At 34.8% G+C, this 288,358-nt stretch overlaps 2 pseudogenes; one reads left to right on the forward strand and one right to left on the reverse strand.

The window, feature by feature from the left end:
- The first annotated feature begins 61,453 nt into the window (after nt 1–61,453).
- On the forward strand, nt 61,454–221,927 carry LOC143389226 (ephrin type-A receptor 6-like; annotated as a pseudogene).
- Nucleotides 221,928–256,946: 35,019 nt separating this feature from the next.
- On the reverse strand, nt 256,947–267,866 carry LOC143640791 (phosphatidylinositol 4,5-bisphosphate 3-kinase catalytic subunit delta isoform-like; annotated as a pseudogene).
- Between the last annotated feature and the right edge of the window lie 20,492 nt (nt 267,867–288,358).

Genomic DNA, 288,358 nt, shown 5'->3' on the forward strand with positions numbered 1-288,358 from the left:
ATGCTATTAAATACAAGACACAGAAGAATGGAAACAAAGAGATGTTGCAAATTTTTCTCTAAGTTGATGAAATAATCTTAACTCACAACTTAGATATGGCCTCCAATAGCCCTTGCATGAAATTTGAAAAGTTTCTGAAATATGGAAATACATAATAATTTCTCAGTCATTACTAGTGGTCTTACACATTTCCCACTATGAGGCTTTGGTGTATTCTCTACTACAAATCCTGAGAAATTAAATTATTATCCAACTTGTTTCTTTTGAGAATGAAGTGGGCACTGTTATTAATTACTCTGGGACAATTCATGTAAACAGAATGTTCAGTTCTGCTATCTATTTATTATCTACTAACTTTTATTGGAATAATATTTTTCTGTTACATGCTTTAACAGAGAAAAGTAATGACTAGATAAACTTTTTTAAATCATGGTCAATGAATCATAGTTTGTGAACGAACAAGAAAAAAAGGTTCTAATCAGTGGTATGATTGTGTAAATTGATGTTATCTGTTTGTAAAATCCCACAGAAGGTAGAAATTGCCTATGTTACTTGGAGGAAAATGTAAAAGTTCCTGTGTGCTTAATTAAATTCTACATATAATGAATTAAATATTTTTCTTACATGCAAGTCTTTTTGATCTCAGTTATATTACTGCAGATAAAATTAACTGGTACTGAAAATCATTAATATCACTGAAAGTACTTTGAAGGATAACTTAATTTTTTAAAAAATTAAAGAAAAATTTCCCCCCTTTAGCCAAGGTAACAACTCTTTTGGGGAGAAAGGAAAATTATTTTTTAAATTCTCTGTTTCACATGACTTTAAGTTCAGTTATATGAGGTTATCTTATTGAATATGAGTCTCCTTTAAAATAAAGGGTATTTTAAGAGATAAATATTTCATTAATATATTTTTGAGTTCTCAAGTATAAGGTAAGATAGTTAATAGAGGGAAAAGGAAGAAGTTAGTGAATACAATGAATGCGAAAGTATAGGAAATGGGAAAGAAATAGGGGTTATGAGGAACGGAGAATTTGATGGTACTGGCAGGCATGGAAAAATATGTTTGCTTTTGGAAATTCCTCATTATCTTAAGAATGTTACTGAATAAGAAGCTTTACATGGAATGTCCTGGTCACAGGAACAAGCTGTGACATGTGCCAGTGAGATTAAGCATCCAATTCATCTCTGTCAATCGCATCTGCTCAAAGACTGATTTACAATAATAACTTGTTATGAGGAGGAGGACATGAGGAAACATTTGAAAACACAAAGGTTTAGTGACATCATCAGTCAGTCCTGTAGCTATTTTTATAGTGTGAGGAAAAGAATGGAAATAACTAGAATATCCATGAATTCCCTCTTTCTGAATCATATATGAACATAACAGGACATAGTTTGAATATAAATTTGGTTTCATGACGTGATAAGAAGTTGGTCCTATCTCTTTTATTCTAAAGGCAACTCACATGTTGGCTGTGGCTCCACATTTGGTTCAGAGTGGAAGAGAGCTTGTATCACTTCTGTGCATAAGTAGTGACATTGCGTGATTGGAGGCAGCCTGCATAGAGAGGCTAATGCTCAAAGAGATTGAATCCTTCTGTAAGTGTCAGTTTGGGCCAATTTGATGAGATTCATCATCCAGAAGATTCTGAAAATCTCTGCCCTGGGCCCTAAGTTAATCCTAGTATAATAATGTGACCAGCAGTAGGTCCAAGCATTTAAGGATGCTCACTGTCATAAAAAGGGGAGATTGATAGATTTATATGTACAGATTTGTGAGGGATAGTCATGATATACGTTTGGCTAAATAAAAAGTTATTTCAAAATGTATATATGTGTATCTCATAACCTTTGTAAAAACAATGCCTATAAAAATTTTGGAATTATTATGTTTGCAAAATATGCACACAAACATAAACAAATTATTTGGTGTCCTCTAAATTGTTTTATTATGAGAAGCCAATTATATCCTCGATTCAGGGTTGGATTTAAAGCACTCTGGGAGAAGATGACTTTTATGTTTTTGTTATTTCTTAAAGTAAATAACATTACAGATGATAGTACATACATTTATATACTTTTATAATAAGTAAAATTTTTGGACCTGCAAATTTATTAGAATTATAGCAGATACTAAAAACAAAACCCTATGATTTATAACTTAAACTCCCAATGAAGGGATAGTATCCCTCCCGTGTTGCCAACTGGATAGTAGTGTTTTGGTTCTTATGTATAAAAGAGAGATGGTGTTAACAAATGTCCTATTGAATGGAAAAGAGAAGATCTTGGCTTCATTTATTGCATAAAATTTTGCAAGTTATAGTAATGATTTTTAAGAATTCTCAAGTCACTGTTAATCACCTTACAATCAATCTTAGAAATAGTGGTATAATGAACTATTTGGTTCTTTGAAACAGTTAACTTATTGGCTATCAGAACAAAATATTTTATCATAGTTTACCTGTACATTGCAAAATCTCATAATTTATGTTTATTAACTTTGTAAGTATATAAAGTATGTTACCAATGTAGAAATATTTGTGTGTATGCACACATGTATTCATCATATATGTGTGTATATATTATATAAAATATATATATATGTTTTATATGGATATATATGGAGCCATATATATGTGTGGGTATATATGTGTGTGTGTGCTTGTGTATACAGCATCCTGAATTCTTTTAATTAAATGCAAAAATACATATTTAAAAATCATATGAAATATTATGTCTTACTGCAAATGAAATCAATTCTAAATTTAGCTACAAGTGTTTAAAATAAACTCTTTCATATAATTTAAACTCAAAATCATAAAGACAACAATTTCTCCAGAAATTGTCTTGCTACATTGTATTAAATTTTAATTAATAGGTCTACTGAGTACAGATCATATTGATAAATCAGTGTGAAGACCAATTAATTATTCAAAAGATGTTTTATTCTTTTATTTAAAAATCTAATTATCCAGATTTAATTATCAAAATTTAAAAATTGCTCAGCATACTTTTTAAGAGAGAAGTGAGAGGTAAATTCTATATACCCTGCTTTCTTCTCCCCCTGCCCCCGCCTCTCTCTCTTCATATTTTAAGGTTCAGGCACCCTGTGTGCCACGTATTTGGTGCCTTATCAGATCTTGTTTAAAATATGTCTGTGTCTTTGTACCTCTGTCCAAAGTTTCCAACCACAAAATTTCTTCTTCGTCTTTACATTTTATGTTGCCTTCTGGGATTTATGAGACTACATAGTAGCAGTGGAGTTTCACAGTAGGTGTCTTAGGGTAACTGTTGAGTTAAAAGGTAAAGAATTTTAAGATCAGATTTTTCTCTGAAAATTTATGACTAGTACAGAATATGACTCACTGGAAGTAAATAGGCGTAACCAGAACATTGGAAAGTTTGATATGAGAAAGGACACAAGAATCTCTAAGGATAAGATTATTGGAAATAGTTTTGCAATTAATAAATGATCTCCAGAATCTGGGAGAAGTAATTTGGTATTAAGGAAACATTTATAATCAAAAGTAGGCCTCAACATTAGCATTTATAAATGATGATTTCCTATCACTTGTCTCACATTCCTGGTGAAATATTATGGAAGTTCATCATGAAAGAATCTGCAGAAATCAAAGGAATGGAGAATTATAAATAATGGGCATGTCTTTGATTTTCATTTTTTATACATTAAGATGTGTTTAGCACTATCTTGAAAATTTTATTTGCATGCAGGTCAATAATTTCTTTGTAAGTTTTTTAAGGTTGTCAATTAAGTATCTTATATTTTATTACAATGAATTGATTATTATTAAAAGTGTTAAAAATTTACTTTTATTTCTTTGGATTTTTCTGATTCATCATAATTTTTTCTGGTTCATCATAATTGTGGAAAACTTATAAACTAGGATTTATTCACTTCTGGTGACTAGCTGCTATTTCTATACCTTTACCTGTTGCTGATAACCAGGAGAAAGCCTGATTTGATATTTGTCTTCTGTTGTTTTATAATTGCTGCATGTTTTTATTTTTTGTTTGCATTGACATTGCATCTTTTTCATGAATCTTACGTTGGCAGTGATAATTTTAATGTCTTTATCTTTCATACTTTGTGAAAGATATTAAGTTTTAGAAAAGATTTGGAGATAGTTCGTATTTTAACTTGACTTCCGGTAACTAATGGTTATTTTGTTATTTTTAAGCTATCCAGTAGTTCTCCCCAAACTTATGTATTTTGTGTGAATGGAGCAAAATGGCTCACAGTGTGTCTGGAAATACACAACTTTGAAAAATTATCATAGTTCATAGTACCATTCAAATGAATAGGGTGAGGTCAGCTTTCCTGTACTTGTCTTCCAAGAGTCCATAATACTTTTTAAAAATATAGTTCCTTCCCAACGATCACTTTAGCTTCATTTATTTAATTAGTTCCCACTTTTCTATCTGTATTATAGAAATAAAACTCAATGGTCAAAGTTTTGCAAAGTTTTTCAGACACTTCTTGAAATATTTGTCATACTGTTTCACCAGTGATAGAGAATAACAAACAAAACTTGTACAGCTTTTCCATAAGCTTGGATTTTATATTGTCTACTTCTTACATTTTATGTACTTGGATAGATTATATTAGTTGTATCTGAGATTAGAAGGGTAAGATTGCAAATAGAAAACAAATGAAAAAATACACTTATCAGTTTTCATTTCATATTTCATATTGTATTTCTTGTGCTGAATTGTGTCTAGCTGTGGCTAACTGAGTGAGCGAAGTGCAGTGGAATCTAGGGGTAGCACAGCACAGGAGTTGGTTGGGTAAAATGATTGTTGTACATAGAAGGAACTAAGTATTTGAGTTTCTTTTGAAATTTTTTGAACAAAGAAAACCATTTTCTGTGTGTTCTTGTTATTTTAAACTGTAGATGGCTTTGAAAGGAAAAGCAATTTGGGTTGATTAGGAGGCTCTTTGACATGAAAAGATTGTCTTAATCTGATTTTAAGGGAATGACTTTGTTGGGATTAATCTCTGAGCCCAGAAATAGTTTTCAGAGCTTCATAATGTAATTGAAGCAGTTGGGAAAAGTGGAGAATAGGAGCTAAATTTTTCTTTTCCTTATATTGATTTGATTAGTGAGAAACAGTCTTTGTGGCTTCAGCAGTAAATACAGAGATGGAGACACTTAGATCTTTGATGGCAGATACAGTGTTTTTCATGTAATTTAACTGGCTATTTTTGCTCAACTCTTCTCTTAAAAAGTAGTTCAAAAAGATTTTTCAAGACAGCTAAATTTCATATAAACTTGGAATTCATTTTTAAACCATTATTATTAGTATAGATGACAGTTATTTGGGTCCATGTCCCATATATTTAAGAAAACTGCAATAATATTTCATTTTATAATCTAGTCTAGTAGAATCTTAATCTTTGAAATAGTTTTTAAAGTAAAGATAACCAGTAAAAAAAATTCTGGAAAAAGTAAAAAAAATACACATGAGTTTTATTTCTCAAGCATCTTTCAAATCTGGTTTATTTTTATTGTTACTATCTCCTTCTCATTGGCTTTTGGGAATGCCAATATCCATATGTAAGATGTTAAAGTAACTGTAAAATGCATAAGTGTTGGTGATAAAGGAGTGTAAATCTGTGATTTTACCTACTGAATTTTTTAATATGTTGTCTCTTTTCGAAAAGAATATGTGGCAACTGATCATAATACTGTGATTTCTCTATAAATTACTTCATACATTATGAAATTAAAGATGAAATAATTTGAAAATACCATAAGTATTTCATCTTAGGCGTTCATTTTATGTTGAAGGTACTGAATATATATGCTGTATAAATGAGTGAATGAAACCAGAAGACATAATGAATCTCAAGAACTGAATAACTTTACAGTTACATTATGTGAGCAACTGCAGCATTTTGACCTAAAGCAACAACTTTCTTAACACACAACTGTAGATGGGAGTTGCTGTTGTCTCTGCTACTGAATTTGTGCCTGACCTTGAACAAGTCTTGTGTGTATCAAGGGCACATATTTCCTCAGTCACACAGTGTGATCATTGGCCTAGATATAATATAAGCCTCTGCCTTTCATTTGGTAGTGTTAGTAGTTTGTGTTTGCATAGCCCCCTAGCCAGTCCATCTTATATTGATCTAAAGAACTATCTTCTTATGTTTCACATTGTTCAAAAATATAGTGGGTGTGTCCTTGGTATATTAGTAGAAATTGTTGATAGATATCTTATATAGGGCTAGAGAGGGCACTCTGTTCTGGTTATATATATCTATCTATATATCTATCTATAACTATATCTATATCTATCTATATCTATCTATATCTATATCTATATCTATTTATATCTATCTATATCTATCTATATCTATCTATATCTATCTATATCTATCTATATATATATATATATATATATATATATATATATATATATATATATATATATATATATATACAAGAATAACAACAAAAATAATCTACCTAATGGCTCTGTCAGAGAATCTGTGATTCAGCCTTGGTTCCTTTTATACGATCAAAATACAGCTTCAATCTCACATCTTAAGACTATCATCTTCATCCTTGTGTAGCACTAGTCTAATAATTGATCACTCTCCTGTTTCTTGACCTCCTCGCCCCAGCCCCCAGTAGGCACAATATTCCTTTATATGTTGATCATATGGCTATTTGACATAACACCTCCAATAGCTTCTTTTGACCCTTGGGACAGAATTCAAAGGACTTACTCTTTCATTCAAGGTTCTAAATGACTGTGCCCTGCCTAACTCTCCAACCCTTCATTTGTGACTCCCTCCATTCTTCACTCTGCACAAACCACATTGCCTTTTTCTTTCTTTGAACTTGACTTTAAACTTATTCTTCTGTTTTGATGCCCCTTGCCAAAGTTTTCCCACTTCATTCAATAGTTTGTTTGCTCAAACCTTTGTCATCTCCTTGGAAAAGGCTATACACAATCTGTCTACAATAACCTTCCCAATTTATTCTTCTCTAACCCCTATCCTTATGCTTTTCTTGCTGACACTAGATAATTGTCTATGTCTCCATAGTAATGTAAGCTCCATGAGGTTTATCCTGTTTACCAATGTATGCAGAATTCTGGCCACAGTTAGTAGCACAGTAATTATTGGTAACTGAAAGAACATTATTTTTCTCTAAAATAATATTTTATTTTCCTTGCATTTATATTTTGTGCTTTCTTTCTTTTTTTATTGGTTGTTCAAAACATTAAAAAGCTCATGACATATCATCTTTCATACATTTGATTCAAGTGGGTTATGAACTCCCATTTTTACCCCAATTACAAGTTACAGAATCACATTGGTTACACATCCACATTTTTACATAATACCATGTGCTTTCAAATGCTTTATGAACTGTTCTATTTTGAAATATTTTCTTAAAATATAATAGTAACATTTCGACTTTTATCTGAAAGATCAAGCTGTATTTTGGGGGAAAACACTGGTAGCTCTTATATTAAAATGTTAGCTTTATAAATATTCAACACATATGGTTGGCTGTATTATTTAGCTACCGTTTTATAAATTTTCCATTAAATCAAATGAGTACATATTGGTATTCATAAAAATTAAAATCAGGAATAAGTTGAATATATTATTAAACTCAAACCTTTCTTACCTATAAGGTCAGAAAATTAATGCTTTTTTGTGTTTGTTCAAAAATTTTTTAATTCAGAGACACTAAAATGTCCCAACTAATCACTCTCAGGTAATCTCACTTTAATGTAAGAATATGGTATTTTTTTAATATGGAAGGCTTTAAGTTTCAAGAATATATTTTAAGAGAAAAATTATAAATATATGTAATAAAATATGAAAAATGAACACTGAGTTTAAGATAGCAGTTACTTTTGCATATGCCCATGGAATAAAGCAGGAAATGTGACCTTTAGTGGTATTTGTAAAAGTTTATTTTTTAAAGCAAAAATATAGAATTAATAAAATCAAAGTTTAACATTTGTTCAAACATGGTACTAGGAAAATTCTTTCCTGTTTTATATTACTTATAACTTTTGATATGTTTAATATGCTTTAATAAAAAGTGAACATTTAAAAATAAAATTAATACAATGCCATTTAATCCATTAAGTCCCAAGTTTACAGTTCTGTGAATATTTTTTTAAATATTTATTTTTTAGTTGTATTTTAACATAGTTATCTCTATTTTATTTATTAATGTGGTGCTGAGGATTGAACCCAGGGCCTCTCACATGCGAGGCGAGCGCTCTACGGCTGAGCCCCTTCTGTGAATATTTATACAAAATCGATGTAGTTGTATTAAAATAGTTTGAAAATGAGCTAATGTATATTATTATATTAATATTGTAATTCTGTTCTTAGTATATAATTATATTGTATATCATGAGCAATAAAATGCTTAAATTTTTATGTGTGTCCCACATCTGGAACAATGAAACAAAATGAGTTGTCAGTCTATGGCCTAGTAATGATTGGCTCTGTGTTTAGCTAGAATTTTGCTGTTAAAATTAGAACATGTATTACTGTAGTATAATTTAAGGTCTGGTATTGTGATGCCTTCTGCTTCATTTTTCTTGCTAAGGATCATTTTGGTGATTCTGGGTCTTTTTTTTCCAAATGAATTTCATGATTCCTTTTTCGAGTTCTATGAAGAATGTCATTGGGATGTTAATAGGAATTGCATTAAATCTGTATAGCACCTTTGATAATGCAGCCATTTTAATGAGGTTAATTCTGCCTTATCCAAGAACATGGGAGATTTTTCCGTCTTCTAAGGTCTTCTTCAATTTCTTTATTTAATATTCTCTAGTTTTCATTGTAGAGGTCTTTTACCTCTTTTGTTAGAATGATTCTCCATTTTTAAGCTATTATGAGCTTGTGAGCTATTTCTAATTTTTCATGGCACCAAAACAGACATTTAGACAAGTGGTACAGAATAGAAGACTCAGAGACAAACCCATATAAATACAATTATGTCACACTAGACAAAGGTGCCAAAAACATACATTGGAGAAAAGATAGCTTCTTCAACAAATGGTGCTAGAAAAACTGGAAATTCATGTGCAGTAAATAAAATTAAACCCCTATCTTTGCCCTCAACTCAAAGTGGGTTAAAGATTTAGGCATTAGATCAGAGATCCTGTGCTTAATAAAAGAAAAAGTAGACCCAAATCTACATCATGTCAGCTTAGGAATGGACTTCCTTAACAAGACACCTAAAGTGTAAGAAGTAAAATTAATCAGAAGATGGGATGGAATCAAACTAAAATGCTTCTTCACAGCAAAGGGAACAATGAAGAATGTGAAAATGGAGTGTACAGAATGGGAGAAAATCTTTGCCCACCAGCACCTCAGATACAGCATTAATATCCAGGATATATAAAGAACTCAAAAAACCTAACACCAAATAAATAGATAAATAAATAACCCAGTCAACAAATGGGCAAAGGAACTGAACAGGCTTCACAGAAGAAGAAATATGAGTGGTCAACAAATATATGAAAAATGTTCAACATCTCTAACAGAGAAATGCAAATTAAAACTATGCTGAGATTTCATCTCATTCTAGTGAGAATGGCAATTATCAAGAACATAAGCAACAATAAATGTTGGTGAGGATGTGGGGAAAAAAGGACTCTCATACACTGTTGGTGGGACTTCAAATTGATGCAACCACTTTTGAAGTATGGAGATTCCTTAGAAAACTTGGAATAAAACCACCATTTTATGAAGTTATCCCACTCCTTGGTTTATAACCAAAGGACTTTAAATTAGCATGCTGCACTGATGCAGTTGTTAGGAGCCATCCATGGGCTGTGTGTATGAGCTATTGTGCATATGAGGGAATAGGCTGTGTGTGTGAGCTATTGTGCATATGAGGGAATAGGCCTGGCATTATCGCATGGTGCAGGTGCGCCTCCCTCTGAAGCTCTGCGTAAGACCCCACACAGCACCCAAGATGGTGTGATTTACCAAGATGTCTTGTGGTCAACAGATTGATTGACATCAGGAAGCAAGACTCCACTCTTGAAACCTTGTCCCCTGCCTTTTTTGGTAAAGAACATCCTACCAAACTCCTTTGTTAGTTCCCTATAAAAGTAGACCACCAGGTGCAGCTCTTTTCCAGTGCTCCTTTTTAAGCACAGAAGCTGGCCCTTAAGGTCAAAGTGCTGTCGTACCCTTAATATGAAAATTACTCTGTGTCCTGTGCTTTTTACCCATTTTCTTAAGCTTAATGTTGCAGCCATCTCTTTTTGAACCCAGTTCATATCATCTGCTTGGGTGGCTAGTGGGATGCAGACACATCAGTGTTTGTAGTAGCTCAATTCACAGTAGCTAAAATATGGAACCAGCCTAGGTGCCCTTCAACAGATGAAAGGATAAAGAAAACATGGTATGTATACACAATGGAGCATTATTCATCCACAAAGAGAAGTGAAATTATAGCATTTAGGTAAATGGGTGGAGTTGGAGAATATCATGCTATGTGAAATAAGCTAATCCCCCCAAAACAAGGGCCAAATGTTCTCTCTGATAAGTGGATGCTAACACAAAATTGGAAGGGGAACAGCAAGAACAGAAATACCTGGAATTAGACAAAGGGGAATGAATGGAAGGGAGGGGCAATGGGAATAGGAAAGATAATAGAGTGCATCGGACATTACTTTCCCTTGTGCATCTATGATTACACGACCATTGTAATCCTACATCATATACAACCAGAAGAATGAGATGCTATTCTTCATATACTTGAAAGAAGAATGTAGTTTGAAATATAATTAAGAACAAATAAAAAGTAAAATAAAAGCATTTAAACTATTTTTTAAAAAGTTAATATACCTGTTTCAACATATATTTAATGCTTTTTCATATTTTGACATTATTTTCTTAAAATTATTCATTTTCTACCTTATATTACTTTTATTATAGGATATATTACTTTATGTATAGGATGTCTCAATTTGGTGCCTTATAAATGGAGAATTCAAGAAGTATGAACCAGACTGTACCCATCTTAAATAAATTTAGATTATTTAGGAATAGAATATAAGTAAATGAAATACACTTAAAATATTAAGATTCACTTTTCATAAGTTTTATTTCTTTTTAACTTTATCATCACTGTGATAATCTTTTTCCAGGTCTTTATTTCTGACTTCATTTAGTTTCTCATAAATATATGTGTGTGTGTGTATATATATAGATAGATATATATATCTATATCTATATAGATATAGATATAGATATAGATAGATATAGATAGATATTTTATATATTTTACATATATATCTATATGTATTTAAATATATGGATACATTTAACTTCATTATCATGCTATAATTATGGTATAATATTTGTTTGCCCCAGAAGAGTCCTGTCATGTTGAAATGAATGAAATTACTAAACACTTTGAATAAATCATAAAGTAAAGGGAATGTCACATTATTCAAATACTTGTTTAATTTTGTTTTAGGTTTTGAATTACTTTATTGATGTATATTAATTATTTATATCTGATGGTTAGTAACAGGCTGCATGTTACAGGCTTACATTTTATGTTAGTGATGCATGAAATACTGTAGGTTATTCATCTATCCCAGAAGAAAACCACAGTTCTCCAATGAAAGATGTGAAATTATTGGCAGAATCGGGGAGAATAACATGTTGCTTGGATGGAAGGCAATGTGCAGAATAAATGTAAGGAACACTTATTATGTATCTGCTATTCTAACTATATATTCAAATTTAATTCTTACCAAAATGATCAATTTTTTATTCTTAGTCTCATTTTTTAAATAAGGAAACCAGCTTAATGAAGTATTAAAAAATTCTATAATACCAGCATCTCTTTTAGGAAGTCAGGATTTAAATAGAAATATGTCTTATTCTAATACATATTTTCTTTATGCTGCCTTAGCTCTTACATGAGGTTGGCAACAGTATCATTTGCAGAAGTAGCAGTATGTATTATAGATACGTATATACTTGTGGTACTTACTATGTTCCAGATACGGTTCCTATGCATTTTCTATATTTAATTTGAAAAAGAACTCTATGAAATACCTACTGTTTTGTCCCAGTTTTTTAACAGATGAGGGGAAAAAATCTGGGAAAGAATAGTAGGCACCATTACTATGTGTTTGTGTATAGTTTGTAGGGTTTTAGAGATGTAAAGTGGTGAAATGCTGGCCTTTAATTAAAAATTTACATGTGCTTTCTATTTCTACGTTAAAATATGTCCATCTTTTAATAATTTGCTATTTAAAATGCTATAAATCAATTCACTAAAATGCTTACAAAATAGTCAATTCTTTAAAAAAATGGAGAGTAAACATCTTTATATTCCTGAATGGGTGAAGAAAGGTATGGACATATTTGAGCTTCTTGGGTCTAGGGGCACCTAAAAGGAGTAATTGATTTATCCGATGATTTAGAATCTTGAGACAAACTTTTGAAGGTGATCAGCATTGTGAACAGGTATCCAACTGGAGATAGAGGGAAATGATAATCTAGATTTCATCTGTGGATGGAAAGAGTGAGTGATGGCATCATTGGTAATCTTTATAATTATAAATTCGGGGAGTTGTGAACTGCTCTTTTAGACTTCACAATTAAAATTATCTTTACTACTTTTGTTAATATTAACAGAATGGTATTGTTGTCTTAGTTGTTGGTTTATAAAGGTCTTGCTGAACAAACTGAAGGAAAAAAAAGTTACATATAGAAGTTTTGAAGCGACCCATAGAAAAGGCAGTGACAGAAGGGATGGGGGTTCCTGGGTGGAGTAAGAGGAGTTTGAAGGAACTATCCCCAAAAGGCAGGAAATGACATCTAATACAGCAGATCACACAGAACACCATCTGATGAAAGGACTTGTTATTGCCTGAGAAGAACATATGATAACCTTCAAAAGAGAAGGCCAGCAGGTTCAAGATACCTGGCAATCAAGATGTACCAGAGACCTCACGCCATCAATGACAAATGAAATTTGCAAAATTAGAAATCAGTCTGTTTTATTAATTGATCCATGTAGTCTAGTACCAAGTAATTTCCTGAACAGTGAGAGATCTGATGTGTTTGAATCATGATAGTTGCCTTCAGAGGCTCTAATTCTATAATCACAGCTAAAGAACTTCTTTTTCCTTCAGAACTCTTTTATTCTTCCTCAAAGTATCCTTAAAATTTTATTTTTTCCATAGGCAGATATTATTTCCTTTGTAAACCAGTGCACATGCATATGTGCACACACACAGAGACCTATTATTTTGAAATAAAAAAAACAATACTTATCCTTGTTCTATCATAGCTTGCTTTTTCTAGTTATTTTACTTCTTTTCCTCTCACCTTGGCACTCATGACCCACCAAATTGTTTTAATGACCCAATCATTGTTGAAATTTGTCATATATAGATGTTGGAGCACACAAGTTTATAATTTATAAAAAATTATTAGTAAATTTACATATATGCTAGAGGTTAAAATAGTTCTTGAAGAAAAATCTACTAGTGACCTACCTTTTCAACTGAATAAAAATTCAAATGTGAAATATTTGTAGTTTAATATTATTAAAACATGAAAAGGTATTATTTAAATTCTTAGCTTTAAGACTTAAGAGCTGGGGTGTAATTAATTAGGAGAATTTGTACTATCAGTTATAGCTAGTATATGAAGGCATTACTGTATAATATATGACGGCAACCACTTTTTTCAAATAGTGGAATTCTCTGAACTTTCAGTGATGGAAGGCATTGTTTAATTCAGCAAAGAGATAAAAATAGGAAGGACATTAAAAATCATGTACAATCAATTTTATAATTTGGTTTCTTTACAAAGCTTTTTGAAATTGTGTTTGAATCATATTTTACTTAAGGTAATTTGTAGTTGGCTTTAATGATGTTTTAGTGAAAATAAATATGCATTTCACACTTTGAACATGGACTTGCAATGTGCATAAAACACAGAGAAATATCAGATGCTCCAGATATATCTGTGGACAAATTAGACAAAATATGTCCTAGAAACCCTTTTCAAAGGGACTTTGAAACAAAGCATTTGTGTAGATTCTCTTCATGAAGGTTAATGTTTGAATTTGATAAAGCAAATGACCAGAAGAAACTCCTGTCAGGCACTTTCACTTCTACCCTAATGGAAAAAAAAATGCTGTAGCTATGTGATATTTAATCATTTTTTATTGCATCAATGGGACTACAATATTTTGTGTAATTGATAGTAAAGAAAGCATAAAGTTTATCATTCTTAAATCTTAAACATCATTTAGTAGTTTAAAGTTAAACACAGTTGTCTTATTTTTACAAATTGTGCCTTAAGAATTACTTACCATTTTTCATCATATTTTACCTTAATCTATTTTTATTAACATTTAATTATATACTAAGTTACTTAGAAATATTATTCATTAATATGCATGCATTTCAACTTGTATGTTAAGGACTACCAAAAACAACTGTAGTGATGTGAAAGCATAATATATTACATTTGATTTAGTATTTTATTTCACATTCTTAGATGCTGAGGTATCTGAAATAGACACAATGGTTTTTTGAGGGATTATGTTAAAACACATTATGAATTTAATGTGTTCCAGAATAAATTTTTTAAAGTGAACCCAAATACATAAATGAAGTATTTCTTTGATAGTATATTCATGTCACAGTTTCTTACCAGAAGGCAAATTTCATAGTTAACATAGAGTGAAATCTAAGATACCTCTCATTTACTTTGCTATGTTATTTATAGAAAATATGGGCAATTATAGAACATAGTCATTGTTTAATAAGTTTGTAATTGAAAAAGTCCTACTCATGGCTAGATTATAATATCTTGTAATTTTACACTAATATCAACAATAAATAATACCCCATATTAGAATACCATTCTACAAATGAGGGAAAATATGAGTTGTTATGAACTTCTCAATTTGAAAACCTTTTGGGGAACAATATATGCTCATAGATTGAGGTATGAGAGCAAGGATTGAATTTACATGTCTGTACATGAAGTATATAATAAAAGAAGTTTTAAGAATTCAATAAAAGTTTGTGATAGGATAATAAATTCCATAAATTCATAACAGCACATTAATATTGTCTATAAAGGAATGTTGTCTCCTGCTTAAAAATGACTCTTTTAGTTTCTTCAATTAATTTAGCTTTAGGGAATTTTAAAAATATATTTATGTCTATTTCAATAAGCGAAACCATCGTTTTTCAGTCAATTGAGGCAGGGATTATAATTGACTATACTAATTTCTTGGTTTTGAATACTATTTAAAGTTTCATAAATATTAAAAAAAGCTATGCCTTTGGCCAGATAAGAAATGTATGTCCATCTCTAATAATACTTTTCTTACTATTTCTTCACTTGACAAATCACTTTGCTTCAAGCTTTGTGTGCTCATAAATACAGTTTGGATTATTTTACTTGATCTTCTCTTCAGTTTGGTTCAAAAGTATTATTTTAATTTATAGAAGAAGAAAAGGAGTGTGTCAAAACATGTATATTTCTGAGGGTACACCTGGAATTTGTAACATTTACCTGTTGGTTACCCTAGTATTTTAATAAAATAATCATTAAAATTAAGTTTTAGACAGAAGTATATATAGTTTCAGGTTTTATTCTACTAAGACACACACACAAAAGATATGACTTTGAGGTTGGCAAAGATTTCTTAAAGTTTGCTCATAATACTTGTTATAAATCCAGTGAAGAAAAAAGGCAAGTGAAGTTATTTTTGTTTTTTCATTTCTGGTCATCATAAATGGTGGGTGGAGGGAAAAATTTTAAAAACATTTAGTAAGACAGTTTTGTATTTATGTGAATGTTCTGTCAGTGACATCTCATTCTGCAACAAAAGATGTTCAGTTTTAAATTTAAAAATAAATTTAAATAAATACATCAAAAAGTGATTAACAGGGGATGGAAGTGAAGCCCAGTGGTAGAGTGCTTGATTAGCATGCTCCAGGCCCTGGGTTCAATCCCCAGCACCACCACCCCCATAAAAAAATGTGATTCAGAACAGAATATATAAAATTCTCTTTAAAGTAGTGAAGAGAAGTACCAAAAATATTGAACAAAAGGAAAACATGCCTTCATGTATTTATTGACTGCATTCACAATAGATTTATTGATTGCCCACTTAGAGCCAAAAATCTGCTCTTCATAAGATTCTTTAAAATTGTTGTTGATCGTCTTATGGCCAGTTAAGTTCTGTATACAAAAACAAACAAACCAGCAAATTTATTTGCATATAAAATAATTATCATCTTTGATATATAAATATTTCCTTAGTATTTTAGTTATTATTTTAGTTATTATAATTTTAAGGAAAATTTATCTTAATTGCATGTGTATGTCTATAACACACAATATTTTAGTATGTTTGCAAGTTTTAGGAAGTGTATATATGCATGTGTGTATGTTTGTGTTTTGAGAGGGAAGGAACTACTCCATTGATTTAAATGAATGCCTCTATAAAATAGCTGGAACTTAAGTAAATTTGTTTTATTTCTCTAATAAATATTTAAATAATTATAATTTACAGACATGCGAGGAAAGAAATAATTTGTTCTATGTATACTTTAAGAAGAACAAAATTATATTTATTTCAGAATTTGATGGATTACCAAAGGATACTAAATTCAGCTCTTTTTTTTTTTTTTTTTTTTGGTGGTGGAAGGGTGCTGGATAAAATTCATCGAAAGATCTCATGCAGGTTAAGCAACTGCTGTATCACTAAGCCACATATCTAGCTCAACCCATAATTCTTTTTTTTGTTTTTATTTTCAATGGGTGGGAGTACGGGGGATTGAACTCAGGGGCATTTGACCAATGAGCCACATTCCTATACCTACTTTATATTTTATTAGAGATGGAGTCTCACTGACTTGCTTAATGCCTCCCTAAATTGCTGAGGCTGGCTTTGAACTCGAGATCCTCCTACCTCAGCCCCCCGAGCTGCTGGGATTACAGGCATGCACCACTGTGCCTGACTACAACCCATAAATCTTTTTCTTTTATCTATACATGACAGCGAAATGCATTACAATTCTTACTACACATACAGAGCATAATTTTTCATATCTCTGGCTGTATACAAAGTATATTCATACCAATTTATGTCTTCACACATGTACTTTGGATAATAATGTCCATCATATTCCACCATTATTTCTAACCCCATGCCCCCTCTGTTTCCCTCCCAACACTTTGCCCTATCTTAGAGTTTTTCTAATCCTCCCATGCTCCCCCTCCCTACCACACAATGAATCAGCCTCCTTTTATCAGAGAAAACATTTGGCATTTGGTGTTTTGGCATTGGCAAACTTCACTTAGCATTATCTTCTCTAACTCCATTCATTTACCTGCAAATGCCATGATTTTATTCTCTTTTATGGCCGAGTAATATTCCATTGTGTATATATGCCACATTTTTAAAATTCATTTTTCTATGAAAGGGCATCTAGTTTGGTTCCACACTTTAACTATTGTGAATTGTGCCGCTATAAACATTGATGTGGCTGTGTCCCAGTAGTATGCTGTATTTAAGTACTTTACATATAGACCTAGGAGAGAGATAGCTGGGTCAAATTGTGGTTCCATTCCCAATTTTCCAAGAAATCTCCATACTGCTTTCCATATTGACTACACCAATTTGTAGCCCACCAGCAGTGTATGATTGTACCTTTTCCCCCACATCCTCGCCAACACTTATTGTTGTTTGTGTTCTTAACAGCTGCCATTCTGACTGGATTGAGATGAAATCTTAGAGTAGTTTTGATTTGAATTTCTCTAATTGCTAGTGATGATGAGCAATTTTTTCATGTATTTGTTGATTGATTGCATATCCTCGTCTGAGAAGTGTCTGTTCAGGTCCTTGGCCCATTTATTGATTGGGTTATTTATTTATTTTTTTGGTGCTTAGCTTCTTAAGTTATACATCCTGGAGATTAGTGCTCTGTATGATATGTGAAGGGTAGAGATTTGCTCCAAAGATGTAGGCTCTCTCCTTATCTCACTGTTTTTTTTTTCCCAAGAAGAAACTTTTCAGTTTGAATTCATCCTATTTATTGATTATTGATTTAATTTCTTGGGCTTTAGGAGTCTTGTTAAGGAAGTGATGGCCTAATCCAACATGATGAAGTGTTGGGCTTACTTTTTCTCCTATTAGGCACAGGATCTCTGGTTTAATTCCTAGGTCCTTGATCCAATTTGAGTTAAGTTTTGTGCATGGTGAGAGATGGGGGCTTAATTTCATTTTGTTGCATATGGATTTCCAGTTTTCCCAGCACCATTTGTTGAAGAGGCTATCTTTTCTTCAATGCATGTTTTAGGTACCTTTGTCTAATATAAGATAATTTTAATTTGGTGGGTTAGTCTCTGTGTCCTCTGTTCTGTATCATTGGTATATCAGTCTTTTTTGGTGCCAAAACTATGCTGTTTTTGTTACAGTGGCTCTGTAGTATAGTTTAAAGTCTGGTATAGTGATGCCACCTGCTTCACTCTTCCTGCTAAGGATTGCTTTAGCTATTCTGGGTTTCTTATTGTTCCAGATAAATTTCATGACTGTTTTTTTTTTATTTCTATGAGGAATGTCATTGGGAATTTGATTGAGATTGCATTAAATAGGTACAGTTCTTTTGGTGGTCTGGTCATTTTGATAATATTAATTCTGCCTATCTAAGAGGAAGGTAAATCTTTCTTATAAGGTCTTCTTTGATTTCTTTCTTTAGGATTCTGTAATTTTCATTATATACATCTTTCACCTCTTTTGTTAAGTTGATTCCCAAGTATTTTATTTATTTATTTATTTTTGAGGTTATTGTAAATGGGGTAGTTTTCCTCATTTCCCTTTCTGAGGATTTGTCACTGATATACAGAAATGCCTTTGATTTATGGATGTTAATTTTGTATCCTGCTACTTTGATAAATTCATTTACTATTTCTGGAAGTTTTCTGGTGGAACTTTTAGAGTCTTCTCGATATAGAATCATATCAGCAGCAAATAATGCCAATTTGAGTTTTTTCCTGTGTGTATTCCTTTAATTTCTTTTGTCTAATTGCTTTGACCAGTGTTTCAAGAACTATGTTAAATAAAAGTGGTGAAAGAGGGCATGCTCATCTTGTTCCAGTTTTTAGAGGGGATGCCTTAAAATTTTCTTCATTTAGAATGATTTTGGCCTGGGGCTTATCATAGATAGCCTTTACGATGTTGAGATATGTTCCTGTTTTCCCTAGTTTTTCTAGTGTTTTGAACATAAAGTGGTGCTGTATTTTGTCAAATACTCTTTCTGCATCTATTAAGATGATCATATGATTCTTATCTTTAAGTCTATTGATGTGATGAATTACATTTATTGATTTTCTTATGTTAACCAACCTTGCATCCCTGGGATGAATCACACTTGATCGTGGTGCATAATATTTTTGATATGTTTTGTATTCAATTTGCCAGAATTTCACTGAGAATTTTTGCATCCATGTTCATTAGAGACGTTGGTCTGAAGTTTACTTTCTTTGATGTGTCTTTGCCTGGTTTGGGGATCAGGGTGATATTGGCCTCATAGAATGAGTTTGGAAGTGCTGCCTCTTTTTCTATTTCCTGAAATAAATTGAAGAATATTGGTATTAGTTCTTCTTACAAGGTCTTGTAGAACTCGGCTGTGTTTCCATTTGGTCCTGGGCTTTTCTTGGTTGGTAGGGCTTCTGATGGCATCTTTTATTTCATCACATGAAATTGATCTCTTTAAATTGTGTATATCATCTTGGTTCAATTTGGAAAAATTATATGACTAGAAATTTGTCGATGCCTTTGATATTTTCTATCTTATTAGAGTACAAGTTTCCAAAATAATTTATAATTCTTATGTATTTCTGTAGTTGCTGTTGTGATATTTTCTTTTTCATCATGTATGTTTGTAGTTTGAGTTTTCTCTCTCCTTCTCTTTGTTTGCATGGCTAAGGATCCATAAATTTTATTTTTTCAAAGAACCACAATTTTTTAATTGTTTCTTTTGTTTCAATTTCATTGATTTCAGCTCTGATTTTAATTATTTTCTGTCTTCTGCTTTTGGTGTTGATTTGTTCTTCTTTTTCTCTAGGGCTTTGAGATGTAATATTTATAGTCATTTATTTGTTGACTTTTTCTTCTTTTAAGAAATGAACTCCATTAATTGAACTTTCCTCTTAGAACTGCCCTCATAGTGTCCCAGAGATTTTGATGTTTTATCTGTGTTCTCATTAACCTTTAAAAAAAATCTCCTCCTTGATATCTTCTGCAAGCCAGTGTTCATTCAGTAACATATTATTTAGTCTCCCAGTGTTGGAGTAGCTTTTTTTATTTTATCATTGATTTTTAATTTCATTTCATTATGATCTGATAGAATACACGATAGTATCTCTACTTTTTTATTTGCTAAGAATTGCTTTGGCATAGTATATGCTCTCTTAGAGAAGGATCCATGTGCTGCTGAGAAGAAAGTGTATTTTCTCATTGAAGGATAAAATATTCTACATCTATCAATTAAGTCTAAGTTATTGATTGTATTATTGAATTCTATAATTTCTTTTTTGTTTGGAAGGTCTATCTAGTGATGAAAGAGGTGTGTTAAAGTCACCCAAAATTATTGTGTTCTGATCTATTTGACTCTTGAACTTGAAAAGTTTGATGAACATAGATGCTCAATTGTTTGGGGCATATATATTTTATAATTGTTAAGTCTTGTTGGTATATGGTTCACTTAAGCAGTATTAGTGTCCTTCTTTAACCCTTTTGATTGACTTTAGCTCAAACTCTACTTTATTTGATATGAGGATGGAAACCCTTGCTTACTTCCACAGCCCATGCGAGTCGTATGATTTTTCCCAACCCTTCACCCCTTCACCTTCAGTCTGTGGATGTCTTTTCCTATGAGATGAATCTCTTGAAGACAGCATATTGTTGGGTTCTTTTTTTTTTTTTTGGATCCAATCTGCTAGTCTACATCTTTTGATTGGTAAGTTTAGGCCATTAACATTCAGCATTATTATTGAGACATGCTTTGTATTCCCAGCCCTTTTTGTTTATTTTTAGTGTTTAACGTGAGTTGGTTTTTACTCTGATTAGATTTTCCTTTAGTTTAATCTCTCCCTCTGCTGATTTTGATCATTGTTTTTCATTTTCTCTTCTTGGAATATTTGCTGAGGATGTTCTATATTGCAGGCTTTCCAGTTGTAAATTCTTTTGACTTTTGCTTATTGTGGAAGGTATTTATTTCATCACCAAATCTAAAGCTAAGTTTTACAGGATATAAGATTCTTGGTTGGCATCTATTTTCTTTCAGAGCTTAGCATATGTTGTTCCATGATATCCTGGCTTTGAGTGTCTGGATTGAAAAATCTGCTGAGATACGAATTGTTCACCCCCTACATGTGATCTGATTCTTCTCTCTTGCAGCCTTTAAGAGTCTATCCTTCTTCTGTATGCTACGCATTTTCATTATAATGTGCCTTGGTGTAGATCAGTTGTAATTTTGTACATTTGGTTCCTGTAAGCCTCTTGTATTTGGTTTTTCAATTCATTCTTCATGCTTGGGAAGTTTTCTAATATTATCTCATTGAAGAGATTGTGCGTTCTTTTGGTTTGAAACTCTGTGCCTTCCTCTACTCCAATAACTCTTAGATTTGGTCTCTTGATGCTGTCCGATAATTCCTGGATATTCTGTTCATGGTTTCTTACTCTCTTCATTATGTGATCAATTTTATTTTCCAGATTGTATACTTTGTCTTCATTATGTGACCGTCTTTCTTCCAAGTGATCTAGTCATTTGGTTATGCTTTCTGTTGAGATTTTTGTTTGGTTTCTATTTTTTTTTTTTTTTTGGTTTGTTTTCAGAGTCTCTATCTCTTTCTAAGTAATCTTTTGCTACCTGTGTTTGCTCTCTTATTGCTTTGTTGGGGGATCTATTTTTGCCTGTATTTGCTCATTTAGGTCATTCTTTAATTCACAGATCATTTTAATTATGAACCTTCTGAACTCCTTCTCTGACATTTCTTCAACTTCACTTTCCATGGGTTCTGTTATTATAGTATCCTGATTTGGTTGGGGAACTTTCCTCTCTTGTATTTTCATGTTGTCTGTGTCTTCCTTTCTTGCAGTATGGATATGAGATATTACAGTTTCTACCCTATATTCTTGTAGTACCCATGCAGTTTGTCTGTTCCTCACCTTGATGTTGGGCTGCCAGATCCTGCTGGTGTCCCTCAAGGTATACTACTTCAACTAAACGTGATGGCAGCAATAGCTGAGATAACTGGAGATAACTGTTGAGGTGCCCCAAGATGGAAGCAATGTCTTACAGAGATGGGGCCGGAAGGGTGGGCCTAACACTCTCTTTGGGATGCCTGCTCTGAGATGCAGCTGCTTCTAGGCCCTGTCTGATATCAAAAAGGAGCTACTGCATGGGGAAGGCTATGGTGGTAACTGCAGTGTCCCAAGATGAAAGTGGGTTAGGCTTAGGTTCCCAGATGGGGGGAGGGAGGTGAACTCAGACCTTCCCTGGGCCTGGGTTCTGCGCCAGTTGTAGTGGGAAGATCTAGGCTGGGCCTGGGCTCCCTTGGTAGTCTGCTGGTCCCAAGATATGGTCCTGTGCAGGAAGTTGGGCCCCTACTGATCAAGGAAAAGACTTCGGCCTACTGTGAGCCTGTGTTCCACACAGGCCAGTGTGGGTGGATCTGGGCCAGGCCTGACCACTCTTGGTAGTCTACTGGTTGGAAGGGGTGGTCCTGTGCTGGAGGCTGGGTCTGGTGGTGTCTGCTGGTGGAGGGTTGGAAACTAGCCTACTGTGAACCTGGGTCCTGTGCAGGCTTGTGTGGGTGGATCTGGTCCATTACTCTTTAAGGCAATTAATTATAAGAAATAAGTAAAGGAAGTCAATTACAATCTCTAATGGATTCATCCCATAATAGTGCCTTTTGTTTTGTTAGGCCTGTAATGTTATACTTTAGGACTAAGGATGTTGCATATAACTTTATAAAGATAAATATATAGGAGAATATATATAACAAAAACTCAGTTGTGGTTATATCTTTTTATTAATTTTTATTTTTCTTATATAATACCTTTATTTTATTTGTATGTGGTCTTAGAATAGAGCCCAGGGCCTCAGAACTGCTAGGCAAGTGCTTTACTACTGAGCAAAAACCCCAACCCTTGTTATTTCTTTTTATTTTTTGCCTTCCTGATCAGTACAACATTAGTTTCTAAATGTGAATAAAAACATGATAATTGAAAATCGGCAATATTATTCTTTTTCAGATTGTAAAAAAATAATTACTGAGGAGCAGAATAGTTAACTACAAAACATGTTTTTGTTTGTATTTATTATGACATTTTAAGTACATATGTTTGATTAAATATTTTTCAAATTCTAAAATTTTCAGAAAATTATAGGTAGTACATTGTAATAATCATTACTTTTCTTCTGCATATGTTAAGATATTTGATTGTTATGAATTGGCAAAGACTAATATCTCAGCACCTTCATGAAGCCCTTCAACTAAAATAATTGAAAAATGATAAGTTAATTTTAATTGATGATCTTGAAATCAACTAAGTGTCAAAGTTTTACTGCACTGAATGTGTATTTGTAATAAGGCAGAAGTAGCTTGATGGGGCTTCTATTGGCCAAGATTTATAGATTTAAACATCATAAAGAATATTGACTAAAGTTGATTGTAACTTGTTAAGTGTTTTAAAATGCATGAATCTGGTTTGATGTTACACATGGGGTGGGGTGGGATGTAGGGTGGAGAGGCAGGAGAAGGCCTAAGTTTTGAAGTTGTCTATTGTATAAATCTTTACTCTGAAAATTTGCAGTTAAAGATAAGAATAATTTATCCTCATTTTTCTGTAGGAACTCTTATTTCTGAGGAGCCAGATTGTTCTAGTTCATGATGAACAGATTTTCATCATAGAGAAAAACAAACAAACTTCTAATTAAAAACAGAGGGAATGATAAAATTAGATGTTGCCATTTTTCAATACCTAGTGAAATAATTAATTTACAAAGATTGGTAAAATCACTAGGCGAAATATCCACAGAAAGGAATGATTTAAATTTGGTAGAGACAATTAAATGTAAAATGTCCACCTTGAATAGATATGTAAGTGAATTTGAAAATAGAGTGTATATTTAGATAAAATTAAAGAATCAGTGTCAGTTTTATTACTTATGAAAACAGTATTGTGGTTACATGGTTATGTGGTTATGTAGGAGGGTTCTTTTCAAAAAATCTGACTACAATATTTACAATTAAATGTTAAGATATCTAAAATTTACTTTGAAATGCTTCAAATGGTAAAAAAAATATGGCATTTGTAATTACTGAATCTAAGCAATTAAATTTCTTTAACTTTATATCTTTCTATATACTATTTTGGTGAAAAATTTTCAAAATAAAATGTTAAAAAATCATTATATCATAGAGTTCCCCTTAATTATTCAGCCTACTATTTGCATTTTATTAATTTAACAAAAGCCAAGTAAGAGAGAACATCTTCTCAGTATTTACTGTGTTTACATTGCTTAAATACACAAAATGGAGATAATAAAAAAAAATAATATTCAATAAAAATAATCTGCAGATTTTAAAAGGAATTAAATTGCCTTAATACATCTTTATACTAATAATATATTTAATTATTTTATTTCTAAGTTTCAAAAGTTATAGACCTTAATTATTCGATATCTATTAAATATTTAGGCTAAATATATTTATTAAAATTTAAACATTTTATTTTTATAATATTTTGCCATGGAAAAATATCTAGATAGCAAATAGTTTAGCTTTTAAAATTTTTATAAATCACCTCTGATTTCCTAAATTTTACAAATGAAATGAGTTATGTTATGATAAAACTCTTGTACTATTTCATTAACATCTTCTCCCAGAAGTGGAAAAGTAGGAAAGATTCAGAACCAAGTTGTGAATCATCATTAAAGCATGAGGTAGTTTAGGACATATAAAAGTTTCTTGAAACAGAAACTATCAATTATGAAATTACATTGATTCAGAGTAATTTTGTGACTGTGAATTTGAAATTGAAATTGGAGGAAAGCTAAATATGTGAAACATAACTACTTTTAGATTCAGGAGTCAGACAAAACATGTGGGTATTTAATATGTTTGGCATATAATAAATGACAGTGTGATCATATTTTAAATAACATGAAATGACCAGACAACAGTTTTCATTTATTAGAAATTCCTTTGTTACTATAGTGTATCAGTGACAAAATTTTATTACAATTAGTGAAAAGATTGCAGTAATTTAGGTGGTATAGTAATTTAATGTACAAAAAAAAAACACATAAATTGAAGATTTATTCCATCAAAAATTGTATTATTTACTGACATTTTGGCAAATCAACAAAACTATGGCATTCTCTTTTCCCATGCATCCAGCTTTGAAACACACACACACACACACACACACACACACACACACACACATACACACACACGTGCATACATGCATACACAATCTTTTCTTGACAGTTTGGTTTTCTGGAAACAGCTGAATTCATGCACATAACTTTAAAAGAAAGAACTTTTGCAAAATATATGCAGCAATCCACAAGAACTCTATAAACACCAATAATAATTTAAAATAATTTCCTCAATAAGCCCTACAAGTGTATTGTATTTAAATCCAAATAATCTTCAAATTGTAATACTTTTGATTAATATCATTGCTCAAAGTAAATGCTAAAAAAACTCACAAGTCTTAGTTTTTCTGAGAGATTAATAACTATACTTCCATGTAAGAATTTTCACTAGTATTTTTTCTTTAATAATGTAAAATTTGACAGTAAAATTGTTTTAAATTGTAAGAATATGTGTATTAGACTTTTAGAGAATGATTTTCATTTTATGCAATGAACTGTCCTTGGTCAGTTAATAAATTTGCTGATGATGTACCCACGTAATTAAAATACTTAGTTCTTTGCAACCAATCATATAAGATTTATATTTTTTATCATTGAATTTAAGAAACAAAATGTGGATTGATCTACTTTGTCTAATACTTTGCTTGATAATTGATCATTGATATTTCCTTTTGATAAATTGATCATACCTTTTAGTAGTTCTCAGAATTTCTGAATGACACTTTCTTTTTAGTTATTTCTCGTGTTTGTCTCTGAACTTCTGTGCTACAGTATAATTTTAATCATCATTAGCGAAACATTTCATCCTGTGAGACAGGTTCCGTATCTTCATTTCACTTTTCCACAGAAAGAAAAAAACAAAAGCAAAAACAGAGTAGTATCTACCAGCAGTCCTGAAAGAGGAATGTCATATGCAAACAATGATGTTTCAAAATTGTATTTATAAGTTTACAGGGAAAAAAAGAGAAATGAAGACATGTCGTGAAATTCATTTGGCCCATTATAATATCAATACTTCCTGAAGTAGTCTAAGATGATGATGATGATGATTTTAGTTCTTTAGACTCGATTTCAATTCTGAAATATTTTCCAGTGTTCAATTCTCTTAATTATTTAGCAACTATTTTCTCTTTCAATAACTTTAATACATTTTTTAACCATTCAAAAATTACTAATACTAGTTTTCAATTTGGTTTTAGAACAAGCAAGTGATGTCTGTAATTAAAATCTCCAATCTGTACTTTTAAATAGAAGCAATGGTATTTTTTTAAATCCTGCTTTAAATTTGCTGAGCTTCCTAAATCTGTGGATTTCTCTCTGATGAAACTTAGAAAAACTTTGGTAATTATTTTTTTAAATAATATATACATCATAATTTCTCTTTCCTCTCTTACTGAAATTTCATATATCTGTATGCAAGTCATCTTCATTCTGGCCTCAGGTCACTGAGGTTCTTTTTATTTTTTCCAATTTTTTCTTTTTTCTTTTCCTACTTCTATATAGATGGTTTCTGTTAGCCTGTATTTGAGGTTAATTAATTCTTTTTGCCAGTATATTTTTCATCTCAACTAATAGATTTTATTTTTCAGTTAATGCATTATTCTGTTCCAGAATTTATTTTTAGTTCTTGGTTTTGCTTTATTTTGCTCTTTTCATATTTTTACTGAATTCTCCTTATCTTCATTCATTGTGGCCATCTTTTCTAATGGATTCCTTAACAGATTTATCCTGATTACTTTAAGTCCTTTTCACTAACTTCAACATTTAGTTTGTCTCTTTGTTTTAGTTGACAGATTTTTTTTTTATTTAGTCGGAGTCACATTTTCCTGTTTGTTACTCTTTATTTCATACTGGAAATAGGAATATTTTAGACAGACTGAATGTTACTTTCCTCCAAAATTTTTGTGTTTTCTTTCAGCGGGGCATTTATTTGCTCACATAGTACTTTGAAGGCCTGGCTTTAGACTGTGTTAGGGCATTTTCATTCTATTTTGGTTTGTTCTTGGTTGTAGAGACAATCCTTTAATCTAAAGAGAAAGTTTTTATTCCTAAAATATGGCTCTTCTGCCATTTCAGTGGAAAGATGGAGAGTTTACAAAGCCTTGTGAATTCATTGGGCTTAAACTACAAATTCTTATTTCCCTTAGAGTGAGGTGCTGAAATCTGTTGAGCTCTTTCAGGCTGTCAGCTGCTTTCCCTGTGCTGCTTTCAGTCTCTTCAGCACAACAGCTTGAGTCAGGTGAGGATTGTGGATCTGATATGCAGCTTTTGGATTCATCTATTTCACAGTCCTACCCTCCAACCTATTTTCCAAGTGCTCTAACAGCCAGAATATTCAACCTCTGATTCCTCAATATAGGATTATTGAAGCTGCACCTTTCAGCTTGAGTCTATGTTTCATTGTAGACCTGCTTACACTCATTGTTTATTGGGCAGAGTAGGAAATCCAAACTATCAAATATTCATAAATCTCATCCATCAAGGGTATTACCTCCTTTAATTTCTGCTTCCTTAAAGTCTCTCTCAAATACTCTCATTCTACCCCAGCCCCAGAGTTAATTTTCACCATTAGCCTAATATAAGTGAATCTACCATAATCAGAAGCTGAAAACATCTGTATATTTTATTTTTAAGCAATCCTTTAAGAAAACCTAGTATCTAATAATAGCATTTAAAACTACAGAGCCACAAAATTTATGTATTCTTTAAAATTTACTCTTGAGTCTGTATTTGAGATGCTCTGCCCACCAGAGCATCTGCCATCTTATCGTGGTTTTACATTACATTCACCTTCTGCCAATATTAAATGGAGATATTTTTATTGTTGCATTATTCTAACTTTGTCCTTCCTACCTAGTTCCAAATATCTTTACTATCATTCCACACTGTCAAAAGAACTTTAATTTTATTATTATTTTTTTGTTTGTTTGTTTTTTTGGGTTTTTTTTTTTTTGGTTTTGACTCTAGGATATAGTACCTAGAGTGGGAAATTCCCATGGTTCAGGGGAATCCTGCAGTCTCATCAGATGACTCCCAGTGGTCAGTAGAGTAGTTGTTGGGTGGATTAGTGTCCTTTCCTTCCCAGGTTCAAGAACTGAGCTTTGTTTATATCTTCTGAAAGCATCTCAATACCAGTTGGCTTTAGCTGTGCCTATTAAGCCAAAAATAGGTACACTGATTTGGATTTCTAGGTTACCTGAGAGATACAGGTAATTTGTAGTGGCAACTGCTATAGACTGAAGGATTGTGCCCCTCCCCCCAAATTCACAGATTGAGGCCTAATTCACAATAAGATGATATTTGGAAGTAGGGCCTTTTTGGGGTCCTGAGTTGTCATGAATGAGTCTAGTGTTCTTATATGAAGACACATGAGAGAATGTCCTTCCCCCGTTTTTCCTGTTTGCCATGTGAGAATACAAGGAGAAGCTGGCCATCTAAAAACAAGAAGAATACCTTCACTTGACAGTATATCTTCCTTGATCCTGGACATTAAGCCTTCAGAATTATGAGAAATATGTTTGTTTTTTAAGCCACCTGGTCTCCAATATTCCATTATAACTGCATGAAAGAAGACAAATTGGTACTGAGAAATGGGATGATCCTGTGACAAATACCTAAGAATTTGGAAACGACTTTGAAACTAGGTAATGGGGTGGAGGCTAGAAAAGTTTTATGACAACATACTAGAAAAATCCAATATTTGTACAAAAGGATTTTTAAAACTGATTTTGGTGAAGTTTCAAAAAGAAAAAAAAAATTGCTACAGAGAAAGCTCCTATTTCCTTGTTGCATACATAAATAATCATGTACAGAATGCTGGTAGAAATATAGACTATAAAGCTATTCTGCTGAGGTCTCAGACAAATGAGAACTATGTTATTGGTCAGTGGCAAAAAGAAAATCCTTATTATTAAGTGGCAAGTAACTTACATGAATTGTTTCTATTTTATTTAATTGCGGAAGGTAGATTGTGCAAGTTATTATTATTTCTTTTCCTGAGTGGATTTCAAAGTAAATTATTGAAGGTTCCTTCTGACTGTTTACAGGAACATGTGAATAGAAAGAAATAAAATGAAGTTGGAATTGTTAGGCAAATGCAACTGGAACTTAAAAGATTTGGAAAATCATCAGCCTGCCCATAATGTAAACAATAAGACAGCATGATCGGAAGAGGATGCCAAAGATGTGGCAGAGAGACCATTGGGTAAGGAAATTGGTATGGGTATGAACAACAGATTTAATCAGCTTCTCACCAGAAGCCAGGAATAGAGATGGAATTGTACCAGTGGAAAGATTGTCATTAGGGCCTAATGTGGGATAGAATAGAGGAAGGCTGAGAATATGTTCTGTTGTTCAAGAAAAAGGAAAGGAAAAACCCAAAAGGCAATTCAGAGATCATCAGGGCCATAATTTAGGTCACAGTAGGACAAATGGCCTTAAAAGAAGCTACATGGAGATATGAGGGCATGACCCTTGCCCAGCAGAGACCTAAGACATGGATAGGGCTATTACAGAGAGCTACCACGTAGGCAGAATTTTCTGAGCCCTAATGGTGGCATGGCCATCCTATTGAGTCCCCAGAAGTTTTAACATGAAGCCAAAGAGGATTATTCTCAAGACTTTGGACCTCACAGAGCTTACTAGGTTTTTTACTTGATTGGGATGTAACCTCCTGCTCCCTTCCTATTTCTCCCTTTGTGAATGGGAACGTCTATTATATATTTTGGAGACATATAACTTTTGTTTCACAAGTTGACAGCTAGGAATTTGCCTCAGGAAAAATACCCAATTTTATCTGCATCTGATTTAGATAATATCTAGATGAGATGCTGGACTTTAGAGTTGATACTGGAACAAGATAAAATTTGGAGGGCTATTAGAATGGAACAAATGTACTTCACATGCAAAAAGGACATCAATTTTCAGGACCCATGGGTGGAATGTTATTCCCCCCAATTCATGTGCTGAAGCCTAATCTTCAGTGTGATGGTATCAGAAGATGAGGCCTTGGGGGATAATTAAGTCATCAGGATGGGGTCCCCATGACTGGGTTTTATAACAATAAGAAGAGAGTTTACTTTATCACTCTGTTCTTGGTTGTTATGAGAAAACGGTCATCTGTAAGCAAACAAGAGTGCCCTCACCAGAGACTGGGTTTACCAGTAGCTTGTTCTTGGAATTCTCATCTTTCATAACATTGAAATAAAAACTTTTTTTTACTTAAACTACCTGTTTATGGTACTTGGTATTGCAGACCAAACCAACTAAGAAAATAAGCTACTTGACAGAAAATTTTGCTATTTTTCTACCACAAGCATTGTCCATTGTCACATATACTATTTTTAGCTCCAGATCAATATTATCCAAAATATTCACTGTAGAGAGATGTTTCATGATGTATTTTGCCAAAAATGGGGGCATTAGGGCATTGTAGCACATCACCCCAGTCTTAGATTCTAATAAAAAGCACACAGTCCTGATGGTTGTTAAATGATGGTTATTTATATTTTTGAAGGCTGAAACCTGATATCAGGGTGAATTATCAGATTCTGGTGAGCTTGGTCTGTTTTGGTGAGGGCCGTCTTCTGAGTTTTCTAACAGAGTTTTCTGAGGTCCAATAATAAGGGCACCAATCCCATTTGTGAAGGCTCTACCCTCATGATCTAATTTACCAGAAAAGGGCTTTACTTCCTAATAACACCATATATGTGGTTAGAATTTCCGATATGAGCTTGGATAGTAGTAGAAGAGACACATTGCCTTCCAGCATCATTGGTAAATTTAAAATACTTTAATGCCAGATAATTGTGTTAGTCTTTGTTTTATACCATAGGAACACTTAATAATGTTCAAGAGCTTGCTGTCATTCTCTTGCTTCATTTGTCTATTCATCTTTGTATTTGAAGAAACAGTATGATTAGAAAACTCCACCTTCCTTTGAACTGCAGTTTCTACTTTTTTAAAAAATGCTGCTTTAAATTGCCTGCAACAATTTTATGTATAGTCTTTAAATATTTGCTGATATCAGTACGCATGTGTTCTGTCTATTAATTTGAGATAATTATACTAAAACCATCTATGTGCTAATATGTCATTTTCCTCCTGTTATAGCACCTTACTTACTCTGTACAGACTGCTATAGCAAATTATCATAGGTTGGGTGGCTCATAAAAACAGAAGTTTATTTTTAATTATTCTAAAGACCTGGAAACTTCAAATTTAAGGCAGAGGAAGATTCGGTGACTGGAGAGGGTGTGTTCCTCATGCATAGATTGCTCTTTATTTTACTGTGCCCTCACATTGTGGAAAGGCCAAGAGTGTTTGAGGAGTGTTTTTTTAAGGGGACTGATTCCATTCATGGTGGTGTGTATGGTGGCAGAGGGGTGGGGGAGTCAATCCTTATGACCTAATTACCTCCTAAAGGTTCCATCTCCAAAAATCACCACATTGGTCATTGCATTTCAACATATTATTTGGGGGGACTGAAGTACCTGATGTTTGTTGAACATATATTCAGTATTTAAGTCAAGTAAAATGAAGTGATCATTAGTATCAGCTCTAAAATGTGCTTAGTTTATATATCTTATAACTGAAAAGTTTTCTCAGGGACTATTCTTTTTTCAGTGACAAAAATTTCCCTGGTTCTTTTTGTTGGTTTTCTTTCATAGCATGCTCCTTTTAATCTTTTGAATTTTGCTTTCCTGAAGAAAAATGACAACATGATTGGCAGAAATTGATGAAAGCCCTTTTTCAAATCAAACTAATCTTTCTGTTTTTCTTTGTTTGAACTGTGACTGCTTCAGATTTAAAAGATGTCTTTAACAGAGAATTCATTTAATAAACGAATTGGAAAGCTTTCATTTGCTTATGTTACAACTACTCTCTATGACATCTGACCTTAGTTTGAAGGGTTTTTGTCACAGCTGCCTATCTTTGACCACATTTTCAGTTCAGCAGGTTTTTTTCTGATTGTTTAGTGTTAAATTATTTTTTCTAAATATCTGCAGTATCATCTTTGTGGACATCCTCACTGTAGAATGCCGCAGTCTCTGGCTGGGCACAAATCACGAGCCTCCACACAGCTTGTAGATTCAAACAGCAATTCTTTATTCCTGAACTCACACCGGCCGTCTACAAACACGTTCTGGGGGAATCCACGTTCTCTGCCCAAATCCACTCCACATGGGCTTCTGTCTCCCAAAATATACTGTCTGACCCTAAGAAACTCAAGAGGAACTCAGCAGCAGGATACGCCCTATTCTAAAGGGGGAACACCCTAATCTCCTATTATGCTAAACTGCCCTATTCTAAAGGGGGAACACCCTAATCTCCTATTATGCTAAACCGCCCTGGTCCTTGAGCAAGGTCACCTTTCAGAAGTCCTTCCACTAGACAGCATGGGAGTAAGCTGGCAAGGAGATTGTCATACCTACTTGGCTGATGGCTCCCAGCATCTCCCCCCTTCTGATTAATTAAACACCAAGTAATGTGGCTTAAGGACCCTGCCTGGTAGGTTGTCCAGTTCAACAGTAGAATTTTTCTGTTATTAAATCACCGTTATTCTCAATAATATTGTATTATTCATGCTAAAATACGCCATCGATAATGTTTCTCTTTCAAAATGTGCAATACATTTTCCTGTTTCAGTGGGTTTTATTTACAAGGAGAAATAAATTTGCACATATTTCAGCAAGAAAGAAAGCTGTTTGTAAGTAGAAACTTCACTTTGTTTAGTTTTTAACTTCATTAGTCAGAAGGATAGTATGAATTTCTGTCAGATTTTCCTTGGTTGCAATTATAATTCTCATTTCTGCTTTTGGATTTCATTTGTAATGACTATCTTGATTTAATTTTATTCTGACAAACTATTAAAGAAATTATATTAACACATTTGTAATTCCTAATTTTAGTTGTAAATTACCACTTATACAAGTGATAATTTGTTTTTAAAAATTAATTTTTTAACATACCTTATTATTTTATTAACCATGACTTTGAAATAGTCAAATACAGACTTTTAGAATAATCAGAAAAAATGTATCAGGAAAAATAATAAGCTCTGATAGATTTGTATTTTATTAAATAAAAGACATTGAGTAGCTATATTTTTTTCTATATATGACTATGCTGTAGTCAGTCATGTGTAAGTAGATTTAGAAATATTTGTAAAAATTCATGTTCTTCATGTGATTTTTAACAGTAACACAAAATAATCACATACTTCAGATGTTCCTTTTGTAAAGGACTGTAAATCTTAAATATAAAAATATAGGTCAGTAAAAAGTCCTTCAACTATGATAGCTTTAAATTATTATCTTTCCTTGTAGCTTTGTAAAATTTAAACTGTTATTACTTGTTTTTATTATTCTAGCCCCCCAAAGAAATGAGGGAGTGATATCATTTCCAATTTCTGTGCACTGCATTCATAATATAAGGATTGAAATAGTGTTATTTCTTCAATGTTTACTCAAGCCTTGTGCAAGTAGTAATGATCCAACAACACTGAGAGCATTTAGATTAATGGTTACTATTTTGGCAAACTCTCTTCCTTAAATATGTATTATCATGTTATTTTTAATTAAAGCTAAAGATGGTACTCATATGAATAGCATTTTTGTATATTTTAGTAAAAATATTGTGAATATATTGAATCATCAATTGTTTACCTACTTGTCACATCAATATTGGAGAAAAATAAAAACATTTTTATGTTATAAATAATTTTAATATTTACTTGAAGAAATTATTGATCATATATGATTCTATGATACCTTTTATTAATGAAGGTGAAAATATAATTAGATATATTTTAATTTGGGATTAGCACACACACACACACACATATATGAGCTTTATATGTGTATATATATTAAAATATTCTATGTAGTACACATGGGAATACTTCTTATTAGACAATTCATCTCATATTTTTGTTTAAGAGCATATAATATTTAATAAGTCCAGATTATAAAGAGAGCCTAAAAAACTCCCAGATTGTCCTTAATCATCATATTTCATTTTGTATTAAAATACCATCCTAAATAGTTCAGCTTTCCCTAGAAACTGTATATATGTATGTGTAGTTATAAGGAAGCCTTTATTTAATTCACACATGCATATTTTCAAATATATCCTAATTTGAATTAATATAATGTAATTTTCTTTATTTTGAGGATATTGTTAATTTGACATGGGAGGACTCATTAGTGAAAATGAATATTTAATGTCATACCATATAGCACCTTCACCATGCAAAATTGATAAAACAGTATGGAAAAAACCTCCTAAGGAAAATTTGATATTGCTTTCCTATGCTTTTCCAGACCTATTTTCAACACTGCTTAAAGGGGGGAAATTCAAGAAGGCACTGAAAAGACCACCTCACCAGACCCCAATGTTACTTCTCCTCTGGATGTACATGCTGCAGCTCCATAGGAGCCAGGTTGGAAAAGTTTCAAGGAAAACAGAATATACATGTATAGCATATATTTTTAAGTAGAAAGATTCAATTTCTATGGCAGTTTGTCATTTTTAGGCCCCAGATTTGAGTACATTAAAAAGTCCACATTTTAACTTGAACTTAACCTTTAAGGTTTTTGGTTTTTTTTTAAATATCAGTGAAAACTTTTGGCTTCTCAAAAATATGTATTAAATGTAATGATTTTAAAGCATGCAAAATTAGCTAATCAAAAACATAAGGTGTTTGTTTTATGCAAACTTTTAGAAAAAATTGTTAAGCTGTTAAGAATACATTATGAGAGCATGATGTTCAATTATAAATTATAAAATCTTTCTCAAAAATTTCAAGTTCTTGTATATTATTTAAACGACAGTAGGTAATTTCCATAGTTCTCTTTTTTGTATACTTCAGGTTCAAGGAAATTTATAGTAATGTTTTTGATTTTTAAGTGAAATTTTAGAAGTAATAAATATTCACATGTTGATCATTTGATAAGCTTGGATAGACTCTGGAGATAAAGTCAGGGATTTAGCAAAATGAGTTTGAAAGTATTTTATTTTCTCTTAAGACTAATCTCAAGACCTGAATTCAGATTTTTTTATACTTTTGAAAATAGAGTGAATCACCAAAACATTGAAGTCTGTTAAATAAAAAGGAATGATAGCCATTCTATGAATAGTGGTTGCATACAATAATTACAAGTATAAATAATGTATTTATGATGCACAGTTAGGATATTTTAAAGATGTAATTGCCTAGAAATAAATTTATAAACATGAAAAAGGCAAAAAATTTTGACAACAGGGACATGAATTCACAACTAATGAATGCAGTTAATTTTTAAATAAAGGTCTAAGGAAGACAATAGGAAATACCCTGATATTTTTATTCTGAAATGACAAGTACACAAAAAAATGGGAGTTATCTTTGCATGTGTGTAAAAACTATGTTAAAATGCCATTATCTATAGATCTACTTAATGAAAATGTGGTACTTCTAAAGTTTAGGACACTTTTAATAGGAAAATTATACAATGATCAATATACTTGATTAATAGCTTTATCACATTTATATTGTATTATAAATATTGTTTTAAGGGGATTCATGTTGTTATTCTTTTCTCCCTAGCATTAAATTATAAATCCTTTGAGAGTCATAATCATATCTCAAAATACGATTATATTTTTATCTCCCATAAGCCCTAATAAGCTGATTTTAAGTGTTAATAATTTATAAAGTTTGTTGAAGAACTAAAGATTCAAAGTCAAGCCTTAAAAATAAATACTTGCTTTATTGACTTGTTTGAAAATAGGCCACCAGTTCAAACCTGTTTGTGTTTATTAATTCAAGGACTTTTGAAAGTCCATCTTCCTTAAATCTAAAGCAATGTTGGTAAATGTGGCTTCTCTAGTAGTTTAAGCACTGCTGGTGTAGACAGACCTAGAATGGTGATCCAAATCATATTTTAAAATTCTGATAACAATATCTTGTATTTAGTACACACTCAGTGAGACTGACTTGTCCATTTATCAGATGTATTTAAACATAAAATAAATAATATTAATAAATAATAATGTAAAATTCTTTTCATCATAAAGTAACAAACGTAACTACTCTAAATTCTGTAAGTGTGGTATGGATTACTGAAATTTAATAGAAATAAAACAGTAATTGTTAGAGGGAAAATGGAACAATGAGCACAATTTTGTAATAGGTTTATAGCTTCACCTGTTTACTCCATAAATAATTTGAATTGGTACATTAAACATATTTTTTCAACTAAGAATAATGGGTCATAAATAGGTCAGCTTCAAGGATAGTGACTTGAAAATAAGCAATAATGACCCAAACACATGCTTCCAATGAATATAGCAAATCTGCAGGCAGGCTTTAAGAAAGATTTTATTGTCTCAGAGACAGTTTGGTGGCTAAAAGATAATTTGGTTCACCTGTTCATTTGGTCTTATAATAGTGACTATATCTACTTATATGTGTGTGTTTGTGTGTATGTGTACATATATCTTGTGCTTCTATGTTTATACACATGAGGGTCTGTGTGTATATATATATATATATATATATATATATATATATATATATATATATACATATAGATGTATATGCACATATATACATGATGTATATGTACACAGAATGGTATTAAAATATAAATGAAAGACAGATTAGGAGCCTACATTTTGCTGGAGAAGGAAATGTAAAATTTCTAATGAAATGAAGTTGAAGGTGATAACAATAAAATCAAACTTAAGATTTTGGACTCATTATTGAAATATAAGGGACATGAATTATGTAGTTCCTGGTATGTATTCTTGATATCAATAGTGCTCTGTATCATCAATTGTGTTACAACCACCAGCCTGTATGTATTATGTTACTATACATATCCCCCTCCAACCACTATACATTTCTTTACAAAATTTCTTAAGAAATCATCTATATATTGTATCCATGAGTGAACCATCTATATTTACCATCTTCTTTCACAAAACCTTATTAGTTGACTTTTTCCTGCACCAAAATAATGCAGGATCATCTATAACACTCACATGGTCAAATTCAAAAGTCTAATTTATTCTTCCTCTTATTTGATTCATGGGTAGCCTTTTTCATACATATTGACTACTTTTACTTTAAAATAGCCCTGTCCCATGGCTTCCCTGACATTATTTTGTTTTTCCTTCTACCTTTTCCATTTCCTTGACTGGTTTCTCCTCCAGGAATAAAAACTTCAACCCTTATATTGTCATATATCCTCCACATTACTTTATTCATTCTCAAGGATTTAAACATATTACTTGAAAGCTGGATGTATATTTCCAGGCTTGGCTTCTCTGAATTTCTTAACTGAATGTCTTTATCCAGTATATACAAAACTGACCCATCTCAACAGCTTTTTCCTCAGTCTTCATGGTTTCACAAAAGAGAAATTCTAGAATCCCATTCCTCAATAAAAAAATATTGGAGGTATATTGAGATCATTTTACAAAGACTGTACAATCAATAAGAAAACACATTTCTGTGACATTGCTTTAAAATAAACCCAGAATTAGATTACCTTTAACCCCATTATTGCAATCCATAGTCAAAGTACCATCATCTTTACCCTGTGTTGGTGAAATTATTCTCATAAGTGTTTTTTTCTTATTTCATATCTACTTTCCCATCCAGTAGTCCTGTATATGACAGTGCTGCCCAATATGGATGTCAGAGCCAACAGGTTCCCTAAAATGAAGTACTTTTCATTCATTCTTGTACTGTCTGAATTGTGCAGCCAGGGAAATATTACTATCAGCTAATTTATATTTGACTCAGGTTAATGAAGATTTTCTTAAGTTATGTCTTGGAGATTTAATAGGTTTCAAGCTTACTCAAATAAATAGCATATATTACTAGTTCTATAAAATAAAAATAGATGAGTTTGACTTTGCTCATGTTCATTTAACTATGTCAACTTATTTTATACTTATTTTCCTAGTCCGTAAACTAACTAAAATATTGCTTACCTTTATGGGTTTTTTTTAGGAGTTAAGTGAAATGATAAATTTAAAATATTTGGCATAGCACATAAATGTCATTCTAGATTTATAGCTATCATTAAATGATGAAATATGTATGCAATTGTCAATAAAATTAGAAGATTAAACACCACAGAAAAGTGAAAGAGAACAGATATATGACAAATAAAATCATTTTAATTCTGGTATTTAGAAAATATTATCAGTCTTCAAAGTGTATGTAGAAAAGAGAAAATGTGGCAAATCTATACTAAATTAGCATGTTCTCAGTAAAAAAAATCTTCAGGTTTTCTCCCTTTTTAAAAGAAGAGACTGTATTTTTAGAGCAGTTATATATTCACAGAAGTCTGGAGCAGAAGGTGCAGAGATTATCCATAAACCCTTAACCTCACACTTGCATAGCTTTCCCCAGGGCTTCAAAATTTCCCACCAGTGTGGCACATTTGTAATGATCAATGTATCTGTATTGACATATCATTATCACTCACAATCCATAGTTTATGTAGAGTTCACTACATTAAATGGATTTGGATCATTATGTCTTCTAAATAATGAAATTCTGTTTAGGGGAATAGTCTTAAAACCTTCAATGACTAGTCAGTATCCCAAGTTATGGTGACTAGCAGATATTAAAGGTTCATGGAAACCTGGTATTTGCTTATATTTTTATGTCCCTTCTTTCCCCATTGGCTTTATGTTTCAACCACAACAACTATTGTTACATCCTGTGTGATAATTTCTAATGTGCTTATTTATACCTAGTACTGTTTCTCTTAGTTTCTAGTTCTTACTTTGCTCAAAACTATTCCTGCCTTAGTTCGAATACTGATTCTATGCCCTAATCTATAAAGCCTATGACTGCTTAGGCAGAGATAATCACTGATGTTCCCATGGTACCCTTTGTGCAACGCTAGGGTAACCTTTGTTGCCCTTGCTGTTCTGAGGCGCACTGAGTTGTGGCTGACTCCTTCATGAGGTTTTAGCTCTGTGAAATCAAAGACTGTGTCGTTTTCTCAGTTGTGATATATTAGTTCATGGAAAAATGACTGTGGTAATTGGATTTTCAAAATTAAAACAACTGAACAATGGAAGTTGAAGAGAAACAAATCATCATTATTCATGAATAGTAATCTAAGATTTCCTTACTCTTTAATCACTAATTATTTCTCAACTCTTTAACCTTATGATCTGTGAAGTCATTTTTTATTATTACTGTTTTAGTTTATATGTCCAAGTTCAACTTTATCTACTTTTTATTACTTTACAAGTAGTCTGCATTGCTGCCTAGACATTGTAATTGCCATTCTCCATGTTGACAATTGTCTACTGATGTCTAATATGTCTAATTACTACTTCATTATTAAACACTGAAATAATTTCTGTTAGAATTAGTGATTTAAGAGAGGTGGTACTGGCTAGATATAATTTTCTTATAATTTAGCCCAGCTTTATTTTTCATTCTTTTACTGTTCTTGTTTATGAAGTCTATTTTAGTGAGAATGTTTTGGTTTTCTTTTTACTTAATGAAGAACTGATATTCAATGTTGGCAGTATTGTTATGATTGTGGAAAAAAAAGTTCATTACTTATTCCTTAATTAATTCACTGTTTCAAATTTCTCTCTTTTTTTAAAGATCAAATTCTTTTACCTTTATTTTGTTTATTATGTTTATGTGGTGCTGAGGATCCAACCTAGTGCCTCACACATCCAAGGCAAGTGCTCTAACACTGAGCTACAACCCCAGTCCCTCAAATCTCTTTTATCAGAATAAATAATTAAGAAATTCTCTGGCAGAAGGCTAGTCCCCCTCTCCCTGCCCCAGCATGGTCAATATTGCTCTTATATGCTCTTATAACTAAATGACACAAGTCCAGTAACTTCTATTTGTCTACCCAGCACTTTTTTTTTTGGTGTGCTGCGGGGTTGATCACAGAGGCACTTAACTGCTGAGCACCATCCCTAGTCCTGTTTGTTTATTTTTTTGATACAGAGTTTCTCTTAGCTGCTAAGTTGCTAGGGTTGGCTTTTAACTTGTGATCTTCCTGCTCAGCTTCCTGAGCCAGAGGGATTACAGACATGCACCACTGTGCCTGACTACCCAGAATTACTTTTTAATCTCTCATTTGATTCAGTTCTCTTTTCTTGCATACCTTATCTCATATTTGGGACACAAAGAAATTAAAATACACCTTTGAAGTTTTATTATCTTTTATTCTAATGAGGATGAATTTTTGGTAAATGTATAGTATTTACAAAAATGCTTCTAATTAACTACTCTGTTACTAATGCCTGTTGGTAAAAATGCACATACTTTTTTGCTGAAGAGGATTTAGGTATTTGAGAGACAATCCCTGATGTTAAGATGTTTATGATAAAATATTACTTGGGGCGGTGATGAAAGTAGTGTCTTTAGGGAGGAAGGTAGAAAGGAGACAAAGAGGACTGATAAAGTCAAAGGGGGTTGAGATGGTTTTTCAGCAGTCTAGAAAACTGCAATGTACTTGGAACAGAGAGAGAAAGAAACTATATGGCCAGAGTTCTTGAAAAATGTAATCCTTTATTATCATCAAGACTGGCAATTTTTCCTTTTGTTTTATTGTGTACCAGGAAGAGACTGTCATCATTAAGTATATCCCACTGCACTCTCCAACCAAGAGGGTGATACTTCTGAATGGTCTGATAAGCACCACTCAGTGCAGTGCTTGACAAAGACCATGTAGATTTTCTAAATTTATTTATTATCCAATGTCATAGGAAATATTTGAATACAGGACATTTTATTCCATAGCCTGTTTTTCCACTGTACTATATGCTGATAGGTTTCCCATGCTGCTTGGTATACTAATCAAATGTCCTTTTTCTTTTTTAATTTAAAGTGAGATTACATTTGGAAATACAGCTTAGCTTCTATGTCATAGAAAAATGAAGATGGTAAGATTTATATATCCAATGATTAAATTACTGTCAATTGAAAAGTTGTATTTGGAGATTCATTTAGTATTTATGGTATTGAAAATTCCAAGTCATTTATCTGAATTACATTAACTTCTAATTTAAAAACTCATCATCCATGTTTTAATCTCTTTTTTCTTCCAGTGAGTTAGGCTTTTACAATTGCTTTAAAAGTTATGTAGAGGGCCAGGGATATAAAACTCTGGTAGAACAGTGCCTTGGGTGTGCAAGACCCTGGATTCAACCCCCAGTACCACCAAAAAATAAAAACATAATCAAATAATAATGAGATGGATAATACATGCTAGCATACTCAATAATATCAAAATCAGTGGAGTCAAATGTTCAGATTTCCACCTTCTGCCTCCATTTTTTGAAGGAAAAAGTTGCCATTTATTTTTCTTGGCCATTTTAGAAATAAAAAATAGAGTGATTATACATATTTTTCTGCCATTAAATCTTAATATCTACCTTTCCAGATCTCTTTTTCTTAATAAAATGTACCCAATATACACATTTTTTTCTGCAGATGTCTTTTATCTCACCTGACAATATATCACAGACTACCTTCTATATCAGAATGTGCTAATTTATCTCACACTTGACAGTTCCTCTTTTTCTCTTGTACACCATATCCAAACCATTAACAAATCATGTCGGGATGACCTTAAAATCTATCTGGAATCATTACTCTTGCTGCAGCTCTCCTAATTCAGACTCTGTCTCCCTCCACCTGCACCACTTCAATAGCATCTTAACTGGTGTCCCTTCCTCACTTCCTTCCTTCAGCCAATTATCTAGACAGCAACCAGAGTGACCCACTTAAAATGTAAGCCAGATCTTGTCATTCTTCATGACAAAACCCTATAGTGGTTTGAAATCTTACTGTAAGTGAAAGCCACAATCCTCCTGACAGCACGCCAGAGTCTTTGTGATCTTACTCCCCAAAGCTCTCTGAACTCATTTCTTACCACGCCCAGCCTTGCAAGCTGATCTCTAGTGCACTGGCCCCTTGCTGTTTCTCAAATAAACTGTGTTTGCTCTTCACTTGTGCCCTTTGATCTTACCTTTTCCTCTTCCTTTTGAGTTCTTTGAGATCGCTTGTTACCTTGCACTGGAGTCAGGTTTCAAATATCACCACATCAGAGAAGTGCTCCCCATTACATCATATAAAAGAACACCTCCATCATTCACTCACCCCTATCTTACCTCACTTTATTTTTCTCTCTAGCACTTTACTACTGGTATTTTTTTTTTAATTTCTTTCTAAACAGACTATCTACACTGGCTGAGGCTGTGGCTCAGTGGTAATGCACTTACCTGGCATGTGTGAGGCACTGGGTTTGATTCTTAGCACCACATATAAATAAAAAAAGGTCTATCAACAAATATATATTTGTGTGTGTGTGTGTATATATATATATATATATATATATATATATATATATATATATATTTATTTATTTATTTAAACTATCTACAAATAAATTTTCATGGAAGCAGAGAATTTGTCTTAGATTTTAACTGATATGTACCCAACATAAAAATCAATAAAAGCAGGTTTTTATTAAATACTTTTTGAATGTGTTATTAAATGTTTTGAAAAATTAGTGAGCTATATTAACATTGATAGTATAGTCATAAATGTAGGAAAACTGTAATTTATCTATTTACCTATTCTATATATTCCATTTGTACTAATTTTTCACAAGAAGAAATACTGAGTGTACATTATTGTGGTTTATTTCATAGAATATATTTTTAATAATGTAAGTACTATATCAAAGAATATCAAAATTATAAATCTGGTGAGTGCTGACAGGGTTCCCTCCAAAAAAAGTGGACCATGTGTGTCTTTACTGTTAGAGTTTTTATATCCTTGGGCTTTTTATATTGCTTACATTTATTCATAATTCTATGTATTTTAATATCAATATTATATATGAATATTATTGATATTTATTCATAATGTTTATGGTTTTTTATTGCCTATGCAGGGAATGTTTATTTTATTTGGTAAAGTGTATTTTCAAAGAAAGCAGAAGGAAAACAATTTTTGATACATAAAGAGTTTTCACAAAAATTGTGCAAGTTATGTTTGTTTATATTCAGTTGTACCAATACTCCTAGTGTTTTCTTAATTCATTTTTGGAAAATTTCAAATTTAATTGTGAAAAGGAAAATGTGATTTTTAAAACAATCATTGTGCTTTTACATGCAGAGAAGCAGGCAGAACTTTGAAAGTAGGGGTCTGTACAATTTTTATTGAAAAAATATTTTCACTTCACAGATGGAATTCAATGATTTAAAAATATATAATGAACAAAAACTCAGTGTTTTATCCATGTCAGTAAGTCCAATATTTCCCACCTTTTTATACATTATGCTAATTACTTTTCAGATGAATGCATTTTAATTAAAAAACAGTTGTCAGGGCTGGAGCTATAGTTCAGTGGCAGAGCACTTGCCTAGCATGTGTGAGGCACTGGGTTTGACCCTTATCACTACATAAAAATAATAAATAAAAATGAAGGCATTCAGTCCATCAACAACTACAAAAATTTTTAAAAAAAGTAGTCAGTTGAAAAGCAATCCTCACAAGTAGGAGCAGTACAAACTGTGGTTTGTGGGATATGAAAAATGCTTTGAAGAAATCAGTAGAGGAATCATTTGCTGGTAGCTCTAGGGAATAAAAATGTTAAAAACATATCCTTTTTCATAGTTATGTAAATCATATTTCAGTGGGAATGGAGTAAACATGCCCTCTTCATTCCTGAGCAAATATATCAGCAGGTCAGTGTCAGAGGTTGTTAAACTGAAAAGTGTTCTACAGCATAAAAAGAACATGAAAAGAAAATTTAAAACATTATTCAGTAAGTATGAATCTCTACACAAGTATCTTCTAAACTTTCTTAAGTAACAATCCATGTACATAGAGAAGCAGCTAAGAGATTGGTAATTAGCAGAAAATCCTCCTTTTCACATTCTCCCCTCTTTTAGAAGCTTATTAAGAAATTGTTCTAGTAAAGGGCACACGTGATAATAAATACTCCTAATGAATGAATTAGAAAGTGTAACTGTGCCCAGACAGCTACGGCCCATTGATCTACTAAACAATGGTGAACAGATTGATTCGAAATAGAAACAAATAATGCACTTACCTCAGAGCTCACTACCATCAGATTTTCCAGGTTCTGTAATGAAAACCAATAGACTCACATGGAATTTTCCTTGTTTCTAATTGAGTTTAGTAACATTTGAATGAAACTAAAATATATATGTAAACAGCAAGTTACAGAGTTTAGAATTAAATTAGAAGACACATTTTATATGCATTGATATGGTAGAAGAATTGTACTTTTTATCAGAAAGGCATTAAAATAAAATTTAATTGAAAGTGAAAAAATATTGTCCAGATATACAAACCACAACACAGGAGTGGGAAATTAAAGGTACAGAAAATCTGAACCACAGTGATAAGAAAAATATAATTTTGATGAAATAAATAACTTTTGGAGTTAGCAAAATTATGCTGAACAGAGCAGGAATAATATGCCAAGTATTTGGAAACAAAAATAAGTGAATGTTAATAAGGAGTCATTGAAGGGAATTTGAATAACAGAAATGCAGTGACAATGGTGGATCAGAACACAAGATCCAAAAGGGAGGGAATCTAAGTGGTTGGGGAATATTTGAGTAATAAATAAAGGAAAAAATATCATTGAATATGCTAGATAGCTAAAGACATTAACATATTGGACACAGACGCTTTCAATTTTGAATATTAAAAACAAATGAAGATACAAAATTGAGTCTTTGATATTTGGAAATACTTTCATATATGCAGAAGTGTGCTTACTATCAATGAAACTCTCCTGTTTCACTATATTGTCTATAATTGGAATATATCAGAAACTAGGAGAATCTTATGAGTGAACAGTATAATTTGCGTTATTAAATCTCAGTCATCTGGTAATGCCTGTCATTATAATGCTGACTGGTGACTTGAAAATAATGGAATCCCTGGGAGTCAATAACCAAGTCACATTATAGTTCTTTTAAGTTAAAAAAAAAGGCACCTGGAAAAAGTTTATTTTTGTGAATTTTTATTTAACCTAAGTAGAGAGAATTTTTCTAATAATGACACGCATACAGGATATCTTCCCCCCAAACTGAACTATTGGACCTCAAGACAGAGAGAAAATGTAGTAAAGTCATGCCTCACAGCAACTATTTCAAGAGAGAACCTGAAGTCTTGGGAGTGAGAGTTAGGAGGTTTGCACTCTTTCAAGATAATGTGATTCAATTGTTCCTACAATTTGGGATTCTCCATGCACTACTGTCATGGTTCCTTTTAGATTTTAATTTTCAGTTTATTTGCAAGTTTTCAGCATTTGGAATATAAGACTCAATGTCCTTAAGACTCAGTCTTCTTAAATGTAAATTGTGGATAACACTAGTACCTTCTTTATTAGATTTTTGTGAGGATTATGGGTAACATTTCTTACAAAGTCTTTGTATTTATTCAATAAATACTATTAATAACATTGATCAATAATATTACTAATATTGATGGTGACATATTTATTGAATGATTTCAGTTGTCTTGTACTGGCTATTTATATGGCATTATTACTGTTTGTAGGAGAGAGGTATGGGTATTAGTGAACCATGACTATGAAGTGCTTGTTATTTCTATTGATAAAATTTAGAGTCTTCATTATTGATGAGATCCCAATAATTGTATTATTGAAAGTCATTCTTGTTTTATTATGATTATTAAGTTGATTATGAGAAGAAATTTAGGGAGACTGATTGGATGGAGATTGCAATGGTGCCAGCAAGAGATGGTGATGGTTTCATTTAAATTATTAGCAAAACAGATGGAGAAAATTGAATGTATGATGTCTGTGTTTAGCTCTTGAATAAATGCCACATTTGAAGAGGGGACAATAAATGAAGTATTATTCTTAGACTTTGGCCTTGGCTTTATGGCAGATTGTGGTTGTGTTTACTAAAATGGATAAGACTGGCCGGGTGGGGGGATGTGAGTAGATAGAATCAAGAGATCTGTTACACCCATTATTCATGCTACATATTGGGCAGATATCTAAGTATGTCAAAAAGGCTGCTGTATACATAAATTTGGAATTAAGTGAAGAGTGAGGTGTCTAGGTATAAATCAGATAGTGAGAAATCATATACCAAGAGAATGTAGAAGTAAAACAAGAAGTGGGAAGAATTTATAGTTTTAGTTATTCCCACTCATCTGTTTCTTCATCAGCTAAATTTCCACATTATTCACATTGTCTTTATAATTATGCTATATAATAAACTTTCAGATTTACTTTCAAATAGTTACTACCAATCCCATTTGTATCTCACCTCCCATCTCCTGTTTCTCAATTCATATTTTAAAAGGGAATATCTGATTGGCTTATATATTAACCTAATGGTTCCTGACTATTACCTTACCAGCATACTTTCCTTCATTAACATGGATGAATCTCCTTTATTTTAGGAACCAATATTTTCAATATATAATGCATATTAGCTATTATGCTATGTTGCATGTTATTAAATTATTAGAATAAACTCTTGATTATAAGTATTATATATAATATATTTTGATTTTATTAATAGTTGAGAACCAAAATGAATCTCCCAGATCACATAGTTTTTATTCATATACTAGGTCCATAATTAACAATCGTATGTGACTCTAAAGTGCAAATTTAAGAAAAAAAATATAGGGATTTAAGCTCTGAGTTGCATAGCTGTATTTATATCCATGTGTATTAACTCCATGTACTGTAAGGGAGACAAAAGTCAAGAAATAAACACTGGAAACCAGGACTGTGTCATAACAGTTGACTTCTGGAATATACTTTTCCGTGAGACAGTCTCCTTCTTTTCCAGAAATATTACAGAAATAAGACAATTATTTTTTTCTCCCTAAGATTGTTCAGCTTTCAACTACACCATCTTAAATAATACAGACATAAGGTCCAAGAGGGAAAAGAGTGAACATTATGCAACATTGAATTCAAAAAGATAACTAATAAAGATAAAATTAATGTCATATGAGAGTCACAGTATAAAGTATACAATTAATAGGTTTTTGTATATTCACAGAGCTGGGCATTCATCAACAAAGAGTTTAAAAGTGTTTTCAGCATCCTAGAGAGAAATTCTGTGCTCATGAGGAGTGCTTGCTCAACCCCCACTTCCACCCTCAGGCAAAAAATTAACTGTTTTTGTTTTCTGTTTCTATGGATTTATCTCTTCTTGACATTTTATATAAATGGAAACATATAATAAATGCAGTCTTTTGTGTCTGGCTTCTTCCAATTAGCATAAGATTTTCAAGATATATCCATGTTGCTATATTTCTTTTTATTAGGAATAATTTGGCAGTCCTTCCAATTGACAAATACTCTTCAATTGTGTAAATATACCACATTTTATTTATCTATTCATCAGTTGATGAATATTTGGGTCTGAACATTTGGCTAGTATGAAGAATGCTGCTATAAATATTCATGTATAAGTTCTTATATGGAAATATTTTAAATTCTCTTGTATAGATACCTAGCAGTGGAGTTAAGGGGTCACATGGTAACATTATATTTAACATTTTTAAAGAACTGACAGATCATTTTCTATAGTGATTGTGCCTCTTTACATTCACAATAGTAATGTTTGAGGGTTCCCATTACTCCATGTTTTCATGAATACATATTATTGTCTGTTATTTTGTTTCTAGCCATCCCAGTTTGTTTGGAGTAGTTTTATACTTTAGTTTTGGTTTGGGCTTCTCTAATGGAAAATGATTCTGATAGCTTTTTATATGCTTATTAGCCATTTGTCTATTTTCTTTGGAGAAATGTCTATTCAAATACTTGGCCCATTTTTAATTTATTTAATTTTTGTTTTTTAGTTGACAGGACACTTTTTTATAACTAAGAAACCATTGAATAATCTAAAGTAAGATTCACTTCTGTGTTTTCAGATATTTATAGTTTTGGCTTTTACACATAGGTCTGTAAACCACTTTGCATTATTTTTTGTGTATGACATAAGAAAGAGGTCTTGACTTCATATTTTGCATGTAGATGTGCAGTTGTCCCATGTAGTATGTTTTTCAGTAATAAATATGTTGCTCAGGAAATAGAAAGGGAAACCAAATATCCACACAAACAAAACTCATATTTGATTGGAAATATTGGGAAGTTTTTATTTTATATATAGTTTCCTTAACTGTGAATAACTTTGAACATGTAGAGAGAAATATTAGGGTAAGAGAATTATAGGAATAGGTAAAAAGAGAAAGTAACAAAAATGTTATAGTGATGATTTCATTTTTCCCTGTTACATGCTTTGCAGAGAACCTGGAACCTGATACTGAGAAAACGGCATAAAGACAATCATATCTTTGGGGTGTCTTAGTTATGCCATTCAGGGCATGTGAGCTGGTATAATTGTTACCCAATCCCCTAGGGTCCTTTGGTGAAGGACTACTTTGAGGTGTGTGTTATGCTAATGGGCTTGGGGTATGAGAACTGGTGCACTGCAGAAAGTAGTCTAGAATAGTGATTTTTTTTCATTGTCAGAGCTGACAGCCTGTGATGGCATGTAGTCTTGAAATTCTTTGGTTTTGTAGGTCCTTCAGTACCCTCTCTGGCTTCCCATCTGATTAATTCCTGAGAATAATCTATTAGCTAATGCCACATATCCCTAAGTTTGCCACTGAAACTTGGCCACCTATTTTGGCACTTAGAATAATTTCACTCATCTTTTCTCTTCTGGTTAAGTCTTGCCTTCTGGCCTCAGATATTCCAAAATCCTAGCATTACTATTGACACTGGGGAACTACTTTTATAAGCAAACTCTCCCTACAACCTTCAAATCTGGTCTGTAAAGAACAACCAAGACTGTTTTTCAAGATGAAGGTGTTCTCCTTTGTACTTTTCTCCCACAATATCATATTTCCTTCTTTTCCTTCCTTCCCTTCCTCCCTTTCTTCCTTCTCTGGCTTACCTGTTTTATGAAAGGGTTAGGCACAGGAACATAGTCAGCTGGCACTTCCCTAGTGTTATGTAATAAACCCACTCTTGTGCACTCCATTGTTGGACTCTTTTGAACCCATTATCTAAACTTTGAACAAATATTATCCTTTTGATTCTAGGTCATCATTCCTCCTCCCACATGCTTTGAAGAAGTATCCTAATAAAATAGTATATTATACCAACTCCAGCTCCAGCTTCCATTAACCCAGAGTCCTCAGTGAATAGTCACATATCATTCAACTCACTGTGATCTGTCTTTCTTTCCTCTATTGCCCAACAGTCTCAAGATCCATTAAAAACCATGGTTTTGCAGTTCTTGCCTGAATACATTGTCTTGGTCCTTTGGTCCTTCAGATGGATAATCCCTTCCATTTCAATGAAGGCAGTGTATATCTATATTTGGTTTATACCCAAAATTGATTTTCATTATTGGTTTTGAACTCTTAAGTTGGGAGGGAAGGGACAGCTCTAATGGGGCAGATTTCATTTTGCCAGACACCTGACTGAGATGTTGCTTTTGAATGTCTCCCAGACAAAGAAAGGCTGCTGATTGTCTAGCAATAATGAGGGAGTCACATTTGTACACACACAGACTTCAGGAAAATCTCAGTGTTTAAATACAAATGTATCCATCTATAATCAATCTAGAACTTAAATCATTCCCTGTCCATCCTGACTTTACTGCAGGGGATACATCATGGCTAAACAGTCATCTTTCTCTACAGTTTGATTTATTGATTTCAACTCCTGATCTTGTTCTGCATATCCACCTGATATTATTAACACCTTCTGTGTCAGAATATTCCATGAGTTGGAAGTTGGATCAGTTGAGTATGTTGTTGTTCTTTCTTCAGTGCATTGATAGCACTTAACAATGACCATTGTCCTTATAAATTACCTTTGCTATTGGAGTGTAACTCACTCAAATCCTAAATATATTACTTACTCGAATGTTAGCCTCTGCCTATATGAAATCCCACTTTACCACAGAAATAATGTTGGCAGTTGAGATGCTTCAGAAAGCAGCATTCATTATTATCTCAATAGCAGTGGAGTCCTTGGCCATTTGGACAGTGAGTAATACAGTTACTGGGGTACCTGCTTCTGGGAATCATTTTCATGCCCACTGTCTTGTTCTAGGTCCTTCATAAACTAGTGCTGAAACAAAAATTTGGTAGTTTGGAAAATTCAGGGGCATGAATTGGGGAGGAAAGTAATGCAGAAAGAAGATGATGTCAACATTAAAGGGCACTTTATAAAACTGCTTGATATCATAGATAATTGGTGCTTAATTCCACCAGGACATTCAGGGAAATGGTATAAAACATGTCTCATTCACTAAATTCTACTAATCATGTTTTGATGATTTTTTTCCTAGGGGTATTAATTTCTTAGCACTGCTGACCTGTCACGTATACGGAAAAAACTTCTATAGTTTTTTTTTTCTTTTTTTTTCAGGGGTTCAGCCTTCATACATAGAGTTGATGTTAACACATCCTGAAAAGTTATAGGAAATGGGCCGAACTCTGACAGCATCTGCTTCATGGAAGAAGTGAAATTAAACTTAACTGAAGTCAGCTCATGCAGCATCAAATGCCATTTGAAGAAGTATATGTAAACCTGATTTTCTTTAGAGAAAGAATTTGATTAGCTAAGAATCATGCCTTAGGAATATTAAACTGAAGTAGTTTATAGGATTGTTTGGAGAACAGGATTGAGTAGTGTTATGGTTTGTGTACAAAAAGTTCCCTGAAAAACTCATGTGGCAATGGAGGACAGGTCAGAGGTGAAATGGTAAGATTAGGAAAACTATAACCTCATCAAAGGATTTATCCTTCTGGTGGAATAATACATTACTGGTGGGAACTGCAGGCAGGTAGGACATGGCTGCAAGAAATAGGTCCTTGGCTCCTTGTGTTTGTTCACACACACTCTCTGTTTTCCAGCTGCAAAGAGTTTTGCAGCTTTCTTTTGGCATGCCCTTCCACCACATTGTTCTGCCTCATCTCAATCCCAGAGCAACAAAATCAGCCAGCCATGGACTAAACCTCCAAAACCATCAGTCAAAATAAACTTCTATGAGTTTTTATTGTCAGTTATTTTAGTCACAGCAAAGAAAAGCCGACTACCAGATAGTATAATGGAGAGGGCGTAACATGATGATCTTATTTCTATTTCTAGTTCTGACTGGGACCTGCTCACAGTCCTAATGCTAAAGCAGCTTCCAGAAGACTAGCATTCTGAGCACATGCCAACAATAGTATTTCAAATGAAAGAGATTTCATTCTCAGAAGAGCTGAGAACTTAGAATGGAAGCAAACATTCCCAGATTACTTTTTTTTTTCTGTTCTGTTTATTAAGATTCATGGGAAATCTTCACCCTGTCATTCAGACTTCAATATGCTGTTTGAGCTAAAGCACATTAACCTAAACAGAAACAGCCTTGTACAGAGAGAGTTAAGGTTGTCCTTGCCTGTGCTTTCTGGTAGACAGTACTGTCCAGCCAACTCTTTGTGACCTTTAGCACCATTTAGCAATACTTCATTCCCAGTAGTGGTTTACCAAGACAAAGGGACAGAAAAAAAAGATAAGTCAGAGAACAAAGACAATGAAAAAGGATTAAGTACTAAGAAGCATTTTTTTTGACTAATCTGAAAGCTGCTTAGAAATAGAAGAGCAAAAACTAATAACATACTTCATATGTTAAGCACTTATCTAGTAATACTTGTATTAATTTATCATCCTCATATAAAACACCAACAGGCATATGTCAAGTTAGTTTAACTCAGATACTCCCTTTCTTGCACAAGCTTTAATTTCCTACAAATCTTTACCAACTTCACCTAATTCTGGGGCTTGTAAAGACCTACTCTTTTCCATTGTTGAGAACCCATTCCTGGAATAGGTTTTCTTCTCTTCTTTTTTTCTTTTCTTTTTTTTTTTTTTGGAGGAATTGTCTACCAGTATTTACAATTAATTGTAACAAAATCTATTGGAAAGAATTCTCCAGTGTATGGCTGTTTGCCAGATCTGCTTGGGTATTCCTGTATATACAGTGCAACTTGAGTTCATTTCCAGAAAAATTATATGTCATACAATGGGTTTCTTTCTGTTTTCTCCCACCCATTATGTAAAAGTGAACTGATAAGCCAAAATGAAAAGTTGTGGGAAAATACATGATTTACTCTGATCTTTCCTACTGTGTTTCCATGAAATAAACAGTAACATCTTTGGTTATTAGTATATATACAACTCTAGCTTTGGGTAAAACAATATCATCATATCCCAGTATATCATAATCCCATTTCCCAGTTTGCAGAGAATAAAAAAAGCATAGTCATTTCAAGTGGTATGCTTTCAAATCTTCAAATATCTAAGTGGATGTATTCATGCCCAATAGGTAACATCTAGTTAGTCTTATCACTTTGGGGAGACAGGTGTCCCCTGAGGTCTGGAGACCTAATCACATACCCCTCTGAATGACAGTTCAGTGCCTCCTTATCATCACTGCTCTATGCAAATCCTCATTTGCTTTATTTTATTTATTATTGCTGCTCTTTTACCATTTGACCGTTCTGTTGTGTTTGAGGTGATCACAAACAGAGTTCATATGTAGAATTCTAATGTTAAACAAGGTTGTCCTATGAGAAGTCATTCCAGTGGGACTGAAGTCTTAAAGTTTTAATTTTAATATAATTGTGAAGATCTAAGGTATTTAAAATAACAAGAAAAGTATAACAGTGAAGTGTTAAGGAAACATTAGTGAGCCAAAATTTGACCAAATAAGGTTTATAGAGAATCATGATCTTACCCTGAAAGAGTCTCTACTAATTATTTTACTCATTATGTGTCTGCAATATGAAATAGCTCTTCTCAAGATTTCTGCATGAAGATGAATGCCATAGCAACATTTCATCAAATGTTTTCTTGTCTTGGCCACCAGTAACTTCTCTGTTAATAATTGCAGTATACATTGAGCTCTTTATTTTACTACACCTTTCAGCAGCATTTAATATATTTAAATATGTTCTCTTTTAGTAATCATTTTCTTCTATAACATGCATAGAACATCACACTTGTATCTCACAATTTGCATTAATATGTACCGTTTGAGTATTTTATACTTGATATTTGCAAGAATTAACAATTCATAAATTAATGTATTTAAATACTGTACCTTTTACTTAAAATATAAAATTAATTACAGTTACAGCTGTGGACGATGGACTTAATTAAAAGTTAGAGCAAAGATGGATGATTTGACAGAATCTATAAGTAGTCCTTTTTTATTAAAATCCTGCTCAATTAAAGGGTACTTGCCAAGCAGCCTTGATTGCATATGGCCTGCTCGGGTCACTATCTCTCCCAATGCAAACATATGTTCCTAAAATAATTTTTCTGTCCTCCTTCTTTGCTTACCTCCATTTTGAGAACACACACACACACACACACACACACACACACACACACACACATATGATATATAAAGAGGGAGAGTTCTAAACTTGAATTTTCTTCTACTAAATATCTTGTGCATTAGCATAATGCCCCAAAAGCCATTTGTTGTTTCTAGGCTTCAGCTAAGGCATGGCATCTGAATTATCTATAATCAGCTACATTATTCTGATATCTTTAAAATAACATTTCTGGTTTGGGAGAGTGCTAAAAGCTTACATATTTCTTTACATGTATGATATTTAGAATCTTGACCTAAGAAACAATAAGTCTCCACATTAGTAGATGCATTGAGAATTAATTTAGAATTCAAGCCTCGTGCTATTCACCTGAATATTCAACAAATACTAAGAACCTACTGTGAGCTTTGTAAATATTCCCTTGGTAAGGGGGATGCATTGATGAACAACACAAAGTCTCTACTTTTGTTGAACTAGCATTCTACATACACTTATTTTAATTTAAAGCTTTCATATGGGTCAGCATACATTTTCAGATACATTTGATGTTTAGTCTTGTGTTTTCTTTAAAATCTCAAGTGAGTTAATTTGTTCTTCAGGTCAGTTCCTTCATCTCTAAAACCAGGATTAAATGCTTCATACAAATGCTAATGTATATAAGATCAAAAATTAAATTAAATGTGGCTTGTGAGATAATTATTCTGTGCTTTCTATATTTCTGAAGTCCCATGAAACCTAGCATGGTCCTCAGGTATTGTTGAATATTAAGGCAGAATAATTTAGATGAATATTTGATATCTCTTTACTGTAGTATTGCTATAAATATTCAAAGATGATATTTGCAGAATTTTTATTCATTTGTTCAGTAAATTCTTGACTTCTGATAATGCCAGTTAGGATCTTTGGATATATAGAAGGTGGACTCTATTATCAGACATTTAATCTTCATGAATATTTGATGTTTTTAATGGGATGATCTTTTCTTCTTAGTGGAAATTATCCTCATTGCTATAATATTTTGGTTTTATTAATAGGAATAATCCACAAAAAGTAATAAATTTATTTGTAAAACTTACTCAGTCTCAGCAGTTGTCTTCTAGATACCAGCAAATTCATTTCTTTTTAAATTAAATATTTTTGTAGTACTAATAAAAAAGTTTTATGTTTGCCCAAAGTGAAATAGAAATGTATCTGCACATGATATATTTTGCTTCTCATTTTGTTCTCTGAAACTAGTTATCATTTAAATGCAGAGCCTTAGCTTTTCTGCTGCAAAAACAGATTTATGTTATTAACTACATGCCTAGCAGCAGTATTCAGGGCACTAATTTTCTAAGTTTATGTCAGTATATTGACTCAAAGTGAATTTTTAAGTGGTTGTGAGGAAAATATCATATTAGAATAAGAAGGCCCTTTAAGAAGCTTTTCATTGATAGAAAATATTAGATGTATATGCTTTAAAAAATTAAGCCACCACAGAGTTACATAATGAGCTGCCTGTGTGTTCAATAACTATAGTTTATTTTTCTTATGCAAGGGGCAGGAAGAATGTTCTGAACAAATCAGATAGACGTCATTTTACCAAATAAAAGCTTCTCTTCATTCTGAACCATTCTTTTTCTTAGGATGAATTTGATGGTTTACTTCTCTCTTGCTCCTTTTTCTAATAAACTTGGTTATCTGTGGGACTAATTAGTTAAGTCATAGACTCAAAACACTGTGGAACAAATTACATAGGGAACCTGACGAGGAATTAAGGATTCATCAGGAGTTTGGTTTTGTTTTATTTTAACATATCTTTAGATAAGTGCTAATTGGGGAAAATGAATAATTTGCTTTTATTGCATTATTAATTAATCATCTGCCGGTAAGACTAGACAACTGGAAAGGTCATTTACTTTTTTGGAGTCATATCTTTGAAATGGTGCTTTGTTGTAGTCTTTTCTCTGCATGGCTTCCCTTTTATATGTTTATCACAACCACATGTTGAGGAATAAAAAGATAAGAAAAAAAACATTTCTCCACAAACTTTTTTTTTTCATTTTGGCATGAGTTGGGATCTGTTACAGTTTGCAGCAGAAATAAATTCAGGAATCAATAATTTTATTAAAGCACAGAGTGGAGAGGGAGGAAAAAGTTTTGATCTACATTTGAATACTTATTCTTTAGGAGGCAGAGGTAAAGACCAAAGTACTTCTGTACAGCAATGTCTTTCTCCAATGTTTTTGGAGTGTTTTCTGTCTCATTCCTTCCTATCAGTACATATAACATTACTTTTTACAGATTTTTATTTTTATTCCCCTTGAATCAGCAAACCCTGCCACTGTGTATAGTCCTCAGATAGTCAGGGCATGACTTTCCTCCCTACCATGTATTTCTAGGGATACAGAGGTAAACCTATTAGTCTGAGAGTGATTGATCTTTTCCTTTGCTAGTTCTTTAAGTGAGTTTTCAGGACTTTCACTTTCTTTGAAAATTTAATTAGCTTTGCAGTAGTTCATTTCATTTTGAGAAATTATCTGCTTTTATCTTAAAATTTCAAAGTTTACTATGGAATAAAATTTATATTCCTGTTGCATTCTAAATATTTTTCAAAAGGAGGAAGATATACATTTGAGACACTTATATGAGGACTTGGATATATGGTCAGTTTAATCAATTTATTATCTGAACATTCCTTCCCTACAAAGGCTATGTGTTTGACTTATTTTAATATCTGTGAGAAAAGAAAGCAGTCTGATTCTTCAATGATATTTCTGCTTTAAATATTAATTTTCTTGTTCTAACTTTCTATTCTCAAAAGTAATTCAGTTTTTTGCCTAGTTTATTTGACTTGTTATGGAAACAAAAACTTCATATGTGGGTAGAGATGTTTTTTTAAAGAGAGCGCTCAGATATAAATGCACTACAGACTATTTAGAACTCTGTACTCCTGTCAGTTCTAAGAAATATTCAATTGAAATGGGAATGGCAGAGCTCAGCACTAAGATAAATGCCCTGTCATATGTATCCAGTGGGTAAATGCTGTTACCCCTAGTAAAACAAATATACTTATTTTCCAGCTGTGAAATGTTTAAATATATATGAACTGCCTAAATGTTGAAAATATAGGATGAAAATAATCAAACATCTCATTAGTTCTGCTATTGTATTGGACAATTCCATCAGCTGTTTGCTTTTATATAGCAGGCACTGAAGCAAAACATACTGATTCCTCCTTCATGAATTCATTTTGCTCTTAATTTTTTTCATATTTTTCATGTAAGACTAACAGTATCATAATATAAAAGCAATAAGCCAATGTATAGTGCACAAAAAAGCTCAGAAAACCAAAAAAATCAAGTCACTGAAGCTTCTTCATAGTAGAGTATCTTATAAACTATGTTCGTTCTTACAGCCTGTGTAAGTAGAACAAAGAAATTTTTTTTCCAGTTCTTTATGAGTTGCTTTCTTTGGGTACAGGAGTGGATATATGAATTATAGATGATGAGTGCAAGTTTTGTCATGTGAACTATCTTGCTTAATGAAAACTGTTGCTTTAGCAAGAATGAGTTTTCCTTCAGAGATTTTCTGGGAAAGAATGTCTTAAGAGTCATATGACTATTTATTTTAAGAATGTGCATGTTGAATATGTTATGATATAGTTACGGTTGGATATGTTATGATATAGTTGTGGTGTCTATAGCAGGAAAAGTAATATGGCTTTGGAAGATTTATATACTCATGAGTCCCACAGAGGGAGTCTGTACATTTCTTTACTCATGAGTCCCACAGAGGGAGTCTGTACATGCCATGAAAGACAATAGAGGTTTTGGTGAGATGGTAGATGGCAAAACTCCAGGCCAGAAGTCTTTAATGAGATTTCCAAGGTAAGGTACTGCATAGTAGGCACTTCAGCATGGTTAGTTTAAATAATTCCTGTGGGATTTGTACTTTAAGAGTGGTCTCTAAATGCCTCATACCCAGCCTAGGATGATTTAGAACAAGAGGAATATTGGAATATTGGCTGCCTGTGTGAGAGTTAGATAAGTGGGTGTTTGGGGATTTAGACTTGGGGTTGGTTGTTTGGCATATAAAAGATTCACTTCAGGTCAGTCCTTTGCAATCTCTAAGAATTATCTAGCCCTGGGAGGGAAATTTTTTCATCTGCTCAACTCTCTCCAGCAAGCTTTATAAGATGCCAAAACATCATAGACTATGGAAAATCAAGCCAGAAGCCTTGGTTCTAGTTCATGGTCAGTACAAGTACAGCAATGAGCAATTACTTTAACTTGGGAGCCTTGGATTCCTTACTGATATCATGAAAATGAATACCATTAAGGTATGAAAATTTGTGCTACTACTACTACTACTACTTTTTTTTGGTCTTTTTTGGAACTGGGGGTGGAACCCAGGGCTTTGTGAATACAAGACAAATGCTTTTCCAGTGAGCTACATCCCAGCCCTTTCTATGCTACTTTAATGAGTATAAAGCTTTAATGAGTATAAACTCAGTGTATAGTTTCCTCAGAGGTCATTACATCCAAGATGAACATGTAGCCCAAAGAAATAGTCCTTTGGACTATACCTAATTCTTGCTTAAGCAAAACTTCTTACTGATCATGAAACTTGAAGTTTTTAACCTTTTCTATCGCTTCGTAATTCATCTATCCACAACTTGATCTAAAGAAAGGGCTTAAAAAATCAAGACAAAAGAATCTCTGTCCTACCTATGTTGGCCATAAAAACAGAAATGATTTGCAAATGTATGGTTTGCTTTACTAAGTTTTTTTCTACATTGTATCTTAGCAAATTTTTATATAATGGTGTGTTAGATTTTTTTTTCACTGTGACAAATACCTGAGATAATCCAATTATAAGAAGGAAAGTTTTACTTTGGCTCACTATTTCAGAGGTTTCAGTTCATGATCACTTGACATCACTGCCCTTGGGTCTGTGGCAGCACAGTACATAATGGAATGAGCATGTGGCAGAGGAGCTTCTCACCTCATGGCAGTCATGAAGGGAAAAGAGAGGATGTGTGTGTGTGTGTGTGTGTGTGTGTGTGTGTGTGTGTGTGTATAACCAATATCTCCTTTCAGAACACTCTCCCAGTGATCTAATTTCCTTCTATTCGGCCAGTCTCCCCAAAGTGCTACAGATTAGCAATCAAGTCTTTAACATGGTGGAGATATTTCAGATCCAAATTATAGCCAATGAGTATACTATTTTATTCCAACATAAAACATATTTGAAAAAAAAATTAGTATCAGGAGATTAAGGAATTAGAATATTTTGGGTTCAGTGACTGCAATGCAGATGAAGCAAATTGTCAAATTAATGACAGAATTAATGGTGGTTTGATTTGTATGTTTCTCTAATTTCTACCTTTATCTATACACATAGAAAATGAATTATGTATTTGTTTTGAATGAAATTTTGAAATTTAATTCATTAGATATCTGTGGTACAATCTTAAAGTTTTCTCAAAGTGTAGGCATGTAGATTAGTTTTATACATTAGCTTCAACATCTTCCCCTCTGCCTTACTGAATTGTTTTAGTCTTTAAGGTGCATGTCAAGTGCCTTCTTCATTGCCAATCCTTCCAAACCACTCCAATTCATGAATAAGTTCTCATTTGAGCACATACTATGTTTATTATATATCCCATTCCATTGTTACTTATAAACAAACATATGCTATCAGTTACATTTTCTTATTTTTTTATTTTAAAGATATAATAATATTTCCACTGAGAACAAGCCTTGTATCCTCATTTTCACACTTTTATGGAACTTGACACATACAATAAATTCATTAATTATTAACAAGTGACCTGTAAGATTTACAGTATATTTTATGAAGTTAAAAGTGTTTTGAAGTAAATGTTTACATTAACCGACTAATAGTGAGGTAGAACCTACTGTGTTCTTTAAATATTATATTTAACTCTGCATGTTAAAAAAGAATAATTATAATATTTTCAAATTCCAAATTGGGGTACTCTTTATCTTCCTGTCATCTTTAGACCCAGAAAAGGAAGGCCATGCTCTGTGTCTAGAGCTTTTCTTGATCTTGCCCTTTCTCTCCTCTGGCCTCACTCCTCTTCATGAAGCTCTAACCTTGAGGGATGAGGAGATTTGCCACATAAATCCTCTTTCATAAGACCACAGATAGTCAAGACCCCATAATTTCTTTTTCAAGCTCAGGTTTCCTTCAGGAACTCCATGTCCTTTTGAGGTCCATCCTCCAATGGAAATACTGTGCATTGTTCTGCTCATCTCAAGCTAAATGGAATACCAAAGTTGGCAGCTTTGGGTAGCAGGAAAGGGGCACAGCTTGTACCTTAAGGCTTATAGCCCACCATATGTACATGGTGAAGCCCTCATGGATTGATATGGAGCTAGAGTCAAGGAATGGAACAGCAGTAGGACTGACTGAAGTTAGAGGCTAGCCCTCTGTGGACCACCACATACTTCCCTTGCTATTCTAAAAAATACAAGTATTTTTGCATTGACCTGGCATCTGAGGTTGTTAGGAAGTTGTCTTTACAAAGTAAGAATATAAAAATTTAAATTTTCATCTTATTTAAAGTATGATTTACTATTTAAAAATATTTATACACTTTGTATGTAAGGCCTTAAACTTATATTCTTGTCTCAGGTCCCAGTTTCCAGATATGTAAGTAAATTTCATATTCTTTTACAGTTGTACCAATCTTGAATTTATTTTCTTATTTTAGGAAATCAAATTCAAATTTAGAAATTTAATGTAAAGTATTTTCTCTCTTCTTGGTTAAGATGAAATTTATCAATTGCTTTGGTATTGAGTCCAATTCTAATTTCTTTATTTCTCTTTCTTCCTTTCTTCCTCCTCTTCCTCCTCATCTTTTTTCTGTCAATGATCGAAGAAACAATTTATTTCACAAATTTGACATCAAGGATAATGCACAACTTTAAGTATCATTATATACTGTCTTTGAGTAGTTTCATATTTCTTGTGTGATTTTTCTGGCCCTTTTCTCCATGTAAACATCCCCCCAAAGAACCATGTAAATATTTTACTGAATACTGTAAAAAACATCATGATGTGATGTGGGGCAAATTGGATATGAGGACAGATGGGGAAAACAGAGAGCATATATCGTGGGTCTCATTGTTTTCTTTTCTTTTTTTTTTAATCAGATAATGAATGCTTCTTTATGTTCTTTTAGTGTTACAGGAAATAATTAAACTGCTCTTTATGTATTTATGTAGTATATACTTTATAACAGTCCTATAAAATGGGTAATATTAAGTTTAATTTTACACTTAAGGAAATTAGAGACATTAAATAAAGTTGCTGTAGGTCATACAGTTAATATGTAAGAAGGCAAGATTCATACAGGGATGGTCAATTGCAGAAACCATCCTTTCAACCAGAGGCTCATGATTAAAATGCTGTTGCATTATTGCTTTGAACAGCTTCATTTGTATCCTTTCAATTCACTTTTTGTTAAAACTTTTGGAAGTTTCCGTTTCACCATTATCATTTTATAATTACTTAATTTTTTTTCTTTTCACAGTGGGATGCCATCACTGAAATGGATGAACACAATAGGCCTATTCATACTTACCAGGTATGCAATGTAATGGAGTCAAACCAAAACAACTGGCTTCGAACAAACTGGATCTTACGTGATGCAGCTCAGAAAATTTATGTGGAAATGAAGTTCACACTAAGGGATTGTAACAGCATCCCTTAGGTCTTGGGGACTTGCAAAGAAACCTTTAATCTGTATTATATGGAATCAGATGAGTCCCATGCAATTAAATTCAAGCCAAGCCAGTATATAAAGATTGGCACAATTGCTGCTGATGAGAGTTTTACCCAGATGGATTTAGGTGATCGCATCCTCAAACTCAACACCGAAATTCGTGAAGTGGGGCCTATAGAAAGAAAGGGATTTTATCTGTCATTTCAAGACATTGGGGCATGCATTGCCCTGGTCTCTGTTCGTGTTTTCTACAAAAAGTGTCCCTTCACTGTTCGAAACTTGGCCATATTTCCTGATACCATCCCAAGAGTCGACTCTTCCTCTTTGGTCGAAGTACGGGGCTCTTGTGTGAAGAGTGCTGAAGAGCGTGATACTCCTAAACTATATTGTGGAGCAGATGGAGATTGACTGGTTCCTCTTGGAAGGTGTATCTGCAGTACAGGATATGAAGAAATTGAGGGTTCTTGCCATGGGAAGGAACATTTAAATAATTTATTTTGCATTTAATTATTTTTTAAAAGTAAACATGTTCTACAATAATTTGAAAATAGTAAACATTTTGATACTGCTCCTAATAGCTAATTACAGAAAAAAACCGACTCCTATTATCTATTTGAAAAATGTATAATCTGTTTTTTCTTCCTGGGAAAACATATTATTTTTATTTTGATAAAGGAGTTAAACACTATGTATTGTGGTTTTCACCTACTTTTATAAAGAATACTAAAATAAACCACAGTAATAAAAACCAATGGGGATTCAAAATAGGATTTGCCTGATGTCCCGGTGTTGGTGGTTTAGAGACACTGTCATGTTGAAACACCATTAAAAAATGATTGCATTTTTCATGTTGAATTATAATAAAAGAATAGTATTTAAGTGTACTTAAACGGGTAATTCATGTGTTTTATTTAAAAAAAATAAGCTAGTTTATACAGGTGTTATGTGTTTGAAGGTTGAAGGTTGAGTATTGACCTTTTCAGAAATTAATTTATCCCTTGTTATTATTAAGTACACTTTCCAGCCACATGACACATTAATTATTTATTAAAATAGCAGTATTTGTATAAGTTCCAAGTATTAGGATATATTAATACTGCATAATGCTAGTTAAGTATAGCATTACACAGGGTTAGATAATGAAAGACCTGTAATTTTAAAAGAGAGACATTTTTCCTTTTTTATATGAAATATCTTATGAGGGTTTATTAATTTAATGAATCTATATAAAGATTTTATATACCCTTGATAAAGATCATCTATTCAATTATGTTTGTATTTAGTACTCAAAAACAAAACACATATATAGAAAAAAAGTTATTTTCTTGGTAAACTGTAGCATACTAGAGTTATTTCCTTCTCAGAGATAAATTATATACAGATGTTTGCCGGCAGTGCCATATTAAATTTTTTGACATCTTGGTTGATGCTATATTCACAGTCATTAAAAAATTCAGAGAAAATAAATAAGGAAAAAAATACTTGTTTTTATATAAGGGTCATGGGTAATATATATGAACTTTCAAAGGATTTATCTACTCATAAAATGTTTGGGTTCTTGATTCTTGAAAAGTTTGCTAGAGGCTCCAGTGATCCTCATGTTTTATAGTTGGAGAACATTAATATTGGCATGAAAAGTCAGTAGTGTGTATTTTATAAAGCATGAACTAGTCTTCTTCCACTATTTAATCACTCAAATATATTTCATTCAGATTTATCGATATAGATTGAACCTAAAATTTTTACTCACCTAAAACAAAGATTTATAATGGAGAAAAAATAAATCATAAATGATCCTGGATAGATTTATAAAATACTTTACACTTTTTACTATATTTTTAATACAATAAATATTTTATACATATGAAAAATTATTCAGTGAATGGGAGGGCAATTAGAACTTGGAATAAAATATACCTAAGGAACCATACTGTTTTGCCACATTTTAAAGTACATAGAAGTTACAGGCTTTGATTGATTAAAAATAATCAAATTTTAAAAATATTTTAAAAATTGTTCAATAATCCAAGGATTTATGTGATTAGCTTTTACTATATTTGTATTTTTATGGCATAGACCACATGATTAAAGTAACCAACCATGATGACTAGATATCTTTTTACTTGACATGCTTGTTGTGTAAAATTTTATTCTTTGTATATGCCCTAATATTTCTTTATTGTCTGGCAAAGGTGATTTTGGACAAATGATAAACATACTCAGATTGTCCAGTGCTTCTGCATGTCTATTTTTATGTCTTGTTATCTTTATTCTTATTTACCTGGTTACAGAAATATGAGGAAGTTGGGATAGTATAAATGTTCATCATCTTCTTGTACTATATGCCAGAAACTATAAGGATTGAACTTGAATTTTACGTCCATGGCTTACAAAGTTTGAAATAAGTTTTTGTATCTATTTGTTATTTTGTAAGACTGAAAATAACCACATATGGTTTTAATTAAATATAAGGACATGCTGTTAGCAAAGAAAAGGGAATTTGAGTGGATGCAGAGACTAATTTTTTTATTTGTTCTAATTACTTACTCATGACATTAGAATGCATAAATGGAGTGTAATTTCTCATTCTTCTGGTTGTACATGTTGTAGAATCATGTCGGTCATGTAATAATATATGTACATATAGTAATGATGTCTTATTCATTCTACTATACTTACTACATCTATACCCTGCCTCCTCCCTTCACTCCCTCTCTACATAATCCAAAGTACCTCTATTTTGCCCTAACCACACCATTCCCCTTATTGTGAATTAGCATCTACATATCAGAGAAAACATTTGGCCTTTGGTATTTTGGGATTGGCTTACTTCACTTAGCATGATATTCTCCAGCTCCATCCATTTACCAACAAATGCCATAATTTCATTCTTAAGGCTTTGTAATATTCTATTGTGTATATATACCATATTTTCTTTATCCATTCATCTGTTGAACGTCATATAGGTTGGTTCCATAGTTTAGCTATTGTGAATTGAGCTGCTAAAAACATGGATGTGGCTGCATCAGTATAGTATGCTGATTTTAAGTCTTTTGGGTATAAACCAAGGAGTGGGATAATTGAGTCAAATGGAGGTTCCATTTCAAGTTTTCTGAGGAATCTCTTTCTGCTTTCTATATGGTTGCAACTATTTGCAGTCCCATGAGCAATGTATGAGTTTACCTTTTCCCCCACATCCTAGCCAACATTTATTGTTGCTCATGTTCTTGATAATTGCCATTCTGACTTGAGTGAGATGAAATCTTAGTTTTGATATGCATTTCTCTAATTCCTGGAGATGTTAAACTTTTTTTCAAATAGTTGTTGATCTATTGTATTTCTTCTGTGAAATATCTGTTCAGTTCCTTAGCACATTTATTGATTAGGTTATTTATTTTCTGGTGTTGAATTTTTTTATATATCCTGGAGATTAACATAGAGACCCATTTTTAAACTTTTTTTGTGACACCATCCTATGTTCTGTACAAATTATTTGCTTACAATTCTGTAGTCAGGATATCTGGACTAGGTTCACGGGGTGGTTCTTATTTGGTCTTAAATACAACTAAAGTTATTTGAAGATTTATCAGAGCTGGATGTCTAAGAATGGCTTCATACACTTATATTTCTATATCTAGGATCTTTGAAGTTCTAAGGTTGCTTACTGTCTACATCCTAATTATACTCTTTTAGAGTGTTTTATTTCAGATAATTATTCTAGTATTTTTCTTTATTGGTATGTATATTAAAAGTGATTATTCCCAATAGTATTCAAGTGACTTCACAATTGGGCCCTGTTCTGTTCTTTTCCTAGCCTTGGATAATTCTGTGTGCTATTCTATTTTTATTATTTTTGAAACTTTTCTGTGCTTTTCCTGTCCCTTTTTTTCAAATTTTATTTAGCTGCTCATTGCCCTTTTCTTCCTTTTTCTGCAATGGCATTTTATTGATCCTCCGAAGTGTAGCAGAAATGTCCTATGTCTGGCTTTTCAATGAGTTAACAGCTCTCTTCTCTATGTTAACAGTTTTTACTAATTGTTTATTTGCATGTTAAACCTGGCTATCAGATAAAAGAGGTGTATTTCAACCTTGCCTGTGTAATAAAGGGTAGGAAACTGGTTGATGGGAATGTTTCTGTGGCACTGAGCGTGGACTCTCCTGAGTAAAGGTTTAGCTTCTGGTGGAGCTGCTCCCTGCACTGTTTATCCTCATCTATGAAACAAGAAAGCTCCTTTCAAGGAGGGTTTCAGTATTATAGATCTGGAAGGCCTTAGAAAGTAATGTCATCTGTCATTTTATGACTGGGCACTAAATTACTAAAAGCGGAGCTTCCTTTTCTGGGGCCTACAGTAGTGACCAACCCTAGACTGAGAATTGAAGCTCAGATGTTTCTCCTATGGGCTGTTGTGAGTTTTTCCTTTCTTTTTTCCTCTATTCTCCCTTTCCTTCCTCCCTCCCTTTCTTCCTCTCTCTTCCAATCAGTGGTGCTCTTACTTTGTATTAATATTTCCTGTCTGCCAAGCCCAAAATAATGGAGGTCTGTTACACATTATTTAAGACCCCTTTCAAGCTGTTGTTTATTTTCTGTAGTCCAATATACTTATTGTTAGGACAGAATTGACACATCCATTCTGAAATTTAGGCTACCAAGAATAATGGAAAAAATACAGATTTATGTGGAACTTTGCAGATAAAGATCACAAATAAAAAAATTTACAGTGAAGCTTTGTATACTTTCATAATTTGCTTGAATTAATTTGAGAGCTCTATGCAGTAGACACAATAAGGTGGTTTAAAGTTGAATAAATTCATATATATCTATATTATCTGTATCTACTGAATGATATATAAGTACCATGTTTATGTAATTAATTATTGTATTGTATCCTAAAGAATTATATCACTGAATGTTTGAATTAGTGATGCCTTTCTCCAATATTAAGGCACATCTAGATCCAAATTCTAGAAGCACAAAATGAGAAGTATTCTTATCCTTGTAGTATCAATCAAGTTTAAATAGAAACTTTATTATGGCAAATATGATAAATTTTAAAAAAAATGCAGGGATATAGGTTACTGTATTGTACCTAACAAGCATTATTATAATTTTGGCTTACAAATCAATTTATTTTTGATAACTATTTTAATTCTCTTTCATAAGTTCCTAAGTGAAACTGTCATACTGGGCATATTGATATTAGACATATAATTTGTAATTTATTTATTTTACTTAATGTCAATTCTTGTTAAGGATTTGAATTAAAAATGAAGTTGATTGGACTAGCATTGGAAATGCTAATTTACATCAAATAGTCTTTCACTTTACATATCTAAGATTATTTTAAGACTATATAAGAAATGACTGGATATGACATGCAAAGTTGAATGCAATTTTTGTTCACTTGTCAGAGTCCTAAAGTGACATGAATCCCTAATAATCTCCTCTGGAACATTAATTTAAGATAATCTCATTAAGGTTGTAGCATTTCTACTTTGAGTTAAATAAAAATTGACAATTATCTGCATCACCTAAAAAAAATTTTTTTAAATAAGAAATGTCAGTTTAAGTTTAGAGTTTTATATCTGTTGGGCATACATACATACTACAAGGATACTTTCTTTAAGTATAACATGATATGATTAAATAATATTTAGCTATGGAAATTATAGTTCTAAGACATTGAGAATTTTTCAAAACCTTTGCTTTTTTCAAGAACATGGTTTTATTTGTTTATTTTCTTTCTAGTGCTGCTTTACAATTCAGGAGGAAAGGATGGTGGCATTTCTCAGACCATTGCATTATTGTGCATAGAGGTGAATGGGATATACAAGGCCTTTAGTGACTTAGCTATTGATTTGATCTTCTGAAGAGTGTTGTTATAAAGGCTTCATGGCACAGTCCTCTGCTGCAGTTCAGAAACATTTATACTCTGAGTTTATGATCTTCTGTCTAATCATGGTATCAAAGATGACTGTGGAAGCAGAAAGCATAAAGACATTTGAGAGGCCAGGATTTGCTAGCATTAAATAAGGGGGTTTGAGGATATGATGAAAAGCTGGAAGGTGAGATTGGGATCAGAAAAAAAAGGGCAGACTTCCTGGCCCAAATAGTATTTTCGTTTTTGAAAGGCTTTCACATAGTAAATATAAACTCTTGCAATATGACCTTCGATTCCAAACAAAGATGATTTGTCATGAAGCAATTCCAGGCTTTCGTCTGACTTGAGAAGAATATGAAATCAAGAAGTTTAAAGGAATCTAAAAATAGAAGGAATTATTGCTAAGTGAGACACAGTAAAGGGGAATAATTACATTATTCTTTGTTCTTTATCACAATTTTAAAAATAGGTCAAAATATAAACTGTCTTGAAATGAAAATATTTATGAACTTATTTAAATAATATTTAACATTAATTTTACTCCCTATATTGTTTTTCTGGCTTGAAAACTATAAATTATGTTTTATAGGGGTTATGCTTAAATTTTAAAATATTTTGAGCACATATATTTCTGGAAAGGGATAAATTGATCTAATATCTGTTCTTTTTCCAAGCATGAACTACCTTGCAACACACTGGAATTGTGACTTTCCTTGTGAATATTGCCTAGAATTTTATTTTATCTTTAAAACACACAAACACACACACACACACACACACACACACATTATTAGCTGTGTGGAGTCAATACTTAGTTACACAAAGACATACTAACAATTTTTAAAGTCATCACCTTTCTGAATGTCTCCTTTTCTTTTCACTGAAGTATATTCTTTGGTAGTTCTTTTGGCAGGATTCTATGAGTGGATATGTTCTTTAATGGATATCTAAAAATATCTTTAGGGCTGTGTGTGTTGCTCAGAGGTGGAGCACCTGTTAGGCCCTGGATCCAATCTGCACCTCCTAAAACACACGCACAAAAAGCCCTTTGTTTTCCTTCCCTGCTCAGTGATTGCTTATTTGGTCATAGAATACTAGGTTAGAATTGTTTTTTCTTGAGTACTCTGAAAAAAGTACTCCTTTTCTATGACAATGTGCTGCTTAATGATGTGCTGCTGTCCTGACAGTTATTACTCCTGAGATCTTCTGTAGGATCTGTATTTGCTGTTCTTCATTTTCAGGATGATGTATCAAGATGTATGTTTACTTTTCCTCCTGCTTATTGTGGGTTTTTTTTTTGTGTGTGTGTGTGAGGGGTATTGCTTTCTTCTGTTTTTTCTAGAATTCTTATTAAGATTTTTTGAACACTTTCACTCTATCCTCTTTGAAATTCTATTTTGAATATTTCAATCCCAGTACCAATTTTCATGAATTTTCACTTTTGACAGCACCTAGAAAAGAGTTTATTGTATCTATTGAGGCATTTTTACCTTCATTGGTTTTAATTTTTTTGATTCTCTTATTGTTTCTGCTCTGCATACTCTGTTTTGTAATTCATTTCTCTCTTTTATGGATTTATATTATTTCTGATAGATTTTCAAATCATATTGAAATAGATTTTGAGTCAAAATTAATCTCCTCATTTTTATTGAGGATATTGACCATATTTCTAAGCATTTTTGTCTATAATGTCCTTTGGATTTCTAACATAGGCTAATTTGTCTGGGAATTTCACATTCTGTTTTCTTTACTTTTTTTTTTTCCTTTTCCTTTGTTGATTTATTAGTTGCATCAGCCCAGTCCTTAAATACAGAAAAAACTTAAGAGGCATAAGAAATTTACCAAAGAATTTATATTAGTATCCTGGTTGACAGGTGGGTAGTTCCCCTTCATGCAGTGACTTGGGGACCAGACTTCTTGCATTTCTTAAAGCAGCTATCCCTGAGAGCTTGGAAGTGGTCTGTGTCCATCTCAGAGACTGTAGGAAACACACGTTCCTTTTAATCAATTCGTATTTGAAGAGACACAGATTTCTTTCTATAACAAACCAACAGTAAGAATTAATACATGACCAAACCTGGCTGTAAATAGGGAGTAGGATATTCTTAAATGATGTCCCTGCTCAGTAATCACTTTTCAACAATAGTTTCCAAACATGGATGAGAAAGTCTAAATTTTTCTATAAAATTGTTCATCTTTGAAACAGTCTGCCTCCTCTCTTACAAAATGGACACACTCATCTTCATATGTCTGATAATGCAGTGTTTTATCTATCCGGTTTAAATATGTCTTCTTGTCATCTGGGGATGCACAAATAAATGACAAGCCATCTATTACTAACATAAAATATACGATAGTGTAAAAAATATAGAATATTCCCAGGAAGAAAGGGGAATAATGCTGGAGGTTATGTTAAGTGACTAAATGAGACACAGGAAGGTAAACACACAATGTTCTCTCACCTATATGGATATTTAAAAACAAAATCACTTGGAATATATAATAGTGATTACTAGAAGTAGGGAAAAATGGGGGGAAGAAGAATAAAGCAAACTTTGGTAACAGGCACCTAAACACAATTAGAAAGAAGTTCTAGTGTTCTACAGCACAGTGGGGTGTCTGCAATTCATAGTAAACTTACATATTTTATGTGTAACTACTAGAGTGGATCTCAATATCTTCAAACACAAAGTAATGATAAGGAGATGGAAATCTTGATTACATTGATTTGATCAGTACATATTAAATGTATTGAAATAATCACATTTTGCTACACAAGTATGTCCAAATTATGTTAAATTTTTTAAAAAAATGTTAATAGAGATGGAAATATTAATTTTCCTAATTTTATTATTTTATAATATATACATGTATTAAACAATTAAACTGTACCTCATAAATGTGTAGAATTAAAAATAAGTCAAATGAGGAAAAGGGGAACACACAGATGTGACTGCACCTTAGCAATGATGGACCCTATGGGGCAGGCACTATGAGGTTCTGAATGCTGATTCAGTGGTACACTATTATGCATTGTCCTCAGTGTCTCCTGGCTCCACTTTGTGAGCTTTTTTTTTTTTTTTTAATCATCATGACCATTTCTGATATATTGAAGGGCGAGCAGCTTTTATCGTAATGCTCATCCATTTCTGGAGTGCACGAATTGTTTTACTCTGTAGCCTCTTTTAGTCTAGACTCATGATTTGTTGGCAGTAAGATTTCTTAAAATTCATGGCATCCTTTTGATATATTTGTCAATTCTATTTGCCAGAATCCACATACCAAGTCCATAGCTGTTAGATGTGCTCCATTTATTAACTTACCCATTTGCTGCTTTACTCAAACTCCTTCTTTAACTTAATGCAGCTAATTTCGGGTCATCTTAAACACTATTTTTCTTATTTTTTTCTGTTTGATATTGAAAAAAAAATCATCCTTTATCATCCTGAATCAACTCATGTTCAATTCTTTCCAGTTTTCCTTTTCTGTTTTTGTTTTTGCTCTTCTTTCCACTAGCAGCATAGCTAATTATTGCCTGGGACCCTCTCTTCCTGAAAGTATCTTCTTAAACATATATCAAGTAACATTCTACACACCCACACACACACACACACACACACAAACACACACACACACACACACACACCCCATACTCTTAGCCTGCTTTCCAGCTCAAGATTTTTCCAAAAATATTATTATTACATAATAGAGGTTTGCATTTATTTAGCCTCCTCTTAAGTTTACTATATCGCTAGCCCCCTGGTTACTGAGCTTAATGTCATAGTTCAAGTTTTTTTTACATGTCAGTTGAAGGGCATAGCCATATGTATTTTTAATACTTGAGTTAGGGTACTACTTAAGAGCTCAGGTAACAAAATCAAATTCTAAATCCTAGAATCTTAATATACAGAAGTTTGTTTTTCATTCACATAAGAATTCCAGGTGTGCCTGGTTTCCAAAGCATACATTTTTCATCTCCATTATCATCTATGGCCTTCCAATGAATGTAAAACTAACCTCATAGAAGACACAACTGTTTCTTAAAAGTCTTGGCATACATGTGTTATATAAGCTTGACAAAGTCATGATAGCACACTTGTAAAAGTTATATAATTAACAAGGTAAAGGTTCTGAGTGCAAGTAGCAATATTAAGCTCCATCCAGTGCAGGTAATAGAGAATTATCTTTTTTGATCATCCAACAAGCAGTTAACACATGTATAAATGTTCCATGAAAACACAAACTGAACTGAATATACATTCCTAATTAAACATTAAAAGTCATTTTTATAAATTTAACCTCTTTTTCATAGCAATAAGTAGGATTCAAGTCTTTTGAAGAAAGTGTGATTATTTCCATGTACAACCCACAAATAGCACCAGGGAACAGTTGGAGTAATTTGCTCACTAATATATTTTGTTGTGCATTGAAGGTTTAATGTCAAACCTTTATCAAAGAAAACTGTCCTAATTTTATAAAAATGCAGTATAATATAATTGTAAAATATTGTACTTAATAAATATGTGCATATTAAAGAGTAAATGATAATCATCATACTAATAAAATTAATAATGTATTCCTGTATAACTAATAAAATTATGATAATTATAAAACTTAGGGGATGATTTGAAGTTATACGTTCTTTTTTCTCTTAATATTTTATTTAATATAAAAAGTTTTTTAAATTTTTTTATTTATATATGACAGTGGGATACATTACCATTCTTATTACACATATCTCTGGTTGTAAACAAAGTATATTTACACCAATTCATGTATTCATACATGTACTTTGGATAATAATGTCCATCACATCCACCATCATTTCTAACCCCATACCTCCTCCCATACCCTCTCACCCTCTTTCCTATCTAGAGTTTGTCTATTCCTCCTATGCTCCCTCTCCCTACCCCACTATGAATCAGCCTCTTTTTATCAGAGAAACCATTCAGCATTTGTTTTTGGGGGGATTGGCTAATTCACTTAGATTTATTTTCTCTAACTCCATCCATTTACCTGCAAATGCCATAATTTTATTCTCTTTTATTGCTGAGTTATATTCCATTGTGTATATATGCCACGTTTTTTTTTATCCATTCATCCACTGAAGGGCATCTAGGTTGGTTCCACAGTTTAGCTATTGTGAATTGTGCTGCTATAAACATTAATGTGGTTGTGTCCCTGTAGTATGCTGTTTTTAAGTCCTTTGGGTACAGATCAAGGAGAGGGATAGCTCGGTCAAATGTTGGCTCCATTCTCAATTTTCCAAGAAGTCTCCATACTGCTTTCCATGTTGACTGCACCAATTTGCTCCCACCTGCAGTGTATGAGTGTACCTTTCCCCCACCCCAAATTCTCGCCAACACTTATTGTTGTTTGTCATCATAATAGCTGCCATTCTGACTGGAGTGAAATGAAATCTTAAGAGTGGTTTTGATTTGATTTGCATTTCTCTAGTGATGATGAACATTTTTTTCATATATTTGTTGACTGATTGTATATCATCTTCTTGTAAGTGTCTGTTCAGGTTCTTGACCCATTCATTCAGTTATTATAATAATAATAATAATAATAATTATTATTATTATTATTATGTTTAGTTTTTTGAGTTCTTGATATACCCTAGAGATTAGTGCTCTGTCTTATGTGAGAGGGGTAAATATTTGCTCCCAATATGTAGGTTCTCTATTCACCCCACAGATTTTTTTTTTTTTTTTGTTGAGAAGAAACTTTTTCTCGTGAGTCCATCTCATTTATTGATTCTTGTTTTTAATTTTTGAGCCAAAGAAGTCTTATTAAGGAAATTGGGGCCTAATCCCACATACTTAACTAAAAAAATATGATACTTATAAAATATAGGAGCTGATTTGAAGTTATATGTTTTTTCTCTATATTCAGAGCTAGCATTGAAACTACAGTGGTATGATTGATTGCATATATTCTATATGAACATTGAATAAGTTATTTTAGGATATTCTCACATCTAAGCTGTATAGAAGTATACTTAGAAGGACTACAGAGTTTAAGTTTCCAGTAATAGAGTATATAAAAACCAATGTAAAAATTGATAGAGAAAAAGAGATAGGTGGTTCAGGGTTTAAGAATAGGGTATATGATGTAAATACACTTTAAATGTTTATTTAAGATAAATTGTATCTTTTATGCAAAAAGAGCATTTTAATTTTGGTTATAGCTACAATTACTACTATTTTCTGGAACAGTATTCTGAAGGTAAATATATGTGTGTGTGTGTGTGTATATATATATATATATATATATATATATATATATGTCATATAAAATATATAAATATGTATTGTATATAAAATAAGAGTATATATTATGGTGATGGGGAGAGATTCTTATTTTAGAGTTCTTTGAGACAGTGACATAATACAATTTTAAGAAATTTCTTGTGTTCTCAGTTATGCCTGTGGCCTTTTAAAGAAGAAATTTTTGTACTCGATTTTTCTTCTATTTTGGTTGTAGTACTTTACAAGGAAAGTTTTTACTATTATTTATAGTTTTCCATCATGATTTTGTGTGAAAAATAAATTTTGATAACTGATTACTATTTTCAATCTGAATTTAGTAGAAACCATCTGTTTTGAGAATGAGTCTCAATAAATATGGAATTACTACAAATGTTAGTCTATAACTAGAAAAGGTAATCTCAGTTTTAAAAGCATGAAAAATCATGGTGCAGTGATAAGTTTAGAGGAATGGAGATTTCCAGTTTCTTGTTGTTCTACAAAGACTATCACCACATAAAGAAGGATGGAATAGCAACAACAGATGGCAACTTTGGGAGCATAAAATCTGTTTCATCTTCAGCAGTTGACAAGGAAAAAGCATGATTAATTCCCATTATTTGATAATATTAAAAATAACTACAGTAAAAATCATGAAGATCTCTTGAAAGATGTAAATCTTTTGTGTTGGACAGAGATAATTACCCATTGTCTTGGACAGAATTCTATAATAGAATCATAGTACTTTTGGTCATTTTCTTAAAATGATTAATATCCCTTCATTTCTTTGTCTTACTTCTAATATTCCTCTGAAGTAAGCTGCTATACAGGATTGGCTATTTTGTATCCAAATGAACCAAAGAAGCCTATGTTCTTTGTATCAATGTTGACTAATAATTTTAATTCAATTAAGTATAAAAAGATTAGTTAATTTGTTAAACTTTGAAATTGCAATAAATGGATTATGTAAGAGCTTATTCTCAATTAATTTAATAATTGCATTATGACCAAGAGCCTACTCTTTTTAAAGTCTAATTGAATGTGGGTGTATTCCATGTAATTATAGATTGTTAATGTGAACCAATTTGCCATGCATATGAAATTCTATATTTAATTATGCAATTTTCAAAATTATCCTTTAAAATAAATAGCAAATAACACACACTACTGAGGCAAATTATTGAGAGTTTTCATATTTGATCATAAGTTCCTTTTTTTTTTATTTAGATGACCATTAAATTTCCCTACTTACCTATTCATGAATATGTCATATATTAATGTATTCTCTTAATTGACCCATATTTGATTCATAGAATAACTTGGTCTTGATGAAATATTGCTTTAATGTTAAATTATATATATTCTTTATAGAAAATCTGGATGAACATATTCAAACTAATGCAGTGAATCACAAAATTTTTATTAGTGATGTAAAAAAGAGTAAAATAATTAGGTTATTGAGTTCTTGGATGAGAAATTTAGATATTTGGAAGATACAAATGTTAATTGAGAGTTATGAACAAATCACATTCAATTGTTACTGTTTTGCCGCTTCTAAATCAGCAGAAATGACTCCAAATTTTATTCAAAATAAAAATGGAATGAAATGTAGAAGAATGTTGAAAAATAAAAAGGGAAAAATATCTGAACAATAATTCAGTAATTGAATTAAAATGTATTCAAGGGAAACTTGAAATGTATAATATCAACACCTCAAGAGAAATCTATATTCATAGTTCCAAGTAGAAAGGGAAAATAGGTTAAATTATATGAAGTAATTAAACTATGGTAAAATAGAGATCATTGATTAATGGAGAGAGACTAGATGTGCTAATTAATTCAGTGAATCCTACTTACAGAGATTAAGATTGGGTTGGGGGAGCAATAGTGATTTGGATGTGGGGATAGTACTGCCACCTCTTAGTAGGGCCCCAGAGGTGATGCCTTCATAGTTTAAAGCAGCTTTCTTTAGAATGTAGGATATTAGTATCCAGTGCAGTTCAGGGATCTATTAAGAGGCAGAGAAATACCACAGAGGATTTAGCATTGCAGTAAAACAGCTCTGAGGCAACATAGTGATTTGTAGGATACAAATTGAGGCTTTCATAGACATTTACAACTCTGACAAAACATTAACTTAAAAGAATCAAAAAGAAACATTACTAATATAATAAAACAATGTTGGCATAAATTTAATCCTTTATTTGTTTGTATTATTAGGAAGCAATCACCTAGGTATTTACTATGGATTATGATCAATCAGAGGAAACTTTTGAGAGCCTGCTTGCCAATCACAGCCTATTTTTGTAAGTGAAGGTTTTTTGGAAACACCCACGTCCATTTGTTTGCATGTTATCTTTCCAGGCTTTGAAAATAAATAGCAGAATTCAGTAGTTGTGTGGGAAACTCTATGGCCTACATAGTATAAAATATTTGCTATCTGCTTCTTTACAGATACGCTTACAGATTCTTGCTATGTATCTGGAAATACAAATGAGGTGGTCAAATGTGTTAGTTTTAGGAAGGTATTAATGTGTAACTTTTTTATTTTTTTAACAATTAAACATAGCATAAAACCTCTAGTGGAAATATTGTCCTCGGTGTTAGCTGTCTTTTTATTCATTAATTTTATTAAAGCATCTGTGCTTAAGGAATAAAATTTCAAAAGTAATTAATAAAGGATTAGATATTGATCTTTTAAGATAAATTCTATTAAGAGAATCTGAGAGAAAAGAACATATTCATAAAATAAATCTAAAATGTGTGTGTGTGTGTGTGTGTGCACACGCACAAATTTTTTCTTTCGGGGTTGTTGGTACAGTGTTACTGACTTAAGAGAGTACTTCAGAAAATTCTCCTTAGTACTAGCTGTTGTTTCATTCAGCAAAATATTAACTATTGTCCAAGCTAAACACTAAAAATGCATTTCTTAAAAATTGGTAAGTAACTTATATTCCTTGTAATAAAGGATGTAGAGAAGCAAATGATAACTAAAATTTAGGTTGTCTTTTACTTAAAAATTACTAGAAAATGGATTTATGTGAACCAAAGACTCGATTTTCAGTAGGTTTTCAGGTTTTATTTCTACCTTCAGATAATATTGAACTTTCAGCAATGTAAAAAAGCGTGTTTATTAAGGTATGACGTAGAAGTAGCAAAAATGTATTGCATATTTATCATACTCTGGAAACTACTAATTAACATAGTCCCTGTAAAATAATACACACATGCCATTCTATTCAATACTACTTGAATAATTTGCAGTTACTTTTATTATAGGAATATATTTATACATATAATATATAATATGTATGTATATTATATGTATATATTATAAAATATATGATTAAATTATATACATACAGATATTCAAATAATTCATCATAAATAAGGATTTGAAAACTAATTTGACAGTTAATCTTAAAATAATTTTCAGTATTTCACTGTGGACATTATTATCTCCTTCCTAAGTGTAAGTGTACCTTATGGTATTTGAAGAACAAAGATTCAAATGGCAAATACCATAAGTGTAAGTGTACCTTATGGTATTTGCCATTTGAATCTTTGTTCTTCAAACAGAACTCCTTCCTTTCTTTCTTCTTTTCTTCCAATATTCCACATATCCTAGGATACATATGCAAAATCTTAATAGATATGGAGTAGATTATTTGATTTATCCCTCCTTCCATTGAGGGTTTTATTCTTTCTTTTTTTTTTTTTTGGTGTGTGTGTGTGTGTGTGTGTGTGTGTGTGTGTGTGTGTGTGTATGTTAATGATGGATATCTGGCTTCCATTGGAAGGCAGTATGATTTTTGAAACAGATGCTAAACACAACTAAATGATCTGCTTATAATTTAATTATTATCATACCAACAATGAAATGCTAAAGAGAGTTCAACATTTTGAATGTCTTTTTAAATGAATATTACTTCAAAGGGCTAATGACCAAAATATGTAAGAATTCTGAAAGGAGAATGTGGTACTACTTTGAGAGAATTCTCCTTAATGTAATAGCAATGAATGTGTTTTTGTACTTACTGTCTAGTGGCGATGGAATTGTAGTATTTCATGAAAAATATCTTAATTTTTTTGTGGCAGCTTGACTGTTTTCCCAGATGGTCAACATTTCAGAATTTGCCTTTTATATATATTCATAAACAAGATGAAAGATTTAATTCTAATTAATACAATATCATTAGTAGATCTCATGAACTCTCCAAGGATAAATAATTAAACTGAAGTTTATTGAGAAAAATTTTGTTATTAGATAAAAAAAAATTACCAAATTATTGACTTATGTTTGTCAACATTTTCACTCCCTTTTCATAAGAAGTTATTAATTAAAATTAGGAGCAAATGCTCATGTAAAAAAGAAATTAGCATTATACATCAAAGGTATCAGAAGAAAGTCTTATTAGTTGACAACTTCACTAAAAGAAAACAAAGGAAATGTATACTGCATTGAAAAAATCAGTACTAAGGCAGCAACCTGAAATGATTTTCCTGACTCTTTCTCTGAGTACGGCCACAAAACAACAGTGGTACTTTTCTTTAGAAACATTATATACATTTGTATCTTTTCCAACAAATATATAAGGATCCAGGAGTGCTTGCATTACTGGGAATTCCACTTCTAAATTAAGAAAGTCATTGGGACCTATCTAGTTCATTTTTCAAATGCCAAAATAAAGATACTTTTAAAATTACAAAACTATTATAAAGGCAAAAAAGAAAAAATGCCACCACTTCCAATTTAATATTAAAAATATTCATATATGACTAATTAGTATGAACTGTGTGAAATCCTGTGAGCTTATATGTGATAACTGAAAGAAATATGTTACTAGGTGTAGAATAGAAAGGGCTCCAGACGGGAGAGAACACTACTGGTGAGGTTGGTGCTTGAGGGAATGGCCCTGTGTCCAGGAAGCCCAGCTTCTCGGGAGTTACATGTGACCCCCAATCCCTAAGACCTTTACCATGTTCACCCATCTCACAGAAAGCAGTAGTTTTAAATTTTTATTAGCAACAGGAAAACATCACTGATAGAAAATCTGTGGGAAGTGAAACTTTTCAAATAAGGGAAGACATTTAAGGAAATTCAACACTGTTAGGTTTTATTTCAGAATGGCTTGAGTTATTACCTTTCCTTGGCATACTTAAAGCTTTTCACAGATATGCAGGTTGTTCTTTCTTCCATTGTTCATTCTCTCTGAAGAAAAACTAACAACTTTGTTCAAGTACAATGATAATTCCCCAAATGGTGAATGAAGTAAACATTGAGAATGTGTATTGTACTAACCAGCTTATTGCAGGTGTTGGTGCTCTAGGATGTTTTTGCCTGTGATAGTTCATTTAATAAACACAGTGATTGGACAGGAAATCCTGTGAGGTCATTAATGAAGTGATAGTATAATAGTAATGAATTAGAAATAATTAAACATATGTTGTAAAATCTTATAGCTGTATTTTCTAATTTTTAATAGAATATCTTAGAAGTGATGGGTCTTAATTTTTGCACCTGGCTCATTAATAATTTCTGCCCACTTTTGTCGTTATATATGGCTTTTTACATTTGATACTTCGGATAGTCAAATAGTCATCTATATAGAAATCAAATTGTGCAAAATTCAGTATGACTTCAAATAAGTACTATATCTTTCAATATTAAATCAGCACTTATGGTTTTAATTTTTAAAAATCTGAATTTTCACATTGAATTCCAAGCCTTTTCTCTAAATATAAATATTTTCTACAGAATCTATACTTTAAAATATTCCTCTTAGATTGTTATTAGCTTCCCAGTCTATTTCATTTCTATCAATTGAAGTGAATTTTCCTTTTGAGCTTTCTTTTGGCACTCCACTTTTTAAATGAATAAAAACTAATTTACCTCCAGGTAATTTTGTTTGTTTTGGTACTGGGAAATGAACAAAGGAGAGCTAAGTCCTTGAGTGCTGAGCTATATACCCAGTTCAAGAATTTCTTGAGTTTTCTTAGAGAAACTCTTCATCTCAAGGAGATAATTGTCTAATTAATATGAACTTCCCAATTTTAGAAAAGAACTAAACTGATTACAAAAATTCTACTAGAATTATTTACATTATAAGACATTTGTTTTCTTTAAAGTACTGAACATTTAGTTAAAATTGAGACACATTTAAGGCTTTTTAATGACAGCCCTGCAAATTATAATGACATAAATTAAACTATACTTTTAAAGTAGTAATTTCATAAGCACTAACATTTGTTTATAGTTCTGAACACATTTTCACAATCGAGATGATGAACATATTTGTTGTTCCCAAATAATTTCTTTCTCCTGCTATTCCCTGTGGTCAGTCTCTGTGGCTTTATATATTAGTGTCTATACATTGGTTCACATTTTCTAGAATCTTATATCACAAGGTTATATACTATTTTTCCCGACTGCTTTGATTCAGCATAGTTATTTTTAAATTTTTCATGTGTTTGTTTATTTCAGTAATCAATTTCCATTTATTTGAGTGTAGAACATTGATTCGATACCAGTTTATTTGTTGATGGAAATTTTGGTAGTTTTCCATTTGGGATTGTTACAAATAAGGTTGTTAAGGATATTTGTATGTAGTTCTTCAATTGGACATATATTTTGATTTCTCTCAGGTAAAGAATTGAACATATAGGTTATAATGTATAATTACATTTTAAATACTTTTTTAAAGTTGTTGATAGACCTTTATTTTATTTATTTATATGTGGTGCTAAGAATTGAACCCAGGGCCTCACACATGCTGGGCAAGTGTGCTACCACTGAGCTACAGCCCTAGCCTTGTATAATTACATTTTAAAGGAAATACCAAACTGTTTTAGTGATTGTTCATTATACATTTTCATCAGTAGAATAGGAGAGTTTCATTGGATCCATATCCTCAGTGGTTTGTCTTTTTCATTTTAAATATTCTGAAAGGTTATAGTGGCTTCTCATTATGTTATCAATTTTAATTACCCCAATGATTAAAGGTGTCTAATATATTTTCATGAGTTTATTTGTCATTTTTGGTAAAGGGTCATTTTAAATTTTTTTAGTTCTATTTATTGGGTTGTTCCTTTAAATATTTTTGATTACTTTTTTTCAGTTTATTTATACAAACCTATGAATGATTATTATTTCAGAGTTCTTGACATACTCCTTCATCAAAATTAGGAGTTAAATTTATTTTTCCTCATTCTATTTCCTGTCTTAAGAAATTTCCAAGTCTTAATTTTAATGAATCCCTTTAATTGATCTTTTTTTCTTTTATGAATCACTTTTTTGGTAGTAGCTGATTGATTTTGTTCTGTTTTTTGTTTGTTTTGGGTAGTCTATTCTCTTTGCTGGAATTTCTGTTTTTGCTTCATGTAATCGTTCAACCCAAAGGCTACAAATGCTTCAAGGATGCTGTTTTCAAATTCCAAACAAAGAACTTGGTTGGAATCAACAAAAAGGTCTTGGACATTTCATTACTTACTCACTCCTGGGTGATGGTGGGCTGGAATTTAATGGAGGTCCATGCTTGCCTTCAACCTGGGGGAGTATTCATTTGATAGGTTGCATACACACTGTGCAGGTGGCTTTCTTCAGATGTTGTATGAGCATATTCCTTTACTTTACAACTAAGGTCACTCTCTCTTCAGTGCCTCTCCCAGGGACTGGAGATAAGCCAAGTGGCCAGCTATCTCCCCTTCTACATCTCCCTCATCACCACAGTCTTTCAGAGACCTTCTTGTCACTCTGCAAGCTTTCCTAGGCACTGATTGGTGTTTAGCCCAATAGTATTATGAAAAGTCTGTTGTTAGGTTCATAAATGTTTAGGATTGTCACATTCTCTTGATGAACTGATCACTTTCTCTTAGTGAAATGACCTTCTTTGTTCCCGTGTGATTGTCTAAGGGTTGTGTGAATACTGGTGTGATGTCTGAATATAGAGGTGATGTTTGAATACAGGATTCTTCATTTGAATTTTTGGTCCCTGTTATTAACCTCTTTGTGTTGTTTATATTGTTTCCCTTTGAACTTGGCAGTCCTTTCCATGAAGTGGCAGGAGTTTTTTTTTCCCTGAGTCCTTGATTTTGGCCTCCCCTATGTATTTCAGAAAATGAAATGGAATATAAGTTATAAATGTGTGCCAGTTCAGAATCTGTGTCTCAAGAAATTTAGCTTGTCTTGACTTGTTCTTCTCTCCATCTGTCACTACCAGAAGAGCTTTCCATGCATTTATTGGAACAGATTGATCCACCTACCCCATAACATTTCATTATTTACTTTATTTACAACACAGCTCTTTGTACAGTTCTTCCTCAACTATGGTCTGTTCCCAGAATTACGTAGCTCTTCAGGACCATGGACCTGTCTGACTATGTTTGCCTATTATTAAGATTATTATCTCAGAATTGGGCTTGACACATATGAAGCAATGAGAAAAACATGTTTTGAATGAATGTGTTGTCCAATATGCTACTTTATGGATATGACCATTTCTGGGTATGCCACAGACTTTAATAGAAAACAGAGCTTTCTGTTCCATGGTATTATCCAGAAAGACAGAACACAGTAATGTTAACCTGAATATAGAAAGTACAGTAACTGATGTATTAAGGAATTATGACATGTTGTTATTTTAATAGGATAGCATTTTAAATTTTTCCAATAATTGCCCCAGCTATGTTCTTATGAGATTTCCCTTTTTCCTCAATAGCATCTTTCTTGTCTTCTTCTTGGACCAATGCCACAACTTTTCAGCTATGGCATTATTAGTTTATTCTATTACTTATTCATTTGAAAATGTCAATTTCAAATTTTACTCAAAGCTTTTTTGACATTTCCCATCTGTGATAACAGCTCTTGTAATTTCATGAGTACTTGGATATGGGTGGTCTTGAAGATATCTCTTTTCTCTGCCTCCTCTATGCCAGCTCCCTCTCTAATGTGACAGGAATGGTCAAATGTCTTGACCTGACTCGGAGAGACTGCAGTTGTCTTTTTGCTGGTTATTTCTGCTTCTCAAGTTGATGATCACTTCAGATGTCCTCAATTTGCCTGACCTTCCAGTGCCTAATTCTCTTGTGTATGTGCTTTCTGCTGAGAATTATGTAAGATGTGCCCATTTCATGGATCACTGGAGAAGCAGGTCAAGATTCAGCTCCATATATTTCATCTTTCTGTTCTTCATTAAAATCCAACAAATACTGCTGCTGGGGTACCTTTTCCCAATGGCTTCTGATTGAACGAATGTTAGCAGGTCAGCTTAAGCCCCTCAGCCTTATTCCTATCTTTCTGGCCCAAGGGTAGTTCATAGCCTTGCTTCAGCATACAGTGGGAAGGCAGGGTGCTCACAGAGCTCATTTTCTTTATAGATATAAAGGGAACTTCCAACTCTCTATTTTAAACAGTGTCATGACTAAGCAGCAATAAGTTGGTCCATTTACCCATCAATGTTTCAGAAGAGAAATCTAATTTAACAAGTCAAAAGAAACATTGTGTTAATTTACCTGAGATAATGGATTTGTTATGAGGAAAGATTTATTTTCACTCATAGTTTATAGGTTTGATCCATGGTCCTTTGGCCATTTCTTTGCACTTGTAGTGCCACAGTACATGGGCAGTAGTATATGTTAGAGGAGGCAATTCACCTAATAGCAGCCAGAAAGCAAAAAGAGCTAGGGACAAGGCCCAGTGAGCCCTTCAAGGACACACACCAGATGACCCAACTTCTTTCCACTAGTCCCTGCCTTTTGAAGGTTCTACCACCTCCCAGTAGTGCCACAGCTAGCAACTCAGCCTTTAACACACAGGCCTTTGGACCATCAATATCCAAACTATAGCAGACATTTTAGACAACTTCAAAGATCTTTCACCAGATTGTACTCACATTATTCCAAAGTCCATTCATTGTTCCTTATTGCTCTGTTGACTGAGGATACTGAATCTGGCAAAACTTGATGAACAATTTAAGTTATCTCTTCCCAGGTATTGGACTTTGTGAATTGGTAGATTACTAGAAATGATCAACTTCAATTTGGTGTTTGTTAAAATTGCTGTTATGTTAGAGCACAATATATTGTTGTGCATATTTCAACTAAAATGGGTGTTTTTTATGAAAACATTTTCTACTTTTTACCCTTTTTATTTTAATTTTGCTAGTAAAATGATTCATACTTTTAAATATTGTGAGATTAAATTATTGTTACTATTTCATACCTTTCACAACTTTATTTTTTTTTAATTTCTATGTTGATTTTTTTAAGTGTTCTAATTCCACATTTTATTTTTTTGTAGTGGGGATTGAACCCAGGAGAGATTTGTCACTGAGTTACATTCCTACCCCTTTTTTACTTTTTATTTTGAAACAGGGTCTTGCAAAATTTGATGAGGCTGGCCTCAAACTTGTGACCTTCCTGCCTCACTCCCAAAATGCTGGGATCACAGGAAGGAGCCAACATGGGTGACAACACTATAATTTGTTATGCTTGTATATCTACTTTTTCAATTAACAATTTATTTCCCAGAACCTGATTTAGATTTTGGGCATTACATTCTTATATTACTTTCATTTTGTAATTTGTCTTTTATAATTTGTTTTTCATATTCTGATATCACTACTGTATCTACTTACGTGGTGAAATGTTAGATATAATATAAGCTAATAAGAGTAAAAAACAATTGTCAGGGAAAATATATTTTTCAATTTCATATTATGTAAATTTTAGAAGTAAAATTTTAGACTTAAAAATAATTTACAGTGTTTCTTAAAAACTTATTGTATATGTGTATTCACTTACATACAAATCCTCAAATAGGGAAATCTTGTTTTCTCTTTTGAACAGTTTTATAAAATTCTGTTATGCATACTATCAGATATCACCCTGAGTAGACTATCAACTGTAAGGTTCGCAGAATTTTTGTAACATTTATACTTTAAACCCTGAAGTTGATTTTTAAAATGTATTTTAATGGAGGATATGTTTTACATTCTAGTACATTGTATTAGAGAGTAAAATGGCAAAGCTTATCCCTCTCAGAGTTCAGTCTCTGTCCTTTCTTTCCATCTTTTAGAGAAGTCTTTTAGGAGAAGATATGGTGGTCAGTTCATTGCACATTCTTTTAGAACAATTATTTGCATATCAAAGTCCAGATGGGAATAAACATAATCTGTGGTCCCATCTGCTGATCTCACTGTTCTGAGACCTAGTATGGAAATAGCATTAGATTAGAGAAGACAGTTTAATTTTTCAAATAATACTGGTTTCTTTCAAGTGATAAAATACACAAGTATTTGCTATATGTTTAAATTATTAGTTATTTGAGATCACTGATACCAAAATAAATTATTGTTCTCAGTTATGATAAGAGGTGGTAACATGTCATCAGAAAGTCTTTTTACAGCTTGCTTGATTTAATATATAAAAAATTGTCATTAAATGATTATCAGCTGTAAGCATTTGAATAAATCACTTTTTATTTTCACAGTAGACACAAAAATCCTGGCATATTTTATATCTAACTGACCTGGAAAAAACCCTTAAAGATGAACACTTTACAATCTCAAACATGGAGAGTTTGAACAATGCATGAAATGAACACATGGATATTTGTTTTTTTTTTTTCTTTGAGGAGCTAAATTTAGAATCTAAATATAGAAGATATAGTTTAAAATTTCAAACTCAGGAAATCAAGAAGAATTTTTACAGGATTCATTTTACTGACATCTTCTATGAGCCAAGATAACCCATTGGCACAGTCTCAGCCCACCAAGAGTTAACATTCACAAAGCTGCTGTCTTATTGCTCCTAGGGTATTTTTTCTTCCTATTTTAGTGTTAGATATTTTCAGTGACTCTTGATTCCAATTTTTCTTATTTGAAATATTGCCTAAAAATAAAACAAACACAAAGCCACTATTTGGTGATGAGATTTCTGGTTTATTAAATCCCTGCAGAATGAAAGCATTTTGTGAAACAGTAAACCCATTTAAAGAGTTATTTATGATATAATGTGAAATGCTGCCTCTATGAGCAGTTTTAAAAAGATGTTGTGTAGTTTGGTGGGGAAGTTTGCAGGCTGTGAAGACAAGTTGACTGAATCCAAAGCTGAATTCCGCCACTCATAGAGCAGTGTTCAGCCCCTATGATGAAGAGGAGATAGCATTACATAAATCTTGAGGTTGTTATTAGGAAGAAATGAGGTAATGTACACAGAGGATTTAGCATAATACCTTTGATTTTATAAGCAGTCCCTATTGTTATGCCAAATGTTATACTCTTTTCAAATTTTATAATCTAGTAGCTTAAAATTTTTACTAGAGAGAGAGAGAGAAGACAGAGGAAGGGTGCAACAAAGGAGGGAAAGAGGAATGGAGTTTGTTTTGGGATTAATGGAAGAATTAATTAAAATATAGTTTTTATATGAGGTTTGGAACTGGATAGAAAAACTTTATATCTCCTTTTTTCACATGTCCATGTTCATGTTTCCTGAAGAATATTGTTCTCAATAGAATTTTAGCTATTTTTACTCTGTTAAGAATTGGCATGAATAAACATTAACATGTTAATGAAACCTCTGTCTGAAAACAAAGGAAGCCAGTTACTTGTTTAATGTACCAAAACCCAACCTTCTAATGCTTTATAATGGTCTCAGTTCCTGTCTTAGAACTGTGAGGATATAGATTCTGTCCGAGAGGTATACCGCCTTTAAAGAAAGTCTATTTTTATTAACATCCCTTTGTGACTATAACTCCTAGTATGTGGTTGGAGTAAAATTTATCTTGCTGATGACCCGTTTCTAATAGTTCTTAATCAAGAATGATTTGCAACATGGACACAAATGTCTTATTTTTTTTTCCACACTTATTCCAGTTTCCCACATCCTGGTCCCCAAAGTAAAATTGGGTGTCTAGAATTTTTGCCATTAAAATTGTCATTGGCTAAATCTTCTCTGCTGCCTAACATTTTAAATGTGTTTAATATCATTTTGGAACTTTGATTAGTTTTATTTTGCTATTCTAAAAGTGAGGGGAAAAAGAAGATAGATAGGATTTGAGGGTAGGAATAACAATGCTTGATTTACCCATCAAAAATTATTTGAAGGAACTGGTTCATTTGCATGGAAGAGGAAAACTGAAGACTGGTTTAGTCATTAAGTAATAGCTAAGAGGGCAGAACTAAACTGCAGCATTTTATTCCATGGGTAAATTTGTAAAACGTAACCAGTTTACACAACAGTTTACTCATTTGCCAGACGCAGATAATACTTGCCAAAGGACTATTGGATTAAACAAAACAATATAAATTAAATACTGTATATAGTGTCTGGTAATAATAGGACCTCAATAAATATACTCTCCTTCCATCAGCCTTCTTTAGTAGGTGGTGTGATAACCATGAATATCAAAATAGAAAAGTACAGTTGTGCTTACCTTAATCATTCAGAAAGATTATCTGTATTATACTACAATAGAAGGTTGTCAAGTATCCTTTCTTTTTCACTCTAAGCAAAAATAAACAAACAGAAAACACACCTGATTATATTTCTGTAACATTCATGCAAGCATATAACATAATTTGTTTATATTTATATGCTCTTTACTTACCCTTCCCCTCTCCTCCCCATTCCCCAGGTTCACTTACTCTTGTCTAATACTCTCCCCTCTATTTTCACGTTGCCTTTATTTTATTTTTTTCCTTTCTAGATTCCACTTGTAAGAGAAACCATGTGATAATTATCTTTCTGGTCTGAATTATTTTGCTTAACATGATACTTTAAAGTTCCATCCATTTTCCTACAAATTAGATGATTTTGTTCTTCTCTATGACTGAATAATATTCCTTTTTGTATATATGCCACTTTTTCTTTGTCCATTTATCCAGTGATGGGCACTGTTGTAGTCCGCTTTTTTTTGCCAGTGTGACCAACAGATCTGAATGAAAATTTTAGAGGAGGAAAATTTTATTGTGGGGCTCACAGTTTAAGAGGTCTCAGTGGAGATGGTGGGGACTGAGACTTATGTCAGCAAGGACGAAATAACTATCCCAAAGATATGTCCCAATGGCCCACCTCTTCTAGTGGCACCCTACTTTCCTATAAGTTAAGCCAATCAGGATTAATGCACTGATTAGGTTAAAATTCTCATAACCCAATAACTTCACCTTTAAATCTTCTTGCATTCTCTCACCCCTGAGCTTTTGGGGGACACCTCATATCTAAACCATAATAGACACACTGATTTCAGAACTTGTTTATTATGAATTGTGAAGCAATAAACATGTGTATGTATGTAGGTGTCTCTATGGTGTTCTGATTTAATTACTTTGATAGGTATGAAGGAGAGATATAAGTAGATCATATGGTAGTTCTATTTTTAGCTTTTGAGGACTCTCCATACTTATTTCCATAGTGACTGTACTAATTCGAATTCGTATCAACAATGTCAAAAGGGTTCCTTTGTTGGCCATCCTCTCCAGCATTTATTCTTTTTTTTGTATTCCTGATGATCACCATTCTGACTTAGATGAGATGGAAGATAATGTAGTTTTGAGTTGCATCTCTGTGATGGCTAAAGATATTGAACATTTGTGCTTCCTCTTTTGAGAAGTGTCTGTTCAGTTCCTTTGCCCTTTCATCAATTGGGTTATTCGTATTTTTTTTGTTGTTTTTATTTTTTTCTTTTTGGTGCTCATATTTTTAGTCCTTTTTACATTCTTGAAACTAATTCTTTTGTCATAAAAGTAACTAGCAGAGATTTCTCTCCCTTTTTGTAGGCTGTCTCTTCACTCTGTTGTTTACTGTGTAATTTTTTAAATTTGTCAATTCTTGCTATTATTTCCTGAGCTATTGGAGTCCTATTCAGGAGATCATTGTGTCAATATACGGAAGTATCTTCCATGTTCTAGCAGTTTCACATTTTCAATCTTAAAGTTAGGCCTTTGATCCATTTTGAGTTGATTTTAATTTATGGTGAGAGAGAAGGATGTAGTATTTTATTTATTTTTATGTGGTGCGGAGGATTGAATCCAGTACCCCGCACCTGTGCACCTGCTAGGTGGGTGCTCTACAGCTGAGCCACAACCCCAGGCCCTTAGTTTCAGTCTTCTACATATGCATATCCAGTTTTCTCAGCACCATTTGTAGGCTATCTTTTGTCCAACATGTTTCCGGCTAGTTTGTCAAGAATCAGATGGCTATAACTGTGTGGATTCTTCTTTCTAGTCTATTCAATTGGTTTTCATGTCTGTTTTTATGCCAGTTCCATGCCATTTTTATTACTTTGGCTCTGTAATGTATTTTGAAACTGAGTATTGTCATACCTCCAACATTGCTGTTTTTGCTCAATATTGTTTGGCTATTCTGGGTCCTTTGTGCTTCCATATGAATTTTAGAATTATTTTTTTCTAGTTCTATGAATAATGTCATTGGTATCTTGCTAATAATTGCATTGAATTTGTTGATTGCTTTTGGTAATATACCACTTTAATGCTATTAGTTTTGAAGCCCTTTAGATTTTGGATTCCATTTTCTTGTATCTTTTTCAGTTTCTTCCTTCAATTTTTTTTTTCTGGGGAGGGGGTCCTGGAGATTGAACCTCTGCGTACTTAACCAATGACCCATATCTCTAGCCCTTTTTATTTTATTTTTTATTTTGAGACAGGGTCTTGCTAAGTTGCTCAGGCCTTGGTAAATCACTGGGGCTGTTCTCAAATTTGTGATCTCTACTGCCTCATTCTCCCAGGTTGCTGGGATTACTGGAGTGTGCCACTGTGCCTGGCTCTTTAGTTCTTTAGCTTTCTTAGTTAAGTTTATCCCTAGCTACTTAATTTTTTTCTAAGCTATTGTCAATGAAATTGTTTTCCTAGTTTCTTTCTCAACAGGTTTGTTATTGGTTAAAAAAAAAGCCATTAATATTTGTGAAAGTCATTTCTAAAGTGCAGTATGGCACATACCTATAGTCTCAGCTATTTATGAGGCTGAGGTAGAAGGACAACTTGAGCTCATGAATTTGAGAACAGCAGGGGAAAAAAACATGAACACTAAAACCCTAAATAAATGTTATTTATGAATGAGCTAAAAATATGAAATGATGATTTTTCAGTTTATTAAAGCCAAAAAACAATTCTTAATGTGCTATTTGTAGATGCCATTTTATTTTAGTTCCTGATATATATTTTTTTCTTTTTGTGGGGTACCAGGAATTGAACTCAGGGGCACTCAAACATTGAGACACATCCCCAGCCCTGTTTTGTACTTTATCTAGAAACAGGGTCTCACCAAGTTGCTTAGTGCCTTGCTGTTGCTGAGGATGACTTTGAACTCAAGATCCTTCTAATAATTTTTTATTAAAAATAATACTAATTAAATAATATTTCTTACAGATATTCACACAAGCAATTAATTACTTATATTATTAGAGAACATAATTAAATACGAACTTCACATTTTTTTATAATTTTAATTCTTGAACTGATAGAAACCTTGTCCTTAAGTGTGAGTGCTTGCTTGTCTGAGCCAATATTTTTTTTCTTTAAACTATTGGATAAAATTGATGCAAATATTTACAGGTGAGAAACAAATGATATAACTCAATTTCATAAAATAACTTTAGTTGCGATATAACAGAACTAAATCAATTTTATAATTTTTTTATTTTACAAATTTTAACATTTTTATTTGTTTTTTAGTTGTGAATATTTGCATCAGTTTTGCCCAGTAATTGTAAAATAATAAAACCTTAATATGTATGAAGCATCCTACTTCAACTTTGACTGAATGTAGAAAGAAAATACAACAGATATTTATCTACTTTGTTAAATATTGAAATAATATAAACGTGATGGATAATTCAATAAAATGTGTTTTCTTTATTGTTTTTATAAGCTCTCATTGTTTAGTTATTAATATAGTAAAAAATCTTAATTTGTATAGAAATTTAAATCCCATGTGATATATTTAATAATTTATATTATTAAAGACAATTTTTAAATTGATTTCAAGATAATTGAGAAAATAAAATGGGCTAAAATAATTTATATGAGAGATAATGATACTAAATTCTGAAAAATCAAGGTGCTGAATGAGAGAAACTAGAAAAGGATATATAATGAAGCAGAAAAGAACACATACCAATTGATGTATAATTTTTAGAAAACAAACTATTGTGTTCTAATAGAAATGAGACCAGTGTTTCCCTAGAGTGGAGCCTGCTGGGAGGCATGTATTGCAAAGAAGCAAAGAAATGCCTGAGGATAATGGTAATATGTTATAACTCTATTGTGATGATATTTTCATCAAAATTCATCAAATTGTACACTGATTAACTTGGCTGCAGTTTATTTTACATGAATCATATCTCATTAAATTTGACTTAAAAGTACATGAAGAATAATTTTACTGCATGAGTTTTGAAGCAAGTAAATATAAGAAATACAAGGAATGATTGTGTTTTTAAACAAATGGATTTTTTTAAAATAATAAACCATAACCTAAGAATAGCAGTAATGGTATCATATAAGTTTACTGATGGTAATGGTATTAGTTGGTTAGAGTTTTGTATAAGCAATTTTCAGTGCATTTCTAAGGTCATCAAAAATTTCTAAACTTTTGAACACACACATTCTACTGGAATATCCCCAAATGATATAAACCAATATGTAGGAAGACTTTCATTTCAAAGTGGATTCTTTGGTGGTATCAAACTTTAGTTCAAATATTAAAGTATGCAATAACATCTCTTTGTTTTTCTCCTTTCAATCTAAATTTACTCTTAGACTACATTTATGCTAAGGAGCAGAAATTTAACTTGAATCATTATTGTTATCAGCTTTACCTGTAGGACACATTACTGTAACCTAACTCAATACCTGTGAATCGGAGCACCTCAAATGACCTCCCATTGGTTCACTCTGAGTCTCATCTACCCTCTACCATTCCGGGATTTGCTACTTTCCTGCCATTCTGAACAAGGCCATCTTTGGAAAGTATAAGGCATCTTATACCTAGAATCTATGTGAGCTCATCTCAAATCTTTCTATAAAAAGATCTCTGTCTTGATAATGGTTTTAAAAATCAAATAATTCTTTCTAAGCTTTATTCTGAACAAAAGAAAAACAAGAACTCAGACTTTGGATTTCAAGGGGTTTATTTGTCTGTTTAATTCATTTTTAAACTTACTGATGACCACAATCCTTTTTATATCCCTTAATCTCGTTATAGTATAAATCTATAGTCTGATTCTTAGACATTGGCATTTTAGGAGCAAAATACTTTTCAACAAATTTTAATTTAAGCATTCTCTTCTCAACTGCCAAAATTATAATCCATCTTTTTATTTTAAATTTGTGTTTCTGTTAAAAAATTCATGAGATTATAGCAATGAATTTTTCATTTTCTTACCTTCAATGAGGTGTTTTATTGTGGACAGATCTGAGCAAAATAACTCTGCTTTTGTTTTTTGGGAGAAGCCTCACAATCTTTGTAATCATCAGTGCCATTGCTGTACTTTATCACAACCTAAATATTTTCCTGATTTAGAGAATGAATATATAAAATCATTTACTGTCCAAGACCACATCAATTAATATGGAATGACCAATTGATTCATCCTTTCTCTAAAATGACATTTCAATTTCTATTAAATCTTTTTCAAATTCTGAATCATCAGATGTGTTGTTTTAAAGGCATTATCCTTACTTGAAGTCACTTCTAGCAATAATTGTTGTTCAAAACATTTAGAATATAGTTCTTTCTGAGAAGATGGCTCTTTTGTCTTTTTCTTTAGCTGATTGCTTAAAATTGTCTGGTTTAGCTATTATTTTTAGTAGACTGCCTATACCAGTTGTTTTGAAGGCAGTCTACTAAAACTAATATGCACACACACATACTGAGTACTGATTTTAGATTTCTAACTGAATTGTTCCTGTAACTAGAATATGTAAATCCATTAGATGGAAAGATCTTTTGTATTTTCTTTTGAACTTTTCTGAAATTTCAAAGCAACTAAGGTTCCTCCAACCACAGTTTAAAAACTTCCTTTACCATTGTACTGTTTGAGGGTTATTTTGAAAGAAATAAAATTATACCCATATTTTCACATGCAATCATATTTTCAGAATATAATGCCAGATTTCTAAGAGCAATTTAAAAGTAAATGTAAATCCTACTCACTTAACACCCCATTCCTTATTTTCCTTTCAATTAAGTTTGAGATTTTTTTAGAAACATATATTAGAAAAAAGCAGAATCCTATTAGAAATAAGGTAAATAGGGTAAGGGATGTGGCTCAGTGGTGGAGTGCTCACCTGGCATGCATGGGGTACTGGGTTTGTTCCTCAGCACCACATAAAAATAAAATAAAGATATTGTGTCCATCTAATTAAAAATAAATATTTAAAAAAAGAAATAAGGTAAATAATTCTTTATATAAAGTAACTTCTATTTGTCAGAAGCTTCCCTGTTTTCTCCTAAAGAAGGGCACAAATATTCAATAATTTTTAGTTATTTTTGGCTCCTCTCAGGTTTCCACTACCTTCCTCTTCTTTTTTCTTGTGCCAAGGCATGCACCCTTTTAGCAATTCAATCCCAGGGGGCTTTGAAGATAAAATTTCTCTTTTGTAAAAAATGCACAGATGAAACGCAATCTCTGTTGATTCATAACTTATAGACATTTGGACTTTGTACATGGCGCCCCTTTCTCATCGTTTCTATTCTTTGTACCTCCCTAAGTATACTTCGAAATAGGGCATGTTCCTGTTCTTCTATAGTAAAGGTATTACTTTTTTTAAAAATTCTTTGGTATTCAATATTCGACTCATGTATCTAGATACCTTGCAACTATAGCCCTCAAGACCTCATTTTGTAAACAGAGTGAATTGATTTAAAGAAATGAATTGTGACTTAGAGCTATAAATAGGATATTTTTATCATTATTTGGAAAGTTGAGAGTTTAGCCATAAAAATTGCAAGAATGGATGTGGCAATGCATGCCTATAATCTCAGCAACTTGGGAGCCTGAGGGAGGAGGATCACTAGTTCAAAAGTAACTACAACTTAGTGAGGTCCTCAGCAACTTAGTAAAAACCTGTCTCAAAATAAAAATGGGCTAGTGATGTGGCTCCCATTGGGTCAAACCCTGGAACAAAAAAAAAGAAATTTTTTAAATTTTTTAATTTAATTTTTTTATTATTGGTTGTTCAAAACATTACAAAGCTCTTGACATATTATATTTCATACATTGATTTAAGTGGGTTATGAACTCCCATTTTTACCCTGTATACAGATTGCAGAATCACATCGGTTACACATTCATGTTTTTACATATTGCCACACTAGTGACTGTTGTATTTTTTTAAAAAGCAAGATTTCTTTGTGGCATATTCCATATTTTAAAATAATTTTCTTTAAATTTTAACTTGTCTATAAAGATGAATATTTGTTGACAGATACAAACTTTTAGAGTTACATGAACAGTTTTATTCTTTGGTCACTGGATAATGTATCAGACTGTTTTCTTAATTTGTTATAATGAAATACATAATAATATTTGTTTTAATCTTGTTTTTATTTCATTATTTAGGATATTGGGAATCAAACATTTTCCCTCATTTTGAAATTTCATTCTCAGTGTGGTAGTATTGGGAGGTGATGAAGGTCATGAAGACAGACTTTTCATGAGTGTGAATAGTATTCTTATGAAAGAGAGCATTTGACCCAGCTATTCCACTCCTTGGTTTATACCTGAAGGACTTAAAATCAGCATACTGCACAACGATTGTAATTACAGGACCAAAGTAATTCTACATCATATACAACCAGAAGAATGAAAAATTGTACTCCATATATGTATGCTATGTCAAAATGCATTCTGCTATCATGTAAAACTAATAATAAAAAATAAAAATAAAATAGAGACCCCAGACAGTACCTTTGTACTGTCTGCCATTTGGAGACACTATAGGCACATAGACATCTATTAACATGGAAACAGGTCCTCTGTATACACTAAATCTGTTAGAACTTTGATCTTGAAACTCCAGATTCCAGAAATGTGAAAAGCAAATTTCCTTTGTTTGTAAGCTATATAGTTTATGATAATTTTGTTAATATAGCCCCAAAAGATTTTTAGAGCAATTTAAAAATCAAAATGTGAATTATATCATTAATATTTTAAAAATCTATTTCTTAGTCTGTGCTGCTATAACAATTTAATGGAGACTGGATAATTTATAAAGAAGAGAAATTAAATTTTTACAGTTCTAAGGTCTGAGAAGTTCAAAATCAGGTTGCTAGTAGTTTAAGTTGTTTGATAAGGGGTGCATCCTCTAGAAAGGAGGAACCCTGTCTCCTCAAAGGTAGAAGTCAGAAAGCAACAAGCCTCCAATTCTTGAATTCTCTTTAATAGGCCTGAATCTCATTGGTGAAGGAGGTGCTCTCAGGGTGTAATCACTTCTTCTATCACATTGGCAACTCCTTAGTTTTGGAAGGTAAACATTCAAACCATAGTATTTTCTGAGATATTGAGATGATTTTATTCTCTTTCTTTCAAAAACTTAGCTTACAATAAAATCATTTTATATAGAATGAAATACATCAGTTTATTTTACCAGTAACAGTAATTAATAACACAAAATCTAGTACTAGGCTGGCCTAGTTTGATCCAATTATTTCACTTGCTGTTTGTTCTTGGGTAGGACAAAAGTGATATGGCTTACCATTTTAATCTATTTAAATAAAATAACAATAGTGTCTATTCCACTAGGCTATTAAGAGAGTTAAACATGAAAATGCTTTCAAAGTACTCAGCATATTGACAAGCATATAATAAACACCACATAGATAATAGCGAATATTATCTCCATTATTATTAATTTCATTGTCATTTTGTCAAAGTTAATACAGCAAAATCATTAAAAGCTTCAGTTTTGAAGCCAGGTGTGGTGGTACACACCTGTAATCCCAGCAACTTGGGAGGCTGAGGCAGAAGGATCCCAATTTCAATGCTAGCCTCAATCACTTAGACTCTGTCTGAAAAAAAAAAAATAAAACAATAATAAAAAAAGCAACAAACAAAATTCCTGAGTTTTGAGCATTTTCACATTTTAATATTTATGGTTATTTCATTATATAGGTTCAAAATATATCTTTAACAAAAAACTCATTTGTTTCTGTCTCCCAACTTGAAAATCTTTCAGTTGTATTTTATCCCCTTTGTAAACATAAAGCTAGATTAACTTGAGAAAAAGTGTGGTTTTAAATTTATAATCTGGACTGAGCCATTTGCTGAAATTTTCCACTGAACTATTCATTTAATATTTTGCATTTAATTTTATATGTGACTTTTGCAATATAATAATGTTCCAGTAGAACAATGAGTCATGTTGAAAGTGGAAAGAGATGGAGTTAGAAAGACAAGAAAGTGTATGAGCACACAGAATTGATTATATGCCATACTAGGGAACTTATATTTTGCTCTACTTGCTATGAGAAACCACTGAAGGATTTTAAATGGAGGGAATTGGGATAATAAGATCTGATGAGATGATAGTAAATCAATTATCAGAAGTAAAAAAGGAAACAAGGAAACAAGTTAGATTATTGTCAAGGACTGGGTGAGAGATCATATTGGACAGAGCAAGGGTAGTGACAATAAAGAGAAGAGATATTTCTGAAAGAGTATTTGAAGATGATCAAGTGTGTAGAAAAAAGCAGGGTGCTGAGGTGGACTGAACACAAGTAAAAAAGGAGGAAGCAAGGATATGATGGCAAAATTGGTGAAAAAAAACGGATTTTAGGAGAAAAAATTTTTAATTGTGGGTGTGTTCAATGTGAAATTGTAGTATGACATTCAAAAGAGTTGTATATAACTGTGTTGATGGACTGAGAATATTTATCTAAGAGTGAACATCATAAAAATAATCTTTGAAACTTGAAAATCAATGTGCTAAAGTTAAGGAGAGAGTATGGAGAAAGAGAAAATTACCTAAGACATGATTCTTTAAGGTGGCCAGTAAAAGCCTTTAGGAAGAAGAATGAAAAGGAAGAGTCAGTGAAGGAGGAGGAGACAAACTGAGTCAAAGGGTGAATGGAGAAAAATGAAGAAAAAATCTTACATATGTTCTACTACATTGAATGCTGCATAATGTTGTTAAAACAATGTTTGGGAATAGATCACTGAATTTGAAATTTATAGGAATTAAATGACCTTAAAATAAAATATGTGGAGTGGTAGAGACACAAGCAGTTTGAAATGGATTTAAGAATGAAGAAGTGAAGATGGAATTTGTGGAGAAGGGAAATAATTAGAATGGAATATGAGAGTCATGGAAACATTTTTTAAAGAACTGGAAATAGTAGACTATTATTAATGGTGTGTGTATTTTTGTTACATTTCAAAATTTACTCAGTTTTTAGTATTTTATATTTAGTTTTTAGTTTCAATAAGCCTGAAAAGATTAGATGGATTTTAAATACATGTTTATGTAAAACTTACTTGTAACAGGTGGTATAAAGAGTTAAGGAAGAAATGAGGCAGCTGTTTGCTACAAGTTTACAACTTTGGATTTGACTGTTTTATTGCAGACAGGGGATACTTTGAAGTAAGCTGTTAGGCAGGAAGTCCATCTAATGTAATTGGGAACTGAGCAAATTGCAGTTTCAGCGGAAGCCCTGGTAACCTTTACTATGATGTTCAGGAAACGAAGAAGATGAAGAAGAAACACAGTCAGAAAAGAGAAACAATATGGAGCAGTCTAAAGTTTGATCTACCAGGTTGTTATTTTAGACAAACTATAACTTCAGTAGGACATCTGCTAATTATGATTCTAAGAATGATAAAAATTTATTGTAATTATTGATGTCTACTTGAAGTAGTGTAATTAAGCATTCTCAACTCATTATTGACTTTAAGTAATTTTCAGATACTATCCATTCACATCTCAAGTATGAGAGACATTAATGAAAATGTACTCATACAGAAAGCAAATCTACAATAGGAATTTTGTATGGACTTTAATATCCTAAATATAGATCATATTTCATAAAATAAAAGAACCTCATTATACCTAAGATTTTCATCAAAATAGGCTCTTAAAGTAAGACACAAACAAAAGAAAATAGGTTATGATTAAAGTGTCCAAGCCATTTTTAATTTATCATGGCCTTTGCTCTGAAGGATAGAACAGCTTATTATACATTCTTCATGTTATAGGAATTTGAACTCCTTGGAGTGTTTTTTATGTTATTGTTTCAACTCCTTTTCTCTGATAAATCCAAACTGATTTTAGCATAGTTATAATGATCCAAGAATTCATATTACCCCTGGAGATGATTCCTGAAAAGAAACATAATCTAGATCCTTGGCTATGTCAAATCCTCAAGAAAGAATTTATGGTATAGTAACACCAAAGAAACAATGCAGTTGTTTACTATGAAGTGGGGAAATTGCATTAACCATTCTCTCTGTCTTACCTATGATTCATATGTGCCCATGAATTCAACAAAAACTTCATATCATTGCTAAATATATTGTTAACTATGGTATTTAGAATTTAAGACTAACACATTTGAGAGGAATGTAACACCAAAGGACTTGTTCACCCAGGAATTATAGCAACCTTTACTCAGATAATTTTCTCTTTTTCTCCCTTTGGCAATTGCTTCTTGTTTCTATTTTTGCTTTAGAAGATTGAGAAGCATTGGCATGCTACCTTTAGTTTTGTTTCCTCTCTCTGTACCAAGAATCCAAGTCAAAAACAACCAGGTTGACGAAATGACTACTGGACCAGCTTTCTCACAGTTCTCATGTAGTTTTATATTTATTACATACCCTTCTCTTTACAGCATTTATCTCATGCTTTTGTAGTGTACTTGGCACTTGACCATTAAATACTTGAAATCAAATAGCTTCCCTGATTCTTCCACATCTTTATTTCTATGTTTTAATGCCTAGGGTTTGCAGAAAACTCAGAAATTGGAGTCTATTAGCCATTACTGCTCTTTTGGTATTGATGCTTGCCTTTTTATTCACTGAGTTGGTTCCTTACTATCAGAGAGACAAATTTAGTGGCCTTGAAACCATAGATAAGTCATAGTTAACCGGTGTATAGTATCAGAGGTCTAAGTTCTTTGACTAAATTGATATTTGCTCCTGTCTAGATCTTGTCCAGGTATTAAAGATTTGGTACCCAGGGTTGTGCTTTTGGCAGGAGATACAGCCTTGAAGAGGGGGGGTCTCATGGGAGGTCTTTTAAGTCATTGGGTTTTGTGCCCTTGAAGAAGATTCTGGGATCTCTCCTTGCTCTCTTTTGCTTCCTGGCCATGGGGTGAGTGGTTTAGCTCCAACAAGTGCTCCTGTTGGGATGTGTGGCCTCTCTACAAGCCCAAAGTGATGAAGCCAGTGGATTGTGGACTAAAAACTCCAAAACTATAAGCCAAAATAAACATTATCACTTTATAATTTGGCTAACTCAGGTATTTTCTTACCTCAGATTTTGTTTTTATAGTGACAATAGCTAACACAGTATAGTTCTCATCTAAATCTCTCTCATTTCTTGAAATTTCACACTATCTCAGCCCCACCATTGAAGATTTTGCCTCTTATTAATGTTTATTACACATCTCCATGTGTCAGAGCTCCACAGGCTGGAAAGCCACACCTCCGTGCTTGACTCCTTGTAGATCTGTATCCTTGGTTCTGGCATTAAATAGTTTCCCCCCTCTTTGAAGCTGGTGCAGTTACTCAGCAGCAGGGACATTGCACTTTTTGAATCTCAGAGTATGTTCTGAGTACAATGGTGAACACTTAACTACATCCAAATTGGAGTGATAAGTTCAGATATACATCCCTGTGTATACAATCAGATCAAACTAAAATCTCGACAACTCTCTTGCCACTCAGATTCTCTGCAGCAGGCAGTCTAGGTCCTGGTGTGAATACTTAGCCTAGCAGTATAGCTATCTGCCAGTTTGATCTCAGCAGGTGAGTGCTTAGAGCAGACAGAAGGTAGCAGAAAGGTAACTGCAACAGCAGAATGGTAAAGTGAAGCAACTTCCCCCATCTACTACTCAGTCACATGAGCATGGCAGTGATCTTGTATTCTGTTTTTTTTTATGCTATAACTTATTTTTCTCCAAGAAAAGAAGACTGTACTGTTATTCTTTGTTTTTGAAATCCATAATTATATAGAATTAACCCCATGGTCTTATTGACCCAGTGGTTTCATCATCTTCTGGAATTTGTGAACCAAAGACAAGTTAGTTCTGGCCTATATTCTATGCAGAACTAGAGAGTGGATGTAATATTTGAGCAGTGCCTCTGTGGACAGACTCTCCCTTTGTGGAGACAGCCTTTCAGCTGGGTATTCTCAAATCAAAGTTGCCTGTTCTCACCTTTGGGAACTTTGTTAAGCCGTGTATATCCCAGAGAAGGAATATAATGGTACATGAAAAACATAAATGGATCATTCTGTGTATCTGGAACCTTGGAAAACTTTTCCAAGAATGGTGGAATTTCCATAATGATACTCTCAGCAAGTATTAAGAGAATATTAACTTGTACCAAAGAGCAGCAGGTACAGCACTGTGCTCCATAACAGAATCCCTTCTTCACTTTTCATCTTCCCACTGTGAATGACTTCTACACTCTGGTTAGGACCTTTTTGCTTGTCTAGCTCTTTAATAACCAATGCATGTTCTGATATCCAGTTAAGATAAGAAACATCTAAAATGTAGTGAGTATAAAACAAACATTTTTGCTATAAAATCTATATGATATTGGAAATTTCAGCTTTATATTCAACACAAACTAAGCTTCTTAACAGGGCATTTATAGTTCTTTACAAACTGTTTTCCTACAATATCTCTTCCTATTTCTCCAGTGCACCATAGCTTCCAATCATGTACTCTTTCCAGTAGAGTTTTCAACTGCACACAAGTGCAGACTCTGCTTTCCACACCTGTCATACTTTCCTTTTTTTTCCACCTGGAAATGTCCTATTTTCCTTTTGGTTCCAGCCAAATATCCATGGCTTATCTTTAGAGACAGCTTTAGTTACTTTTTTTTTATCTTTATTCATCCTTTTGTTTACACCATGACTTGGTAATGTTTCATGTTGAATGTAATTATATTGTCATTAATCAAACACTCTGAGCAAGAATATGAAATTAACTTTTGATTAATCAAATTTTATATGACAAATATGGTGCTTTTCATTTTTACATACATGATTGCATTTAACCCTCGAAGTTGTGCAAGGTAGGTAATCTCAAAGCCATTTTTGCAGAAGAAAACTGATAAGGTTAATCCTTTAACTTTGTTAAGGTGAAACATCTGGTAAGTGATGAAGAATAGTTTTGTATCTGTCCTTACCATTACCTCAGTTCCTTGAAACCCAGTCTAACATAAAGATGCCTATTATAAATTTTTAAGAATAAAAGTAAGAAGGAAGAAAAGATGGAAGGAGGGAGGCAAGCAGGTGTGAAGGGAGAAAGTATAAAAAAATGGGGATCTAACAACCAAACACACTCTGTGATGGGAAAAAGTCTGGACATGCATGTGTTAAACAGATTTACAGCTCTTGACTTTTAAATAATTATTAACCTATACATAAAGATCATGGATACAAAATATCATATATTTTATAAAAATTAAAGTACATGTATTAAGAACTTTATAAACATAAAAATTGACAAATCATTATAAATTCTAAGAACTTTTCTCCTGTAAGTAAACATACAGAAGAATCCTTTATTGTGAAGAATTATATCCATTTTGAATCAGTGGAAATCTAACTGTTGTGATTGATACAAATTAATATTTCCAATTCTATAAATCAGTTTTAATTCTGTAGTTAAATGTGTATACAAATAATTTATTATATTGTACTGTTTCTGTGACTCCAAGTGATCCATAAAGCCTCATGCACTGATGATAATATTCAGCATTGTGTAGTTAACAATGTAGGTTCTTTTCTCAAATGTATCATTTTAAAGAAAATATCACATACTGGTATTTTGTAATATTGTGGAGTTCAATTAAGATTATTTCCCTACCAGATGGCTACATCCAAAACTAATTACAATATGATGGGGAAGGGTTGGAGTATCACAAAATGATAAATTGCCATAAATAGCATAGAGCAAAAATCACAGTCAATATTTATCCGATAGTCTTTTTGTAAGTGATTCAAAGCACTAATTTGTTTTATCCATTTTGACCTAAATTTGTTTGTTCATTTACCTATAAGAGCTCTTACTTTTTAAAACTAAAATAAATTCCAGCTATATTAAAACATGATTCACAAATAAAAATTTTGTATTTGTAGGGTATACAAGATGGTGTTTTGATATTTAATTATACAATGCAAAATAAATAACACAATCAAACTGACATATCTATCACTTTGCCTTGTTACAATTTTTATAAATAGTCAGAACAGTATTCTCTGTGATTCATTTTCATTATCCAGGCCAATAGATTCGGAATTATCTACTAGCACTGTGCCTTATGACCTGCATTTATTTTCATTTTTCTTTACCATTCTTGATTTTTTCATAGTTAGAAAAGAAGCTAGTCAAATACTCAAAAGAATATTGTTATAAGTGGCAAAAATATAGATAAAAACCCAGTATAAAATTTTTAAAATGCTCAAATTATTTTCTGATTAAAAAGGAATATTTAAGCCTTGTAAAAATTGATAAATTAGCAATTGTAAAATTACTTTAATAGTAGGTTTTAATTGACTTGGATTTTAATTTGCATAGGATATGATGACAGGGCACATATGTATTTCTTAAAGAAGACCTAGACAAATTTCAAAGAAAAATATTGATCATATTGATTTTAATTAATATCTGAAGTTTTGTAAGTTATAAAACACCAGAAAAAAGATGAAAGTAACATCCACAATATGACTTAAGGATTTTGTAGCACATATCATTTGCCTGAATTCTAGAGAGAGGAAAACTCTGTACAGATTACTTACAGAAATTAAATCTGCATTGCAGTGTGTTTGAAATTGAATATTTGTAAAATACTAGGATGCATTATTAAGTATTTGGTTTTCATAAGTTCAGTTGAAAGAGATGATGACTACTGGGAAAATAATTTCACTTAAAATGAACCATATCTGAGTAACTAAATTTTCCATCTGATGAGTTTCTGCAGAAATGCTATAGTTCATGTCAGTTTCACTGAGATATTTGATAATCATTCATGATTGCACTATTTACAAATGAAGGTCCAGTATTGTTGAATCAATGTCTACTTAATAAAATTCTCTGATCAATAATACCATTGATGAAGATACAAAGTGCATTTTTGTTAAAATAAAGAAGAATGAAAATATGGGACATATAAATAATTCAATAAAATAAGTATAATGACTGCCTAAGATGAAGATTTTTTTGACATTCTAGGATATGAGCTCATAAACTAATGAGAAACCTATGATAAGCATATCTAATTATGCTGTGGTCAAATCTGTTGAGAGAATAAATTTATTTTTGGCTGGGGGAATAATTTACTAAGAATATACTAGTTGAGTAGTGGCTTGAGGGAAGGATAGGTCTTAATAAGCAGGGACTGGAGTGAGAGTCAGTGCAGGTGAATAAAACTGCATGTGAGCAAAGCACAGAGGTGAGAAATCATGAGACCTTCACAGAACCTTGGGAATCACATTAAAAGAATTTGGAATGTCATCTTCAAGAGTTTGGGTTTTATTTTCTAACCAATGACATTGTACATAATTGAATGTAAAGATTATTCTTGGAGCAGGATGTATCATGTGATGAATTAGAGACTTGATGAGGAAGATGGTAATCCCATGCAAAGATCAAATCATTCTGAGCTGTGGCATTAGGAATAGGTGGGATTGATGCAAGCAAAACTGAAGTATCACATTATTAGAATTCCAATATTTGAACATGTGGAAATCACTTGATGAATATTCATTGATTGAAATATATGAGAGATAAAACAGTGATGAAAATCAAGCAAATATCACTGTTTTTTAAAATCTTGTTTATAGTGGGAAGGAGAGAGGAGTAGTGGACAGAAACCACAAATACAATTTTAAAATAAGTCAGAAAATAAATGCTATTGAGAGACCCAAAGTAGTGAAAAAGTGAAGAAAGTGTTTGTGTGGTCCTAGGAATGTGCAACTTTAGATAAAGTGACCAGAAAAGAACTGACTGTGTTAATTGAATGAACAGGAGAGGGCGCTGAGAGAGTCAGTATCCAGGTATCTTGGAAAGATTTTCCTGATAGAAGGAATATCAGAAACAGATGTCTGAAGCAGAAGTGTGTTGAAGAAGTTCAGGACCCGTGGGGCTGGGGGATTGAGTGGGTGGGATAAAAGGTCACTGAAGAACTGGAGAGTCTCCTGTGTAAGCCCAGTGCCAGGGCTTTGGTTTTTATATGTGATTGAGAGAAGGTGTCAAAGAAGTGTAGTGATCTGACTTGGATGTTCACAGGATCTCTGTGACTGCTATGTTGAAAATAGTTTCAAAGGAGCAAAGTAAAGATAGGGAAATGGCTAGGAGGTTACTAGAGCAAGTATCTGGGGGCAGTAAAACGTTATCATAGAGCAAGTATTGCTGCTAATTTGATGAATCCTGAATAGAGAGATAATGGAAAACAAGTGATATAACCATTAGGTGAGGATAATAATGCTGGGGGTCACGTTAAATTTTAAGTACAAATAGTATTTTTAAGTAGATTTAGTAATTAGGTTTACAAGTCATCAGCATTCAGACCTCATGGAATAGCGTACACATTATTTGGAAAATGTGCTTAGTGAAAAACTGTTAAAAACATCACAGGAATTAAAAGTGTTGAGGTAAAAAAAATTAAAATATATATATATATATATAAACTTTCCTTAAATACTTGGAACATTTTTGGAAGACAAAATAGATAATTCTATTGCTTATCTTCCTTTTGTTGAGAAGTGCCCCGGGCACTGGACACTGACCAGGTATTATGTCCAAGCAGCCTGCTTCAGGTTTGGGCACTAGCATCAGTGAGAGATTCAGGGTGAGAATCATCTAAATAAGTGTTAGAACCAAATGAGACCTGGGAAGAGAGACTCTGGATACAAAAGCAAATATCCATATTATAGTAGTCTTGACTTGGGAGGAAATTTGAAGCAAAAGATGAGAAGCAAACATGCCAGAACTAATTTGTCTACTAATTAGTACACAGACAGGAGCTTTCTATAGGCCCTTTGACTCTTTGTGACTCTTGGGCTGAGATGTGTGTCAGAAGGTTAAAAGGCACAGTCAGCATTAAGCCTACAAGAGACCATGGAAGCTAAAATTTCATCTGCATACTAGGAAATCTGTTTCCCCATAACGGAGTGTGTGTTGCCTTTAGAAACATTAAAAATTACTTGTAAGCTAAAATGGAGAGGTCTCCACACAAAAAAAAAAAAAGATTTTTTTTAAAGTGGAGATTTAAGCAAGGGTAAAGAAATAGAGTTAATGATTTCTGTATTGTTCCACAATTCTAAAAGATATGACTATGAGATTGCTGCTTTTTATATTGAGCACAAATATTGCCTGTGATAGCTGCTTCCTTTTATGTACTCCCTTATTTATTTGTTTGTTTATTTATAACTTCTCATAGACTTAAAGAATTGCTGCTCATTTGTTGAGTACTGCCTGTGTGGAAGACTTTACCAGGAAAACATCAAAGTTACATATCTGCCTGATTTTTTAAAAATGAAGTAGACTTAAAAAATGTGATTCTTAGCATGACCTTGTAATTCACTCAATAAATTTATGTACTAATACAGAACTTGAATTTACTTAGCCCTAGTATGAAGAACCTTTGTGAATGAGGCTTCTATTGATTGAAAATATGGATCTTGTCAGAGCACATAAGTTTATCCAGGAAACATGTCCTATGATACCATTTTAGACAGGCTTGTCAGGACCCTCAGAGAATTGTAAAAATTGAGAATGGCAATACCTACTAGAGGCATTTTGTGAACCGATTAATAATCTGTATATCACTCTTCCATAATAATATTCCTTTTGAAAATGGCCTGTTTTTGTATGTGTGCATGTGTCTGAATATTTTAAATGACTGTTGAGCAAGAGGGGTTTAAAGAAAATAATTTACAATTATTTCCTTATATCATAGCTAACCCAAACACTCCATTGGGATTCCTACTTTTTGAAAGATATTTTCACTTGAAGGTGAGTTCTCCTTGAGAAAGATTTAAGAACCCAACACAGGAGAAAAATTAGGTTGTTCAATCATATTATTCCACTTTCTACATTCACAGTATTAAGATCAGTGACCAGAAATAAATAGCCTAAGGCAATGGAGCCAAGAAAGATAGTATCATCTTCCTAAACCTGGAAAGAAATTTCAAAGGTTTTATCACACAATGGAAAAATTTTTAACTATGTTTACACAACTAAACTTACTGTGTTATTTGGTACTGCTTTGGTTAGGCCATACAGGAGAAACTTTGTCTAATAATTTCTGTCAAATCTGTTAAACTTTCTAAAGGTAATTTTAAAGAATATATTAGTAGGGCTGGGGATGTGGCTCAAGCAGTAGTGTGCTCACCTGGCATGCGTGCGTGTGTCCGCCAAAAACTAAAAAATAAATATTAAAAAATTCTCTCTCTCTCTCTCTCTCTCAAAAAAAAGGAAAAGAAAATATTAGTAATGCATCCTTTTTATAAAACAAAACTGAAACAATCAAATCAGATATATTGTAATAATGTGACACTTCCATCTCATATAATCCTAAATCATATGCAAAAATTAAGGCTTTTAATAACCTTTGGGAAATAATCTATGTATATATGTTATATAGGAAAGATTACTGCTGTTTTTAAGTTGTTTAGGGATGAATATTTCTCTCTTTTTTTAGAACTTTAAATTATTAAAACAAAATGTATGCTATTTTCAAAAAGAATTAATTTATTCTAAATTAATTTAGAAAAATCATGTTTTCAACATGTTTATTGGCAATATATTTTTTAAATTTATGAATCATCTCACTGTACCCTCTATTCATTTGCTACTCCTGATTAAAACTTTCTGTTGATATGTGAACAATATATGCTATCTTATGCAAATTGAAGAATACTATAACCACATACATTTTAAACTGATCCTTTTCTGTGTTGTATTTCACAAAGGTGACACTACTTGTTTTGCCATTCTTCCTCTCTGTCCTCTCATGGCATTTAGATTGTCTCTTTTCTTTTCTGGTCTATTGCAAGCAGAAAGTCAGTGTACCTAACATTGTGTATTTGTGGTACTTATTTGATTTAATATGTAAAATGTCAATGAAATTAAAATTGGTATGTTAATGGGAGCTTACACTTCATATTTTTTTTACATATTTCCAACTTTCTTTTAAAAATTTGAGAGCAGTTCACACCCTTCCCTAGTAGGGTAGGATACTGTATGTTTTCCCATAATCTAAGCAATCCTTGAATACTATCAAATATTTTTAGATGATCTGTTAATGTTAAAATAGTGACTTAATTAACAGTGTTTTAATTTTTAAATATATGAGTAAGCTTGGTCTTGAGATATTTTAGGTTATTTATGGAGTGTGTGTCTGTGTGTGTGTGTGTGTGCATGCGTGCGTGCGTGCGCGTGCGCATGCGCACTCACCCACATGCACACTGCCATTTAAAGTGAAATAAAGATTCTTAAATGTTTCCTTTTAATAATGAGTCCTATAGTATCTTTGGATTTATTTTTATTTTACACATAAGTGAAAAAGCAGCTTTGATTTTTCTTTACACCGTGAAGAAATAGAAATAAATGTGGTTACTAAATCAACAAATAATGAAAACAATAAAGTGGAGGACCAAACATAGAATTTACTCTCTGCATTTTACACCTATAGCTTTGTTCTCTGAACTCTATGAATCTAGACTACTTGTTTCAAATGAGACATCCACATGTTGTTTAAAGTTGGAAAGCAGGACAGAATTATGTATTCTCATACACGTCTCCATAATGTAATGGAGAGAACAGTTGACAACTTTGGGAAGGTTCTCAACATGTGATATTACCAGAATAAATTTTATAATGTACAATACTCTCTACTTTCTAAAATTGTAGAGAAAAAAAGTGGAACTTCTTTTTTTTTTTCTGGTATCTCTTTCCTCAGGGATTAGGACAGCCCATAGCTTCAGGCAAAATGCTGGAATTTTGTTAATGGTGTATGGGGGAAAGAAACAATTCTGGGAATTTTGAATTAAATTATATAGAACTGAAAAAGGAAGGCCAGAGGAGAATTTTAACAGGAGTATGACACATTTACATTTTCATGTTTTTGCTTATTTATTCATTTTCTTATTTAATAAAAAAGATTAATATTGACAAGTATGTTAGAAAATCTGGGTATTTAGATGACATATGCTCAATTTTTTTTCTAGTTTTTTTCATTTGACCCTCGACTTTTGTGGGTTGTTTTTACTACCATGATAATTTGATTTATTAATGGGGCTTGCAGCCGCTGCATCACATTGTGAAAGGCACTGTGATGTTTAGCTTTTAGAATATCTATGACACTCTAACTTAAATTTTCCATTCCTGCATAAACATTAACAAATTTTAACTTAATAGTTATCATTATGAAAAATGTGCTTTACAAGACACCATGATAGCAATTGAGATTGTTTCCCCTTTACTTTCATTACAATCATTAAATTAATTAATTGACCAGTGCTTATCATGAGCCATATTTTATAACATGTTATAGCCTTTCAATGAGTGTCTGTTAACTATGCAATTATTGAAATAATGTGACCTTCCCAGATGTGGTTGTACAATGTATGGCAAACTCTGTGGTACTGGAAATTATAACTGTACCTCAGGTGTTAGCTTGGGGTTGTGAAGGAAGGAATTATTCAAGGTATGGCAGCCATTTCACATATTGGTGTTTTCTTCCTTAAGAGACTATTTTCCAAACAAAACTTACTCCAGAAATAAGTAATTTTCCTCCCCTAATCCCTGACAACTCTCCAAAACTACTTATATCACATAATTAGCATTTTCTGTAACTATTTCTGCAAGAGGAATCTTTAAGAGAATGTTCAAAGAGAGTGCATGAGGAACCTAAATTTAGGAATGTATAAAATGTGCAATAATGATAAGAATAGAAATTACAGGATATGAAGAAACACTGTCGATGACTTCTTGGCACTTCACAAATTGAAATACAGATAACCAGATGAAGCAGAGAGGAAAAAAAATAATTCTAAAACTATATAATCCCAAAGTGTCAATTTAAGAATGTGCAGTATTTATACATAAAGCATACATGTCTATGACACATATGATATTTCACACCTATGTTGGCTTTGCCTATTTGAATTTTTGGTCATGTAAAAGTAAATATAATGTTCATATTGATATGAATATAAGGAAAACTGTATAATTAGAAGTCACATATTCCAATATTTTAATAAGTAAGCTTAGTTTGAACACTTAGAATGCATAGACATGTGCTTATATATTTTCATAGTTGTATTTAGACCATAATCTAAGAAAAAGACTTTAAAAAAAAAAAATAATGACCCACTCTTTTTCAAATTCTGGAAGTGTTTGGATATAGTTATGTGCCTACAGTTTTTATTAAAAGTTTTTCTCTAGCTTTGTTCACGTCTCTTTTACTCAGTAAGATGGCTCTATCATATATAGAAATAAAATATTTGGGCTAATTACCACTAAAGTATGTGTAAGAAGCAAAATGTCAAATATTTTTGTTAAAATCAGGAGTTTAAAAAACATTAATGCAGAATGATTGAAATATTGAAATTAGGCACAAGTGAATGAAAATTTTAAAATATCTTCCAAAGAGTATAAGAAAAATAAAATTAACTTAAAATATTCTATACAAAAAGTTAAACATTTTAAAACGTAAAGAACTTTTATAAATTATATTTAAAATACTACCCTCCCAATCGAAAAACCAAACAAAGGCCAAACACAGGCATTTCAAATAAACATTAAAAATAAAAACAGGGGCTGTGGATATAGCTCAGTTGGTAGAGAGCTTGCCTTGCTTGCACAAGACCCTGGGTTAAATCCCTAGCACCATACACACAACAAACTAAAAACTATATAATAGAAATGTTCAAATCACTGTAATCAAAAATAGGTTACTATTGGGTATGAAAGCTATTTTTTCCCTATCAAACTAACACATATTTAACAAATGAGTGTGCACTTTTTTATGGCCAGGGTGCATTGAAACTGACACACTTTAAGTGTGATACATTAAAATAACCATTTCAGGACAGAATTTGCTAGTATAGCATGCAATCTTTAAGTCCATGCATATATACCTTGTGATTCCACTTCTTTTCTAAGACTATACCTACCCATACAGGTTATAATTTTGTCTATTATAATATATAACAAGGGAAAGAAACAATAGCCTCCATGTCCACATATGAGATTGTTTATCAACCTTCTGATATGCCATAATGAATCAAATTTTCATACATCTATTAAAATGATTTAAAAAAAAACATTAGAAAATACTCTTTATATCTTGATAAAAGAAATTTTAAGAAACAGCTTTTATTTATCAATTTGAAATAATTTTTAAAAATTTGCCTTAAAATCATGAACAAAAAATCAATTAAAACATAAAACTTGCCAGGCATGGTGAAGCATGCCTGTAATCCCAGGACTCTAGATGCTGAGACAGGAGGATTTCCAGTTCAAAGCCAGCCTCAACAATGGTGAGGCGCTAAGCAACTCATCAAGACCCTGTCTCTAATAAAACACAAAATAGGAATGGGGATGTGGCTCAGTGATCAAGTGCTTCTGAGTTCAATCCCTGGTACCCCCCTAACAGTAATTTGAAACTCATTGACCAACCTCTTCTGCCTACCTGCCAATAGTAGTACTCACTGTTGTTCTGTGCTTTTGTGAAGGCAACTTCTGTATTTTCTGTAGATGTGTGTGGTCACGTGGTAGTTTTCTTTCTGTGTCTGCCTTATTTTATTTAATAAGATGTCATTCAGGTTCATCCATGTTGTTGCAAATGACAGAGTTTCATTTTTTGTGGCTCACTTATATTCCATTGTAGTGTGTGTGTGTGTGTGTGTGTGTGTGTGTGAGAGAGAGAGAGAGAGAGAAAGAGAGAGAGAGAGAGAGAGAGAGAGAGATAACATCACATATATCATATTTATTTATCCATTTACTTTTTAATAGATACTTAGGAGAATTCTTTACCTTGTTTTTGTAAACAGTGCTGCTATAAACATGAGGTTGCCGATATCTCTTCAACATATTGATTTCATTTTCTTTGGAGATATGCCCAGTGATAGTGCTTGCTGTATCATATGGTAGCTTGATGGTTAATTTTTTGAGGAACATATATATTAGTTTCCATATATGTTATACTTCTTTACATCCCTACCAACATTATGTTAGATTTCACTTTTATCAACATTTATCTTGTTTTTATATTAATAACCATTGTAACTAGAAGGAGATGATATGTCATTGTGGTTTTTATTTTGTATTTGCCTAATGATTACTGATGTTGAGCATTTTTTGGCATTTATATTTTTATTTTCTTTTTACAAATATCATTTAGATCTTTATTAACATTATTCATTATGTTGCTATTGAATAGTTTGTGTTGCTTATATATTCTGGATATTATTAACCCCTTATCAGATTACAATTGGCAGATGTTATCTCCTCTAGGGTGTCTCTTTACTCTGCTGATTATTTCCTTTTCTGTGCAGAAGATTTGTTATAATCCTGTTTGTCTACTTTTGCTTTTGTTGTCTGTGCATTGGAGGCCTTATCAAAAAACTCCTTGCCCAGACCAATATCATGGAGACTTTCCCTTGTTCTCCTTTACTGATTTTATCATTTCAGGAATTACATTTAAGTCTTTAATCCATTTTAAGTTGATGTGTGAATATGGTGAGAGATAAAGGTTTTGTTTCATTCTTTCTTCTGCATGTGGGAGATCAAATTCTCCAAGCATATTTATTTTTAAAGAGTTCTTTTCCCCGTGTGTGTCCTGAGTGTCTTTATTGAAAATCTGTTGGGTATAGATGTGTGGGTTCATTTCTGGGCTCTTTTGTTCCATTGGTCTGTGTGCCAGTTTTATGTATGTGCCAATACAATGCTGGGGTTTTTTGACAGTTAAAAAGTATATATATTTATGCACAATATGATGTTTTGGAAAGTATACATTATGGAATGAATAAATTAACCTAATTAACAAATGCATCACCTCATATATTTATCATTTTACAGTGAGAGTACTTAAACCTCTTAATGATTATGATTTACTTCACATTTTATACATTCTTGTTTTCTAGTTTTCAAAAATGAGCAGGTTATTTTTAATATTTGAGAAATACAACACACTATTACAAAAATATGAATAAAAATATGGAAATTTATACACATGGAAAGCAGAAAATTATGACAAATAGCTCCTCATTTATTTTATTTTTCTATCATATACATATTATGTATAATCAAATGCTTTTTTATTGATACCTTGTACTAAAATAAAAATGCTCATTAAATGCAATTGCTTTTAATGGGTTTCAGAATTGTTTTCCAGATCATTATGTCAGTTGTGCCTAATTTTTACCCTGTTTTTTTCAGTCATATTATATCTTTCCCTGTAGACTGTCCTTTTACAGCTTTTATTTAGAAAATGGATGTGCAATTTTAGGAAAATTAATTTATTGCCTTTCACATTAGCATAACATTCTGTTACTCATGTTATGATTTTGTTTAGGATCTGCTGGACATCCGTAATAGGTGATCATGCATGCAATACCTATAATACTACCTGTGAAATCTACTCTCATGTCTGGCCTGGGCACAATCAGTTCAGCAGGCTTGTTTTTTTTTTTTTTTTTATAAGCCAAAACTGTGACTGTCACCATTTAATATATTCAGTATTGACCAAATTATTTTTCTTATGATTAAGAATGCATTTCAGTATTAAAGTTCATACACTCCTGTAACTGTATTTTGAGAACCGTCTGATAAAATTTAACACACTTCAGAATTTCTCATAGATTTTTCTTCTTATGCTACAAATACTTGAATTAGAAAATGCTTGGCTTAATGATAAATAGTAAAATATCTTTCAATTTCTAAGTTTGTTTATTCCAGTTTAATATCCTTTCTTCAACTCAGACGAAAGAGTACAATATTTAACCTCATCTAGTTAGTTTAATAATTGTTAAATAATTAGTTTAACTTATTTTAGTTTAATAATTGTTAAAAAAAGCTTTAACAATTATCTTGTGTTCAAGTTATTACAATAATTTTTGTTGTTGTTGTTGTTAAGGTAGATGCTTCCTTAAATCCACTCTTCCTGTCATTACCTTGAAATTTTTGGAAACATAATTCTACTTTTATTTCTCTTTCTGCCTGGATTTCAGGGACATCTTGTTGAGTATTTTACAAAACCATTCTCAAGTGTCACAATACTCTCACGATTGACTCCAGTATTTCCTTTTTTTCCAAGAATGGAGACTGTTTGCTTTTAATAATTGAAGATCATTAACTAATTGTAAGTTTTGACCCATTTTGGTAGTTGCTTCTCAGACAGTTCTTCATGTGCTTATAACATTGCTATTTGTTTACACCAATTCTATAAAACTTCTGATATACAGCATACCATGATTTCTAATTCACTGTTTACCTTTCTACTGCTACCTACCATTTTCTATAGTGTCTTTGTCAGTCTATATTTATGTTCATGATTCCCAAGTCTTCTCTCTTTCAAATCTTTTTCCTTCTTCCTGATCTATGCTACAAATTAATGTTTACCATTATTTAAATTCATTCTTTAAATATAAATTTCGAGCTTTACACTTTTAGAAATTAACATAGCACATACTTACACAAATTTTTAAATATATAAAAACAAAGATAACTACATATTTATAATTTGTAATAGTTTAATAATAAAAATTCTAAATATCTGTCAATAGAAAAGTGGGGTAGATAAGATTATTCTGTATATACAAATCTTTTTAGTCATTAAAAAGAATAAAATAAATCTGAGGTTGAATTCTGTCCATGATGTTTAAGCAAAACTAAAAACAAAACAAAAATACAAGTAACATAACAAACATTAATAATATTAATGTACATTTGCTTCAAAAAGAAATTGCATGTATATGTGCCATATTTGTGAGCAGGTATAAAATCTATAAAAATCCTTGGCAGAGTCAGGTTAGATTGTTAAAATGCTTCCTTAAAGGTTTGGATAGGAATGATGCTCTTCATTTCTCAAAGGAGTGTATGTGTGTGTGTGTGTGTGTGTGTGTGTGTGTGTGTGTGTGTGTGTGTGTGTTTGTGCATGCACACACACACATACAGAGAGAGAGAGAGAGAGAGAGAGAGAGAGAGAGAGAGAGAGAGAGAGGAAGGAAGGAAGGAAGGAAGGAACAGGAAAGACCTTATAATAGTGAAAAACAAATCTTTAATTGCCGTGAAGGCAAATTTATCCTCCCTTTCATCCATTGACATTGAGAAATTTCACAGAAACAAAATCTCATTTATTTACAAAGTACAAACCACCAGTTTCTAAACTTGTGTCATTCACAACAAAAATATCAGATGAAGCCAAATACCCTTGACTTTGTCCAGGCTACTATACAGTACTTGTGCAATACAAATGCACGCACCTACTAAGCTGCAGTAACACAGATTCTTCTAATGATGTTTCACTATACACTAGAAATGCTCTTCCATAAAGAATTCTCTGCCTTTGGTACACTCCTCATCCAATCAAAAATCCTTTCCACCTGATTACAGTTAGTTCCAATAATATAATTTTTTCTTCTTTATTCTTGTTTCGCATATTTTGAGGGTGTTATTTTCACACTTAACTAGTCTTCCAAGTGCTTTTTTTTTAATAGAGATTGAACTCAGGGATGCTTATCCACTGAGCCATATACCCAGCCAACCCTTTTTTTGTATTTTATTTAGAGAAGAGTCTCACTGAATTGCTTAGGGCCTTGCAAAGTTGCTGAGGCTGCCTTGTAATCCTCCTGCCTCAGCCTCCTGAGCCACTGGGATTACAGGCATGCACTGGCTTGTTGTCTTCTTCTTTTAATTGTAAATTCTTTCAGTTTATCTTAAGATCTGGTTTCTTAATGTGTCGATGAAATTACTGTATTTACATACAATATTATCATTTACTTTTAAATCTTCTTTCAGTAGTTCATAAGTTCTAGGGCATGGGCCTTGTTCAATAGATACTAATAGCACTGTAGTGTCTGATGCTGTTTTGTGTACTCAATGGTAGCAGCAATATCTAAATTTGACAATAATATAATAAATGTAGATTTTTTTTTTGTACTAGGGATTTAACCCAGGGGCACTTAAACGCTGAGCCACATCCCCAACCGTTTTTTAAAAATATTTTATTTATTCTCACTGTATTGCTTAGGGCCTCACTAAGTTGCTGGGAGGCTGGCTTTGAACTCACAATCAATCTTCCTGCCTCAGCCTCCAGAGACACTGGAATTAGAGGTGTGTGCTACCACAACCAGCTAGAAATATTTTTTTTATCACACTTTAGTTCTTCAAACCTTTATTTATCTAAACATTACAGAAACTACTTAAGATTCTTAATATTAACATAAGAAAAGTCTTTGAATCCTTAGCAACATATTTCTTCTATGGTTTTACTAATTATATAGAAATACTTTCAGCACTTTGAAGTTCTATGATTACTTCCAGCTTACCATGAGAACGTTTTAAGATCAGAAGATGCATGGTTGCTTCAAAATATTGTACTTTGAAGTAACTTCCAATAACAACTTTTAATTTGCTCCTATACTTGACTTACTCTCCATCTAGTAAATCAAAATTTTATAAAGAAGTGTTTCTTCCACCAGAAGGCAGTTTACACAGGTTATATGTGCAGCTGTAATATGAAAGCTTAATGCTATCTTTAAACATCATTGGGTTAACTCAGCCTTAGGAAATATATGTCCTTTTCTTGCCAACTTTACCTTTTATTTTCAGAGAATCATGGTTTGAGTGATGGGGTTGAAGAACTTTGACAAACTGAGTCATAAAATTTGTATCAAACTTGAAGTAATTGTGCTATAAACAAAGTGACAGGGCACGTGGCCCATATGCTTATGCACAGTGATTTGCTGATGAAAAGGCGAGTATAACCTTAAGCAAGTCACTTGGGATACTGGTTAAGTCACTTGGGATACTGAAGACAATCCAGTGCTCTGTGGCATACACTGTCTGTGAGTTAGATCTCACATAAGTTTGTTTATAGCCTTGCCTCATGTATTTCACAGGCTTTTCCCTTCCTTTCAAGACTTATGAATTTTATCCAATGTATTTATTATAAATACTCAGATAAACTAGATTAATACAATTGATTTTTTTTTAATTTCCACTAATTTCTTTTAGGCCTCAGAAACAAAATTTAGCCTTGGTTGTATTTTTTACTTCTTAAAACCCTTTTTGTCTCTTTTGAGGTAGCCAGCCTGAGAATGTTTTTCTGATCACAATGCAATAAATTGAGAAGTGTTTTCTTTAAAATTGGTGAGGTAAAATTGAATATTCTCACTTGGGAACTGTTTATATGCCATTATAAATTAATTTATATTAATTTTCTCCAGAAATGATTGGATGAATTGCAAAACCATTGTGTGATAGTTTTGGTAAAATCTTGTGTTACAATATTGTCTTCATGCTAAAATTTAAAACTTTTGAGTATAACAAAAGAATCCTCTACTTCAGTATTTACATTCAGTTATAGTTTAGATATGTGCTGAGCCAGGATGTCTCACATTATAGTTTACTTGCGTAGACCTTAATAAAAAATAATTTTGAAACTCATTGATTTTCTAAAATAGAGAATTTTAAAGTAACACATATTAAATACCTTTATGTGGCATATCTAGTTTTTAATGCTGTTTTACAACATTTATTTTACTACTTTTCATTGATACACTTAGAAGACATACTATTAAATTAGATACAATATAGAAGATATAAATATATTCACACATACACAAGCATCCATGTTTACAGACATGTTGACAGTTATTTTCTAACTTTCATTTGGTTACATTTTAGTGTTTAACATTTTGAACATTCTAAATGTTTAAATATATTCTTAAATAATAATCTTTGAATAAATGTATACTATTGAGAAAAAGCTTAATATTTTGTCATGAAGAGTATTTTATTAATTTTAGAATAAATTTTAAGTAAGCATATATTTAAATATCTAAAGAATTTACTAGTCTATAATTTTAATAATATTATGATAAGTCTTTAAGAATTCTTCCACTCACTGAATTGCATATCATTTAAATAACTTTGAGTAATTAAATAGAAGGCAACTATTAGTGGAAGTATAGAATTCATTTCTTTTGGAATACTTGAAAATCATGTTTAATATAGTTTGGTTTGGTTTTCTTATTATAGGCATGCCAAAAAGCAGCCTTGTCTTCTGTCTAGGCACTGCCCCTGCCAGACAGAAGTTAAGCTAGGATGCCTAGACTGTGGGAAGAAAGAAAAACCGGAGTTGACAGAAAAGCAAAGATTATTTTGGACCTGGGAACTAAGGAGCATTGTGTGGCAGGTTCTTTGTGGAGTCTCCTCTGTTCTATTATACTTCCACAGGTACGAGAAGAGCCTTTGATGGGTGGGAGTGGACTTCTGGAGGGGGTGGATATCTGAAGACTGAACTTCAAGTTTGGTAGCTTAGGAATAACAGCAAAGCTCCAATTGCTTAACACAAAAGAGTTAACATGTTCATCAGAGTTGAATAATGAGAATCTCTATTGGACTGAGAGCTGTTTTTTTCCCTCAAGATTTCTGGACTGAAAAAGCCAGAGCTAATTTTTAACTTTGAGGAGCCAATGAACCAGACAGATGGGTACTCAAAACCATCTTTCATTGACTTATACAACTGAAAATGAAAATGTGTAAGTTGTTTTTCGTCTGAGCAATGTAGAACAAACGTTTGCCATTTAAGGGTCTGTATATTGAAGTAGAGTGTGCTGCTTCCTCAGTGAGAGCATCTTTGAAAACCATAGCCTGAGTAACCACTTTCCTCATTCCTCAGACCAGAGGGCTTTAGCTGGCAAGGTATTAGAGATGCTCTGCTAATGAGTCTTCCTATGTTCAATGGAATCGTTATCTACATAGCTTTCATTTATTGAGTGCTACATGAATCCAAAGTAATTTTAAAATATCTGTGCTCTCATTTCCCATTAAAATATTTTTCAGTTGGGGAAAAATGTTCAGAGATGTTTCATACTTGCGAAGGTCACAAAATTAGTATGTGGATATCCCAGAATTTAAATTAAAGTTTCATGCGACTCAAATTTGTACTGGAATTCAGTCACTATATTTTTATGGGTAATTAAAATCTTATCAGTTCTTTTCTTTCTTTCTTTCTTTTCTTTTTTCTTTTTTTTTTGACAAAGACTGAACAATGATTATCCATGTACTATTACTATTAGTGTTACTATCCCTTCCTGGGACTCATTCCCTGTTTCTAGGTACCTGGAGCTGTTCTGTCCCTCAGTGCTGTCAGGTCTCAGGAGAAGCATGCCTGAATTCCAGCTATATGGTTAGCATGTAGTTCACATTTTATTTCCTCTCTTAGTCTTGTTTATCATGTTTCCTCCTCTGACGACACATATATCCTACTATCTATTCCCTGTTTGGTGTTTCTGTTCCCTCTGCCTATGCTTCACTTCCTTCCTTCTGCTCTTCTGGATTATTCCCCACTTTGATCCTAAAGCCTGCCTGGGAAGGAACTGTCTTTTCCCCATTTCTTTGTGTTTTGATTGACAGTCCCCACCATTTCTTCCCAGTGTCTGTATGCCAGGATTCTCACAAATGCTATACCAGTGACTCACCTGATTTAATGCCCAACATTTCACATGAAAAAAAAAGTCCTACCTGAAAGCAGCATCTAAGTGTGACACTCTAGACATTATGGAAATTTAAAACATGGATTATACTGGTGGTTTAACACATCATCGTCCACAAGATTAGCACAAGAGAGTTAACATTCAGTATGTTTTCTAATCTTAAGGCACTCTAGAGATACTGGCTTTGAAACTGAAGCAAAGTCCTTATCACCTCCTTTTATGGCAGTTTTATTTGCTAACTCTTGAAAAGGAAAGGGCAAAGAAAACCAGGATGGGGACTAGTGTGGTAAAGTGGTCCCTCTGGAAATTTTGCTATTAGGTGTTTAACAATGAGTAGAGAGGTTTTTGTACTCTAATGATCTGGAGTTTATACCAGTGAGAACTGACTCAGTGTAAGGCTTAATGCTTACATGTCTGAAAAACATACAACTAAGAAATTATTATGGAAAAAAATAGCTAAGAAACAAACTTTTTAATAAGATGTTGAATATCCTGTGATCTTGTCACAGTTCAATTTTAGAACTATTGATATTTTTAGATTAAAATGTATTTCAGTTAACAATCTAAGGTTTGGTTTTTCTCTAATCTTTTTGTCCCATGATGGAATGTCAACAATCTGAAATTCACACAAAATAGCTTTCTTTTGGTGTTTCTCCCACCCCACTCCACCCCAAAATGTGGAGAATTCCAGAATCTCAAAAGTCTGTCATTTTTCAACCAAATTGAAATCAAACCATCTATGTGAGTCTCATTCTGTGTCTGTGTATTAGTAGCTCCAAACTCTGGGATAACATACATTGTAATGAACTCTGAGGTTGTTATTTTCATGGTTCCAGCTAAGGCCAGCTTCCATCTTAACTCTAGAAGTGGAAAAGTGACTTCTCCAGAGCATTCGGTGAACCCATCAAACTGTAGATAGAGGGTTGAAGGACTCATAAATTTTATAACCAGCCTAGCTTCAAAAACTGATGGAAAACTGATGTGATACTGGTTTAAGTGAAAACACATGGAGTTTATTTTCACCATTTCCTGAGTAAGGGACAGAGCAATATAAATTATATTGAATTTAAGCTGTATATTTTATTGATAAGTAGCATACTGCAATTGATAGTCTAAATATTATTTATTTTACTGCAATTCTATTTAATTTTATAATTGCTGCTCATACCATACCTTTCATGGAGACGTATCAAGGCCCCCCTCCTTTTTTCTTTTTTTGATAAAATGACTATATTCCCTTCATTCTAGAAAACAGACTAAGGACCTTACCTTAATTTAGTTGAGACAAGCTATTTGCTACTTCATTTTTCAGAATCTAATAAGCTTCTTCTTTTTTTAAATCTTTTTTGGTTATATTTTGGATAAGGATATTTTGTAGCTAATGCTGTAAAACCTTTGAAATTAGAAAAAAATAGAAATATTGTAGTTTCTTTGTGTGTGAATTATGGCTTCATATGTTTCATACATTTACTTGTAGAACACACTATAAATTCACATCTTTTTTCTCCTGAAGGGCATTCCAGTATAAAGAAAAGGGCGGTTAGACATTCTGACTTTTTTCTACTCTCAATTTATAATGTGTGGCAATATATTCAGCTCAGTAAGTGTGTAAATTACATCACATGTAAGATTCAGAAATTCAAGAAATGGAAAGGATAGGCAATCTACAGTAACTAAAAAGCAAATTCTAATTTATTGGCTCATATGACCAGAGTTTAATTTATTTACATTTCACAAGGGAAACACCTATTTACCATGTTTGCCTTGATATAGTACATATAAAGCTGAATTATTGTGTTTCAGCTTGGGTAATGGAGTCATTACCTCAATTTTAAACATTCTGTGCCTGAAATTGGGATTCATAATGGACTCATTGGCTAAACAAATTTACCACAAATAAAAACAATTTCTAGAACTTAGGGACTCTAGATTTGCTTCTTAAATTGCTTTTGTAGATAATGTGGAGAATAAAACTAAGAGAAATTATAAAAAAAATCATACTTTCAAGATCAAGAAAAATATAAATATGTATGTTGAATAGAATAAAAGAGATGTTTTAATATCTGGCTGGAACCAATAATAATTACAGTAATTTTTAACACAATGTATTTAACATGTACTGTCATTTGCCACAAACTTCAAGTGTATTGTTAAATTTTATCTCACAAAAGCCTTGTGATTAAGACATCACTCTTTTTTCCCATTTTACTGGAAAAGCTGGGACAAACCAATACTGTCCCAAGACTGGGCTATATGATTTCCTATCCTGAGCAATTTTCAGACAATAAAGTGATTTACAGCAGAGATTTTTAATTGATGTTCCCTACAATATATTCCATACTCTCAGAAGTCTTTACCATTTTGCACTGTATGCATTAACTCCAATAAAAATCCATCAATACTAATTGAAATCAATATTTAGACATATTCTTCTATGCTTCCAAAAATCACTAACCTTAAAAGCAAAACCTATAGAATTATGTGTATACTGTCACTGTTTTTAGGAAGGGTCCTATCAAAACCCAAAGAATTTGAGATAATCAAACTACACAGAACAACTATTTGTATTTTGTTGTACAGGAAGTTCATAGAATTCAGAGCATAATTTCTGTTCCCAAGAAAAAGAGTTGAATGAAGGGTCATCATTTAACAGCTTGTGACACTGGGAAATATACACAGTCTGTCTAAGGTTCAGTTTTCCATTCTGTAAAAGTAGGCTAAATCTGGGTTAAAGGATTATTATGGAGATTAGAGTATGTTTAGCTAGTACCTACTATATACTTATTGAAATGTTACCTATTTGTTATTCTACAGGCTACATATTTTTGTTTTTGTCAAGATGACTCTCAATGTGGTTATGTTTCACTGTACCTTGTAAATTAAAAGAAATTAAAATTTATTAGTGAACCATAAAAAAGAGAAATACCCTATCTTCAGAACCATATCTTCTGAGTTAATGGGGTCATCTGTGGCCTGAACATCTAAGTCTTGTCTGAGACTGGGAGAAGACCTACTTGATTGTGATGGGTTCAGAATCACTGATCAGAAATTTGGTGCTCTGAAATATTCTAAATTAAAATGGTGGGGTTTTTTTCTTTCTAATTTTAATATATTTTTGGTTAACAAGTTTTAACTTTTAATTTTACATTGTCACCACCACAAGAACTAAAAATACAATAAATAGAACCTTTTCTCTGTAAAAAACAAAACTTTGATTCTACAGATCTTTACCATCATTTTCCTTCAGTGAATTTAACAATGTGTGCATCAATCAGATCTTATTCTGTGCTGGTCATTGTGCCCAGCAGTAGAGATATCAGAGAGAATACTGGAGTGGGAGTAAGGATAGGAGTGTTACAGGCAAAATATTAATAATCAAATGGATGTCACAATTTCACCTCTGTAAATGTATGGACAGCACTCCTTAATTTCCAAATGCATGGAAAAGCTGTAACTGTACATTTGCAGGACAAAGCTTAGGCCTGAGCAAAAATGAGGTATCTGAATCCTTCCTTAAATATAGATTTTTAAACTTATTTTCTTTTTTTCACTAAATCTCAGAGACAAAAGAATATCTGCAAAGTTGGTGAGTCGATATACTTAGTATTCCTATTATTATTATTATTACTATTATTATTATTTTATTTTGGTTATCATCATTATCATCAAATAATTGATTACTAACATGCTCAGGACATATTAAAAGCTGGTTAGTAATGTTGTGAGTACTCTGTACAGTAATGAGTGTTTCTCTTTGATGGAAGAAGTCATTGAAATATTCAGCAGTTCTACTAAGATCAATCTAAGTATATCACGATAACAAGAGCCACCGTTGGTCTTATCGAGTCAGACACACAGGTCTTTTTTCTGTTTCACAACTTAATTTCTCTATTGTTAAAATTGCACAATATCCTAACATGAACAAAATTTCAAATATATCCATGGCTTAACCAACAGAGATACAAAGCTACTGTCCTGCACAATAGAATTCATAGACCAAGGCCTCTGCCATCTCACAGTCCTAGCCTCCTAGAGGTCTCAGCCTCCCTCCTACAGTGGGGGATAAAGTAAGAGAACATGGAGAAGGCCCAGTGTAAATGGCATGATCACCTTTATTTATTGGCAAGAACTCACCAATAGACATATCTGGATGATGATAGGAACTGATAAATAGAATTCTTGCTTACACAGCTGCATCCCAGATATGACTCTACATTTGAAAAAAAATACAAACTTTTGGTAAACTATATAACTTTAAGTAAACTATATAACATTCAATAATGAATTTCCTTAATTCTGGTCTCTGATTGAAAAATAAATATACCTAAATGATGGAGAGTGAAAATTTACTGAAATAATATACATAAGGTATTTTAGGGACTCATATAATATGAATTTTTGGGTTATGTTTTGTGATCTCTCTATGGTAATCTGTTTTCTCTGACCATATATATATAAGATCATTTTTAGGGTGGTGTAATATTACCATTCCATTTATCCCATATGGCTAAATCTTATAACTTATAAAATTACAAATGTAGTTTTATGCATTAATTTTGTGAGCATTTTTTCCTACAGGAGTGGTAATACTAAATATTTCCTTTTCATGTCTTGGGGTTGTCAGAGGAAAAACAGCTTCTTTTCTCAGATTGGTAAGTGGTTCTTATCAGCCATTAATTGTGCAGCTTTAGGTACAGCACACCAAAGGGGGTCCCTCTGAGCTTGCCTGAGTCATGGCCAAATCACCCTTAATGACACAGACTCTTGCAACATTAGAAAACATACGCTGGTCACAGTATAAGGAATCTGCTCTGAGCATCAAACTGACTTGGCCTCTCAACAGACTTTCTTTTGTTCTGTGTTCTACAATGTATGTTTACTGTTTATACATGTTGATTATTATATCGCATTCAGTTTCATGTTTGTAAATTAAATAGCAATTTTTGTTTTCATTTAAAAATTCTGAAATATGAGAGAAAATTATCATATTATATAGTTTCTGCTATTAGAACCCTGGCAATAAATATTCTCAAAACATTAAAAAAATACTGACTTGAATGGAATTAAATATTCTGATCATGATATCAAAAGTAAACAGTAACTTTTAATTACTTTCCATTCTCATTATAGTTGCTGTCATAACAACTATTTTCTCATTTTTTAAATGGAAGAACAAGCAAGCAACAATTTAATGTCAATTGTCATTGTCTCTTAAAAATTGTGTTGTCACATTATTTTAACTTCAAATCAAAGTGTAGTAATATTAGTGCTCAGCAGTTATTTATCTTGAGTTATTAACATTTTCTCAGTTATTAAAATCTGGTTATTTCTTCGAGGTTTTGATGATTGAAATGTAAACAAGAAATAGAAGAAAATGTCAAGTGTAGCTCATTCTGATTAGTATCATAATTGTAAAGTTCTTATTGTCTTGCGGGGCTTGAAAAATTGCATTTATAACAAGTTCCTAAATGAGATCAATGCTGCTGTTCCAGGAACTATACTATTGAATCTCTGTGTTCTTGGTCTTTTCTCCCATTATAAGGCTCAGAGCAAGAGTGTAAAGGCTCCTGATGATGCATCTTGAGCTATGAACTTGAGAGACCCATCCCAGGGATAGTGGCAAAAATATGAAGCTCATTATAAAGCAAATGAAACTTTATGAACTAGAAAGAACAGATTTTAGTAATGCTGTTATTTCTAATTTTGGTCTTAATAAATTTATATGTATCCAAATATTTAAAGAAAATGTATTTGTAAAATGTGTGTGTGAATTTAAACTAAAGAGATTATATATATATATATATATATATATATATATATTTATATATATATATATACACACACACACACACATATACTTACATACATATATATATACACACACACACATATATATATTTATGTGTGTGTATATATATATGTATATATATAAACTTTTTCTCTTTTTTATCCTAGATATTTGTTACAGTAATAAAAAGCTGAGTAACAAAACTATACAAATAAAAATCTTTATCATTTGTTAACAATGACATATAATAAGTAACTCAAATTTAACTGCTCTTATCTCCTAATGTTTTTCTTCATTGTAGTTCCCTTAGAATATATACAATCATAGTCATTGAAATAAATAATAAAATTCCCATAAAATATACACACACACACTTATATATCCTAGACATCCTATACTTGAACACTAGGCTTTTCATAGCAAGGCTATATTTAGAGTAGTTTAGTAGCGTATTATTCTGTACATGTATATCCATGAGTACTTCATAGCAGTACAAAAATATGTTCATGTAATGATTAATAATGAGATTTACTTACTTCATAAGTATTGAGAGTGCTTGGCCTTTGACCTCATGCCTGTGATTTTTCTAAAGCACCAAATATAACTCAAAAGGAGAATATAATCTGTCATGAGTTATGTTGACGTGGGCATTTAAATTCTTAGTGAGACACACAAGAATGAAGTCAGTATATTCAGTTGTTTTTTTACTTAAAGCTAAGATAATTGGTAAACTCTGACCTCTTGCATGATGCTTACTTTTTTTTAAGGGTAGAATAATCAGACCACTTAGAAGTGGCTTAAAAATTTCAAATGTTAATTTTAATTGAAAACAATTTTGGTAATTAATATCAGGGACATAGGGTTTTTTTTTGAATTTTTGTGTTCAAATTAAGACTTATTGGGGACATGCCCTTGAAGATGAAAATGGGAATCCAACCCCTTCCCCTTCCTCCCTTTTGTACCCTGCCATGGGGCAAATGGGGTCCTTCACCTCAAAGTCATGCCCTGATATACTATGTTGCCATAGTCCCAAATAGGTTACAGTTGGTCATGGACTGAAAGTTCCAAAATTGGCCAAAAGAAACTTCTTCTCTTTTTATCTCAGATATTTGTTACAGTAATGGAAAGCTGAGTAACAGAAGCATACAAGTCAAAATCTTTATCATCTGTTAACAAATTTTATAAGTAACTTAAAAGTTTACTGCTCATATCTCCTAATATTTTTCTTCATTGTAGTTCCCTTAGAATATATACAATCATAGTCATTTAAATAAATATTCAAATTCTCATAAAAAAAATCCAGTTTTGAGATGTTTTCTTAACACTTCTCAATAAAGCAGTAATATTTTTACGTTATGAAAAGATAGAGAAAATAAAGTATAGGAAACTAGAGCAATGTTTAAAATATAAGTATCAGGTGCTTAAAATTATGTATGTATTATATTAAAGAGAATTAAATAGTTTTAAAAATAACATACAATAAATCATTAATAAAAGACAAAGATACATAAAAGAAAACAAGGTAATGAGTTATTTAAATGACCATCAACATCGAAATCCTTGCTGTATTTTGCTTCTTGATAGTGAAAGCAGGAAGACATACCAGTTACATAATTAATGTTACTTTTTTGGGGTGAAAAACAAACACTAATTTTAAAAAATGGTTTTAAATTAAAAGCATTGAATTTAAAAAGTTGAAAAAAGTATCATAGATGTTTGATTGTTAGTTGTAACTCAAACACTATCTCAATGAAAATAAAATAATATTGCTTTCTTTTTAATATTAAAAACTTCATATGACACTTTTAATATATAGTTATTTGATGATAATTTACATCTTCACTGCAGGATTGGATGATAACAAGCACCAAAGCATAGTGACTATTTTGTGTCACATGTCATATCAAGTCTATCCATGATAGGTAAAATAAATGTTTTTTAGTAATAATTTAACAAAATTTAATGCAAAGATTTTTTTCTGGTATTTTAATCAGCAGATAAATCAGAATATATGCAGTTAACATATCCAAAAAGAAAATTTAAAGCAGTGAGTGTTTATTAAATCAACATCTATGCATGTGAATAATGATGTGGGTATAAGTTATACCATTACCAGTGTCACCTCTCTGTTACTTTTAAATTAAAATTTTCCAAAAACAATATAAAATGAATAAAAAATGTAGGAATTTGAGTCTAGAAACCTAATTCCACGAGATGAAGAGACAGTAGTGACAGTTACAGAGTTTCTACAGTGTACTAAGAATTCTTCTGAGTGCCTTACCTGGAATCACAGTTCTCAAAACAGCTTTTTGAAGTGGCATCATTAATGCTCTCATTGTCAGTATAAGGACACTGCAGCACAGGAAACCAAGGTCATAGGACTGGCAAGTGCTGGACCCAGGAGGTGAACCAAATCTGATTCCTTGGAAACATGCTGTCATCAAGTGTTTATTACAGACCTCTAAAACTGTTAAATGATTCACTTTATTTTTTTTGGATCAGATTATTTCAAATTATTCAAATATCATTGTACTTTTGGTATTGGAAGTAATAACCTTAATTGCTAATTTAAGTTTTAATTTTTAGGATTTCTTTTATCTCTCTGCTTTTTTACATAATCTTTTTATGTATTTGATCTAGATGGGAAACACAATTTATGGGAGAAACAAAACGATTCCAAGCAAGACATAAAAGGTAAATTAAAACAGGGAGGTCTAGGTAGATTTAGAGTGTGAATTAGTTGCTGTCATGTGGCCAAGATTTATAACATCTTAGGGTATGTTCTATGAAATATCTTTGCCTAAGTTAGGATGAAAAAGTAGTTAGGACTCTAAGATTGTTTTGTAGGAACCTTGTGACAAGAAGGTAGGGAGATGGGAAAAGATAATACATTTATTTTTTATAAATATACAAAAGAAGAGGGGCTATTTGGAACATAATCTAATTCTTATTATAACTTACAACAGTACAATTCTCTAAATCTATCAAGAAAAGAATATAATTGCCATGCTGTTCTGTCCACCATTGATGAATGTGCTGGCTCAGCTTGTGTTTGATGATTGCTAACAAATTGGTGGCTTCTGCTGTCAGTATTACTATTGGAATGCAGTTCTATTATATTCTCATTAACATAATGATAAAATTAACATTAACAAAACACTTTCAGAAAGAATTTATGAGATTCTGTGCAATTAAGCATGTAAAAAATATGGACAGAAATTTTGCAGAAGGCTGTGGAATAATAAAAAATTCTTAAAATATATTTGTAGATGTAGTCAGTGACCTGAGACTTTAGACTGTTGATTAGTGGCTTGTTGATATGTTAATGTGAGTTAATTATTCCAATGAATTGAAGCTGAAAGTCAACATGTTTATTCATTAACTTAGTTTAAGCTTCCTTATTGTTAATCACAGTTGGGGTATCTATTTTCAGCAGACCTATCTGCAGCTTTCCCATCATGCTTTGCTGACCATAAAATTTAAACATATTTTTTTCCTGTCAACTTTTAATTTTTAATTAGGAAATATTTTTTGATCATTTAGAATCCTAAGCATATCTTTTTCTTGGAAATTAAGAACTAACTTTTGTTGGAAATCTGTTTAATATTGCATATAATTTGTTTTTGTGTTCCAAATATTTTCACGTTCTTTTTTATGAACATGTTCACTTACGAAAGGATTATATATTTCTTAATTAGTATTTCTTACTGATAGTGTGTTGTGTCAGAAACAATACTCTGTATCTTTTTGTCACCCATCTGGATGCAGTTTCCCTGAATACCTTGTGGTTGAGTGAATCATATGACTAATACAGGTCCTGAAATAATAATAAAACAATATAAGCCTCTTCTAGGCTTGGATCATTAAAGCCCTACTATATAATTTGTAAAGCTCTCTGCCATCTTTTTCCTCATACCCTAAGAAATATCCAGTGGAGGACTCTAAGCCCCTGTGCTGTGGGGAAAAGTAAGATGGAAGTAGCCTGTATAACTGAATGATCATAGGAACAGAAGCCCACTGCCAACTATGTTGAATTATTGAGTAATTAAGAAATAAACATGCAGCATAGTAAACCAATGAGATTTTGGAGTTCTTTGTTATCGCTATTTGATGTACCTTGACTTATATATCTTAGATTGGCTAAAGATTGGTTATTCAGAAAATATTAAGTACAGACAAAGTCTCCCCAATGTATATGCATATTTTCATTAAATAAAGAGTTAAAAGGCACTGTATAATGCCATAGATAATAGACACTATTGTCTTGGCCATACAAACTGTGCTCTGAATATAGTAAGTGGAAAATTAAGATAATAAGTAAAATCTGCTTCACTTTATATTTTAATTTCTTGTCTCCAAACATAATTGAATAAAAGTTGTAAACATTCACCTAGCAATCATATTAACATTCTCTAAACAATTCCAGTAAACACCAATAATAGTGAATAGATCAATCCTTATGATATATATTTTTATTGTACCCATAAAAATTAGAGGAGTCATAATGACAGCAGCCATTCTTTCAGTGCTTCCAGGTACCAAGGTGCTATGGGATCCTGTTATTTAAGTTATCTTATTTAATGCTTACCCACTGATTTTAGATCACTTAGTTAACCAGATCAATTAGCTCTTGAGTTATCAGGCTGAGATTCATACTCAGGTGCAACCTACTCCAGAGACAGTGCACTGTGTCTTGTTGCTGTGGCTGCAACAGGGGTTAGTAAGTAGGAGATAAGAAGTAACCCAGGGCATATGCTGCAATTTTGCCTTTATTTAAAAACATTGTGAATTGTTACTAAGAACATGCTCAAAGTAGTATGACAAGAATTACTTATTATTTTCTATTTGTAGCTATTTGAGCCAAAATATCTCTGTATGGTTTCCATTATTCCTTGTATTTTTTTCTCCCTATTCTGTACCCAATAGTAACCCCTCACTAAACATTATTTTGGGGAAAGCATTGAGATTTTTAAATAGCCAGACATTTAAATAAGATAAATGAGTAAAACATCCTTACTATTACCAAATAGGATATCAATATGGAATAAAATATTTGTTTAGTAATAAAGTTTAATATTAATTGGCTAATGCAAAGCCATTTTATCATGTGCTTTGATTTATATTTTCAAAGTATTTGAGGCATATTATCTCTGATTTTTAATTCTTTACTGCATGGGTTAATTATCATAGCTTTATTTTCTGCCAATTCAAGCTGTAATATTAAATTTTGAAGAAAATATCTTTATTCATAAATGCAGGAACAGGGAAAATATATATAATAGATATATAGAAATAGAAAATATATATGATACCCGGAAATAAAAATGAATTAATTAGAACATATTAGAGTTAGGAGTGAACTTGGTAGCTATCTTGTCTAATCACATTAGATTACAAAGGAATATTCAGACATATTGAATGGTATTTCTAAAATGTCACTGTTAGCATAGAGTCAATTATAAAAATTATATCCACATAATTCTTTGTGGGTTTGAATGTCTAGTATACGCTTTTTCAGTGACTTCCAAATAAGCTATAATAAATATTTGACTAGGTATCATCATTATTTTGTTGGTGGTATGCAAGTAATTCAAAAGACCCCCTTATGTGTCTCTTCTAACTGCTCGTTTGAAGTTCTTATTTATTTCTAATTCATTTAAGCAGATATTCCCATGTGTATCAGATTCTAGCCTCCCTCCTGGAGGTCAATGTCAAAGATACACCAAGGGCTTGCAGTGTAGGTTGGTGTTAGAATGCTTGCCTAGCATGTGTAGGGCCCTGGGTTCCATCCCCAGCACCATAAATGAATAAATAAATATAAAATGAAACAACTTTTGTGAGCACAAGAATGAGCCCACATTCCCTGTCTTTTGATTTGACAACTAGTTGAAGTTACCAAACCCTTGAACAATCCTATAGAAGCACAAGTCATGACAAATTATGGGGTTTAACAGAGCAAGAAAACTAAAGGTCTTGGTGGTGCAGTTATATGTCCTTTAAAATAACAAGCTTGTTTTCAATAATGAAAATTTTAAGCAACAGAGTTAACCAAGGGCAAGAGAAGCTTCTGAGGATGAGAGTCTCATTTAGACCTTATGTTCCATTTGGACAGCTGTATTCTCAGAGAATTAGTTGAGATGTTTGACTTTTCCACCCACTGCTCTATCTGATGCTCTTGTTAGGAACTTTCACAATCACATGTTGTTTAATGACAAGGATGTTTCTGAGAAGTGTATCATTAGACAATTTCATGGTTGTAGGAAGATGATAAATTATACTCAAAGAAATTAAGACAGCATTGTTACTAGGCAGTATAATCTTAGGACCACTGTCTTATATACAGCCAACCAATGCCCAGAACATCATTACATAGAGCATTACTGTATATGAAATGTATACAATGGTAAATCTATAGGGATAGAAATTAGATTTAAAGGTGGTTTAGAGCTATAGGGAGAGGGGAATGAAGAGTGATTATAATAGATTAAAATTTTCTTTGGGGATGATGGTAAGGTTCTAAAATTAAGCTTCTGGGCATGGTTATACAACTCTGTAAATATACTAATGGCTATCAAATATTTAATTGAACAATTAGTTCATTAAACTTTCTAGTATGTAAATCATTTCAATAAAGCTATTAAATATAAATAAATTTAATACTTTTATGTGACAGGATAAATTCATTTGCTTATTTCAGAAATACTTTCAAATTTCTGTGCCAAGACATGATCTATCTACTGGATGGATAACTGCCAAAAATAGAGAAAAAGCACACATATAATATAAAGCTATCCCCAAAGTTTTATAACAAAAGAACATACATAATACTTGGAAACACAGGGTCCAGTGAACTTTCCTAGGAAATCTGGGGAAGGGTTCATAAGAAAAGGAACATTCGAATTTTCCTTAAAGTATTAGAAGAATTGCCCTGAGTATTAAACAATGGTCAGAAAATTCAAGGTAAGATCATGAGGACATGAAATCTGAAAAACATAAAAGATTTGTGAGACAAACAGTGGGATCAGGGACCTGAAGTCGTGGCCAATAAAGCCTTAGTGGTAGGTGGGGCCTTATGTACTTGCTGAGGAGTTTTATATGGAACAGGAGATCATAGGTGGTTATTAAGTGTTTTAGAGTAGATGCATACACTTATCATAATTTGAATATTATGCAATGAATGCTCATATTGAAGCATCACATGGTACCCTATGAATTTGTATAATCTTATGTGTGAATTAAAAACTAAGGTTTTAAAAGAAGGAAAAAATAAAATGTAATCTGTTTGTTTTTCTCTGAAAATCTCTTCATGGCAGTGTGAAGAACAGATTGAAAAGATGTGAGACTAAAGATATGGGGAACAGAGAAAAAAGCTATTATATGATGCCTTAGGGAGAAATTATGAGGATTTGATCAGTCATGCAACAGGAACATAGTAGTTAGATTTGGATAACATTTCAACAGTAGAAAAACTTGGTAACTCATCAAAAGTGTGTCTAGGGAAAAGGATGGCAACAATTTTAGGAGTCTGGCATCCAAGTGTTCCAGGTGACTAGGTAATAGGATAAGATTACTTAAAAAAGAAAGAAAGAAAGAAAATTTACTATCTTTATATCTTTAAACCAAACCTATCATGTTTTAACCATGCTATGTACACAAAAGTTCAATATATGGATGAATTACTTAGGGCATGAGTCTGACACTGAACTTGGCAGCCATGTATATATTAATATTATTATTTTATGCAAATAAAATAAATATTGGCAATGCTTTAATTAAAAGTAATAAGATATTTCAGTTTTATCAAGGCTTTTCAAACTAGTTTTGTACCTGAAATCTTGCTGCTGGAATCAAGTCATCCTGGGTGACAGTGCCTGTTTATATATTTGTTCTATTCCACATCCTTCATTTCATCATAGTTCAACACTGTGATGTTCTTCTGTTGCCTAAATCAAGTCTATATGCCTCTACTTTTATTAAAACTTTATTATCAAGGTGAGCCCATGTTCTCCTTCTAGCAACCCAAAGGTAGTTTTTGTTTGTTTGTTGGTTGGTTTGTTTTTGCAATTAACTGAATTCAGGTGTATTCCATATAAATGATTCTGATCAGTGTTTGCATGCATCCTTTAGTTTCTGTTCTGGAATGCATATTTCAAACCTTATTTAGTCAATTTCATGTCTGTGTCTTTCATGAGGTTTTTACTTATCAATAAGAAGTAATTGATAAGTAAAACAATCTCTAGGGAGCATATACAGTGTATGCCACATTATCATTTAGTGAAGGTTATGTTTGGTTGTTCATCATTGGTTTTCTCCATGTAATTTGCTCAAATAGGTTGCAAGTTCTTTCAGCCCAAGGATATTATTCTTTTTGTGAGTGGCCTTTTTTTATACAGAAAAATTATGTGTTGTATATTTTAAACATTTATTTTATAACTTATATTCTTGGGTTTCAAAATAAAACTACATGATACTTCTTCTCTAAGTGCCAGAATTATTATTGTACATAAGAGACCTAAGTTTCCTTCACTAAATTTGGCCTCATTCAAAACATAGCAGGATACCTTTTCTTGTCTCTGAAACCTTTATAATTCTTGCTGGTACTTACCATATCATGCAGAGCAAGCCTAGGTAAATTGCATGCTAGGTAAAAGCTGCCATGGTATTACCCACCACAGGAAGTGGTAGGAAAGGAGTGTTAGTGGAAAGTCAGTGGAGAGCTCAGTAGGAAAAGAACACATGAAAACAATATGCTGGTTATTATCAATAGTTAAAACCAAATGGAGAGCAGGCATTCCCATTTAAAAATCAATCAGGGGATGCCAAAATATCTTAGTCAGCATGAATCATTGATATTTGCAGATTTTACTCATTCCAACTCTGATATGGGATTAGACAAGAGTTGGCTCTGAAAAGGGTCCAGGAAATGGAACAAACTTTATTGCATTTATAGACACAAATCCTTTCCATTTCCTTAAAATTCATCACATTGCCAAGAAAGAAAGTCTGTAAGAAAAGAGCACAATGCTGGTTCAAAATGTGTGTGCAGCCAGGCGCAGTGGCGCACACCTGTAATCCCAGCAGCTCTGGAGGCTGAGACAGGAAGATCGCAGGTTCAAAGCCAGCCTCAGCAAAAGTGGGTGTTGTCTGTAAATAAAATACAAAATAGGGCTGGGGATGTGGCTCAGTGATCAAGTGCCCCAGAGTTCAATCCCTGAGCCCCCCACAAATATATATATATATATATAACATATATATATATTATATATATATATTATATATATATATATAATATATATATATTATATATATATATATATATATATATATATGCAGTGTTTTATTGTAGGCCATTATAGACTCATGAGATCTGATATGAAGAGGTTATTGTTTCAATAATTGCCTACTCCATACACCTCTGGCAGAAACTAATGCTTGAAAAAATATAGGCAGAGAATTTGCCATCTTATAAATAAGGTAACCTCTTTCATATTTGATTTTTTTTCAGGTGTTCTAGCTAAACAATAGCACTTTAGTGAATGTCTGACACTGCTCTCACCCTCTTTGGAACTTTGATCTCACCTCTAAATATTTTATTATTATTTTAGAAATTCCCATGTGTTAACATGAAGGTGTTCTGAGGATTCTATTCACAGCTACAATGTTTCAGTCAACATTGTCCCGTCTTGCTCTTGCTTTTCATGGTGATGTCCAAGACAATGTTGGAGACAAGCTATGCATGGTGGCTCATACCTGTAATCCCAGCACCTCTGGAGGCTGAGCAGGAGGATTGTGAATTCAAAGCCAGCCTCAGGAGCTTAGCAAGGCCCTAAGCAACATAGTGAGACACTGTATGTAAATATTAAAAAAAAATTGGGGATGTGGGTCTGTGGTTATACAGTCTTGGGTTCAATCCCTGATACCAAAAAAAAAAGTTGATGACATTCCAGTGACATTTGTCAAACTTCAAGGACTGAGCAGAGAACAACCTGAGTGACAGATGACAGGCCATACTCATAGCCACCATTGTTCTGTGACACTTGGTGCACTATTTTGTAATTATTGACTTGTTGCCAAGCTTTCCCTATTGTAAGATGCTTGAAAGCAAGAACCATGATTTATTTGGTTTGGGCTGCAATTATTTGTTGAATGAATGAGCAACTCTAAGTATATGTCTTCAGACAAAATTATGCAGTGTTCACTTTTCTTTTAGTAAGTTCTTTTCCCAGAGAAGGCTGCCTGATGAAACATGTAAATGGACCTCTTGCAGTTCAGTTCCTTATACTCATGGATGGCTCAAATTTGGGTGAAAAAATTTTAAGCTTAAATTAGAATACATGCTAGATTAGTGAATTAATTTCATTATAAAATGAGACTGTCTTCTGTGGACCTACTTTAGCACAGTGAAACTACATAAAATAATACTCCCTGTAGGGCATGGCTGCCTGCTTCCTTGTCTTGAGGCTGCACATGTGGCTGGGACAGCTCCTGGAGATCAGCCAGGAGGCGGTGCTATGGGCGGTGACGGAAGAGGCGGACCACCTCAGGATAGGTCCAGGGCTCTTCCGCCTTCATGGACAGCTTGTGCCTTCCCTTACAGACTATGGGATGGGTGTACATGTGAACTTGCTCCACTCCTCTGACCTGTATTTTGATTGGCTCCTGTATAAACTGTGTGTACTTCCTTATTAAACGAGATCCTGCTTTGACTGTTCTCCATGGCACATCTGATTGTCCTCCCAGGAGGCAGCCAGTTGACCTTTACCTTTCTTGGCTCCTTTTGGTCTGGGTGTGCTTTTCCCACTGGTCAGGAGGAGACAGGGGCTAAAAACCCTGACAATTCCCCTTTCAGGTAAAGGATGGTTCTATTAGGGTCTCAAATATATAGCTTCAAATTACTCTTTCGAGATAAATTTAAAGAGACATGGAAAAAACAACTGTCAATAACTCCATTACTTGGAGAAAAATTTTAAAATAATAAAAGCTGCTAAGTTTTCAACTTTTATAAAAGAGTCCTTTGTTTGTGTTTTCTTGTGTGCTAGAAAAGAAGATAGGAAAAAAGTCATGAGAATGGAGACATTCGAAGTGGAGATGTCAGGATGTGCAGGATTTATTTATTCATTAACTGCAGAATATTTATTGACTAAGGGCATACTGCTGTGACAGATGCTGACAGCAGTGAACTGGGTGGACAAATTCTCTTGACCTCAATGAAGCTTATGGCCTAGTAGAGGACAGACAACAAGTGCAGTTACTCAAATTATTAGTGATAATTGTAAGTACAGAAGTGGTCATATGCCAACCTAACAACTTCATCCAAAATAATCACTTGGACTGGAACGGTGAGGGCATCATGCCAAGAAATCTTTTGGGTAAATAGAAATCAAATTCCAGGAGATATTAAGAAACTCTGAAATGTTTCTTTTTTTTTTAACCTATTGGGATATGAACACATTAAAAAAAACTTTTTAAAAACACTTTTCAATTATTCTATGTAGATAATTTGTATATTCATTGCATTTTAATCTCTCTGGTGGAAAGATTATTCTCATTCATAGGGATAAAGTGACTAAAAGATTTATAAATGGAGACGAGTGATTACATGTCAAAAATTACTTAGACATGGTAGTTTGTCTAATGAAATCACCTTCCTGATGGTGTTTTACCTTTGAACATGCTCTTTTAGACAAAATTTTAGGTACCAGTCTCTAGTCACAGGTTTAAGTAGAAATCAGAAATCAAACTCAACTCTGTTTAATTGTGTCTGATTCATCTCTTTTTAAAAATATTTATCTTGATAAATCATATTATTTTATATTTCACTTTTAGTTGTTATTGTTTTAACTTAGAACCCCAGAAATACTAGATAACCAGTGTAAATCCTTCAATTTTAAATAGGAGAAAATTGGAATACAGATAGACAATGTGACTTGCTCATAATGTCACTAAAATTAGGCCTTCATTATCATAATCTGCAGAAAGTACTACAAAATATATAATTATTATATGTACTTATTTAAGCATATATTATAGTATATATGGCATCATTTTCCTGGAAATTTTATTACTAGAAGTCTTTAGGAAAAAGTTTTGAAGAGAACTTTAGATATGAAGGTGATACCAACCAGTGAGCATCTGCAATTCTCTCTCTCTCCCCTCCACCTATTGACATGGATACAATGTTACAGAAGATAGGAAAATAAATTTTGGTGTTGTGTCTAATTTCAAGTCTTAGTGAAAATTATGCCAAACTCAGGGAGGAATTAAGGCTCTAATTTATACACCTAGAGGTTTTTGTTATGTGCAGACTTAGAGGTAATTTTCTGCAGCTACAATTATTCATTTGTAAATGTGGAATTTTGGTGTGAGAATAAAATTGGTCTTTATTCATGAATTTCTTTTTCCATCATATAAAATATATCTTGTAAATTGAGTTTTCAAGATCTATTATTGTGGTGTTCATTTGTTGTGAGTGAATTTTTTAAAAATTGTATTTGACATGTATCTAGTTAAGTACTTGTTTTCAGCTTTTAGTATAATAAGCAATATGTGCTATCATAGCTTCAATTTTCCTGCCAAGTAGAGAGTGACAGCTGTGTGGCAATATGTAATGCATATTTTCATCTACAGATAAATTGGAAGGAAGGAAAAACAGCTTCTGGGTGGGCAGGTCACCATCATTTAAATGAATCATCAAAATTATATTTTTCCCTAGAAACAAAAATGTAATTGCTTTTCTGGTTAGATGAATACTGAAAGGCCGTATTTATATTATTGTAACATATTTTCTCTCAATTTACAACTTTCCCAAGATCCTTCAGATTTTTTCATTTCTGTTACTCTTTTCCATTCAAGAAATGTGCACTTATTTCTTTGTAAAATTCCATCATATTTGCAGAAATTTACCCCTGAAGGACAGTCTTACTCAGTATGTAGCATTATGATACAGAGCAAGCTTTCCACATTCATCTGATTGGCGAGGTAGGGATTGAAGCTTCCACTGAAGGAAAGTTCTCATGTTCACCTTGATTGAAAAAGGTTACAGCCCTGGGCTCAGACTTTTAACTGTATAATATTTTAACTCAATTTCAAAGCAAAATGTGAAATATCATTTATTTATTACTTTTTTCTGTTTTGTATTTGACCATGAATACATTTGCCCATAATATATTTGCCCATATCCAGGATGGCTTTACAAGTGCTTCATTTCCAAATTGTGTATCAAACCTTAAAATTCAGTTAACAATCTGTGACTGTGGTATTCATTTCATGATTGGCATGAATAGCAAGCAGAGGCAATCTTTCCTCCTCTCAGATGGCTTATATGTAAACAATATTTTGGTATTTTTATGTTCTGGCATGTTTCTAATTTGAAAATACAACAGAACAACTCTTCATTAATTATTTGATATTCTGAAGACATTTAATTACACTTTGGACTGGGATGATGTCATTTACACTTAAAAGAGTATTAGAGAAATAATTGTTATCCTTGATGATCATTAGTACAATATTTAGGCCTATCAGATGAATCACACATTTGGAGACATTACAGAGGGAAAGAAAAGCTAAGTGCTATTTCTTAAGAGTTTATTTAGTATTTGAGAATTTTATTGATTCAAAGCCAATAATAGTTTGTTTTCTCCCAAGTACATGAAGAAGTTAACTTTGTATGTAAATTTAATCAGTGCAGTCATACTATGTGGAAGTTGGGAGGGTTCTTCCAGCATAGTATAATGATTTAATAAATTTTTAAAATTTTTTTGCATATAAAATATTTTATAAGTCTTTGTTCAACATTTAAAGCAAGGACCTGTCTCATAGGTCTTAATGTATGTCCCTTTCAGTTCGTTTTTTTTCTTCTCTTAAAGTCTGCATTATGCTGATAAACCAGTCGCTGCCACACCAGTGACATCACAATAACTGATAGGATGTCTCCAAATGCTCTTAATACATTAACTTGAGAATCATTGGTCGTTTCTGTCAAGTCAGACCTGCAATCTAAGAGTTCAACACCCAGATGTCTTTTCTAGCTTACTCTCTTTATACTTGCAGCATACCTGACTGAATTCTAGTTATTCGTTTCCTAAACAGCTATCAGTTGGAGCTGTGTCGGGCCTTATGAGGAACTACTACTGCTCCTTTCAAACTTAACCACGTCCTGTAGATGGTTATATTTCTACATTATTGTATCTGAAAAATTACCTGTATGTTGTTTTATTCCTTTGCTTCCATTTTATCCTATCTTAGGCTAGATTCTATAGAAAATAGGCCCTAGACCAGGATTTGCATTCAGGATACTTATGGAGGGGGGTAGGGGTCCTCCTGTCAACAACAATTGAAACAGAGTAAAGAATACATAGCTGGGGAGAGTGACTTGAGATGCAGTTGCAGAAAGGGCTTCGCCTAACCCCACAGATTCTGATGAAATTCAAATGTCTGTTCAGAAATGAGGCTGAGTGATCCTCTGAATCCCCTCATTGACAACTTATGGGTGTAATCTTTTGGTCAAGAGCAAGATCCAAGCAAATAGTTAGCTGTGTTCTCACAGCAGCCAACACTGTAGCTGAGGGTAGTGAAGGCCTCAGTCCAAAGGGAATGGGGTTGATACTATAAAACATATACAAGAACCTTCCCTCCTTTTTTCCTTTTCCACCTGGAAAATAATCTAATTCTCCATGGCTCACTCTCTCTCCCCTCTTCTCTCTCATGACACTTAATTTGTATTTCTTTTCTTTCTCTTTTAATCTTTTAGTACTTTTTCTAGTGGATATGAGTTAGTTTCATAACTAGAAGGACTGGGAAGTTAAACATAGAGACTCTATGCTGACTGTATTTCTTAACTATCTTGGACACAATGAGTTAACTCTTTTAAACAAATCTCTAGCAAGAATAATGGCCCATAAACTTACTCTTCATTATTCAGTTATAAAGAAAATAAACATAAAATAATATTTATGCATATGTAGAGTTATGAGAGATATAATGAGGAATTTAATAACTTTATTTTACTTATAGATTAATTGTAGACAGTCTCTGACTTCAGATATTGCATCTTTCACTTGGGATATCTTGGGACAGATGGCCAGTTCCTGATCAACAGGAGGAGGCGATTACTACCTAAAACACAACATCTGCAGCTATTAAGCTACTCAGAATATATAAGTAAAACTCGAATGTAGCAAAAGTAGTATTATCATATCTCCATATCTCTAATCAGACACTGTTTATACCTTACATTCAGGAGAGCTTCTAATGATGATCAAACTTAATTTACATACAGAGAAATCTGAAGTTGTTGATACTAATCTTCTAAGAACAACAAATATCCACTTTGCAAAGAGTTATGGACAGTTTCTTACAGGAAAAGATTTTTAATTCCACTAGTAAATGTGACTGCATGTACTACTATACTGGATTTACCTGATTAATGCATCTTACCACTATAACACTACAATAAAATCTTATCACATATAAGCATCCACTATCTCAGCAGTTCTTTTTTACTATTTCATAACTTCAGAGTTTTATTTTTATTATTCTTGGTTAGATATCATCTTATTTTCAAATTGCTTCTTCCTGTGTATTATGTAAACATGAATAAGTGATAAGCATTAGGCTCCTATAACTTCCTATTTGAGACATATGTAACATACTTAGAATTCTGTAGTTTTCATAATTTCCTTCCTTGATTAAGTTCCAGTGAAAAGGAAAGATTCTCTTTCATTTCTGTGAACCAGCTCATTCATTCAAAAACCATATTGGCACTCCAGTTGTATACATAGAGGATATGAAAATGAATAAGTTGCTTTTGTTTCCCCTCTCAAAATTTTGTTTCCCCTCTATAATTTCTGACAACAGATTTACTAGAAAATAAAATTACTGATGGAGTAATATTTGAACTAATTTTTGACGGTTGAGCCTGATTTCTCATGGGTATCATGAATGTACATGAAAAACACTTTCATTACTGCGAAAAAGGGTGGGAGGGGGGTGGTAGCAGAATGTAATAAATACAAAACTTAACGTCAGGTATCAAAGGGCCTTAAAATAATTCTACCCTATATTTAATGGATGGCCATTTAAGGATTTATTTTTCTTTTATTTTGTGAAAGGGAATAGATTAATTATATTATTTCAGAAAGGAAGCTTTGGTTACATAATACAGGATGGATTATGAGCAGAAGCCTAAATGGGAGCCTAAAGAATCTAGGCATGAAAGAATGAAGCAAAGACAACTACAAGAGGTAATTATTAATAGGGAGATGGAAAAACTTAGTAGAGGAGAGTTGGTGAATTGCTGTAGTGGGAGGTGGTAGAGTAGGATATGTAGAAGAATCAGAGCATGACAGGAAATACTAATTCACTGCAAAAATGTTGTCACCTTCTCTGTGATTTTGGCACAATCCTTTATGTTTGTTCTATGTGTAACTCAGCCTCATAATGCATAGGCTTCATTACTGTAAAAAATAGACATTTTTATATTATTGAAGTTATTACAATTATTGAAATGAATGATATGGGAAGAGAGAATGAGAATAGAGAAAATGGAAAAAAATGAGATTGAAGAGAAAAAAATGAGATATCATTATATCCTATTCCTGGTTAAATGTTCCCTAGTGTACTTAAAATCAAATACACTATTTAACGTTATGCTCCAAGGACTTTCTCCATATCCTTGTGGGATGAAAAGTGTTTAGGATGTTGGAGTTAAGCATATTTTGAGGACACAAATAACATATGTGATATAATAATGAAACATTTCAATGTCATGGGAAAGATACTATGAAACGGCATCGCCTTTATATTACCTAACTGCCTGGAAAAGAATCCTAGTATTTATGGTCTAGTTTTCATAGGTGATAATTATTTAAACAGAATTTAGGCCCAAAGCTAAACGGAAGATGAGTTAGCAAAGGACTTGTAATCCTCCTGCCTCAACCTCTTGAGTCCCTGGGCTTTCAGGTGTGTGCCACCCCACCTTTTGTTATGTTTGTTCTGTTTGTTCTGCAACATACCAGAAGCAATCAATAGGAGCATGATTCAATCTATATCCAAAATAAATGCTTTCTCAGCTAAAGGTTAACACTCGTCCTAAAACATCACCAGACTTTCAATTCAGTGAGGAAAATAATGGTCTTTTCTGGTGGCACTTTATCAGTAAAAACAAAACATCCAGGGCGTTGGTTTCTTTTGTCTCTGAAGCTGAAAGCCCAAAGGCATGACATTTTGCAAGAATCCTTCATGACATCCTGCACTTCTCTAAGTAATAGTGTTAGTCTTCTCCTAATGAGCTAAAATGTTTTCTTTGGCACTTGGGGAGTATTTTTGCATTGCATATGTAAATGCAGTTATTCAAACTCATGGAAAGGGCCAAACAGAATGAACATATAAATTTGCCCACATTTTTGTATTACTTTCCTTTTGTACTTTCATGTTGAGTTGGGGAAAGAAATTGTTTAATGTCACGCAATTTACGGCAAGCCCATTGGGTGATTTTTGGTCTTCCCCTTTTCTTTAGAGCATTTCTGAAAATTAACTTATAGAATATAGTTTTATTTAGATCAACATAAAAAGCAGTTTGTTGTTTAAAGGACCTCTCTGTCTATGTCTCTGTCTCAGTCTCCCTGTCTCTCTCTCTCTCTCTCTCTCTCTCTCTCTCTCTCTCTCTCTCTCTCTGTTTTGAATGCTGAGATTCCTTCTCTAAAGGACTCAAGAGGTTGAGGCAGGAGGATTACAAGTTTGAGGCCAAACTCAGCAACTTAGTGAGCCATTAAGCAACTTAAAGAGATCCTGTCTCTATATAAAAAATAAAAAGACTGGGGATGTGGCTCAGTGGTTAAGCATCCCTGGGTTCAATCCCAATACAAAAAGAAACAAACAAAAACCAGAACATAGACTGATTTAATTCAACAAAACTGAGTTCTTTTAAATTATAAGTCATACAAAAGTGAAATGTTATACTACAGTATAAATAAGTAAAGATAATTCTAAAATATAGGATCACACTTGTTATCACTGTTTGTTTATATATATATATATATATATATATATATATATACACACACACACACACACACACACACACACACATATGTATGTTTGTGTGTGTGTGTGTGTATTTATTTACCATTGATTTAAAAAATTGATTTAAAATGGACAATCATCAGAAAGAACTTTGGGAGCAAAAATATAAATTTGTCTTCTATAAGAATATAAAATACATTAAATTTTTGTCTTAATTTTTCTGAATTTAGAATAGGTAATGGATTATTCTTTTCTCCTGAAAGAAATAGAAAACTGTATATAAAATCCTTATGATTATGTGGATAGATATGTAAATGATTAAATTAAATATTTTCAATCAGTAGTACTCAAACATATCAGTGGTCATGTTTGAATTAATGAATCAAAGACTTCTGAACAAATAGCCCAGAAGATCATCTCAGATACATACACCTTTAAGTGAGTTCATGCCCTGCATTAGATGCTCTCAGATTGTTTTATGATACTCACTTCAATTGTAATGAGAACATAAGTAAATGCCATCAATGTAGTTCATTTTTACAGAAGACTGAAATGTCTTCAATCAGAGGTGCAGATCTTACTGTGCTCTGGTTGAGTGAATGGATGACAAAATGGGACTTATTCAAGACCAAATGGCAAACAGGTTTGCATCTCAAGACTGTGATTACCTGACAAAAGCCTATTTGATGAACATGTAGGATTTCCTACTACTTTAAATGACAAATTTTAGCCTTTACAGTACTGCTGGGCTCTCAAACTTTTGAAAAGGCACTGTGGTTTCTTTCCTTGATCCCAGCTTGGGACTTATTGATTTAGAGCCCATGGTCACATTAACAAATTATTACTCCTGCCTGATTCTGATCACCAGGGGACTGCAGTTTTCTTTTCCCCAAATCCTCAGCACAGCACTGGCATTTTGGAGCTCAGCCCAGGAAAGCCAGCTCCAGGTGTGAGGCTTCAACCAGCATTCCCCCAGTGCAGAATAAAACAGTAATTTCCTCACTTTTCTAAACAGCTGTTTCAGTCCCAAAATGAGCAAAATAAAAATATAAAATTAATTCAAGATTGCTTTATTTTTGGTGTTCTAGCACAATGCAACTGCAAAATACCTCCAAATAATTACATAAAGAGGTAAGTAAGAAATAATTTATTGACACATCACTACTGAGCAGCTTTCTCCCAGCAATTTAAATATGCCACACCAAAAGATGGCAAATTACTTTCCATTATACTCAAATAACTGCTGCTAGGTTCTTATGTATATTACATCTGTTCTGCTTTGTAGTGTGTAATAAGGAACAGTGAAAATTCAGAGCCTTTACCTGTGTCAAAAAAGCATTTGAGGGCTGGAGCTGTAGTTCAGTGGAAAAGCACTTGCCTAGCATGTGTGAGACACTGGGTTCCATCCATAGCACCACATAAAAATAAACAAAATAAGTATTTTTTAAAAAGCATTCAGAGTAACATAGGATAACAAAATTAAATAATCAAAACTGAGTTTAGTTTATAAATGCTATTCTGCTGATGTTTCAATGATAAAAATTAATTTACTGGAAATCACTTTAGTAAAAGCATTAAGATGGATAGGTGGGCTGGGGCTGTGGCTCAAGCAGTAGTGCACTCGCCTGGCATGCACGGGGTGCTGGGTTCGATCCTCAGCACCACATACAAATAAAATAAACAGATGTTGTGTCCGCCAAGAACTAAAAAATAAATATTGAAAATTTTTTTCTCTCTCTCTCTCTTAAAAAAAATAGATAGGTGTGGTGGTCTATGCCTGGAGAGGCAAGGAAGATTGCAATTTCAAGGCCAGTGTGGCAACTTAAATCCTCTCTCAAAATAAAAAAAGGCCTGGAAATGTAGCCTGTGTTAGAGTGCTTGTGTAGCATGTAAAAGCCCCTGGGTTCAATCCCTTGTACTAAAAAATAAATATAAATATAAATAAATATAAATATATATATATATATATATATATATATATATATATATATATATATATATATATATATATATATATGTAAATTAATCAAATTGGGAAGAAATAACAAACATAAAACAATAACCAGCAGAAAAAGAAGGACCATAGGAGAAGATAAGTACTTTTTCCTCACCTAGCCTAGGTTCATGGCTGAGCACCTGTAACATTGTAACAGAAGACAGATTAACAAGAGAAAGGAATGCAAGTTTATTCAATAAGTTTTACATGACACAGATGACTTCTTAAATAAAAACTTCAATAAACAAAGGTATAATTTTATACTAAGTTGATGAGGAGAAATGAAATTGTACAAAGGAGCTTGGATTTGATGGTATCACCTAGAGGAAACTTGGCAAAGCTGGTTTGCTCTTCTCTATGTTCCTGTGTCTTTAGAGGTAAATTACTTTCCTCTAGGTTAAAGAAGGGTACCCCTCAAGGGAGAGTCCTGTGATCTGCTTCAGGGCATGGTCAGGAAAGCCCAGGTTTATTACCTGGTTCGGGGAAGGACAGAATAAAGAGTCACTTCTGCTGTTTGCTGAGAGTCCTTCAACTTAAAATATTAAGTATGCAAGGTGCCATATCTGGGGATAGTACACCCTGAATGTCGTCATGACTGTTTATTAGGATTTGACAAAAGGATCATTAAGTTCTCTAATTTAAACTGCTTCTACACTAACTAGTTAGAGTATAATATTTCACAATTAGATTATTGTATATAAAAGTATTCTAAAGTCCAAACTCTACAAAATTTCTATTTTTATATAGAATTTTTTCTGTTTTTCCTTCTTTCCTCTGCCTGATTTTTTTTATGTCCCCATTGTAATTTCAGAGCTAAAATCATTCTGAAATCTTTCCCTCTGTATTCAAAGTACAGTAATCAATCTGGTCTTCATTTGTGCATTACCACTAAAAACGAAATCTTTCTGACACTTGTTGAAAATGAAAATCCAGACTTTATTTCAGACTATAGCAACAGCTATGGAGATTACTGAAATAGTGTTTTTATATTGGAGGAGTGGCATTAGGCTCAAGGATCAATACTGTAAAGACAAGTGGAAATTTATGGCCAAGGAGCACAGTTGGGGCAGGGATGGTAGATGGAAAATTACCGATCAGGTAACATAGTGCTTACTATACTGACCTAACAGGATCCATGCTGAAGACGTATCATGGTAATCATATATTATGTAGGAGATAGGGATTTTTTCAGAAATTGAGGTGATCAAATAATGAGGATGGAGGATTCTAGCAAAATTTGTTTAGCAGGATCTTTCTAAAACTGAACTCTTGGGGAAATACCTAAGGATGAGTCTCAGTGGGGCTCAAAGGACTTTAACTACAATTAGATCAAAGAGATAGTCCTTGGTACAGACAAAGATGGAACTCCAAGGCCTCTCATGTGACCAAATAGATATTATTAAGTATCTGTCAAAATGTAATTTTTTTTTGCATGAAATTATTTCTTGTGTGGCGATGTTGGTAGTAAACATGGGAACCATCACTCATTTACTAAATGAACCTTTGGTACTTTTCTCTCTTGTGCATATGTCTGCAGTATACTGTGTACTCTTCCTGCATTTCTTTTAATATCTCAGGGCTCCACTGCCTCTTTCTTCAGTTGTTCCCTAGTTACCATCTGTCAAACTGGAATTTCACAATTTTTCTACATATGGAAAGTTAAATCCAGGTTGCTTTTATTGTAAAGTGGTTTGGCCTTCAGAGATAATCCAATCTGTATAGAATCATGCTAACTTTTTTGTTTTGTTAGTATCTAAGTTCTATTTGATTTTTCAGGTATTTCTTCATATTCACTCATATTTTCTGACTCTGTCTTGAATGCTACTTTTGTCATCTTTCTAAATCAGTTAAAATATACCCATTATCTTAAGTAGACTTGATGAATTATAAAATTCTCACTCATGCATATCCTATTTTCTAGACAATTGATGTATCATTCCAGTATGACAAACACTTTAGCCATTCTCACTTTATTGTGTACATTAATTCATCTCACATTAGAAGAACATTAAGTATTATGGACATGAATCATGCTATGACTGCATAAAACTTGTGTTAAGAAAACAACAATACCTATATCTATGTGGCCTACATATACTTTTCTAGATCTAATTTTTTTTTTTAAAGAGAGAGAGAGAGAATTTTTTTAATATTTATTTTTTAGTTATCGGCGAACACAACATCTTTGTATGTGGTGCTGAGGATCGAACCCGGGCCGCATGCATGCCAGGCGAGCGCGCTACCACTTGAGCCACATCCCCAGCCCTAGATCTAATTCTGAAAAGTTAAAAATATTTACTCTATTCTTCCAAAGTTTACTCTTGATATAGCCATACTATGTGTTGCTTTCTTCACAAGAAAGCCTAAATTTGATTCTGAAAGGATATGTTGCTGCAAAAGTTTTTTAGTTATAATTATTGCAGCTATTCATATGCTACTTAATTTACACAAAGTAATCTTTAATCACTCAGAAGTTAATTGTATATGAGCAATCAATAATGAAGTTGATTTATACCTGTAAAAACCCTAACACTACAAAGGCAGATTAAAATGATCATAACAGAGAATGAAAACAACTAGTATTTTAAAAAGGAGTACTATGTTAATTAATTCCCCAGTGTGCACTTTGCTTGATTTTTGGATATATATATATATATATATATATATATATATATATATATATACACACTGTGTACTCATATTATATATATATATATATATATATATATATATATATATATATATATATATATTATATGAATGTATGCAATGTTATGTATTGAAATTTCAGAAATATAAGTAAATAGAATTTATTTTATACAATGACTTATATAGAAATGAATGGATAAATGATAGAAAATAATATGTGAGTGTATATATTATCTTTCTAGTCCCCAAAGTACTATCTGAAAAAAAATAGATTCATGGATACTTAGAATATTTCTTCATTATAGAATAATTAAACTGAACTATAGCAGTAATAAATGTAAAATAATTGTAATGCTGTTTTGGTACCAGATTCCTTAGTAAAATGATAAACAAATGAAGAAAATACTGCAAGAAAATGTAGAGAAATTTAGTCCCTTCATTCCTCTAAAACAGAATAGTTATATACACATGACCTTATTTGCAAATTGAAGGCTAAAAATGACCCAACAAGATGCCTGGGGTATTCTCTAGGGAACTAGCCAAGATATTGGTAGCAAAAAGGGAGGATGAGAAATGTTCCTCAGTCAGGGCATGTAGAATAATGAATATTCTTCTCTTGCTGTACTGTTATTGCTAAAAATAATAAGAGAACAAGCTCTCTTCATGAAAGAGTGTACCTGTCTGCTTATACATTAGTATATAGCCTATGTGGTAACAAGTCAGTCAGAGCAGGTAAATAGTCTCTGGTGGTTGGAAACATAATCTATATGACCTTCCAGGTGAAAACAAAACTGGCAATTTTCCACCAAATATTTAAAATAGTTAATAATAAATAAAAGATTATAGAACTTTAAAGTGAATAAAATCTGTAAATTACATGACATTGAATAATGTAATATTACCCATGTGTGAAAAAAATCTGTGAATGTCATTGTGCTATTAAAAGAAATTGGTCCTCAAATAAATTGATAATAATGAATGGAAATGTAAAAATTATGTGTGTGTACATGCACACACATATGTATGTATTTATAAACACATATGCGTAAACACATATACATACATTGTGGTGTTTAGAGGTTTTTCTTTGCAGAGCATTATTCATTATCTGCCATAGTTCCGCTGCAGCAGAATAACTGGAGGGGGGTGTGTGTGTGACGAACAACTTGTGTAGATTGATATAGTATGAGTGGGAGCCGTTTATTGTAGGACAACAGAGATATTTATACATTCCACACAGATTATCTAATTAACAAAAACTAGATACAGCAGTCAACCAATAAGAAATCTCCACACTTAATGGCTCGCTGGTGTTACTTCACAAACCACTCCCTCTGGCATTTTGCCAGGCGCCATCCAGACTTGTTTACAGACTCTAACAATTATCTATTTTGAAATCAATGTATGTGTTAAGTATAACATATGAAAGCCTGAATGCAAATTTCTTTTTGTACTCTGATTACTTAATTTGGGGAAACCAAATTATGAGCGATGGAAAATTGTTAAGTCATTCATTCAATCAATGGTTTCTTAATATTATACTCTCTACCTCTTTATTAAGAAATTCTGCATTATTCAGGTAGATGGTTCCTTGCATGATGATTTATGGAGTTACTGACATATTTTCTTGTTCAAAACTATACCTTCTAATTTTCCTCCTTGGCATGGCATTCTTTAAAATAACAGCTCACCTTACAAGGCTTAGCACAGTAAAGTATTATCAATTTTATTCTACAGCCCCTAAAATGACAGTTTATCAGATAACTCTACTCTTAGCCAATTGAGAATACAAAGCTTAGCAAAGAGACAATTATTGGATTCAGAATATCATCTGGAGAGTATGAATCTGAGTGCAATGTTACCATTTCAGAAGGAAGCAGGTAGATACTCAGAGTAAATTTACCAATAGTAATAAATGTGCACAATCTTCTAGGGCTAAGATTGCTGCTAAATTGAATAAACTAATAAAATAGAAAAAATATTATTTTTCCTTCAGTATATTATTCTCTAGCCACTCAGTACAACTTTTTTTAGCAAAACAACATGATAAAATGTCATGTTGTATGTGTGCGCGCACATGTGTATGTGTTTGTACAAAATTAAAAAATAGAATATTAGAAGAGTCCAGAAACAAGAAGATAACTGCTATGTGTAACACTTTCTTTGATTGGTAAGGGTTGAGTTATCTCTTAATATACAGCAGGCATAGGTATTAGACCCCTGATATCTGGTGGGAATAGTCTGATTACTATGACTAACATAGAGAAGTTGATAAAATAGGAAAGGTGTTTATGTTGGTTCTGTAATACTGAATCAAGCCATGTATATTTCATGGCATCAGTGTTTAATTAAAAAAAATGTTGGTCAACACTAAGTGACAAGTTTCTTTCATATATTTAAAACTTTTAAAAGCACAGAACATAAATTGGTTTAAGATTGTTATGACTAGATTTTTCAAATGTAATTTGTTCATATCTATGTTGTCTTGTGTCTTCACAGAAAAGCTATATCGTGATCTTAATTAAACATTTATTGGATAAATAATACAAATAACAAAAGTATTTAAAATAACTCTGCAGGCTATAAATGCTTATATTTGAGTTTTCAGAGATAGAGTTATAATTATTAACTTCTCTGCAACTAAGGCTAATATACAAATATGTAATCATAATGTGGCTAGTAAAATATGAATATGCAGAGTAGGAAATTGGAAATTTCATTCTTGATGATATCTACTCTTGGAATAGCATAGTGGTATTTTTTTGAAATTAGTATTAAAATTTTAATGTTAATAATTGATCTTTTAATAGTATAATAAATGATGAGAATACCATATAATGGTGATCAAAGTAGTCAAAAGAGTCTTCCCAGGCTTGGGATATAGCTTAGTGGGTAGAGTGCTTGCCTCTCCATGCCCAAGTCCTTGGGTTCAAATCCAGCACCACAAAAGAAAAAAAAAGTCTTCCCAACTAATCAATTTAATTTGTTCAAGAGTGAATTCTAAATTTTATTCTTTTGAATACATCAACATAATTCAAGCTGTTGATTTCATATTAGATTCATGATACTGAGTATGGTATGTATGCAAAATTCTGTTAGCAGGTAAGGGTGATTTCATAAAACTAATATATGAACTAGGGAAAATTGATTTTGCCTTTATTTGCTTTCATGAAATTAAAAAAATACATAAATCTAACACTTCAGATAATTAATATGGAGTTATCACTTAAAAATGAATGAAGAATGATTTAACATAAGGTTTATATTTCGTATACATTATGTTCAGCATTCAGTAACTGGATAAGGTGTTTTAAGCAACATAAAAACAGATACTCTTGCCAATACACTGTTTCTGAAACCAAAATTTAGACTACTTCTTTGCTATTATTTTGGATAGAATTGTTTTGAAACTTTAGTAAGATAGGTCTGTGGTTTCTTCTTTGTAGAAATGTTAGAATGATCCAAGGAGCGTTTTATAAAGTACTGATATCTATGCCCTACACTCAAGAAATTCTGAGGTAATTGATTTTGAGAATGTTTTGGGCACTAATATTTTTACTTTTGTACGCAGTTTGTTCCTAAGTTTAGACACAGTTGAAGACAATTGAGAAATATCAAGTATCATCATTCTGAAATATGAGAAAATAAATCCAAGATATAAATTTGGGATTTGGTTTTAAAACAATTAACCAAGTAAAATAATCTTAAAAGATTATTCCTTTCAATGATACTATTTTGCTTATTTTTATGATTAAAAATACAAATCAGTAAATATGTTTCAAATTAAGAAAAAAAATTTCATTGTAAGTAAGATGAATTCATATTTTGAATATTTAAAACAATAATATCAAATTTGTTGATTTTTTCACATTTAGTTAAAAATAAACCAAGAAGTAAAACGTAATTATAATAGACAAAAATAAAAATGTTAAGCAATAGCACTGAATAAATGCTTTTGTAAGTCCAATCATTTGAATTTGGAGTTTTCAACAAAACTGAGCATATATAAAAAATTTAAAATATTCAGATTTGTTATTTTATAAAATGCCAATTAAACTTGCTTACACAGACATTTAAGAGAAAAATAACATTTGAATGGCATTATGTTTACGGACTTTTCCAATTGCTTAGCATTATAGCATTGTGTTTGAGATAAATATATTCATCCTTATGGCTTTTAACTTTGTTACAAAATACAAGTGACAAATGCATTTTAATGCCAAATGCACTCTATTTAGTTTATCAAAAAATGCATTTTTTTAAAGAGAGAGAGAGAGAGAGAGAGAGAGAGAGAGAGAGAGAGAGAATTTTAATATTTATTTTTTTTAGTTTTCGGCAGACACATCTTTGTTTGTATGTGGTGCTGAGGATCGAACCCTGGCCGCACGCATGCCAGGGGAGTGCGCTACCACTTGTGCCACATGACCAGTCCTCAAAAAATGCATTTTAAACTGCATACAACAAATTGAAACACATGGGGAAATAACTGTTGACTTTTAGGGAAAAGCAGACCATATTGGAGAAAGTAAATTATTAAAAAAATGATGATGATGAATGGGCCCTTAGAAGAATGGATGGGAGAAGTGACAGTTTGTGACAAAGTTTGGTCTTAATATTAATTCCTGGTGTCCTCTCCTGTGATAAGCAATAATCTTCCCTGGTTGATGAAACTCCCAGGGAAGGGATTTATGACATTTGTGTTCATTGTGGAGGGTCTGTCTTTAGGCAGATAAGGGGTGTGCAGATGTGCCTCTGCTGATTTCAAATGCCTTCAGTTCAAAATAACCAGTGTACCAAAGTTTTATATTTGGGGTGCCATATATTGGTTTCCTTCCAAGGTGATGCCCAGATGATTAATAAAAACTTGAAAATATTTGTATTTGTTTATTCAGATATTGTTCTGAAGAGATGACATGATGGCACAAAACTTGACTTTTCCAGTAAATCTCATATGAACGTGAGAAAGTCATGAATCTGAGGAAGCCTGTACATTTCAGATCCAGTTGGACATTTCTGATCCTAGAGCCTCAAACCTTACTGACTCATCTGAGTGCTCAACTCCTGCCATTTCACTTTGGTAGAATTCCCCTGGAAAATCAAAACAACATTTCTGCTTCAAAGAATTCTGCTAAAAAAATACTATATTGAAAGAAGATACTAATTTCTAAAAATATGTTAGAGAATGTCCATCCAAATGTCAAGTTTTATTCATTCATTCTTAAAATATTCAATAAGCATGTTAAGAGTCCATTAGAGCCCTGTCTCTCAAACTTCAAAGTATATTCAAGTCACCCATGAATCTTGTTAAAAAATGCTGTTAAAAAACACATTTTGATTCAGAGTATCTCAACTATGACCTGAGATTTTACATTGTTAACAAACTCCCAGGCATGCCAATGTGCTGATTCTTGTACCTTATCTGGAGTGACAAGAAGTAAAAGGACTCACACTTTTTGTATAGGTATGTAGACATTCTAATGAGACTTCTGGATAAAATTCAGCTAGATCCTAATTAAATACAACAGTGTCAGTGTGTTGCTGGGTTTGCTAGAAAGTAAAAGAAACCTGGAAAAGCTGTTCACATATGCACCAGCAAAGTGAAACTACAACAGGAAGTTGTAAGCAGTAAAAATAAAATGAGGTTGTCCTGAGGCCAAAGCTGGCTTCAGTGCTGTATCACATAAACAAAAAATTCAACCCCTAGAAAAGTAGTGCATCTGGACCTGACATTTGTACTTTAAAAAGTGATCTCAGATTGGTAGTTTTCAGAGGCCCCCTTGAAAAATCATTTGCACATTCTCTTTCTAGGTAAGCATCCCCAATTATGCCTTTAAGATGCCTATAATTAATATTCAATAAAAAGCGAGCTTTGGACATAAAACTGTTCAGTATTCATGGAACCAAGCTATCATGAGTCAGCAAGAACAAAAACCAACAAGTCTATATGTACAAATGGCCTCAATATGATATAAAATTTCTAGAGAACTAAGAGATGGAATTTTAAAAGACAGAGGAAAAGACTATTAAAATAAAACAGTATAAAAAGTTTTCAAAATAAACATGCAGCTGAAAGGCTAAATAGCATGTAGCAAAAAGCTGAAAACAGAAGTGAAAGAGAGGATAAATCTGATTAAATTTCTCAATTGCAACACAGATAAGGAGAAAAAAAATATAAAGCCAAATAGAGCATAATAAGGAGTTCTAAAATCTAAATATGCAGTGCCTCAGAAGTACAGAATAGAGAAATTGGAGAAGTGGGAATATTTTAAAGTATAATGACTAAATTTCTTTTATAAATTGATAAAGGCAACAAATTAATGCATTCAGGAAGTTCAATATGAATTAAGCAAAATACATATACACATTCAGAATAAATCCATAAAAAAGAGAAGATCTTAAAAAGAATCCAGAGAGAAAGGGATATATCACCTATAAAAGAATGACTATCATCAGACAGGAAACTGCTGAAATTTTAATGCAAGTCAGAAATGCATAGAATAATACCTTCAAAATTCAAAGAAAAAAAATAACTGTTAATCAGACTTAATTAGTAAGTAAAACTATCTTTAAATGATGATAGTTAAATAAAGATATTTTCATGTAAAAAAAGTGATAAATTTAACAACAGTATTTCTTCACAAGTAGAAATTGTGGAAGTGTTCTTTAAGAAGATGGCCAATCATGTCAGAAAGGATACACTGAAAGAGTGTGGCATAGAAATACCCAAATTTCAATCTCACACATGGTATAAGTGGCAAAATAACATCAGAGGAATTCCCATATCACATGAAGAGAATCACCGCCAGAGTGTAAAATGCTTTAGTATTTTCAAAAACAAAATCTAAGAACATAAAATTATCAATACAGAAGAGTAATTAAATTCCATATATATTATATGAATTCCATCAAGAAATTCACCGTGTGGCTTGGTGGTAGAAACATGCCATTTCTCAAATGATCTGTAGGGCTACCGTTTAAAATTAGTTCCTTTTATATGTTTTCACACCATTTTTGCATCTTGTTCTCCTCTTTGGTCCTTGGATTTCGCCATTTAGCAGCCGTCTCACCCCTAGGTTGCTTACTTTAATTCTACTTGCCAGGACACAGGTAAGAGTCAGCATGCTTGGATTCAAATCAGAATATAAGCTGTGAACTTGGACAATTTTTTCCCTTTATCTCAGTTTATACATCTGTAAAAAATATAGAAATCAGGTATACAAAAATAAAGTTCTTTTTTGAAGATTGAGGTAGTAGTACTTAGAACAATACTTAGAACAGTACTGGAATATGGTAAATGATAGTATTTTCATTAAGGCATCATAATTTAGGAAAATATTTATATAATTTTATTAGTATTTATTGCTAAAAAGGAGTTAAAATATTTGCCAGGTTCCCACAGTAGAATAGGTCTACAGACTGATTTTACTATTTATCTTTCTTCATCTATACCTTTATAAGTAATAAAAAAACCTCCTTGCATTCTTATGTTTTAACAATATTAATCAAGTAATAGCTTACTTAAAGACATGAAAACTTTACCAGGTCAATTTTAAAATACTATGGTGCAGATTGCAACACAACTATACTATCTTATGGTGATAACCAGAGGTTATCATTTTTTCAATATTTTTTTGGTAGAATTTATCTTCTGGAGTGAATACTGGAATAAATGTTTCTCTCTCAAAACCTTGCTAAACTTCAGATAGCAACATTATTCTTTGAACAACATGAGCTCACCAAAAAAATATCAATATAAAGGAGTATTAAATTGTAAATGTAATATAATTGTTATTTAACATGACTAAGTCAATGGTTTTCATTATTTCAGTGTCTTTTTCTTGTATTTCTATCAGCAGTGACTATTATATAACTTTCCATTTTTACCACCAATGTGAGTATAAGTGATCTTTTGTTTTAACAGAAATTTATCTACCTACAATAATTTATTTTTTCCTTCTTGTAATTATTTTTCTCTACTATTTTCTACTAGTATGCTTTATATATTTAAAATTCTGTATACACACATTTTTTAAAACATGATTCTTTTATTTAATTGGTTGTTCAAAATATTACAAAGCTCTTGACATCTCATATTACATAAATTAGATTCAAGTGGATTATGAACTCCCATTTTTACCCCAAATACAGATTGCAGAATCACATCGGTTACACATCCACATTTTTACTTAATGCCCTATTCGTAACTGTTGTATTCTGCTACCTTTCCTATCCTCTACTATCCTCCCTCCCCTTCCCTCCCCTCCCATCTTCTCTCTCTACCCCATCTACTGTAATACATTTCCCTCCTTGTTTATTTTCCCCTTCCCCTCACAACTTCTTATATGTAATTTTGTATAACATTGAGGGTCTCCCTCCATTTCCATGCAATTTCCCTTTTCTCTCCCTTTTCCTCCCACCTCATGTCTCTGATTAATGTTAATCTTTTCTTCCTACTCTTCCTCCCTGCTCTGTTCTTAGTTGCTCTCATTATATCAAAGAAGACATTTGGTATTTGTTTTTTAGGGATTGGCTAACTTCACTAAGCATAATCTGCTCTAATGCCATCCATTTTCCTGCAAATTCTATGATTTTGTCATTTTTTAGCACTGCGTAATACTCCATGGTGTATAAATGCCACATTTTTTTTATCCATTCATCTATTGATGAACATCTGGGTTGGTTTCACAGTCTAGAAATTGTGAATTGTGCTGCTATGAACATCGATGTGGCAGTATCTCTGTAGTATGCTCTTTTAAGGTTTTTAGGGAATAGACCAAGAAGGGCAATGGCTGGGTCAAATGGTGGTTCCATTCCCAGCTTTCCCAGGAATCTCCATGCTGCTTTCCAAATTGGCAGCACCAGTTTGCAGTCCCACCAGCAATGTACCAGAGTACTCTTTTCCCCACATCCTCGCCAGCACTTGTTGTTGTTTGACTTCATAATGGCTGCCAATCTTACTGGAGTGAGATGGTATCTTAGGGTGGTTTTGATTTGCATTTCTCTGACTGCTAAAGATGGTGAGCATTTTTTCATGTACTTGTTGATTGATTGTATGTCCTCCTCTGAGAGGTGTCTGTTCAGGTCCTTGACCCATTTGTTGATTGGGTTATTTGTTATATTATTGTCTAATTTTTTGAGTTCTTTGTATACTCTGGATATTAGAGCTTTATCTGAAGTGTGAGGAGTAAAAATTTGTTCCCATGATGTAGGCTCCCTATTTACCTCTCTTATTGTTTCTCTTGCTGAGAAAAACTTTTCAGTTTAAGTAAGTCCCATTTGTTGATTCTTGTTATTAACCCTTGTGCTATGGGTGTCCTATTAAGGAATTTGCAGCCCGACCCCACAATATGTAGATCAGAGCCAACTTTTTCCTCTATCAGATGCATAGTCTCTGATTTGATATCTAATTCCTTGATCCACTTTGAGTTAACTTTTGTGCATGGTGAGAGGAAGGGATTCAGTTTCATTTTGTTGCATATGGATTTCCAGTTTTCCCAACACCATTTGTTGAAGATGCTATCCTTCCTCCATTGCATGCTTTTAGCTCCTTTATCAAATATAAGATAATTGTAGCTTTATGGATTAGTCTCTGTGTCCTCTATTCTGTACCATTGGTCCACCCGCCTGTTTTGGTACCAGTACCATGCTGTTTGTGTTATAATTGCTCTGTAATATAGTTTGAAGTCTGGTATCGCTATACTGCTTGATTCACACTTCCTGCATAGAATTGCTTTTGCTATTCTGGGTCTTTTATTTTTCCATATGAATTTCATGATTGCTTTCTCTATTTCTACAAGAAATGCCATTGGGATTTTGATTGGCATTGCATTAAATCTATAGAGAACTTTTGGTAATATCGCCATTTTGATGATGTTAGTTCTGCCTATCCATGAACAGGGTATATTTTTCCATCTTCTAAGATCTTCTTCTATTTCTCTCTTTAGGGTTCTGTAGTTTTCATTGTATAATTCTTTCACCTCTTTTGTTAGGTTAATTCCCAAGTATCTTTTTTTTTTTTTTTTGAGGATATTGTGAATGGGGTGTTTTTCCTCATTTCCGATTCGGAAGTTTTGTTGTTGATATACAGAAATGCCTTTGATTTATGCGTGTTGATTTTATATCCTGCCACTTTGCTGAATTCATTTATTAGTTCTAGTAGTTTTTTTGTAGACCCTTTTGGGTCTTCTAGGTATAGAGTCATGTCATCCGCAAACAGTGATAATTTAAGTTCTTCTTTTCCTATTTTTATGCCTTTAATTTCTTTCGTCTGTCTAATTGCTCTGGCCAGTGTTTCGAGAACTATATTGAATAGAAGTGGTGATAGAGGGCATCCCTGTCTTGTTCCTGATTTTAGAGGGAATGCCTTCAATTTTTCTCCATTCAGAATGATGCTAGCCTGAGGCTTAGCATAGATAGCTTTTACAATGTCAAGGAAAGTTCCTGTTATCCCTAGTTTTTCTAATGTTTTGAACATAAAGGGATGCTATACTTTGTCGAATGCTTTTTCTGCGTCTATCGAGATGATCATATGGTTCTTATCTTTAAGTCTATTTATGTGGTGAATAACATTTCTTGATTTCCGTATATTGAACCATCCTTGCATCCCAGGGATGAATCCAACTTGATCATGGTGCACAATTTTTTTGATGTGCCTTTGTATCCGATTCGCCAGAATTTTATTGAGGATTTTGCATCTAGGTTCATCAGAGATATTGGTCTGTAGTTTTCTTTCTTTGAGGTGTCTTTATCTGGTTTCGGAATCAGGGTGATGTTGGCCTCATAGAATGAATTTGGCAAAGCTCCCTCTTTTTCTATTTCCTGAAATAACTTGAAAAGTATTGGTATTAATTCTTCTTTAAAGGTTTTGTAAAATTCCGCTGTATAGCCATCCGGTCCTGGACTTTTCTTGGTTGGTAGTCTTTTGATTGCTTCTTCAATCTCATCCATTGATATTGGTCTGTTCAAATTGTGTGTATCCTCCTGACTCAGTCTGGGCAAATCATAGGATTTAAGAAATTTATCAATGTCTTCATTCTCTTCTATTTTATTGGAATATAGATTTTCAAAATAATTTCTAATTGTCTTCTGTATTTCTGTAGCATCTGTTGTGATCGTGCCTTTTTCATCCCGTAGGTTAGTAATTTGAGTTCTCTCTCTTCTTCTCTTCGTTACCATGGCTAAGGGTCTGTCGATCTTATTTTTTTATTTTTCAAAGAACCAACTTTTAGTTTTGTTAATTTTTTCAATAGTTTCTTTTGTTTCAATTTCATTGATTTCTGCTCTGATTTTAATTATTTCTTGCCTTCTGTTACATTTGCTGTTGTTTTGCTCTTCCTTTTCTAGGGCTTTGAGATGAAGTGTGAGCTCATTTATTTGTTGGTTTTTCCTTTTTTTGAGGAATGACCTCCAGGCGATGAATTTCCCTCTTAAAACTGCTTTCATTGTGTCCCATAGATTCCAAAATGTTGTGTCTGAATTTTCATTTATCTCTAAGAATTTTTTGATTTCCTCCTTTATGTCTTCTGTAACGCATTGATTATTCAGTGATGCCGCAGTCTCTGGCTGGGCACAAATCACGAGTCTCCACACAGCTTGTAGATTCAAACAGCAATTCTTTATTCCCGAACTCACACCGGCCGTCTACAAACACACTCTGGGGGAATCCACGTTCTCTGCCCAAATCCACACCGTCCCAAAATCCACTCCGCATGGGCTTCTGTCTCCCAAAATATACTGTCTGACCCTAAGCACTCAAGAGGAACTCAGCAGCAGGATACGCCCTATTCTAAAGGGGAACACCCTAATCTCCTATTATGCTAAACTGCCCTATTCTAAAGGGGGAACACCCTAATCTCCTATTATGCTAAACCGCCCTATTCTAAAGGGGGAACACCCTAAACACGGATCCTGCCCTGGTCCTTGAGCAAGGTCACCTTTCAGAAGTCCTTCCACTAGACAGCATGGGAGTAAGCTGGCAAGGAATTTGTCATACCTACTTGGCTGATGGCTCCCAGCATCTCCCCCCTTCTGATTAATTAAACAACAAGTAATGTGGCTTAAGGACCGTTCCTGGTAGGTTGTCCAGTTCAACATATGGCTCTTACCCGTCATTGGAAAACTGACCTTTAGGCGTCAGCCTCCTGTCTTAGGTTGATACCAATGCAACTGGATCATACCCGTCACTGACTACCGGTCCAGCATACAGCCATACTTGTGGATAGTTCTATGCACCAGTGGGGGGGTGAGGTTCTTTGCCTCACCTCTGTTGGCCCCCAAATTTGGCCTTGGTGCCAGTGGGGGAGTGAGGTTAATGTGGCTTAAGGACCGCGCCTGGTAGGTTGTCCAATTCAACATATGGTTCTTACCCGTCATCGGAAAACTGACCTTTAGGCAACTGACCTTTAGGCGTCAGCCTCCTGTCTTAGGTTGATACCACTGCAATTGGATCATACCCATCACTGACTGCCGGTCCAGCATATAGCCATTGGCCCCCAAATTTTAGACCATCACTAGCAGAAGGGAGGAGGATACAGAAATGCCACGACACCAAGCCAATTGACAGTTCCTTTGGAAAAATTGCATCATTGGTGACACCATCAGCAAAGATCACTGGTGACACCATCAGCAAAGATATGCCAGCATTACCACAATTTGCTGCACTAAACGTAGTTACATAGTCCAGGAAAGTTCTGTAAGCAGTTCAAAGGGGAGGAATCTATCAATCTGTCCGTCTCTTCCCAAAGTCCGTTTCTTCCCAAAGTAAGTTGACTCCTTGATTGAGCATACTTGTTGAATTATATTCATTGGGATGAAGATAGGAATTCTGGCAATGATGCTAAAAAGACATTAACCTGAAAAGAATTATTAAATATAATGAAAAGGAAAGGTGAAAGTAAACAAACAGATCTGTTAACCTCCTTAAAAAACAATCCTTAACAGCTGTTTACCTAATTTAAATTAAGCCATTTAAATCACGTGAATAAAAAAAATAATAATTTGGATCCATTTTTCATGAGCACTCCTCATATATGAAATATGGACATACGCACACATAGATATACAACACAAAACACAAATGTGCAAACAAACGTACAACACATAAGATAATAATAAAGGCCTTGTAGCTTTACCTAGGTGAAATCTCCATTGCAATGTTTAAAAACTCCACAGTCAAAAAATAAAACTGATCAGAAAAACATTAACCTAGGTTTGTATGAGCTCAAAAAATAAAAATAGAACCTTATGATGTGGAAAATGAAATAATAAAATAGATATTGAAAAAAGCATCCTGGTTAATCACAGTCGCAGATGTAAGAATGGCCAAGCTGGAGTTCTGGATTTCAGCTGTTATGGATTTGAGTCAAATCATCTTCTTTTCGATCTGTAGAAATCGTTTTGGTTAGTCTTTCTGGAATCCAAATCGGCTGCTGTTCTCCCTGTGGAAACACACAGACAGAGCCCCGACTCCAGACGATTACTGGGTCAGGACCTTTCCATTGTCCTGTTAGAATATCTTTCCAAAGAACTTTAGGCTTATGCACATTTTTTGGATACATATGCCTTTCCGCAGCACTAAGTCCTGATGAATCCAAATTTAAAAAGTTTAGAGTAAAAAGGGTTATTTTAAGTTTATCTTTGAGGGATATATACCCCTTTCCAATTCCCTCTTTTTGCTTTAATAAGCACGTTTTAATTCTATCTTGAATGTTTGTATCTAATAGTTGTCTTAGCTTTTTGTATTTTCTATCTGAAATACCTTTACTTGACATTTTCAACCATTTTCTATCTTATTTCTATCTTCTAGTTTTCATTTAAGGTTTGTACATACACCCTTAGTTGCTTTTTTTCTTCCTAGTTTTCTTTTGTTTCCTACTTTGTGGGTTTAAAATTCTTGTCTTCCTACATCTTCTCTATCTTCCTACATCTTTTCTTTTTATATCTTCTTTATCTTTTTTTCTTTTTAACTTTCTATACTTCTGTCTTTAAAATTTTTCACTTCAAACTTTTAATCTTCTTTATCTAAATACCTTTTATCTTATTATCTTCCCATTATCCTGGGTTTTTTTTTTTTCTCTGTCATGAAGGCATCTTAACCACCTTCAATTTAACCTTTTAAAGCCTTTTAATTATCATCTATACTGTACTTTTAAATGTACTTTTTCACCACCTATTGCTTCACTCTTTTAAATGAGGCTTAGATTCTGTTTAAATCGCTTAATGTTAGTTTACATGGCTGCCCTTCAACCAAAGGCCTTTTTTACTCCATTAAGAAGCTTTGTCTCAATCTGCCATGTACAAATACCTTTTTTTTTTCTTTCTCAAGCTTTTGAAGTAAGTCTAGTTTCCTCAAAATTTTTTTTAAATGGCATTTTACAACTTTTTACTTTACCACATAGAGATTATCTCATCTAGAAACATTTCTTTTTCTTTTAACCTTCCATATTAAAATATATTTTCACATCTTGAATCTTTTAATATCTCTTTTCTAGCCATTAACCCTTTTTATAAATTCACACTCTGAAATAACCCTTATAAAATTTCTGATTTAGACAAATTACTCCACTTTAATAAGATGAAATACTTTCATGTTTTTTATGGTACTATAATACTGTAATTGAAACCCAACTGAAACTTCTTATACTCTTTGTATGTAAATTACACCTGATAGAATCTTAACACTTAGTAACCTTGTTTCAGCAAAGACATAGACCAAAGCAATATTAAACTTTTTTTTCCATTCACCAATTTATGAAGACACACATAATGATTAAATATATTACCTTATGGAACTTAATAAGTAAAGAGTACTTGATTTCATATTTAGTGGTTGATATTTTAACACTCTAGTTTTGTAAATTAATCATATGTCTGTAAAAACCAAGATCTTAGACAAGCGTAGTAAACAGAACTAGCCATCTCTTTCTTGTTGAAGAAAAATCCTTCTACAGGATACCATGATGGTCCCATTGATATATTTAATAACTCGTCTTTAAAAAGCCATGGGCTACATCTTTGTATTGTATCAACATATGCCCTAGCTGTTCTTGGTCTTACTGGGGTGCCCTTTTTCTCTAACAATTTCTCTTCCTTGGGGGTGAACAACTTCAAACTTTGAGTCAACCATTTTCCCCAGTTTGCCTGAGAAAGTTCTAGGAACAGGCAACTTGAAATAAAAACAAAATATATCAAAACAAAAACACATTGCTTTTTGAAATGCTCACCCATTCTTTCGCTCTTCCTCAGGGGCTAGTAATTTCACTTACCTTCTTTTCAGATGTTCCCCCGTACGGACCACCAGATGCCGCAGTCTCTGGCTGGGCACAAATCACGAGTCTCCACACAGCTTGTAGATTCAAACAGCAATTCTTTATTCCCGAACTCACACCGGCCGTCTACAAACACACTCTGGGGGAATCCACGTTCTCTGCCCAAATCCACACCGTCCCAAAATCCACTCCGCATGGGCTTCTGTCTCCCAAAATATACTGTCTGACCCTAAGCACTCAAGAGGAACTCAGCAGCAGGATACGCCCTATTCTAAAGGGGAACACCCTAATCTCCTATTATGCTAAACTGCCCTATTCTAAAGGGGGAACACCCTAATCTCCTATTATGCTAAACCGCCCTATTCTAAAGGGGGAACACCCTAAACACGGATCCTGCCCTGGTCCTTGAGCAAGGTCACCTTTCAGAAGTCCTTCCACTAGACAGCATGGGAGTAAGCTGGCAAGGAATTTGTCATACCTACTTGGCTGATGGCTCCCAGCATCTCCCCCCTTCTGATTAATTAAACAACAAGTAATGTGGCTTAAGGACCGTTCCTGGTAGGTTGTCCAGTTCAACATATGGCTCTTACCCGTCATTGGAAAACTGACCTTTAGGCGTCAGCCTCCTGTCTTAGGTTGATACCAATGCAACTGGATCATACCCGTCACTGACTACCGGTCCAGCATACAGCCATACTTGTGGATAGTTCTATGCACCAGTGGGGGGGTGAGGTTCTTTGCCTCACCTCTGTTGGCCCCCAAATTTGGCCTTGGTGCCAGTGGGGGAGTGAGGTTAATGTGGCTTAAGGACCGCGCCTGGTAGGTTGTCCAATTCAACATATGGTTCTTACCCGTCATCGGAAAACTGACCTTTAGGCAACTGACCTTTAGGCGTCAGCCTCCTGTCTTAGGTTGATACCACTGCAATTGGATCATACCCATCACTGACTGCCGGTCCAGCATATAGCCATTGGCCCCCAAATTTTAGACCATCACTAGCAGAAGGGAGGAGGATACAGAAATGCCACGACACCAAGCCAATTGACAGTTCCTTTGGAAAAATTGCATCATTGGTGACACCATCAGCAAAGATCACTGGTGACACCATCAGCAAAGATATGCCAGCATTACCACAATTTGCTGCACTAAACGTAGTTACATAGTCCAGGAAAGTTCTGTAAGCAGTTCAAAGGGGAGGAATCTATCAATCTGTCCGTCTCTTCCCAAAGTCCGTTTCTTCCCAAAGTAAGTTGACTCCTTGATTGAGCATACTTGTTGAATTATATTCATTGGGATGAAGATAGGAATTCTGGCAATGATGCTAAAAAGACATTAACCTGAAAAGAATTATTAAATATAATGAAAAGGAAAGGTGAAAGTAAACAAACAGATCTGTTAACCTCCTTAAAAAACAATCCTTAACAGCTGTTTACCTAATTTAAATTAAGCCATTTAAATCACGTGAATAAAAAAAATAATAATTTGGATCCATTTTTCATGAGCACTCCTCATATATGAAATATGGACATACGCACACATAGATATACAACACAAAACACAAATGTGCAAACAAACGTACAACACATAAGATAATAATAAAGGCCTTGTAGCTTTACCTAGGTGAAATCTCCATTGCAATGTTTAAAAACTCCACAGTCAAAAAATAAAACTGATCAGAAAAACATTAACCTAGGTTTGTATGAGCTCAAAAAATAAAAATAGAACCTTATGATGTGGAAAATGAAATAATAAAATAGATATTGAAAAAAGCATCCTGGTTAATCACAGTCGCAGATGTAAGAATGGCCAAGCTGGAGTTCTGGATTTCAGCTGTTATGGATTTGAGTCAAATCATCTTCTTTTCGATCTGTAGAAATCGTTTTGGTTAGTCTTTCTGGAATCCAAATCGGCTGCTGTTCTCCCTGTGGAAACACACAGACAGAGCCCCGACTCCAGACGATTACTGGGTCAGGACCTTTCCATTGTCCTGTTAGAATATCTTTCCAAAGAACTTTAGGCTTATGCACATTTTTTGGATACATATGCCTTTCCGCAGCACTAAGTCCTGATGAATCCAAATTTAAAAAGTTTAGAGTAAAAAGGGTTATTTTAAGTTTATCTTTGAGGGATATATACCCCTTTCCAATTCCCTCTTTTTGCTTTAATAAGCACGTTTTAATTCTATCTTGAATGTTTGTATCTAATAGTTGTCTTAGCTTTTTGTATTTTCTATCTGAAATACCTTTACTTGACATTTTCAACCATTTTCTATCTTATTTCTATCTTCTAGTTTTCATTTAAGGTTTGTACATACACCCTTAGTTGCTTTTTTTCTTCCTAGTTTTCTTTTGTTTCCTACTTTGTGGGTTTAAAATTCTTGTCTTCCTACATCTTCTCTATCTTCCTACATCTTTTCTTTTTATATCTTCTTTATCTTTTTTTCTTTTTAACTTTCTATACTTCTGTCTTTAAAATTTTTCACTTCAAACTTTTAATCTTCTTTATCTAAATACCTTTTATCTTATTATCTTCCCATTATCCTGGGTTTTTTTTTTTTCTCTGTCATGAAGGCATCTTAACCACCTTCAATTTAACCTTTTAAAGCCTTTTAATTATCATCTATACTGTACTTTTAAATGTACTTTTTCACCACCTATTGCTTCACTCTTTTAAATGAGGCTTAGATTCTGTTTAAATCGCTTAATGTTAGTTTACATGGCTGCCCTTCAACCAAAGGCCTTTTTTACTCCATTAAGAAGCTTTGTCTCAATCTGCCATGTACAAATACCTTTTTTTTTTCTTTCTCAAGCTTTTGAAGTAAGTCTAGTTTCCTCAAAATTTTTTTTAAATGGCATTTTACAACTTTTTACTTTACCACATAGAGATTATCTCATCTAGAAACATTTCTTTTTCTTTTAACCTTCCATATTAAAATATATTTTCACATCTTGAATCTTTTAATATCTCTTTTCTAGCCATTAACCCTTTTTATAAATTCACACTCTGAAATAACCCTTATAAAATTTCTGATTTAGACAAATTACTCCACTTTAATAAGATGAAATACTTTCATGTTTTTTATGGTACTATAATACTGTAATTGAAACCCAACTGAAACTTCTTATACTCTTTGTATGTAAATTACACCTGATAGAATCTTAACACTTAGTAACCTTGTTTCAGCAAAGACATAGACCAAAGCAATATTAAACTTTTTTTTCCATTCACCAATTTATGAAGACACACATAATGATTAAATATATTACCTTATGGAACTTAATAAGTAAAGAGTACTTGATTTCATATTTAGTGGTTGATATTTTAACACTCTAGTTTTGTAAATTAATCATATGTCTGTAAAAACCAAGATCTTAGACAAGCGTAGTAAACAGAACTAGCCATCTCTTTCTTGTTGAAGAAAAATCCTTCTACAGGATACCATGATGGTCCCATTGATATATTTAATAACTCGTCTTTAAAAAGCCATGGGCTACATCTTTGTATTGTATCAACATATGCCCTAGCTGTTCTTGGTCTTACTGGGGTGCCCTTTTTCTCTAACAATTTCTCTTCCTTGGGGGTGAACAACTTCAAACTTTGAGTCAACCATTTTCCCCAGTTTGCCTGAGAAAGTTCTAGGAACAGGCAACTTGAAATAAAAACAAAATATATCAAAACAAAAACACATTGCTTTTTGAAATGCTCACCCATTCTTTCGCTCTTCCTCAGGGGCTAGTAATTTCACTTACCTTCTTTTCAGATGTTCCCCCGTACGGACCACCAGATGCCGCAGTCTCTGGCTGGGCACAAATCACGAGTCTCCACACAGCTTGTAGATTCAAACAGCAATTCTTTATTCCCGAACTCACACCGGCCGTCTACAAACACACTCTGGGGGAATCCACGTTCTCTGCCCAAATCCACACCGTCCCAAAATCCACTCCGCATGGGCTTCTGTCTCCCAAAATATACTGTCTGACCCTAAGCACTCAAGAGGAACTCAGCAGCAGGATACGCCCTATTCTAAAGGGGAACACCCTAATCTCCTATTATGCTAAACTGCCCTATTCTAAAGGGGGAACACCCTAATCTCCTATTATGCTAAACCGCCCTATTCTAAAGGGGGAACACCCTAAACACGGATCCTGCCCTGGTCCTTGAGCAAGGTCACCTTTCAGAAGTCCTTCCACTAGACAGCATGGGAGTAAGCTGGCAAGGAATTTGTCATACCTACTTGGCTGATGGCTCCCAGCACAGTAACATATTGTTCATTTTCCATGTGATGTAGGATTTTCCCTTCCTTCTTTTATCATTGATTTCCAGTTTCATTCCATTATGATCAGATAAAATACATGGTATTATCTCCACCCCTTTCTTCCTTGCTTTTTTATACTGCTCATATTATTTCTTGTTCTGTTTGATTGCTGAGTTATTGTTGACTCTTATAAATTTATTTGATGCTTGGGAGGAAAAATATTAGAAGGGAATGGAAGAAGTCACTAAAGAGAATGAGGGTAGGCAAGTAGAACTCAAGAAAGGGGGAATAAAAAATTGTAAAGAGATAAAAAGACAAAAAAATAGAAAATAGGGGAAGAGAGAAATTTTTTTAAAAGATAATAATGATAATAAAAAAATGAAAGTTAAAATTTAAAAAAATAATAACAATAAAAATTTAAAAAGGTTAAAAAAAAATTAAAAACATAAAAAAATTAAAGAACAACAACCAGAAAAAAGAAAATGAAAATGAAAGAAAAGAGAAAAAAAACCCCAAATTAAAAAAAAATAACAACAACAATAATAATAATAGTAATAATAAATGCAGTCATAGAGTTCGATTTACTTCTCTTCCAGTAGGTGGTGCTGTGCCCACTGGGTCAAGCTTCTCCTCTCAATAGGTAGGAACCAGTCACTGTGCAGCAGCTCTTCCTCCCAGACTGGGCGGGTCTCCAATCCTGAGTGTCTAGGGCCTTCTCTTGTGTTTCCTCGAGCCAGGCCCCGCTCACCTGTGACGCTCACCACAATACTGGCTACACTCCAGGTCTGCTGCTCCTGGGAGCCTTGTTTTCACTAGTGCCTGGGCACACTCTCCGTGTTTGCCTCCCTCAGATCCTAAGATTGTAGAGTTTGGGGCTGAGAACCCCCAGGGAATTTGCTTACCTTCTGGTAGCCACGCCCCCGGTTTCTGGTGCAAGAGACCTCAGTTGTCAGCACTGGTGGGAGCGGTAGCCGGGAGTCCCGTGCCCCGGCTTCGAGCGCCGCCTGCCGGGGCTCCCACGCCCCGGCTCCCGCGCCGCCTGTGACACCGCCGCCGCCCTGGCTCCCGCGCCACTCCTGATTCCCTTGGTCTGGCTATCACGCTCACAGGAGAGCTGGGAGGGGCCCTTAAGTTTTCCCCGCTGTTCTATAGCTGAAAGAGCTGCGATCAGTCAAAAACAGAGATGATGACGTCAGCTCTCCAAGATGGTGGCCGCTGGCTTCCTCTGTGGTCTGTCCGATGTGGAGAGCCAAATTGGATGGCTTCCTTCCCTGTCTCAAGCCCAGAATTCAGCTCTGAGTACAGTATTTGCACCGCTGGCAGGAGCCTGCAGAATCCGTAGCTCTGTATCTTTGTTATCTTGTCGTTGTTTCCCAGCGAGCGCCGCAGACTCTGGCCGCGGGGCGGTTTGCTGAATAGAGCAGCCTGACCCTCCGTGCGGACAAATCTCTCCCATTTGAGCCCCAGTAGCTGATCCTTATGCGATGGAAATCCTTCCTCTAGATTTCGGAGCACCCCTATTTTGCTGGAAATTCCTAACAAGCTAACTTTTAGCCATTCTACCTTGTCATTTTCCTGCTCAGTGACGCGGTACACGGGGGTGCTGCACTCCCTTCGGCACCATCTTCCAGAATCCTTAAAACATGATTCTATAGAACTTATACCATACAACCAACTCCCCCTTACCTCACTTCATTCTTTTCCCTGTTCCTTAGAGGCAGTTTTCTCTTTTTTTAATTTTTTTTCATTTTAATAGCCAGCATATATACCTCAACAAAGTGCACACATTACAATCTTAGTACACATTATGTATTATGATAGATTAGCAATTTCGGCTGACCTCCTTTCCACTGCTCTAGTATTGCTGATTCCTTATTGAACATTTCTGTTAGTACAATCTTATAAATATGTCCACTGCTAGCCATATAATACACAAGAAAATTAGAAAAAAAAAATTGTTCTATGACTAACTTAACCTGGAATTAATAATGCTCCTGATGCCTTTTTTAGTATGCTTAATTTTTAAAAAACATGTTTTCCCATGGATTTTATGATTTATATTTTAATAAAAATGTTCTTAATGCTAAATATTTCATCGTTTTCTTCCTTTGTTTTTTTTACATCTCTTTTAGATCTGTCTCCTGTGTCTCCCATCTTTGGTTTGTTTTTGTTTTAATGTCTACTATACATTTCCTGAGGTTTGAAGACAGTTTCCATCAAAGGCCTGTGTGCTAAAGGCCTGGTCCTCATCTCGGTGCTTTGGGGATAGGGTGGAACCCTTAGGAGGTAGAGCCTAATAAAAAAAGAAGTTAGGTCATTTGGGATATGCTCTTGTAGGGATTATTGCAACCTTACTCTTTCCTGTCTCCGCCATCATGTGGTGAGCAACTTCTGCTGCTGCAAAACTCCACTATGGTGTTCTGTCTTGGCCACCAGACTGAAGACAACCGGGACAAGCAATCTTCGGCTGAAACCATGAGCCCAAAAAAACCATTCCTCCATATTATCTGATCACAGCAGACATTTTGTGATAGTGACAGAAAGCTGACTAACCCAATTTTTATTGTCTTGAGGCTTTCCTTTGCTCCTTAGAATTCCACTGTCTTGGTCTTCTGCTGATTCCTATTTCTAGTACTCAAGTGTTCATTTCCCAGTGTTAACACTCTCTTAGGCACTGCATTTTCTCAATATTTCTTGAGCTCCTGAGAAAAGTGTGGAACAAAAATGTTCAGTCTTTGCCTATCTCTAAGTCTCTATTTGGAACTGAATAGTACAAAAAATGTATCCTTAACTCCATCACATTTTATTATTTTACTTATTTTTAAAATTTATTTTACACTGAAAGTGCATTAATCACACTTAGTAAATAAAATAAAAAAAAATTGAGACAGATATATACTGAAACAGAGCTCTAACACTCTCAATTTTTAACACATGGGGATCTTTTCTAATTACCTTCTAGATCTTTATCAGTATACAAGATATAGCCTACATTTTAGTATATCTTTTTACTCTTCAATTGTCCAATAGTTTTAACAAAGTTGTCATGGTCAATTAACTCTTCCTATTCAAGAGCATGGGAGATCTTTCCATCTTCTAAGGTCTTCTTCAATTTCCTTATTTAGTTTCTGTAGTTTTTATTGTAGAGGTCTTTCATCTTTTGTTAGATTGAATCCCAATATTTTATATTTTTGAGGCTATTTTGAATGGGGTAGCTTTTCTAATTTCTCTTTCAGTGGATTCATCACCTATGGATAGAAATGCATTTGATTAATGGGTAAATGGGTGGAATTGGAGAATATTATGCTAAGCAAAGTAAGCCAATCCCAAAAAACTAAAGGCTGAATGTTTTCTCTGATTAGTGGATGCTGATCTATGATGGGGGCACGGAGCGGCACGTGAATAATGGAGGAACTTTGGTTTGGGCAAAATGGACGGTTGGGAGGAGTTATGGAGGTAGGAAATATGGTGGAATGAGGAAATCACTAACCTAGGTACCTGTATGATTGCACAAATGATGCATCTCTACACCGTGTACAAGAGAATTGAAATGTTGCACTCCACTTGTGTGTGATTAATTGAAGTGCATTCTCTCATGTGCAACGAAGTAGAACAAATAAAAATAATAATAGAAAACCTGTAAAAAATTGTCATGGTCAATTAAAACTTTCTGGATATTCTTTACTTTTATATTCAATTTTCTTCTTGATCCAGATGAGTATTTTCCTGCTTTTTAAAAAATGTTTTTAATATCCAAAATGATTTCTAGAACTTTTTCTTGGTTACTTCCTTTTGTATGGCTTTTTCTTATCTACTTTCAAGTCTTTTTGATTTTTCTGGTACTAATTTTAAGATAGCTTATTTAGCTTTAGGAAACATTTCAATGAACTGTGCTAATTTCCAGCTTCCTGAATGTATTACCACTTGTTCTTATTTTTACAAAAAAAGAAAACAATTTTAATCATTCTTCATTCAAAGAATTTGGCAATTCCCAATTAGTCTTAGAACTCTACAACACATGTCATTCATTTTGTGTCAAACCATGTTTATTGAAGAATTCATTTTTAAATGGAAAGATTGCTTTTTGTTATCTGAAATATGTCGAACAAAGTGAGTTTTTATTTTTACAGAGCAATATTTTGGGTGCAAATGATAGTTTAAGGGATAATAGCAAAAATATATTATATAAAGACCTGAACACTTTCCAGCAATCTCAGCAAAGTTTTGGTTATAAAGTTCTTATCTAAAAAAATGATATAATATTTTTTCCATGAATTTATGCTTCTTAAATACTTTCAAGTTGTTTCATTCTGATCTATTAGCAAATTTGTACCACACTGATAGTGACATACACACTGAAATATTTGCATATGAAACAAAACATATTTTCAAATTGCTCCCTTCATATTAACCAACATAGACATCCTGTGGAAATTATTTTAGAGCTATGTACTTCTTTTAACTGATCTTTCCAGCTTTGGCACTGTTGACCTTGCTCTCCTTTTTTAATTTCTGCTTTGGAATACAGTAACATCCATCTTGGTTTCTCTGATAAAAATGTTCTTGTTTTACTCTACTTTTACTTGTCTGTCATTCGTTGTGAGTATTCTTTGCTTTGTAGGCTACCTCTACCCATCAATGAAATGTGGATGTTTTCCAATCATTTCCATAACAGCCTTCTTTTCTCATTCTCTATGCTGCTAGAAGATATCATCTAGTTTTATTATTTCCAATACCATATATATGATAATATCTCCAAAACCATATTTCTAACCATCTCTCTTTTCAGCTCCATTTCCAATAATCACCAACTTAGTATTCATCTCTACATTATATCTTCAAACTCAGACATCTCCATCCCAAACTGTTCAAAACTGAAATATTTTCACATCTAACCACCCACTTGCTCCTTTCCTCTTGTATTGCTTGTCTTAGGCAAGTCACAGAGATGTAGTCACCTTATTAACTATGCAGAAATTCAGAAGTGATACATCCTCTGCCCTCCCTTTACTCTTTTTCACAATCAACTTTGCACATGTCCTGTAGATTCCACCTCTCTTTAGAAACTCTGCCCCCACTTCTTAGTCTTAACTTCATTATTTTGTCTTGATTTTACTAACATTTTTTTCTAATTATTTCCTCCTCCTAATTTCTTCTACCTTCAGTTCATTCTCCTACTACTAAGAAATATTCCTTCTGAGTTGCAAAGACATTTTAAAATGAAATGAAAAGAGAAAACACTTGCAATATGTGGAATGATGTCAGTTTCTCTTTTAATTGAAAAATTCAATAAACTTAAAAATGTAAATCTTCTTTGTCATGCTCTTACTAAAAATCAATAGAGAAAAGATAATTTCCCCTTAACTTCCCCTCCACATTTCAATAAAATCCAAAGACACTGGCACAGCCTTCTGGCATCCTATATTTACTTCAGCCACACTTACACATTTGCTACCTTTGATTAAATCTCCTGACAACTCCTGATGAAACACAGCTCATTCTACAAAATTTGTCTTAGATGTTAGGTCTTCTATCTAAGAAGATGTCTCTTCCTTGCTTTTTGACAGAGTGAAGTGCAGAAAACATGTATAAAGGTAATGAGATAAATTATTTTACAGTCATAGTTTTCTGCCCCTGGTAACCTTGTGGTCTAGGTATATCTCTAATACTAAACCCAATCCATCATATGCTCTAGATAATTGCATGTTTCCTTGACTTTTCCTTCGTCTCAGTTATGCCCTTTTGAGAAAAGAAACTTTATTTTGTATTTCTCTGTTCCTTCTATAAAGCACAATGCCAGGATCAATGCTAGAATTCAATTAGTGCTTATTGATTTAATAAAGAAATCTCATCCTGATTAACTTTATTTGGATATAAAGTTTTTAGTAGTGAATCTACTAGCAAGCACTTCCAGAAGTACAGCTTCTTACTTTTCATAACAAATATTTTTTTAATTGAATGATGTGTTATACAATAATTCTACATAGGCAAAACTAGAGAATTATGCTCAAAATTGATAGATTAAAAGCAATCAGGAAAGCTCAAATTGCAAGACACTGCCTAAGATATCTGGTGAGTTCCCTTCCATACTGTCAAGGTCATAAAAAATATGGGGAAAAATGAGATATTGTCACAGGCAAAGGGTGGCATTGCATATAATTAAATGCAATGTGGTACCTTAGTTTTATCCTTGAAAGGAACTGGAAAACTAATAAAATCTAAACACAAACTAGAATTTAGTTACTAATACTGTAGTAATGTCAGTTTCTTAGTTTTGGCAAATGTACTATGGTAATATAAAATGGTAAGATTGTTGGAAACCAGATGAGTGGTATGAAAGAACTCTGTGCCATCTTTTGCAATTTTTCTATAATTCTAAAATTGCCCCAAAATAGAAAGCTTATTTGCAGAAAGGAAATTAGGACTTAACAAATTCTTTCATTATTAATATAGTACAATGTAACAATTTTTAGAATGGCATAGGCAGTTCAGAGAAAATTTAAGTGCTTTTCAAATTTTAAAAATTAATCTTTTTAATAAATTTCATAAAGTTAGAATAACTACTGAATTCAAATGTTCTAGTTTTTGCTACTTGTTATAAGTTTATTTTAAATTAAGAGCTGAATGCTTTCATGATCGCATGCTACTGTGTTAGTGGTTTATTTTTATATCAAATTTGAAGAAACTACTAGTAACACAATTTTGTCAAAAATTTTACGTAAAACTCTGACTTTGAAGAGAACAGAAATTTACACTGATTTTTGTCTACCTGAATATTATGGACCATTTTCAATTTTTATATTTCAGAATCCCTCATAGCAAAATGTTTTAGCAATTGATTTTTTTCATGTGTAACAAGAATGAAACATTCTATTTCCTGATGTCAGGGGACATATTTGAGGGGTGGGCAAGCATATATTTGTTTTTCCCTTTTATTAATGTTTTGCTGGAGGGCAAATGTCAATGTAGCCACTTTCATTCTTTTACCCCTCTTGCTGAAATCTCCTGTAGGGAAATTCTGCGCATGGGTTTCTTTGATGGTTCTTTTCATTTTTATCTCCTGCTGTGACTTTGACAGACTGGCAGTAGGAGACAGAAATAAAAGAAAAAGGCTTAAAGAAATGTTATAGCTTCATGCTGTGAATTTAGAAGATGAAGGGGATTTTTGGCTTGCTTCCTCTGGCCCATGACTAAAAGAAGAACTGTCACCAGGTTACAGTGCTAAGGGGGAGTAATGAGAACATATTTTCTCATGCAGGCTACCTAGAGGACTTTGATGCATGTGGCCCGCCCAAGTCAATCTGAAACTCTGGGGCTAAAAATTGCTATGGCTAAATCCAAAATCTCATGGTTGGGAATGAACCTTGGCAATACCCTGTGTAGAGTTTTCACACAGTAGCCATATAATAAGTGTTTGATCCTGATAATTTCATGTAAATTGCCTTTCACACCATTGTAAGGAGTCTATAAGTCCGTCATTTGGTCTGTCTTAATTGTACCTAATATTATCCCTAAAAAGAAATGATAAAATCACTGGTGAATTTGACCTCATTTTTCATTAGAAAGAGATCTCCAGCTCTTTGTTAGGAAACAGTGGACTGCATTTTCTTTTATGTGGATCCTTGAGGTTGTGCAATAGATAATATTTCTTCAATTTGTTTTTTTTAGATATGCATGACAATAGAGTGTATTTTGATATATTATACATTGGAGTATGACTTATTCTAATTAGGATCCCAATCTTGTGCATGTACATGATGGTAAGATTCACTATGGTCTATTCATATATGAATATAAGAAAGTTATATCAAATTAATTCTAATATCATTCCTATTCCTATCCTCAGTCCTTTCCTTCATTCCCCTTTGTCTAATCCAAAGAACTACTATTTGGTAAACTCAAGAATCACTTCGAAAAGACTTCATAATATGTTCCTGAAGTTTACAAGAATATTGAGAAACATGTAAGAATAAAAGAGTAGAAATGAGGAAGAATTAGCTATTAGTGATTTTAAAAGTCTGATTAGATATTTAAATGTATACTTATTTTTGGTAAGGTATACTTTATTTTTAAAGTGGTACATAATAATATAAGGTAGTTAAGATTAATAGGCTTTCAACTGACATGCAGTCAATCTGGTCAATTTTGTTTAAAAAAAACATTTAAACATAAATTTGAAAAAAATTGTAGAATTACATGAAATTGTGTGCACACATTCTATTTAAGTGGATATTATAAAAATGAAAATGGAATGCTGTTCATTATGCATTATCATATACAAATAAAAAAATTGTAATTCTGAAAGTATGAAATATGATCTACAAAAATCAGGAAATATCTCCTGATTATGCTTTTTATGGCTATTAGTAAATTGGGCAATATTAGAGGGACCCCCATGCACACAAAATCACTCTTGCTTATGGTATTGGTTGCAAGTTAGAAATTCCCCAAACAACACAAATTCACTACAGATCAAGTATCCTGAGTGTGAAAATCTAAAATCATCTTCAAAATCTGAAGATCCTACATTTAAACTTATCCAATGGTTCCTGGTCAATACACAATTTAAAAAAATACCTCAGGTGATGTGTATATAAAACATGAATAAATTTATTTTAAGACTTTTGTCCCATCTCTGAGATATCTCATTTTGTAAATGCAAATATTTCAAAAACCCCACCATGAATAAATATATAAAATCTGAAACACTTATGCATTTCCGATAAAGAATATTCAAACTGTAGTAGATTGACAGAATTTGTTGAAAGCTATTATACTCAAAGTCACAGTTTATAAAGTCAAAGGATACAGATTCAAATCAAACAAAAAATAAGAGAGGCAGTATTATGAATATTTGTGTTCCCCAAAATTGTGTAGAAGTCCTATCCCTGAAAAAATGGCAAACCCCACAAACTCACATACTGAAGACCTATACCTAATATTTGCATGATATTAGGGCATGTGGCCCTTATAAAGTAATTAGTGCATGTGGTTAGACCCCTCATAAGTGGGATCAGAGAGACTGATTAAAGAGATTCTAGAGAGCTCTCTCTCCCTCTTTCTGCCATGTGAAGATACAGTGACCAGATATCCATCTGAAAGCCAAGTAGAATGTCCTCACCAGTCACTGAATCTGTCAGCATCTTGGTCTTGGGGTCTTGGACTTCCCAGCCTCAAGAAATATGAGAAATAAGTGTTTATTGTTTTAGTCACTCAATTTTTACCCAGGTTATTACTTTAGCTACTGCTGTGATATCCTCTCATAGCAATCTGAACAAATGCAGACAAATCCAGGAGGATTCCAAATGAACAGCTTCCACTTTTTCTCTTCACAGGGAATCAGTACAGAACTTCCAATCAACATGTCAAAATAGAGAATATTGCCAATCAGAAAAGCATACCCAAGTTTCAGCTTTGGTGGGGTTCCATTCAAGAGAGTTTGTATTAAGGCTCTATCACATATGGATTATGTGATAGTTTGTATTCCTTTCAAAATTCATGTTGAAACTCCATCCCCATCATGGTGTTATTAAAGGGGGGACAGGGCTTCTGGTAATTATTAAGTCTGTATTTATAAAGAATATATAAAGCATAAATGAATTTCATTTTAAGACTGGTTCCATCCCCAAGACATCTCATTATGCATATGCAAAACCCTCATGAATAGGTTAATGCCCTTATGTTATAGGCTTCAGAGAGCAGTTGTTTTTCTTATCCTTCTACCTTCCACCATGTTAGGATACAGCAACATGGCCTTGCCTGGAAAGCACAGAAACTGATTCTCATCAGACACTGGACCTACCAGTGCCTAGATCTTGGATTTCCAAGCACCCATAACTGTGAGAAATACATTTCTATAGTTTATGGTTTATTTAGTCTGTAAAGTTTTGTTCAGCAAATTAAGATCACTGATTTCCCACAGAGCTTATCTCATTCTCCAGTACCTCCATATTGATGACCCAAAGCCCACCCTAAATCAATTGGTGTGGTTCAGAGATCTCCTAACCCTAAATTATATTGTTAACTATTTAGCAAACCAAAGGCTTCCAAGCAAAGCTAGTCCAGTCAGTCATGGCTTTTCAAGGGCTTAGAGATTATGTTTCAGTAAACTAGGAGTAAAGGCCAGTATTATTTTGGTTAAGGTTAAACTCTTTGCTGCATAGAATCTAAAAAGTGTGTAGTGAGATTTATTCTGCTTTACATTTTTCCCTTTAAAAAAGGTAATTGTATCTCTAATATCTATAACATAAACATAAAGAAATTCTACCACCTGATGAAACCATGTATAAGGACTTCACTATCATAAGCTAATAAGAAAAACAACAAAACACCATTTTTCTGGTATTTTAATTTAACTGTAGAATTGATTAATCATTTTATTACTATATAAGTGTTTTAAACTACAGCTCATAGAATGAAAATTTTTGAAGTATTTTGACTATATGAGCTAGAATTAAAAATCACTTATAAAGCTGATTTTGTCTAGATGACAGAACTGCTTAGAAAGATATTGAGTTCTATGAATTTAACATACTGAGTTTTGTGAACTGAACTCCCATTTTGAGAAAAGTCCAGAAGTGTTAAATTATGACTTGTAATTGATTCTTGTAAGAATTTAACATTATCCTCCTAGCATAAGATGAACTTTGGTATAGATTCAGTAAAGTAATTATTCTTTCTACTACTGCTGATAAAATGTAATATGACAAGAAATAGCCTCCTGATGAAGTTAAATATTTGATATGCAGACTAAATAAAAGCAAGCAAACCTGCCTTGTCTCTCAGTAGTGAAGTCCTGATTTAGAAAGTGGTAATGAAAATTCCATTCAAAGAATCATTCTATTCATGGCAGATTTCTGTGTTTTTATTTAGTATTTCCCTATGGAGCAAAGGTAGGTTTGTGAACTGCATAGTATTAAGAAATTAAGTTTTCCCCCAGGGGCAGATTCTAGGCAACCTTACTACCTGTTTTAAACTATCCAGTTTCCTCTACCTAATTATGCAAACAACACTTATCTATACAGGGTTTGGGACTTGAGGAACCAACACAGATGCTGATAATCTGGATACCATTATAGCTGTGAGTAATGAAATCTTTTGTCTCTAATCCAGGAGTCTTTTATCTTCTGACAGCAAACAGGAAATTTTAACAGGCTATTTGAAAGTGGTATAATTTTCTGCTCTTTGACAGACCTTTATGTTCACTTCTTTATCCTTCAATCATATAAAACATTTAAATTTAGTCTCTCTTTTAATTTCCAAGTCATTTGATTCATTATAATGTGCCATTGTCTTGGGTATATTTTTCTAATATCTAACTCTGACCAAAATTTCACAGCTACTACCCATTTTTTTGATAAGAGTGTAGGTTTTAATTCATCAACTTATTAATTTATTAAATTTTTTTTGAGAGAGAGAGAGACAGAATTTTTTTAATATTTATTTTTTAGTTTTCGGCAGATACAACATCTTTATTTGTATGTGGTGCTGAAGATCGAACCCAGAGCCACTGCATGCCAGTCGAGTGCGCTACCTCTTGAGCCACATACCCAGCCCTCATTTATTAAATTTTGAAGCATATACTATCCGTGTTTTTAGGCACTTGATAAATGGCATACAAATTAAATATGAAAACAGTCCCCATTAACTTTTGAGAAGCAAAATGTTTGATATTAATCATCAAGCTGTAGTTACAATGTATTAAACCAAGATATAAGAATTATTCAAACTCCTGGGCTGAAGCGATCCTCTTATCTTTGCCTCCTCAGTTTCTGGGACTGTTGACATACATAACTGTACCAAGGCTTATGTGTATTTATGTACCTTTTAAAATTTCTCATACTTGGAAGAGTCAACACAATCTGAGAAATGCTTATAGCACAATTAATTAAACATTATCTATAAATAAAAACCATTAAGTATAAATATTAGCTATAAATAAGCAAATACCACTAGGAAGAATACCAATTTTAAATTTAAAACATTATTTATATAACTATATTTTTAATCCTTTGAACTCTGTTATAATTTTTTAAATTAATTTTTAGTTGGCAAATAATAATTTTGTATTGAGTACATTGTGATATTTTGATAAATACATTATGAAATTATTTAACCAAGCTAATTAACAGCCATCATTTCTTATCTTTTTCTTTTTATGAATATTTAAAATCTACTGACTTAACAAATTTGAAGTACAGTTTACATTATTACATTATTATTGGAGCTACCATGCTGTACAAGAGACCTCATAAACTTATTTCTCCTAATTTTAACTTTGTACTGTTTGACGAACACCAATCTTGAATTTTCTTTTTACTGCGTGTGTAATACACTAATAACATTTATGACATTTTTAATATTGTGCATCTTTTAATAAAATTTTATGAACATTTGATCTGTTCTATTTTTTTAAAGACTGACTATATCTTTTTGAAAAGACTGAAGAAGTCCCATTGAAAACCCTTCTAGACTGTCAGTTCAAGATACCTAGTCATGAGATCACATTGTATGAAAAATGAAATAGCCCTCTAAATCAGTTGAGGCAATTGAAGTAAAATATGCTTATTTTATTCACATTTTTAGACCATATCTGAATATGTAATTTAGATGGTAATATAAAAAAAAACTGAGCTCTATAAATATGCTCCTTGTCTTACAGTGGGTTTATATCTTGATAATTTCATGCTAAGTTGAAAATATGGTAAGTTGAAAATGCATTTAATACTCCAAACCTACCAAACATCATGGCTTAGCAACACAGTGCACTGAAGAGTATCACTTGTTCCTTGATCAGAGGCTGACTGGGAACTGAGGTTACCTGACACTGCCCAGTGTTGCCAGTGAGTATCCACACACCAGTAGCCTGGGAAAAGATAAAAATTCAGACTATCAAGTAAGGTTTCTGCTGAAGGTGTGTCCCTTTTGCACCATCATGAAATTAAATATCAATTGTAGGTTGAACCATCATAGTCTGGGAAACTTCTGTGTATGATGTAGATGAAATAGATTATATATTACACAGTTCTGTATGTTTTCTAGGGAATTTCAACACTTCAAGCCTTCTGTGTTACTGTTAGATTTCTACAATACCTAAAGAAAAGTTAGAAGGCAATTTTTTTTTCAAATCTGAGAATAAGTAAACGTTAAGATTCTTTTAAATGTCAAGAAAAGCAGTATTAAGGAAAGAAAATTCCAATTTTTAATATTTTCTGCACTTATAATACTAAATCAGTTCTCTTTATGTTATAATGGAAAAATCTTAAACCAAAAAGTCAAACACCTGTGTTCTGATCTTCTGCAGTATGCTGTACATAATCTTCTTGAAATTATTCAGTGTTTCTGAGACCCATCATGTGCCTGAATGATATAAATAAACCTCAAAACAAACATAAGAATTGCTGGAATTAAAAAAAATATATATTGTAATACTATATATTAGTTTTTCATTACTACTTTCACAAATCAAAGCAATTTAGTTGCTTAAAACAATACACATTTACTATTCCATATTCTTGTGACCTTAGAAGTCCAGGTTGGCAAAACTGATTTCTCTGCTATTTATTTCATCAGGCTGAAACCAAAGTGTTAAATGATTTAAGTCTTACTGGTGAGTTCTGGAGAAAAATCTGCTTTCAAGCACTTTCAGGTTGTTGACAGAATCCAGTTTCTTGTGGGTGTAGTTCTGAGGTCCTCTTAATATACTAGCTGTCACCTGGAATCCACATATAGCTCCTGGAAGACTCTAGGGTCCATGCATCTCCCAACCAGCAGGAGCATGTCACTTCTTTCTCACACTAAGAATCTGCCACTTCTGTCTCTCTCCCTCTCCCACCCCCACCCCCACCTCTTTTGTCTCTTTCACACTTTCTTTATCTTTTCTTTAAATTATTTTTTAGTTGCCAATAGACCTTTATTTTATATATTTATATGTGGTGGGAGAATCGAACCCAGTGCCTCACACATGCTAAGCCAGTGCTCTACCACTGAGCCACAACCCCAGCCTCTTTCTTCATCTTTTAAGTATAGAAAGTTTTGTCCTTTTAAGGCCTTATGTGAGTAGGTTTGAGGCACTTGCCCAGACAATTTGGGAAAATGTCCTCAAGTTCCATGATATTAATTCTATCTGCTTAGTTCCTCTTGTAGTGTAAGGTAACATTTCCACAGGTTCCCAGGTTAGAGCATTGACAACTTAGGATGCCATTATTGTGCCAATCTCATACTATAATACAAAGATGAAGTTATTTTATTAGGTCTCTAAAATTTAGAGGAAGACAATCGTGGAAAATTTAAATAATACTGGTCAAAGTAAAGTTTTTTCTTTTTTTTAAATTTTAAGACTGGAGTGATTAAGCTGTCTTTAATTAGACTTGGGTTTGATCTAAATTCTGATCAGAATGCTGGAAAGAAAGGGGACTTGTGATGTAGATGGGCATGGCTGAGACAGATGCTCTGTTAGATATTAAATCCTGAAACTTTAGGTATTTCTGAATATACTTAACAAAATGTTCCCTAAAATGTAATTTAATGAATCTAGTGTTAATTAACTAGATTACTATGAACATGTATTGTCTGTTATAGTTTATATTGACCCAATTTAAAATAACCTGAAGGAAAAGGTATTACAACTAAATATCAGAGATACAATGAAATAAAAATGTTAATAAATTTTTGTTAGTACAGTGTGTCATGCTGAAAATGCATTTATGCACTTATGATATGGGAAAATTTGATTCCACATAGTTTTTAGCTACTCTGGCATTAGCATTGTCACTCAATACTTTAAGTTACAGGATAGAGAAAAGGTTATCTCTATGTCTTACCATTTAAGAATATTTTTGGTTTTATATTTACATGCTTCTAGCTCCAGTTTAATATTGTTGTGTTTGGAGAAGGGCTTAAGTGGGACCATTTGAAGTACACATTTTTTAAAAAAAGTGAATAGTTATATTAAGTGAAAAAATGCATAATGTAATTAAAGAAGGAAACCAAATACTGAATATGTGCTTAATATTTAGCCTACCAACTTTTAGAGCTAACACATTTCTTGTTTTATAAATACAGTGTCATAGTGAGGAAGAGTAGAAATTTTTTTTAGAAATGTGAAAAGTCTTAGCTCTGCTTCAGTGGACATGAATGTTTCAGTATCTATGATGTCATCTTACAATTAATAGAGAAAGGGTTAAGTTTAGGATGTTCATAAAGTTCTGTAATCTTAGTCTATCAGAATAAATTGATATAACTTTGTCAGCAGTTTTTTTTTTTTATTTTTCACCAGCTAGTTGAATATCCCAAACCTATAGTTCAACATGTAAAATCCTCCACTCTAGGACCTCGCCCCACTGTTACAACATGGTTGTCACTGCTTTCCCACAAATACAGAGGAAGAGCAAGGCTGACCACTTTATCATTAATGGTATGATGTTTTATTTTTCCATTTTCATCTTGCTTGTGCTGTGATCCTGAACTGTAATCTCTTCCTTAGAAATGCCAACTATACACAAAGATTTCCTCAAAAGTCTCCTGATTCCCCAACAAAGTATGTTGTTCCTAGTCTCAGAAAAGTTTGTCTAAATTGCACTTCAGAGATTTATAGGATGTAACAGTGTTTCCAACATCAGAATGAATATGTTATTACCAAGAGTGTATATTCTGCAGGATATACATATTGCCTTACATTTACAAGGTATAAATTAAGCATTTCTTAAGTTTAATTAATTGATGTAAATATTTGGTAAATTTCAGGTTACCTACGATCATGTGGCAAGGGAAATCAGAGAAACTATATCTATGGTGTCTTGCTCTAAAGAGAAATGAAAAATGTATGAGCCTATATAATGAGCAGAGAAGAGTCAGGGTGTAGAGACTGCAGTGAGAGGACTAGACGTGATTGTCACTGCTTGGAATCAGGATGACTCTTCCAACTAAGTTTTCTACAGAAGGTAATGAAGCTTCCATTAACATCAATGAGCCCCATTGTGTGAGACAAATTATGGAGAAAGCAGTAGTTGAAAGAGCTTTATATTGGAAGTTGAAATGTGATTATCTTTGGGTGATTAATGGTTTCTTTCAAAATATATTTTCAAGTATTCACTACAAAATGCATGTGTCTTGTCTATACAGTACAATTTTAAATGCTGTCTGACAATACAGATACTGTTAGTTTCAATTTAAAAAACAAATACGTGACTAGATTTTTGCACACCTGTAAAATATGAGAAATTGTCTCTTCCATTTAAAATAGATTTGCCTTTTAAGGGACCTCTGTGTTTCTTTAATATTGGATTTGGGCAATTGTTTTATTGTAGAAAGCAATTACGCTCCCAAAGGAAGTTTTAAATTTAATGGAACAAGCATTTGGTAATACCATCTGTTGTTATTATGTGCAAATATATAAGTGTTGCTGTGAAGGGCAAGAAACACAGTTCTTACTTCTGAATATTTACATAATCTAAACAGTCAGTTTTACTTAAAAACATATTTATAGATTAAAAATTATAATAATTAGTAGGATATCTGTGACTTCACTCTTTGTAGGTAGGATGGAAAATTTGGAAGCATGTCCTTTTTTTCCTTTAGCAAGGTGAAAACCATATGGGTATTGGTTTCTATGATCGGGACTGAAAGTAATTCTGCCTGTAATCATATGTATCCTGAGTATATAGTTTATGAAATTTAGGTTGGAAGATCAAATTACATTATAAATTAAAAAAAATGTTCTTCTAAGATTAACAAAATGTATACTTACTCAGATTCAGCAATTATTTTCAGGACGTTGTTTTCAAAGCATTTTTAGAAGAATGCTGAAATAGAATGTAGCGTCAGGGCTGCTGTGCATAGTTGTTCAGGCTGCAGACTGCATAATTTGAAGGGCTCTTGTTCCTCATGAGGGAAAAAGTAAGTCTGCAGTAACAAATAGCCTTCAAATGAGAGTGAATTAACATAATAACATGTTTTTCATGCTATATTACTACCACTGATCATCTGTTTCTCTACTTAATGTCACCTTCATGCCAGGTCTGAGGCTAAAGTAATGGTTTCTATTATGGATTTCTAGTAATGATAAAGGAGAACATGAAACACAGTGAAACTCACTGAGACTCCTAAAGCTCACATCCAGAAATCATGCTGGAACTTCTGCTTATATATTTTTGGACAAAGATCATTCAGATGCTCACAATTCACCCAGGTGGGGGTAGGTATACAATTCTCCCACAAGATAGGCCAGGGAATTTTGGAAAACAATAACGTAATCTACTAGAGGCACCATTTCTACAAAGTAAACTATAAATAGCTGCTCACCAAATACCTTAGTTTGGGTACTTTATTTTTTAAACAAGTGTATTTAGCTCATGGTTGTACAGCTTCAGGAGCATGGCATGGATATCTGCCCAGCCTTGGTGAGGGACTCTGGCTGTGTCACATGGCACTTGGTATCATGGAGGGAGCTAGTGTAAGAGGGAGGTATCATATTTGAACCAGGAAATCAGAAAGTAGACAGGGATCAGTCTTGATTTTTTATGACAACATTCTCTTGAGACCTAACCAGAGTGCCTCAAGAACTACCTAAATACCTTCCAAGGGTGATGTCCCCAAGGACCTAATCATCTCTCACTTGGTTCCACTAAAGGTTCTCCCACCTCAGTATTGCCACACAGAAAACCAAACCTCCAACACATGACTGTTTGAGAGGCAAATCGCAGCATCCTTCAGTTGTGTAATGTGGTTGTCCTGGGTTATGGTAATACACGTTATTTATTTGTGTTAAAGCAGTGCACTGTCATCTGTTTGTGTTAAAAGAAAATCCAGGTGGTGAAAAAAAGATTAAAGCATGGATCCTTTCCTTTATGCCACTGAAGATCCTTGATCTTTTTACATGCCACCATCTTAAAGTAAAATCCACAGGGGAAACTAACACAGATTGTGTCCATTCATTCTAATTCTTCCTCAGAAATCTACTACTTTGGGCTCAGCATCCTCACAATGAAACCTCCATGTTTTCCATTTCATTTAGACTCTGAGAAGTTATGATTGGGTCTCCATATATATTTATTTTTGTTGTAGTTTCTTTTAACATCACTGTATGTCGAAATATATATATTCAGATTTTAAATCTTTTGTTTAAAAATAATTCCTATTTATTAACTAGACTTTGGCTTAGGCATGCCATTTATGTTCAAGTTAAAACTTTGGGTATTAAAAATCTAGCCTGCTGATAAGTCTGTGATTTAAGAAATAAGTTGTCAAAAGTGATTAGTTTGTATCAGACTTTAAAGAATAAATGGTGTTCATTGAGATGCTTTGCATGAAGATGCCTAATTATTCAAGTCCTACTAGTGTGAAATCTATTTAAAATCAACAGTACAATTTCTTAATAATTTATTCTAACAGATAATAGGTTTTGAAAACTATCATATTTTGAGGTCATAAGCTTCTTAAAAGAGATAACTCACCACTTTCATTATTAGTTTCATAGCATTAATTTTAATGCTATGAAGTTTAATTAAAGATTACACAAATTAAGATTTTAGGCTTTATCTTTCTCCTTGACTTCATAATTAGCAATATTTAAAAATAATTTAGAGGCTTTAATATAATTTCATTTTGAATGGATTTAGAGTTTTTTTTTCCTTTTTTTTTTCAGTTCTGGGGATGGAACCCAGGACCTCATGCATGCCAGGCAAGACCTCTACCACTGAGCCACATCCTCCAATCCTTGAGAGGATTCAGTATGGAGAATTCACTGTAGATTTCATTCTTAAATACAGTCAATAGTTCCATCCTTTTTATAAGATGACATATACATTCCTAAAATGATTATAGTTTCACTGACAATTGGAAATATACGTTGGTATAAAGCTATTACAAATAATTATATTCTTTTCATTATGATTCAAAATATCATTTGTAAATTCTGGTACCCACTTTTTATTGTCACCAAAAATTCTAATGCCATGGTTCTTTATTGTAAAAACACTTACTTCTAGTATTGTAGAGTGGGCTTTTACATTGGCGTAGGTTTATTATGCATAGAAACATTCACATACCATATTGGAAACTGTTTTCTCTCTAAAAAGTGTCCAATACAGTTTTCCTTCAGTATTGAAAAAATGGTTTCTTAATTTGCATTGCAGGTAAATTTGCTTGATGTGTTGGATGACTGCTCCACTAGTTCAGTGTTCAGTTGGGTGAAATGTGCATTTTTAAGCATTTATGTTATTCAGTGCAAAATCACCTGTGCCATTGCTAAAGCTGGGTATGTGAGAGGCAAGCAGTAGCTCAGCTCAGATGCATGGTGCAAAAAAAAAAGTGCCAGCTCTTTTCTCCTATTTCATTTTCCATCTAGGATACTCCTCGTTCTATTCAGTGGCCAACAGAAGTACCTTCAGTGTTGAAAATAACTTATCACTTCTCTTTCCTGTCTTCTACTTCCTCCCTCCCTCCCTTTTCTGCTTCCTTCCAATATCTAATTGGAATATCACTGGTGATAGTGTACATAATGTAGTTACTCTGTATACTTCTTTAGATGCTTATTAGCCTTTCTTTACAGGCTCATTCTCTGATATCTCTGACCACGACCATATATATGATCATGGTCAAACTAATACAAATTTATAATTTTTATTCATACACTATTGCTTCATAGTAAAGCATCACTTATATAGTTAAGCTCTTCTTCACTCTTTTCCTCAATTTATCTCACTTCAATCCTTTCCTTTCAGTAAGTGAGTTGACTTTTACTGAAGAACAGTATAATTTGTAGAGAGTTTAAACCTGTATGTATTTGTCAACAGTAAATTTCATGCTACATAAATGGATATACCACTGGTGTGAAAATCATTTTAATACTTCTGATATAATCTGCATAATGGTATTGTATAAAGGTATAATCACAGGCAAGTTTGGTAACTTTAAGGCTTATCTGAAAAGAGTGTAGGAGAAAAGAAATAAGGTCTAAGAGAAGGTACGAGAAATAAATTTCAATGCATTACACATAGGCAACCTGGATATTATTGGTTGGAAAGACTGACTTTTTTTTTCTTGAGAATAATGGAAAGAGGAATAACAAACTCACAAATAAGTGTAGGAACTAATAAGGAAAAGAATTGTCTTAGAGAAAAAGACATTAACTAAAACAAGAAGGTTAGTATCAGCTACAGTCTTATGAGAGATGAAAGATATTGATTTCACATGATGTGCAGACAGAATATGTTAAATGGGTTTTTATTGAATAAATCAATAAATTAATTCATTAATGAAAAAGTAAGTACAGGAAGACAGTTATTCTGAAGGCATAAAGGAGATTCTATCTACCATCTAATGAATAAAACAAAAGAGAAGATAAAGCTTGATTTTCTTCTTCAGTCACAGAAGATAAGTATAAACATTAATCTATTGAAGTTTAAAATTGATGAGGAAAATTGGGAAAAGGAAAGATGACGAGGAATCCAGCCAGCTATATTTATAAGAAGCAGGAAATAATGAATGTGAAATTAGAAGACGATAAACATGCAAGCAATATTACAAAGACAGAACTACCAGATTTTGAAACCACTTAAATATGGTACCTGGATGACTTTGGAGTCAGAGCTGGCTGCCAGATCCAAGTGTGAGTTCTCAAGAGAATAATAGTGCCATTATCAGAATGACAGCAAACTAGAGGAGGAGCAGACTTAGGGCAGTAGTGAGGAGAGGGAAATGCTTATTTCAGATCAAGACATAATGACTTACTTGTTTGGTTTAAATACTCCTGGGGAAAGACATCAGAAGGCAATTTGAAATAAGAATAATATGTAATTTGTGAGAGGCTGAGACAATGGAAATCACTGAGAAAAACAGGAATAGAAAGAGTATTGTAAATAAAAAACTTTGGGAAACTGTATATTAAATTAAAAAAGAAGAAGCCTGTACCATCAGACGAGTCAAAACAGAAATATCAAGACGGAAGCACATTCAACACATTGCCCAATGCAACACTGAGGTAGAGAACTAAGAAAGGCATTTGGTGACTACAGGGGATGGTTCCAGCAACCCCACACATATAAGGAGATGCTCAAGTCCCTTATATACAATGGTGTAACATTAGAACATTACCTATGTAGATATTCCTGAATACCTTAAATCATATCAAGGGTATTTATAATACTTTATGCAATCTAAATTCTATTTAAATAATTCTCATACTGTAATTTTTAGGGAATTATGATGAGAAAAAGACTGTGTTTGGTACTGACATAGTCTTTTCTTTGTTTTTGCTATACTGGAATACAGGACCTGGTGCATGCTAGACAAACTTATACCTCTGAGCTACATTCCCAGCAGCCCCAGGCACAATTTTGTTGTTGTTGCTGTTGACTATTTTTATATGGTGAATGACTGACTCCATAATTGTAGAACCTGCAGAAAAGGGGACCAAGTATATTTTCTTTACCAGTAACCTTTTAGAATGTAGTTTTCATGAAAAGTAAGCATGACAGAAAGGTTGTAATAGGCTAAGGAGATGGTTGGTGCTAGCATGAACATAGTACATATAAACTGTACTTTTGAAAGTTCAAAGTAAAACAGGTTTGATAGAGTGTGTCCTGAGCTATATGGAATGAGGGTCAAGACCTATGATGTATGTGAGTGCTAACTATATCTTATCTATTTCCTACTTCCTGTGGAGTTTTGCATAGTTCCTGGCACACATAGTCTCTTAAGAAATATGTATTGAATTAATGTATAAATGAGGTAGAAGACCAGCTGGGAAACTATGTACATTTGTATCCAGAATCCTAAAACACTCTTCTGTGTAACTGTTTCAGAAATAGATGTATTATGATAGATTATGCAGAACTAACTCATTGCACTATGTTTCTTCCACATTCTAAAACCCCTGACTGGTACTTTACATAGAGGAAACTAGAAATGCTGAGACACAATTTTAAGCAAATGTAAATCAATGATGCAATTAGAAGCAATGCTAAATAATGGATCTTTGGGATGAGGTGGTGAATTAGACTCATTTTTAAGTGATGCTTAAACCCACATATATTTTTCTATAGGTTTGTGTACATATGCTTTTACCAAAGTGTGTATTCTAAAATAAAAGAAGGTGCTCTAAATCTTAGAAATGTACTTACTATTGAATTATTTATCAATATCTCAACTGGATTGCTTTAAATAATGGCATCATCAATCTGCTTTCAAATGACCAGTTACATTATACAACAAACTACTGTAGTTTAAGGGAATCAAAAATATTTACATTTTTATTGAGGAAACATAATGCTTCATGGCTGTGACCTGGGGTCACTGATGATCTGAAATGTGATTCATAGCCAGCCACAACAAAATCATTTCATGAGTTTCTAGATCTCACAGGATATAATTTTATACTCTAATCTAACTTGCTATATTTTGTCCTTTTTGATTATTTCTCATGCCATATATTACATGAATATATTAAACAAGTTTAGAGATGACATAAAGTTTCTAATTGGAGACAGACTTACATTTGAATAATTTAAATAAACTCTTAATGATGACCAGTGTCCAGTGTCACAAAATTCTTTTGAAGTATTCTCACCATTAAATGTTGTTATAGTCTGATTCTTCAGAGAGAGAGACCAATAGTAGAGAGACAGACAGATAAATATAGAGATATGAAAGCTAGGATTTATTAGGGGAATTGGCTCATGTGATTATGGAGGTCTGGGAAGTCCCATAACAGGCCATCTGCAAGCTAGAGACCCTGGGATATCATCAGCATGGCTAAGTTTGAGATGAAGAACTGAGAACCTAGGAGCCTGCTGGTTTATGCACTAGTGTGCAATGGCCAGAGAGCCTGAGGTTCTGATGCTGGGAGAAAAAGTTTGTTTTGTAGGTCCAGGTGAGAGAGAGACATCTGCAGAAGAATTCACTTTCCCTCTGTTTTTAATTATCTCCAGGTCTCTAGGGAATTGAATGATGCCTTCCCATTTAGTCCACTGAGACTCATATGCCAGTCTCCTCTGGAAATATTTTCATAGCCACTCCTGAAATAATGCTTTACCAGATCTCTAGGTATTCTTTAATCTAGTCACTTTCCTACTGGAACATATAAATCATTCACTTTTTTTGGAAGGTAAATCAAGGTGATAGAACTTATCTTTGTCTTGTGGAAAACATCAAAAATGAGTCTAGTTTCAAAAGCTCTCCCTAATGATTTTATGCAAAATAAAGTGGTACCAGGAAGTTTGGTCCAGAAGAAAATACCATTAAGAGAGTCAACATTTCTTTTTTTTGAAATTAAAGAAAAAAGAAAGAAAACAATTGTCCCCACATATGGTTTCCTAAGAGGAAAACCGAGGAAAGCCTAGACTTCATCCAGTTTGTTTAAAATAAGAAAATTTGAATCTTGTGAATGAAAAACATAAATCCACAATTATTTATTTATTTTGCTGAAAAGTGCACAACTGCCTGAGATTTTAAAGCCAGAAGGAATGAGGACGAAAGTTTACAATGGAAATGTTTAAACCTTCTTCTTTCTGCAGTAGAATAGACAAAGGGGAAATGAAGACAAGGGAGGAGGGATGAGTCAAGGAAAGACAAGGGAATGAATCTTAGCTAACTTTCCTATGTACATATGTGCATATACCACAGTGAATCTCAACATCATGTACATCCAGAAGACACTAATTAAACAAACAGAAAGATCAGTGGAGTAGGGGGGAAGGGAGCAGGGAAAGGGAAAGAGAGAAGAAAAGGTATTAGGGAATGAATTAGAACAAATTATATTCAGTGCTTCTATAATTATGTCAAAATGAATCCTATTGTTATGTATAACCAAAAAGAACCAATAAAAAAGACAGAAAATGTTTAAACCTGAATGATTTCTTCTTTGTGTTTTGATTGAAAAAGAAAACAAACATTTTGAATCTACTTTTTTTAACTTGAGTTTTACATTGTTTTCAATGTTATTTCACAATGCTGTTTCTTTTTAAAGCTCAAATGAAATAATAATGTTTTATCATTTAGTTACCTAGATTGACTTCATTTAATAATCCTTTGTAGTTACAGTTCACAAATAGCATTCACATATATAGCTCTACCTTTCATGTGAACTGAGTAGTAAATATGTTTTCTCCATTTTCAGATAAGGAGTTAAAACCAAACAGTTGATGTAATTTTCCAAATATTGTAATACTGTCTGACTCAGGTCTAAAGTAAAAATTAAGTACTATTTTGTAGCCCTGAAAAAAATGTTAATTATCATAGGAAATTAGCTAAATATAAATTAAGAAAATGATAAACCTTTTAAAATATAAATTAGTAATAATGCAAATATATTATTACTCAGGAATAGTAAGTGGAAGGAAAAATTTTTCTTTCATATAAGCTATTAGAATAATACAATGTACATATATGTTCATATAAGCTATTAGAATCTGTACAAATTTTCTGCTACAAATTTAGCAGTTGATAGAAAAAATATGATTGCTTATCATTATTCAACAGTACCATTAGTTAAGTATCCCCCTCCCCCAAAAAAAAATCTTGAATGAGCATAAATTTCCAACAAAATAATTCATCTTTTGTTAAAACCATATAGGAAAATATTTAATTTTAATTAAGGGATATGACCTAATAAAATTACTATAATCATCTATTTTAAGTAGTAAAACTATTAAAATGATTATAGAGGTATTTACTTAAAATATAAATGCTCAAATATTATAAATTACTAATTTATAATATAATGTACATATATGTTTGTAAACAAAATTTTATATAGATATAAAAATATTTCAAGGACATACATCATCATCATGGCAGAAGATGTTTCATTCTGCTTTATAACATTTTTTTGCTTTTCTTTCTTTGGTGAACATGAATTTCATTTGTTATTATACATATAACATTTAAGTATTCACTTATTTTCAACTTGAATGTTCCTATTTACTGTTTTTATTTAAGTGCTGTGACAGTGATTAAGTTTATGACTACAGAACACTTTTTAATACATCAGTACTTACTTTCAGATGTTGAAGTTACCTGAGAGCCCTTTGGTTCAAAAATACAAATAGAATATTTCTGAAATAAACAGCCCATGATGGCATTTTGTTTTGATTTGTGGTGCTGAGGATTGTACCCACAGTAGGAGAATACTCTACCACTGAACCAGATCCAAAGGCCTAGTCATATACTTATATTGTTCACTATTTTGTGCATAATGAAGATATTTTGCACTGTCATACTCCAGCCAGCCCAGGATGTAATTTTTGTTCACCATATCCATGCTGTACATACTACCTGACCCAGCGTGTTTGAGAGAAAGAGACCATGTTTACATAATGTATTACAGTATATTGTTGTAATTGTTTTATTTCATTTTGAGTTGTTGTTAACCTCTCAGTGTGCCTGACTTATACATTAAACTTTATCGTAGATACATATGCATAGGAAAACATGTTGTATGTGCAGCGTTCAGAAATATTCATGTTTTCCAGAATCTAATGGACATCCTCAAATATATCCCTTGAAAATAAGGAGGGGTTGCTGAATCTGAAACTGGAGTCAAAGTTCATCAGTAATTAGTATAACTTCATTTACTATTAGATAATTGTAATAGTTAGGACAAGAAGATGATTCACTACATTATGTGATTATCCAGCTATATTTTCTGGCCTGACTACATTTTATCATTTGAAAAGGGATAATATTAGAACTCTAATTCAAAGCTTTTCAGATGTTCATTTTGAGGCTAAAACAAAAAATTTTAAAGAATTATTTATATGCTTTTACTGACTTGTGTAAAAATAGGTAGAGTTTTCTGCACAGTTTTACTTTGTCAATATCTTTTGTCTTTTCTTTTTTAAAAAAAGGATTTAACCTTTATTTTGTTGTTGTTGTTTTATGTGGTGCTGAGGATCAAACCCAGGGCCTCACCAGTGTTAGGCAAGTGCTGTATGGCTGAGTCCCAGCCCCAGCCCCTTTTGTCCCTTTTGATTACACCAAAAGTAATGGTTTCACTTGATAATCTGAAAGGTGTTAGTGGTTTTGGCAGTGTGAAGTGGTGTGTGTGGTATGTGCACACACACAGACCTGTGTACTTTCCTGGCCACAACTTGAGATGAGATCTTGTCATGGCAGCATTGTAAATTTGCTCAGACTTCAAACATTCATTTTTGTTTTTAGTTAAATTAACCAGATGGTGTCTAAGATGATCAGTGGCTTCTGAGCAGCTGACATATAGGCCTTTAGTAGGAATGGCTCAGTTCAAAGTGAGTCATACTGTCTTCACAAAACAAGAAGGTGGTTTCACTGTTTATTCAAAGATTTTAAATTATAATTTTAAAAATAGGATTTATAGTATATAATTTTATGTGTAGAAATGTATATATACCTATATATGTAATAACTTTCTACAGCTTTATTTTGGAATAGTAAAGAGGTCCCTTTGACATATTTACTTGCCATATTTTCCAAACAATTCATTAGTTTTCTTTCTTTCCTCCGTTTTAATATCTTGAGGTTAAGAGCAGCATTTTTAGAAAAATAAGAGATTATCAAGATTTTTTTAAAGGCAAAAGAAATTATTAAATGTGGTATGTTTTCAGAAGTATGTTATTTCCCCTTATTCTTAGATTCTGTGCCCTGAAAATAACTCCTCCCTTGGTATGATTTCCATGGCCATGATTTCATCTTCTAGGAAAGCCTTTCCTCCCTCCCAAAGATGCCTCTTAGACATAGCTAAGATCACATGCTTTTATTTATTTTTATTTTTATTTTTGTTGAATTAATGAACCTTTTTAATAAGTGTAAATCAACTTTTATTCTAATTAGTTATACATGATAGCATAATGCATTTCAATTCATTATACACAAATGGAACACGACTGAGCAAATGCTTTTAAATGTGTCTTCTTCAGAACCTAAGCAGGCCATTTGACTAGTGATCATAAATGGTGGCTTACAACAGTAGTTTTACATTTTATGTACATTATGTGTCAGCTTCAGGGCTTAACTCAAATCTGGGGCCCCAAAATTGTAAAAGTTTTAACTCATCTAATCCAGACTAATTGCTTTCATAGCAGCACAGCTCACAACTCTCAAATAGTTGCTTGTCTTTTCATCTGTTAGTTTTGTTCTGTTAGATGTATCAGTATTCAAACTCATAAATCATGTTGAGATATGCCTCCCTTAGCTTAATTGCTGATACCTTGGTTTTTATCAGTCTTCTTGAGAGATTCGTGCCTTTAGAATCTTTTTCCTTAAGTATTTTGTCCAACTAAGAGGACTTATGGATGCCAAATTAATCAATTCAAAGGTTTTAATAAAGTCTCTGGTAACCTAGTGCTTGAATTAAGTCTGGGTGGCTTTACTACTTAAAAGATATCTTGATAGATGCAAATGAAAAACAGTGGATTGTTTCAGCCCACAAGACAGGAATCTTTGGGGATCTCCACATTTATATCCATTCCTCTTAGCAAAACAGCAAAATTGCAAATGAGTTTTTTTTGTAAGTTCATCTCATAACGTTGTCAAATAACACCAAGACACAATATTAACAATCTGTTTTGCAATCTTTCCACCTAAAACTCAAGCTAGCCATTTCTATAATGTCTTCTACCTTAATTGGTTTATATTATGGTAACAAATAATCCAAAATATGAGTGGTGGCTTACAACAGCAGTTTACCTTTTGTTTACATCATATGCTAACTAAGGGGCTTAGCCATATGTCTCTTCTTCGTTCTATAAATACAGTTGGAAAGATCATTATTTTTCTGGGATCTGTTGATCTCTGAAGCAAAAGTTGAAGAGGATTGGTGGAATGATATGATGGTTTTCAAAGCTCCTACTTAAAAATGCTGTGTGTGATTTCAGAGTCTATTACACATGCAAGACACAGGCTTAAGCCTACCATGGCAGTGGGGAGAAAGGGCAGGGCAGTTGCAGTCCTCCTGTAGTTTGGTCAGTGAATGACTGGAAATAATAACACAGTCTTCTACACTTTCTCTAGAAATGAGGAGAGTGGTAATTAAAACAAAAATAAGATATAATTTCACACATTCTTTTTTAAAATATTTTTTAGTTGTCAATGAACCTTTATTTTATTTATTGATACATGAGAATTGAACCCAGTGCCTAACACATGCTAGGCAAGCACTGTGCCATTGAGCCACATCCCCAGCCCACATTTCACACATTTTTGATTGGCAAAAATCCAAAATGTTGATTACATCAAATGTTTCAAGATGTGAGAAAATAGAAACTTTCACTCGTGGCCCTTGAAACTATTAATTTGTATAATCACTTTAGAGAAAAATTTGGTAGTAGCTAGTAAAGCTGAAGTGTGTATGTCTTCTGTAGTCTTAATCCAGAAATTTCACATTTTTTTCCAGTAAAGTGTTCCTACATATACACCTCAGGGCAGGTAAAAGGAGGTTCATCACAGCATGATTTTTAAAATCAGATTGGTAAGGAACTTGAATGATCAGCAAATTGAAATGGATAAATTATGGTATATTTATATAGGTGAATGCTAAACATAAGTTGTAATAATAAAGCTATATATTTTTTTCAGCATGGATAGCTTGTAAGAATTGTAATGGAAAAGAAAATTTTAAAAAACATGTAAAATGTACATCAAGTTTTACACAGAAGCAAATAAGTTACTTATATGTTTATATATTGCCAGTTTTAAGAACAAGGACAAGAATCTGGGAAGAATTAGCAGAAGAGGAAAAGGAGCAGGGTAAAGAGCTCCAATAGTATCCCTAATATTTTATTTGCTTTAGAAAGAAATAAAAAAAGGCATGTTGTGAACAGGAGAAATATATCCACTTATTACACTCATTACATCTGTCAAACTCATATGTTTAAAGTAGTTCTTAAATAAAAAGTCGATACTGAGAATAAGTTATATAAACAATGATAAATTCCTGCAGAGTCTAATCTATATAATGGCAATGAAATAAACATCTCCTGTAAATAAAGCAACAAAGTGGAGGAAAATGTACAAGGAGTTATATATTCATATCTGCAAGCACACAACATAAAGTTACATATTTCCAGTTGTTCTCCTATGTGTATATATATATATATATATATATATATATATATATATATATATATATACATAGAAAATATCTGGAAGTATTTAAGAATATATATATAATAAGATGAACAGCTGAAGATAATGAAATTGGATTTAGGAAAGAAGGCAAGTGAATTTTCTTTTAGCTACATTGGACACATTTTTAAAATATTATTTATTGTAATATACTGTTTTTATATTACAATTGTTTTAATTACTTTTATAGTAAGAATTAAGAGTTGGTTATCAGAAATATATAGGGTGATGTTGGGAGTAGTTCTAAAGGGTGTCTATACAGTTTGGAAACATGACTATAATATCAATGATGAATTATATCTGTAAAATATAAATAATATTAGATGCATTTTCAAATTTTTTCAATACTATGTGATACCAGCAAATATGAATGAAGATAATACTTGTTCTTCAAATACTTGTTTCAAATTGCCTAAGAAACAAAACGTGGAGAACCACAATCATTCATGTCCTGGGAAAATTAGGTCAGGTGGGAATTGTGCCTAAAATAACATTGTTACTTACATGAGACAGCAAGCAGTATGATTAAAAATAAGCCTACTATAATTTTAAAGTAATTTTCTCAAAAATGATAATGCTTTTTAAAATATTTTGGGTATTTCCATGTGACATTAGGCTAGGAATGAGTAAAGTGGAGTTGAATACTATCCTAGTTATATAGCTCTTTAGCCTCAGCACTGTTCTGTGTCTCTCCCTACTTTTTACAACAAAGTCCTTTCATTGTATCCTTTTTATGCTCACCACTTTAAAGATTAGACGTTATTAGGTTTTGATCTAAGGAAAGCTTAGATATATCTTAGGTCCACTATTTTCCCTTTCAAATTTTAGGTCACTATGTGTCTTCTACTTAGTTCAAAAAATGTAGCTCATACCACATAAAGCATTTATCCTTCCAGAGTACAAAAAAAGAACCATTTTTAAAAATGCATTCAGATTCTCTGAAAATTTCATGAGCTATTCTAAGAGTTAAGAGTATTACACTTTAGCCAAGCTCCCTTACTGTTTGGTGAAAGTGTGTATGTGTGAGACGATCTTATTACCCTGATTGGAAATACCAAGTCCTTCCTAAGTTGACAAGCTTTACCTAGAAGCAGTAGATACTTGAGGAAAGTCATGAGCAGAGTCAGTAGAGACCCCCTAGGAGAGCCTACAGAATCGGAATCTTTACAGTGTATAAATGAGAACATTATTACATTTCTGAAAGAAACAGTATACTACAACAAGCCTATATAGTCATGTGTCACTTAATGACAGACACATTCTGATAGCTATGTCTTGGAGGGATTTCTTTGTTATGCATACATGATAGCATTGGTCTTTAGGCCTCTCCTCTTGATGCAGTCAGGAGACATGGGAAACATGAGCTGAATAAGGCTGTTGCCTTATTATTATTAACATGTCATACTGTTCTTCAGTAATTTTTTTATAAGTAGAAGGAGTACATTCTAAATAATGATTAAAAATATAGCATAGTAAATATAGCATAGTAAATACATAAACCAGTAACTTGGTCCTATGTTCATATCAAGTATTGTACTACTATACATAATTGCATATGCTGTGCTTTTATATGACCAGCAGCACAAAAGGTTTGTTTATATCACCACCACACGCATGTGAGTCATGTATCGTGGCAATAGGAATTATTTTTCAGCTCTAGCATAACCTCATGAGACCTCACACTATCATGGTAAGAGTGATTGACACCTACATTGGTGTTAGCATGTGTCCACTTGCAGCAGATGCCATCATTCCCCAGTCTTTCATTCCCATTTCAGAGTCCTTGACCCATCCAACTGCCCGTACCTTGATGTTTTGTGTGAAGATTTTTTTTTCTTATTGCTGGATTCTACTTTATGACCAACCAAAATGTTCTCCAGGAGCTGCCATCAACAAATGATTAATAGGAAATTAGAATATAAAGACACCAATTTTTTCACTCTTTAGGTGGATAATTCTGAGGTGTGTGTTCAGCTTTTATTCTCATAATCTGCCAAGTGGATGAAAATCCAGTCACTCATAATGGTAATTGGTTTAAAAAATATCTCCTTTATAGGTGAGCTTTGTTTCTTCATCTTATTTTCCCCCACACCCCATAATGTTCCTTTCCCTTTCCAAATCAGAAACTTATACTGGATTTTTGTTTTAGGATCAACATCTGGAGAAATCGAAACTAAAATAACAATATTGCCTCTTTCTTCTAATTCACCTTCTCAAAACAGTTTATAAAGGATTTGAATGCAGTTCAAAGTGGGACAGGGAACTGAAGTTAAAATATACCTTCACAGTATCCTAGTATCTAGAAACAATAACCTATTATTGTTACTAATCCCATGGTGCTCTCAGCTATATGTGGTGTACCTTTGATTCTGGATTCAGCTTGACTTCTAGTTCTCACAAGGTTGGTATATTCCAATTTCTTTATTCTGAATTCTACCACCGGAAATACAGAACCCCCTTCCCCCTGATGTGACTTATGCCAAGTCCACACAGGATTTGACATCAGTGCAAATCTGGTCTTCTCAGCAGCATTGTAAATAAGGGGACCTATGGAACTAATGAGATACTGGTGAGCATTTGGATCTGTCCCTTTAATTCTTGAAACTTTCATTTGGCCAAGGAGTTAAACACAACATTAATAGAATAGGCATTCTATTACTGATTTTTTTTCCTTTGCCTAATGGTCCAGTTAAAATATCAAAATATTTTTCATTAAAAATTATAGTAAAAAATGTTTATTATTTCCCTTTGTCAAATTTTTAAATTATAAATAAATTTGATGAACAAGTATGGGGCTCTTGTTTTTTGAGTAAGTTTCATGTTTATTTACAGTTCATCAGGCTGCACTGGCGGAGCTAGATGCCCAGCGTCCTGAAGGTACCAGTGTTAACAGTTATCTGTGAGGCAAGGAGAAAGAGAACTCTCCTAGTTTTCTTTTCTCTTTAGCCAATAATTAATATTTTATTTGGTAAAGATAACATACTAGTAAATTTGGTTTTGATTAATACTATTAAATATATGATTATCCAGACCTAGAAGTTATGACTGCCTTTTTCAAGAATGGGACGTAGGGGGAAGGAAATTAGGCGTGCCAATGACCTGGTTACTATTTTTTCTAATTTCATTCATAAATGTAAGAATGGGCTTATAGGTAACATGAATAGATTGTTATGGTTCTTTTTTATGCCTGATTGTACATGAGAATTACCTGGGTAACATTGGAAAACCCTCCCTACCTTTTCCGGAGATGATTTAATTGGCCTGTACATCCATAGTTTATGTAGTTCTTAGGGGATTGTTGTCTGCCCCTGGGATGGCAACCACCTGCTAGAAGAAGGCACTAGTTATTAAAGGATAGAGTACTGACATTGGAGCAATAGAATCTGAGTCCTAATCCTGGCTCTGCCACTTAACTTCTATAGAATTGTATCAGTTCTTAATAGAATATGGTTATTGTTATAACTAAACTCAGATTGTTTCTGCTCTAAGAATCTAAGACTCTAATTATCTCCTTCCCCAAAGAAACTAATTTTTAATTCCAGACATTTATATATACTTTAAAATGCAATATATTCCATATATGTATGATATATCAAAATACATTCTACTTTCATATATAACTAAAAAGAACAAATAGAAAATATAAAAATATATAATATACATATGAATCTGATGTTGTCTCTGACATCAAGGAATTCATTAGCTAGTGTGGAAGGTTGGAAATGTCTACAAGTTAATTTTAATAAAGAGTTTGATTGATGCTAGTAGATCACAGGAAAAAAATGGCTATAAGCAATTGCCTAATAAATAGAAAAATCACAACCTCAGAAAGAAACTGATTTGTGATCAGCCTCATGGCCCAGTTCAAGGTTAAGAAGCAGTATTTGCAAAGGCTCTGGAGTGCACAGCCTGATGGAAGAACAAAAAATAGTTCAGGGTGATCAAATTAATTAATACAATTAACAGAAAATTACAAAGACTTCCAGGACCAGATTGTGATGGGTTTTAAATACCTGAAACTCATTTTATTATAAGAGGAATAATAGATGTTTGACAATTGCAGTTTTATTTTACATTTTGAGAAATATTCCCTACATGCCCTTGGAGCTCCTTCTTGGGTCAGTACCCCAGGGAGCTTTTAATTGGTAAAACCAGGAATCAAACTCAAGTCTGAATGCAGAATTCATGAGGTCTTTCTACACCCTCACAGTATACTGCCTCAGGCTTTTCATATATGTTGTAATAAGCAATCCTTTCCACCTTACTGTGATTGATTGAATGAGATGGTGCACATATGATGTTTCACTGCATACTTGATACATACTAAGTACTCAGTAAATTACAAATTTATTTCCTGTGGTGCTTTTTCATCTGGAAGCCTCTGTGCCTATGTTCCCTCCAGCAATGCTGACTTGCAGACTCAGCATTTTTAACTGTAGTGCTTAGTTACATCTTGATTGACAGTCTTCTTTGTTCAAATTCTTAGTATAATTTCTCAGCTAACTCATGCAATTGAATTCAATATATATTTACTGAAATCTTCCCAGAGCTCAACACACCATGTAGGGGCCTTATATTAGGTGAAAGGGGATAATAAAAAAATGCGTATTTTTTATTTTGTATTACACACACACACACACACATATTCTAGGAGCTTGCAGTCCAATAAAGGGGACTACACATGTTCATAAGCATCTAGTACAAGGCCAGTGTGGTCGTAGTCTTGGAGGAAGAGAACAAGGTAGATGTGAAGTCTGATGCAGTTTTTTTGTCTTGTTTTGTTTTTATAATTAGACTTAGAATAATGGTTGGTTTAAGTTTGTAAGTATTTGACCATGAGTCTAAACAACTATGATTTAAAAATGGCAAATAAATTATGACCAAATTACATCTTAGGAAATAGAGAAAAATACCTCTGCAGTTTGTGAATTTTATCTTTCAATAACAATGCAAAACAAAAGGTAATTTATCAGTCATGTATTTGCACTACATTTCAACACAAGTGTATCCTACATATCAAAATATATTTTATAGAAGTTTTCATTTCTTCCAATAAATTACCAAGCCATAACCCTTGTCAGTTGCTTTAATATCTCTTAAATCACTGAAGAGGTTTACTCATTAAACATATTTATAAAAATGACAACACTGAAAAATCATCTCGGTTTTTTGATGAGCATTTTTTCTGTTTGTTCAATTTTAAATAATTAACTATTGTTATTCCTTTTCACAGTTACAGTTATTGTGGGAAAGTTGTAAGTTTCAGAAGCCTAAAATCCAGTAACTATTTTTACTAAAATTTGACTTCTTTATTGAGGTGCTCTTATCCTCTGTGCAATTTACACAAGTTACCTGATTCACAATATCTTATTCCCTCCAAAAAAGTAAAATAAATAAAATAACCCTGAAACACACAGCCTTTATTGATGAAAGAAAAGTAAACATGTCTACAAAATATTATTATTGATTGGGAAATTTACTTGAAAGGAAAACTTCAAAAAGAAAAAATTCAATTATATAATAATATTTTGTTAAGTTAAAGGAAAATAACTATATCCCTTTTATATAACACCAAGATATTGTAATTAAACTGCTAGCATCTTCCCACATACTATATTGCCTCAGTGTTCTCATCTGTAATGCAGTAATATGTATTGAGTAAAACTAAATCTGGCTTCCAACCTTAATTAAGAAAGTGCTGTTATATGCAGCAACACGTAGGCCTTACATTCCCAGAGCCCACTTAAGACATAAATTCTTCACTGCCTGAATTAATACCAGCACACAGGCACTTAAGGACCAGAATCCTCATCACTGGCTTATAATGTTTGATTGCTCATGTTTGGCAAGGTGCTCTAACTAACACTCTAGTGAATATGCACATAACCAAACATGTTGTTGATATTGCTTTCTACATCTGAGGGTTCCATGCAAGCAAAAGAAATCCTGAAGAGATGATAGAGTAATGGCAAGAATAACTTTCTGTGAAGTCAGGAAAATTACTGAAAGTCTTGAGATATAAATGAAAATTGTCCCTCAGAAATCTTACATATACTTTTTATTTAAGAAACATAATTATGGTACTCAAAAATAGTCTCTGAAAAGAAAATCGAGTGTATGGTAAAACTAAGAGGGAACTATTGAAATTAATAGTCTGAACAAAATTGTATTAAGGCATATGTTTTTGTTAGTGAATAGTAATCAAAATTTACTGGCAAATAACTAGAAGATACCTAGACTTATTAAAACTCATGTTCACTTATTTAGTACTGAGACAAAATTCTATTGCCAATCACTAATCTAGGCACTATGGGTAAGTCATAAACAAGAATAGTTGTTATTCTCAAGAGTAGTGATCATGGGATGGAACTGTAGCTCAGTTGGTAAAGTCCTTGCCTAGCATATGTGAGGCAATGGGTTTGAACCTCAAAAAATAAAATAAAGGTATTGTATCCATCTACTATAAAATATTAAAAAACAATAGTGATCAAAAATAAAATAAGTGTGCAAAATAAATTCAAACTGTAATAATATTAAAATGATGTGATATAATAAGAGACTGGTTAATGGACCATTACTAAGTTACAAATATCTCAGGTAATCCAAAAGAAACGAGAAGGACATGGTCATAAAATGGAGTGTAGATGAGGCAAGGACCTGATCTCATATAACTGACCCTTAGACTATATAAGGAATTTGGATCCTATTCCAAATGTAATTCTAGAAATTAGAGAATTTAAGCAGTAAAATAGAGGTACTTCATAGTCTCTGCCCCTTTTAAAAGTTCACTTGTGTATGTCAAAGATCACTCTGGCTGTGATGTCATAACTATGTTGTAAGGTAGGTGGGGAAAAAGAGGAAAGGGACATTGGAATAATTTAGTCAATAAATAAGGCTAATGTGCCCTTGGGCATTGGTTGTGGAGTTAGAGGCACATAGCAAGCACCTGCTAGGGGCAAAGTTAGACACTATGTAGACTTTTGATATTAATACAGAAGGTTTCAAAAAGTGAAAAAATCCCCAAATCAAAGTGTTCTATCCAATTTAAAAATACAAACAACAAACAAAACCCTGTTTCTGTTCTCCAGAAATATTATAAGTAGTTCCAGTTAGGATACTTCTAGGAGAAGAAAAGAGACCATAGAAACAAAAAGCTTATGAAATACTTAATGAATAGAAATCTGTGAAATGATTGTTGTGTGGAGACATAAAATAAAGTCAAGACTCTTGAGTTCTATATCCAATTGTATCACTAACCCAGTGTATAATTCTGAGGAACGAACTTTATCTTTCCAAAGTTCTGTCTTTTCATTTGTAAAAGAGGACTGTTATGAAAGATCACCACTAAGAGCTTAAAAATCTTTACCATCCCTATTAATCTTTTGCTTGGAATAATCATACATGATAAAAGGTTATACAATAACATGTTATAAATAATTTTTTCACCTAATACACAAAAATCTGGAATTTTGAAGAGTAATTTTTACTCATGAAACAGAATACTGTTTTATTTACAGAATAGTGAAGTTATAAAGTATTGACATGGCTATCTATTCTCCAAATTGGAGTTAATTTTCTAAATACTAGGCTCCAAAAATGAAAATATTGTTACATTGTTAAATAAAATGTTGTATATGTAAATCATTACATAACACCATATGTTAGGTAGTTCTTAAGTGCTTTGGAAGTATACATAATTTCCCAAGATATCCCTACCAGATAAATAATGTTTTTACATCCATTTCCCAGATGAGAAAATGAGATATAAATTAACTAAATTGCCTAAGGGCACCTCTTTTATAAGTGGGTGAGCTGAATTTTGAATCTAGGGTATCTGACTCTAGGTGTTCTACCATAAATGCTGTATTATATGTGAAGTTGATAAAGGAAGTTCTGTATTCTTTCTGTGGGAATTCAGCAGGGAAAAACAGTTCCTGGATTTTATGATATCTTACTCTCTGTGAGCATGAGAAAATAATAAACACTCAAGTCCATAGAAAGGAATTACAGAGAAATAAATAAGAAAATTTATAAATCAAAGAGTTTGCACTCAGCAGTTGATTGACTAAACTGGCTGGGCACACAATGCGGATTTGTCAACTGAATCCACATTAGGTTAGGTTTTAAGAGGATTCATTTAAAACAGACATTTTTACTCACTAACCATAGAGTGGTTTAGAAAATGCAACCTTCCTAAAAGTTAAAGGGAGAAAGGGAGAAGTGTCTTCTGGATATGTTCTCGAATAATCCACTAGGCCTGTATTTTTCATGGAAAGTACACATAAAACTTGGGCAGTTATATGTGTGCAAATCTCTGTTATATGTGTTATAAATCTCTGACTTACTTTAATCAACAAATTGGTTTACAACAAAAATGAATATGCTTGTCTCAAATAAGTACTTTATTTCATTGAACTGAAAGATATATAAAGGCTTTTTTTCTTCCAGATCCTTTCTGCCATAAACAATCTGTTGTGGGGCAGGTCACTCAGAAAACACACCAAGTCCTAGTTTTGTCCAAATTGAAGAGTATTTAGCCCACTGGCCAGTGACTGCTCCCCGCAGAACCCATAACTATCTCTGCAAGGAACAGACTCGAGCCTTGATATTTTAGGATATTTAAAGGCAAAAACCACATAGATGCAAGCAAGCAGGGGTATAGAAACTGAATAGAGCAGTTAGTGAAACAATACAATGGGTACATTGGTATTTTCCCTGGGACTTTCCAGGTTGGCATAGCAGCAAGCAAGCAGAAGGGAAGTGGGTCAAAATGGCCCAAGTTCAGTTCAAGTTGGTTACTAACATCTAGATAATCAATCTCTGACAAGGTACATTGCCCAAGAAAAATGGAAACCAAAGAGAACAATTTTATATTGTATAAGAATTGTTAGTTTATGTTGCCAAATATACAATGCTAGGGAATTGTTAATGGGTACAGAGGTGGGACTTTCCTATGAGAAAAGCATTTCTTATATAATATGGAATCTCAGGGTAAAATGGAATCTGTTTTGTCTTTGCCCATATAGCCTGGCCCATAACAAAACCAAACCCAATATTTTGTTTAGATTTTTTTTTTGATCTGATGAACTATTAGGGGTTATACAATAGAAAAGTTTTGAAATGTCAAATCTTAAATATAACTTGGTTAAACATTAAAATACTTTTGTATTATATAAGATAGAATGTATTTTATTAATATAGTGTTTTTTATTTAAATGATTTTATTTTTTAAATATATTACAGGAGAATGTATTACAATTCTTATTACACATATATACCAAATTTTTTTCGTATCTCTGTATATAAAGTATGTTGACACCCAATTCATGTCTTCATACATGTACTTTGGATAATGATGTCCATTACATTCTACCATCCTTCCTAATCTCTGCCCCCTCCTTTTCCCTCCCACCACTCTTCCCTAACTAGAATTCATTTATTACTCCCATGCTCCCCCTCTTAAATTCAATTATTAGAAAATGGAAATTTATTTATAATACACATGACAAAAATTTTGGCTAGCGTTTATAACTATTTTCTTGACTAAGTTAAATACAGAGTTTCTTTCCTGATATTGTGAATTTTTGTGAGCTCATTAACATAAAGACATAGAGAGTTAACCTTTACCCATTGTGTGTGATAAGTTATGTGCAATTATAAATACATAAATTATATTACATATCATCCTGACAAGCAGGTATTATTTTCATTTCCATTTTTAAAAAGAGTAAATTGAGACATACAAGGGTTAAATAAATCACCTTAGAAAATACCTGATTATTTGCATCTAAAATTTCTGCATCAAAATCCCTATATGCTTTCCATGATGATTTGGTCAATATCATTAGTAGTATTAAGTATTTTTAATAATTATGTTTAAACTGCACTTAAAGTTCACCTTGTTCTTTGCCCTGTGTCTAGTTAAATGCTATTTAAAAAATCATTTCTATTTACATTGGTATTTGTTCTTCTACCTCTTTTCCTGGCTTTTTGTCTTACTTCTGTTTAATAAGTTTGGTATGTTGTCATGAGAGTCTACTTTATATAAATTTGTTCTCCCTTGTCTGAAAGCTTCTGTGCTGTTTATTTATAAATATAAAATTCTTCAGGTTGTCATATGAAGTTCTTGATAACTGTGCTCCCATTAACTACCATATATATCCCTTCTTTTCTCTGTTAATTCTTCATTTCATTAAAGTTGGTTTCCTCTCTCACTAGAGGAACTTGTGATACTCATTTCCATATCCACATATTTGTTACTCATTCTTTTCATTCTTACTTTCCATCTAAAGTGCCTGTTAAAGTGTCATATCTTCAGGTGAAAAAGCCAATTTCAGCTACTCTACTACTATTAATGTGTTCCTTCTTAAAACTTCATGCATTTACTTTATATACCATCCAGGTATTTGATCACATAGCGTCTAATAGTCTCACTTAACGAGAGGTTTATACTCATTACCTGCTCAAAAATTATTCTTGCACAATCTCTAGCCTTATTTTTATATAATATGCTGTTAATAATTATACATATATTAAAAGTATTCCATTTGAAAATATCAAAAGTAAGAATTAGCTATAAACAGTTCTTTGCAATGGCACCATTAATGTTATATTCAGTATCCAGTCTGTAAAGATACAGAAAAAGAAAATTACATATGCATTCAAATTAAAATATGCAGTCAACCATGATAGCTCAACGTGTTCATCAATGTGACAATTTGAGACAAAGGTTGTAAAATTGCAGGCTTCAACGTGAAAGTGTGTAATTTGATTTATACCTTTTAAAATTCTCAGTAATTGATTATGTGTTTTTGATAGTGGGTATAGTACAAGATCATATTAATTCTAGGTGTCTTTTGTAAGAGCTTTTTCCCCCTAAAGAAAATGTATCAGAATGTAATTTAGCAATATTGATTGAATATAAAAATTTTGTTTTTATTTTGATGTTTTGGGAAACTAGGTGTACTGCCCAGGGGTGCCTAACCACTGAGCAATATCACCAGTCCATTTTTTTTATTTTGATATAGGGTCTCACTGTGTTGCTTAGGGTCTCACTAAGTTGCTGAGGCTGGCTTTGAACTTGCAATCCTCCTGCCTCAGCCTCCTGTACAGCTGGGATTATCAGCATGTGCCCCTGCACCCAGAAAAAAATTTGTTTTTATAAGTTATGGTACAACAAAAACTAGTAATTCATCTATTCATTCATTTATCAAATATTTACTGATCTCCTAATATATGCTAATCAGTGTCTTAGAGGATGAGAGTTTTTGTGGAAAGATTATTTTTCCTCAGGAGTACCCACAGTCTGGTGCTGAGATGGTTTCATTATTGAGACTAGGAAGTCAAACACCTGTATAATGCAGGCATTGAAATATTCAACATGCAGCTGGAAGAGAAGGAAGAGACATATTTGTGTATGTTGACAGTGCAATCACTTGGGTCCAGTAGCTTGTTTTGCCTTGGTGACGAGAGTATGTCCCAATTTAAGGAAATCTGATAATGCAAATGTATAGAATATGAAAGGGTTTAGAGTTGCATGAAAGGAAATCTGCTAAGAATTCCTTTGCTATATTTAAAATGTTTACACATGTACTGACAGATATAAAAAAGATTTACACAAAATTTTATAAGTATACAGCTTCCAATTAATGGCATGGATTTATAGCTCTATAATACAAAATCATGTCTACAGTTCCCAGTTTTCCAATATAATCGGTTGTTACAGGTTCATAAAATGCTGTGACTTATTTTTACAGAAGAGATCCTGCTTGCCTTGAAGATTGGATTATCCAAATACCAACTTATAGATGATCTGCCTGGGTATAAAATAGTGATTGAAAAATTCAGGTTCAGGTCAACAGCATTAATAATAGAATGGCTTTATGTGTGTGTGGAACTAGATATAAGCCAAATCAAGAGACTGTATTCTGATCAGACACATACATTTGTAAAACCTCTGTGTCCTAGTTTCTGCTGATTACAAAGCCACATAAAGCTATTCCAAGCAATGCATTGGAGTTTCTGAATCTTGAGTGTCTGCTGTTGCTGAATACAGCATTTTACCCTTGACTGTGCCCTTGTAATGTATGAGAATCTATCATATCCAAACCATGCTGGACAAATATAGATATTCTACTTCTACTACATAAAAGATGCTATTTAAGTTTGCTTCAATTCAATATTTATGGAACATTCCAGTGAAATATAGAGCAAAGGTTTTGGTAAGCTATTTTAAAATGTTAATAGAAAGTGGAATATAAAATATTATTTAGTAACTGCTTGGCTTGTACATATATCATGTCTGTGACATTAAGCAACTGTTATGGCCTATATCTTTTCATTTGTGAAATGAGAATTTTAATACCCAAAATGTTGAATATTTGTAAGACTTAAAGAGAATAAAATAGGTAAAACATAGATTTTGCCCACCAAGTGAACAAAAAATATGATTATTATACTGACTGCCAATATGCTTAATAACTCCAACTAAAAAAATTTTGAAGTATCAAAATGGCAGATCAGAGGAATCCACAGTGTTTTAGCACCTTCCCGAGAATGAATTAAAACAGCAGTTCTACAACAGCAAACTGAAATATGAAGAGAGTGGGAAACAGCTGGCAAGCAAATTGGGGAGCTTGCAACTAAGTGAAAACCAAAAGTATTGGTTTCTAGAATAGAAAACTAATTAATAAGGCAACAGACAGGCAGTTTTGGGTGTGCTTTGGCTCAGTGGGGGAGGAAAAGCTCCTCTCCAATGAGCTGAAAGACATTCTCCCACTGAATTTAAGAAAAACAAATACTGACCAACATATCCACAATCTGAACAGAAAGTAAGTTCAGAAAACTTGAACTATGTTCAAGTACTCCAGCTCTTTGGCTAGAAAGAGACTGGCATTGACCAGTAAAGAAGCAGGGAAGCACTGACAACTTGATGAGACTTTTTTCCTGAAGTTTCCTAGCTTGTCAGCTAGGAATCCCTACAGTGTATATTCACTTTTAGCTCCTTTTTTTTTGAATACCCAAGACTAAACAACCACTAAGATTGGGACTAAGTCTAGCAAGAAACTCCAAGTGGTTGGTTGATCAGTTTGCAGAATGGTAAAGAATAAAGGGAACTATCATTTCAATTTTGTGGTATAATTTTTGGAATAAGTAGCATGGCTGATTGGGGGATAACTGGGTCAGATCAGGGTTAGACAAAAGCAGAGAATCCTTATGGCACCGTCTGAAGCCCAGAAGGGGCTGGAGGATAGATGGATGCACCACATATACCTCTCCCCAGCACATCGCCAAGAGTTATCAGAACAAGGGAGGTGATGCAACACAGATCAGTCAGTCTACTGACAGCAGGTGAAGGAGCTGGACAGCTGCCCTGAGAGACTTGTAGTCCCAAGCCCTGGGCAAAATAACAAAGCCATTTTGAGAGTGAAGTCTACTCTGTAGCTGAAAATGAGCCCTTCCAATCCCCCTAGCAGAGGCCACCAGGAAGACGAGGGCTGAACTCAGCCTCCAGGCTCCCCAAACAAGTTTGACTACTTGAGTCAAAACTGAAAACCAATAGCATGATGTTGTCATCATAGAAACTGCCTCATAGTTAAGGATTTCCAAAATAAAATCCTAGAAAGAAAGGTCTATATTACAAAACCTCAGCAAGAAGGAAAATCTTCCACATGTTAGTTATTTCATTAACTGATTCGTAATGTTTCCCCACAGTTTGTGTTTTGCCAGGGTTCTAATTTTTATGGAGTTTGTCAATTAATTAGGTCCTCCCTAGACACCTCATCCTTTCTTTTCTATTTCCATTCTAATTCCCTCTTCTGTATTTATTTTATTCTCCCAATGTTTACTTCTGTCTACTTCTTTTCCTTTTTTGTTTCTGTTTTTTCTATTTATTTTTCTAATCCATCTTCTATTTCAATTTAGTGCACTATCATTAATGGCTGATCTCTTCAGCCTATTCTATGTTACTTCTCATCCACAGTTTTCCTTTGTTAGTAAACTTGTTGAGATAATTAGTAATAGCATTTATAGTACATGTTGATATCCAGTTTACTCTTAAATTACCATTATTATTTTAATGAAATATCTCCTTTTAAAGAGGCATTTGTGGTTGAAACTAAGACTTTGCTTATGCTGATTGGATGCATTGGAGCTAAGATATACAACCAACTTAGGACTTATTATAAAATGATAACTACTCACCAAAGGACTTCAACTTTAAAAATAAGGAATTAATCTCAACAGATATGTAAATCTAGGACATTTTATATCATGAGGGAAAAGGCTATGAAGATATCTCCAAAAACTTTACAGCCTCTCAATATCTAAATTCATAAGTATTGATGTGGATGAAGTCCCAGAGAAGTACCTGAACATAGTTGTGTTAAAATGATTAGCAAACTAAAAGAATATCTAAAGAATGAACTAAAAGAGAAAATACAGGTTGCAAAAGGGAATTACAATAAAGAGATGGGAATTTGAGAAAAAAAAGAACCAAAGAGAAACCCTAGAAAGAAAAAAAAAACATAATCAACAAATCAAAAACTAAATTCAGTTGGAAGTCACCAATACATTGGACCACCTTGAAGGCAGAGTTTCAGGCCTTGAACACAAGGTATATGAATCTGGGGCAATATTAACTGAACAAACAAGAATAATTGGAATGATTGAAATATAGCCTAATGGAATCAATAAACTTTCAGTGAAATAATAGTAGAAAATTTTCAAAACCTTGTAATAAAATGGACCTCCAGATACAGGGGCACGTAGAACCCAAATAGACAAGATCAAAATGGAATTTCTCCATGACACATAACAAATACCTGACATATAGAACAATAATAGAAATTAAAGCGCCTCAAGAAAAAAAAATGTCAGGTTACAATTAGAGGTAAATCAATAAAAATAATGTCTGATTTCTCAGCATAAACTCTAAAATCCAGGGGGGATAGAAACAAGGTATTCCAAGTACAAAAAAACAAAACAAAACAAAACAAACAAAAAAACACACCACCTAACCAAGATTGTTGTATCTAGCAGGGCTATCTTTCAGATTTGCAGAAGAAATCAAAACCCCCAAAATAAGAATAAACTAAAAATATTCATGTCTACTAATCCAGAATTAAAGAAAATAAAAGATACTACACAAATGAGACCATAAGAACAAACTGCAGAACTCCCAAAAGGAAAATTCTCAATGAAGAGTAGTTAAGCAAATGAGAATTAGGACTGAATTTAAACATAAATCAAATCATTAGAAAATATTAATTTTCTTTCTGTAATACACTGAATATAAATGGGCTCCACTTTTCAAATAAAAAGCATAGACTGGAAAATGGATTGAAAAAAAAAAATCCAACTGTGTGTTGTTTGGAAGAGATTCATTTCATAGACAAAGACACCCATAGGCTAAAACAGGAAGATAGGAAAGAATATTTTGTCCAAATGGAGTTTGAAAGCAAGCCAGAGTATGTGGGCTCATATCCAACAATACACATTTCAATAAAAAAAATTAATCAGAAGAGAAAAAAATATTTATTTCACACTGGTAAAGGAAACAATCGAAGAAGAAGATCTAACAATAAGCAATATTTATGACCAAAATGTTGGTGAGTCTAAGAACATGAACTCCATGTTTATGAATAATGAACCAGTAACATATAAATTAATTTTTAAAATGAAACAAAATGTAGGCTTTGCCTATTCAGTAAAATTTATAATGTATAAATCAGCTATAGAAATACCAAAAATATTTGACAGTGTGACATTCACAATTGTCAAATTGAAGTATGGATTGTAAGTTTGTTACTAAACCAGCAAAAGATAGTATGTCAAACTTTACTGAAAAGACTGAGCACTTGAAACTTTGACAGTATTGAGTGAGTTTGGTTAAAATGTTCCTATTATGCATACAATTCACTTTATAATGAATTTATTCTTTAATTCAAAGTTGTATAGCATGTCTTGCTTACTTTTGTAACTTTTACTTGTCAACAAATGTGACTAGCAGAAAGTAAAATCATTAGTTAAAACCATATTTATCAAATCCCAGAAATCTGCTTTCATTTTAACAGTTATTTATAATCAAAATACCATCATCAGTTGTCCTTTTAAAAATGTGATTCACTTCATTCCTGCCCTAGATTACAAAATATGCATGCTGTTCTGAACACTAATGCACCTTATGGTGACAATTCAGATTATGGATTATAATAGTGGTCAGCTTTAATTTTGGCTCTCTTACCATATGGCCTTGAATAGGTTTCCTGGTTACCTAGTGCCACAAAAGAAACCATCCCCAAACCTAATCACCTAAAATAACACCAGCCATTTATTTTGCTTACAAATCTATAAATTGACCAAAGTACAACAAGAGTAACTCATTTCTTCCCCATGGAGAATCTGCTCGAGTATTTGGTCTAGAAAACCTAGAGTACCACACTTCATATAGCTCACTTACCTGGCTGAAAATTAATGTTGGTGTCAACTGGGAACTCAGCCATTGCTGAGAGCCCAGAAACTAAGTTCTTCTCCACCTGGTCCTCTCCCTGGCTGCTTGACCCTTATCCTGGAATGGTGGCCTGTTTTTCATAGTAAGCATCCCAAAGAATCACATAGGATGTCATATAGAGTCATTTCACTCTAGTCACATGTGTACCAGATTCAAGAGGAAGCAACAGAGATAGGTATTATTTCTTTGTGAAAAGAATGTCTGGGAGACATTATCAGAAAAGCAGGTATATAGTTCAGATGATATCGTTGAGGCCATTTTTGGAAAGCACAGTCTTTCATAGTACAATACTTAAGATCTCTTGATCTTAAGTAGCAAAATGGATACATTTCTGATCCCTTTTTTATATTACATTTATTAAGTCCTCCCAAAAAGCTGTGAGTTGGGTTCTATCATTTATACCAGTGTCAGTCCACTTATTGTAGATTGGGTGTATTTCTGTTGTAGAGTCTGAGAAGTACAAGATTCAGGTGCCAGCAGACCTGTCTGTTCAGAGTATCCCTCCTAGTTGCATTAGCCATCTTCTCATTCTGTCCTCACGTGGAAGCTAGGAGTTCCTTGATCTTCTCCCTCCCTTCCTGTTGGAGATTTTGGCTTCAACATAGAGTTTTGAAGGGAAACACAAACATTCAGACCACAACACCTATTTTACAAATGAGAAAACTTATGCACAGAAAAATAAGTTCCTAGAAGTGAGAGTAAATAAAATACAGAAACAGAAATAAAAACCGTGTAATCTGTTCTCAAAGTCTACATTATTTTTCTTTGAAGTCAGTTTTTGTAAGTGTAATTAAAACACTGCATACAAAGCTCTTATTAGTAACAACTTACCTAGATTTGCCAATATTTGTGTGTATAATGTCCCTGTTTATTTTATAAGTTAATGTGTTAAATAGTAATAAGAAGAAACAAACAGTGTATGGTTTGTTTCCTCTAGGTTGGTATCCTCTTCTTTATGAAATCAATGTTTAAATCCTCAATGTTAGTCTGAAATCTATCTAGGTTCCATTTTTTTTGGTTAATTTCTTTATTATTTGGTATGTTAAATAGAATCAGATTGACATAGATGCAGTTTAGGAGTAAGTTCAGGAGTTGGTAGTTTCAGGGATTGCTTTCCCAACATGCTTTCTCTTCATGTTCTCCTGAATATTTCTGCTTTTCCATATTTCCTCTTTAAAATCCCTTGGCTAGAAGGCTGATGCTTCATTTACTTGATTGTGCCCTTCTGCTACTACAAATCCAGGACCAAGGGAGACCAATACAGAGAGAAAAACTAAATGTGATGTAGGTTGACTCAGCCCTCTTGTAACCACAGTTTCAGTGAACAGAGAAGGTTTCCATCCTTTGGAATTTTGCCTCCCATGGGTTTCCATTATTGGCCATTGCCACTACTCTGATTGCTTTAGGGCTAGGCAGTAGCTAGGGAGAAAAGAAAAAGGGGGAGTAGAGATTTTCACATTCTGAGCATTAGAACTTCTGATTTCCACTCTGAAGCAAAATCAGCTTGCTTGTCCTGGATCTCTGTGACCTCAGTTTATTCAGGCTATGATAAGGGGTATGTAAAGGAGAGTGGGGATGAAGGGAGAGAGGAACAGTAAACTCATCACCAGCTCAGCAGGACTTCACAATTTCATCTTCAATATGTCTATGTGTAGTAACTTTTCAGAATCCTCAAATAGCTGATCGGTATATCATTCCTAGATTTTATAGTTAAATATGAAAAAGAGAGTATAGTATGTGTGGCCCAAAACCAGAGCTTCTTTCTTTAATTCTTAATCATGAATGTCATATATAACTACAGTATATTTCTGTAAGTCTAATGGCTTTTCTATTCAAGAGAAAGTTCACCTTAAATATTTGTTTCGTGGCAGCAACAGGAAACTGAAATTAATAACAGGATACTTATGTATACATTTTCTCATGTTGTCTTTATAGTGCTCCACCCACCCATTCCAGGAAGGTTAGGTTGAATATTTTAAAGCACAGTACACATGCTTATTATTTATAGACTTGTATTTTGTGACTTTAAGATTTTCTTTCTATTGTTGTTTGTAGAATATTGTGAGAAAACAAAATATTTATGCTTGTTTACCCTCAAGTTTTAGAGATATTTTCTTTTTATCTTTCAATTCCTTAATCTGTTTTCTGTCTTCTCTACTTAACATGACAATGAAATTTAACTTCCACAATTATGCAGCAGCATCTAGGAAAACAACAAGAAACTGCCTTTGACTATTTGTTAAATTTCTTCCATGAATTCTAGTACAAAGCGATGCAGTTCACATACTTATCTGATAAGTCATTCAGGTTTATCAAAACTTATAGCCTATAGAATACCAATGAAGGAAAGGTGTTCGTTTATATAAATATCAGTTCCTGCCACACAGGTGCAATTTAATATTTCATCAAATGGTAAGAACTGCACAGCCTGATATGCCACCTGGGATTTCTTATGGTCTTTTGTCTTCCAGGTCTCTGATAATGGGGATAGGAATAGAAAGCTACTAGTAATGTATAGCCCAGTCATTTGATTTTTAAAATAAAGTATGAATAAAACAAGTTTGTGAGAATATTTATTTGTTGGATATTATAGATTCACCATTTATAAAGTGCATAGAATTTATTATTCTGGTATTCTTGCTACATTTATCAGTAGGTATAATGAAATATAAAATCAAATCATTTCATGAATATATTATAAATAATGATTTGCTTGTAATTTAATTATTCTGAATTGAATATACTCATTCCAGATTGCATGTGAAGAAACTAAGGTATAAGCTTATTTTCAATATGGTTGGTTATTATTAAAGGAAAGGAACAACACACCAGGTGAGGAAGGTCTATCTGTCAATATAAGTTGTTAATTTTTATAAGATGAAAATTAAGTGGCGAAATGATAGTTTACTAAGCAGTGGAACTTAGTATGACTAAATGCATTCATTTTTTAATTTGTTCTAATTAGTTATACTAGAAATGCCACTTTCACTTTGAGCTAGCTTTTCTTTGGGAATATAATGAGGTGTGGAATCAGTCTATCTAACCATATGTCTGTGTTCATCTACAAGAGATACTGCCAATTATCCAAGTAGTTGTACGAACTTAAACTTCCACAGCTATATGAGAGTTCACATTGATCCATACCCTCACCAACAGTTGTTATCCTATTTTTCTTTCATCTTGGACATTCTCGTTGATGGTCCTAGTATTGCACTGTACCTCAAAATAAGTTTTAGATTTTGTCTTTGAGCAACTAAGTGTAGTAGATAGGAGAAAGACTGACTTATGGAAGAAAAAGAGACATAGAAGAATAATAATTTAGATTAACTCAGTTATCTGATTTTTTGTCACCAGAATGGACTAATATACAACACCTGAAAGAAACATCTGAAAGAAAACCAATGCAAAACTATATGAAAAAGTCACTTTAAGATGTGAGAAATCAGATAGCTGAAAGAAGATTTAAAAAAAGAGAGAGAGCTCCATAATTGTTTCACCTTACTATCTTGAAAAGATTTTCAGGATGTAGCACAGGGAGGGAGGACCCTGACAAACACTGGTAGATTCTCTCCTTGTATTGTGGATTGAGAGAACAGATCTGATACTCTAAGGAGAAAAGGAAGGAACCTAGATTTCACAATATGGAGTATCGAGATAACACAATGCTGTTCTGAAAGTGAGTTTCATAGAGCTGCTGGGTTCTCTGTGTGTATTCACCCAAACTTTGCTAATGAACACACCAACAAAGGAGATAAAAGTGGTCATAAAATGTATGCAAGGATCCTAAAAGAAGGAAGAAAGAGGCAAATCGAATACTAAACAAATGGGACAATTGGAAAAGGGATAGCAAGATAGATTTAATGCATACCTGGGTCAGTAATTGCACTAAGTACAAAGATTTCAATTAATGTACAGAGATTAACAGATTGGATTAAAAACAAATATAGAAAAACCTCAGACCCAGGTATATGCTACCTACATGAAACTTACCTTTAATCTGAAAATATAAATAGGTAAAAGTAAAAGGAATCAAGGAAACAGATGGTACTGGGAAAACTGGAAACCATATGCAGCAAAATGAAATTAAACCTCTGTCTCTCACCATGCACAAACTCAAAGTGGACCAAGGACCTAGCAATTAGATGAGAGACTGTATACCTACCTAATAGAAGAAAAAGTAGGCCAAAACCTTCATCACATTGGGTAAGGCCCCGGCTTCCTTAACAAGACTCCTAAAGCACCAGAAACAAAATCAATAAATGGGATGAATTCAAAATAAAAAGCTTCTTCTCAGGAAAAAAAAAGTGAGATGAAAAGAGAGCCTACAGTATGGGAGCAAATTTTTACTACATGCACATCAGATAGAGCACTAATCTCCAGAATATATAAAGAACTCAAAAAACTTAATACCAAAAAAAAAAAAACAATCAAATGGGCTAAGGAACCGAACAGACACTTCTCAGAAGAAGATATACAAGTGATTAACAAATATATGGAAAAGTTTTCAACATCTTTAATAATTACAGAAATGCAAATAAAAACTAAGATTTCATCCCATGCCATTCAGAATGGCAGTTATCAAGAAAAAGTATTGGAGAGGTTGTGGAGAAAGTTACACTCATACTTTTCTGGTGTGACTGCAAATTTGTGCAACTATTTTGGAAAGCAGTGTGGATATTCCTTAGAAAACTTGGAATGGAACCATCATTTGACCCAGCTATCCTACTCCTTGGTCTATACACAAAAGATTTAAAATAAGCATACTAAGTGACATAGCCACACCAATGTTTATAGCAGCTGAATTCACTATAGTTAAACTGTGGAAGCAAACTAGATGCCCATCAATAGATGAATGGATAAAGAAACAGTGGTATATATACACAATGGAATATTAGTGTTAAAAGAATAAAAATATGGCATTTGCAGGTAAATGGATGGAGTTGAAGAATATTTTGCTAAGACAAATAAGCCAATCCTAAATAATTGAAGGCTGGATATTTTCTCTTATTAGTGGATGCTGATCTGTGATTGGAGGTTGGGCATGGGACGAATGGAGGAACTTTATATTGGGCAGAGGAAAGGTTATGGGGGTAGGAAAGATGGTGGAATGAGATGGACATCATTACCCTAGGTATACGTCTGAGTGCATGAATGCTGCATCTCTACACCATGTACATCAAGAGAATTGAAATGTTGCACTCCATTTGTGTATGATGAATTGAAATGCATTCTGCTGTCATGTACAATTAAGTAGGTCAAATAAATAAAATAAAAATAATTTTTAAAAAATAAAACAAAATATAAAAATAGTAAAAAAAATTAGAAAAACCTCAGACCCAGGAGTGTACTACCTACATGGAACTTACTTTTAATCTGAAAATATAAATAGGTTAAGAGTTAAGGAAATCAAGGAAACCTGGAATTGTTGAATTATTGATTATGGTAATCAATATGTTGATTACATATGTCAACATTTATTGACATGTTGTGTACATATGTCAACATTTATCAAATTGTACACTTTGTAGTTTTTGAATAGCAATTATATCTAAATAAAGCTGTTAAATATTATGAAATTGTAACTCAGTGATAGAATGCTTGTTTGGCATGATGAGGCACTGGGTTCAATTCTCAGCACTGAATATAAATAAATAAACACAATAAAGGCCCATAGATGACTAAGAACAATCTTACAAAAACGTATGGTAAATATGAGACGTGGCAAGACTAAAATTTTACAGCAGTGGAAGGTTAGTTTAGAAAAATAGATGTGAGTCTAACTTTGAAGAAATTTAATTAAACATTAGAGTTTAGTCTCTATTCTAGAGACCAAGTATTGATATTTTTTATAAAGGAATACATAGCATATACTTTAGGCTATGTATATCAAGAGCCAAAAATCAAATTTATCTTGAAATTATACATATTTGCTGTACAAAATCAGGTACTGAGTCACATTTAGCCAAATAACAATGATTTGCAATTCCTGCTTTAGAAAATAGAGCAAAACGGTCCTTCTTCATATTTAGAAATGTAATCTGTGTTAACTGTGGAGTGGACTTGAACAGGGACAAAATAGAGACAGTTAGACCTTAAATGAATGTAGTAGTCCTAGAGATGTGAATTTAAATTATAGATTCATATTACTGTAGAGAGAAGCTATAATAACTAGAGTCATTGTAGGCAATGAAGGACTGAGCTGAATATCTATATCTGTATAGCTTTTTCTAAAAGAAGCAAATAGTGCCACATCAGGTAACTTTTAACTTTCCAACAGTATTCTGTACACTACTGACACATGTTGGAAACTTTTCTTATCTTGGTTGCAAGCAATCAACCAAGAAGTGCTTTGTTTATTTTGCTTTCTGGAAGCAGAAGCTTACATACCTTATAAACAGAAGCAATGGAGTAACAGAAAGAATAAAAGGTATATAAAAGTGCAGTGAAAAATGTTCAGAACATAAAGTACTGATATCCCATTTTTAGCAGAAATACAAGCAAAACCAAACCAAATGGATACACAGAATGCTCATTCCAAATAAAGTTCTTGTGATCTCACAGTGTTAGTAAATTCAGAATTTATTCTTTTCACTCATTCAATTTTTCAAGCATTTATAAAAACTAAATATATACTTGCAATCTACTATGAATTGTATGTACTAGAATGGTAATGCCCATTTCTGCTTTGTGGCAGTCACAGGAACTTAAGGTTACAGATGCAATAAAACAGTTATGACCTATTATGGTATGAGCTGATGAGGTTTAGGTTATGTACTATTAATGTATGCTATATAAAGAAAATATAAATGCCTAGGACAATGGTATTTTAAGATTTTGTCAGCAGAATTATTTGTGTGTATGCATATATGTATATGTGTGCAGTAGCAAGATAATCCAAATATACATAGATAATAATTTGAAATGGAAATCTGATTTTTAAATAGCTAGGTCACCTTACAATATTTATTCTTTTTCTGTCATAGTTAAATCACTTTCAAGATACTAACTACTTTTATCTCTTACTTATTATGCAAAGATTCAGCAAGGAAAAAATTATAAATTTATAGTTAAGATAATGGTACCATGATCACAGTGTGCACTGAATACACATGTATGATTCTCTACAGAAATTTACTTAACAAAGTAATCATACACTGTCCAGTTCAATTAAATAATTATATATTGATCACCTACTATATGACGTGCACTAAGCACTTTGCCAACCTGTTCTCCCACAGCTTACAGCCATCCAATAAGTATTTGCCAAAGAATAACTAATGTGGATGGAAATGGCTGAGATTTATTGAGAAACTAAATTTTTTTAGGAAGTATAGCTTTGTTAAAGAAGTGAGACCTAACTCCTGATGTGGAGTTAGCAAACCAGGTGGGTCAAAAGATGGTGATAGAGAAGAGGTTTTTCAACAGAAGAAAAGGCTGAAAGCAAAAGAAAGAGCATGGTGAATTTATGGAAATTAAGGGAGCCCCTCATCAACTCATTCATTTATTGCCCAATACTCACAGAGGGCTTCGAATGCCTGGCACTCTTCTAAGCCCTGGAGAAGCACTTCAGTAAGTAAAACAGACACAAATCTCTGTTTAATAGAGCTCACATCCTCATGAGGGATAGTTTCTAAAATTAAATATGTCATGTGTCAGGTATTGCTAAGTCATTTGGAAGCAAGAAAAACAAGCGAAGGGTAATATGGAATATTGTGGTATGGTGTAGCAGGAGTTGCAGTTTAAAAAGGGGATCATGCAAGGAAGCTTCACTGATACTATGTTGTTTAAAAAGAAGACCGGATATAAGGAGGGAGCAAGCCTTATGCATAGTTGGATAAGAGCAGTTGGTAAAAGCAAGCTTTCTAATATGCTCTCTGTGACAGAAGCAAGCTTTTCTCTAAGCACAGAAGAAAATTCTAAGAGGAAATAGCATATTACCTTAAAACCTTTCATATAAGATGTATATGTTTAAAATCTTGTATTAGTTATTGCAAATAAATAAATACAATTTTTGTTGGCATAAAAATTAAGCTAAGAGCATACTACTTTATGTAATAAACAGTGTTTATGGCTAAAATTTGAAGAGCTGACAAAAGAAGGAAATATTACTTATCTGTCTTTAAAATAATATTTAAGTGATATTAAAAATACCATTGGAATGCTCTGAATTCAAGCTCTCCATTTAGATATACATATCTCTTTAAATTGGTTTATTAGATTTTTAATATTGTAATAGCTTAAAGATATTATTTAAGTGTCTCAAGAGGTTCCACTTTTGAAATTATTTGGAAATTAATAAAACCCCAAACATTTGGAATGGTAAATTGCATAATTAAGTAGATAATATTTATTTAATGAAAAAAATATAAATAAGTACGTTTTATTTAAAATTTTATGATATGTTTTCTTAATAATCCTTTATAATAAATTCAAACTTAGAAATTGCAGGCTTTTAAGGAATATTTTAATTATGAAAATGTGATCAGGGTTATCTATTATTTATATACTCTGAATTTCCACAGGTTTAGAGAAATATTTTGGTGACACAGTCCTTTTTCTTATTAACTTTTTAGCACTACCTTGTCATCAAGTTAGAGAAGAGACTGATGTTGGTGTTCATATGCCACCGCTGATTATTGATACTAATACTGAATAACTTCTTACTATGTAAAATTAATAATTTATAGTTATCTTAAATTAATAGATCATTTAAAATATTTTATAAAAAGTAAACATAAACTATCAAAAATAACATAGTTCTACCATACAAAAATGAAAAAAAATAATGTGTATTTTTTTTAGTTGTAGGTGGACACAATACATTTATTTTATTTTTATGTGGTGCTGAGAGTTGAACCCAGTGCCTCACACATGCCAGGCAAGTGCTCTACCTGATTCACAGCCAAGCCACCAGAAAAGAAAATCTAACTACTAACAGAGGTGTTAAAGACACATCAAGCCAAACTGAGGCTTTCTCCTTGCATACTTAGAAAGAATGAGGGGGAATGAAAATCTAAGTACACTTGAACCATATGATTTAGTTATTTAATGCCATCTCCCCAAACTCTACAAAATCATCTTTTTTACTGCCAATAATGGGCATCTTATCACTTAGATAAGCACTGATGTTTTGTGTGTAAGTGCATGTTTGTATGCAATAGCAAGGCACTAAGCAATATATTATACTGATCCTAAATATACAAATGCCTTAGGTATACTTTTAAAAATTAGCAAGCAACCTCAGCTAAAATATGTCATGGTTGTGATACTAATAGTGAATAGCTAATTACACATATTAGTAACATATATATTGACCTTTCTGTGTATCTGTGATGCTGAACTCTGATGTCTAAAATATGTATAAATTAAAATATGTTGTACAGAAGAACTCTAGCATAATAACTAAAAAGAAATTGTTTCTTCTGCTTTTACAGCTTGCAAACCAGGATTCTATAAAGCCTTTGCTGGTAACACAAAGTGTTCTAAATGCCCTCCGCATAGTTTAACCTACATGGAAGCAACATCTGTTTGTCAGTGTGAAAAGGGTTACTTCTGACCTGTAAAAGATCCACCTTCTATGGCATGTCCCAGTAAGTCTCTACATTTTGGATTTGCACATCCTGTTTCCAACCCTTTGGATTTCTTTATCTGAAATTTTAAAAATAAGTGAATGTACAAAATCCTGTATCATCAATGCCATTTGTCTTTGATAATAGTCAAGGAAAAAGCTGTCCTTTTCAGCATGGTTGCTTTCAAACACTTGTAAAGAAAGTATTTACTCCTCAAAATTTATACTGATCCTCAATATACAAATACCAGAATTGGCATGAGGCCCTGCAGATCTTCCCTAACCAAAAATCTGTCTTTAAGAAATTTCGGTAGTTTAAGACTACATGAGAAATTATAAATAAAACCTCTGTTCTTTGCTTTGACCTTTTTAAGGCACACCAATGTAGGACTATGAAGTTTTTTGTGTGAGGGAGAATCCAGAGGAAACTTTTAAAATCTTTGTAATTATTATGCAGAAAAGCTCTTTTCCTTGGAATTTTCTTTAAAAAAATGTACTTTTAAGTTTGTCCATATTTCACTTTACACTTCCTCTTCAGTTTTTTGGTTAGAGACAATAGAATATTACATCTAAATGTGAGGTCATTTTAATGCTTGTGTCTGAAATTTAAAATTATTTGTTGACTTCTAGTATTCAAGTATTGTGGAATATTTGAGCATTAATTTATAAACTAGAAATGGATGTATTAATTAATTTCTAGGTGAGGTAAAAGGAAAATGTCACCCCTTAGTTATAAAAAACTTATTAAAATCATAAACAAGATATTTTAGTGAAACTTGGCTTTTGTAGTGATAAATTTATACCAAAATGTTGCTTCTTTTATGTAATTCCACAGAAGGAAAAATAGATTGAGAATCATGTAATGTCACATTTTCTTTAGAGACATTTTTGAACTTGACTGATGCCATTTATAGATTTGTCTGCATTACTATAGATTTCATTGTAAAATGGTTTTGCAGCCAGGCACAGTGATGCATGCCTGTGATCCCAGCAGCTTAGGAGGCTGAGGCAAGAGGATTGCAAGGTCAAAGCCAGCCTCAGCAATAGCAAGGCACTAAGCAACCCAGTGAGGCCTTGTCTCTAAATAACATATAAAGCAGGGCTGGGTATGTGGCTCAGTGGCTGCATACCCCTGAGCCCAATCCCCAGTACCTGCCCCCAAAAAGTTTTTGCAGATATATTTAATAAAAATTCAACACATTCATTAGCGATAATTTTTTACTTTCTGATTGTAAATACTGAAAGACTTGTTTCTTCAGAAAATTACAACCTGAAAAATAACTACTTAGATTTTTTTCCAGATATTTTAAATTTATAAGAAAGAAAATAAAGATTCTGAATATTGTTGGTTCTCATTTAATTGTGAAGATAGTTTTTAACAGAAAAACATTTTATTAGAAAAGATGTGTAATCCCTCTTTTATATTTGCTGAATATTATTATATTATACTGTGGACAACACACTCCAGCTTAGCTAAAAGGAACTATTTCGAACAGCTGTATTCCTGTGAGATGAGCATCCCTCAAAACCTATGTAGGACATTGAGCAAAGTCTCCTGAGTGACAGAGGAGAATCTTCTCTATTTATTTATTTATTGACCATAAATTGAAGGTATCAATTGGTTGCCATTAATAGAATCCTTCCAAGGTATAGTAGAGTAGGTAGCCGGGAAGGCTATCGTGTGGAGAGACTAGCTAAGGATATAAATATAGGATCAAACTATGTACATGAATCTGGAAAGTTATTCAATTTGTTGTTGAATCATATAGTTGTATTTATCAGCTTATCATTTCTTTATTTCCTTTTTTAATGCTTGATAGTATAAATTACAGTTTAAAAATGCTAGCCTGCCTTTGTCAGACTAAGAGGAAGCAGAGAAATTTATGATTCTGTCATCTTTGGGCAGAGTTTTATATAGGGAACAGTGTGCCATTTTTGCTATTGGGGAGAGAAAAACAATTTTCTTGCTTTCTCTCTCTCTCTCTCTCTCTCTCTCTCTCTCTCTCTCTGTCTCTCTCTCTCTCTCTCTCTCTCTCTCTCTCTCTCATGGATTTCAGCAATGACAGACCCCTGTAACATAAGATAGATTAATAAGAGAAAAGCAAAGGTTAAACAAGTGGAATTGATTCAGGCTAAAATGCCGTTTTTAACTGAAACAAGAATGCAGGGTATTAGAAGGGGTCAATATGGGGCAGGTGCTCAGAAAAGCATCAGAAGCCAAGTCTGTAGTGTAGGTTTAGGTCACAGTTTTCCTTAGGTAAGAGTGTCTGATGGTTTAGTCATCCTTATCTTCCCCAGAAGATAGACACCCTTACAATGGAGGTTTTCCATATGAATGTACATTTTCCTTAGGAAAGAGTAACTCTGTTTTCAGAGATTTTCCTATACCTGCAATTTCTCAAAATAATCAGCTCAAAGCCAAACAAAAAAATTTTATGCCAAAGAGGCATATTTTGGAGTGGCATATGCTGCCTCCTAAATTGTCATCAGGGATCAAGATAAAGAACCTCCAAAGAAAGGTGAAATGTGGAATCTTAATCAGGTTTCCCTAGTTCAGCCATAGAAAAATCTCTTCTCAAGCCTCTTCTGTTATTTCCTTGAGGACTTCTTTCACTTGTTTAGCAAAGACTTAGCATAGTGTATATAGCAAGTGCACTTCCTTTCACAGCTAGGTTATCTGAGAGTGAATCTTGGTACTTATCAGGTAGGTAAAGTTGGGTGAATTACTTAGTCTCTCTTAATCTCAGTTGCACTCTATATAGTGATAACAATATATACCTTTTACTGCTGTCATGATTATTAAGTTATTTGAAAAGTACTTAAAAATGAAAGCAAGACCATGAACTCCAAAACACATCATGTCTCCTAGAAATTAAATGATTAGATTGTGAAGAAAAAAAATTAAAAAAAACCACATTAGGAGGTCATTGTGTTATAAGGCTGGGCCTACTCTGCAGAGTGGGGGCAATCACTCTTGTCCTTGCTGATTCTTGTGACTCCACAGAAAAGAATTTGAGTGAAACACAGAATAGTAAGCAAAATTTTAATAGACTAAGATGTGAGTGTAGCTTACAGCATAGAAACTACATAGACCACCTAAAGAGAGAATTATATGGTGCTCACAATTTTGGAATCTTTAAGAAAACTGAGTCCCCTGTTTTATCTAATTTTCCATCTTCTTAATTGGTTTATTCTATACTTTGAATAGGACCATCAAGTTTTCTTTGTGAAGGTCTTTATATTTTGGCTATTGGGGTGATTTGAGGATTGTCAACTAGTTCTAATAAGGCATGGTCCTGGAAACTTGGCTACAAGAGATAATGATGACATGCTCTTATCTTTTAAGCATTAGGGTTTGTGGTTCTTTTCTTTTTAAAATCTGATTTTTCCCTCTTTCTCTGCTTTATTCTCCCTCTCATAGCCATATTCTCTTATTCTATCTCTTTCTCTGTACTTATTTTATTTTCTCCTTCTTTATAGCCATCACTTGCTACATCTCTTCTGCTTTCTCTCTGTTCTCACTTTCAACATTCCAAAGTTTCTTTTACCTTTCTATCATATTTCCTTTTCTCTTAATGAACTGTTTTTTCATTATTTTATTTCTATAACTCCTGCCCTCACCCTTCATGTTGTTGTGGTTATTAGTACTGTGGATTATGTAGTTGACACCTGCTGTTTAACTTAATGCCAAATCTAGTTCACAGCTATTTATTCTTTTTGCTCTTGAATATTCCTGTTTTTGTGGGTATTAGTCCTGCAAATGTTATATTAGGCACTGTGTATTTATTTTAATACTATATATTGTTCATTACTATTGTTGTTGTTTGTCTCTTTTCTGTGAGGTGCTGAGAATCTACTGTGACACTATGAGTTCACAGGTTAGAGACTTGGCTGTTAAGAAACAGCACACTTTGCTCTACATGCAAACCAACCATGCTCAAACTTCAGTGATACTTTAATACAAAAAATAGAAGAGACAAAAACACAAACTAATAACTGGTCCTCAAGAAGGAATGGTGAGAGGGGACTCCTCAGGACCCACTCATGGACATTCACTCCTACAGCAAAAACAAAGACAATTAACACAATGACTTTGTATACCACACCGATGATGGGGTCTCAATCTAGATCTCTCCCATGCCTCTTTACAATATACAGAATTGTTAAGAAGAGCTATCACAGAGGTTGATATACACATACCCTGTTATACACAACACAATAACCAAATCTACAAAAAGGACCCCATTCTTTTGAGACCTACCAGGAAAGTGAGATCCTCAAGCTTTTGACACAATATACACTATGTCCAAATACACTAATTTTTCTCCACATGCAAAGTTTGAGCAGGGAAACTATACTAAAACTCACTTAGAAATAAAATTGAAAATTTCACTAGAATTTGATATCCCAGAACACTTTGTCAAGAAAATGCTGTGACCTAAAAAAGCCAACACATAAGAGTGGAAGAGAAATCACTCCCAACAGCTGAATACAATCCAACACAGGAATACAAGAAATATGAAAAAATAAGGTAACATATCACCTTCTAAAGTTTACAACTCACAAGCAAGGGACTCCAAAGATATTGAAGTGAATGAAATACCAGATAAAGAATTCAAAAGAATGATTTTAAAAATGATCAATGAATTCCAAGAGAACACAGAAAAATAATTGAATGAATTAAGGAAGTCAGTACAGGATATGAATGAGAAATTCAATGAGGAAATAAAGATATTGAAAAAGAACTACAAAAACATCTTGGGAATGAAAGACACAATAAATAAAATAAAATGTTGAGTTGAAAGTCTCTCTAATAGAGTAGCCTATGCTGAAGACAGAATTTTATAACTGGAAGACAAAGTGTTGGCCTTGAACATTTAGACATTATTAAAGAAAAAAAAATAACCATGGCCAGAATTTATAAGAACTCTGGGACAATATTAAGAGACCAAATTTAAAGAATCATTGAAACCAAGGAGGATTGAGAGATGCATATTGATGGCATGGATAAACTCTTCAGGAAAATTATAATAGAAAGTCTCCTAAATCTTGAGAATGAGATGAACATTAAGATCCAGGAATCATTTAGAAACACAATTGGATTAAAAAGATCAAAAAAAGAATCTCCCCATGACAAATTATAATTAGAAAAGCTAACATAAAGAACAAGAGTAGAATTTTAAAAGCCCCATGAGATGAATATCAGGTCACATTTAGAGGTAAGGCAATCAGAATTACTTCTGATTTCTCAGCAAAAATTCTAAAATCCAGGAAGGGTAAGAATTGTGTGTTCCAAGCCCTAAAAAATAATAACTGTCAAACATGATTGTAGTCCAGCAAAGCTATCCTTCAGACTGGAAGAAGAAATAAAAACCTTCTGAGATAAACAAAAACTAAAGGGATTCATGACTACTAAGCTGACACTGCTTTTTTGGCTACTACACGCAGAAGAAATGAAAAACAAAATCCAGCGCTTATAAGTGAGCAACTCTCTGAAGAGAAACAGGACCCAATTAAACATTAGAAATAAATCAAAATGGCAAGAATTACATCTCTTTATAATAATATTAAACGTAAATGGTCTCAACACTCCAATTAAAAGACATAGGCTTACAGATGAATTGAAAACAACTATATACTGTTTGCAAAAGATGCACCTTACAAGCAAAGACATTTACAGGATGAAAGTGAAAGGATGGAAATCAAGGATTGAGAGATGCAGACTAATGACATGTATAAACTCTTCAGGGAAATTATAATAAGTTTTCCAAATCTTGAGAATGAGATGGACATTAAGATATAGGAATCATTTAGAAACCCAAGTAGATCAAAAAGATAAAAAAAGAACCTCCCATGACACATTATAATTAGAACAGCTAACATACAGAACAAAGGTGGAATTTTAAAAGCATATGGAGCCCACAAACAAGCAGGATTATTTTATAGCTATTTTTTTATCCAAATAAAATATTATATAGATATCTATTAAACCTATTTGACTTATAATTTCTTTTGGTCTAAAAAGTCTTGACTGAGTTTATGTCTAAATAACCTATCTAATGGTAAGAGAGGGGTGTTGAAATCATCCAGTATTATTGTACTGGGGTCTAACTGGGTCTTTAAATTTAGTAGTATCTGTTTTATGTAATTAGGTGCACCAATGTTTGGGGTATAAATATTTACTATCTTTATATCTTCTTCTTGGATTATTCCCTTTTCCAGTATGAAGTGAATTTCTTTGTCTTTTCTGATTATTTTTGGCTTAAATTCTGCTTTGTTGGCTATATGCATAGCTACTCCTGCTCATTTGTAGGCTCCATATGCTTTTAAAATTCTACCTTTTAAAATCTACCTTATATGTTAGCTGTTTTAATTATAATGTGTCTTTATAAGAAAATCAGAAAGATCCCAATGAAAACCTAGTGTTGCACCTCAAGGCCCTTGAAAAAGAACAAACCAATTCCAAAACCAGCAAAAGGAAGGAAATAACTAAGATCAGAGCTGAAATCAATGAAACAGAGAATAAAAAAATACAAAGGAAACAGAGTTGGTTGTTTGATAAGGTAAAGAGATTGATAAACCTTTAGCCAAACTAACCAAAAGAAAATGAGAGAAGACCCTAATTAGTAAAATTAGAGTTGAAAAAGGTAAAAATACCACAGACATCACAGAAATCTAGAGAATTATTAGGGACTATTTTGAAAAGATATACTCCAATTAATTGGTAAACCTGAAAGAAATTGATATATTTCTAGACACATATGACCTGCCAAAAGTAAATCAAGAGGGCACAGGAAACTTAAACAGATCAGTAAGTAACAATGGACAGAAGCAGTCATAAAAAAGCCTTCCAAGAAAGAAAAGCCCAGGACCAGATAGTTTCTCAGGTGAGTTCTACCAGACCTTGAAGCAGAACTAATGCCAAATGCTTCTCAAATTATTCAATGAAATAAATTGAAACACTTTCAATTTTGTTCTCCAAAGCCAGTATCACACTGACACCAAAACCAGAAAGGACATATCAAGGGGAAAAAGGAAAGTTTATTTGTGGCTTATGAGGTCTCAGTTCATATATGTCTGACTCCATTGCACTGGGTTCAAGATAAAGCAGCACATCATGGGGGAAAGGTCCAGAGGAGGAAAGCCACTCAGCTCAAAGCAGGTTCAGGAAGCAGAAATAGAGTGGGGAAGGGGTCATAGGGAATAAGTATACTTCCAGGGCATGCCCCCAGTGCTCCCCTCCACTTGCCTACAGTTACCTCCCAGTTAGTCCATTCAAGCTAGGATGGATTGATAGGTTACAGTTCTCACAATCTGATCAGTTCACTTATAAATAAACCTGTACTAAGAAGTGCTTTTGGAGGACACCTCATTTCCAAACCATAACACAGACTCACACAGATCCCAGTCATCTAATCCTTGACAAAGGTGCCAAAAACATAAAAAGACAGCCTTTTTAAAAAATGGTGTGGGGAGTGGGGAGACTAGTTATCCGTATGCAAAAGAGTAAGACTGAATCCTTATCTCTTACCCTTCACAAAAGTCAACACAAAATGGATCAAAGATCTAGGAGTCAAACCAAAAATTATGCAATTCCTAGAAGAAAATATAGGATCAACACTCCAAAAAATAGGCACAGGTAACAACTTTCTCAATAGGACTTCTAACACTTAGAAACAACACCAAAACTTAGGAAACAACACCAAAATTAATAAGTGAGATGGCATCAAATTAAAAAGCTCCTGCACAGCACAGGAATGTACAGAGAGAATCTACAGAATGGGAGAAAATCTTTGCTAATTACTCTCCTACACAGGATTAATATTCAGAATATATAAAGAACTCAAAATACTTAATGAAAAAAAAAAAACACCAACAACAAAACAAAGAGCCCAGTCAATTAATGGGCAAATGAACTGATCAGACACTTCTCAAAAGAAGAAATACAAATTAACAACAAATATATGAAAAAAATGTTCGACATTTTTAGCAATTAAGAAAATGCAAATTAAAACTACATTAAGATTTCATCTCACTCCATTTACAATGGCAGTCATCAAAAATACAAACAATAATAAATGCCGGTGAGGATGTAGGGGAAAGGAACTATTTTACACTATAGATGGGATTGTAAATTAGTACAATCACTATGAAAGTCAGTATAGAGGAATACTAGGAATGGAATCACCGCATAGCCCAGGTATGCCACTCCTCAGTATCTACCCTAAAGAATTAAAGTCATCATACTATAGCTATACATGCATACCCACATTTGTAGCAGCACAATTTACATTGGAACCAGCAACCAGTGAATGACTGGAAAAAAGAAAATGTGATATACATACACAAAAGAGTTTTATTCAGCTGTAAAAAAGCTTAGCCACTATTTACACAACAGCTTAGCCACTATTTACACACATTACAACTGAATAAAATGGGTACAATAGAGGGAAGATTTAGGGAAGGTAAACTACTCATTTATATTACACAGCCTCGCTCTGAGAACAAAAAATAGCTTGCACTCACTCTTCTGGTTTCTCAGAGCATCCTAACACTGCTTGAAATCACATGCTGTATCCTCATTTATGCAATGCAAATAAATGTATTAAAGTATTTCTTTTTTAAATGAAAAGAAAAATGTTTATCTGTTATCAGCACAATTCTATCCTATCTTGTATTTTCCTGAAAGTTCAAATTTGAAGGAGGAATTTTATGTATACAAAATGAATATTTATGCACACAAAAACATTTGTAACATTATATTTTGGGGAAAATCTTGAAGAAATAACATAAATGCCCTAAAATGAAGAATAAGTAACTTATAACATGAAAATATGTTAGAATTTAATGAATTTATTAAAGCTATGATTTTGTGAAACTATGTATTTGTTAACTAATAAATAGAATTGTAAATACCTCTGATTACAATTGTTCTGTTTTTTGTTTGTTTGGGAGTTTTTTTGGTACTGGGGATTGAACCCAGGGTGCTTTACCACTGAATTACATCCCCAGCCCTTTTTTAAAATTTTTATTTTGAGACCGAGTCTCACTATTTTTATTTAAACCTCATGTTGCTGAGGCTGCTCTCGAACTTCTAATCCTACTTTTTCAGACTCAGGAGTCACTGGGATTTCAGGTTACAATTATTTTTACAGTTGTTAAATTGTATATTATTTGTCAGAACAAAGTGTAGAAGAAATAAAACTGAATGTGTAAATTTGGTTTGTTTTAGTGGTAATATAAATGGACATCTATCTATTTTTTAAGTATTTATTTTTTAGTTGTGGTTGGATACAATATCTTTCTTTATTTATTTTTATGTTGTGTTGAGGATTGAACACAGTGCCTCACACTTGCTAGACAAGCACATTTCTGCTGAGCCACAACTCCAGCACCAGAAATTTATTTTTAAATTGCTCCTTCTTATACTAAATTTAATGTTATAAGATAAAGCATCATGTTTCATTTTAAAGAGTAAAGTGTGTATATTGTAGTAACCAAGTGTCCCCATGTGCTTATAACTGATGGTTTTCCCAGAATGCTGAACATTTAATAACTAAAATCAAAATCATCCTGGGTGAGTGGGAATGATGAGTCACCCTATAATGAATCTTTAATTGGTAGGAGAAATGATTAAAAAAATATTTATTTTTTCTTGAGACCATGGGGATTGAACTCAGAGTTACGTTGGCGCACTTTTACTCTTATATTGAGACAGGCTCTTGCTAAATTGCCAAGGCTGGCCTCCAACTTGTGATCCTACTGTCTCAGCCTCCCAAATAGCTAGAATAATAGATGTATGCCACCATGCCCAGCAAGAAATTATAACTTAATTTCAATTGTTAAGAAATAAACTAGATACTAGTTTGGTCACCAATCAGAAATTATTTACATTTTAACCTCTTCCATGTTACAGCTACTCTTAGAAAATTGCACGCAAGGTCTTAAAGAGACAGCCTTCTAATTACATATTCACCTGGTAGCCATTTCAACAAATGAAGTTAGTCTCAGCACACATTAATTGACATAATCACCAAAACATCAAAATCAGATTAGCCACTGTAGCTCAAAGAAAAATAGAAAAGAATCCATTGCTCCAGCAAATTGCAAAAGTGTTTTCTAAAAAGGGCTCAAAAAGGTTGTTCAACTTGTAGATAGTTTTAAATAAAGCTAATAAAACATGGCCATAATAATATTCATTCATGAGACAATTCTGGTTTCTCAGTGTGTTTTGGCTATATTGCATTTAAAATTCAGTCTTTATAAAATCCTGCACTTTGTTGATCTTGTAATCCCCATTATACATGTTTTAGTGGCATATCACTCCTGTTCTAAGAAAAAATAGTATCTACCATTTGTGTTTTAATAATTAACAATCATACAGTTATCCTCAAAGCACAACAGCGGCAACAATGACACCGTTGTATTTGTAAAAAGCTTGCATCTCAAATTCCTGCCTCTTTTTCCTAAAATACTGACATCATAGTAAAACACTGTTCTCCCTCCTTTGGGTTCAAGTAATCTGATAAACCAGAGGAACATGAAGATAGCAAAAAGAATACATATGTTAGTGCAATTCTGCAAGGCAAAAATGCCTTTGCCAAGACTTCTTTATTGATTACATGCCATCTATCATTTCACATCTCTCTTCCTTGTTTCCTATGCCAGGTTATTCTCACCAATTAAAATGTAATTTGCACAATCCACTTTCCATGCACTCTGTTCTCGTTACTGTGCTATTATTAGACTACCTCAGCTTTACAAGATCTTTTATCAAAGCTCATTAGCATTCTTTATCATCATCATGATTATTGCTATTATTATTTACTTTTACTCTTCTCTGCAGAATGTTTTCTCTTTACTGCAACACTTGGTAAGTTCTCCCTATTGTTTAAAAACTGGTTCACCCATTGGGGTAGAATTTGCTTTTGTTGTAAATTAACTCTGATAAATCAGAGAAACACAAAGAAAACAAATTATTCAAGATAAAAATATACGTATACTTGGATTATTTGTTGCTGTTCCTTATCACTTAAAATATTCACTATCAGAAATGTCTCTTGAAAACTTTTGTTTCTGATACAGTATTGGTTACTAATTGTGTTTACTATCAATAATATTTAATTTTTGTGAAATTACAACTAGAATTACAGTGAAATTACAACCAAAAATACAATGGAGGAGGGGAACTGAAATAAAGAAGGGAAACTATAACTCACCATTTAAAAAAGAAAGACTTTAATACATTATTTGCATTGCATAAACACATTGTTTTCAAGCTCTGGGTTTATCTGCAAAGACAGAAAACAGTATAATGTGTTTGTTCTGTTCAACACATAACAAATGTTTACTTTTCTTAGATTCTTCCCATTAGGTACCCCAAGCCCTCCATTTAACACTGTTCAAAATACAAAGAGCATGTCAGTTTATCTTCTCACTTTGCTTTAGCACCTCCATTACACAAACACACTCCAAGGTCTGTCTGTGGTCCAGCCCATATTTGCAAGAGATCTAATGATTATCTCAATTACTTCTGCAGAAAGCAATCAAACTATAGCAATCTTACAATCACCATTGATAATGGATGTCAGAATCTTTGACAAATAAAGTCTCAAAGTGTCACTCTTCACATCTCTTATGAATTATAAGGAGAAATAGCACTTTAACATTGCAGACATTTGGTGAGTTCTCCCTTAATCAAATTACCCAATATATTGTACCAATTACAACAGCACATAAATTTGGATATGATGCATTGAGTACACATTAATACCTATATGATATTCCTTCAAAAAATTTTATGATGCTGGAGATGGTACCCCAGGCATTGTGCATGTTAAGCATGTGTTCTGCCCCTGACCCATTCCTTCTAAAAATATTTATCCTGAATCTAATCATTAAGAGACAGCCAGGCAAATTCAACTTGAGGGACATACTGAAAACTGGCACAAATTCTTAAAAAAATGCTAATGCTATAAAAGTGAACAAATAAAAAAAAGACTAGAAAATTGTAACTCAAGGGAGGGTAAAAAGATAGGAAAAATGAATGTAACAGATAATCTTGGTTATATCATGGAATGAAAACAAAAAAAATAAAACTACAAGAACTGTATTGGAACCATTGTGAAAACTTTAATATAGAGTTTATTTTCAGATAATAATATTGGATCAATGTTAAATTTCCAGAGTAGTTGTATTGTGGCTATGTAGAAGAATATCCTTTTTCTTAAGAAATATATGCTACAGTATTTAGGGATGAAGTGTCAGGATGCCTGCAATAAATTATCCAATGGTTCAACAAAATATATACACCAAGGGAAGGAGTACAGAAACAGAGAACAAATGTGGCAAAACGTCAGCAATTGGTAGATACAAGCTCCCCATTATACTTTGCCTGCAAACTTTTCTGAAGATTTGAAATGTTGCAAAACAAAAAAGCTTGGGAAAACCTATTAAACCCAAATCCAGCATTTCTTAGGGAAAGAAGTCCTGGGTTTAATTACTTACATTAAGCCAACATGCTTTGCTTTGAGAAAACACAGAGGTCTACAAGTTTGTGGAGCAAAGGGAGGAGGGTCAGCATCAGGTATACAACAGACATTGCTAAGTAGACTCGAAATTTCAAGACAGGTTATATCTCTCCAGCCACAATGAATCTCAGATCAAAAATAGTAACCCCCCCCCAAAAAAAGAATTGTGTTTACTGAACATGTACAGATTTCTTCTTGTCATTATTCCTTAAAAAATCCAGTATAAAATTATTTACAAGACATTTACATTGTATTAGATATAAGTGGTCTGGAAAGAATTTAAAGCATACAGGAGGATGTGTGAAGGTTCCATGCAAACACTATGCTGTTTTACATAATGAACCTGAGTATCCTCAGATTCTGGTATCTATAGGAAGTCCTGGAACCAATTCCTTGCAGACATAGGAAAGATTGCATATATTTATGTAGTGAAATATGACATCAGAGATGCTATAGTACAAACAGAGACTCAGAGAAATATGCCTCACCCCATGTCACACAACATAACAATAGAGCTGGATTTCAAAACCAGGAGTCCTATGTTCTATTAACATTTGAGGCTTCCTCATGTACAATTATTTCTACAAAAGAACAACAATCTAAAATTTCCTGAGCTATTTCAGTTTAATAAAAAGTTTAGACTTTTTGCATGAACGAGTGCTACCAATTCCTCTCTCTTTTTCTACTAATCCTCTATGAAAATGAGACTACAAAGCAAAACCTGAATCATGTAAGACTTTTGGAAGTTAATAAAGTCAAGCCTATAATAGGAAATTACATAAATAGAAAAGTATGAGGTTATGTATATCCTTTTATAAAAACAACAAGACAGAAATTCAGATTAGTCTATATCCACTACAGAAAAATGAGACCTCATTTAAAATGCGAATGAATGTTTTTGACTATAATGTTTAAGATGTGGAATTGCTATTTAATGGAACTTCAAATTATCAGAAAATTAGTTAAATTCTGACCTAAAAGCCTTTTCCTCCTACCACTCTGCTTAGTATACGATTTTATTGATTTAATCTGCTGTTGATCTAATCAAGTGTCTTGCACATACTAGGCAAATCTCTACCACTGAGCTATACCTCCAGCCTCAAATATATGATTTGGTTATTTCAAGCACCACAAAGCATTCTTGAGATGCAAACTGTTAAATATTTTCATCCTACTTTCTAACTTGGAGACAAATAATATTCAAGAATGATTTCTGTTGCTGAATTATTGAATCCATAGTGAAACTCAAGTTTCTTATGCCACTAAAATCCCTGTTGTATGCAAGGAAATCCAGAACTGCAGGCAAAGAGGTCTGACAGTGGCATTATGTCTATGAAGAGTGCTGCCCAATACCTCTTCTACCAGTCCTCCATGAAAATGAGACTACAGCACAGCAGGAAAGACAATAACATCATTATAGCCCAAGTGACCTTAAAAGAAATCAAACTCTATTATTTGAATGGAGTAATGGATAGGCCTGAGCACTATCAGTCACTCTGGATGTGACAGAAGTACACTTTTTGTTAGATCATCAGAAAAAAAAAACTTTTCAGCATTTCATTTGTCTTGAGCAAGCCAAAGAGAGATGTACAACAAAAATGCTATATTCAATACAACTATTTTTTTAGAAATATTGCATATTAGAGAATAGAGTCTTAAAACTAAAATAATCTTGCTTTGTTAAACAGATTCATTCTTTCTATGCACCCAGGTCACTTTGGTTTTGCATGCAATATGTAAAGTCCCTTAGAAACCTTTTTCTCTCCCTTGCTAATAAATGTCCTTCCCTTTTCTAGATCAGGTATTATAGCCGTCTTCCCTGGTAAAATGTGGACACATTTTTGACATGTGAACACTGTATGTATTCTTCATTTCCATCCTTATGTATTATCCTGGCCTAACTTAATTGTTCCTAGCTGAAATGTTAAAACTTCATATTCAGGCATATAGTGCCACATATGAAAATATCTTACACCTGATGCCAATCTACAAATTCTTACTCTTTTTTAATATTTATTTTTTTAGTTTTTTTTAAGGTGGACACAATGTCTTTTTTTTTAATTTTTATGTGGTGCTGAGAATCAAACCCAGTTCCTCAGGCATGCTAGGCAAGCACACTACCATATTGAGCCACATCCCCAGGTCCCAAATTCTTACTCTTTGAAAAGAAAAATAATAATAATATTGGGCTGGGATTGTAGCATGGTGGTAGAGCACTTGCCTACCATGTGTGAGGCACTGGGTTCAATTCTCAGCACTGCATATGAACAAAGGTCCATTGACAACTATATATATATATATATATATATATATATATATATATATATATATATATATAAATGAAAATAATAATAATAATATATGGTGTCACAGTCCCAAGGAAAAGAAAAAAGACCTTCATGGCTGTACTAAAAATTATTTTGGGTGGTGAGTGTGGCTCAGTAGCAGAGCGCTTGCCTCACACATTTGAGGTGCTAGGTTTGATCCTCAGCACCACATAATAATAAATAAAATAAATGTAATGTGCCCATCTACAACTAAAAAAATAATAAATAATAATTTCATTCACCCTCAGCTAGGCAAACTTAGAGGAAGATTAGGAGGTAAGTTGGCCACATTTATCATCATACATTCATTCAATACATTCACTGGACACTGTATTAAACCAACCCCTTCTACTAGGAAGATAGAACTCTTAAAATAGAAAATAAGTAGACAGTGATGAATAGTAATATTATCCCTGCCTTCAATTTAAGTTCCCAGGAATTTGGTGAACTTTTGAATCCTCTATTCTATGGACATAAAATCACATTTACCAGCTCTTGAGGGAAGATAAAATGAATGACCTATGAGAGCGCTCTCTCCCTCTCCTGCCCCTCACCTCATTTCATATTATATGGAGAAGAATGACTCTTTACAGTATGGGTAGCAATAGCTTAGGATTGAGAATATGAACAACATGACCTGATGAGTAAGGGAATCAGTTTGCAACTGAGATCTAGCTTCCTGATTCCATGGCACTGAGTTGGATACCCACGAGTCATTCTGAGGATGCTTACCTCAAGGGTTAGCGTATTAGTGCCACAGTCTGCTGTCTGTAAACTGGAGACTCAAGGCCAAATCTAAGAGCCTTAGAGCCAAGAGCATATATGGTGTGAGTTTTAGTCTGAAGGCAGGAGAAGGCCATTTCCCATCTCAAACAGGCAGGTCAAGAAAGAGAATTTCTCCTTTTTCTGCCTTTCCATACATGTCCTTAGTAGATTGAAGCAGGCCCACCTCACTGAGGAAGGCATTTTGCTTTACTGAACCCACAGCTTCAAATGCTAATCTCATCCAGCAGCACCCTCACAGACATTCCTAGAAATAATGTTTAGCCAAATATCTGGGTATTTCATAGCCCAGTCAAGTTGACACATACAATTAAACATCACAGGTAGAAAGCTAATGTTTACTGGCATTTACAAAACATGCCAGGCACCATCTTAGGTGCCTCACATACATTGTCTATGCCACTTAACTGGAGTCTATAGGAAGGTGTGGAACCTGTCTGCTTTGATGAACATTACATTCCCATTCTCCAGCATAAGTGATAAGCACACCATGAATATTTACTGAATGAATAAAATGAATGGAAAGACCTCGCTGAATCCTCAAAAGAATCCTGTCAAGTAGACAAGGTAGATTTTACCCTCATGTGACAGATGAAGAAACAGAAGCTCAATGAATTTGAGAATATTGTCATCTCACTAGAACTTCACAGAAGGATTCTCTACATAACCAAGCAGCTTCCCAAATAATAAAATTGAAATAGGATTACTACTGACTGATGAAAAACACTTTGAATACTAGACTAAACTGGTGGAAGTCAATATCCTGACTCCTGCTCAGTAGAACCCCTGCCACTCAAACAATCCTCCATTTCTCTCTGTAGAGGATGAAACAAACATTTTCTTTATGAATGCTCCCAACACAGTGACATCAGATGTGAGGTCACAGACCATATATTTCAAGGTGAGTATGCTATGTGATCAGTGTGTCTTTACATCAACATTTCTGAGAAATTGACGCAGCAGCTATTACTTGTCTCATTTTACAGACTAGGAAAATATAAGCAATGAACTATAAAGTGATTCAAAATGGTTAGAATCGCAGCCGGGAACAGGGTTGCAGGCCTATAATCCCAGGAGCTCAGGAGGCTGAGGTAGGAGGATCACAGATTCAAAGTCAGCCTCAGCAAAATGAGGCACTAATTCGTGTTTTAAATAGCTACATATATTAATAGGTTATATTAATGGTTAACATGCTTGCATATCAATAACTGCATGCTAGTTACAGATTTAAAATTTTTAATGATACCCAAATATTTTCTCTACATTATGACAGAAATATTGCCTTTGAAGATATAATCTACTTATTCTTTCTCCTCTTACCTGTTATATATCTGTAAATTTTGATTATTTCAGGCTATCAATAAATTTTATAAAGCCATCCTGAAGAAAAACTTACAATAATAAGGTACCATAGATTATCTTTTGGACTAATACCATGACTACAAGGGGATGACAAGGTCCAGTAAGTTCTTTTCATCCAAGGCTTTCATAACAAGATGAGGGAAGGGAAGTTTGATGACTTTGCTTGTATAAACAGTATAAACAGTACTATGACAATGAAGCACAGAAGTATAATTAGATAAATAGTTTTTTTATCTTGTAAAAGAAGAAAAATTCTTAAAAATTTAAAATGAACAGCATATATCCACAGATGTGCTCATATGGTCTGTAGTGCCTTGGTGTTCCTTCCCAGACCTCATATGTTCTGTAGTCCCATAGTGTTCCCCTTCATGGTGTACCACGAACCTCTCCTTGTTTGAACTCTACACCATTAATAAAGCACCAGTTAGCCTAAGATCCTCTCAGCTGTTTCCACTGATAATGATTGTCTCAAAAGTTCTATAGCTTGTTTCACCCTAAGAGGAATTAATATACTATGTTACCTAGTTAGTTGTCATGATTGTTCTGACAGTCTGACCTGCAGTCTTGTGTGGGAGAGGGGCCATAGCCTACAATATTTTTGCCCCCATTCCTGTGATCAAACCCAGAGTCTTGATGCATGCCAACAAAGCGGTTTTATCAGTTAGAGTTAAAAAGTTAAAAATAAGAATAATTTATTTTAAATTTAAAAATGCTTAGGGAGGACTGATGCACTTCACAAAGGTTTTACTTACCTTTTATTCACCGGTGAACTCTTTGTAATTTTCCTGTTATTGATCTTTCTCCTGTTTCTTAGAATACAGACATCGTCGGAGATTGCTCTGTCATGGTTGGTCAGGAGTGAGCCCTCCAATATACCTGTATGAGAATCAATTAGAGTGCTTATTAAGGTGCATACTTTAATACTCTTTTACCTGAACTATTTATTTTTTTCCATTCATATCATGTTGTTCCTTTTGTTCTTTTGTCACACTGCTGGTCCATTCTTTTATCAACTTTGAAACCCTTCCTATTTTCTCTTATTTTTTGTGCATACAATTCTTAATTCACCTTTATACCACCATTTATCAAATCTCTGTTTGTATATAAGGTATGTTAACACAAAATTCACATCTTCATACAAGTATTTTGTATTATAATGACCCTCTCCTTCCTGTTTTCTAAAGCTATAGTTAGTTGCAGATAGAGCAATTTTAGGGTGCTGGTTAAGAATATAGGCTGTGGATATATGCTGTTCATTTTAAATTTTTTTAAATTTTTTTTTCTTTTACAAGATAAAAAAAACTAGTTACCTAAAAATACTTCTGTGCTTCTTTGTCATAGTAATGTTTTATATATATATATATATATATATATATATATATATATATATATATATATATATATATATCTCAATCTCATAGTGCTATTTGTATATATATCCATATAAAATTAATATGCATATTAATTTACAAATCCTCTATTAGATTCCAAATTTCTTGAAGGGAGGGCCTGATCTATTAATTTTTATTGGATTTTACATAATAAACGGTTCAGTAAATAGTGTATCAAGTAATAGGATGGTGGCAAAATTCCATGATCATTGTGTCCAAAGTAGCAGGTTTCAGCAAGGGGCAAAGAAGGATAAGAAAAATAAAACTCACACACAGACAAATGTTTTTGAAGATAACTCTGGGATCAGGTGGAATGCTGCTCTCTGATGGAGAAGCAGGTCTAAAGAAATCTTCCAGCAATCTTTATTTATATATGCCTCATCAGCATCTTTCTTTGTACTCATATCTTTATATGGCTAGCAACATCATGCAGCTATTCACAGTTGCATTCCAGAATTGCAGTGTGCAATGTTAGGAGCTTTGTGTAGTTCTCATGAAAGTCCATTGTCTGAAGTTACTGTTAGCTTCACAGGTCCAGGTGCAGCAGACTGGTGAAACATTGTGGTTTTCTAGCAAGAGAGTTCCTCTGTTCCCAGTAGCTGTGTGTCTGAGATCAAGATTGAGGCTTTTAAGCCTCTAGGACAGAGTCTCCTCATGCAGTGTATAGCCATTGGGACTCTGGCACCTTTTCACAGAAACATTCCCAGGTAACAGGTATGCCACAGCCGTGAGGTCATCAGAGACCCCAATCTCAGAGAGAGCTCTCCCATTCTCTGTCACTGCTCTCCACAGCAACCTTCACTTTAAGATTGTTTTTCTGAGTCTATTTACTTAATGTAAATTTTAACAGAAGGTAATTTAATATTCTCTGTTATATTTCAGAAATTCTAATGAATCATTGATTGACCAGCACCATTTTACCAGTTCGAGTGAGTTGTCAGAAATAGTAATAGTGCTTTTAGATCCAACATGTGACAGACAGGTGTTGTGTAAGGTGTCTGTTCATCTTTGAATTTGATTTCTAGCAAATAATGTAAAAGTTTGTGGGTTTTTTTTTCCAAGTTTAAGTCACCATGAGTTAGTAGTTTAGGGAAATAAAACACTCTAAAAAGAAAGAGCCCAAAATACCATCAGTCAAGGAAAGAGAAAATGTGGCAAAGGCCTTTGGAGATTTGGGGACAGAAAGCCATGAAAAAGAATCTAAAACCAAAGGGAAAGATGACAAAGACAGACAAAAAGTCTCCAATGTTGCCCAACTAGGGATGGCTTTTTCAGTTGACAATATGATCAAGTGGCCAAGTCCTGCACATGGGACTAGGAAAAAAAAATCCAGTAATGCAGAAGTGACTAAAGAGCAATATATGCCTGGAAGAGAATTCAATGTGTTTGGACTTATCCAAGGGGTCTATGCACATATTGCCAGCATCAATTAAACACTTGACTCAATTAACAGAACTTTACATATACAATAACAAACTCCAGTCCCTCCCAGAAGTAGTGGGCTGTCTAGTAAATCTCATCATACTGTCTCTAAGTAAAAATTAACTTACCAGTCTTCCTGACTCTCTTGATAACATGAAGAAGCTGCAGTTGCTTGATTCACAGCATAATAAACTGAGAGAAATTCCTTCAATGATGTATAGGTTAGATTCTCTCACCACTCTCTACCTTCACTTTAATCATATAACTAATATAGAAGAGGACATAAGAAACTGTCAAGACTCAGAAAACTTAGCATTTGAGGGAACAAAATCAGACCTGCTGAAATTGGTAAGAGGATTTGAATTATTGGTTTTGATTTTAGTATGTGTTATGATTAATAATTTTTGAGTGCTTTTCCATATCAGGAAATTCCTAATATGGGTTGGGGTTATGGCTTAGTGATAGAATGCTTGCCTAGTATACATGAGGCCCTGGGTTCAATACTCAGTGCCCTATATAAATAAATTAATTAATTAAAGTTATGGTGTAAAAAAATCTTGAACAAAAATTCTTTTTACTTTTTTATAAGTTCTCTTTTCCTCTGTGATTCACTTAATGCTACATTACTTGAGATTATTTTATAGGCTTAAAAATAAGATAGAATGTAGATGTAATTAGACATTTATCAAAAACTGAATCTGCTCTGATTTTCATTGGAGAAAATGAATTTGAAAATGTTTGACTAATTTTAAGTTGTAATTTGTTTTTAAAGCATCTAACTATTTATAATAGATATATTATGGCTCTACTTGCCCATTTTCTGACTTTCTTTTTTTATCTGAAGACTTTAAATTCATATCACTTTCTACTTAGTGTATCACTAAAGGTTGTCATATTAGAGCTTGGTGAAACAGCAATGCCATAGGAAAATTTATATTTTTTATTTTGAAAGTTCTTACATTTTCATTCAAAAGTCTAATATTAATATAGTACAGTGTATATCCACAATAATACAGTGTATATCCATATGTGTATCCACAAGACAGTAATTAAGAAAAATAAATGTAAGTAACTAGCAGAAAAATCATTAAAGGAAAACAAGCAGGAGGAGGAGAGGATGAGGGTAAGAATTTAGTACGGAACTGAAGCAAATCATACCCCATGCATTTGTAATCATGTCAAAAGGAATTCTAATGTATCACTAATATCTTTAATCTATTTTTCATTTTAAGTGAATTTTAGATTTACAGCAAAATTTTAAAACCAGTAGAAGTTTCGCATATATCCTGCACTGAACTTGCCCTAATATTAACAAATAATGTAAAAATCAAGAAATTAATACTGTTACAATCATTTTAACTTAATGACTTGTTTTATTGCACTTGGTTTTTTATCTAATGTCCAATTTATGTTTCAAAATTCCACATTACATTTAATAGTCATGTGTCTGTAGCCTCCTCCAATCTGTGAAAATTTGAAACAATGAAAGTCTTTTAGTTGAAGGACTAAAATTTTTTCCTTTTTTAAAAAAATTTTTAGTTGTAGATGGACACAATATTCTTATTTTGTTTGTTTATATTTTTTTTCTGTGGTGCCAGGGATCAAACCCAGTGCCTCATGCGTACTAGTCAAGCATTCTACAACTGAGCCACAACTACGGCTCCTCTCCTTTTCTTTTATGACCTTGCTATGTTAAATTGTCCTGCTCAGATATTTTGGACTGTGTCACTCATTTTTGTTTCTATGTTTTTTTATTGTGACTACATTGAGTATAATTGTTTCTGCTGAAAATAACATAATAGTGATTATGGTGCCCTTCTCAATGAATTATATCAGAGGATATATAATGTTGATAAATCATATACTGGTGATTTCTTTCTTTTGGGTACATTTTTGCCTATTGAGGAGCATCGTTCCATCTTCAGAGGTTTTCTTCAATATCTTTATTTAGGTTCTGTACTTTTTATTGTAGAGTTGTTTTTTTTTTTACCTTTTTATTAGATTTTTTCCAGATATTTAATTTTTGAGGCTATTGTGAATGGAATCATTTACATAATTTCTTTTTCAGTGGATTCATCGCTGATATATAGGAATGCATTTGTTTCATGGGTGTTGATTTTGTATCCTGATACTTTGCTGAATTCATTTATTAGTTCTAGAAGTTTTCTGGTGGAATTTTTTTGGGTCTTATAAATGTCATCAGCAAATAGTGATAGTTTTAATTCTTCTTTTCCTTGTGAGTCCATTTAATTTTTTTGCTTACCTGATTTCTCTGGCTACAATTTCAATGATTATGTTGAATAGAAGTGGTGAAAGAGGGCATTCCTGACTAGTTCCAGTTTTTAGAGGATTGCTTCCAATTTTTCTTCATTTATAGTGATGCTGGCATTGGGCTTTGTGTAGACAGCTTTTACAATGTTGAAGTATGATCCTAGTATTCCTAGTTTTTCTATTGTTTTGAACATGAAATGAGTCTATATTTTTCAGCATCTATAGAGAAAATTGTATGATTCTTGTCTTTAAGTCTATTGATGTGATGTATTAGATTTATTGATTTCCATATGTTGAACCAAACTTTCATCTCTGGGATGAATACCACGTGATCATGGTGCACTGTATTTTAGTGTGTTTTTTGTATACAATTTGTCAGGAATTTATTGAGAATTTTTGTGTCTATGTTCATCAGGGGTATTGGTCTTAAGTTTTTTCCTTGATGTGTCTTTGTCTGGAATTGGTGTCAGAGTGATAACAGCCTCATAGAATGAGTTCAGAAGGGTTCCCTCCTTTTCTGTTTCATAGAATAATTTGAGGAATATTGGTATTAGTTTTTCTTGCAAGGTCTGGTGGAACTCAGCTGAGAATCTATCTGCTCTGGGGCTTTTCTTGGTTGATAGGCTTTTGATGGCGTCTTCTATTTCCTTGCCTAAAATTGATCTATTTAAGGGCTGAGGTTGTGGTTCAGTGGTACAGTGCTCACCTGCACGTGTGAGGCACTGGGTTTGATGCTTAGCATCACATAAGTAAATAAATAAAATAAAGGCATTGTGTCCATCTACAAAAAAAATTTTAAAGATTGATATATTATAATTGCATATGTCCACCTGATTCAGTTATGTTTGTAGAAATCATGGTTTGTAGAAATTTGTTGATGCTTGAATCAAATGTATGAAATATGATATGTCAAGAGCTTTGTAGTGTTTTGAACAACTAATAATAATAAAAAATTTTAAAAAACAAAAAAAAAAGATTTTCTCTTTTATTCAAAACTAAAATATGTATAAATATATAAAACATTGAATTATGTTACATTGAATGATTTCCAAATATTAAGCCATGTTGTGTATCTGGAATAAGTCTCTTTTGATCAGGAGAGAGAGCTCTATAATTTCCATATTGCTATTGCCTCATTAATATCAAGATAATGCTACTATCATGAGTTTGGAAATGCCCTGGGTATGCTGGGGAGCTCCCCCTGACACCCAGGTTAGAGAGGCCACATCCCTGAAGGGGGGGTGCCCCTCTGGCCTGGGTGCACTGGGGAGCTCCCCTCTACACTCAGGTTATAGGGGCATCCCCCCTGGAGAAGGGAGTGCCCCTCTGCCCTGGGTGCGCTGCGGAGCTCCCCCCAACACTCAGGTTAGAGGAACCTCCCCCCTTGAGGGGGCAGTGCCCCTCTGCACTGGATGCGCTGGGGAGCTCCCAGGACACCCAGGTCGGAGGGGCCTCACCCCTGGAAGAGGGAGTGCCATCTATCCTGGGTGCAGAGAGGGGATCTCCCCAACACACACATTCAGATTAGAGGGGCCTCCCCCCTAGAGGGGGGAGAGCCCTGTCCCCTGGGTGCAGAGGGGTGTGAGCTACCCCCACAACACCCAGGATAGAGGAGAGCCCTCTCCAGTGGGTGTGGAGGGGGAGCTCCCCCCCCACACACCCAGGTAAGTGGGGCATTCCCTTCGGAGGCCGGAATACCCTCTACTTGGGTGTGGAGGTGGAGCTCCCACCACCAGGACACCAAGGACAGAGGGGCCTCCCTCCTGGAAGGGGGAGTGCCCTATCCCCTAGGTGCAGGGTGGGTGGCAGGAGCTACCCCCACCTGGACATCCAGCTTGGAGGGGCCTCCCCCAAAGGGGGGAGTGCCCTCTCCCCTGGGTGTGGAGGTGGGGATCTCACCCCCAACACACAGGTTAGAGGGGCCTCATATCTGGAGGGGGGAGTGCCCTCTCCACTGGGTGAAGAGGGGGGAGCTCCCCCCCCACACTCAGGTTAGAGGGGCCTCCCCCCTGGAGGGGGGGAGTGCCCCCTCCCCAGGGTGCGGAGGGGGAGCTTCACCCCCACACACCCAGGCTAGAGAGGCCTCCCCCTTGAGTTGGGAGAGCCCTCTTCCGTGGGTGTGGAAGGGAGCTCCCCCCACACACCCAGGTTAGTGGGAAATCCCCCCAGAGGGGGTAGTGCCCTCTCCCCTGGGTGTGGGGGAAGCCCCGCCAACCAAGGTTAGAGGGGCCTCCCCCCCAGGAGGGAATGCCCTCTCTCCTGGGTGCTGGGTGGAGCTCCCACCCCCCTCACACCCAGGTCGGAGGGGCCTCCCCCCTGAGGGGGGTGTGCCCTCTCCCCTAGGTGCGGAATGGGGTTGGGAGCTCCCCCCCACCCCTACACCCAGGTTGGTGAAAACTCCCCTGGGGAGGGGGGAGAGACCTCTGCCCTGGGTGAGGGGTGGAGGGGGAGCTTACCCCCCTAATCCAACACCCAGATTCCAGGGGACTTCCCCCAGGAGGGTTAAGTTTAGGGTTAGAGTGAGGAGTGCTCCTCTGCCCTGGGTGCACAAGGGAGCTCCCCCTGACACCCAGGTTAGAGGTGCCTCTCCCCTGAAAAGGGGAGTGCCCCTGTGCCCTGGGTGTGCTGGGGAACTCCCCCTGACACCCAGGTTAGGGGGCCTCTTCAATAGAGGTTGGTGTGCCCCTCACCCTGAGTATGCTGGAGAGCTATTCCTGACACCCAGGTTAGAGAAGACGCATCCCTGGAGGGGGCAGTGCTCTCTATGCTGGGTGCACTGGGGAGCTCCCCAGGAAACCCAGGTTAGAGGGGCATAGCCCCTGAAGGGGGGAGTGCCCTCTATCCTGGGTGCAGAGGGGGGATCTTCCCCCCACACACCTAAGTTAGATGGGCCTTGCCCCTGGAGGGGAGAGTGCCCTCTCCCCTGGATGTGGAGGGGGTGAGCTCCTCCCCAACACACAGGTTAGAGGGGCCTTCCCCTGGAGTCCGGAGAGCCCTCTTCCCTGGGTGCGGAGGGGGAGCTCCCCTACACACACCCAGGTTAGTGGGGCATCCTCCCCAGAGGGAGAAATGCCCTCTACCTGCGTGTGGAGGTGGAGCTCCCACCCCCGCGACACCCCAGTTCGGAGGGGCCTCCTCCCCAGACTGGGGAGTGCCCTCTTCCCTAGGTGAGGGGTGGGGGGTGGGAGCTCCTCCCACCACCCCAACACCCAGGATGGAGGGGGGGAGTGCCCTCTCCCCCAGGTGTGGAGGGGTGGATCTTCCTCCCCCACAACCAGGTTAGAGGGGCCTTGCCTCTGGAGGAGGTAGTGCCCTCTCCCCTGGGTGCGGAGGGATGAGCTCCCCAACTCACACCCAGGTTAGAGGGGCCTCCCCCCTGGAGTCCAGAGAGCCCTCTTGCCAGGGTATGGAGGGGAAGCTCCCCCACACACCCACACCCAGGTTAGTGGGGCATCACCCCAGGGGGGAATGCCCTCTCCACTGGGTGCGGAGGTGGAGCTCCCACCTCCCAACACACCCAGGTCGGAGGGGCCTCCCACCTAGAGGGGGGAGTGCCCTCTCCCCTAGGTGAGGGGTGAGGGGTGAGGGGCAGGAGCTCCACCCCACCCTGACACTAAGATTGTTGGGGCCTCCCCTGCGGAGGGTGAGTGCCCTCTGCCCTGGGTGCCCGGTGTGGGGGTGAGCTCACCTCCCCAATCTGACATTCAGTTTCCAGGGGCCTCCCCCAGGAGGGTTAGGGTTAGGGTTAGAGGAGGTAGTGCACCTCTGCCCTGGTGCACTGGGGAGCTCCCCTGACAGCTAGGTTAGAGGGGCCTCCCTCCTGGACAGCGGAGTGCCCTCTCCCCTGGGTGTGGAGGGGGCGAGCTCCCCCACCACACCCAGGTTAGAAGGGTCTCCCCGCTGGAAGGGGGAGTACCTTCTCCCCTGGGTGCAGTGCCAGGGAGCTCCTCCCCCTTGTCACCCAGGTTAGAGGGGCCTCCCCCCTGAAGTGGGGAGTGCCCTCTCCCCTGGGTGCGTATCGGGGGAGTTCCCTCCCACACACACCCAGGTTAGAGGGGCCTCCCACCTGGAGTCCAGAGTGCCCTCTCCCCTGGGTGCAGGAGTGAGCTCCCTCTACAAACCCAGTTAAGAGGGGCTGGGTGCGAGAAGGATGAGGAGGGAGCTCCCCCCACCCCAATATCCAGGTCCCAGTGGCCTCCCCCCTGGAAGGGGGAGTGCCTTCTCCCTTGGGTATGGGGTGGGGGGTGAAGCTTCTCCCCACCACAACACCCAGGTCCCAGGGGCCTCCCCCCGGAAAGGGGGAGTGCCCTCTTCCCTGGGTGCAAGGAGTGGTGGAGTTCTTGCCGCCACCCTGACACCCAGGTCCCAAGGCCTCTGCCAGAAGGGAGAGTGCCCTCTCCCCTGGGTGTGGGGGGGAGCTCCCCCCTTCACCCAGACACCCAGGTCTGAGGGCACTGCAGAGGAATTGGGCCTGGAAGGCAGTCAACCAAGATGGGCCATCCTCTCAGGTACTGTGCTGTCCCTGGGCCTGAGGATGGCAGGCTCGGCGTGGCAGCAGCAAGTGTCAAGGGAGCCATAGAAGCCACAGCACAAAAGAGGCTGCAGGGTGCTTGGAGCCTTCCTGGCCCATGTTCCTCAGCTCCCGCGGGAGGGACGGGAAGGTGCTGGGTTGCTGCTGGTTGGAGCCTGCGAGTCCCACCGGGCTTTCCCTTCTTCCTCCTGCAGGCAGAGCTTCAGGCTGAGGCTCCTTGCTGGGAAGTGGCACCTTTCATGCTTGGTAGTGGGAGTCAGGGCGACTCAGGCTGGGCAGGTGGGACTGGCCCAGAGCTGAGAGGGAGGCCGCTCCTCAGCCTTCTTCTGAAGTCCTGATCCAGACTCTGGGGCAGATCTGGAGCTCCTCCCCATGGTTGGCAGTGGCCTCTGAAGGGACCTCTACAGGTGAGGCTTTTGGCCCTATGTGGGCTGGGGTGTCCATGGATGTGAGGAATTCACTCTGCTGAACAGACACAGGTTCCAGAGCGGGAAACTTTTCTTCCCCCTGTATTTTCTAAATATGTGTTTGTTGAAATGTCATTGATGTATAATAGACTTCACATATTTAGGAGTGTGCAGTTTGGTAAATTTGATATATGTATATACCCATGATTTATTTTGCCACAATCATAGTGAACCCCTCTCTTATTATCCCAAACATTTCTCTCCCATTTCCTAATGCCTTGCTAACCTGCCACTCCCCAGCCACCCACCCCAAAGCAACCACTAGTCTCTTCTTTGTTGCCATACATTATTTGTATATTCTAGTGCTTTACCTAAAGGAAAGCCTACAGCATGCAGACATTGTGTGTAACTTCTTTAACTTTGCATGATAATTATGATATTTTTCCAAGTTGGCCAGCTCCACACTCCACATGGTGGGGGTGGGAGCTGTGCTGATGGCTGTGTTTCCTGGAGGGGCCACAGTTTTCTGTCCCAAGATACTGAGAACCTGTGTGGTCCCCCTCGACCATCATTTGCACCTGTGGGTTCCCAGGTGGTTTTCAGAGCCCTGATAGCCTCATTCTTGGTGGCAGGTGTTTTAATATGGTGGCCTGCATTGTAGTCCCCCCAGTCCAAAGCTACATCATGATTTTGTAACTGGAAGGGCCCAGGATCAACAAGAGTGGAGTCCACTGCTTTGCCTGAACTGCTTCTAAATTTCAGAGCTCTTAGGGGTTTTCCTGTTCCCTGAGCTTGGAATCATCAGCACAATCCCATGAGAAGTGTAGCTCCTGGAGGATGAATCTGAAGACCCCAGGGTAACAGCCGCTGTGCTTGGGGAGACCTCCTTACCTTCCTGGACCCTCCTTACTGCTGCTGATGTACCCACCTTCTTTCCCTCTGAGGTTTTGGGAGATCCTGTTCCTGAGAGGGCTTCTTACTTGCCTGGTGTCATCATGCTCTTTGGAAACCAATTCAGGGTCTTTCCACCTTTCTCTGACTGATATGTGGCTCTGAGATATGTCTTTCAGCTCACTCCATAGGAGTATTCCTGTTCTTGTTGCCCAGGATTTGTGCAGTGCTCTCATTTGTTTATTTGCTTTGTTTATTTCACACTGGGATCAAACCCAGGGCCATGTGTGTGCTAAGGACATGCTCTACCACTGAGCCACACCCTCAGTAGCCCCCAATTCTTGAATTTGACTCTTCCTTACCTCTCTTGCTTTCCTGAAAAGGGGTTTGTGAGCTTGAGCCTGAGTTGGGTGTCCATTAGGTATGACCAGCTTTGGTGGGCCCCACAGGCTCAGTGACATCTGGTTCGGCCATTTCTGCAGTTCAAGAGTCCCTGCTATCTGAGGTGGTTGCATATGGAAGAGTGAGAGGAACCAAACCCAGAGTAGGAGAGCCTGGAGGTGGACAAAGCCCACCTGCAGCAGAAGGGCATTGAAGTGAACCTCTATGACCTGGGCATGGTTTTCACAGGTGAGAGGCCAGAGCCAGCTGGAGGCCACCTGGCTCCCACCATCTGCAAACTTGTGGAGAGCCAGCATTGTTGCACAGTGTCCACCTTCTGAACAAGAAGAGTACATGTGGCACTAACTTACAGAGGACTAGCATATGCCCCTAAAACGCCAAGCATGCTGTTTGTTTCCTCAATTGGAAAACCACATGCATTTGGCCTGCTGGCTCAGCAACCCAGGTGCCTACCTTTAGCCACTGAGGTCCTGGCTCTGGCCCCACCCAGCTTCCTAACTTGAGACACCTGGTACTCTTCTTAACCCTGCAGGTGTGGTACCATGCCCAGCTACCAAAAGGTTTTGTAACTCCTGTGCTACTGGAACTGGCATACCTGGTAGTTCATTGACCAACTGGTAGTTCAACTGACCAACTGGTAGTTCATTCTCATCTGCTCTGAGCTAAATGGCTGCTACCTCAGCAATGAACTTAAGGATGAGGTATGTGTAGGGCTTCTACCCAGAATAGCCAGCTGTGGTGGTGACAGAGGGCCCTGTCTCTTGGCCCTGATATTTGTAGACACACCTTAGCACACTCATCATGGCAAATGAGGCTTACCCCAGGAGTGGTGGCCTTCTTCAGCCTGGCCTGCTGTGGTTAGACCTGTGCAGTCTGGACTGACAGATTGGGCAGCTGCTCCATTCCACCATCTGCTGCATCTGAGTGAGAGCCTGAGGGACCCTGGAGGGAGGTGATAGACAGCAAGTGTTATGGAATACCAGGAAGAGACACGGTTGTTGCTAAAGTTTTCACACATGAGACAAAACGACGCTCTTCTATAAAGAACAGCAGCTGGTTAACTAAAGGATCCTTGTAGTGGTGTCATGTCACTGGCTCTGTTGGCAGTGAAGGTGGGTCCTTGGAATGATGCAGGGCCCCAAAGCTCTCAGGGCTAACCCTGCCCCAGTTTGCAGTAGTCACTGTCAGACCACAGCAGGGAGAGCAGTACCCTGCTCTGAAGCCTTCATCAACATCTTCTGTGGCTTTCTTGTTGCTCAAGGGCTCTGTGGTCTGGGGAATTGGATCCAGGGTTTTTATTAGCAACTGACCATCTTTACCATGAAAGGAAATAAAAGATTTTGAATAGTGTCATCTTTCCAGTTTCTGGGTTTTGGTGTAAGGCAGGGGAAATGTCTAAACCATCCACTTCCCAAGTGACTAGGACCTGAAGTTGCTTTGCCACTCTGCTCTCATGGATGGATTATTTTATAAAGTTAACTATAAAGGAATTATTAAAAAAGTGCTGTTTCTTGGACATGGAACAACATCAGATTTATAGTGGTTTCTAAGTGCTTACAAGCGTTTTTGTATTGTTTTGTTTTGTTTTTGTTTGTTTGTTTGTTGTTATTAGAAGAGTGCTGGGCTGGGGATGTGGCTCAAGTGGTAGTGCACTCACCTGGCATGCATGCGGCCCGGGTTTGATCCACAGCACCACATACAAACAAAGATGTTGTGTCCGCCAAAAACTAAAAAATAAATATTAAAAAAATTCTCTCTCTCTCTGTCTCACTCTCTCTTTAAAAAAAAATTAAAAATAAAAAAAATAGAAAAGGGCTGTTTCTTGGACATGGAACAACATCAGATTTACAGTGGTTTCTAACTTCTTACAAGTGTTTTTTTGTTTTGTTTTTGTTTGTTAGTTTTTTTCTGGTCACTGACACATGCACCATTTTCTTACAGGAGGGCCCAGGGGCTACTCAGACTAGCATTGTTCACAGCTGCTGCTGCCCCTTTACTCCTCTTGGAAACAGTCAAGATGCTCATCCCTAGTGATCCTTTCTTCCTGTCCACTGCAGGTAACATGATCTCTGCTGTCAATCCTGTGGAACATGCCAGCCACATGGCTGCCCAACCAGTTTGTTCACCCTAAGCAATGCTTTCTTTGTTTACCTGTCAGGCCACAACCTGCTCAGTCCTCAATCATTTACAGGAAGGACTTGGGAGGCACCTAGGTGCAAACACTAAGCATCACACAGAGCTTAGGCAGATATCCCTGTCCCACCTGGCTGGGAGCACAGCAGCACCATTCTGGCTAACCATCACACACAAGGAAATGATTGCCTGCCCACAGCCACAGTGACCGAGCAATTTCTGGCCACGCAAAGCTCTTCCTGGCGCTTTCTAGTCTCTGAGGGTCAGGTGGAGTGTGTCTTCACGAATGACAGGTGGGAAGCCTCAATCTGGGTGACCTCTCTGCAGCCCTGTTTGTCCTTTTTTCTCCCTTGACAGTCATCCTGAATCCTGCCACCATGATGATTATTGTTTGCGTTTACTTCCTGGTGTTTATTATCATCTGGGGGTGTTTCATATCTGGGCTGCACATCAGTGAACCTCATGGGACCAGGACACGGGGAAGGAGAATGAGGTGGATGGCAATGACTCTGCCTTGACCATCACCATGAACTCCAAAAGGAGATAAAAGCAGACAAGGCCCCAGGCTGCAGAGCAGTGTAGACCAGGCTCCTCCATGTCCATGTGCCTCCACCTTATAACCACACAACTTGGTGAGCAAAGATCCTCAAATCCAGAGGGTAATCTGAGGCTCAGTGAGGCCTTACTGATGTTCATATAACCTGGTACGTGTAAGTACAGAGATGAGCTGGCTTCAGGCTGGTGCTCCTCCCACTCTATGCAGAGACAGTGCTCCAAAAAAGGAACTGAGCATCCCCATCCAGGAGCTCTCTGCATGCCTGGACTCCATGGAGAGGCCACTTCCAGCAAGGCTTAGGCCCCTGTCCCTGGAGAGTCTCCCTCACTAGGGGACATCTCCCTTCTGCTGCTGCTCCTGGAAGGTGGACATTCGGTGACTTGGCCATGAGCTGGACTCGCAGACCTACCTGTACTAGATCAGTGGTGAGGAGGAGGAGGAGGAAGAGGAAGAGCAGTTTGAGGCTGGAGAGAAGGAGGAGGAAGACATCATTATCGTCCAGTGGAAGAGCTGTGAGGAGAAGGAGGGTGGCCGTGGGGAGAGCCACAACTTCAACCAGCATCAGCAGCTGAAGTGGGAAAGCTCCACACTCAGCTACTGAGTACAATCTGGACTCTTGCATCCCCACCTCAGAATGTCTGTTACCCATCTCCCAGCCAGAAGGTCCTCCATGTACAAAATCTCTTTAGCCGGCAGGTCTGAAGACTCCCATTGCTGATTATCCTTCCATTCCCAGTGTGTGGGACTATAGGCTCCCACCACCTGCCCATACCTGCTGGATCTCTTTTTCCCAAAAGCCAGGAGCTGACTCTACCTCAATGCCACATCCTGCCAGCTCAGGGGCTGCAGCACTCCAGGCTCCTGCCATCCAGTGAGTTGCCCACCTCTTGCACCTCCAGAAAAGTTGCAGTGACCATACTAGCTGACAAAAAGTAAAACTTGGTAATCATTTTTTCTTTTTCTTTTTGAAGGTCTTTATTTATTTTTTCCAAACTAGTGCTTTTACAAGTGGTAGAATGGGGTTAATATGTAGGTGATCAACTGACTTTTTAATGCTTTGTAAATACATTGTAATTCTCTGTGTCGTTTGTGCTAGTGTACTCAGGACTAGGATGCCAAGTGCAATGACTGTTTCTGTTCCTTCTCCCTCGGGAAACTCAGAGGGGAGGCCTACTCACTGTGGTCTAGGTGTAAGGTTATGTAGGATTTGGTGTGCTGTTTTGGACCAGAGTAGTGGTTTGTGTTTGAAGATTGGAAATGGGTCTTCGTCTTTGGGCTTCTGCACACTTCTAGCGTCATGTTGGGGATGGGAGCTGTGGGGTCCCTGGCTTCTCATGCACTCCTCTCAGGACCAGAAGCTTCCTTTTCTGTCACCCAGGATTTGTGTTCCTGTACTGAGGCCTCATAAATGTATATTTTCCTGCTGGTGAGGTTCTCTGTGGTTCATTGAAACTGAAAGGTGTGGTGCAGATCACTTGACCACTTGGTTTGGGAGACAGCAGTTGTTTCCCCAGGGATCTGCACTCAAAATGGAGGAAGGCAGAGTGCTACAAAGTTCCAAAACAGTACACATCTACCCCACCCCATCCCCTGTGTGTTGCTCCTGCAGAATGCCCCTGCATTGGGGTCAGATCCTCACTTCAGTAGCCAGGAGTCCTGCTGCTTTAATCCATGGGAAGGTCAAGGGGAGAAAGAAGTTGGGGCTATAGCCACAAAGAACTTTAATCTTCATGTACATGTCAGATGCTAGACTGTAAACCTGGGGGTCATCCTGCACACTGTCCCTGTATCCTCACTGCCCGTCTTAAGGATGGCTGTGCTGTTGTGTGGCTGCCCATCCACATGCAGTCTGTGTAGATGCTGTCTAGGCACTGGTAGAAGCTAACAGAGAGATATATTTTCATATGGTCTGTAGTGCCTTGGTGTTCCTGCCCAGATGCATGTATTGATGCTAGGTGGGAAAGTGTGTACACTACAGTAAAGTTCTGGTTCTAACTCCAGCTGAAGTGATGCCTGTTTACCGCCTTGTTTAAACGTTGTTTTCCCTTGATTTCTTTTTGAGCCAAGAACATAAGACCATAGAAAGGCTTTAATTTCTTTCCACTTGCCTTTCTGTCTTGTGACAAAAGACTGCAGCCTCAACCCACATCAGTGATATTTAACTTGCAACATGAAATGATTGAAAAAAAATAGAAGCTGTTCTCACTGGGCAACAGACCATACACCCAGAAATTGCTGAGGGTGTGCAAGGTCTGTAGCCCATGCCTTGAAGCATAATACATAAACATGTGTGTGGTTTTTCCTATTGTGAAGGAGGCAGGTGGCTTGATTAAATCAAGCATTTATTTGGGAACAAAAGTGTCATCTCTGGCTACTGCAGATGAGACAGGTGCTCTGGTGGCACAACAGCTATTGAAAATGCAGAGAGCTGGCATCTGGAATTCCTTTTAAGCTGTGCACCTCTGCTGCTAAGGGCCAGAGTCTGCTGGCTCTGCCAAGTCTTGGGAGACACCTGAGAGATCAGCAGTGAGCCCAGTAGGTCCTGAGTGAGCTAACTGTGCATCAGGATTATCAGGGGCTTCTTCATATTTTTTTTTGTTTACACTGCTAGAGATCAAACTCAGGGCCTCATGCATACTCAGCACATGCTCTATGATTGGGCTCTGGCCCCAGCCCACTGTGGGTCCTGGACGCTTCACTATAGCGGGCTTCAGAAAGCTGAAAGAGGCACAGGAACCTGCAGTAGGGCCAGTTTCTCTTGTCTAGACCTTTGGGATTACTGAGGCTAAGCTTGGACTATCTCAGATTAAGTGCCCTCAGAGAGAAAGACCCCGCCTCACATGGCCCAAGATTATTCCCAGATGGTTCCTCAAAGTTGAGCCCTGGGGGACATCAAACCCCATCCCTCCCTTAAACCTGCCAGATCAGGCAGCCTATTCACACATCACCACACAGACCCTCTCTGACCTTTCACTCTGACCAGGAGGAGCTCTGCCAAGCACATTTTTATACTATACATAGGGGAGGCAGGATCCTCTCTAGCTGTAGAGGTTCAGTAAATAGAGTGGTATTATTTTCTTACCTGAAGGTGAAAGTGGTGAGGGCATCCTCTACCTGAGAGTCACGTTAGCAGTGAAGAGTAAGCATCCCTATGTCTAGAGGGTACCCTGGCTTCTTTGGGATCTGCCTAGGACTTGGTCAATGGAGAACACACAGGGTGGGCCACACAGGTGGCAGAAGGTGATCTGGGGATTGAGGTGTCCTAAGTGGACAGGAGGCCAAGTAACTGCTAGGTGGGGAGCCTGGGAACAAGGCTTCCCCAAGAGAAGGTCAGTCTTTGCTGGGCAAGATCCACCAGCTGGAAGACCTGGAATGCCTATCCTAAGACAAGAGCAAGGTACAACCTCAAGGTGCAAAACTCACAGTACTTGGACACAGTGCAGCACCCCTCCTCTGCATGAGGATGCATTTGCATTTATGGTGTTTCGTTCTTTTTGTTATTTTTTACTTGTAGATGGAAAAATACCTTTATTTTTAATTTATTTTTATATGGTGCTGAAGATTAAAACCAGCACCTCACACATGCGAGGCAAGCACTCTACTACTCTACTACTGAGCTTACAACCCCAGCCCTGGCCGTTTGGTTCTTTATTTTATACACACACACACACACACACACACACACACACACACACACACACATTTATATATATATGTGTATATATATATATATATATATATATATATATATATATATATATATAGAGAGAGAGAGAGAGAGAGAGAGAGAGAGACAGTGTAATATATTACAATTCTTATTACACAAATAGAGCACAATTTTTCATATCTCTTGTTGTATACAAAGTATATTTACACCAATTTGTGTCTTTGTACATCTACTTTGGATAATAATGTCCATCACATTCCCCCATCATCTTGAAACATTTACTGTCTGTCTAAATAACTAGTGTAAACAAAAGGCAATCATGTTGTTCTTTTCCATGAGGTGCAGTTCAGGTGTAGGCCCCATCTAGGACAACCAAGGGTAGCTGTCCTCAGAACAGGTTTGCCAGCCTGTGGCGACTCAGAGGTGGCCACTATTGCCAGTTGGCTTTGGTCAGGTTGTGTGCCAGCCAGTTCACTTTGGTCTTCCAGCTCTCCCTCAGGGCTTCATTGAACTTCACCTGGAAGTGCTTCAGCCCCTCCTCCTCCGTCTTCCCCAGCGCCAGAGTGTCCTGGGACAGAATCATCACAACTGCATCAACATTCAGGGGGCCTGACCCTGCTGCATCTGCAATCCCTTCTGCCTCCCTGTACTCCTGCCCCCTCAGGTTGTTGAAATTCCTTCCTAAAAGAACTGCAAGCAGATGATCAGGCGGCCTCATCTTAACTGCGAGAAGGGCAGGAGAAGCTTTAGGGAATACACCCCCTCCTACTCTGCCTCTCACCAACTGAAAAGACAGGAATGGAAAGTGTCTTGCAAACCTACAAGAGACTTTATCTCATTCATGAAAGACACAGAGGACACATGGGATGACCAAACAAGATCACAGTTCACCTTCAACTGGGCGGGACTAGGCCCAGGGAGTCCAACATTCTGGCCATTTCCCACCATACTGCACTGCTGGGCCTGGGACGGCATGAGGGCCCCCATCTGTGAGGTAAATCTCCTAGGTCCCTGAGCTGTTCGGGCAAGATGTACTCTGACCAGGATGAGCTCTGCCAAGCTCATTTTTTTTACACTATACATATGGCAGGCAGGCTCCTCCACAGCTGTAGAGGTTCAGGCAGGCCTTGGGAAGTTTGTGGTGGACCCTGGCCTCTAGTCTGGTGTGGCTCTGTGCTGGCATACCTTCAGATTACTGGATGTCTTTGGAAGAGCTGATCTCAAGCAGGCCTGCTGCCTGCCTCAGAGCAAAAGTTGGAGGAAGAGGAGCCCATGGTGCCACAGAATGCTGTAGGCCTGTTCACAGTAGCCTCGAAACCTGCAGAGGTGGAGGAAATAGGTAAAGCCCTGGGTCCTCCCTGCCACCCCCATCCCCAGACAAGCAGGGGTTCTGCATCCAGCCAGCACCTGCCCCTGAGTGTCTGCCCCTGGTCGTATTATGGGTGTACCCAGATCCTCTAACCAATGCCCCTGCCTGGGCCTGCCTCCTACACCTCTCATGGACCTCCTGTTTGCACTGCCCAACAGGGTACTCTGGGATTGGGGTGCATCTGCAGAGAAGGCAGCACCCCCAGGGTGGAGACAGGAATTAGCCTGAGGGCTATGTCCCTATCCCTGCCCCTGGCTGGACACTGTCCCCTCACTGGGGCCCTGGGCACCCTCACCTTTCAAATTTGTCATTATTACTAGTATTGCCCTGCTGAATCACGTGGACAAAGTCATGGGTGAGGATGAATGGGACTCGCTCATGGTTGATTCCAAACTTGGTCTTGAAATTCCCCAGAAAGTGGCCAAAATCAATATGAAATAGCTGAGGGGAATTAAGGTCAGCTACTTAACAGGCTTCACAAAGAGAGGTTCTGTTTAGAGGAAGTCAGCAGGACTTGGGGCACTCTTCTGGGAGCTGTGGGCAGGGCAGAGAAGCCCCTGGGCCAGGCATGTAGGACAAGGTGACTGGGCAGCTGAACACAGTGCCCCTTACCTGCCCATTCTCATGGATCATGATGTTGTCACTGTGCCGGTCACCGATGCCCAACACATTTGTGGTCACACAGTAGCCGACACAAGAGAGGGTGAACTCCTCAATGGCTCAATCCAGGGCTTCTCTGGGTGGGGAAGATTGAAAACCAGGGCTCCCTATATTTTCCCTCCTCTTGAATCTGGCCTTGTGTTAATCAACATGGAGGGCATTATTCTGGAGCATAGGTGCTTGAAATTGCCCCCTTCTCCCACAGGATACCATTCAGAGAAGACAAGGTCTATGTGTTAGATGAAGAGAGGCTGCATAAAGAGGCACAACTGACAGCCAAGTCCCTAGGAGTGTGACTGGGTCCTTGGTAGATGCTCTGGGCTCAGGAAATATCACAGATGCTAGTAATAGCACCAGCTATTTCAAACTACAGCAGAAACACTCAGCAGAACCCACTCAAGCTACATATTTCTGACTAAACATGGTGGTGGTTTTAACACCCAATGAGTTGAGTAGCATAACACAGCCATGAAAAATGGACACCCAGGAACAGTGACCTTCTCTTTCCTGCCCCAAATCAGATGTGGGCCAGTGCTCAGCTGAGCCAAGCAGCCATGGAAACTGTCACAGGCCTTCCCTTACCTTTCACTCCATGGAGCCTCTCCCAGGAATAAGAAAGCCTACCCAGGGTTCTTGGACTTGAGCCAGTTGAGCAGGGCATCCTTGTTGAAGGCAGCCATGGCAGCCAGGTTGCTCTGGTTCAGCTGGATGTTGGCAATGGTGTCCTAGTGCTGCACTGCCTCAATGAGGCCCATGCAGTCACCAGTGGGAAGGCAGCCATAGGGGGTCATCCTAGTACATAAGAGGAGGCACAGGGAGACACTATGTTTAAGGACATTCTCTGGGGCTACTGGAACCCCCTGGAAATTGAGGCACCCAACAAAACCAGAGGGAACACTGCTCAAATTCCTGAGGATGCCAGACGGGGTGTGGGGCTCTGGGGAAGGTGCCTCAGAGACACAGAACTGGCACCCAAGTTGCAAAGCACACCTTGGCTGGGCTCATGTTTTCTCTGAAGAGAATGAGTCAGCGGGCTTGGAAGAAGGTGGCCCTGCTCCCCAAGGGGTAGGAAGCCAGGAAATAGGAGCTGAGCACCAGGAATGGCCTTACCCAAACCCCTCCAGCTGCCCTATACCTCTTGTAAGAACAGACGCTCTCACAGCCAACAGGGAGGTGTCAGTTTAGACCAGGAACTTCTCCAGGCGCAGGCTCTGAAGCCTGTTACAGACCCAAACAAACAGGTGATGGATAGAGGCCCCACCTTAGGTCCAGGCCCTCCTGCTTGCACAGGGCATCCATGAGCTGGATCATCTGCAGAGTCAGCATGTCCTGGCGGAGGTCTGGAAGGGCAGGAGTTTCTAGTGGGTTATACACCCATGCAAAGCTCAGAGTATCTGACCTCTGTCTTCTCAGGGAACCCCCTGGGTCCCTACCACAGAGCAGTATGGGCCTAGGTGAGAAGGCCAAGGCCTCAGCATGTCCCCTGCCCAGCCTGGTTAACCATCCCCATTCTTAAAGGTGATGCCAACGCTGTCACCACTGCCTAAATCCTCACTGCTGTACATGATCCACAGGGGTTTCATCTTGGAGTCCATGAAGGTGCACCTTTACACACTGCAGGCAGAGGGCAGTGTTGGCCTGGATGATTGGAGGCTTAGGGTGGGGGAGGGGGCTTAGGGCCTGGTTCCAGATGGGGCTAGGCCTAGGGCTCACCAGACTTCTTCCAGCATTGTGCTGGGGTCCAATGGGGACTGCAAGTGTGAAAGGGCTTCTAGGTAAGTATCCTGGCGCATGTACAAGTGCATCAGCTACTTAGTTTGGGGCTTGGTGGTCTTCTGGGAGCTCACATTCACAAAGTCACTCAGGGTCTTCAGCTTGCTCAGTGCTTCTGCCTGGTGGGCAGAATGGAGTAGCAGCAGTGCACATGAGCCTGAGCCAGAACCAGGAGTATGACTGTGAAGGGGCCTGGAAGGGGAGCCCGCCTCAGGCACAGGCACTCTGTGCCTCACCTGTTTCATCAGCACCTTCATGTTGTGGGTGCTTCCCCTGAAGTAGGCCTCCATGATGAGGCCAAAACGCAAGGCCATGGACGGCACATGCATCTCAGAGCTGGAGGGAGAAGATGGGGCTGAGAATGGCCAGGAGTGGCACATAGCCCCTCCCCAGCCCAGTAAACATGAGGTCAGCAGGCCAGGAGACCCTCATCCCCCATAGCCTTTCTAGGTTCCCAAGGAATCAGCAGGGGTGCATCCAGCTACCGAAGATGCCAGAATAGGAAGTGGCCAATCTTTCGGTTGGCCAGAGCCTGGTCCAACGAGAATTGGGTCAGTTCGCAGTCCAGGTAGGACTTGTATTTGAGGACCTGCACCAGCTGCAGCAAGCACTGGAAAAGCTCATCGTCCCTGTGGGGGAGGAAGGCTGGTTGAGTTGGGGTTCTGAAACTCAGGACAGAAGTCTCCAGCTGGCAGGTGACTGGAAAGAGGGTAAGGCCAGCCTAGGCTCATCTCCACACAGCACCCAGTTCCAGGTTGCCAGGGCAAGCTGTCTTAGTGAGGAGCTGGCAGCCTGTGGGCCTCAGTGCCCAGCTGGGACTCACGTCAGTTTCTGCAGCGACCTGATGGCAAAGGAGCCCACATGGCAGTCGGGGAAGCTGAAGTCCAGCAGCTCCAGGGCATTCAGGACAGGAAGCTCAGGCCAGGAGCACAGCAGGTAGAGCATCTGGAGGATGCTTTGCAGTCAGGTGGTGGGCGGCCCACTGCTATCTCTCTACTCCAGCTGTGCCCCTGGTGCCCCTCTCCACCCACCTGGGCCACATCCTCATGCTTGTTCCACTTGGTCATGAGCAGCAGGTGGGCCAGAGCCTCTGGGAAGTGCTCCTGCACTTCATGCCGCATCTTCCACACCAGGTCCTTTTCATGCTCATACAGCTCTCCTGACCCCCACTGCTCCAGGATTCTCTGCAGCTTCAGCTTCTAAGGGGCACAGGGAGTGAGGCCTCCAGCCCAGCACCTGGCTCCATGCCCCACCAGCACCCCAGCTCACCTCCTCCTTGGTGGTAGGCCCACGCTCCCTGTGATGTCCCAGCTCTAGAATCTGCAACAAGTGTACCTGCTGTGAGCTCCCCAGCACTGGCAGGGCTCTCGACAGGACATCTGCACCTCAGCACTACTGCCAACCACTCTTGCTGGTGGGAGCCCTCCTGCACACTGCAGGGCATTCAGTAGCATCTCCAGGCTCAGCCTGCCACAGGCCAGTAGCACCCCTCCCATTGGCTGTGACAGCAAAATGTCATCAGACATCACCAACATCCCCTGGTGGGCCACATAGCTACTGGAAGGCCTCAAATCAGTATGATGACCCAGCCCCCAGCAATGGGAAAAGCCTGGGGTGGCCAGGGGCCCCCTCTAAAGACCTCCAGGAGAGCTCCTGGTTAGCGCTCAGCTTCCAAGAAGGACCTCACTGACCTTCTCCAGGGCAGGGTAGTACACAGGGCGAGGGGCCAACTTGGGCAGGTAGATGACCAGGGTGACAGCACTCTCTGTGTTGAGATTGCTATGCACAGTACCCATGGGGATCAGCAGGTCTCCTTTCTCATCTGAAGTCAGGGAGAGATGTAGTTGTAGGGGAACCAGTTCTGGATGCCTTACCCTCCAAGAGCCTCTCCCTGCTGGGCTGGGGCCACCTGGAACAGAGGGCCACATGTAGAGGCAGAGCTCCACAGTCTTGAGCTGGTCCTTATAGTCATACAGCATGAGGTTGGCCCAGGCGATTGGGCAGTCCTGGAGAAGGATACTACAGATCAGAGTGAGCCTCTTCTTGTTCATATGCAGAATGGAACCAGTCTCCAGGCCAACCAGGAGAGAAGATCCAGACTGCATGGAAGGTCTCCAAGTTAGACCCAGGAGGAGGGGAAGGACCCGCTACCTCTTTCCTGTCAGAGTTTCAGTAATTAAGCCAGCAAGATCCCTTCCTGGCTTCCTGCATCTTCACACCCAGCATCCAGAGACACTTGAGTAAGCTCACCAGTCCCATAGCTGACCCAGGACAAGGGGCAAGTCACATCTTGGGTCTAGTGACTTGGGGCCCAGCCACACTCTCCCCAGGCAGCCACTAACTCATCATTTCTGTCCCCCTGAGAACACTGTCCTTCCACCAAGGGCGCTTCCTCCAGGACCCCTAAGGACCCGAGGCCTGGGCTAGATATTTCAAGTCAGGCAAATCATGAGCTATCACTCAGGCAGCACAGGAAGTCAGACTAAGGAGCCAGATTAGGGTGGGCAGGGAGACTGGGGTCCCCAGGCTTTCCCAGGACACTTGTCCTCAGGGTATCTGCCTGTAGAAGCAGGATGGCAAGAGGCCCCAGCAAGGGGTTTCACTGGGTGTCTGAGGCCTGGGCCTCTCCCAGTCAGTCTAACCCACCACCTTCTTGGACTTTTTCTTGCTGGAGTGCGCCTTCTTGGCCTTCTCCATCACCGCAAAAAGTGCAAAGCAGAGCCGGGCCATGCGCGGCAGGTCACAGATGTTGATGTCAAACTCCAGATGCTGCTTCCACATGGGCTCTGAGCACACACTCACCTCCAAGCTGGACATCGTCTTGCACAGCATCTCATTGCCATGGAAGAGCCCGGCCTGCACCACCAGCTGGGGAAGGGGTACAGGGCATGGGTGAGGGAGCGAAGGCCCCACCCCATCTAAAGTTCCAATCCTCTCCTTGAAGGTCCCCATTTACACAGGGGTCCAAATCTACTTCTTGCATTGAGATTGGTCCAGCAGAGTGTAGGCTGGCAGCTCAGTGGTACAGGTGTCTTGGAGCATTGGTACCCCAGGCTGTGCTGGGGCAAGCCAGTCTCAGTACACTTGACTCTGTGGGTCAACTCAGAACCTCAGTTTCCTCATCAGGGTTCAGAAGTTCCAGGGTCCCTTCTGCTTCTAACAGCTCTGGCTACCTTCATGCCTAGCATCTTCTGAGCCCCATGTGGCTCCAGTCTCCAGTGCACCTGTTCCAGTTCCAACCTGCCAGCCCATCCCCAGAGCTGCTCCCACCCAATCCTCCGTGACTCCTGCAGACACACCCCACTTCCCAGATTGTAAAGTAATGCCAGAAAAAGAGACCCAGACAAGACATGGTATGCACTGTGGACCCAGACAGGCATCACCTCCCAGAAGTGGGACAATAAATCCACCTCTGCAGGTGGTTCTGAGTGCAGAGGAGCCATGAAAGTGCTTTTTGAAGAGACAACAGGGCACTGTTTCCCTAGCCCATGGGGGCTCAGCTTCCAGGGAGAACCATGTGCAGTGTCCCCCAGACTCTGGGCACCCCTGGGTGGGTAACCCCTGAAAGCACCTCAGCCCAGCTGCAGCCAGCTTCTGTGGTGACTTACACATCTCTTACTGGGCCTCCTACTTCACTGGGCTGTGCCTGATTCCACAAGCTCCACCAAAGTCAAATACCCACAAGTTGCTTGGCCAGGTTTCCATTAATCAGCCTCTCTGACCTGCTGGCCGGCTCCCTTCCCCTCTTATTGTTTGGATGTGGTTCACAGCCAATCCAGGCAGAGATAATGAGTAATTGTCCAGGTGACTTTTGTGTGACACACTCCCACTCTTCTTTCTCTGCTGCCCCTCCAGGCTACAGCACACCCTGTTTGTGAAAAAAAAAAAACAAACATAAAAAACCACCTGTCCACTCACCTGGTACCCAAGCCCCTACCTTCATCTGCTCATCAGCATTGATTTTGCTGCCCTGGATCAGCCCAATGCAGAAAGGCTGCCCCAGTGACTACAGGGACACAGAGGAGGGCTGGAGAGGAGAGGAGAGGGGCTTAAATCCCAGCTCATTCCCCTGACTGCTGAAAGGCTGGGGAGAGGGGGAGAGGGTCCCAAATTTTTGGCAAGGTTCAGAAACCTGTCACCAACACCATCCTTTACCAGTCTGCCACACAGAGGCCCAGAGGCCCCAGCCCCCCTGAGATCTGCAGAGAAGTAGGCAATCTGGGAATGCAGTAGCTCAGACAGGACCCCACCCTGGGTGTCAGTTCAAGGCCCTGACTCTCCAAAAGGACTGCACCATCCAAAGTCCCTGGATCAATGCCTAGCCCTGGTGCTGCCCAAGAGGCTCTAGGATCAGCCAAAAGGAGGTAGGGAGAGAAAGAGGGTAAAAAAGGGGGGAAAACCATCTCACGTTGTTCATGGGAATGGGGGGCAGTTTGGTGTGTGGTTTCGGGACCTGAGAGGCCGGTTTGCTCTGCTCATCCTGCATGGCAAAGATGGAAGAGGAGTGCACCATGGTCAGGTGGGGGGTCAGTCCACTGTGCAGGCAGCTGCATATGTACTGAGATGAGAGTGTAAGATTGAACTGTCAATGGGTGGTATATCCATTCCCTGGAACCAAGAGAGACCCAAAGTCTGGCTCTCTCACTCCTATGCTGGCCCCTTCTAGAGTGGTAGGGATCCCAGAGTGCAGAGGGCTCCTTGCAGGCCTGACCTTGAACTGACAGAGCAGGTAGTTGCCATAGAGGTACTCATGCTGCCCATTCACCTGGAGCACATAGTCCTCAGGCTGCTCCATTGTGAGGTGCTGGTACACCTTGGCCTTCTTCTGGAGGGCCCAGGCCATCAGTGCTAAGGGCACATCCTTGGTAGACACCTGGATGGTGAAGCTCTCTTGTGGGGAGGAGGGAATGTTGGCATGCTGCTCTCAAGCCCATGGGCTTCTGGGGAAAAGGGGCAAGGCCACGTGCCTGCCTTTATTTGGTATCCCCAAGTGTGAGCTCCACAAGGACAGGACCTGGGTCATTCACTGGTGAAAGTAACAGCAGACACCCAGGAAATACTTGTCCAGTGAATTAAGTGACCAATTCAGCCTTGGAGAGCTTACCTGGTGGGATGCTTGACTACACCCCTTGCATGCCTGCACACCTGGCAAATGCCATGTGATGTCAGTGAGAGAAGAGAAATTTGGGGGCCTGGGACACTGGAGTGTTTTATCAGTGGAAGGTTGCCATGGGCACAGCAGCCCATGTGCCACAGCTGGGGCAGCCTCCCTAGGACATGGGCTATGGGCTCACCCTGCTGCCCTCAAATTTGACATTGACCAGAAGGTCTGGGTTGGAGATTTGAGAGGTGTTGCTGTCCCCCCAGCTCCTGGTGGAGGGCTCCAGCTGAAGGGGAAAACTGTATTGCAGCCAGGCCTCCCAGCCCAGCTGCTTAGGCGGGCAGCCGCCTCCTCACTGAACTGGCGCATCTTAGTGCAGAAGTCATTCACTTCTGGGTCTTGGAGGCAGTTGAACTCGTGGAGGCCTGTAGGGCAAGAGCAGGCTCAGTGCAGGTGCATGTGGCACCAGCCACCCAGGTGTGCCCTACCTTGCCGAGGTGTGGGCTGATCTATGAGCCCTACCTTTGCCGATGAGGAGGCTGATCTGTGAGTTGATGAGCTTCTCCATGCGGTCACCCTCGCGGGTCACCAGGCGCAGCATGGACAGGAAGGGCCGGATATCACACAGCCGCTGCTGCTCATCCTCTAGCTCCTGCTGCTCTGCGGTCTGGTTGACACAGGTGAACACATAGGCCTCGGGGTCACTGAGCATGTGGAAGAGGGGCTCATTCTGGGCTTCGTGCCACAGCATCTGAGAGGAATCATTATGGTCAGCCTTGCTGGCCATGACAGCTGCTGGGAGGCAGGTAGAGACCTCTAGTCTGGGCATCCCATTCTGCTTGAGCCACATAGAGGGCAAAGGGAGACCCCAAGCATCGCTTCCTAGGAACCCTTTGGCCCTTGTGACCAACCACCTAGTCAGCAAGCTTCCTGTCCCTGTGCTCTGTGAAGGACTTAATGTGTGGAGATTGGGGACTGAGCATCCAGGCCCTCCTTAGACACATTATCTAGCGCTGCTTTCACCCCACCAAGGCGATGGTGGCCTTGAGCCATGGCAGAGCTGAACCACTGTGACACATAACATGTAGCCCACAAAGCTTCATATCAATAAAAATATGAAGAAATCAAAACCACAATTAAGTGAGAGATGGGACCCCAGGGACAAGTCTGCTACTGTAGTGTTTCAACTTTAGGCACATTGTTTGAAGTTCTATAAGCACATCAAGTGAACCATATAATGATGTTTACAGGAACTAGAATATGAACAAGATGTTACTGTGGTCACTCAGAAAAACAAGTCATGAAAGTTCATAATCAGAATTTAGTTAGAATGTGGTTAGAAAACAGGAAATGAGTAAGGTAGTGTCTGTGGCTGTCTTCTATGGCAGGATCACAGGCAGGTCTCTTCCTTCTCATTCTTATTTTCCCAAATTTTATGGGCCATTATTATTATTGAACTCAGGGACACTCAACTACAGAGCCATACCCTCAGCCCTTTTGTGTATTTTATTTAGTGACAGGATTTCACTTAATTGCTTCAAATCTCACTGTGTTGTTGAGGCTGGCTTTGAACTTGCAATCCTACTGACTCAGCCACCAGAACATTTGGGGACACACCCAGCTACTTTTGAAGTAGAAAAAATTAAGGAAGGATGGAAGAAAGGCAGAGAGAAATCTTCAAGGACATTTAAAAAATCCCTCAAGTGTGGTCCATTGATTCTATCATTTTTTTCCTGTTCTCAATAATAGCTTTTAAAATTGTGAAATAAATTCTTGCCCTCGGGCAGTCCAAGGCATGACCCATTAAACCCTAGTTTGTAAGCGGCACAACCCCATTGAAAGCCAGAGGACAGCATCTACCAAAGCAGATGTTCATTGCTTTGACTCAGTAATTCATCCTGAAATTCATCCAATGAACCTGAGGACCCTTTCCAAGGATGATGGGCACTATGTTGGCAACAGTTTTAAAGACAAATTCCTGCAAGGCCCTTATGTGGCTGGGAGCAGACTGTGGTCACTAAAGTGACAGACAGCATAATGTGAGTCAAACTTTCAAAGTTCCATTCCAGCACTGGAGGCTTAAGGGCAACTGAGGCTAGTAGCTGGCCCTCTGGTAACTAGGGAGGGGAACACATTGCCATGGGGTGAGCTGAATTCAGATAGTAAGTGGAGTTTAACCATCCATTTTTTACAAGTTATTGATATTGTATATTTTTCAAAATTTATATCTGAGGTTCTCAAGTGTGAGGAACAATGCCTCTCTCTTTCTGAACTCCCAGGGATGACAGGAGACCAGGCAGTACCTGCTTGATGGTGCTGAGGTTGGCATTGCGGGACACAGGGAAGTTCAGGTAGATCCCTGTGGGCAGAAGGAAGTCAACCACCACACTCTGATTCTTCTCCTCCTCGGTCCAGAATTCCATGGGACAGTCAATCCCGAGGGGCATTCTGTGTGTGTGTGTGTGTGTGTGTGTGTGTGTGTGTATTTAGATATATTTTACTTTGTGAGTCTTGAAATTCAGGTTTACAGCACAGTATTTTTTTTAAAATCTGAAAGCACACCCTCAGTTTATTTGAAGAGCAGTTATTAGTTGATGGCTAAATTTTACAAGAAAAATAAAAATATCACTTTTCCATGATTCTCCTGAGAATTGAATATCATAAAATGCAATCCCTTAGTGAATATTCAACCAGGGGCTGTATGTGTAACTCATTGGTAGAGTACTTGTGTAACATGCATGAGGCCCTAGTTTCAATTTTTGGAACCATAAAAAATATCATAAGAAAACGTACAGAAAAAAGCTCAGATTTCTCACAGTGGCCACCATCACAGTCTCAAACCCTCTGTTGACTTTCACTTCTTTCCTTTCTTTTTACTCAGTTTCTCACATTTGCATTCATGTTTACTTTACAAATATCCTCATGAAACAAATTTTTACCTCATGGAAAGTATGATGATGACAAAACAAAACTAAGAAATAAAAAAAAAGATATTCTCAGTGCCCCTTATTTTATGAAACTACAAGTCAAAGACTTCTGTAATTCCAGTGGCTAAGAAGAATGAGGCAGAAGTTTTTCAAGTTCAAAACCAGCCTCAGCAATGAGCAGAGTGCTAAGCAACTTAGTGAGACCCTGTCCCTAAATAAATTACAAGATTGAGCTGAAGTTAAATATTAAGTGCTCCTGAGTTTAATCCCCAGTACCCCCTGCAATAAGGCTAAATGTTTTTATATAAAACTTAGAAGACACAAATATCTATGAGCTAGAAAAGTAGATGGGACTCTAATTTTGGCCAAATCACATTCATTCAATATGAGATGACAGAAAAAAACAGTCAACAAAATGCTCATGTTTCCAATTGACAAAGTGTGGAACCAACTTAGATGCCTTTCTAGAGGGAAATAAAGACATGGATACACACAAACACACACAATGGAATATTACTGAGCATGAAAAGAGAATAAAATTATGGCATTTGCAGGTAAATGGATGGAGTTGGAGAATATCATGCTAAATGAAGGAAATCAATCCCTCCCCACCAAAAAAGACAAATTCATTCTCTGATAAGCAGATGCTAATTCATAACTTTGAGAAGTGTGGGAACAGTGGAGTAATTTTGGGTATGTTCAAGGGGACTAAGGGAAGGGGAGGGGCAATGAGGACAAGAAAGATGGTGAAATGAGACCAATATCATTACCCTGGGTAATTTTATGAATGCATGAATGGTGTGACCCTATTTTTTGTACTACCACAGATGGAAAACTGTGTGCTCTTGGTGTGTACAACAAATCAAAGAATATTCTACTGTTCTTTATAGCTGATTAGATAAAAATAAACAAATAAATAAATTTTAAAAATTGCCCAAGTTAGTTTACATCACAAGGAAGATTTTAATAGGAATCAAAACTACACATACATACAAATTAGAAATTAAGATCTGCTATTTAAGCTATTCCTGAAACTCAGAAAATTCAATAAAGCTTTAATCATGTTTTCTAGCAGCTTTGGTTAATGTTTTGATAAATATTACTTAATGCTGTTCAATAATGATCATAATAAAAAATTTGTTCATATAAAAGGCTTCATATGCACTAATCTCTGATTTTCTACTACTGCTAAAAATAAAAGAATTAGACACATATTGGAATAATATAACCAGAAATTATTCTCTTACATTAATGGATAATTTAAATACAAGATTTTGAATGTGAGTGACTGTGAATGGACTCATATAAAAGTCATGGAAAGGCTATCTTACATCTAAAGGCTCTAAGAGAAGATTTTTTTTTTTACATTTTCTCATATCTAATGGCTTCTGGTATTCCTTTGTTTATGACCATAAACACTTTCCTTCTGTGTTTATTGGGCCTCCTAAACAAAGAAGATAGATACGCCTTTCTCATAGGGAAGATGTTGCTAACATAGTGAGTAATTACCCTCTAACTCAAACAAGGTCTGACAACCTATTTTAGGATATGAAAGACCCTCAAAAAGATTTGTATTTTCAAATATTGTTTTGAAAGATTGACAAAAGTCAGTTTCTTTTGCAGAAGGAGTGATGTAGTTCTGTGCCTCTGCAGTCCAGAACAGTTGGTAAAAGAGCCACAAACGTAATATTAGGACAGGGAATTACATTTCAGAGCTGACAAAAACTTGAATACAAAAGAAAACAAATTCAGAGAGAATCATAGCCATATAAGCCCATTTGACAGAATTAAATTTATAAGAAGAACAGAGGACAGAGGCATTTTAAAATGATTTAGTGTATTTTTTTCTATATTGTTATTAATGTTTTCCACAATTATAGATTTCTGGATCATGTTGATTACTACTTCATGTACCTACAATGGATATGGCACACTGAATTTACACCCATACTCATGCACTTATCACTTATCTTTTTTCTCTATAAAAATGCATATGTATCTGAACATATTTTTCCCACATTTCCAAGATTTTGCCCTGAAATTTCTGTGATATCACTTCTCTGAAATGCATTTTTGTTATTTCACGTAAGTACATCTAAGTGTTTTACTCCATATAGTTGGAAAATATGAGACAATTTTAAGGCCCTTCTTATTTGTCATTTATACACTATAATTAAAGATCAACATCAGCACCTTCAGAAAATTTAAGTCTAATTCACCTTTCGGCAGGTAGGAGAAATTTTATTTTTAAAAAGAGTAATAGATTTAAAGTCATTCACGGTGACTTAGAGAATCCCAAAAACCTAGGGTGGTGGTGCTAACACAACCTTACCACTGAAACATATGGATTACACTCCAGGTCGAACACTTGAACTATGCTTCCACTGGAAATAGTTTCTTGGTTATAAATATTGACTTTTCTCTGCCCCAATAGTCTTTGAAATGTGAAAATTGCATGAACTCTCTAGAATCATTTTCAACACAATTAGCATAGACCCATTAGATAATAGGAGACCTCCATATTTTTTAAAAAAACAAAAAGCTTTCACCAACCTAAAGAGGTGATAAAATAATCTCTGAATAAAAAAAATAATAGTCATTCATTAGATTGGTTTTAAAAAATACTAAAAATAATTTTAGTAGGTAATACATAACTGTACTCTAGAAAAAGTAATATAAGTGCAATTTTAATTTTTAAAGTTGCTACTGATTACTTCAAAGAGAGTATAAAAAGTTGGGTACATGGGCTGGAGTTGTGTCTCAGTGGTAGAGTACTTGGCTAGCATGTGCAAGACACTGACTTTGATTCTCAGCACCACATATAAGTAAATAAATATCCATCAAAAACTAATAAATTATTTTTTAAAAGCTTGGTACAATTCTTTATGCCTGTAATTCTTGTGGCTTAAAATGCTGAGAAAGGAGGATTTTGAGTTCAAATCCAGCCTCAGCACAAGCAGGGTGCTAACCAACTTAGTGACACCATGTCTCTAAATAATATACACAATAGTGCTCTGGGAATGTCTCAGTGATCAGGTTCCACTGGGTTCAATCCCAGACACCATAATAAAAAGTGAATTTTTAGTGTTAACATTATAATACATCCCCTAATGCCATCAATTTGGGAGGATAAGGCATAAGGATTGAAATTTTAAGGCCAGCTTGGGCACCTTACTAACATGGTGTTTCAATATTAAATTCAAAAAATGGCTGGGATTGTAATTTATTAAAATGGCATCCTAGATGTCAATCTCAATAATCACAAAAAAGAGGTGTTATATCTTCTCAAAAAGTTACACAAAATAAGTTAAAAATTTATAAACTGGGCAAAACTAAAAAATTTTATTCATAAATGATAGCATTGAAAGGTACAAAGAGAAGTGACAGTGGGAGACAGACAGCACAAGCAAGGTATTAGCAACTCAGTGATATTCTGTCTCTAAATAATATAAAAATTGTGCTCTGGGTGTGGCTCAGTGATCACACCTAGAGCTAGAACTCACATACAACTAAGCACTTTTAATAAAAAAAAGAAGTGAAAGACACAACAAGGGAGAAGCAGGTAAGAGACTTAAATTACCAAATTATTTTGATGAAATTTTCAAAATAATAATAATAAAAATAATAACATTTTAACAACTGAGAGAAATAGAAAATAGCATCAGATACAAAAAATTACATAGTATTGATGAGAACAGAAAACAAGTTTTCATTAACTGGAAATGTAGTTGTATATAACAGTTATTGTTCTGTACAAAGTGTTTACTTATTTAATATATATGATGCTTCTCACTAAGTATCAGTGAGCGAGGATAATACTTAGTTACATTATAGCATAAGGCTACTTCTATATTATTTCATACAGTAGAATTATAGGGGCTGGAATAAAGAGGAGGTATATTCAAGAAGAAAGAAATACTAAAGTTTGAGGCAAAATTGAACTTTAGAACCTAGAAATATTTTGGTTTCATTACACCCTATTTATCAAAGTGAAAAAATATTACATAAGTATTATATAAAAGTGATATCTGTATAACATATCACATGTATAGAGGCTTTCAAGGGAATTATGTAGAGCTTATTACAAAATAGAAATTTTCAGAAACACACAAAAAACTGAATTAGAAATATCATGTGTGTAAATAAACCTCATCACTGTAAAGACAACCATTTTTTTTCTCAATTTAAAGTACAATATTTCCCCATAAAATTTTTAGCATGATTTTGTTTTAATAAAAGCAGAGAGAAAACCGAACTTTTTTTTCCTGAAATTTAAATGGGAAGTAAAATATGCAAAATACTCACAAACCTTTAATTCAGAAGAACAAATAAAATAGTGATTGTTATGTGACACTAATGTATATTATAAACTATATTGCAATAATATAGACCAAAGAATCATAACATGAACAAAATCTGAATTCATATTTATGTTCATTTTGGTATTGCTAAGAGCAACAGAAAGGTCTATCTAAATTCAATCATGTGAAAAATAACATTAGACATGAATGAATGAAACTCACCAATTTAAACTTAGAAATTGGGACTGATGGCACAATTCATGTGTGCATAATGTGCAGGGTACTGGTTACAACCTTAGCAACACAAAAAAAGATGATGTTAAGGAGAAAATTATGCTGAAAATAAAGAAGAATTTTTAAATTATGGATCATTTTCCACCTATAAATACACTTAACAAAAAACTACTAATGTTATAAGTGTCTTCTTTTAAAGTAAAAAATGAGTAGACTGACTAAGAAACATTGCACAATTTAGAAAATATCTACCTTTAATCAGTACAAAATGCTAGATTACACTGGGCATTAGATCTATGTTGAGCAAAGTACCACATTTGGGACCAAATTTCCAAAGGCCAGAATAACCCTCAGTAAAGAGAAATGTGGGAGAAGTGGTCCACATGTATCTAAGGCACAGAAAATGTCTGATTTTCTAGGTATCATGAATATATTCCCAACAGTTTCATGAGCTGGGATAAATGAAAAGAAGTAGCCAAATGTCAAAGGGGCCAGTTCATCTCAAGACATTATCAGCATATTTTCTCAACTGTTCTTGCTGGCAGTATTGTATTGTGGGTGTAGTAGTGTAAAATAAAGTGAATCACCAATACCCTGAGTGAGATGTTAGACCTTCCAGAGCCCTGTCCCAACTCTGCTGACCACAGTAATAACTCCACAACTACCAAATGCTTCTAAAATAAATTTGTTTGTGCATTGAGTTTTTAAACTTTAACAAATTTTTTTCAAGTTATTATGTTCTGAAGTTTCCAATTTTAGATACAAAGGTAACTGAGCATGTGCAAATATCTGAAAATTGCAAACAAATAAATTTGCATTCTTTTTCTAGGACTTTTATGGACTATGGTTTCTAACAGTCATTCACAAAAGAAGTCAGAAAATAAAATCCCTATTTATTCCCAAGATATCTTTACACAACACTCTTACACTGGCTACTTTGCATAAACTTGTCTCAGGGATTTACTGCATAAATCAAGTAAATTTCCTGCAGCCTGTACAGTGCTTTTGGAATGGCTATTATAATAATCAAGTAGTCATATATCTAGTGGTAATATTAGGGTTACTAATTACAACAAACTGTGTTTGTGTTTTGCTTCGAAAATGATGATGGAATTAAAAAGTAATGTGTTATAAAAGAACTCTCATGAAAAAGCAAGTAAAGCAACATGGAAATATACATGGGTTCTGATATAGGGAGTGAATGAAAGTAAATCATATGCATATCAATTTGTGAATTGTAGCTAAAAAGATACATCCTATGATGTATCATTTCTGAAGAAAGAGGAATATAAAAATTTTGAATGAAAATTTACTTCAAAATACACATCATGTCCCATATCAATATACTTTCATAGATGTTAAACTGAGTCACTTACTATAGAAATATTAGGGTTAGTATTCAATATTCTCTGAAGTTCATTTTGAGTATTCAGAAATGAATATCTTTGTCAAGAAAATGAATATTTCTGAGAAATATCTTGTGAAAGATAAAATATAATAGTATGTATGCCAATCGAAATTCATAATGGGATATATATCCTTCACACATGTACCCAAAATATTCATTTTCCTCTACATTGTTTCATGTATAATCTTGATGAAGTATAAAGCACACCACAGCTTGAATTGTCAGTTACCTCAGTGTATTGGGGGGCAGTGATCTCTTCATGAAATTCGTATTTTTCAAAGTGAGAGTACTCTCAAGAATATACCTGTGATGGCAGTAGGATTATATATTTATATAGAAATATACATTGTGACCCAGGCGACAGAGACAGGGAGTCAGGAAGTTACATATTTGTTAATTTTGAAAATTCATGGAGAAGTAAAACGAGAAAAATGTGTGACAGGTTTTATAATATGTATCTCTGATGAAGAAAAAGGCAAATCCAAGTATACACCATGCCTCCTATCAAACATTTCTACTTCTAGTCCTTTAGGATTATTTTTATCGATGTTAGGATAAGTAGTCAGAGTCTAGTAGGTTATGGGTTAGTGTCAGAGATTCAATATTTCAAATGGCAAAATGGAAAATGAGTCTAATATATATGCGAACACGTGGCACATAAAAATCTTCCACTGTCATCCACCACAATGCCTTGACATTACTATCACCCCAAATAAGACACAATGAGAGAAGAAGAGAAAAAAAATCTGTGAATACATATCTGGAATTGGAAATTCTGAGGAGCTCACAAACTTGGGTGTGGCAGAAGAGATCCCGAAAGTAGGGGAAAGTAGGGGACATGGTAAACATTCCCCAAACATGGGAGCTTTGGGGCCTAATGACTTCTTGACTATCTGCCTCTGACATTTGTGCACTAAAAATATAGCTTTGTGCTTTAGCTTCCTTTGTAGTGAGACCATCAAAGCTTGGTCTGAGTCTATGTGAATAGGAGGACATGGGTTCATATTTTCCAATAGGAACAGGAAGCAGCAGAGCTGAATCCTCTCTATGCAGGTAACTGTGGCCGTTGGGGTATGAATGTCTCCCTGGGTGGATTGTGAAGCCTTTGGCTCACCCTCCAGTTTTAATGGCATTTCTTGCAGCTTCCCTGGATATTTGGTGTTTGTTTTTGAAATACAAAGAGGTCAACTGGGACACAGTGCTGCAGGGAGCTCTGTCACGTGGGGTGAGTCAGGGTCTGAAGGAAAACACACAAACTGGGCTGCTATCCCATATATCTTTCCCACTTGAGTGTAGCAACTTGATTCTGAGCATCACACCAAATCCGCTCCCCACAACAACATGCCTTTATATTTTAGGGTCTGCTGGCTGCACCTTGTCAGTCACATGTTATTTGGAAGCCAAAGACAGAACCACAGGGGCCCACCACAGATGTTGGCTCACACACCTGGACTCCATTGCTCCAGGCCCAGTTCCCTGCTGGCTCCTACTCACTGGCCTCTCTGTTCTTCACCATGGTCATGAATTCCAGTCAAAAATGGCACTCGCTGGTTCAGTCATGATGAGCAACAGGATATCTAAACGTTCTCCAGGGATTTCTGCTCATGGGATTCTCAAAAACTTCATGGTATTAGCCTAGACATATTTCACGAATGACGAAGTTGGCACTGTGGGTTTTGATTCATTCAGGAGCCATTAGGTGTTGAGGAATCTGCTTTCAGTAAAAGCTCTGGAGATCCCATGCAGGCAAGGCTTCCCAAGGAGTGGCGAAAGGTCACAGAAATCCAGGCCCATTGGGGTCTAAAATATGAGGTTCCTGAGAGTTTTGGCTCTCAACTATAGCTGAAAAGGCTTTAACAGCAAAATCATGTGAAATCCTGGCTGAGATTCCCAGTGCTGTGGAGAAAGCCACCCTCGGCCTAGATCTCAGTTTCCAAAAGCTCCTCTAATGCCTGGCCTTGTAAAATCCCAACACAATTCATGGCAATAGTTCTCTGAGATCAGTTCCAGTACTCAGTCTCTAATGGCATCACACCAGAGTTCAAGCTGAGGTGGACCCAGTCATCTTTTCCAACCACCACACAAAAGACCACTATTCTAACAAAAACACTCCCACATGGCCCTCATCTTCTTCCATACAGACACTCATCATAACATTCTGGCTGGGGGTTTGCATAGGGGGAGCAGTCTAAGATGGTGTGCAAAGTAAGCTCTCATGCCCATCATATGCCAAATGTCTTGGTAGCCTGGACACCCTTCCTGAGAAATAGGATGCCGCAGTCTGGCTGCAGCAAAATAACCGGGGGGTGACGAATAACTTGTGTACGTTGATACAGTAGGAGTGGAAGCCCTTTATTGTAGAATAAGAGTGGTATTTATACATTTTACACAGCCTATCTAATTAGCATAAAATAGATACAGCAGTCAACCAATAAGGAATCTCCACACTTAATGGCTCGCTTTTGTTACTTCACAAACCACTCCCTCTGGCATTTTGCCAGGCACCATGCAGACTTGTTTACACACTTTAACATTTGTCTGGCAAAATAACAGGTGCCAATCTGACTTGTTTACAGACCTTAACATTTCCCCCTTTTGTTTAATTTAAATAACGACCATAGTGCTTTTTACAGAAACACCATAAATAACCTGCTAGAAACAGAAAGGGAGGATACAAATGTCACAATACCAAGCCAATTGATGTCTCCATGCAAGAAGCCTTTGGAAAAATTATACCAGCAATGACACCATTTGTAAAGATATCGAGTTACAATTTGTTGTAAATTATAATTTGTTGTCTCAGTCCAGATAAAGCAGTGTCTCAACAGATTAACTCACAGTCCAGGTAAATCACAGTCCAGGTAAGTTCTGCAGGAAGCTAGCTTAAGTTGTAGCAGTAGAAACAGCAACAGCTCCGAAGTCTCATTGGGTTCTCAGCCGAAGTTTCCTCTGGTTCTCAGCAACACTGTAAATTCTTTCACCTTTGTTTTCACCGGCACTCGGACGAAGGCAGGAACTCCGGATGAGTAAAGAATATCCTGTAGCATTTAACTAAGAAAACAACCTTCTGAACAATTTAGTACATTATTTCAAGGTTTTTTACATTTGAAACAAGCCTTAATAGTGTTCATTATTCATCAGCTTCCAGGTGTGGGAGAACCAATTTAGTTACTGGCATTGGAAATGATCAAACGTCAGGGATGCCAGTAGCATCTTCTGCCAGCTGTAGCATTCCGGGCAGCCCCAGATGTCCCTGGGGAGAGTCCCAGACTCAAACTGCTTCCGGGCACAGGGAGCAAGAGCCTGCGAGACTGTGCCTCCAGGTCAGGTCTAGATTTGGGCTCGCAATGGCGTTCTGCTCCCCCGGGCAGGGGGGCGGGGAAGAGCCGGCAACTGCCCCTTGGAAAATTTTTGCTGTGCCATGATCAGCTTGGGCAGGTGGCAGCCGCCTTGTTGATTTATGCACCCTCCAGTATCGAAAAGTATTCAGTAATAGCCTTTTGCTGTAACTTTTTTCCTGATAATCCTTCTTCTTCTGAACTTTCTCTTTCTTTCTGACTAGAGTTTCTGGGCTTTTATCAACACATGCCCTAACTATTCTTGGATCCACTGGAGTGCCTTTTTCCCTTATCAATTTACTTCTCACCCCTTCCATATTTTCATCACAAAGACAATACAACATTTTAAGACAAAAACAAGATGCAAACATACTGTATCAATCTTCTCCATTTTCTCGAAATGGCCATTTTTCCTCTCGCCCTATCTGCCTAGGGATGAGCAGATTGCTCCCATCCTATATATGGATGGGCAGCTTTTTTTGTCACTTACCCCCAAGTGTACCGGGGCTCCCCGTAACGGGCCACCATCTGCCGCAGTCTGGCTGCAGCAACATAACTGGGGGGTGATGAATAACTTGTGTACATTGATACAGCAGGAGTGGAAGCCCTTTAGTGTAGAATAAGAGCGGTATTTATACATTTTACACAGCTTATCTAATTAGCATATAATAGATACAGCAGTCAACTAATAAGGAATCTCCACACTTAATGGCTCGCTTTTGTTACTTCACAAACCACTCCCTCGGGCATATTGCCAGACACCCTGCAGACTTGTTTACAGATGCTAACATTTCTCTGGCAAAATAACAGGTGCCAATCTGACTTGTTTACAGACCTTAACAATAGAAGAGATAAAATGGGCCTGTAGTTAATACTGCTCTGCTTCTCAAATTAGAGGCCTCCTTCCTGCCAGGGGTAGATTCTTTATGTGTACTGGACTCACGAAAAACCCAAACACCTGTGTGCTAGTTACTGGAGGCCTTGCAACAATTCATTTGACCCAGAGGATCCCAGTTCTTACTTCATATGGGTCAGGAGCCTGACCAGAGGAAGGCAAGAGACTTCATCCAATAGTACACTTCTTTTTCACCCTTTTAGATTAGGATGGACACATGGGATTTTTCTTGAGTTTCCTGGGGTGCTGAGAATGTAATTCACAGCCACACACAGGGCCAAGTGTCTGATTCAGACACAGCTTTTAAAAAGCACTTTACCTCAAAGGCACAGATTAGGCCTCTTCATTTCCATTTGAAACTGTTTTCTTGAGGAGTCCCAAAGGAGTGCCCCAAGGCAATCACCTCCCTGACATTCAGGGGAACAGAACAATAGGGAAGAAAGAAGCCTGGAGAAAAACTTGGCTTTAATTGAACACTGTGGCACTGACAGCTCCTAATCATGCAACTTGGGTTGCCATCTATCCAAGCAGGGATTCTCCAGAGAGATCCTTACCAGTCATGCTAATTTTTGAGTTTTCTGAGATGCTTGGCATGCCCTTCAGCAATCCAGTTCATGGGCATGTCACACAGCTTGAAGGTGGTACATATCTTGGACACAAAACCACGAACCCCTTCAGAGAGTGGCCAAAATTCAGGAAGAATACAGGAACTTAGGATCTTGGTAGGTGTTGCCCATCTGCAAGGCAAGCAGCAGTCCATTCATAAATTGGCCAGAAGAAGTCCTGCAAAGAATTCCATGGCTGCATTCTTCTCTCTACTCTCTGTAAACACAAACCCAGTGGGATCCACTGACATAGAAAGACTCACTAGTCTACAGTCCATTTCAAACCAACAACAACAACAACAGAAAAACTTTTTTCCTTCATGTTCTCAGAACATGACACAAAATGACAAATTGCAACACACACCCACTAAGACACACAAACCGCCCCTGTACTTGGTCTGCATCTATCCACTCTGTCCTCTGAGTGGTGGGTGAAAATATGTTCCCCAGCTGTGGCCTGCCCTGTCTCAGCTCTGGTCTCCTTGGCCATCTCTGTGTAGTTGTCAGGAGCCAGCAATGAGCCAACACTTCTTTCTCAGGAAAGGTCCCTGTTCAGACCATTTAAGGCATTCGGCTCTCCACACATCACTAGGTGCCAAGAAAGAATGACTCTGGCCTTGGTACAGACAAACAAGTGAGCCCACTGAGACTGGAACTGCCTCTGGGTGCCTTGCCTCCTGGATCCCAAGTTCAGAGAGTTCCATCACCAAGGAAGTGACGTGAGGTCACTTCCTTCAGGGAAGTGAATGAGGTCACTGCTTTGGCAACCACTTTGTCCTAACAATTGTTTCCAAGGGTCCCATGAGATGGAGGCTGCCCCACCTTCCTGTGACATTTTCACAAGACATAAAGGTCTATATACCCTAGGAGCCCGGGATCAGCAATCCACATAGGCCTGATTGTGTTCATCTTCCCTGCATTGAGAAGAGAGAGGCTGATTCAGCAACATCCCTTCATCCTGACTGGGTTGTTGGCCATGGAAGATGACTTTAGACCTCACAGGTCCTACCTAGCTGCCTACATTTGCTCCAGGGATCATTTCTGCATCTACCTTTGAGCTTCTCAGCAGCTGTAGGATTCCCTACATACCTGTATGGCAAGATCAACTCAGGACCTGCTGTTATGTGAAAATAGATTGAGGGAACAGAGTATGGTTAAGGGTCATATCATGTTTGATTTGGGTTAGGAGTCATTCTGCTGAATGAATACGGGTATTGGGCAACTGGGATATTTATAAGAATATAAGGTGAAATGTAAGTATGAAAATAGAAATCTAGGTAAGATCTGAAGCACACAAGGTGTTGGGCCCTTGATTTGGATACATAGTTTTGAATTATGTTCTGCAGAGATGAATCCTCTAAATCCATATACAATGGCATGAGATCTTGTACCTGGCACTACTGAATGTAAAAGAGAACTTCCAGTGAAATAGAGAGAGTAGGCAGGTTTCCAGACTAGGGTAAGGAAGAAGAGTGAGTTTAGGATTTGGACCAAAGGCCCTTTTTGCAATCCAATGAATTTCTATTAGAGTGTAAATAGGAATGTCAGCACACAAGAAGAGTCAGTCACAACAAGGCACTTGGGGAAATAAATATCAATAGGGATGTTAGGAGATTGGGCAAGGTATAAAATGAGTGATAGTTCAGGGATATTTTCAACAGGGGGATGGTTGAATACACTATTCTAGGAAGAAACAAGTGTATACTCACCATAGGATTAAAACTTGAAAATAGGCAATGCAGACGCAGATGATTTTAGTAATCCATGCTCTCTTTAAAATGAGGCTTTGGGAGAAGAATAAGATAAGTGTGAGTTTTGCATTTTGTGTCCAGAAGATAATGTGATGAAAGGAATACATGGAGCAGGTGACATGCGTATTTCTTCCACCATTTCTGGGAGCATGTTTTGAAACCCTATCATTTAGAGTTTGTGGATAAAAATAGGTGTATCCTGGGTCTATGTATATAGAGATGATGCATGAATAGACCATACAGTGAATAAAAAGTAAAATAGTTCACTATTTTAAATAATGGATTGAAATGAGATTTTAAAAAATACATGAAATCTGGTATTCACATACAAACATTCAATCCAAGTAGTCATACATCTAGTGGTAATATTGGGGTTACTAATTACAACAACTGTGTTTGAGTTTTGCTTTGAAAATGATATTAGGACAGTACGTGGCACATCACAAATACTCACAAGTGTTAGCTATTTCTTATTTACATAGCAATTCCATGTGGAAGAACATTTCTTCTGATCTTTGCTCTAGATCTGAGAGCAGATGATCTAGCTGGAATAGCACAGTTTACACTGGATTGTGTGTAGTGATTTCTTTCTTATCCTTGTTAGTCTTCAGATTTTATGAATGTACTTGACTTGTTCTCATATTACACTATGAAATTGGTTATGTTAATTCTTCACTTAGAAATCTTTTAATGCATTGGCTCAATTTACAACTATCATGGTTTTATCTTTGATTCAAAAACATGCACCCTTTTTCATCTAACCTAAGAGCTATAGATGGTATGGTGTTATTTTAATATTTGATCTTCTTTTATGTTTATTATTTCTTCACTCATTGATATAGATTCTCTAGCCATTTGTTTACTAGAGCATGATAACCTCTAGAACTGGAAATTCAGTCATTCACTCAATAAAATATTTCAACAAAGATCTGTTTATTCCTTGTGCATACTACAAAAGGAACAGTTCCCACACCTTTCAGGATGCTTATTGTGTAGTCAGCAAGACAGAGCCAAAAGCACATGATTATGATTAGAGATGTGCACCAATGTCATAGGTTGGCAAAAAGAAGGGCTGAGGGAGTTCAATAAATCTAGCCAGATTTAGGACTCACTGAGTATGTAGGAGTTGACCATGCAGAGAGAGAGAACATCATAGACCATTCTGAAACACCTTAAATAGGCACCTTTCTATGTAATCTTTGATCTTAATTATAGTCAGCTTCCTTCATCATGGAGCACAATGTTTGACATTCTACCTTGAATTAAACAAGAAATTCAGACTTGCAATCACTGCCTCCATATTAAATTATTCGAAGCATAATGATTACATTAAACCTTACTGTGTAGTATCAGGAAAAAAGATTGTTGATAAGGAATGTAGCATCAGCCCTACCATTTCAACTGAAAGATCTAGATGATGACAGGTTATAAAATTGACTCACCCCAAAGTAACAACAAGTTTAATATCAACTTGGAAAAAAATAATCTTAACATCAAAAAGACTTTGAAAGTTGTAAAGCAATCGTCTTTTGACTGTCAAAAAAAGGGTAATAAAGATGTAAGACATAAAAGAGGTAACATTCTTGGGGGTTATGGGGGGTGGGGTAGGGTGGGTTCTTTTTTTGTGTTTTTTGGAACTAGGGGTCGAATCCAGGATTTTGAAAATGCAGGGCAGACACTTTGCCACTGAGCTACATCCCAACCCAACATTCTTAATATATAAAGAAAAATTTTAATTGTAATAACCAAAGCAGAATACATGAGAGGAACAGACAACAAGAGCGAGTGTGCGTGTGTGCGCACACACACACACAGACACACACATACACACACACACACACACACATTTAAAAATACCCGTTAAACATATAAAAAGATACTCAACTTTATTTTTAATAAAAAAGATAAATTAAAGCTACTGTTGGTGAGTCTTAGGGGAAATAGGTACTTATCAATCACTGGTGGGAATAGAAAAATGGTACAGTTCCTTTGGAGGGAAATTGAGCATTCTCTAACAACATATAAGTACATATTTTTTCCTTAGCAATCCCATTCCTGAGAATTTACTCTGAAGATGAACCCGCAAAATACAGGAAAAAGAGGGGGAAACACTTGCATATATACCAGATTCTCTGTTGAGGTGTTTTTTATAATGATAAAAAGTTAGAGATAATGTAACTGCTATATGAAGATTGACTGAATAAACTATGATACATAGGATGCTGTAGAAAATAATTCAGAAAATCTCCATGAACTAATGAGTGATTTTTCAAAATAAATTATTAGCAGAATTTATCAAGGTAGTTCACATTAGCAGATTAAGGGGAAAGATTTCATAATGTTGTCAACAATGCAGAAAAAGTTCTCAGTTAAGTTTGAAATACAGCCTTGATTTTAAACAATTCTTGGCAAAGAACAGAAGAACATCCTTAACTTGATAAAACATGGCTACATGACATTTGCAGCCCAAAATCATTTAATGATGAATTTGAACAAAACAAGAGTGTCTATTACTTCTTTTCATCAGAATTGTTTTGTAAGCCCTAGCTACTGCACTAGGATAAGAAAAATGAAATATAAAAGGGGGGATGTTCTTTATTTGCATATTTATGAATATATAGAGAATATGCAAGAAAACCTATTCATATAACTTTTGAAGGTGATTGTTTTATTCAGGTTTTCATTGCTATGACTAAAAGACCGGACCAGAACAATTGAAAAGGAGGAAAAAATTATCTTAGGGCTCACAGATTCAGAGGTCCAAGTTCATAGGCAGCTGGTTCCATTCTTTGGGACTTGAGGTGAATCAGGACATCAATGGTAGAAAAATGTGGCAGAATGAAGCAGCTTACATGATGATCAGAAAGCAGAGAGAGAGAGAAAGAGAGACACTCTACTCTCCAGATACAAAATAAATACCCAAAGCATTGCCCCCAGGCACCCAACTCCTCCAGCCACACCCTACCTGCCTTCAGCTCCCACTCTGATAGTTAATCCCTATGGGGGATTAATTCCCTGGTTGGGTTAAGACTCTCATAACCAAATAATTTCTCCTCTAAACCTTCTTCCGTTTTCTCACACATCCAAACCATAAGTGATTTATCTAGATTTGAGTCTTAGATGTATATCTATAGATTTAGATCTAGATGTATATCTTTTCCCACTTCAAAAGTTCCACTTAGTCTTCACTACAGGTTCTTACTTTCATTTGGGGAAAACAGTCATTTTGTCATGAGAAGACACAGGGTCTGGAATAAGCTAAACAAATAAAATACTATTTTATTTTCACAGTGGTGGGTCTGGGGATACATGTGTGTGTACCAAGATGATCCAGCCAAATTTCATTTCTGGGATTTTTCAAGAATTTCTGAGGCCAAGGTCTGAGATGAAAGCATAGAATCCTGCAAGCTTCTGGTAGCCATCTTCCTGTCATGAAGAGAAAGATTCCTAGGATATTACCCTCATAACTCAATGGAGGGTTAGAAGAGGCCTCTTTCTTAGGAATATCAGAGAGTCTCTAAATCAAGTATTATCTGAAGTATTATCTGCTTTGTCAAATCCACGTCAAATCATTTTTGTGAATAGACAAGGCTATATCAAATGCTATATCAATCAAATCTGCTTTCTCGTTATATAAATCAGAAAAAATCCTTTTATTATTTAAGATAAACTTAACTATGTTTATTTGTGCTTCCTTCTAACAGCAATCACCACAAAGTGCATATTATAATACAAGTTTTTCTATAAAATAGTGACTAGCACATAGTTTCAGAGTGCAGCAACTGAGAATGTTTGTAAAATAATATGGAATTCTTATGAGAAAAAAATATGCAAAAGCCTCAGATCAGAAGAACATAGAGTTTAATATTATAATACAGTAACAGTAACATTTTTTATGCCATAACTGACAGTGAACTATTTTTATATTACCAAAAATGTGAACCTTTTGTTCCAAGAAGCTTGGAACTCTTTGCAAGTACCTCATCAAGCCTCCTCATTATATCTCTCTAAAGTTGTTAGGTTATAAGTATTATTATTCATATTTTACATAGGACAGGAGCAATTTAAATCTCTTATAATCCCATTTATCTAAAAAAGATGAAACTATTAACTCCAAACAGTCTAAATATAACTTGGCAGAGAGAAATGTTGATCCTGAGTTGCATTAAACTTCAATTCAAAAAGCAACTCAATGCCTTTAAGCCTTCAGGCCTTCCCCCTGCCCCCAATTTGAGGATGAAAAAAGCTGATAAGGAAAAAACTACCCAATGATGCTCAATTTAGACTCTCTTATGTGCTAACATGCATTTATGTGTCCCAGTTATACTTTTCAACCAGTAGTGTCATCCTGTTAAGAATTCATCTGTATGTCATATTACATACAGGAAAATGACAACTAAGTGATGCCACCAAATAGAACAAAGTTTATATATTATTTTAATAATTATATTAACAATAGTGATGATTATTTAATAATTTAATATTTATTTATTTAAGTTTTTCCACCCACTAACCCCAACATTTCTTTGCACTAAAAAACATGCATTTCAAGAGACCAATTGTCACAGTTAGAAACACAGAGCATGGCAAGAAATATCTAACTTGAAGCCTGGAATTATATATCAGTTTGACTACTGGGCAGATAGCTATAATTTTGATCCTTGTATTTAAAAAGAAGACAAAAAGAATTTATCTACAATAACCAATTGTAACTATGAGCATATAATTGCTCATTCCTATAGTTATCTTCTGTGAATCTTAATCTCAAGTTATAATATTAAATATTTAGACCATGTCAGAATTACAGTTAGCAAATTCATAGGGACATTGTTCTTAATGAGTGGGCATATCCTGCCCACACAGACCAGCACAAAATCTGGTGTTTTAAGTTAAGTATTCTGTCACTGATATCCAAATAGTCAAGTGTTCATTAAATATCTTTTTAACACAAACCAGAAATAATGTCTTCTGTAGATTTTCAAGAGCACTACATACATATTTTATTTTTAAATAAAATCCCACTTAAAGAAAGCAAAAAATTTTTTAAAGGTAGATTTTTACACAATGTTACTGGAATCAACTTTAATTCTTAAAGGCTTTCTAGATTAGCATTTTACTAGGGAATTCATTTTCCTTCGTTCATCTATCACTTAAAACTGCTAATTTAAATGTCCTGGTCAAAAAAGATCACCTCAGATAGTAGAGGGTCATGACTCAGAAAAACTAAATACTATTTCCACTAATTTTTTTCCTCAATTTTAGAAATTCTCAATAATTAAAGGTTTCTCTGATTTAGATCAAAATAATATTCAACTAAACTTTATTTTAAAAGAAACTATACATTGCTCTATTTTTAAAATTATAAGCTTATTTTAAAATCAATATTTCAAAATATACATCAGTTCCTTTCTAAAGCTGATAGAATTATTAAGACAACTCTTTAATAGAGCTGATTTTTGTTTGTTTGTGTATCTGTTCATTTGTTTTGTCAAGGAGGATTCATTGAATGTTATATAACAATTTAGTTTCAGAAGCTAGACAATGTAGAAAAAATGATCAATGAACAATGCTATTCTTGAATACAACTGTTTAGTGAATTAACTTAAAAAATAAAATGCTTCCATGTGTCAATTAATAGTGTTAATAATATTCATCTTGACGTTGTATTCAGGATATTTTGATTGAACTTGGCATTGTTGGCAAAACTAGGTGCTTGGACACAAAATTAAATTGGCTAACATAGAGTTCAAACAAACCTTTCTAAGGTGCACTTTGTAAAAGAATTTTACAGTTATCTCCATCTAATAAGTTCCCCATATGTGAACACACATGCACACACCTATGCATGTAGCAATGCAATCTTTATAATTGAGCCCCTTATTTCATCCTTCTCACAAAGAGAAGTGCTGAAATTAGACTCAGGCTTGGGGGATTAAGGGAGTGTTTGAGTAGAAGATATAAAGCAAGGCTCAGATAGAAAGTGTGATTTCAAGCACGAAGTAGGGGATGAATCAGCTGCAATAAAATGCTATAGTAAATTGTATTTTAAAAAGTAAACTGATACAAGAATTTTAGAAAACAACTCATCAACTTTAAGCTCCAAATAAATTTGTATTGTTTTATCTAGTTATCTCATTCCTTAGAAATGATTCTTGAGAAAAATGTGTAAAAACCATACTAGGTATGAGGGCAACTGTGTAAATTAAGATATTGTCTGTGGTTACATTTATAGACAAAGATAGAAACAATCTAAACTTCAAATAATATGAAATAGATTATTTATTTTGGATACACCCACTCAACAGAATATTTTGTGTTAATTTATTCACCCAGCAGCATTTATTGAGTGCTTTCTATATTCCAGGAAACACGCTACATTGTGAAGATAGAGTGGTGAAATATTGTTCATCGTTCCTTCCTTGTTGAAATTGACTATATATTAGTCGTAATTTTTTACAATCTTGAAGGCTGTGCAACTACAGGGAATAATAATGAATTATTCAGTTATTTACTTTTTAAAATATATTTTCATAGACGTTGTAAATAAAATGCTTTTGGGTATCCTTTACTCTGTTGTTCACAATCCTAACATTTAATATAACCATGGTAGAGTTACCAAAACCAGGAAACTGACATTTACATAACTCTATTTAATAAATTGAAGATTTTATTCAGACTGCACTGTTTTATAAGCACTATGTTTGTGAGTATATTTCTATATAATTTTTTTTTCAAATGTATAGATCCACATCTGCCACAACAAAGAGGACACTGTAATCTCTCACTCTAAACAACACTCCCTTTGCAACACTCTTATAGGCATCCCTACTCTTGTTCAGCACTTATATGTTCCCTACACTATGTTTTATGATTTATAAATTATTGATCAAGTGGAACAATATAATATATAACCCTTTGAATTTTTTTTAATTCAGTCCATTGCACTTGTGTATTAATCAGATTAGTATCACTATAATAAACACTTATAAAAGAAATGCTTATTTTGGCTCATGGTTTTAGAGATTTCAGTTTATTTTTGAGTAGATTCAATGCTTTCATATCTCGGTGAGAGTGCCAGATTGTAATGGCAATACTGCATGGTGGAGCAGCCATTCACATCACGGTTTAGAAGTGAGAGAGAGAAAGGGGAAGAAGGTGTTGGAGTCCAAACACCACTTTCAATGACATTCTCTCAAAGACCTAACTTCCCATCAGTAAACACCAACTCTTGGTTTATACCATCTTCCATTAATGCCAAGCTAGGGACCAAGATTTTGGGGTACATTGAACACCCCAACTAAAGCATTCTCCACCAGACCCAAAGGTTTCATATCCATACCATAATGTGTAAAATGTGTTTAATTCATCTCCAAGAGTCTCAAAAATTCTAACAATTCTACCATTCCTCAAAAGTCCAACATATACTCTAAAACAAAAAAAAACAAAACAAAAAAAACAAACTCAGACGTAAGCCCCTGTA

The sequence above is a fragment of the Callospermophilus lateralis genome, unplaced genomic scaffold (assembly GCF_048772815.1).
Source record: "Callospermophilus lateralis isolate mCalLat2 unplaced genomic scaffold, mCalLat2.hap1 Scaffold_609, whole genome shotgun sequence".
Taxonomy (NCBI): domain Eukaryota; kingdom Metazoa; phylum Chordata; class Mammalia; order Rodentia; family Sciuridae; genus Callospermophilus; species Callospermophilus lateralis.